Here is a 244,779-nt window from a genome sequence, read left to right as displayed (position 1 = left end):
CGTTGATCCAGGGAACTAGTCTGATTGTCGTATGGAGTCTGGAAGGAATTTTTTCCCCAATGTGGAGCTTAGTGTTTGCCACATGGTTTTTTTTTGCCTTCCTCTGGATCAACATGTTAGACTATGGGGTGAACTAGATGGATTTAGTCTTCCTTCAACCTTAAAAACTATGTTACTATTTTACTATGTTACTATTTTACTATGTTACTATGTTACTATTTTCCCTTCACGATTCTCATGTTTTCTAGCAAGATCAAAGGACTGTGCACGTTTAAATAAGTAATCCCTTTCTGACGCAATAACACGAGATGCAGAACTAAAAAAATGCTAATTTGTTTACAAAAGTTTTTATCATTTGCTATGATTTCCCATTCTCAATGACGATTCTGTACAACCGTTCAACTATGAACATGAATGTAAACGTACATTCTTTCCTACCAATCCTTAATTTTTGAAGAATATCAATGTCTGGGCAGTTATTCTTAGTTGCATACCAAATCAAATGTCTCAGTCTGTCAGTATCATTTAACCATTCATGTGACTCATTTTTACAAGACATTAACATTAGGTGTCTGGAAAAAGTCACAAGAAGCCACATTTTAAACAACTGATTCTTCCCCTCATTGGTTAAATCAAAACTTATCAGCAAAGCTCTCAAATATCTCTGAATTTCTACATACTTTGGCATGATTTTTTGCATATTTTTAATATGCAAATTGCCTCTTCAGAGAAAAGAGGACTTGTACTCTATAGCGCCACCTATTGGAAGTAGCAATCCTACAAGTCACAATCAACCCTTTAACAAGTCGCGCAATATGACTTAGGATAACAAATTCTTCCTAACTTTAATTCGAAGTTGAGATTCTGTAACTTCTAACGTTTCTTCTATTCTTAGTGGCCTTTGTACGTCAGTTCCTCCTACGTCACCTACGTCAATTCTCCCGAATTTCCTACTACGTCAATTCCTTGTATGTCAGTTCCCCTGTCAGTCCCTAGGTCATCAGACACAAGGTCACCTTCAGTAGCTGTTACAAACACGTGTCTCACATCTTGTTCAATGTCCACATCACAGTCAAAATCAGTAACATCACTAGTATCAGTTAACACTTTCTACACAGTCATGTTTGGATTTCTCTGACACAAACTTATGAAATACGTCAACCGACTGTAAAATATTTTTAAACTTCTCTTTTTTCTCTTTTAAAGGACATTTCACATTCTGCATATAAGCTGAGCCATAAAACTTTTATATTAGACTCGTCTGAAGAAGTAAATGTTAGTCTACTTTGCTTAGAAAAAGAATTAATAACATCCATTTTTCTTACCTGGAGATATCTCAGCCTGTCCTTTACACTGGGCTCTGGTCCTCAGCACGTCTTATTCTCAGCACGTCTGATACTTGTAGTACGTCTCTTACTTGTAATTCTTCTCGTACTTATCAATCCATCTGGTACCTCTTTAGTCCTCACTGTCTGTAGGCTCTGTCTGATCCTTGGAAGTAATTAAATGTAGTGGAAATTCCTGAGCCGTGGACAACTGGTGTTTCAAAGCTCTTCTCCCCCGTATGGAAAGAGAAGGAATCCATATAAAAACACAAAAATTAGGACTGACTGGCTCTCCAATGTTAAGTCTACTTATTTTGTATATTTCTTTATACAGGACTTCTTACCAGATGCGATTCTTCAAAGAACATGTCACGATAAATGTTATAAAAAATGTAGAGGTTTATTGCAACAGTCCACCAAAAAGAATACCGTATTTTTCAGACTATAAGACGCACCGGACCATAAGACGCACTTTGGTTTTAGAGGAGGAAAATATAAAAAAAATTTAAGCAAATAATGTGGTCATGATGCACTGTTATGGGGGAGCGGGTCTGCTGCTGACACTGTTATAGGGGTAATATCCCCCAATTCTGTTAATATCCCCCATCCTGGTATATATAGTCCCTCCTTCCTGTTATATGTGGCCCCAGGGCCGGCGTCAGCACCCGGCGCACCCGGGCAAGTGCCGGGGCCCTGAGCAGGCGGGGGGGTCCATTCGCCGTCGGGCACCCCACCACACTATGGGACCCGTGAGCGGAGGAGAGCGGTGCCAGCGCCCGCTCCCCCCCTCTTGCTCAGGGACCCGGTAGCCGGTGCAATACTTACCTCTCCCCGTGCCTCCGCAGCAGGTCCTGTCTCTTCCGCAGCTGCTGCACAGTGACGTCTCAGGTCAGAGGGTGCGGTGACGTCTTTCCACCGCTCTCTCTCCTGAGCAGTCACAGCACAGAGCGGGAAGACGCTGGCGCTCGTGAGGAGTCCAGAGCAGCGGCAGCAGGTGAGGAGGGAGGTGAGTATTTGATTTTTTTTTTATTGTATGGAGGCATGGGGCATTATATGGTGGGGGGTGACATCCTGCATGGGCATTATATGGGTGGGGGTGACATCCTGCATGGGGCATTATAAGCGAAGGGGTGTGTGACATCCTGCATGGGGCATTATAAAGGAGGGGGGTGTGACATCCAGCATGGGGCATTATAAAGGAGGGGGGTGACATACTGCATGGGGCATTATAAGGGAGGGGGGGTGTGACATCCTGCATGGGGCATTATATGGGGGGAGAGGTGACATCCTGCATAGGGCATTATATGGGGGGGGAGTGACATCCTGCATGGGGCATTTTAAGGGAGGAGGTGTGTGTGACATCCTGCATGGGGCATTATAAGGGGGGGTGACATCCTGCATGGGGCATTATAAGGGAGGGGGGTTTGTGACATCCTGCATGGGGCATTATAAGGGTGTGTGGGGGGGTGACATCCTGCATGGGGCATTATATGGTGGGGGGAGTGACATCCTGCATGGAGCATTATAAGGGAGGGGGGTTTGTGACATCCTGCATGGGGCATTATAAGGGTGTGGGGGGATGACATCTTGCATGGGGCATTATATGGTGTGGGGAGTGACATCCTGCATGGAGCATTATAAGGGAGGGGGGGTTTGTGACATCCTGCATGGGGCATTATAAGGGTGTGGGGGGGTGACATCCTGCATGGGGCATTATATGGGGGGGAGTGACATCCTGCATGGAGCATTATAAGGGAGGGGGGTGTGTGACATCCTGCATGGGGCATTATAAAGGTGGGGGTGTGTGACATCCTGCATGGGGCATTATAAGGGGGAGTGACATCCTACATGGGGCATTATATGGGGGGAACAGCCTGCATGGGGCATTATTTGGGGGGAACAGCCTGTGTGGGGCATTATGTGGGGGGAACAGCCTGCATGGGGAACAGCCTGCATGAGGCATTATGTGGGGGCACAGCCTGCTTGGAGCATTATATGGGGGCCAGTATTCTGTATGGAGCGTTATATGGGGGCCAGTATACTGTAGGGAGCGATTCGCCGGTTTTTGAGCTATTGTGGAATTTACAATACATATCACTCATGTAATGTAAGAAGTGAAATCTTTGCATTGTACTATATATATATATATATTTCTCTGCAGTATCTGTGCATCATGAATCATGGTATGTGTTAAAGGGGCCCACTGAGACTCTTTCACCCAGGGCACACAAAAACCTGAAGCCGGCCCTGCGTGGCCTCCATCCCCATCTTGATATTCATGGCACCCCTCATCCCCATCCTGGTATGCATGGCACCCCAATCCCCACCCTGGTATGCATGGCACCCCAATCCCCCATCTTGGTATGCATGGCCACATTATCCTGGTATGCATGGCACCCCCCATCTTGGTATGTATGTCACCACTCATCCCCATCATGGTATGCATGCCACCTCTCATCCTTGTATGCATGACACCCTTCATCCCTCAGCCTGGTATGCTTGGCACCCCTCATCTGGTATGCATGGCACCCCTTATCCTTCATCTTGGTATGCATGGCACTCCTGATCCTGGTATGCATGGCACCCCTGATCCTGGTATGCATGGCACCCCCATCCTGGAATATATGGCACCTCCATCCGGTAGTGCATGGCACCCCCATCCCCATCAAAAAATATACAATTCTACTCACCTCACCTCTGCTCCAACGCTGCGTCCTGTTCTGCTACCAGAACTGATCTCACTTTGTGAGCCGCTCATGACGTCACTGCCATGCGCCCTCACATGGTGAGATGAGCTGCCAGAATAGTCACTGCTCTCCACGCTGGGACTATTGGCGTGGGGAGTAGTATCTTTATTCTCCTTAATAGTGGGCGAACACTGTAGCCGCAGCTCCTGTCGCGGCTGGGTGATCGCTATTAAAGTGCATGAATATTCACTACTCCCCACGCCCATGGGAGTGGGAGTAGTGAATACTCATGCTCTTTAATAGCAGGCACACATGACCGCTGAGCCGCTGCAGGAGCCGCGGTTGCTGCTGACACTATGCGCCCGCTATTAAGGACAATGAATATTCAGTGATCCACATGCCCATGGGCGTGGGGAGCAGTGAATATTCATTTTCTTTAGCAGCGGGCGCAGTGTGGGCTGCAGCAGGCGGCTGCTCCCTCCTGTGCCCCGCTCCTCCGCCGCTGCCGCTCCCCCCCACAACATCCACAGCAACAGTACAGCAATAGTACATTCGGACTATAAGACGTACCCCCCACTTTCCTCCAAAATTTTGGAGTCCGAAAAATAAAGTTTGAAAAATACGGTAATTGCAGCAAAACATAAAATAGTTTAAGTAGTTACAAAGAGATTGTCCATAATCAGCTTATTAGTTGAGATTCATTCATGAGGGTCCATCTTTTCCTGGGATCCTGAATGGTAGTTTTCATCTGTCTGTGTCGAGCACGTGGGTGAGGCCTACATGTCAGATGCTCAGTGTGCAGACCCTCCATCTGATGTCAGTGGAAAGTGGAAAGACCCCCCCTGTGTCTCACGTGGGTTATATATGTCCCACATAGCACCTGTTTTTCATATATGGCACTAACCTCTACCCTGAGCTAAGTGTAAAGAAATAACCTAAATGTCATGTCAGCAAAAACCTAAGAGGCCGATACAATCTATCCGGTACAGAATTGAGAAACCATAATTAATATTACACTTCCCCTATTGGTGACTGCAGACAGGATCTTATCATGTATCTCTGTATACAGGGAGCTCCCCCTACTGGTGGCTGCAGACAGAATCTTATCATATATCTCTGTATACAGGGAGCTCCCCCTAGTGGTGACTGCAGACAGAATCTTATCATATATCTCTGTATACAGGGAGCTCCCCCTAGTGGTGACTGCAGACAGAATCTTATCATATATCTCTGTATACAGGGAGCTCCCCCTAGTGGTGACTGCAGACAGAATCTTATCATGTATCTCTGTATACAGGGAGCTCCCCCTAGTGATGGCTGCAGACAGGATCTTATCATGTATCTCTGTATACAGGGAGCTCCCCCTAGTGGTGGCTGCAGACAGGATGTTATTGTGTATTTCTGTGTACAGTGAGCTCCCCCTAGTGGTGGCTGCAGCTTGCTTTATAGATTGCTCTATCGATCCATTTTACGTGCAGTCAGGAGTGGAATTAACTCCATGTTTTGAAAATCCTTCATATTTCATATTGCTGCGAGATCTGGTCAGAGATTTACCTAGGATGAACCTTCAATCATGTATGATAATGAGAAGCTATTAGGGAAATGCTATTCAGGCGCTTTTCGTATAAATATATACCTATATTTAGAGCAGGAGAATATGTGCTCCAGCAGAGCAGCTTTACTGTAATGAAAAGTTCTGCAGTTTTCTAATAGACTTTGGTTTTCAATTCCTTCCCATTGTCAGTATTTTAATATCTCTGCTTGTTGTCAATTTAACCAGTTTCAATTCACAGCTTTGAAATCCATCCTGACAATCTTTTTTTTTTAGCCCACGGCCCCACTATCAGTATTCGGTCAGTATTCAGTCAGTATTTTTTCTCAGGAGTAGGAGCCAAAACCAGGAGTGGGTGATAAATGCAGAATTGGTGACTTGTTTCTATTAGACCTTTTCTCGGATTGGTTCATTCCTGGTTTTGGTTCCCACTCCTGAGAAAAAATACTGACCGAATACTGACCAAGTACTGATAGTGGGGCCGTGGTCTTAATCTGAGCATTTTTTATAAAGTTCAGACTATCTTGAATTAGAGATTCATTCTAGGGACATTTTATCTGCACTGATACACTGTAACAAAAACATTGAATGGGACTAATTGAAAATTATATAGTACTTCTAACATCTGAGGGTTCGTTACAATTGTATCAGACTAAATTATTCTCTGTGCCTTAAAGGGAGTCTGACACCCACAAAACTCGAGGGAGTCTGTCACCCTCAAAACTCGATTGAAGTTTCATATCCTATAAGCTTGTATCAATTGCTTCCAAAAAAATGAATGAAGATTCCATGTTTTTGCATTACCTTGTACTAGCAGCAGAGGGCAGCAGCGCTATTGCTGTGCAGAATATGCAGTGCTTTGCCAGGTCACTGTCAGTAGGGTATGTGCCCAGGAACCGTAGTAGCAGCGGTTTGGACGCAGCTCACCTGCGCTGCTTCCAAAATTCTGCGTTGTACAGTAGAAGCACAGTGGATGGTTTTGTAGAAATCCCACGCCCACAGTGATTCTATATCACGCTGCGTAAACTGTCTGGCGGCGCGGCTTCACGAGCAGCAGAATGTCAGTGTCCAGGGTGCGGTAACTCCGCATGTGTTCAATGAAAACATGCGGATTTACCTGCGGGATTGAACGTAGCGCTTTGGACGCTGTGAAAATACGCTGCGTCCAAAGCGCTGCTATAGCCTGATCGTGGGCGCATAGCCTAAGGAGAACAGTCCGGTGTCAGTAAATCCTAAGGACGATATCACAGAGATAAGAATTATGAGTTCAGAGTCACATCTGTCGTCTCTGGTTTATGGGATTTTACTGTTGTTTTTTCCTTTTGTGCCACCAATAACAGGAGAAAAACATCGGCTAATGGAACAGATGCCGCAATCGGGGCTGTGCGCCATACTTACGTGACCTCCCAACTGTCCTGGATCCAGCAGAACTGCCCCAGATTTCTGCCCTAGGAGGTAGTGATTGCTGCCCCGATTTCAATTGCATCCTCAGGGCACAGATACAGTAGAAGACAGTGGTGGAGCCGTCCGCTCCCTGCTCCACCATTCAGCCGCTGTGTCCGAGTATCCGTGCAGGAAGCACAATAATCTCATGGAGCTGAGCCTCGCTCGGCACAGACCGCCGCAGCGATCTGTAGAAACGGGATTAAGTTATTTTTTATTTTATTTATCTAGTGCACTATTCTGAGTGAGAAGGAAGGACCCTTTGCTGTAGATGAGGGGCTTTGGGGGAATCATACTTTGTGGGGGATATGGGGGATCCATCATACTGTATGTGGGAGGCTGTGGGGGCATCATACTGTGTGAGGGACTTTGGGGCCATCATACTGTGTGTGGTAGCCTTCATACTGTGTGGGGACTGTGGGTAGATCATACTATATGTGAGGGGGCTGTGGGGGCAATATACAGTGTGTGGGTGCTGTGAGAACATCATACTGTGTGTGGGGCTATATGGGGCCGGGCCATCATACTTTGTGAAGGTTATGGGGGATCCATACTGTATGTGGAAGGCTGTGGGGGCATCATACTGTATGTGGGACTGTGGGGGCCATCATACTTTGTGTGGGGGCTATGGGAGATCCATCATACTGTGTGGGGGACTGTGGGTAGATCATACTATATGTGAAGGGGCATTACTGTGTGTGGGGCTGTGGAGGCCATCATACTGTGTGGTGACATCATACTTTGGGCCATCATAATGTGAAGGGGCCATGAGTTAATCATAATGTGTGGTGGGCACTTTGGGGGAATCATTTTGTGAAGGGCACTGTGGGGGCATCATATTGTATATGGGGAGCTGTGGGGGCATCTTTTTGTGTTTTGGGGACATCAGACTGTGTGGGGGCACTGTGGAAGGTTCATAATGTGTATGGTGTTACTGTCGGGACAAATTGTGGGGGTAGCATTATATGAGGGGAACTGCACAGTGGGGGCATCATACTATGCAGGGGCCCTCATATCTGATGCGGGCATCCTACTATGCGGGTCTCTATGTGCCATGAGTGCCTGGTGGACTAGTGCCAGCCTCTGCTGGTTATGTCATTAGTGATGACACGTACAGTACAGACCAAAAGTTTGGACACACCTTCTCATTTAAAGATTTTTCTGTATTTTCATGACTATGAAAATTGTACATTCACACTGAAGGCATCAAAACTATGAATTAACACATGTGGAATTATATACTTAACAAAAAAGTGTGAAACAACTGAAAATATGTCTTATATTCTAGGTTCTTCACAGTAGCCACCTTTTGCTTTGATGATTGCTTTGCACACTCTTGGCATTCTCTTGATGAGCTTCAAGAGGTAGTCACCAGAAATGGTCTTCACTTCACAGGTGTGCTCTGTCAGGTTTAATAAGTGGGATTTCTTGCCTTATAAATGGGGTTGGGACCATCAGTTGTGTTGTGCAGAAGTCTGGTGGATACACAGCTGATAGTCCTACTGAATAGACTGTTAGAATTTGTATTATGGCAAGAAAAAAGCAGCTAAGTAAAGAAAAACGAGTGGCCATCATTACTTTAAGAAATGAAGGTCAGTCAGTCCGAAAAATTGGGAAAACTTTGAAAGTGTCCCCAAGTGCAGTTGCAAAACCCATCAAGCGCTACAAAGAAACTGGCTCACATGAGGACTGCCCCAGGAAAGGAAGACCAAGAGTCACCTCTGCTTCTGAGGAAAAGTTTATCCGAGTCACCAGCCTCAGAAATCGCAGGTTAACAGCAGCTCAGATTAGAGACCAGGTCAATGCCACACAGAGTTCTAGCAGCAGACACATCTCTACAACAACTGTTAAGAGGAGACTTTGTGCAGCAGGCCTTCATGGTAAAATAGCTGCTAGGAAACCACTGCTAAGGACAGGCAACAAGCAGAAGAGACTTGTTTGGGCTAAAGAACACAAGGAATGGACATAAGACCAGTGGAAATCTGTGCTTTGGTCTGATGAGTCCAAATTTGAGATCTTTGGTTCCAACCACCGTGTCTTTGTGCGACGCAGAAAAGATGAACGGACGGACTCTACATGCCTGGTTCCCACCGTGAAGCATGGAGGAGGAGGTGTGATGGTGTGGGGGGCTTTGCTGGTGACACTGTTGGGGATTTATTCAAAATTGAAGGCATACTGAACCAGCATGGCTACCACAGCATCTTGCAGCGGCATGCTATTCCATCCGGTTTGCGTTTAGTTGGACCATCATTTATTTTTCAACGGGACAATGACCCCAAACTCACCTCCAGGCTGTGTAAGGGCTATTTGACCAAGAAGGAGAGTGATGGGGGGCTACGCCAGATGACCTGGCCTCCACAGTCACCAGAAATGAACCCAATCGAGATGGTTTGGGGTGAGCTGGACCGCAGAGTGAAGGCAAAAGGGCCAACAAGTGCTAAGCATCTCTGGGAACTCCTTCAAGATTGTTGGAAGACCATTTCCGGTGACTACCTCTTGAAGCTCATCAAGAGAATGCCGAGAGTGTGCAAAGCAGTCATCAAAGCAAAAGGTGGCTACTTTGAAGAACCTAGAGTATAAGACATATTTTCAGTTGTTTCAGACTTTTTTGTTAAGTATATAATTCCACATGTGGTAATTGATAGTTTTGATGCCTTCAGAGTGAATGTACAATTTTCAAAGTCATGAAAATACAGAAAAATCTTTAAATGAGAAGGTGTGTCCAAACTTTTGGTCTGTACTGTACATCGGGCAGAGATCACTGCTGATGAATGATCGACATCATCTCTAGACAGATGCAGAGAAGTAAACGGTGAGAAATGTTTACCAGGATTTTAGGAAAAAACAATAGTAAAAACTTAATCCTAGAAAATCCCTTTCAGTTGTGCATCCCATTTTCTTTCTTCAGGAGCACACTGCTCCTCCGCCTCCTAGTTTCCTGCTTGCAGGGGGCGGTGTGCTCCTGATGATTGACAGTTCAGACCAGCATCATGGCTCCAGCACTTGCCACTTGTGCAGCATCGGAGGAGCGCAGATGCACTGGAGCTTCAGAGCAGCATTCACAAGCTGTATAGCTAACAGCTTGTAAGCGCTGTGCTCCTTGCCCAGGAGATTGGCTACTTCTGAAAGACTGCAGAGGTGGCCAGTACCCTTGGCAATGGGCAGAAAGTTAAGTAACTATAAAAATCCCTTTGACCTTTAGAACAGAGCTGATTTTTAATCAAAGGTGAATTGTAAAGTTGCTTGATTTATATCCTTGTCTGGTCTCCTGGATTGATGGAGATCATCCTAAATATATACTCAACCAGCAGGGGCCGCTAAGGGGAGCTTACTACATGCAGAGTTATATTCCTCCCATTGTCTCCCCCTAGTGGACGATGCTGGTAAATAGAATTGTATCATTGACCTCTATAGTGGAGCAATGGAAGGAAGGCACAGAGGGGCACCCCACAGGGAGTATTATTATATTGGGGGGGGGGGGGGGGTCTCTGCAGCCTCTGTTTATGGGGTCATGCTGATGGCTCTTTGAATATCACTTTTTTTTCCCATATCAGGAGCTTTTCATTTTTGCTCTGACGTTGCTCTATAGGGTGTTATTTTTTGCATTTTGGGGGTTTTGATCTGATTTTCCCATGATTATTCCAGGTGCAGAATGATATCATGATAACACCGGACATTCTCATCGCTCAGTCATTAATCTACGTTAGCAGATCGCGCCCTCCGAGGACGCCAGTAATCGCCGCCCGGCGCTCTGCGGAGTGTCTGCACATTATTAGCCTCCCTCCTGGCGTCGTATAATTCATTTATCTTCTGCGCTGTGGGACGCACTCAGCCCAGCGCCAGATAAGACGACACCACCCCAGACTCATTATAGGGACGTGTAGGACGCAAAGCTGGTTTATAAGATTATATTTATTCCACATATAGTTCCAGGTTTTCTTTATTTCTGACCACAATGTCACCCGTTCCATCTCTACTTCTAACCATTGTATAGAACGAAGTAAACTGCTGCTGGCAGGTCCCTTCCAGGTCCTCTTCCTCCAGACTCGTGTGTCCACCTGTAGGAGGTGGATATGCTGCCCATACCCCTTTAAAGAATCTCTGTTGATATAATGCGGTTTTGCACATTACAACTTGGCATAGTCGGTTCTATCGGGACTCGCAAAGGAAAGATCAAAAGAACGCGGGGATGACTCAAGAAACATGGAAAAAGATGACTAAAGTACGTTTCAAGATAGCGCAGAGAGTGGACTTTAAGATGGCGCAGCACAGAAAGAAGGACTCGCCCATCGTGGGTGTACAGGACACAGATTCCGCCTCAAGAAGGGAGTGTCCTGCAGAAAGTAGCAGGTCAAAAGAAGGTGAGATGAGAGAAAACGGGAAGAGACAGGTTCAGGTTGGACATCATTAAAGAAGGGGGAAATGTAAGGTGGTGGACAGGCTGACCACTCCGCTTGAACAATCTGTGTTTATATAATGCATTGCTTTGCACATTTTATGTTTTGCATTGTTATGTAATCAAGCGGTGTTCTGCCCAGCAAACGGTAGTGAGTAGGCATCGACAGAGTTAACAGTTGTGACTAGTCCATGATGGCAGAGGCTATGTCAAAAGACAGGGATAGACTTCCTGGTAAATCAGGTAGGGCCCAGCTTGCAGCTGTTGCAGACCTAAGGTCTGAAGGTTGGCAGATCCGCATGTAATGGGTGTTCGTGTGGCAAGAGGGAGACCCGAGAGACAGATAGTAAGATTCCAAGGAGAATAAAGAGACAGTGAAAGGCCGGATTACAGGCATGAGATTCGATAAGAAAGGACACGGACTGAGGCCTAGAGCAGAAAGCCCAATGGGACGGTGTGGAGTCGTAGAGATGAGAGGTAACAGGAGACTACAGTGAAGGGGAGCAAAAAGAAGGGAATTTACACAGTGTTGTAGTTACGAAGCGTCTATACCAAGTGGTTGCCATATTGGGACACACACTCCTACGGAGAAAGAGACAATGGAGTGGAGTCTATGACTCTCGTTTACTAGACTGTAGTGATGTTATTGAGACCGAAGGAAGCACCCTGAGCAGTATGCTGGGCTGTGATAAGAGAAGAAATGGTAACGGAGAAAGATGGCGTGACTCCAGAAGAGAAGGAAATGTGTGTGATGATGCTCCATGTTACTAAAGAAACGTCCATGAAGACGCATACCTACTATCTGTGTACATGGTTCCTACTAAAGTTATTCTTCAGTAAAAAGAAGTTTATTTTTGAATTGTAGTCTCCTCAATTAAGTCAGTAACATCCGGTCCTGGTCAGCCGAGTACAAGGGCACCATGCGGTCTACAGAGATAGCCAAAGTCCACACATCCAGTCAGGACCCCATATTCATGGAGCGTGCCGGGCGTGGAAGGAGAGTACCTCGCCCACGGCTACCACCCCGCACTACACACCTTCAGACCTTTCTGTCCCCTCCAGACTCCTGTGCCCTTCTCCTACATACTCCTGTGTCATCGACTCCCGTCCCCCTCCTCCAAACTACTATGTCCTCTTGCTCAAGACCCCTGTGCTAGCTTCCAGACTCCTGGCCTCCTCCTCCTCCAAACTACTGTGTCCTCTTGCTTCAGGCCCCTGTGCTAGCTTTCAGACTCCTGGGTCCCTCTCCTCCAGACTCCTGTCCTCCTCCTCCTCCAGACTATGGTGTCCTCTTCCTCAAGGCCCCTGCGTTAGCTTCCAGACCTCGGTGTCATCTTCCGCCAGACTCGTGTGTCCTCCTTCATACCAGTATACCCTTAAAGCCTCTTTTTCCCTCTCCAGACCTCGGTGTCCTTCCCTTGACACCTCTGGTCCCATCCACCTCCAGACTCCTCTATCCCTTTCCTTACTCCTGTGTCCTCCGCCTTGACACCTGTCTACCTACAAACTACTCTGCCCATCCCTCCTTCTCATCCTGCAGACATCTCCTAAAAACACCTTTTTGCTCCTTCAGCCACCTTTGTCGTTCTCCAGACTTCTCGGTCTCCTCCAGACTCATGGCACACACCCGGCTCTCCTCTGTCCCCTGTATAAACCTGTCACCTCCAGATGCCTTTGTCAGCAACCTATCACTGATTTAGGAACAAGGGATTGGGCATGTTGAAATAAAATATGCCTGATCTCTCTTCCCCCAGCACCTATTGTATGTAAAGACATATGTAAGTTTTATATGTGTCTCAAGAGAAAAGTCACCACGCTCGATCCTCCCTCACCCTCCTGTCACTCCGGTCTCCTCCTCAGCTGTATCTGGAGGCAGCGGCTCTGTGGGATTAAAGTAAATGTGTCATAATTAAGATTACTGGATTACATTTATTTTTTTCTTTAAGGTTTTAATTTTTTTTTCAGCACTATTCAATAAAACATTATCTAAATTCCTGCGATTTCTCCACTGAGCACTCGGCCTAATAGCAGACTCGTACTCCCTGCCCTTCACATGGACATTAGGGGCAAGAGACTCAGACCCTATATGTAAGGAAGTATGAACTCCGCCCTAATCAGTGGACAGGAGGTGAGCTGTGACATCACCTATTGTGAATGGTGGATCCTGTGTTATCTACTGTATATAGAGGTGCTATCAGTCATTGTACAGAAGGAGGAGGTGAGCTGTGACATCTCCTATTGTGACTGGTGGATCCTGTGTTATCTACTGTATATAGAGGTGTTATCAGTCATTGTACAGGAGGAGGAGAAGGTGAGCTGTGACATCACCTATTGTGAATGGTGGATCCTGTGTTATCTACTGTATATAGAGGTGTTATCAGTCATTGTACAGGAGGAGGAGGAGGTGAGCTGTGACATCACCTATTGTGAATGGTGGATCCTGTGTTATCTACTGTATATAGAGGTGCTATCAGTCATTGTACAGGAGGAGGAGGTGAGCTGTGACATCACCTATTGTGAATGGTGGATCCTGTGTTATCTACTGTATATAGAGGTGTTATCAGTCATTGTACAGGAGGAGGAGGAGGTGAGCTGTGACATCACCTATTGTGAATGGTGGATCCTGTGTTATCAGTCATTGTACAGGAGGAGGAGGTGAGCTGTGATATCACCTATTGTGAATGGTGGATCCTGTGTTATCTACTGTATATAGAGGTGCTATCAGTCATTGTACAGGAGGAGGAGGTGAGCTGTGACATCACCTATTGTGAATGGTGGATCCTGTGTTATCTACTGTATATAGAGGTGTTATCAGTCATTGTACAGGAGGAGGAGGAGGTGAGCTGTGACATCACCTATTGTGAATGGTGGATCCTGTGTTATCTACTGTATATAGAGGTGTTATCAGTCATTGTACAGGAGGAGGAGGTGAGCTGTGACATCACCTATTGTGAATGGTGGATCCTGTGTTATCTACTGTATATAGAGGTGTTATCAGTCATTGTACAGGAGGAGGAGGTGAGCTGTGACATCACCTATTGTGAATGGTGGATCCTGTGTTATCTACTGTATATAGAGGTGTTATCAGTCATTGTACAGGAGGAGGAGGAGGTGAGCTGTGACATCACCTATTGTGAATGGTGGATCCTGTGTTATCAGTCATTGTACAGGAGGAGGAGGTGAGCTGTGATATCACCTATTGTGAATGGTGGATCCTGTGTTATCTACTGTATATAGAGGTGCTATCAGTCATTGTACAGGAGGAGGAGGTGAGCTGTGACATCACCTATTGTGAATGGTGGATCCTGTGTTATCTACTGTATATAGAGGTGTTATCAGTCATTGTACAGGAGGAGGAGGAGGAGGAGAGCTGTGACATCACCTATTGTGAATGGTGAAATCCTGTGTTATCAGTCATTGTACAGGAGGAAGAGGAGGTGAGCTGTGACATCATCTATTGTGAATGGTGGATTCTGTATTATCTACTGTATATAGGGGTGTTATCAGTCCTTGTACAGGAGGGGGAGGAGGTGAGCTGTGACATCACCTATTGTGAACTGTGGATCATGTATGTGGAGGGGTTATAAGTCATTGTGCATGTTCCTTTAAGAGGAGCAAACATATATGTAGATTACACATCGCCATGTAATTACATTATCAGCACCAGGAAGAGATCGGAGCAGATATTCTTATACCCATGGAAAAAACTGGACTTTTATTAATACCAAGAGAAATAACATAGTAAAGTGGTGCCCACGACAGACAGAAGACATTGTACTGCGCCAATCCCGTGCCGGCCGAGTACTGCAAACCGCTGCGATAATCAAAGGGGTGTAAACTTTTCTGTAAATAAAGCTAAAATAACTATAGATAAAAAAAAACAATTTAACTCATTTTGTTCCATTGATCTGGATGCAGGCTGCAGTGTAAAGAATGGAGGATGTCACTGTGGTTGCTATGCCTGCATCCAGAAATCTCTGCAGTTTCTTTTAAGAGATCTGTACGTTCCCACCTCGTCACTTACGTAGTAGGAAGCGTTTATCCGTAACTAGAATGAAATCCTCCATGCTTTACCCTGCAGGATGTCTCTAAAAAGGAGAAGAAAATGTAAGCAGCTTTAGGTAGAGAAAGTTTAAGACCCCTGTAAAGCAGGATGGGAGAATATCAGCCCCCTCACCACCCCCCCAATGCAGCAAGAGTTTCTGCAGCTTCCCCCCTTCCATCTGGAGGGCGGTCGGACTTTCGGGGGCCGGATGCGGCAGTTCATGCGTCTCATTGTCAGGCCCGTGCTCCTCCGCCGCTCGGCGCGATCCTTAGTGATTCCGCTCGGCGACATTACAAAGTGCATTATTTATACTTTATTTTAATTAAAAAACAAAACAAAAAACAAAATAAAACAAAAGTAAATATGTTAATAAAAACAAAAACTATCGAAAAGCAGCAATTCACACCTCGGAAGCAGGGACATGCTGCGATATAAGACAACGGCGAGTATGAACACCCCTCCAAACCCCGTGCATGGTGGAAGCTGCTATTTTCTGGGACGGACCATTATTTTACGTGGGGGTGGGGGGCCGTCAATGCTATTAGTGTGTAGGTGCCTTACTGGGGTTTGCACCTCGGTGAGGTTACTGGTCAGCCCATAAAATGGAAGCCTCCGCTGCGTGCACGCGCCACATCCCACGGACGCGAGTCTTCGTGGCCACGTCCGACGCATACACCGGGGTACGACATACGTACGGGCGTCCTGTAATAGCGCCACTCACCAAGGGACCATGTGACCAAAAACAGGCAGATTGTATCCTTGATGCCATTAGTTTCATTTACATAATGAAGACACTGTATAGATTTATAGATATATATCTCATGAATGATCCTCGCGGAGCCAGAGATGGACAGGTGAGAAGGGTCAGCCTGTATTCACACTACGGTTAATGAAGAGTTAATGGGGGTGGGGTGGGAGGTGGAGCAGGAGAAGTAGTGACGGTTCTGATGATGGAGGATGAGATGGACGCGGAGGAACCGTGAGATTAACAGGAGCAGCCGCCTTCGCTGACAGGAGCTTCCTGAGGCTTATCCAGTCTGACGTCAATCACTGGGGAGGAAAGGGTTAAAGAAAACACAATGAGAGGGTAAAAATTGGACCAAAAAAAAAAAAAAAGCGCCCACCTAGATCAAGGATGATCACCGGATCAGCAAAGACAACTACACAGAGTTTTGCAACAGCACCACCTGGTGGCAAGGAAGTGCAATGTGGTATTACACTAACACCAATGCGTAAGCGGTGAGTTCTTAATGCTGCCAAGCTGTCCTGTATCAGCCCATCGTTATAGGATTTACTCCACGTCATGAGCGAGAACAAAAACAGCAAAGGGAAAACAATCCCAGACAGAACAATCAGTGAGCGCCAGACATAAAGGCTTCAAACCGCCACCCAGAGATCGCCCCAATTACTGCCACATAACGAGCTCCTCACAAGTACAAGACCTTCATCATCCGAGAGGAAACATCAACCCCACCGGAATCTGTATCTCCAACGTCACCCACAGAGACCACAAAATAATATCCTTCCCAGCCCGTATGTCTGCAACTCAACATCACATTCATGGCCACATGGGGCGGTATTATAGTAGTTATATTCTTGTACATAGGAGCAGTATTATAGTAGTTATATTCTTGTACATAGGGGCAGTATTATAGTAGTTATATTCTTGTACATAGGGGCGGTATTATAGTAGTTATATTCTTGTACATAGGGGCAGTATTATAGTAGTTATATTCTTGTACATAGGAGCAGTATTATAGTAGTTATATTCTTGTACATAGGAGCAGTATTATAGTAGTTATATTCTTGTACATAGGGAGCAGTATTATAGTAGTTATATTCTTGTACATAGGGGCAGTATTATAGTAGTTATATTCTTGTACATAGGAGCAGTATTAGAGTAGTTATATTCTTGTACATAGGAGCAGTATTATAGTAGTTATATTCTTGTACATAGGGGGCAGAATTATAGTAGTTATATTCTTGTACATAGAAGCAGTATTATAGTAGTTATATTCTTGTACATAGGAGCAGTATTATAGTAGTTATATCCTTGTACATAGGGGGCAGTATTATAGTAGTTATATTCTTGTACATAGGAGCAGTATTATAGTAGTTATATTCTTGTACATAGGAGCAGTATTATAGTAGTTATATCCTTGTACATAGGGGGCAGTATTATAGTAGTTATATTCTTGTACATAGAAGCAGTATTATAGTAGTTATATTCTTGTACATAGGGGGCAGTATTATAGTAGTTATATTCTTGTACATAAGGGCAGTATTATAGTAGTTATATTCTTGTACATAGGAGCAGTATTATAGTAGTTATATTCTTGTACATAGGAGCAGTATTATAGTAGTTATATCCTTGTACATAGGGGACAGTATTATAGTAGTTATATTCTTGTACATAGGAGCAGTATTATAGTAGTTATATTCTTGTACATAGGAGCAGTATTATAGTAGTTATATCCTTGTACATAGGGGGCAGTATTATAGTAGTTATATTCTTGTACATAGAAGCAGTATTATAGTAGTTATATTCTTGTACATAGGGGGCAGTATTATAGTAGTTATATTCTTGTACATAAGGGCAGTATTATAGTAGTTATATTCTTGTACATAGGAGCAGTATTATAGTAGTTATATCCTTGTACATAGGGGGCAGTATTATAGTAGTTATATTCTTGTACATAGGGGGCAGTATTATAGTAGTTATATTCTTGTACATAGGGGCAGTATTATAGTAGTTATATTCTTGTACATAGAAGCAGTATTATAGTAGTTATATTCTTGTACATAAGGGCAGTATTATAGTAGTTATATTCTTGTACATAGGAGGCAGTATTATAGTAGTTATATTCTTGTACATAAGGGCAGTATTATAGTAGTTATATTCTTGTATATAGGGGGCAGTATTATAGTAGTTATATTCTTGTACATAGGGGGCAGTATTATAGTAGTTATATTCTTGTACATAGGGAGCAGTATTATAGTAGTTATATTCTTGTACATAGGGGCAGTATTATAGTAGTTATATTCTTGTACATAGGAGCAGTATTATAGTAGTTATATTCTTGTACATAGGGGCAGTATTATAGTAGTTATATTCTTGTACATAGGAGCAGTATTATAGTAGTTATATCCTTGTACATAGGGGGCAGTATTATAGTAGTTATATTCTTGTACATAAGGGCAGTATTATAGTAGTTATATTCTTGTACATAGGAGCAGTATTATAGTAGTTATATCCTTGTACATAGGGGGCAGTATTATAGTAGTTATATTCTTGTACATAGGGGGCAGTATTATAGTAGTTATATTCTTGTACATAGGGGCAGTATTATAGTAGTTATATTCTTGTACATAGAAGCAGTATTATAGTAGTTATATTCTTGTACATAGGGGGCAGTATTATAGTAGTTATATTCTTGTACATAAGGGCAGTATTATAGTAGTTATATTCTTGTACATAGGAGGCAGTATTATAGTAGTTATATTCTTGTACATAAGGGCAGTATTATAGTAGTTATATTCTTGTACATAGGGGGCAGTATTATAGTAGTTATATTCTTGTACATAAGGGCAGTATTATAGTAGTTATATTCTTGTACATAGGGGGCAGTATTATAGTAGTTATATTCTTGTACATAGGGAGCAGTATTATAGTAGTTATATTCTTGTACATAGGGGGCAGTATTATAGTAGTTATATTCTTGTACATAGGGGGCAGTATTATAGTAGTTATATTCTTGTACATAGGGGCAGTATTATAGTAGTTATATTCTTGTACATAGGGGCAGTATTATAGTAGTTATATTCTTGTACATAGGGGCAGTATTATAGTAGTTATATTCTTGTACATAGGGGCAGTATTATAGTAGTTATATTCTTGTACATAGGAGCAGTATTATAGTAGTTATATTCTTGTACATAGGAGCAGTATTATAGTAGTTATATTCTTGTACATAGGGGCAGTATTATAGTAGTTATATTCTTGTACATAGGGGCGGTATTATAGTAGTTATATTCTTGTACATAGGGGCAGTATTATAGTAGTTATATTCTTGTACATAGGAGCAGTATTATAGTAGTTATATTCTTGTACATAGGAGCAGTATTATAGTAGTTATATTCTTGTACATAGGGAGCAGTATTATAGTAGTTATATTCTTGTACATAGGGGCAGTATTATAGTAGTTATATTCTTGTACATAGGAGCAGTATTAGAGTAGTTATATTCTTGTACATAGGAGCAGTATTATAGTAGTTATATTCTTGTACATAGGGGGCAGAATTATAGTAGTTATATTCTTGTACATAGAAGCAGTATTATAGTAGTTATATTCTTGTACATAGGAGCAGTATTATAGTAGTTATATCCTTGTACATAGGGGGCAGTATTATAGTAGTTATATTCTTGTACATAGGAGCAGTATTATAGTAGTTATATTCTTGTACATAGGAGCAGTATTATAGTAGTTATATCCTTGTACATAGGGGGCAGTATTATAGTAGTTATATTCTTGTACATAGAAGCAGTATTATAGTAGTTATATTCTTGTACATAGGGGGCAGTATTATAGTAGTTATATTCTTGTACATAAGGGCAGTATTATAGTAGTTATATTCTTGTACATAGGAGCAGTATTATAGTAGTTATATTCTTGTACATAGGAGCAGTATTATAGTAGTTATATCCTTGTACATAGGGGACAGTATTATAGTAGTTATATTCTTGTACATAGGAGCAGTATTATAGTAGTTATATTCTTGTACATAGGAGCAGTATTATAGTAGTTATATCCTTGTACATAGGGGGCAGTATTATAGTAGTTATATTCTTGTACATAGAAGCAGTATTATAGTAGTTATATTCTTGTACATAGGGGGCAGTATTATAGTAGTTATATTCTTGTACATAAGGGCAGTATTATAGTAGTTATATTCTTGTACATAGGAGCAGTATTATAGTAGTTATATCCTTGTACATAGGGGGCAGTATTATAGTAGTTATATTCTTGTACATAGGGGGCAGTATTATAGTAGTTATATTCTTGTACATAGGGGCAGTATTATAGTAGTTATATTCTTGTACATAGAAGCAGTATTATAGTAGTTATATTCTTGTACATAGGGGGCAGTATTATAGTAGTTATATTCTTGTACATAAGGGCAGTATTATAGTAGTTATATTCTTGTACATAGGAGGCAGTATTATAGTAGTTATATTCTTGTACATAAGGGCAGTATTATAGTAGTTATATTCTTGTATATAGGGGGCAGTATTATAGTAGTTATATTCTTGTACATAGGGGGCAGTATTATAGTAGTTATATTCTTGTACATAGGGAGCAGTATTATAGTAGTTATATTCTTGTACATAGGGGCAGTATTATAGTAGTTATATTCTTGTACATAGGAGCAGTATTATAGTAGTTATATTCTTGTACATAGGGGCAGTATTATAGTAGTTATATTCTTGTACATAGGAGCAGTATTATAGTAGTTATATCCTTGTACATAGGGGGCAGTATTATAGTAGTTATATTCTTGTACATAAGGGCAGTATTATAGTAGTTATATTCTTGTACATAGGAGCAGTATTATAGTAGTTATATCCTTGTACATAGGGGGCAGTATTATAGTAGTTATATTCTTGTACATAGGGGGCAGTATTATAGTAGTTATATTCTTGTACATAGGGGCAGTATTATAGTAGTTATATTCTTGTACATAGAAGCAGTATTATAGTAGTTATATTCTTGTACATAGGGGGCAGTATTATAGTAGTTATATTCTTGTACATAAGGGCAGTATTATAGTAGTTATATTCTTGTACATAGGAGGCAGTATTATAGTAGTTATATTCTTGTACATAAGGGCAGTATTATAGTAGTTATATTCTTGTACATAGGGGGCAGTATTATAGTAGTTATATTCTTGTACATAAGGGCAGTATTATAGTAGTTATATTCTTGTACATAGGGGGCAGTATTATAGTAGTTATATTCTTGTACATAGGGAGCAGTATTATAGTAGTTATATTCTTGTACATAGGGGGCAGTATTATAGTAGTTATATTCTTGTACATAGGGGGCAGTATTATAGTAGTTATATTCTTGTACATAGGGGGCAGTATTATAGTAGTTATATTCTTGTACATAGGGGGCAGTATTATAGTAGTTATATTCTTGTACATAGGGGCAGTATTATAGTAGTTATATTCTTGTACATAGGGGCAGTATTATAGTAGTTATATTCTTGTACATAGGGGCAGTATTATAGTAGTTATATTCTTGTACATAGGGGCAGTATTATAGTAGTTATATTCTTGTACATAGGGGCAGTATTATAGTAGTTATATTCTTGTACATAGGGGCAGTATTATAGTAGTTATATTCTTGTACATAGGAGCAGTATTATAGTAGTTATATTCTTGTACATAGGAGCAGTATTATAGTAGTTATATTCTTGTACATAGGGAGCAGTATTATAGTAGTTATATTCTTGTACATAGGGGCAGTATTATAGTAGTTATATTCTTGTACATAGGAGCAGTATTAGAGTAGTTATATTCTTGTACATAGGAGCAGTATTATAGTAGTTATATTCTTGTACATAGGGGGCAGAATTATAGTAGTTATATTCTTGTACATAGAAGCAGTATTATAGTAGTTATATTCTTGTACATAGGAGCAGTATTATAGTAGTTATATTCTTGTACATAGGAGCAGTATTATAGTAGTTATATCCTTGTACATAGGGGGCAGTATTATAGTAGTTATATTCTTGTACATAGAAGCAGTATTATAGTAGTTATATTCTTGTACATAGGGGGCAGTATTATAGTAGTTATATTCTTGTACATAAGGGCAGTATTATAGTAGTTATATTCTTGTACATAGGAGCAGTATTATAGTAGTTATATCCTTGTACATAGGGGGCAGTATTATAGTAGTTATATTCTTGTACATAGGGGGCAGTATTATAGTAGTTATATTCTTGTACATAGGGGCAGTATTATAGTAGTTATATTCTTGTACATAGAAGCAGTATTATAGTAGTTATATTCTTGTACATAGGGGGCAGTATTATAGTAGTTATATTCTTGTACATAAGGGCAGTATTATAGTAGTTATATTCTTGTACATAGGAGGCAGTATTATAGTAGTTATATTCTTGTACATAAGGGCAGTATTATAGTAGTTATATTCTTGTATATAGGGGGCAGTATTATAGTAGTTATATTCTTGTACATAGGGGGCAGTATTATAGTAGTTATATTCTTGTACATAGGGAGCAGTATTATAGTAGTTATATTCTTGTACATAGGGGCAGTATTATAGTAGTTATATTCTTGTACATAGGAGCAGTATTATAGTAGTTATATTCTTGTACATAGGGGCAGTATTATAGTAGTTATATTCTTGTACATAGGAGCAGTATTATAGTAGTTATATCCTTGTACATAGGGGGCAGTATTATAGTAGTTATATTCTTGTACATAAGGGCAGTATTATAGTAGTTATATTCTTGTACATAGGAGCAGTATTATAGTAGTTATATCCTTGTACATAGGGGGCAGTATTATAGTAGTTATATTCTTGTACATAGGGGGCAGTATTATAGTAGTTATATTCTTGTACATAGGGGCAGTATTATAGTAGTTATATTCTTGTACATAGAAGCAGTATTATAGTAGTTATATTCTTGTACATAGGGGGCAGTATTATAGTAGTTATATTCTTGTACATAAGGGCAGTATTATAGTAGTTATATTCTTGTACATAGGAGGCAGTATTGTAGTAGTTATATTCTTGTACATAAGGGCAGTATTATAGTAGTTATATTCTTGTACATAGGGGGCAGTATTATAGTAGTTATATTCTTGTACATAAGGGCAGTATTATAGTAGTTATATTCTTGTACATAGGGGGCAGTATTATAGTAGTTATATTCTTGTACATAGGGAGCAGTATTATAGTAGTTATATTCTTGTACATAGGGGGCAGTATTATAGTAGTTATATTCTTGTACATAGGGGGCAGTATTATAGTAGTTATATTCTTGTACATAGGGGGCAGTATTATAGTAGTTATATTCTTGTACATAGGGGGCAGTATTATAGTAGTTATATTCTTGTACATAGGGGGCAGTATTATAGTAGTTATATTCTTGTACATAGGGGCAGTATTATAGTAGTTATATTCTTGTACATAGGGGCAGTATTATAGTAGTTATATTCTTGTACATAGGGGCAGTATTATAGTAGTTATATTCTTGTACATAGGGGCAGTATTATAGTAGTTATATTCTTGTACATAGGGGCAGTATTATAGTAGTTATATTCTTGTACATAGGAGCAGTATTATAGTAGTTATATCCTTGTACATAGGGGGCAGTATTATAGTAGTTATATTCTTGTACATAGGGGCAGTATTATAGTAGTTATATTCTTGTACATAGGGGGCAGTATTATAGTAGTTATATTCTTGTACATAAGGGCAGTATTATAGTAGTTATATTCTTGTACATAGGGGCAGTATTATAGTAGTTATATTCTTGTACATAGGAGCAGTATTATAGTAGTTATATTCTTGTACATAGGAGCAGTATTATAGTAGTTATATTCTTGTACATAGGAGCAGTATTATAGTAGTTATATTCTTGTACATAGGGAGCAGTATTATAGTAGTTATATTCTTGTACATAGGAGCAGTATTATAGTAGTTATATTCCTGTACATAGGGGGCAGTATTATAGTAGTTATATTCTTGTACATAGGGGGCAGTATTATAGTAGTTACATCCTTATACACAGGGGGCAGCATTATAGTAGTTATATTCTTGTACATAGGGGCAGTATTATAGTAGTTATATTCTTGTACATAGGAGCAGTATTACAGTAGTTATATTCTTGTATATAGGGAGCAGTATTATAGTAGTTACATCCTTATACACAGGGGGCAGTATTATAGTACTTATATTCTTGTACATAGGGGCAGTATTATAGTAGTTATATTCTTGTACATAGGAGCAGTATTATAGTAGTTATATTCTTGTACATAGGAGCAGTATTATAGTAGTTATATTCTTGTACATAGGAGCAGTATTATAGTAGTTATATTCTTGTACATAGGGGGCAGTATTATAGTAGTTATATTCTTGTACATAGGGGCAGTATTATAGTAGTTATATTCTTGTACATAGGGGGCAGTATTATAGTAGTTATATTCTTGTACATAGGGGGCAGTATTATAGTAGTTATATTCTTGTACATAGGGGGCAGTATTATAGTAGTTATATTCTTGTACATAGGGGGCAGTATTATAGTAGTTATATTCTTGTACATAGGGGGCAGTATTATAGTAGTTATATTCTTGTACATAGGGGGCAGTATTATAGTACTTATATTCTTGTACATAGGGAGCAGTATTATAGTAGTTATATTCTTGTACATAGGAGCAGTATTATAGTAGTTATATTCTTGTACATAGGAGCAGTATTATAGTAGTTATATTCTTGTACATAGGAGCAGTATTATAGTAGTTATATTCTTGTACATAGGGGGCAGTATTATAGTAGTTACATCCTTATACACAGGGGGCAGTATTATAGTAGTTATATTCTTGTACATAGGGGCAGTATTATAGTAGTTATATTCTTGTACATAGGGGGCAGTATTATAGTAGTTATATTCTTGTACATAGGGGGGCAGCATTATAGTAGTTACATCCTTATACACAGGGGGCAGCATTATAGTAGTTATATTCTTGTACATAGGGGCAGTATTATAGTAGTTATATTCTTGTACATAGGAGCAGTATTATAGTAGTTAAATTCTTGTACATAGGAGCAGTATTATAGTAGTTATATTCTTGTACATAGGTGCAGTATTATAGTAGTTATATTCTTGTACATAGGTGCAGTATTATAGTAGTTATATTCTTGTACATAGGAGCAGTATTATAGTAGTTATATTCTTGTACATAGGTGCAGTATTATAGTAGTTATATTCTTGTACATAGGGGGCAGTATTATAGTAGTTATATTCTTGTACATAGGGGCAGTATTATAGTAGTTATATTCTTGTACATAGAAGCAGTATTATAGTAGTTATATTCTTGTACATAGGGGGCAGTATTATAGTAGTTATATTCTTGTACATAGGAGCAGTATTATAGTAGTTATATTCTTGTACATAGGTGCAGTATTATAGTAGTTATATTCTTGTACATAGGGAGCAGTATTATAGTAGTTATATTCTTGTACATAGGGGCAGTATTATAGTAGTTATATTCTTGTACATAGGAGCAGTATTATAGTAGTTATATTCTTGTACATAGGGGGCAGTAATATTGTAGTTATATTCTTGTACATAGGAGCAGTATTATAGTACTTATATCCCTGTATATAGAGGGCAGTATTATAGTAGTTATATTCTTGTACATAGGGGGCAGTATTATAGTAGTTATATTCTTGAACATATGTCCAGAATATGAGTAAAAGGATACTGTCTTCTTTACTCTTGTCCTGTGAGCTTTCCATACCAGGTAGAGCGGCTGCAACACGTCTGAAGAGCTGAAAGACACAGGAACATTTGGAGGCGAGAATTGCAAGAACAGTTTTACACAGAGAAGTAAATGAACAGGTAACATACAAGCTGCGTTTGCCAGTGGTGCATGGTTGGTGCAGCTGGTGTGAGAGGATTCAGACATTTAATACATACATATTATTATTTATATATTATATAATATATATATATATATATAAATAAATCGCAGAAATATTTCTCTAATCAAAAGTTCATCAAAACCTTTTGTGGTCTCTGCTGGGAGTGGAGCCGACAACGTTCCACCCATCCATCCTCCTGACCGCTTTGGCCATTGGATGATGGGCAGGATGTCATCATTTCGGTGGGATGGGATTACGCTAGGAGTTAGTCCCCCCTACTCTGCACATATAATCCGCCCATTATCGGCTGCCGCCCTGGGCATGGGCCGACTATCTGATGGCAGCTCCTCACCTGTTTGACATTATATCCGGCTTTTGCGCTGGTCTCGATAAACATTACATTCAGCTCCTTGGCTTTCCTCTCGCCTTCCTCGATGGACACTTGCCTGCAGAGTAAGCACCAGACAGAGGATTACCAGAGGCCGCCTGCTGCCAGATAATCCGCCAGAAGATGAATTATTATTGGCCGATGACGTCACAGAATCTCAGAGACAACATGGGAGCTACATGCCCGCTGCAATCATGGCCAGCCTTTTACCTTTTGTCAGCGAGGTCGGTTTTATTCCCCACGAGCATGATGATCACGTCACTGCCCCGCTCCGTCCTGACGTCATCGATCCATTTTGTCGTTTGTTGGAACGAGTTCACATCTGACGGGAAACAGCAGGTTACAGATTAACGTGCAAAAAAACGGGAGACGGAGGAAGATTGGATGTGCCAAGGAATCAGGAGCCCTGGGTCAGGTAGTGAAAGAGGAACCTCAGAGCTGCACTCATGATTCAGCTGCTTATTATGGAAAAGGGTCATCAGTACATCCCTAACAGCCCAGCTGCAATAATGCAGGGGCCACGGCTGTAATAGCCGGAGCATCAGACATAGCAACTGCCAGGGGCCAACAACTGCTGGGGACCATCACCGTGCAAACATCAGGTGCCGTCAGTGATGGTTATGGACGTTGTCCCTGTCCTGCGACATCACTGTGTGCAATAGAAAATGGGAAATAAGTTTTTGCTCAACTGTGTAGAAAAAAAGGTGCTCAGAAGTAAGACCCGAGTCTCAACATGGTCAAAGCTCAAAATGCAAACTGAAAAAATCATTTATACAAGGACCCATTTGCAGACAGATCATTTCAGAAAGCCAACGTTTCCGCCCTATTCGGCATTTTTCAAGGTTTATCTGTATAATCTGATGAAACACAAGATAAGTCATAAATACAGATAACAACACAGAAAATGTACAATCTGTACAATAAGGCAAAGATTGGATATACAAGCTGAAATAGCAGGAATATAATCATCGCACATAACGAATAAACGAGTCCGTAACTAATCCATGCGATTAGACTGCATTATTGCAGCTGGGCTGTTAGGGATGTACTGAGGACCCTTTCCCATAACAAGCAGCTGAATCATGAGCGCAGCTCTGAGGTTCCTCTTTCACTACCTGATCAAGGGCTCCTGATTCCTCGGCACATTCAACCTTCCCCCGCCGTGTGCGCTCCCCCCCCCCCCCCAGTCCCATGGAATCGCTGTGTGCGCTCCTCCCCCCCAGTCCCGTGACATCGCTGTGTGCGCTCCCCCCCCAGTCCCGTGACATCGCTGTGTGCACTCCCCCCCCCCCCCAGTCCCATGGAATCGCTGTGTGCGCTCCTCCCCCCCGTCCCATGGCATCGCTGTGTGCGCTCCCCCCCCCCCCAGTCCCATGACATCGCTGTGTGCACTCCACCCCCCCAGTCCCATGACATCGCTGTGTGCACTCCCCCCCCCCCCCCATGACATCGCTGTGTGCACTCCCCCCCCCCCCCCCCCAGTCCCATGGAATCGCTGTGTGCGCTCCTCCCCCCCCCCCGTCCCATGGCATCGCTGTGCGCTCCCCCCCCCCCCAGTCCCGTGACATCGCTGTGTGCGCTCCCCCCCCAGTCCCGTGACATCGCTGTGTGCACTCCCCCCCCCCCCCCCAGTCCCATGGAATCGCTGTGTGCGCTCCTCACCCCCCCCGTCCCATGGCATCGCTGTGTGCGCTCCTCCCCCCCCCCCCCGTCCCATGGCATCGCTGTGTGCGCTCCTCCCCCCCCGTCCCATGGCATCGCTGTGTGCACTTCCCCCCCCCCCCCCCCCCCAGTCCCATGGAATCGCTGTGTGCGCTCCCCCCCCCCAGTCCCATGACATCGCTGTGTGCGCTCCCCCCCCCAGTCCCATGACATCGCTGTGTGCGCTCCCCCCCCAGTCCCATGACATCGCTGTGTGCGTTCCCCCCCCCCAGTCCCATGACATCGCTGTGTGCACTCCCCCCCCCAGTCCCATGACATCGCTGTGTGCACTCCCCCCCCCAGTCCCATGACATCGCTGTGTGCACTCCCCCCCCCCCCCAGTCCCATGACATCGCTGTGTGCACTCCCCCCCCCCCCCAGTCCCATGGAATCGCTGGGTGCGCTCCCCCCCCCCCCCATGGCATCGCTGTGTGCACTCCCCCCCCCCCCCCGTCCCATCGCTGTGTGTACCCCCCCATCCCGTGACATCGCTGTGCGCTCCCCCGTCCCGTGACATCGCTGTGTGTACTTCTCCCCCCCGTCCCGTGACATCGCTGTGCGCTCCCCCCGTCCCATCGCTGTGTGCGTCCCCCCCCCGTGACATCGCTGTGTGCGCTCCCCCCCCCCCCTCGTCCCGTGACATCACTGTGTGCATTCTCCCTGTCCTGCAACATCATTAATCGCTATACATCTGTGGCACGTTCTTCCACAGAGACACGGAAACCTGTCCTCTACTGAACAGGATATTAAGTGTCCCCAGTGAGATCCTGCGCTGTAATAGCAAATTACAGGAAACACAGGACGGTACATGGACACACCGGTGATGGCACATTAAAGGGCTGCGAGCAGAACATGCACAAGAGTGAAACGTGCAAGACACAAACACAAGACACGACGCGGCACAGAAAGCAAGCACACGACATGCACGCACCGCGCGGCACCCTCTGCTTATAACGGACCATGGAGACTGGTAGAAGCCAGGCACTAGATGTGACCCGTATCACTACCACCGCCCCTTTAAGGGAACGTCTCACTAGCGAAAGTTTACTTTCTAATGGAGTATTTGTATTAGGGAATCTAGGGGGTGCTATTGTATCCAGTAAAGTGCCCAATTGGATGAAGCAGGAGATCTAAGCTCCGCCCTCCAGACTCTTTACAAAAGAAGGAAAAGGGAGGAGTCTGTGAATCTTACACATATAATGCGGCATGGTATGTCCTAATAGGGGGAAGTTACATAAAAGACCCTCCAAAAAAAAGATAACAGGGTCTTATAACCAGACCTAAGGTCCATATATTATTAAGGAGTCATTGCCCCCTCTGCTCTGTCTATATCCCGGGAGCTCTGCCGCTGTCTAAATGGACACTTCCAGAACCCCTACCATTAATAAAAGTGTTGCCAGCCTCAGCAGGACGCTTCCTTCCCCCCCAATCGGTTGACATTATTGGAAGGTACTGACTTTTATTATGGAGATTCAGGTGGTTCATGGTAGAAAATATGCAAATGAGCTTTCCACCGGACTGTCTCTCTGGTGCCACCTACAGGAGACGACCATGTAAGTCAGGTATCAGAGTAGCTACTTCTGGGGGCCTGCCGGATACAGTTGAGGGGGGGGGAATAGTCCGTTATAGACAGATCTGCACGGCGGCAGCGACGTCCACCAGACGACATTATAGGAAGGCGAAGACGTTCTCGTCCACACTCACTTGTGATATCATAAACAACAACAGCCACAGTGGAGTCTCGGATGTAGCTCGGGATCAAGCTCCTGAAGCGCTCCTGCCCTGCCGTGTCCCAGAGCTGCAGCCGGACCTAACAAGTGTGGGGGGAGGAGGGGGCGCCGGCACAGCAGAGACGGGGAGAGAAAAAACAAACACACCGTCAGAAGGCCGCCAGCCCGGATACCTACTTGTTATATCGTAAACTACTACGGCGGCTGCGGAGTCGCGGATGTAGCTGGGGATCAGGCTGCGGAATCGTTCCTGCCCCGCCGTGTCCCAGAGCTGCAATCTGATCTGCGGGAAGGAAGACAATCAGAGGAACTGACAGACCACCACAGCGACACCCGCTATACCCCAGCTCCATCGCCGAGAGCGGCTGTACCCGCAGCAGCCGCAGCGTCACACCCGCGAGTAATGCCGTAGAACGGCTCAGCTCTGACGTCTTCGCTTCCACGCCGCCACTCACCTCGGATCACCGCCATCATGTGGTGGGAAATATTCACAAGGTGAATAGATACTTACTGTTCGGTCCTCCAGGTACATGGTCTTTGATAAGAAGTCGATACCAATTGTCGCCTGTGAGAAAGGAAAACCGCAGAGGGGTTAGGACGGGGGAAGGGACAAAAAGATTATAAATGGGGAAAGGGGTAACAAGCAGAGTAGGGCTCCCCGTCTGCTGCTTATATACGGTGCGTTTTGTGTCATATAATGCTGCCATGTAGTGCCAAGATCATACTGCCATATATAGCCCACATAATGCCAGTATAAAAGATCAAGTATTCAAGTAATAGTTATCAAAAAATAATCATAATACCGCCACACAGAGCACCTCCATACAATCACACACAATACCACCACACAATCTCTCACACACACACATACCGCCAGAGCGCCCCCATACAATCACACACACAATACCACCACAGAGCACCTCCATACAATCACACACAAAACCGCCACAGAGCGCCCCATACAATCACACACACAATACCACCACAGAGCACCTCCATACAATCACACACACAATACCACCACAGAGCGCCCCATACAATCACACACAAAACCGCCACAGAGCGCCCCATACAATCACACACACAATACCACCACAGAGCACCTCCATACAATCACACACACAATACCACCACAGAGCACCTCCATACAATCACACACAATACCACCACAGAGCGCCCCATACAATCACACACACAATACCACCACAGAGCGCCCCATACAATCACACACAAAACCGCCACAGAGCGCCCCATACAATCACACACACAATACCACCACAGAGCACCTCCATACAATCACACACAATACCACGACAGAGCGCCCCATACAATCACACACACAATACCACCACAGAGCGCCCCATACAATCACACACACAATACCACCACAGAGCGCCCCATACAATCACACACAAAACCGCCACAGAGCGCCCCATACAATCACACACAAAACCGCCACAGAGCGCCCCATACAATCACACACACAATACCACCACAGAGCACCTCCATACAATCACACACAATACCACCACAGAGCGCCCCATACAATCACACACACAATACCACCACAGAGCACCTCCATACAATCACACACAATACCACCACACAATCTCTCACACACACACATACCGCCAGAGCGCCCCCATACAATCACACTCACACACACACACAAAATACCTCAATGGAACGCACACACACACACACAAACACTATTGGCACGGAGAACCCACACATACACAAAATACCGCTACAGAGACCCCACATACACAATACCGCCACGGGCAGCGCACACAAAACCGACAATTAGTACCTACTAAAGTTAGTTGATGACAGTATTGCTTAGCAGCAACACTAGTACCTCCATAGTTCCGCCATGTAACGCCCACATAAAACTGACATGCATACTCTCATACTGATATAGTACTACCCACATAACACTGCCATGCAGTATACCCTTTAATACTAACATATAGGACTCACATATTTCAATTTAGTACTCACATAATACTGCCATATAGTACCAAAATTACACCATCAGAAGCTGCTAAATAAGTAGTTCAAATTAGTTGCACCTAATTCCCTATCCACTGTGAGCCCCTATAAGACGGGAGTCCAAGACATCTGCCCAGTTTGCCACCCCGGGAATAGCGCACCCCCATACATCACATATATTGTCACATCAAAACAAAACTAGAGGGCGACATGCAGAGGCCAATCAAGGTCCAGAGGAGCGAGGACGGACCCCGCCATCATAAGTATGGACCCCGCCATCATCAGTACATCATGTGACCTTTGTTGGCGGGGAGCTATTGCTGCACACTGGCAGCAGACGTAGCCGCGAGGTCAGAGTTACTAGTCCAGCGATGAGGGGCCGGGAGTATTCTGCCATCTTACCTGGTACGTGTTGTCGAAGCTGTCATACATGAATCGTGTGATTAGGGAGGTTTTTCCAACTGAAAGAAAAATAAGAAAAAGGAGACATTATATGAAAGACTTCTATACAAACAACGACTATGGTGTATACCACCGCCATATGGTGCAAACAGAAGAGTATACAGGACTGAGGGAACCATATCATTGGGAATGGAGAGATGGTATTTACTATCAGAGAACACAGAGGAGCCGCTTCACAGTTTACGATAAATGTATTATATATATATACACAGCTCAAAAAAATAAAGGGAACGCTCAAATCCCCCATCCTAGATCTGAATGGATGAAATCTTCTCATTGAATACTTTGTTCTGTAGAAAGCTGAATGTGCTGACAACAAAATCACACAAAAATCATCAATGGAAATCACATTTATTAACCAATGGAGGCCTGGATTTGGAGTCACCCCCAAAATTAAAGTGGAAAAACCCACTACAGGCTGATCCAACTGTGATGTAATGTCCTTAAAACAAGTCACAATGAGGCTGAGTATTGTGTGTGGCCTCCACGTGCCTGTATGACCTCCCTACAACGCCCGGGCATGCTCCTGATGAGGCTCAGTATTGTGTGTGGCCTCCACGTGCCTGTATGACCTCCCTACAACGCCTGGGCATGCTCCTGATGAGGCTGAGTATTGTGTGTGGCCTCCACGTGCCTGTATGACCTCCCTACAACGCCTGGGCATGCTCCTGATGAGGCTCAGTATTGTGTGTGGCCTCCACGTGCCTGTATGACCTCCCTACAACGCCTGGGCATGCTCCTGATGAGGCTGAGTATTGTGTGTGGCCTCCACGTGCCTGTATGACCTCCCTACAACGCCTGGGCATGCTCCTGATGAGGCTGAGTATTGTGTGTGGCCTCCACGTGCCTGTATGACCTCCCTACAACGCCTGGGCATGCTCCTGATGAGGCTGAGTATTGTGTGTGGCCTCCACGTGCCTGTATGACCTCCCTACAACGCCTGGGCATGCTCCTGATGAGGCTCAGTATTGTGTGTGGCCTCCACGTGCCTGTATGACCTCCCTACAACGCCTGGGCATGCTCCTGATGAGGCTGAGTATTGTGTGTGTCCTCCACGTGCCTGTATGACCTCCCTACAACGCCTGGGCATGCTCATGATGAGGCTGAGTATTGTGTGTGGCCTCCACGTGCCTGTAAGACCTCCCTACAATGCCTGGGCATGCTCCTGATGAGGCTGAGTATTGTGTGTGGCCTCCACGTGCCTGTATGACCTCCCTACAACGCCTGGGCATGCTACTGATGAGGCTCAGTATTGTGTGTGGCCTCCACATGCCTGTATGACCTCCCTACAACGCCTGGGCATGCTCCTGATGAGGCTGAGTATTGTGTGTGGCCTCCACGTGCCTGTATGACCTCCATACAACGCCTGGGCATGCTCCTGATGAGGCTCAGTATTGTGTGTGGCCTCCACGTGCCTGTATGACCTCCCTACAACGCCTGGGCATGCTCCTGATGAGGTTGAGTATTGTGTGTGGCCTCCAAGTGCCTGTATGACCTCCCTACAACACCTGGGCATGCTCCTGATGAGGCTGAGTATTGTGTGTGGCCTCCACGTGCCTGTATGACCTCCCTACAACGCCTGGGCATGCTCCTGATGAGGCTGAGTATTGTGTGTGGCCTCCACGTGCCTGTATGACCTCCCTACAACGCCCGGGCATGCTCCTGATGAGGCTGAGTATTGTGTGTGGCCTCCACGTGCCTGTATGACCTCCCTACAACGCCCGGGCATGCTCCTGATGAGGCTGAGTATTGTGTGTGGCCTCCACGTGCCTGTATGACCTCCCTACAACGCCCGGGCATGCTCCTGATGAGGCTGAGTATTGTATGTGGCCTCCACGTGCCTGTATGACCTCCCTACAACGCCCGGGCATGCTCCTGATGAGGCTGAGTATTGTGTGTGGCCTCCACGTGCCTGTATGACCTCCCTACAACGCCCGGGCATGCTCCTGATGAGGCTCAGTATTGTGTGTGGCCTCCACGTGCCTGTATGACCTCCCTACAACGCCTGGGCATGCTCCTGATGAGGCTGAGTATTGTGTGTGGCCTCCACGTGCCTGTATGACCTCCCTACAACGCCTGGGCATGCTCCTGATGAGGCTGAGTATTGTGTGTGGCCTCCACGTGCCTGTATGACCTCCCTACAACGCCTGGGCATGCTCCTGATGAGGCTGAGTATTGTGTGTGGCCTCCACGTGCCTGTATGACCTCCCTACAACGCCTGGGCATGCTCCTGATGAGGCTCAGTATTGTGTGTGGCCTCCACGTGCCTGTATGACCTCCCTACAACGCCTGGGCATGCTCCTGATGAGGCTGAGTATTGTGTGTGTCCTCCACGTGCCTGTATGACCTCCCTACAACGCCTGGGCATGCTCATGATGAGGCTGAGTATTGTGTGTGGCCTCCACGTGCCTGTAAGACCTCCCTACAACGCCTGGGCATGCTCCTGATGAGGCTGAGTATTGTGTGTGGCCTCCACGTGCCTGTATGACCTCCCTACAACGCCTGGGCATGCTACTGATGAGGCTCAGTATTGTGTGTGGCCTCCACATGCCTGTATGACCTCCCTACAACGCCTGGGCATGCTCCTGATGAGGCTGAGTATTGTGTGTGGCCTCCACGTGCCTGTATGACCTCCATACAACGCCTGGGCATGCTCCTGATGAGGCTCAGTATTGTGTGTGGCCTCCACGTGCCTGTATGACCTCCCTACAACGCCTGGGCATGCTCCTGATGAGGTTGAGTATTGTGTGTGGCCTCCAAGTGCCTGTATGACCTCCCTACAACACCTGGGCATGCTCCTGATGAGGCTGAGTATTGTGTGTGGCCTCCACGTGCCTGTATGACCTCCCTACAACGCCTGGGCATGCTCCTGATGAGGCTGAGTATTGTGTGTGGCCTCCACGTGCCTGTATGACCTCCCTACAACGCCCGGGCATGCTCCTGATGAGGCTGAGTATTGTGTGTGGCCTCCACGTGCCTGTATGACCTCCCTACAACGCCCGGGCATGCTCCTGATGAGGCTGAGTATTGTGTGTGGCCTCCACGTGCCTGTATGACCTCCCTACAACGCCCGGGCATGCTCCTGATGAGGCTGAGTATTGTATGTGGCCTCCACGTGCCTGTATGACCTCCCTACAACGCCCGGGCATGCTCCTGATGAGGCTGAGTATTGTGTGTGGCCTCCACGTGCCTGTATGACCTCCCTACAACGCCCGGGCATGCTCCTGATGAGGCTCAGTATTGTGTGTGGCCTCCACGTGCCTGTATGACCTCCCTACAACGCCTGGGCACGCTCCTGATGAGGCTGAGTATTGTGTGTGGCCTCCACGTGCCTGTATGACCTCCCTACAACGCCTGGGCACGCTCCTGATGAGGCTGAGTATTGTGTGTGGCCTCCACGTGCCTGTATGACCTCCCTACAACGCCTGGGCACGCTCCTGATGAGGCTGAGTATTGTGTGTGGCCTCCACGTGCCTGTATGACCTCCCTACAACGCCTGGGCATGCTCCTGATGAGGCTGAGTATTGTGTGTGGCCTCCACGTGCCTGTATGACCTCCCTACAACGCCTGGGCATGCTCCTGATGAGGCTGCGGATGGTCTCCTGTGGGATCTCCTCCCAGACCTGCACTAAAGCATCCGCCAACTCCTGGACAGTCTGTGGTGCAACGTGACGTTGGTGGATGGAGCGAGACATGATGTCCCAGATGTGCTCAATCGGATTCAGGTCTGGGGAACGGGCGGCCAGTCCATAGCTTTCCAAGCCTTCATCTTGCAGGAACTGCTGACACACTCCAGCCACATGAGGTCTGGCATTGTCCTGCATTAGGAGGAACCCAGGGCCAACCGCACCAGCATATGGTCTCACAAGGGGTCTGAGGATCTCATCTCGGTACCTAATGGCAGTCAGGCTACCTCTGGCGAGCACATGGAGGGCTGTGCGGCCCTCCAAAGAAATGCCACCCCACACCATTACTGACCCACTGCCAAACCGGTCATGCTGAAGGATGTTGCAGGCAGCAGATCGCTCTCCACGGCGTCTCCCGACTCTCTCACGTCTGTCACATGTGCTCAGTGTGAACCTGCTTCATCTGTGAAGAGCACAGGGCGCCAGTGGCGACTTTGCCAATCCTGGTGTTCTGTGGCAAATGCCAAGCGTTCTTCACGGTGTTGGGCTGTGAGCACAACCCCCATCTGTGGACGTCGGGCCCTCATACCACCCTCATGGAGTCAGTTTCTATCCGTTTGTGCAGACACATGCACATTTGTGGCCTGCTGGAGGTCATTTTGCAGGGCTCTGGCAGTGCTCCTCCTGTTCCTCCTTGCACAAGGCGGAGGTAGCGGTCCTGCTGCTGGGTTGTTGCCCTCCTACGGCCCTCTCCACGTCTCCTGGTGTACTGGCCTGTCTCCTGGTAGCGCTTCCAGCCTCTGGACACTGTGCTGACAGACACAGAAAACCTTCTTGCCCCAGCTCGCATTGATGTGCCATCCTGGATGAGCTGCACTACCTGAGCAACTTCTGTGGGTTGTAGAGTCCGTCTCATGCTACCACAAGTGTGAAAGCACAACCAACATTCAAAAGTGACCAAAACATCAGCCAGAAAGCATTGGTACCGAGATGTGGTCTGTGGTCCCCACCTGCAGAATAACTCCTTTATTGAGGGTGTCTTGAGAATTGCCAATAATTTCCATCTATTGTCTATTCCATTTGCACAACAGCATGTGAAATTGATTGTCAATCAGTGTTGCGTCCTAAGTGGACAGTTTGATTTCACAGAGGTTTGATTTACTTGGAGTTATATTCTGTTGTTTAAGTGTTCCCTTTATTTTTTTGAGCAGTGTGTATATACACATAGAAGTAATAGAGATCAATGTGCAAACAGTCAGCAAGAAGGCGCCTCGCTCTCCACCAGGGCGGAGAGACCGCTGGTACTGGCAGAGAAAGCAACCACTGAAGTGACAGCCAACATTTACTCTGCCACGTGTGTAAAACAACCAAAGGCTGACAGATATAATACACAACAGCAACTGGGCACATAAAAGAAACCGCAATACTGACAACAGCAGCACAAAGTGATTCAAGGACAGCAAAAGAGGCTAAACTGTCAATGAAACGGAAAAGACGTATCTATAAAATATTTTTGAGGCAGTATTATAGTAGTTATATTCTTATACATAAGGTCAGTATTACAGTAGTTATATTCTTGTACATAGGAGCAGTATTATAGTAGTTATATTCTTGTACATAGGGGCAGTATTATAGTAGTTATATTCTTGTACATAGGGGCAGTATTATAGTAGTTATATTCTTGTACATAGGCGCAGTATTATAGTAGTAATATTCTACGGTTCTGCTAGTCGCTGGGTGTTTAGCTTTATTACTGGAACCGTACAAGACTATAACTACTACAACACTGCCCCCTATGTTCAGGAATATAACTACCATAATACTGCCCCCTATGTACAAGACTATAACACTGCCTCCTATGTTCAGGAATCTAACTACTATAATACTGCCCCCTATGTACAAGAATCTAACTACTATAATACTGCCCCCTATATACAAGAATCTAACTACTATAATACTGCCCCCTATGTACAAGAATCTAACTACTATAATACTGCCCCCTATGTACAAGAATCTAACTACTATAATACTGCCCCCTATGTACAAGAATCTAACTACTATAATACTGCCCCCTATGTACAAGAATCTAACTACTATAATACTGCCCCCTATGTACAAGAATCTAACTACTATAATACTGCCCCCTATGTACAAGAATATAACTACTATAATACTGCCCCCTATGTACAAGAATATAACTACTATAATACTGCCCCCTATGTACAAGAATATAACTACTATAATACTGCCCCCTATGTACAAGAATATAACTACTATAATACTGCCCCCTATGTACAAGAATATAACTACTATAATACTGCCCCCTATGTACAAGAATATAACTACTATAATACTGCCCCCTATGTACAAGAATATAACTACTATAATACTGCCCCTATGTACAAGAATATAACTACTATAATACTGCCCCCTATGTACAAGAATATAACTGCTATAATACTGCTCCTATGTACAAGAATATAACTACTATAATACTGTCCCTATATACAATATAACTACTATATTCTTGTACATAGAAGTATTATAACTACTATAATACTGCCCCCTATGTACAAGAATATAGCTACTATAATACTGCCCCCTATGTACAAGAATATAACTACTATAATACTGCCCCCTATGTACAAGAATATAACTACTATAATACTGCCCCTATGTACAAGCATATAACTACTATAATACTGCCCCCTATGTACAATTATATAACTACTATAATACTGCCCCTATGTACAATTATATAACTACTATAATACTGCCCCCTATGTACAAGAATATAACTACTATAATACTGCCCCTATGTACAAGAATATAACTACTATAATACTGCCCCCTATGTACAAGACTATAACACTGCCTCCTATGTTCAGGAATCTAACTACTATAATACTGCCCCCTATGTACAAGAATATAACTACTATAATACTGACCCCTATATACAAGAATCTAACTACTATAATACTGCCCCCTATGTACAAGAATCTAACTACTATAATACTGTCCCTATATACAATATAACTACTATAATACTGCCCCCTATGTACAAGAATATAACTACTATAATACTGCCCCCTATGTACAAGAATATAACTACTATAATACTGCCCCCTATGTACAAGAATATAACTACTATAATACTGCCCCCTATGTACAAGAATATAACTACTATAATACTGCCCCCTATGTACAAGAATATAACTACTATAATACTGCCCCCTATGTTCAAGAATATAACTACTATAATACTGCCCCCTATGTACAAGAATATAACTACTATAATACTGCCCCCTATGTACAAGAATATAACTACTATAATACTGCCCCCTATGTACAAGAATATAACTACTATAATACTGCCCCTATGTACAAGAATATAACTACTATAATACTGCCCCTATGTACAAGAATATAACTACTATAATACTGCCCCCTATGTACAAGAATATAACTACTATAATACTGCCCCCTATGTACAAGAATATAACTGCTATAATACTGCTCCTATGTACAAGAATATAACTACTATAATACTGTCCCTATATACAATATAACTACTATATTCTTGTACATAGAAGTATTATAACTACTATAATACTGCCCCCTATGTACAAGAATATAGCTACTATAATACTGCCCCCTATGTACAAGCATATAACTACTATAATACTGCCCCCTATGTACAATTATATAACTACTATAATACTGCCCCCTATGTACAATTATATAACTACTATAATACTGCCCCCTATGTACAAGAATATAACTAGTATAATACTGACCCCTATGTACAAGAATATAACTAGTATAATACTGCCCCCTATGTACAAGAATATAACTAGTATAATACTGCCCCCTATGTACAAGACTATAACACTGCCTCCTATGTTCAGGAATCTAACTACTATAATACTGACCCCTATGTACAAGAATATAACTACTATAATACTGACCCCTATATACAAGAATCTAACTACTATAATACTGACCCCTATATACAAGAATCTAACTACTATAATACTGCCCCCTATGTACAAGAATCTAACTACTATAATACTGCCCCCTATGTACAAGAATCTAACTACTATAATACTGCCCCCTATGTACAAGAATCTAACTACTATAATACTGCCCCCTATGTACAAGAATCTAACTACTATAATACTGCCCCCTATGTACAAGAATCTAACTACTATAATACTGCCCCCTATGTACAAGAATCTAACTACTATAATACTGCCCCCTATGTACAAGAATCTAACTACTATAATACTGCCCCCTATGTACAAGAATCTAACTACTATAATACTGCCCCCTATGTACAAGAATCTAACTACTATAATACTGCCCCCTATGTACAAGAATCTAACTACTATAATACTGTCCCCTATGTACAAGAATCTAACTACTATAATACTGTCCCTATATACAATATAACTACTATAATACTTCTATGTACAAGAATCTAACTACTATAATACTGCCCCCTATGTACAAGAATCTAACTACTATAATACTGCCCCCTATGTACAAGAATCTAACTACTATAATACTGCCCCCTATGTACAAGAATATAACTACTATAATACTGTCCCTATATACAATATAACTACTATATTCTTGTACATAGAAGTATTATAACTACTATAATACTGCCCCCTATGTACAAGAATATAACTACTATAATACTGCCCCTATGTACAACAATATAACTACTATAATACTGCCCCCTATGTACAAGAATATAACTACTATAATACTGCCCCCTATGTACAATTATATAACTACTATAATACTGCCCCCTATGTACAATTATATAACTACTATAATACTGCCCCCTATGTAAAAGAATATAGCTACTATAATACTGCCCCCTATGTACAAGAATATAGCTACTATAATACTGCCCCCTATGTACAAGAATATAGCTACTATAATACTGCCCCCTATGTACAAGCATATAACTACTATAATACTGCCCCTATGTACAAGCATATAACTACTATAATACTGCCCCCTATGTACAATTATATAACTACTATAATACTGCCCCCTATGTACAATTATATAACTACTATAATACTGCCCCCTATGTACAAGCATATAGCTACTATAATACTGCCCCCTATGTACAAGCATATAACTACTATAATACTGCCCCCTATGTACAAGCATATAACTACTATAATACTGCCCCCTATGTACAAGCATATAACTACTATAATACTGCCCCTATGTACAAGCATATAACTACTATAATACTGCCCCCTATGTACAAGCATATAACTACTATAATACTGCCCCCTATGTACAATTATATAACTACTATAATACTGCCCCCTATGTACAAGAATATAACTACTATAATACTGCCCCCTATGTACAAGAATATAGCTACTATAATACTGCCCCCTATGTACAAGCATATAACTACTATAATACTGCCCCTATGTACAAGCATATAACTACTATAATACTGCCCCCTATGTACAATTATATAACTACTATAATACTGCCCCCTATGTACAATTATATAACTACTATAATACTGCCCCCTATGTACAAGCATATAGCTACTATAATACTGCCCCCTATGTACAAGCATATAACTACTATAATACTGCCCCCTATGTACAAGCATATAACTACTATAATACTGCCCCCTATGTACAAGCATATAACTACTATAATACTGCCCCTATGTACAAGCATATAACTACTATAATACTGCCCCCTATGTACAAGCATATAACTACTATAATACTGCCCCCTATGTACAATTATATAACTACTATAATACTGCCCCCTATGTACAAGAATATAACTACTATAATACTGCCCCCTATGTACAAGAATATAACTACTATAATACTGCCCCCTATGCACAAGAATTTAACTACTATAATACTGCCCCCTATGCACAAGAATATACCTACTATAATACTGCCCCCTATGCACAATTATATAACTAGTATAATACTGCCCCCTATGCACAATTATATAACTAGTATAATACTGCCCCCTATGCACAATTATATAACTAGTATAATACTGCCCCCTATGCACAATTATATAACTAGTATAATACTGCCCCCTATGCACAATTATATAACTAGTATAATACTGCCCCCTATGCACAATTATATAACTAGTATAATACTGCCCCCTATGCACAATTATATAACTAGTATAATACTGCCCCCTATGTACAAGAATATAACTACTATAATACTGCCCCCTATGTACAAGAATATAACTACTATAATACTGCCCCTATGTACAAGAATATAACTACTATAATACTGCCCCCTATGTACAAGAATATAACTACTATAATACTGCCCCTATGTACAATTATATAACTACTATAATACTGCCCCCTATGTACAATTATATAACTACTATAATACTGCCCCCTATGTACAAGAATATAGCTACTATAATACTGCCCCCTATGTACAAGAATATAGCTACTATAATACTGCCCCCTATGTACAAGAATATAGCTACTATAATACTGCCCCCTATGTACAAGCATATAACTACTATAATACTGCCCCTATGTACAAGCATATAACTACTATAATACTGCCCCCTATGTACAATTATATAACTACTATAATACTGCCCCCTATGTACAATTATATAACTACTATAATACTGCCCCCTATGTACAAGCATATAGCTACTATAATACTGCCCCCTATGTACAAGCATATAACTACTATAATACTGCCCCCTATGTACAAGCATATAACTACTATAATACTGCCCCCTATGTACAAGCATATAACTACTATAATACTGCCCCTATGTACAAGCATATAACTACTATAATACTGCCCCCTATGTACAAGCATATAACTACTATAATACTGCCCCCTATGTACAATTATATAACTACTATAATACTGCCCCCTATGTACAAGAATATAACTACTATAATACTGCCCCCTATGTACAAGAATATAACTACTATAATACTGCCCCCTATGCACAAGAATTTAACTACTATAATACTGCCCCCTATGCACAAGAATATACCTACTATAATACTGCCCCCTATGCACAATTATATAACTAGTATAATACTGCCCCCTATGCACAAGAATATACCTACTATAATACTGCCCCCTATGCACAATTATATAACTAGTATAATACTGCCCCCTATGCACAATTATATAACTAGTATAATACTGCCCCCTATGCACAATTATATAACTAGTATAATACTGCCCCCTATGCACAAGAATATAACTAGTATAATACTGCCCCCTATGCACAAGAATATAACTACTATAATACTGCCCCCTATGTACAAGCATATAACTACTATAATACTGCCCCCTATGTACAAGCATATAACTACTATAATACTGCCCCTATGTACAAGCATATAACTACTATAATACTGCCCCCTATGTACAAGCATATAACTACTATAATACTGCCCCCTATGTACAATTATATAACTACTATAATACTGCCCCCTATGTACAAGAATATAACTACTATAATACTGCCCCCTATGTACAAGAATATAGCTACTATAATACTGCCCCCTATGTACAAGCATATAACTACTATAATACTGCCCCTATGTACAAGCATATAACTACTATAATACTGCCCCCTATGTACAATTATATAACTACTATAATACTGCCCCCTATGTACAATTATATAACTACTATAATACTGCCCCCTATGTACAAGCATATAGCTACTATAATACTGCCCCCTATGTACAAGCATATAACTACTATAATACTGCCCCCTATGTACAAGCATATAACTACTATAATACTGCCCCCTATGTACAAGCATATAACTACTATAATACTGCCCCTATGTACAAGCATATAACTACTATAATACTGCCCCCTATGTACAAGCATATAACTACTATAATACTGCCCCCTATGTACAATTATATAACTACTATAATACTGCCCCCTATGTACAAGAATATAACTACTATAATACTGCCCCCTATGTACAAGAATATAACTACTATAATACTGCCCCCTATGCACAAGAATTTAACTACTATAATACTGCCCCCTATGCACAAGAATATACCTACTATAATACTGCCCCCTATGCACAATTATATAACTAGTATAATACTGCCCCCTATGCACAATTATATAACTAGTATAATACTGCCCCCTATGCACAATTATATAACTAGTATAATACTGCCCCCTATGCACAATTATATAACTAGTATAATACTGCCCCCTATGCACAATTATATAACTAGTATAATACTGCCCCCTATGCACAATTATATAACTAGTATAATACTGCCCCCTATGCACAATTATATAACTAGTATAATACTGCCCCCTATGTACAATTATATAACTAGTATAATACTGCCCCCTATGTACAAGAATATAACTACTATAATACTGCCCCCTATGTACAAGAATATAACTACTATAATACTGCCCCTATGTACAAGAATATAACTACTATAATACTGCCCCCTATGTACAAGAATATAACTACTATAATACTGCCCCTATGTACAATTATATAACTACTATAATACTGCCCCCTATGTACAATTATATAACTACTATAATACTGCCCCCTATGTACAAGAATATAGCTACTATAATACTGCCCCCTATGTACAAGAATATAGCTACTATAATACTGCCCCCTATGTACAAGAATATAGCTACTATAATACTGCCCCCTATGTACAAGCATATAACTACTATAATACTGCCCCTATGTACAAGCATATAACTACTATAATACTGCCCCCTATGTACAATTATATAACTACTATAATACTGCCCCCTATGTACAATTATATAGCTACTATAATACTGCCCCCTATGTACAAGCATATAACTACTATAATACTGCCCCCTATGTACAAGCATATAACTACTATAATACTGCCCCCTATGTACAAGCATATAACTACTATAATACTGCCCCTATGTACAAGCATATAACTACTATAATACTGCCCCCTATGTACAAGCATATAACTACTATAATACTGCCCCCTATGTACAAGCATATAACTACTATAATACTGCCCCCTATGTACAAGAATATAACTACTATAATACTGCCCCCTATGTACAAGAATATAACTACTATAATACTGCCCCCTATGCACAAGAATTTAACTACTATAATACTGCCCCCTATGCACAAGAATATACCTACTATAATACTGCCCCCTATGCACAATTATATAACTAGTATAATACTGCCCCCTATGCACAAGAATATACCTACTATAATACTGCCCCCTATGCACAATTATATAACTAGTATAATACTGCCCCCTATGCACAATTATATAACTAGTATAATACTGCCCCCTATGCACAAGAATATAACTAGTATAATACTGCCCCCTATGCACAAGAATATAACTAGTATAATACTGCCCCCTATGCACAAGAATATAACTAGTATAATACTGCCCCCTATGCACAAGAATATAACTAGTATAATACTGCCCCCTATGCACAAGAATATAACTAGTATAATACTGCCCCCTATGCACAAGAATATAACTAGTATAATACTGCCCCCTATGCACAAGAATATAACTAGTATAATACTGCCCCCTATGCACAAGAATATAACTAGTATAATACTGCCCCCTATGCACAAGAATATAACTAGTATAATACTGCCCCCTATGCACAAGAATATAACTAGTATAATACTGCCCCCTATGCACAAGAATATAACTAGTATAATACTGCCCCCTATGCACAAGAATATAACTAGTATAATACTGCCCCCTATGCACAAGAATATAACTAGTATAATACTGCCCCCTATGCACAAGAATATAACTAGTATAATACTGCCCCCTATGCACAAGAATATAACTAGTATAATACTGCCCCCTATGTACAAGAATATAACTAGTATAATACTGCCCCCTATGTACAAGAATATAACTAGTATAATACTGCCCCCTATGTACAAGAATATAACTAGTATAATACTGCCCCCTATGTACAAGAATATAACTAGTATAATACTGCCCCCTATGTACAAGAATATAACTAGTATAATACTGCCCCCTATGTACAAGAATATAACTAGTATAATACTGCCCCCTATGTACAAGAATATAACTAGTATAATACTGCCCCCTATGTACAAGAATATAACTAGTATAATACTGCCCCCTATGTACAAGAATATAACTAGTATAATACTGCCCCCTATGTACAAGAATATAACTAGTATAATACTGCCCCCTATGTACAAGAATATAACTAGTATAATACTGCCCCCTATGTACAAGAATATAACTAGTATAATACTGCCCCCCATGTACAAGAATATAACTAGTATAATACTGCCCCCCATGTACAAGAATATAACTAGTATAATACTGCCCCCCATGTACAAGAATATAACTAGTATAATACTGCCCCCCATGTACAAGAATATAACTAGTATAATACTGCCCCCCATGTACAAGAATATAACTAGTATAATACTGCCCCCTATGTACAAGAATATAACTACTATAATACTGCCCCCTATGTACAAGAATATAACTACTATAATACTGCCCCTATGTATAAGAATATAACTACTATAATACTGCCCCTATGTACAAGAATATAACTACTATAATACTGCCCCTATGTACAAGAATATAACTACTATAATACTGCCCCTATGTACAAGAATATAACTACTATAATACTGCCCCTATGTACAAGAATATAACTACTATAATACTGCCCCTATGTACAAGAATATAACTACTATAATACTGCCTCCTATGTACAAGAATATAACTACTATAATACTGCCCCTATGTACAAGAATATAACTACTATAATACTGCCCCCTATGTACAAGAATATAACTACTATAATACTGCCCCTATGTACAATTATATAACTACTATAATACTGCCCCCTATGTACAATTATATAACTACTATAATACTGCCCCCTATGTACAAGAATATAGCTACTATAATACTGCCCCCTATGTACAAGAATATAGCTACTATAATACTGCCCCCTATGTACAAGAATATAGCTACTATAATACTGCCCCCTATGTACAAGCATATAACTACTATAATACTGCCCCTATGTACAAGCATATAACTACTATAATACTGCCCCCTATGTACAATTATATAACTACTATAATACTGCCCCCTATGTACAATTATATAGCTACTATAATACTGCCCCCTATGTACAAGCATATAACTACTATAATACTGCCCCCTATGTACAAGCATATAACTACTATAATACTGCCCCCTATGTACAAGCATATAACTACTATAATACTGCCCCTATGTACAAGCATATAACTACTATAATACTGCCCCCTATGTACAAGCATATAACTACTATAATACTGCCCCCTATGTACAAGCATATAACTACTATAATACTGCCCCCTATGTACAAGCATATAACTACTATAATACTGCCCCCTATGTACAAGAATATAACTACTATAATACTGCCCCCTATGTACAAGAATATAACTACTATAATACTGCCCCCTATGCACAAGAATTTAACTACTATAATACTGCCCCCTATGCACAATTATATAACTAGTATAATACTGCCCCCTATGTACAAGAATATAACTACTATAATACTGCCCCCTATGTACAAGAATATAACTACTATAATACTGCCCCTATGTACAAGAATATAACTACTATAATACTGCCCCCTATGTACAAGAATATAACTACTATAATACTGCCCCTATGTACAATTATATAACTACTATAATACTGCCCCCTATGTACAATTATATAACTACTATAATACTGCCCCCTATGTACAAGAATATAGCTACTATAATACTGCCCCCTATGTACAAGAATATAGCTACTATAATACTGCCCCCTATGTACAAGAATATAGCTACTATAATACTGCCCCCTATGTACAAGCATATAACTACTATAATACTGCCCCTATGTACAAGCATATAACTACTATAATACTGCCCCCTATGTACAATTATATAACTACTATAATACTGCCCCCTATGTACAATTATATAGCTACTATAATACTGCCCCCTATGTACAAGCATATAACTACTATAATACTGCCCCCTATGTACAAGCATATAACTACTATAATACTGCCCCCTATGTACAAGCATATAACTACTATAATACTGCCCCTATGTACAAGCATATAACTACTATAATACTGCCCCCTATGTACAAGCATATAACTACTATAATACTGCCCCCTATGTACAAGCATATAACTACTATAATACTGCCCCCTATGTACAAGCATATAACTACTATAATACTGCCCCCTATGTACAAGAATATAACTACTATAATACTGCCCCCTATGTACAAGAATATAACTACTATAATACTGCCCCCTATGCACAAGAATTTAACTACTATAATACTGCCCCCTATGCACAAGAATATACCTACTATAATACTGCCCCCTATGCACAATTATATAACTAGTATAATACTGCCCCCTATGTACAAGAATATAACTACTATAATACTGCCCCCTATGTACAAGAATATAACTACTATAATACTGCCCCTATGTACAAGAATATAACTACTATAATACTGCCCCCTATGTACAAGAATATAACTACTATAATACTGCCCCTATGTACAATTATATAACTACTATAATACTGCCCCCTATGTACAATTATATAACTACTATAATACTGCCCCCTATGTACAAGAATATAGCTACTATAATACTGCCCCCTATGTACAAGAATATAGCTACTATAATACTGCCCCCTATGTACAAGAATATAGCTACTATAATACTGCCCCCTATGTACAAGCATATAACTACTATAATACTGCCCCTATGTACAAGCATATAACTACTATAATACTGCCCCCTATGTACAATTATATAACTACTATAATACTGCCCCCTATGTACAATTATATAGCTACTATAATACTGCCCCCTATGTACAATTATATAGCTACTATAATACTGCCCCCTATGTACAAGCATATAACTACTATAATACTGCCCCCTATGTACAAGCATATAACTACTATAATACTGCCCCCTATGTACAAGCATATAACTACTATAATACTGCCCCTATGTACAAGCATATAACTACTATAATACTGCCCCCTATGTACAAGCATATAACTACTATAATACTGCCCCCTATGTACAAGCATATAACTACTATAATACTGCCCCCTATGTACAAGCATATAACTACTATAATACTGCCCCCTATGTACAAGAATATAACTACTATAATACTGCCCCCTATGTACAAGAATATAACTACTATAATACTGCCCCCTATGCACAAGAATTTAACTACTATAATACTGCCCCCTATGCACAAGAATATACCTACTATAATACTGCCCCCTATGCACAATTATATAACTAGTATAATACTGCCCCCTATGTACAAGAATATAACTACTATAATACTGCCCCCTATGTACAAGAATATAACTACTATAATACTGCCCCTATGTACAAGAATATAACTACTATAATACTGCCCCCTATGTACAAGAATATAACTACTATAATACTGCCCCTATGTACAATTATATAACTACTATAATACTGCCCCCTATGTACAATTATATAACTACTATAATACTGCCCCCTATGTACAAGAATATAGCTACTATAATACTGCCCCTATGTACAAGAATATAGCTACTATAATACTGCCCCCTATGTACAAGAATATAGCTACTATAATACTGCCCCCTATGTACAAGCATATAACTACTATAATACTGCCCCTATGTACAAGCATATAACTACTATAATACTGCCCCCTATGTACAATTATATAACTACTATAATACTGCCCCCTATGTACAATTATATAGCTACTATAATACTGCCCCCTATGTACAATTATATAACTACTATAATACTGCCCCCTATGTACAATTATATAGCTACTATAATACTGCCCCCTATGTACAAGCATATAACTACTATAATACTGCCCCCTATGTACAAGCATATAACTACTATAATACTGCCCCCTATGTACAAGCATATAACTACTATAATACTGCCCCTATGTACAAGCATATAACTACTATAATACTGCCCCCTATGTACAAGCATATAACTACTATAATACTGCCCCCTATGTACAAGCATATAACTACTATAATACTGCCCCCTATGTACAAGCATATAACTACTATAATACTGCCCCCTATGTACAAGAATATAACTACTATAATACTGCCCCCTATGTACAAGAATATAACTACTATAATACTGCCCCCTATGCACAAGAATTTAACTACTATAATACTGCCCCCTATGCACAAGAATATACCTACTATAATACTGCCCCCTATGCACAATTATATAACTAGTATAATACTGCCCCCTATGTACAAGAATATAACTACTATAATACTGCCCCCTATGTACAAGAATATAACTACTATAATACTGCCCCTATGTACAAGAATATAACTACTATAATACTGCCCCCTATGTACAAGAATATAACTACTATAATACTGCCCCTATGTACAATTATATAACTACTATAATACTGCCCCCTATGTACAATTATATAACTACTATAATACTGCCCCCTATGTACAAGAATATAGCTACTATAATACTGCCCCCTATGTACAAGAATATAGCTACTATAATACTGCCCCCTATGTACAAGAATATAGCTACTATAATACTGCCCCCTATGTACAAGCATATAACTACTATAATACTGCCCCTATGTACAAGCATATAACTACTATAATACTGCCCCCTATGTACAATTATATAACTACTATAATACTGCCCCCTATGTACAATTATATAGCTACTATAATACTGCCCCCTATGTACAAGCATATAACTACTATAATACTGCCCCCTATGTACAAGCATATAACTACTATAATACTGCCCCCTATGTACAAGCATATAACTACTATAATACTGCCCCTATGTACAAGCATATAACTACTATAATACTGCCCCCTATGTACAAGCATATAACTACTATAATACTGCCCCCTATGTACAAGCATATAACTACTATAATACTGCCCCCTATGTACAAGCATATAACTACTATAATACTGCCCCCTATGTACAAGAATATAACTACTATAATACTGCCCCCTATGTACAAGAATATAACTACTATAATACTGCCCCCTATGCACAAGAATTTAACTACTATAATACTGCCCCCTATGCACAAGAATATACCTACTATAATACTGCCCCCTATGCACAATTATATAACTAGTATAATACTGCCCCCTATGTACAAGAATATAACTACTATAATACTGCCCCCTATGTACAAGAATATAACTACTATAATACTGCCCCTATGTACAAGAATATAACTACTATAATACTGCCCCCTATGTACAAGAATATAACTACTATAATACTGCCCCTATGTACAATTATATAACTACTATAATACTGCCCCCTATGTACAATTATATAACTACTATAATACTGCCCCCTATGTACAAGAATATAGCTACTATAATACTGCCCCCTATGTACAAGAATATAGCTACTATAATACTGCCCCCTATGTACAAGAATATAGCTACTATAATACTGCCCCCTATGTACAAGCATATAACTACTATAATACTGCCCCTATGTACAAGCATATAACTACTATAATACTGCCCCCTATGTACAATTATATAACTACTATAATACTGCCCCCTATGTACAATTATATAGCTACTATAATACTGCCCCCTATGTACAAGCATATAACTACTATAATACTGCCCCCTATGTACAAGCATATAACTACTATAATACTGCCCCCTATGTACAAGCATATAACTACTATAATACTGCCCCTATGTACAAGCATATAACTACTATAATACTGCCCCCTATGTACAAGCATATAACTACTATAATACTGCCCCCTATGTACAAGCATATAACTACTATAATACTGCCCCCTATGTACAAGCATATAACTACTATAATACTGCCCCCTATGTACAAGAATATAACTACTATAATACTGCCCCCTATGTACAAGAATATAACTACTATAATACTGCCCCCTATGCACAAGAATTTAACTACTATAATACTGCCCCCTATGCACAAGAATATACCTACTATAATACTGCCCCCTATGCACAATTATATAACTAGTATAATACTGCCCCCTATGTACAAGAATATAACTACTATAATACTGCCCCCTATGTACAAGAATATAACTACTATAATACTGCCCCTATGTACAAGAATATAACTACTATAATACTGCCCCCTATGTACAAGAATATAACTACTATAATACTGCCCCTATGTACAATTATATAACTACTATAATACTGCCCCCTATGTACAATTATATAACTACTATAATACTGCCCCCTATGTACAAGAATATAGCTACTATAATACTGCCCCCTATGTACAAGAATATAGCTACTATAATACTGCCCCCTATGTACAAGAATATAGCTACTATAATACTGCCCCCTATGTACAAGCATATAACTACTATAATACTGCCCCTATGTACAAGCATATAACTACTATAATACTGCCCCCTATGTACAATTATATAACTACTATAATACTGCCCCCTATGTACAATTATATAGCTACTATAATACTGCCCCCTATGTACAAGCATATAACTACTATAATACTGCCCCCTATGTACAAGCATATAACTACTATAATACTGCCCCCTATGTACAAGCATATAACTACTATAATACTGCCCCTATGTACAAGCATATAACTACTATAATACTGCCCCCTATGTACAAGCATATAACTACTATAATACTGCCCCCTATGTACAAGCATATAACTACTATAATACTGCCCCCTATGTACAAGAATATAACTACTATAATACTGCCCCCTATGTACAAGAATATAACTACTATAATACTGCCCCCTATGTACAAGAATATAACTACTATAATACTGCCCCCTATGCACAAGAATTTAACTACTATAATACTGCCCCCTATGCACAAGAATATACCTACTATAATACTGCCCCCTATGCACAATTATATAACTAGTATAATACTGCCCCCTATGCACAAGAATATACCTACTATAATACTGCCCCCTATGCACAATTATATAACTAGTATAATACTGCCCCCTATGCACAATTATATAACTAGTATAATACTGCCCCCTATGCACAAGAATATAACTAGTATAATACTGCCCCCTATGCACAAGAATATAACTAGTATAATACTGCCCCCTATGCACAAGAATATAACTAGTATAATACTGCCCCCTATGCACAAGAATATAACTAGTATAATACTGCCCCCTATGCACAAGAATATAACTAGTATAATACTGCCCCCTATGCACAAGAATATAACTAGTATAATACTGCCCCCTATGCACAAGAATATAACTAGTATAATACTGCCCCCTATGCACAAGAATATAACTAGTATAATACTGCCCCCTATGCACAAGAATATAACTAGTATAATACTGCCCCCTATGCACAAGAATATAACTAGTATAATACTGCCCCCTATGCACAAGAATATAACTAGTATAATACTGCCCCCTATGCACAAGAATATAACTAGTATAATACTGCCCCCTATGCACAAGAATATAACTAGTATAATACTGCCCCCTATGCACAAGAATATAACTAGTATAATACTGCCCCCTATGCACAAGAATATAACTAGTATAATACTGCCCCCTATGCACAAGAATATAACTAGTATAATACTGCCCCCTATGCACAAGAATATAACTAGTATAATACTGCCCCCTATGCACAAGAATATAACTAGTATAATACTGCCCCCTATGCACAAGAATATAACTAGTATAATACTGCCCCCTATGCACAAGAATATAACTAGTATAATACTGCCCCCTATGCACAAGAATATAACTAGTATAATACTGCCCCCTATGCACAAGAATATAACTAGTATAATACTGCCCCCTATGCACAAGAATATAACTAGTATAATACTGCCCCCTATGCACAAGAATATAACTAGTATAATACTGCCCCCTATGCACAAGAATATAACTAGTATAATACTGCCCCCTATGCACAAGAATATAACTAGTATAATACTGCCCCCTATGCACAAGAATATAACTAGTATAATACTGCCCCCTATGCACAAGAATATAACTAGTATAATACTGCCCCCTATGCACAAGAATATAACTAGTATAATACTGCCCCCTATGTACAAGAATATAACTAGTATAATACTGCCCCCTATGTACAAGAATATAACTAGTATAATACTGCCCCCTATGTACAAGAATATAACTAGTATAATACTGCCCCCTATGTACAAGAATATAACTAGTATAATACTGCCCCCTATGTACAAGAATATAACTAGTATAATACTGCCCCCTATGTACAAGAATATAACTAGTATAATACTGCCCCCTATGTACAAGAATATAACTAGTATAATACTGCCCCCTATGTACAAGAATATAACTAGTATAATACTGCCCCCTATGTACAAGAATATAACTAGTATAATACTGCCCCCTATGTACAAGAATATAACTAGTATAATACTGCCCCCTATGTACAAGAATATAACTAGTATAATACTGCCCCCTATGTACAAGAATATAACTAGTATAATACTGCCCCCTATGTACAAGAATATAACTAGTATAATACTGCCCCCTATGTACAAGAATATAACTAGTATAATACTGCCCCCTATGTACAAGAATATAACTAGTATAATACTGCCCCCTATGTACAAGAATATAACTAGTATAATACTGCCCCCTATGTACAAGAATATAACTAGTATAATACTGCCCCCTATGTACAAGAATATAACTAGTATAATACTGCCCCCTATGTACAAGAATATAACTAGTATAATACTGCCCCCTATGTACAAGAATATAACTAGTATAATACTGCCCCCTATGTACAAGAATATAACTAGTATAATACTGCCCCCTATGTACAAGAATATAACTAGTATAATACTGCCCCCTATGTACAAGAATATAACTAGTATAATACTGCCCCCTATGTACAAGAATATAACTAGTATAATACTGCCCCCTATGTACAAGAATATAACTAGTATAATACTGCCCCCTATGTACAAGAATATAACTAGTATAATACTGCCCCCTATGTACAAGAATATAACTAGTATAATACTGCCCCCTATGTACAAGAATATAACTAGTATAATACTGCCCCCTATGTACAAGAATATAACTAGTATAATACTGCCCCCTATGTACAAGAATATAACTAGTATAATACTGCCCCCTATGTACAAGAATATAACTAGTATAATACTGCCCCCTATGTACAAGAATATAACTAGTATAATACTGCCCCCTATGTACAAGAATATAACTAGTATAATACTGCCCCCTATGTACAAGAATATAACTAGTATAATACTGCCCCCTATGTACAAGAATATAACTAGTATAATACTGCCCCCTATGTACAAGAATATAACTAGTATAATACTGCCCCCTATGTACAAGAATATAACTAGTATAATACTGCCCCCTATGTACAAGAATATAACTAGTATAATACTGCCCCCTATGTACAAGAATATAACTAGTATAATACTGCCCCCTATGTACAAGAATATAACTAGTATAATACTGCCCCCTATGTACAAGAATATAACTAGTATAATACTGCCCCCTATGTACAAGAATATAACTAGTATAATACTGCCCCCTATGTACAAGAATATAACTAGTATAATACTGCCCCCTATGTACAAGAATATAACTAGTATAATACTGCCCCCTATGTACAAGAATATAACTAGTATAATACTGCCCCCTATGTACAAGAATATAACTAGTATAATACTGCCCCCTATGTACAAGAATATAACTAGTATAATACTGCCCCCTATGTACAAGAATATAACTAGTATAATACTGCCCCCTATGTACAAGAATATAACTAGTATAATACTGCCCCCTATGTACAAGAATATAACTAGTATAATACTGCCCCCTATGTACAAGAATATAACTAGTATAATACTGCCCCCTATGTACAAGAATATAACTAGTATAATACTGCCCCCTATGTACAAGAATATAACTAGTATAATACTGCCCCCTATGTACAAGAATATAACTAGTATAATACTGCCCCCTATGTACAAGAATATAACTAGTATAATACTGCCCCCTATGTACAAGAATATAACTAGTATAATACTGCCCCCTATGTACAAGAATATAACTAGTATAATACTGCCCCCTATGTACAAGAATATAACTAGTATAATACTGCCCCCTATGTACAAGAATATAACTAGTATAATACTGCCCCCTATGTACAAGAATATAACTAGTATAATACTGCCCCCTATGTACAAGAATATAACTAGTATAATACTGCCCCCTATGTACAAGAATATAACTAGTATAATACTGCCCCCTATGTACAAGAATATAACTAGTATAATACTGCCCCCTATGTACAAGAATATAACTAGTATAATACTGCCCCCTATGTACAAGAATATAACTAGTATAATACTGCCCCCTATGTACAAGAATATAACTAGTATAATACTGCCCCCTATGTACAAGAATATAACTAGTATAATACTGCCCCCTATGTACAAGAATATAACTAGTATAATACTGCCCCCTATGTACAAGAATATAACTAGTATAATACTGCCCCCTATGTACAAGAATATAACTAGTATAATACTGCCCCCTATGTACAAGAATATAACTAGTATAATACTGCCCCCTATGTACAAGAATATAACTAGTATAATACTGCCCCCTATGTACAAGAATATAACTAGTATAATACTGCCCCCTATGTACAAGAATATAACTAGTATAATACTGCCCCCTATGTACAAGAATATAACTAGTATAATACTGCCCCCTATGTACAAGAATATAACTAGTATAATACTGCCCCCTATGTACAAGAATATAACTAGTATAATACTGCCCCCTATGTACAAGAATATAACTAGTATAATACTGCCCCCTATGTACAAGAATATAACTAGTATAATACTGCCCCCTATGTACAAGAATATAACTAGTATAATACTGCCCCCTATGTACAAGAATATAACTAGTATAATACTGCCCCCTATGTACAAGAATATAACTAGTATAATACTGCCCCCTATGTACAAGAATATAACTAGTATAATACTGCCCCCTATGTACAAGAATATAACTAGTATAATACTGCCCCCTATGTACAAGAATATAACTAGTATAATACTGCCCCCTATGTACAAGAATATAACTAGTATAATACTGCCCCCTATGTACAAGAATATAACTAGTATAATACTGCCCCCCATGTACAAGAATATAACTAGTATAATACTGCCCCCCATGTACAAGAATATAACTAGTATAATACTGCCCCCCATGTACAAGAATATAACTAGTATAATACTGCCCCCCATGTACAAGAATATAACTAGTATAATACTGCCCCCCATGTACAAGAATATAACTAGTATAATACTGCCCCCTATGTACAAGAATATAACTAGTATAATACTGCCCCCTATGTACAAGAATATAACTACTATAATACTGCCCCCTATGTACAAGAATATAACTACTATAATACTGCCCCTATGTATAAGAATATAACTACTATAATACTGCCCCTATGTACAAGAATATAACTACTATAATACTGCCCCTATGTATAAGAATATAACTACTATAATACTGCCCCTATGTACAAGAATATAACTACTATAATACTGCCCCTATGTACAAGAATATAACTACTATAATACTGCCCCTATGTACAAGAATATAACTACTATAATACTGCCTCCTATGTACAAGAATATAACTACTATAATACTGCCCATATGTACAAGAATATAACTACTATAATACTGTCCCGTATGTACAAGAATATAACTACTATAATACTGCCCCTATGTATAAGAATATAACTACTATAATACTGCCCCTATGTACAAGAATATAACTACTATAATACTGCCCCTATGTATAAGAATATAACTACTATAATACTGCCCCTATGTACAAGAATATAACTACTATAATACTGCCTCCTATGTACAAGAATATAACTACTATAATACTGCCCATATGTACAAGAATATAACTACTATAATACTGCCCCTATGTACAAGAATATATCTACTATAATACTGCCCCCTATGTACAAGAATATAACTACTATAATACTGCTCCTATGTACAAGAATATAACTACTATAATACTGCCCCTATGTACAAGAATATATCTACTATAATACTGCCCCCTATGTACAAGAATATAACTACTATAATACTGCTCCTATGTACAAGAATATAACTACTATAATACTGTCCCCTATGTACAAGAATATAACTACTATAATACTGCTCCTATGTACATGCTTTATTAGTCAGGGCAGAGAGCCACTGCATATAATAGCTTACATGATCACAACAGTATGCAAGCTATTTTCCCAGTTATCAGCCTAATAAGATTATGTCACCTCGCTGTAATCAGCCATTGTGTGTGTGGGGGGCATTAGAAAACATCAATTCAACCTAATGATAGTGGGAGAGATGACGGCACATGATATAGATAGTGAGATCAATGGCCGATAATCTCCCTGGAAGCAGGAGACATGGCTGCAGGACAGGAGGGGGAGGGGAGGACTTAGTTCATGGAAGGTCACTGTCCCTTTAATAATGTGATGGAGAGCCTGGATCTCTCATTGTGGTCTGGATCAGGCGATGGATCAGGCGTGAGTGTTGCATGCGGATTTGCAGCGGTTATCGCCCCTTTCACAGCACAGATAACTTCTGGATTTGCAGTAAACCGCGAGGCTTTTGCAGCAAAGTTCCTGGACGCGCAGCACAGATTTGCTTTGTGTTCGAGTATTCAAACGAATCCAGCAGCCGACACCTCAGAGGACACGGGTGCGCCTGCCGATAATTAGAAGGCTGCGTCTGAACTTGTTTCCAAGGATCCAACTTTTACAAGACGCTCCACCAAGTGCTCTGCCGGGCGATGGGGCGAATATTCTTGTAAGACATCGTATCTGTGTAGAACTGTCAGGATCTAAATTCACAAAACCAGACAGATCAAGGCTCATCCTAAAGCCCGTCAAGATGTCCCATAATTGGGGTCACCACCGGGGGGAAGCAAGGAGGCGAAACTGAGTATCCACAATGTAGAGGACTGTCCATAATGGGCAGTAACAAACTGCTCTAAGACAAAACTGCTTTAAGAGTACACCTGCAGTACAAGACAGGTACGATATATTACCGCCACTCACAGTCCATCCAAAGATGGCCAGTCACATGGTAGCAGACCGGATCACCGGCACGGTCCTGTTTTCATCATGCTAATAGTTCCCATAGTTTTTGATGTCACGCTGCGTTGAGCGCTCTCGTATCCTTCGTCGCTGGGGAAGGGTCTAATTCATATCGGTCACCTCCTCGTCCCCGGAGCCCCCCGAGTCTCCAGAGTTAATATAAATGATAAAATCGCAGGAGGAGCTGAATGGGACGGCCGGATGTGCCTGTCACAGGCTTGATTGAGACGGTCGTGGTCAGGAGGGGACGCACCCTGCAAATCCCTGCTGACAGATCCTGGAGGGTGGGGGAGCGAGGCCCCATAAAAAGTCTCAATCATGGCAGCTCCCATGTATAATGCAGGAGGTCCCTCCGCGGAGAGCACGGGCCGGATAATGTTGCTGTTGTTAATTATTCATCCGCCATTATCCTGTCTGCGATAAGTCTGGGGTGACGATCAATATGGCCGCCTTTATAGCTGGCCACTCAGCTTTCCCAGCCTCCTGATGAGCAAAACCGCCATATACACGGTTCTCATAGCTCCGCACATGGCAACAGCGCGGCGATTGCTGCCATATTGGTCGTATCGTAAACTTCGGAATAGTCTCTGGTCCGGCCCTTTAATAGAAAAGCCTCGTTCAGACAGAGAATGGCATCGCCTCGAGCTGCGGCATTAATTGGTCTGAAGTCTGCGGTACATTGTGCCAGAGGGCGGCTGTGCAAGTATTCTGCCAAACGCGTGCAGCCCATCCATCACTGCCACGGAAGCCAGACCCCCAGACCACGCGGGAAGCAAATAGGACAACATGAGAGTGTCCCAAGGACTGACCCCGCTGCCGCTGTGTGAATCATGGGGCCCATATATGATGCGGTCGTTGCCAAGTACAGCCCCACGATGCTGACAAAGAACCGCGTGACCTTAACAGCACGAAAGCCGTGTTCACACAATGCGTTTTGCTGCAATTTTGTGAGATTTTACTGCATCTTTTGGAAAATTGTGGCAAAGAAAGAATCAGCGGCAGCCTGTCCAACTGCTTGAATCTTGTCACAGCTGAGGGTCTGTTACAGCTGTATCCAATCCTTGTGAGACACACATCCTGGACTCCAGACTGATACATTGTAGCGAGCCTCCAGTACTCCGCTCATTCATGCTGCTGCTGTAGATACTTCCTAGACTGGATACCATTGTAACAAACTCTCAGCTACGAGGAAGCAGCGGCCGCTTGGGGACTGGTATACGGCACAGACTGTTTCAGGCTACGTAGCAGCGCAGACGTCCTCATTCCTGGCACATTCCTCCGTATCATCAGCAGATAGACACCCGGCTGCCCAGCGTGCCAAGAGCTGAAATCACCGTCTATAGGGGGGGTCCAGAGCTGGCAAAAAGTCACGGGGGTGTAAATCCTGCAGGACTGATCCTTACAAAATGATGAAATCGGATGACGCACCGGATGCAAATTAATCGTCTCAGTCTGCACGGCACCTGTCAGAGCAGCAGTTTGTGCTCCAGAGCTGCTCTTCCTCCTGGAATTCTAGCTTGCAATCATTGGCTATGTGGAGACTTTGGTGGCACGTCACAAAGATGGCAACGTGAAGCAGTGTGTAACAGTTGTCATTATGCTCACATAGTGCCGCAACTCAATGCAAGTCACAAGCGACTGTGGCGGGTTACTAAGTTGATTGCCACATGACCAAAAAAATAAATAAAATTATATATATATATATATATATATATATATATATATATATATATATATATATATATATATATATATATATATATATAAAATTTATTCTTGCACCAGAGCCACCGCAGGAGCTTGTATAAATGTCTAATGCTGTCCGCAGCGCTGGGACACTGTAACGCAGCCTCACCAGTACTGGAGCATCACATTAGGGGGTAATTTATAGAGCTGCCCGGAGAAAGGATCTAAGCACGGGACAGATCGATCGGCTCCCGAGCTCCTGCCAAGAAATTAAATTTCCTGCCCTCACCGAGAGTCTCGTCCGTCCGTGAGTCATGGAGTCAGTGTGTAATGGTTATACTGGGCCACACTGGGAGGAGGACGCCCCTTCCTCTAAAGATTCCTGGAAGTTTCGGAGGACCTCACACGTGACATCCACCATCCTGATCCCGGGGTCGTCTCCTAATCTTGAGGTGCCCACACACCCTTCATAACTGTCCGCTACCCCACCCGAGCCCCCCCGTATACATGTTCCCAGGGGCCCAGGCGAGCGAGGATAAGGAGCTGTCAAAGACCTCTGGGGGCCGCTTAGCTTCCCTGAGAACAAAAGGATCAGTAAGTCGGGAGACCCCCATACACACCAAAAACCCCACAATTACCAGGTTTAATGAAGGAGTATTAAAGGGGTAATGGCATCTTCATAAATGGAGGCATATAATATACGCCATCACTTAAAGGAGTAGTTTGGGGAGACTCCTTTCCGTATCAGGAGGTTGGAGGTATCGTGCACGTGTCCCGGCGTGACGTCATCAGAGACGCTCACCTCTTGATGTGAAAGCGAGCGGCGCCCTGCAACCCTTTATACCAGGATCTGTATACTGTGACACCCCCCCCCCCCCATCAATCCGGCTGCAGGCAGCATCGATGCAGCCCCTTCTCCAGGCACTGCGGGGCTCCTGCTGTAGAAGGCTCTTCTTCCGGCCCCCATTCACGTGGGGGGGGGGGATCCCCCAAATTCCTGCTGTCCCAAAACCAAAACTTCAAACCCCAGCAGGTGAATAAAAATCATTCTCATAGACTTTTGGAGAAATTTCTTTAGACTGGTTCCAGTTTGACTAAAACTTTTCAAAAAGTTGCTGTTCGTGGCAGGGAAAAAAAAAAAAAAGTTTTAAAACTTTTGTGCAAATGGGACTTGAGGCAAAGTTTGCCTCCTCTTTTTCCTACAATTCTAGTCCTGCCTAGACGACCCCTCCAGCGGGTTTTAAGATCTCGGCTTACTGTCAGTGAACGATGACCATTAGATTTAGAGCCTGAAAATCCATCCAAGTTTGCGAGAAACAAAACCAGCTGACTGTCCTTGCTTTTCTCCGTCCGGTCACCAGCGCTGGGAACTACGAGCGCAGCTCCTGGGGTCGCCCCATCTCCAGCTGGACCCCAAAGAAAAAAGCGCAGAACTTTGCAGAGGCACTGGAGGCGGGAGGCTGCTTTGTCTCTGGTTCCCGACCACATTTATGCAGAAGAACAGCTGAATTGACAGGGAGGAACGTTATCCGGGACTGCGAGGAATTCCAAGATCGTCTGATCCCGGGGCGGTCAACATGCAGATGGCATCGCCCCAAAATACCAGTGCCAACCTACTGACAGTATGGGAGACCTGGGCACCTATGTGATGTCGCCAAGTAAATGTAAACTAATTCATCGGTGTAAAAGTGTCTTATACTTCAGAGCAGCAATCGTAACTCTGCTGACACTTTCCTTAGCTGGGCTGTCAATCTTATAGACTATCAGTTTCCAAACTAGGGCTCTCACAAAGCTGTGATAACTACAACTCCCAGCATGCCCATGACTAGTGACTGAAACAGCAGAGGGCTGAGAGCTCAGAGCTACCTCTCACAGCAGCACAGAGTGAGTCAGGAATGAAGTCCAACCACAAAAGAGCTCAATATCAACCGTAGATCACAAGATTAATCCCCCGGGATAACAGAGACCCTCCTCCGGACTCATCCTATAAGTCTCCAGTGCCCACAGACAGCACGTGATGGGCAGCGGGCGCAGCTGGCAGTGACTGATCGCTGTGTATAAGCCGCTGATCACTGCAGTAAATTGATATTGATCAGACAAAAGTATCAGAAGGCGGAAATGATGAATGGTGGCGCGGCCGGGCTGGGACCTGTGCACACATCGCGTCTGTGACTGCAGCAGCTCGTACAGCCGACAGAACTAGGGGCAGGGGGACGCCAGACACGAGGGCAGGGAGGGGAAGCGCCACAAGTGAGCAGAGGGGGCACCACAGACGAGGGCAACGGGGGAAAAAGTGTTAGGCTGTGTGCCCACGTAGCATTTTTCAAGCGTTTTTGATGCGGAATTTCCGCAGCGGAAACGCTTGTAAAACGCTTGGTAACACGCACCCCATGGTCCCCAATGGGATTCCGCAAGTTCTATGCACATGCTGCGGATTTTTCCGCAGCGTTTATGCTGCGTTCAAAAATCCGCAGCATGTCATTTAATTTTGCGTTTCCGCAAGCAGAATTGCCTTTGTTCAATGCATAAAAAACGCAAGGCAATTCCGCATGTGGAAAACGCGTGATAAACGCGCGAAAAAAGCGCGATAAACGCGTGCGGAATTCCGCATGCGTTTTTCCGGGAGAGGACTTGCATTTATGCAGCAGAAATTTTCTGCTTCATAAATGCAACGTGGGCACATAGCCTCACAGGTGAGCAGAGGAGGTGTCACAGGTGAGGGCGACGGGCAGCAGGCAGGGGGTGTGCCAGAGGCGAGGAGGGCGCTGCTACAGACTAGGGTGACGGAGCAGAGGGGGAGGGAGCGCAATGAGGGGAATGGGCTGCAGGTGAGGCAACGTAGCTATGGACTGCAGGGGGGCTGCAGGAGACTTCGCCGGGCAGAGAGGGTGAAGCGCCACAGGCGAGAAGAGGAGGTGCCGCAGTTGAGACGCCACAGACGAGGGCAGCGGGCAGTGACAGGGAGAACATCAGAGGGTGGTGTATGGGTGACAGAAGCAAGACTTGATATTTTCAGGGTGACAGGAGGAGTATCCAGAGGGAGGAGGATTGCAGATTGATTTTGGGGTGACTGGAGAACCATGCGGTGAACAGTGGAATATCTGGAGTCACCCCTGTAGGAGGATCCAGGGGGAGAAGGGGTTACGGATTGTACTTTGGGGACACAGGAGAATTGAGGCGCATCTGAGGGGGGGGGGGTCCACGGCCGACAGGAGGAGAATCTGAGGGGGGGGGGGTCCACGGCCGACAGGAGGAGAATCTGAGGGGGGGGGTCCACGGCCGACAGGAGGAGAATCTGAGGGGGGGGGGGTCCACGGCCGACAGGAGGAGAATCTGAGGGGGGGGGTCCACGGCCGACAGGAGGAGAATCTGAGGGGGGGGGGTCCACGGCCGACAGGAGGAGAATCTGAGGGGGGGGGGTCCACGGCCGACAGGAGGAGAATCTGAGGGGGGGGGGTCCACGGCCGACAGGAGGAGAATCTGAGGGGGGGGGGGGTCCACGGCCGACAGGAGGAGAATCTGAGGGGGGGGGGTCCACGGCCGACAGGAGGAGAATCTGAGGGGGGGGGGTCCACGGCCGACAGGAGGAGAATCTGAGGGGGGGGGGTCCACGGCCGACAGGAGGAGAATCTGAGGGGGGGGGTCCACGGCCGACAGGAGGAGAATCTGAGGGGGGGGGGGTCCACGGCCGACAGGAGGAGAATCTGAGGGGGGGGGGGTCCACGGCCGACAGGAGGAGAATCTGAGGGGGGGGGGTCCACGGCCGACAGGAGGAGAATCTGAGGGGGGGGGTCCACGGCCGACAGGAGGAGAATCTGAGGGGGGGGGGGTCCACGGCCGACAGGAGGAGAATCTGAGGGGGGTCCACGGCCGACAGGAGGAGAATCTGAGGGGGGTCCACGGCCGACAGGAGGAGAATCTGAGGGGGGTCCACGGCCGACAGGAGGAGAATCTGAGGGGGGTCCACGGCCGACAGGAGGAGAATCTGAGGGGGGTCCACGGCCGACAGGAGGAGAATCTGAGGGGGGTCCACGGCCGACAGGAGGAGAATCTGAGGGGGGTCCACGGCCGACAGGAGGAGAATCTGAGGGGGGTCCACGGCCGACAGGAGGAGAATCTGAGGGGGGTCCACGGCCGACAGGAGGAGAATCTGAGGGGGGTCCACGGCCGACAGGAGGAGAATCTGAGGGGGGTCCACGGCCGACAGGAGGAGAATCTGAGGGGGGTCCACGGCCGACAGGAGGAGAATCTGAGGGGGGTCCACGGCCGACAGGAGGAGAATCTGAGGGGGGTCCACGGCCGACAGGAGGAGAATCTGAGGGGGGTCCACGGCCGACAGGAGGAGAATCTGAGGGGGGTCCACGGCCGACAGGAGGAGAATCTGAGGGGGGTCCACGGCCGACAGGAGGAGAATCTGAGGGGGGTCCACGGCCGACAGGAGGAGAATCTGAGGGGGGTCCACGGCCGACAGGAGGAGAATCTGAGGGGGGTCCACGGCCGACAGGAGGAGAATCTGAGGGGGGTCCACGGCCGACAGGAGGAGAATCTGAGGGGGGTCCACGGCCGACAGGAGGAGAATCTGAGGGGGGTCCACGGCCGACAGGAGGAGAATCTGAGGGGGGTCCACGGCCGACAGGAGGAGAATCTGAGGGGGGTCCACGGCCGACAGGAGGAGAATCTGAGGGGGGTCCACGGCCGACAGGAGGAGAATCTGAGGGGGGTCCACGGCCGACAGGAGGAGAATCTGAGGGGGGTCCACGGCCGACAGGAGGAGAATCTGAGGGGGGTCCACGGCCGACAGGAGGAGAATCTGAGGGGGGTCCACGGCCGACAGGAGGAGAATCTGAGGGGGGTCCACGGCCGACAGGAGGAGAATCTGAGGGGGGTCCACGGCCGACAGGAGGAGAATCTGAGGGGGGTCCACGGCCGACAGGAGGAGAATCTGAGGGGGGGGTCCACGGCCGACAGGAGGAGAATCTGAGGGGGGGGGATCTCCGGCCGACAGGAGGAGAATCTGAGGAGGGTCCACAGCCGACAGGAGGAGAATCTGAGGGGGGGGGGGTCCACGGCCGACAGGAGGAGAATCTGAGGGGGGGGGGGTCCACGGCCGACAGGAGGAGAATCTGAGGGGGGGGGTCCACGGCCGACAGGAGGAGAATCTGAGGGGGGGGGGGGTCCACGGCCGACAGGAGGAGAATCTGAGGGGGGGGGTCCACGGCCGACAGGAGGAGAATCTGAGGGGGGGGGTCCACGGCCGACAGGAGGAGAATCTGAGGGGGGGGGTCCACGGCCGACAGGAGGAGAATCTGAGGGGGGGGGGTCCACGGCCGACAGGAGGAGAATCTGAGGGGGGGGGGTCCACGGCCGACAGGAGGAGAATCTGAGGGGGGGTCCACGGCCGACAGGAGGAGAATCTGAGGGGGGGGGTCCACGGCCGACAGGAGGAGAATCTGAGGGGGGGGGTCCACGGCCGACAGGAGGAGAATCTGAGGGGGGGGGGTCCACGGCCGACAGGAGGAGAATCTGAAGGGGGGGGAGGATCTCCGGCAGACAGGAGGAGAATCTGAGGGGGGGGGGGGGATCTCCGACAGACAGGAGGAGAATCTGAGGGGGGGGGGGATCTCCGGCAGACAGGAGGAGAATCTGAGGGGGGGGGGGATCTCCGGCAGACAGGAGGAGAATCTGAGGGGGGGGGGGGTGGTCTCCGGTTGACAGGAGGAGAATCTGAGGGGGGATCTCCGGCCGACAGGAGGAGAATCTGAGGTGGGGGGGGGAATCTGAGGCAGATATGGGGGTCCCCGGTACCGCAGCACTCACCGCTCTGCTCTCCCAGGAAGACCAGCTTGAATTTCCTCAGCGGGTTCCCGAAGTCTCCTCCCGAGGACATGGCGGCGGAGGCCGGAGCTGGGCGAGCGCGGATCCGGGGAAGCTGCCGGGGGAGGGGGCGGCCTGGGGAGCGGGGACGTTGCTGCCGAAAGAAGAGCCGCTTCCCGTGACCTCTCACGCACACCTGATACAGAAACCCCGCCCCTATAGACAACACACAGCCCAACCCTGCAGGACTCAACTACCAGGCCCTGTTTCCATGGCAGCACACCACGGCGACCAATAGCGAAGCTTTACAGTCTGCCAATCACGTGTGAGGAGGCGGGGCTTCGTGTCCGCCGCTGGCCGCCATTGAAGGTGTGGCATGAGCCACTGTCTGGACGTAGGAGTGGACATTTCATCTGACATCAATCAAAAATGATGCAAAAAATATAAAAAACAAACAAAAAACGATATAAAGTGACACTGCGCTATGGAATAACTTTAGCAAAAATTCTTGTGCGGCTTTTTTTGCTTCTTTAACATGGTAGAAAGATGTACAATGACATACATGCTGTGACCGCTGCAGCCAATCACTCTCCTAAATGTTCACGATTGTATGTAAAAATTATTTTTGCAGCTGGTATTCATTATACTTAACTCTCTGAGTTAACTGAGAATCCATCAGTGAGCTCCTGTATCTCTTTTTATCTGTCTTTTTCTGAGCTCCTCTCAGCCGATTTATGACCACGAACCACCTCGGAGCTAAATCTGCAGCGAAACAAAGTCGGTAAAAGAAAAACTGCAAATTATTTAATAAAACCCAATTGCAAAATTGATTTTTAGCCCCAAATATATTAATTTAAGAGGGTAAAAAGAAGAGTCACCGGGGATGGAAAACCCCTTTAAATGGAATGGACCAGGTAGTGAAAGGCGCTGATGATGTCGCACACACCCAATGACTCACTTCTTTTCGTCTTGTGGTTTTCGTTGACAGTTTTTGCTGTTTTTTGGGGGGCGTAAAAATGTTCACAATTGGGAAAGAGGTTCATGAATTTTGCACAGAATAAAAAAAAAAGTTCTTGATTTTTGTCTTCCACCCGCTGTGCGAGGTTTAAATTAGCGCAAAAAAGTCACCATCTCGAATTAAAATGGGGCCAAAAAATTGCACCAAAATTTCAGTCCTTCATAAAATCGCTTCCAGGGGATGAGGGGGGTTAGGAGGGGGAGGGGAGGCCGCTGTACATTTGCAGGTTTTTCGAAAAAGACAAAAATAATGAATTGTGCGAAAGTATCTCGAAATCGAGACCCCGACGGAAATGACAAACATAAAAAAAACAAAACAGGCGAGTACACATACAGCATTCAAACTAAAAAGACACAAATTAAAGGAATGAAAGAAAAAAAAGAAGGAGCAAATGTGATAATGAATGGGGCTGCGCTCTGTGTAGTGGCTGCTGCACTCTGTGTAGTGGCTGCTACGCTCTATGTAGTGGCCGCTGCACTCTGTGTAGTGGCTGCTCCGCTCTGTGTAATGGCTGCTACGCTCTGTGTAGTGGCTGCTGCACTCTGTGTAGTGGCTGCTGTGCTCCATGTAGTGGCTGCTGCGCTCTATGTAGTGGCTGCTCCGCTCTGTGTAATGGCTGCTACGCTCTGTGTAGTGGCTGCTGCGCTCTATGTAGTGGCTGCTCCGCTCTGTGTAATGGCTGCTACGCTCTGTGTAGTGGCTGCTGCACTCTGTGTAGTGGCTGCTGCGCTCTATGTAGTGGCCGCTGCGCTCTATGTAGTGGCTGCTGCTCTCTGTGTAGTGGCTGCTGCTCTCTGTGTAGTGGCTGCTACGCTCTATGTAATGGCTGCTACGCTCTGTGTAGTGGCTGCTGCGCTCTGTGTAGTGGCTGCTACGCTCTATGTAATGGCTGCTACGCTCTGTGTAATGGCTGCTACGCTCTATGTAGTGGCTGCTGCTCTCTGTGTAGTGGCTGCTACGCTCTATGTAGTGGCTGCTGCTCTCTGTGTAGTGGCTGCTACGCTCTATGTAGCTGCTGCTCCCTTCTGTATAGTGGCTGCAGCAGAGCCGTTCCTATTTTCTTCAATCAAAATTAAAAGGAAAGGGGGATACTGGGAAACCTTCAGTGAGCGACTGGAAGGATTTCCAAAAAACTGCAGTGACCTGAAGATCAGGCTGAATTCCCAGGCTCTTCAAAAGCCTTTTCGGTATCAAAGTTTTCCGGGAGGTTTCTACTTCATGGAAACGGGGGACGGCATCTATATAAATGGGCAAAACATTTTCGGGGACATCTGAGTGCACTTATACTTCTGCTTCCTGCTGGATTGAAAACCTGCCGATGCCAAGGACCGTCTATGAATGGGGCGCGGCACTGACTCAGCACTGTAACCCCCGGGGGTCAGACCCCCACCAGTCTGAACCCCATAAATCTCAGCATTTTCTTCATTCTGTCAGTGTCTGTTGGATATTTAGAGGGGTCGTCCACTAATCGCTAATGTTTTAAAATAATAATTTAAAATAAAAATTCATTAATAATTCTCACTTAGTTGACCTTGTCCTGGCCGTTTTAACCCTTCCACTGTCATATGACTGCTGTTACCTCTCAGGACAAGGGCAGCAGGTGACTGCTGCAGCCAATCAGTGGCTGCTGATTGGCTGCAGTGGTCACGACATTCCTCGCCATTAAAGCAAGCAAGGAGACCAGCTGCGACGTAAACAGCTTTGCCGAGCGGTGCAAGGGGCATATGACTTATTTTAGGACCACCAAGGGTCCAATAATGAAAAGTAATGGACAACCCCTTTAAGGTTCCCTCTGAAACTCGCTGCGGTAAAGTGAGGAAACTGCTGTAAAACCTCACCCTACATGGAAGTGTGCACCAGCCTGATCCCTTCAACGACATTAGACTTGTGGCCACATTATTTTGGGCTAATAGCATCGGCTGACAGCCCAATTATACTTTATTGATGTTTATAGTATTTTTTCCCCATATAAAATCCCCCTGCACTGCGCATGCCCAGTCTGAAAGAAAACACGTGACCATAAATTATACTAGTGAAAAAAATCCAGGAAGGCAAAATGCCTCCACCAACATGGCGCTGCATCATGACCGGCCTTTACTTCGTGACGTCATCAGACAGAAGATGCTGATAGGAGGAGACTACAGGACAGCCGCGATTGGTCCCTCGTCGCCGTCTCCTCTTTTAGCAGGGTAGGGCGTTTGCATTGTCGGAGGGAGGAGCCTAGCAGCTAGTTCGGTTGCAGCGCGCAGAGCAGACGCCACGTTACTTGCTGTCACTTCCGGGTGATGTCATCAGAGATCTTTGCTCCTCAAAGTGCCATCATCAGCAGTGGGCGGGGCCAGAACTAGGGCGGGGCGGGTCATGTGGTATTCGCATTATGTTGGAACTATAAGTATCAGCATGGCTGCTCCATCATAATGTAATATCAGCAGACGTTATTTATCACAGATCTACTCACAGCATTCACCTGGTGTCCAGGAATATAAAAGTCTGCGGATGATGCGCTGTTATGGGGGATCTGTGGATGACGCGCTGTTATGGGGGATCTGTGGATGGCGCTCTGTTATGGGGGATCTGTGGATGACGCGCTGTTATGGGGGATCTGTGGATGACGCGCTGTTATGGGGGATCTGTGGATGACGCGCTGTTATGGGGGATCTGTGGATGACGCTCTGTTATGGGGGATCTGTGGATGACGCTCTGTTATGGGGGATCTGTGGAGGACGCTCTGTTATGGGGGATCTGTGGATGACGCGCTGTTATGGGGGGATCTGTGGATGACGCGCTGTTATGGGGGATCTGTGGATGACGCTGTTATGGGGGATCTGTGGATGACGCTGTTATGGGGGATCTGTGGATGACGTGCTGTTATGGGGGATCTGTGGATGACGTGCTGTTATGGGGGATCTGTGGATGACGCGCTGTTATGGGGGATCTGTGGATGACGCGCTGTTATGGGGGATCTGTGGATGACGCTGTTATGGGGGATCTGTGGATGACGCTGTTATGGGGGATCTGTGGATGACGCGCTGTTATGGGGGATCTGTGGATGACGCCCTGTTATGGGGGATCTGTGGATGACGCGCTGTTATGGGGGATCTGCGGATGACGCGCTGTTATGGGGATCTGCGGATGACACGCTGTTATGGGGGATCTGCGGATGACGCGCTGTTATGGGGGATCTGTGGATGACGCTCTGTTATGGGGGATCTGTGGATGACGCTCTGTTATGGGGGATCTGTGGATGGCGCGCTGTTATGGGGGAGCTGTGGATGGCGCGCTGTTATGGGGGATCTGTGGATGACGCGCTGTTATGGGGGATCTGTGGATGACGCGCTGTTATTGGGGATCTGTGGAAGACGCCCTGTTATGGGGGATCTGTGGAAGACGCCCTGTTATGGGGGATCTCTGGAGGACGCGCTGTTATGGGGGATCTCTGGATGATGCGCTGTTATGGGGGATCTGTGGATGACGCGCTGTTATGGGGGATCTGCGGATGATGCGGTTATGGGGGATCTGTGGATGACGCACTGTTATGGGGGATCTGTGGATGACGCACTGTTATGGGGATCTGTGGACGACGCACTGTTATGGGGGATCTGTGGACGACGCTCTGTTATGGGGATCTGTGGACGACGCTCTGTTATGGGGGATCTGTGGATGGCGCTCTGTTATGGGGGATCTGTGGATGGCGCTCTGTTATGGGGGATCTGTGGATGACGCTCTGTTATGGGGGATCTGTGGATGACGCTCTGTTATGGGGGATCTGTGGATGACGCTCTGTTATGGGGGATCTGTGGATGACGCTCTGTTATGGGGGATCTGTGGATGACGCGCTGTTATGGGGGATCTGTGGATGACGCTCTGTTATGGGAGATCTGTGGATGACGCTCTGTTATGGGGGCATCTGTGGATGACGTGCTGTTATGGGGGATCTGTGGATGACGCGCTGTTATGGGGGATCTGTGGATGGCGCACTGTTATGGGGGATCTGTGGATGACGCTCTGTTATGGGGGATCTGTGGATGACGCTCTGTTATGGGGGATCTGTGGATGACGCGCTGTTATGGGGGATCTGTGGATGACGCGCTGTTATGGGGGATCTGTGGATGACGCTCTGTTATGGGGGATCTGTGGATGACGCGCTGTTATGGGGGATCTGTGGATGACGCGCTGTTATGGGGGATCTGTGGATGACGCGCTGTTATGGGGGATCTGTGGATGACGCGCTGTTATGGGGGATCTGTGGATGACGCGCTGTTATGGGGGATCTGTGGATGACGCGCTGTTATGGGGGATCTGTGGATGACGCGCTGTTATGGGGGATCTGTGGATGACGTGCTGTTATGGGGGATCTGTGGATGACGCGCTGTTATGGGGGATCTGCGGATGATGCTGTTAAGAGGGAATCTGCGGATGACGCTGTTATGTGGGATCTGTGGATGACGCGCTGTTATGGGAGATCTGTGGATGACGCACTGTTATGGGGGATCAGTGGACGACTCATTGTTATGGGGGATCTGTGGATGATGCGCTGTTATGGGGGATCTGTGGATGACGCGCTGTTATGGGGGATCTGTGGATGACGCGCTGTTATGGGGGATCTGTGGATGACGCGCTGTTATGGGGGATCTGTGGATGACGCGCTGTTATGGGGGATCTGTGGATGACGCGCTGTTATGGGGGATCTGTGGATGACGCGCTGTTATGGGGGATCTGTGGATGACGCGCTGTTATGGGGGATCTGCGGATGATGCTGTTAAGAGGGAATCTGCGGATGACGCTGTTATTCGGGATCTGTGGATGACGCTCTGTTATGGGGGATCTGCGGATGACGCACTGTTATGGGGGATCAGTGGACGACTCATTGTTATGGGGGATCTGTGGATGATGCGCTGTTATGGGGGATCTGTGGATGACGCTGTTATGGGGATCTGTGGATGACACTTATGGGGATCTGTGGATGACGCGCTGTTTTGGGGGATCTGTGGATGACGCGCTGTTTTGGGGGATCTGTGGATGACGCGCTGTTATTCGGGATCTGTGGATGACGCTCTGTTATGGGGGATCAGTGGACGACTCATTGTTATGGGGGATCAGTGGACGACTCATTGTTATGGGGGATCTGTGGATGATGCGCTGTTATGGGGGATCTGTGGATGACGCTGTTATGGGGATCTGTGGATGACGCTGTTATGGGGATCTGTGGATGACGCTGTTATGGGGATCTGTGGATGACGCTGTTATGGGGATCTGTGGATGACGCGCTGTTTTGGGGGATCTGTGGATGACGCGCTGTTTTGGGGGATCAGTGGATGACTCATTGTTATGGGGGATCTGTGGATGATGCGCTGTTATGGGGGATCTGTGGATGACGCTGTTATGGGGATCTGTGGATGACGCTGTTATGGGGATCTGTGGATGACGCTGTTATGGGGATCTGTGGATGATGCGCTGTTTTGGGGGATCTGTGGATGACGCGCTGTTTTGGGGGATCTGTGGATGACGCGCTGTTATGGGGGATCTGTGGATGACGCGCTGTTATGGGGGATCTGTGGATGACGCGCTGTTATGGGGGATCTGCGGATGACGCGCTGTTATGAGGGATCTGCGGATGACGCCCTGTTATGGGGGTGATGACGCACTGTTATGGGGGATCAGTGGACAACTCATTGTCATGGGGGATCTTTGGATGACATGCTGTTATGGGGGATCTGTGGATGAGGCTCTGTTATGGGGGATCTGTGGATGACGCGCTGTTATGGGGGATCTGTGGATGACGCGCTGTTATGGGGGATCTGTGGATGACGCGCTGTTATGGGGGATCTGCGGATGACGCGCTGTTATGAGGGATCTGCGGATGACGCCCTGTTATGGGGGTGATGACGCACTGTTATGGGGGATCAGTGGACAACTCATTGTCATGGGGGATCTTTGGATGACATGCTGTTATGGGGGATCTGTGGATGAGGCTCTGTTATGGGGGATCTGTGGATGACACGCTGTTATGGGGGATCTGTGGATGACGCTCTGTTATGGGGGATCTGCGGATGACGCTCTGTTATGGGGGATCTGTGGATGACTCGCTGTTATGGGGGATCTGTGGGTGACGCGCTGTTATGGGAGATCTGTGGATGACGCTCTGTTATGGGGGATCTGTGGATGACGCACTGTTATGGGAGATCTGTGGATGACGCTCTGTTATGGGAGATCTGTGGATGACGCTCTGTTATGGGGGATCTGTGAATGACGCGCTGTTATGGGGGATCTGTGGATGACGCGCTGTTATGGGAGATCTGTGGATGACGCGCTGTTATGGGGGATCTGTGGATGACGCGCTGTTATGGGAGATCTGTGGATGACGCGCTGTTATGGAGGATCTGTGGATGACGCACTGTTATGGGGGATCTGTGGGTGTTATGGGAGATCTGTGGATGACGCGCTGTTATGGGGGATCTGTGGATGACGCGCTGTTATGGGAGATCTGTGGATGACGCGCTGTTATGGGGGATCTGTGGGTGACGCGCTGTTATGGGAGATCTGTGGGTGACGCGCTGTTATGGGAGATCTGTGGATGACGCTCTGTTATGGGGGATCTGCGGATGACGCTCTGTTATGGGGGATCTGTGGATGACTCGCTGTTATGGGGGATCTGTGGATGACGCGCTGTTATGGGGATCTGTGGATGACGCTGTTATGGGGATCTGTGGATGACGCTGTTATGGGGGATCTGTGGAAGACACGCTGTTATGGGGGATCTGTGGAAGACACGCTGTTATGGGGGATCTGTGGATGACGCGCTGTTATGGGGGATCTGTGGATGACGCGCTGTTATGGGGGATCTGCGGATGATGCACTGTTATGGGGGATCTTTGGATGACGCTCTGTTATGGGGGATCTGCGGATGACACTCTGTTATGGGGGATCTGTGGATGACTCGCTGTTATGGGGGATCTGTGGATGACGCGCTGTTATGGGGATCTGTGGATGACGTGCTGTTATGGGGATCTGTGGATGACTCTGTTATGGGGATCGCTGTTATGGGGGATCTGTGGATGACGCGCTGTTATGGGGATCTGTGGATGACGCGCTGTTATGGGGGATCAGTGGACAACTCATTGTTATGGGGGATCTGTGGTTGACGTGCTGTTATGGGGGATCTGTGGATGAGGCTCTGTTATGGGGGATCTGTGGATGAGGCTCTGTTATGGGGGATATGTGGATGAGGCGCTGTTATGGGGGATCTGTGGATGACGCGCAGTTATGGGGGATCTGTGGATGACGCTCTGTTATGGGGGATCTGCGGATGACGCTCTGTTATGGGGGATCTGCGGATGACGTCTGTTATGGGGGATCTGTGGATGACGCGCTGTTATGGGGATCTGTGGATGACACGCTGTTATGGGGGATCTGTGGATGACGCTGTTATGGGGATCTGTGGATGACGCTGTTATGGGGGATCTGTGGATGACGCGCTGTTATGGGGGATCTGTGGATGACGCGCTGTTATGGGGGATCTGTGGGTGACGCTCTGTTATGGGGGATCTGTGGATGACGCTCTGTTATGGGGGATCTGTGGATGACGCGCTGTTATGGGGGATCTGTGGATGACGCGCTGTTATGTGAAATCTGTGGATGACGCGCTGTTATGGGGGATCTGTGGATGACGCTGTTATGGGGGATCTGTGGATGACGCGCTGTTATGGGGGATCTGTGGATGACGCGCTGTTATGGGGGATCTGTGGATGACGCGCTGTTATGGGGGATCTGTGGATGACGCGCTGTTATGGGGGATCTGTGGATGACGCGCTGTTATGGGGGATCTGTGGATGACGCGCTGTTATGGGAGATCTGTGGATGACGCTCTGTTATGGGGGATCTGTGGATGACTCGCTGTTATGGGGGATCTGTGGATGACGCGCTGTTATGGGGATCTGTGGATGACGCGCTGTTATGGGGGATCTGTGGATGACGCTGTTATGGGGGATCTGTGGATGACACGCTGTTATGGGGGATCTGTGGATGACGCTGTTATGGGGGATCTGTGGATGACGCTGTTATGGGGGATCTGTGGATGACGCGCTGTTATGGGGGAATCTGTGGATGACGCACTTATGGGGGATCTGTGGATGACGCACTGTTATGGGGGATCTGTGTATGACGCGCTGTTATGGGGGATCTGTGGATGACGCGCTGTTATGGGGGATCTGTGGATGACGCGCTGTTATGGGGGATCTGTGGATGATGCAATGTTATGGGGGATCTGTGGATGACGCTGTTATGGGGGATCTGATGACGCGCTGTTATGGGGGATCTGTGGATGACGCGCTGTTATGGGAGATCTGTGGATGACGCTCTTATGGGGGATCTGTGGATGATGCACTGCTATGGGGGATCTGCGGATGACGCTCTGTTATGGGGGATCTGTGGATGACTCGCTGTTATGGGGGATCTGTGGATGACGCGCTGTTATGGGGATCTGTGGATGACGCGCTGTTATGGGGGATCTGTGGATGACGCTGTTATGGGGGATCTGTGGATGACGCTGTTATGGGGGATCTGTGGATGACGCGCTGTTATGGGGGATCTGCGGATGACGCTGTTATGGGGGGTCTGTGGATGACGCTGTTATGGGGGATCTGTGGATGACGCTGTTATGGGGGATCTGTGGAAGACACGCTGTTATGGGGGATCTGTGGATGACGCTCTGTTATGGGGGATCTGCGGATGACGCTCTGTTATGGGGGATCTGCGGATGATGCACTGTTATGGGGGATCTGCGGATGACGCTCTGTTATGGGGGATCTGCGGATGACACTCTGTTATGGGGGATCTGTGGATGACGCTCTGTTATGGGGGATCTGTGGATGACTCGCTGTTATGGGGGATCTGTGGATGACGCGCTGTTATGGGGATCTGTGGATGACGCGCTGTTATGGGGGATCTGTGGATGACTCTGTTATGGGGATCGCTGTTATAGGGGATCTGTGGATGACGCGCTGTTATGGGGGATCAGTGGACAACTCATTGTTATGGGGGATCTGTGGATGACGTGCTGTTATGGGGGATCTGTGGATGAGGCTCTGTTATGGGGGATCGGTGGATGAGGCGCTGTTATGGGGATCTGTGGATGACGCGCTGTTATGGGGGATCTGTGGATGACGCTCTGTTATGGGGGATCTGTGGATGACGCACTGTTATGGGGGTTCTGCGGATGACGCTCTGTTATGGGGGATCTGCGGATGACGCTCTGTTATGGTGGATCTGCGGATGATTCGCTGTTATGGGAGATCTGTGGATGACGCGCTGTTATGGGGGATCTGTGGATGACGCGCTGTTATAGTGGGGTTTTGTGGATGACGCGCTGTTATGGGAGATCTGTGGATGACGCGCTGTTATGGGGGATCTGTGGATGACGCGCTGTTATGGGGGATCTGTGGATGACGCGCTGTTATGGGGGATCTGTGGATGACGCGCTGTTATGGGGGATCTGTGGATGACGCGCTGTTATGGGGGATCTGTGGATGACGTGCTGTTATGGGGGATCTGTGGATGACTCGCTGTTATGGGGGATCTGTGGATGACGCGCTGTTATGGGGATCTGTGGATGACGCGCTGTTATGGGGATCTGTGGATGACGCTGTTATGGGGGATCTGTGGATGACACGCTGTTATGGGGGATCTGTGGATGACGCTGTTATGGGGATCTGTGGATGACGCTGTTATGGGGGATCTGTGGATGACACGCTGTTATGGGGGATCTGTGGATGACGCGCTGTTATGGGGGATCTGTGGATGACGCGCTGTTATGGGGGATCTGTGGATGACGCGCTGTTATGGGGGATCTGTGGATGACGCGCTGTTATGGGGGATCTGTGGATGACGCGCTGTTATGGGGGATCTGTGGATGACGCGCTGTTATGGGGATCTGTGGATGACGCGCTGTTATGGGGGATCTGTGGATGACGCTGTTATGGGGATCTGTGGATGACGCTGTTATGGGGGATCTGTGGAAGACACTCTGTTATGGGGGATCTGTGGATGACGCGCTGTTATGGGGGATCTGCGGATGACGCTCTGTTATGGGGGATCTGCGGATGATGCACTGTTATGGGGGATCTGCGGATGACGCTCTGTTATGGGGGATCTGTGGATGACTCGCTGTTATGGGGGATCTGTGGATGACTCGCTGTTATGGGGGATCTGTGGATGACGCGCTGTTATGGGGGATCTGTGGATGACTCTGTTATGGGGATCGCTGTTATGGGGGATCTGTGGATGACGCGCTGTTATGGGGATCTGTGGATGACGCGCTGTTATGGGGGATCAGTGGACAACTCATTGTTATGGGGGATCTGTGGATGACGTGCTGTTATGGGGGATCTGTGGATGAGGCTCTGTTATGGGGGATCTGTGGATGAGGCGCTGTTATGGGGGATCTGTGGATGAGGCGCTGTTATGGGGGATCTGTGGATGACGCACTGTTATGGGGGATCTGCGGATGACGCTCTGTTATGGGGGATCTGCGGATGACTCGCTGTTATGGGGGATCTGTGGATGACGCGCTGTTATGGGGATCTGTGGATGACACGCTGTTATGGGGGATCTGTGGATGACGCTGTTATGGGGGATCTGTGGATGACACGCTGTTATGGGGGATCTGTGGATGACGCGCTGTTATGGGGGATCTGTGGATGACGCTCTGTTATGGGGGATCTGTGGATGACGCGCTGTTATGGGGGATCTGTGGATGACGCGCTGTTATGGGAGATATGTGGATGACGCGCTGTTATGGGGGATCTGTGGATGACGCTGTTATGGGGGATCTGTGGATGACGCTGTTATGGGGGATCTGTGGATGACGCGCTGTTATGGGGGATCTGTGGATGACGCGCTGTTATGGGGGATCTGTGGATGATGCGCTGTTATGGGGGATCTGTGGATGACGCGCTGTTATGGGAGATCTGTGGATGACGCTCTGTTATGGGGGATCTGTGGATGACTCGCTGTTATGGGGGATCTGTGGATGACTCGCTGTTATGGGGGATCTGTGGATGACTCGCTGTTATGGGGGATCTGTGGATGACGCGCTGTTATGGGGATCTGTGGATGACGCGCTGTTATGGGAGATCTGTGGATGATGCTCTGTTATGGGGGATCTGCGGATGATGCACTGCTATGGGGGATCTGCGGATGACGCTCTGTTATGGGGGATCTGCGGATGACGCGCTGTTATGGGGGATCTGTGGATGACGCGCTGTTATGGGGGATCTGTGGATGACGCTGTTATGAGGATCTGTGGATGACGCTGTTATGGGGGATCTGTGGATGACGCTCTGTTATGGGGGATCTGTGGATGACGTTATGAGGGATCCGTGGATGACGCGCTGTTATGGGGGATCCGTGGATGACGCGCTGTTATGGGGGATCCGTGGATGACGCGCTGTTATGGGGGATCTGTGGATGATGCGCTGTTATGGGGGATCTGTGGATGACGCGCTGTTATGGGGGATCTGTGGATGACGCTGTTATGGGGGATCTGTGGATGACGCGCTGTTATGGGGGATCTGTGGATGACGCGCTGTTATGGGGGATCTGTGGATGACGCGCTGTTATGGGGGATCTGTGGATGACGCGCTGTTATGGGGAATCTGCGGATGACGCGCTGTTATGGGGGATCTGTGGATTACGCGCTGTTATGGGGATCTGTGGATGACGCGCTGTTATGAGGGATCTGTGGATGACGCTGTTATGGGGATCTGTGGATGACGCTGTTATGGGGGATCTGTGGAAGACACGCTGTTATGGGGGATCTGTGGATGACGCGCTGTTATGGGGGATCTGCGGATGACGCTCTGTTATGGGGGATCTGCGGATGATGCACTGTTATGGGGGATCTGCGGATGATGCTCTGTTATGGGGGATCTGCGGATGATGCTCTGTTATGGGGATCTGCGGATGACACTCTGTTATGGGGGATCTGTGGATGACGCTCTGTTATGGGGGATCTGTGGATGACTCGCTGTTATGGGGGATCTGTGGATGACGCGCTGTTATGGGGATCTGTGGATGACGCGCTGTTATGGGGGATCAGTGGACAACTCATTGTTATGGGGGATCTGTGGATGACGTGCTGTTTTGGGGGATCTGTGGATGAGGCTCTGTTATGGGGGAATCTGTGGATGAGGCGCTGTTATGGGGGATCTGTGGATGACGCGCTGTTATGGGGGATCTGTGGATGACGCACTGTTATGGGGGATCTGCGGATGACGCTCTGTTATGGGGGATCTGCGGATGACTCGCTGTTATGGGGGATCTGTGGATGACGCGCTGTTATGGGGATCTGTGGATGACACGCTGTTATGGGGGATCTGTGGATGACGCTGTTATGGAGGATCTGTGGATGACGCTGTTATGGGGGATCTGTGGATGACACGCTGTTATGGGGGATCTGTGGATGACGCGCTGTTATGGGGGATCTGTGGATGACGCGCTGTTATGGGGGATCTGTGGGTGACGCACTGTTATGGGAGATCTGTGGATGACGCTCTGTTATGGGGGATCTGTGGATGACGCGCTGTTATGGGAGATCTGTGGATGACGCTCTGTTATGGGGGATCTGTGGATGACGCGCTGTTATGGGGGATCTGTGGATGACGCGCTGTTATGGGGGATCTGTGGATGACGCGCTGTTATGGGGGATCTGTGGATGACGCGCTGTTATGGGGGATCTGTGGATGACGCGCTGTTATGGGGGATCTGTGGATGACGCTGTTATGGGGGATCTGTGGATGACGCGCTGTTATGGGGGATCTGTGGATGACGCGCTGTTATGGGGGATCTGTGGATGACGCGCTGTTATGGGGGATCTGTGGATGACTCGCTGTTATGGGGGATCTGTGGATGACGCGCTGTTATGGGGATCTGTGGATGACGCGCTGTTATGGGAGATCTGTGGATGATGCTCTGTTATGGGGGATCTGCGGATGATGCACTGCTATGGGGGATCTGCGGATGACGCTCTGTTATGGGGGATCTGTGGATGACGCGCTGTTATGGGGGATCTGTGGATGACACGCTGTTATGGGGGATCTGTGGATGACGCTGTTATGGGGGATCTGTGGATGACGCTGTTATGGGGGATCTGAGGATGACGCTCTGTTATGGGGGATCTGTGGATGACGTTATGAGGGATCCGTGGATGACGCGCTGTTATGGGGGATCCGTGGATGACGCGCTGTTATGGGGGATCCGTGGATGACGCGCTGTTATGGGGGATCCGTGGATGACGCGCTGTTATGGGGGATCTGTGGATGACGCGCTGTTATGGGGGATCTGTGGATGACGCGCTGTTATGGGGGATCTGTGGTTGATGCTCTGTTATGGGGGATCTGTGGATGACGCTGTTATAGGGGATCTGCGGATGACGCGCTGTTATGAGGGATCTGTGGATGACGCCCTGTTATGGGGGGATCTGTGGACGAGGCACTGTTATGGTGGATCAGTGGACGACTCATTGTTATGGGGGATCTGTGGATGATGCGCTGTTATGGGGGATCTGTGGATGACGCTGTTATGGGGATCTGTGGATGACGCGCTGTTATGGGGGATCTGTGGATGACGCTGTTATGGGGGATCTGTGGATGACGCGCTGTTATGGGGGATCTGTGGATGACGCTGTTATGGGGGATCTGTGGATGACGCGCTGTTATGGAGGACCTGTGGATGACGCGCTATTATGGGGGATCTGTGGATAACGCGCTGTTATGGGGGATCTGTGGATGACGCGCTGTTATGGGGGATCTGTGGATGACGCGCTGTTATGGGGGATCTGTGGATGATGCTGTTATGGGGGATCTGTGGATGACGCGCTGTTATGGGGGATCTGTGGATGACGCGCTGTTATGGGGGATCTGTGGATGACGCGCTGTTATGGGGGATCTGTGGATGACGCGCTGTTATGGGGGATCTGTGGATGACGCGCTGTTATGGGGGATCTGTGGATGATGCTGTTATGGGGGATCTGTGGATGACGCGCTGTTATGGGGGATCTGTGGATGACGCGCTGTTATGGGGGATCTGTGGATGACGCTGTTATGGGGGATCTGTGGATGACGCGCTGTTAAGGGGGATCTGTGGATGACGCGCTGTTATGGGGGATCTGTGGATGACGCGCTGTTATGGGGGATCTGTGGATGACGCGCTGTTATGGGGGATCTGTGGATGACGCGCTGTTATGGGGGATCTGTGGATGATGCTGTTATGGGGGAATCTGTGGATGACGCACTTATGGGGGATCTGTGAAATACGCACTGTTATGGGGGATCTGTGGATGACGCTCTGTCATGGGGGATCTGTGGATGACGCCCTGTTATGGGGGATCTGTGGATGACGCTCTGTTATGGGGGATCTGTGGATGACGCGCTGTTATGGGGGATCTGTGGATGACGCGCTGTTATGGGGGATCTGCGGATGATGCTGTTATGGGGGAATCTGTGGATGACGCTGTTATGGGGGATCTGTGGATGACGCTCTGTTATGGGTGATCTGTGGATGACGCTCTGTTTTTCGGGATCTGTGGATGACGCTCTGTTATGGGGGATCTGCGGATGACGCACTATTATGGGGGATCAGTGGACGACTCATTGTTATGGGGCATCTGTGGATGATGCGCTGTTATGGGGGATCTGTGGATGACGCGCTGTTATGGGGGATCTGTGGATGACGCTGTTATGGGGGATCTGTGGATGACGCGCTGTTATGGGGGATCTGTGGATGACGCGCTGTTATGGGGGATCTGTGGATGACGCTGTTATGGGGGATCTGCGGATGACGCGCTGTTATGGGGGATCTGTGGATGACGCTGTTATGGGGGATCTGTGGATGACGCTCTGTTATGGGGGATCTGTGGATGACGCGCTGTTATGGGGGATCTGTGGATGACGCGCTGTTATGTGAAATCTGTGGATGACGCGCTGTTATGGGGGATCTGTGGATGACGCTGTTATGGGGGATCTGTGGATGACGCGCTGTTATGGGGGATCTGTGGATGACGCGCTGTTATGGGGGATCTGTGGATGACGCTGTTATGGGGGATCTGTGGATGACGCGCTGTTATGGGGGATCTGTGGATGACGCGCTGTTATGGGGGATCTGTGGATGACGCTGTTATGGGGGATCTGCGGATGACGCGCTGTTATGGGGGATCTGTGGATGACGCTGTTATGGGGGATCTGTGGATGACGCTCTGTTATGGGGGATCTGTGGATGACGCGCTGTTATGGGGGATCTGTGGATGACGCGCTGTTATGTGAAATCTGTGGATGACGCGCTGTTATGGGGGATCTGTGGATGACGCTGTTATGGGGGATCTGTGGATGACGCGCTGTTATGGGGGATCTGTGGATGACGCGCTGTTATGGGGGATCTGTGGATGACGCTGTTATGGGGGATCTGTGGATGACGCTGTTATGGGGGATCTGTGGATGACGCTGTTATGGGGGATCTGTGGATTACGCGCTGTTATGGGGGATCTGTGGATGACGCGCTGTTATGGGAGATCTGTGGATGACGCTCTGTTATGGGGGATCTGTGGATGACTCGCTGTTATGGGGGATCTGTGGATGACGCGCTGTTATGGGGATCTGTGGATGACGCGCTGTTATGGGGATCTCTGGATGACGCTGTTATGGGGGATCTGTGGATGACACGCTGTTATGGGGGATCTGTGGATGACGCTGTTATGGGGGATCTGTGGATGACGCTGTTATGGGGGATCTGTGGATGACGCGCTGTTATGGGGGAATCTGTGGATGACGCACTTATGGGGGATCTGTGGATGACGCACTGTTATGGGGGATCTGTGTATGACGCGCTGTTATGGGGGATCTGTGGATGACGTTGTTATGGGGGATCTGTGGATGACGCGCTGTTATGGGGGATCTGTGGATGACGCGCTGTTATGGGGGATCTGTGGATGATGCAATGTTATGGGGGATCTGTGGATGACGCTGTTATGGGGGATCTGATGACGCGCTGTTATGGGGGATCTGTGGATGACGCACTGTTATGGGGGATCTGTGGGTGACGCGCTGTTATGGGAGATCTGTGGATGACGCTCTTATGGGGGATCTGTGGATGATGCACTGCTATGGGGGATCTGCGGATGACGCTCTGTTATGGGGGATCTGTGGATGACTCGCTGTTATGGGGGATCTGTGGATGACGCGCTGTTATGGGGATCTGTGGATGACGCGCTGTTATGGGGGATCTGTGGATGACGCTGTTATGGGGGATCTGTGGATGACGCTGTTATGGGGGATCTGTGGAAGACACGCTGTTATGGGGGATCTGTGGATGACGCGCTGTTATGGGGGATCTGCGGATGACGCTGTTATGGGGGGTCTGTGGATGACGCTGTTATGGGGGATCTGTGGAAGACACGCTGTTATGGGGGATCTGTGGATGACGCGCTGTTATGGGGGATCTGCGGATGACGCTCTGTTATGGGGGATCTGCGGATGATGCACTGTTATGGGGGATCTGCGGATGACGCTCTGTTATGGGGGATCTGCGGATGACACTCTGTTATGGGGGATCTGCGGATGACGCTCTGTTATGGGGGATCTGTGGATGACTCGCTGTTATGGGGGATCTGTGGATGACGCGCTGTTATGGGGATCTGTGGATGACTCTGTTATGGGGATCGCTGTTATAGGGGATCTGTGGATGACGCGCTGTTATGGGGATCTGTGGATGACTCTGTTATGGGGATCGCTGTTATGGGGTATCAGTGGACAACTCATTGTTATGGGGGATCTGTGGATGACGTGCTGTTATGGGGGATCTGTGGATGAGGCTCTGTTATGGGGGATCGGTGGATGAGGCGCTGTTATGGGGATCTGTGGATGACGCGCTGTTATGGGGGATCTGTGGATGACGCTCTGTTATGGGGGATCTGTGGATGACGCACTGTTATGGGGGTTCTGCGGATGACGCTCTGTTATGGGGGATCTGCGGATGACGCTCTGTTATGGGGGATCTGCGGATGATTCGCTGTTATGGGGGATCTGTGGATGACGCGCTGTTATGGGGATCTGTGGATGACACGCTGTTATGGGGGATCTGTGGATGACGCTGTTATGGGGATCTGTGGATGACGCTGTTATGGGGGATCTGTGGATGACACGCTGTTATGGGGGATCTGTGGATTACGCGCTGTTATGGGGGATCTGTGGATGACGCGCTGTTATGGGGGATCTGTGGGTGACGCGCTGTTATGGGAGATCTGTGGATGACGCTCTGTTATGGGGGATCTGTGGATGACGCACTGTTATGGGAGGTCTGTGGATGACGCTCTGTTATGGGTGATCTGTGGATGACGCGCTGTTATGGGGGATCTGTGGATGACGCGCTGTTATAGTGGGGTTTTGTGGATGACGCGCTGTTATGGGAGATCTGTGGATGACGCGCTGTTATGGGGGATCTGTGGATGACGCGCTGTTATGGGGGATATGTGGATGACGCGCTGTTATGGGGGATCTGTGGATGACGCGCTGTTATGGGGGATCTGTGGATGACGTGCTGTTATGGGGGATCTGTGGATGACTCGCTGTTATGGGGGATCTGTGGATGACTCGCTGTTATGGGGGATCTGTGGATGACGCGCTGTTATGGGGATCTGTGGATGACGCGCTGTTATGGGGATCTGTGGATGACGCTGTTATGGGGGATCTGTGGATGACACGCTGTTATGGGGGATCTGTGGATGACGCTGTTATGGGGATCTGTGGATGACGCTGTTATGGGGGATCTGTGGATGACACGCTGTTATGGGGGATCTGTGGATGACGCGCTGTTATGGGGGATCTGTGGATGACGCGCTGTTATGGGGGATCTGTGGATGACGCGCTGTTATGGGGGATCTGTGGATGACGCGCTGTTATGGGGATCTGTGGATGACGCGCTGTTATGGGGGATCTGTGGATGACGCTGTTATGGGGATCTGTGGATGACGCTGTTATGGGGGATCTGTGGAAGACACTCTGTTATGGGGGATCTGTGGATGACGCGCTGTTATGGGGGATCTGCGGATGACGCTCTGTTATGGGGGATCTGCGGATGATGCACTGTTATGGGGGATCTGCGGATGACGCTCTGTTATGGGGGATCTGTGGATGACTCGCTGTTATGGGGGATCTGTGGATGACGCGCTGTTATGGGGGATCTGTGGATGACTCTGTTATGGGGATCGCTGTTATGGGGGATCTGTGGATGACGCGCTGTTATGGGGATCTGTGGATGACGCGCTGTTATGGGGGATCAGTGGACAACTCATTGTTATGGGGGATCTGTGGATGACGTGCTGTTATGGGGGATCTGTGGATGAGGCTCTGTTATGGGGGATCTGTGGATGAGGCGCTGTTATGGGGGATCTGTGGATGACGCGCTGTTATGGGGGATCTGTGGATGACGCACTGTTATGGGGGATCTGCGGATGACGCTCTGTTATGGGGGATCTGCGGATAACTCGCTGTTATGGGGGATCTGTGGATGACGCGCTGTTATGGGGATCTGTGGATGACACGCTGTTATGGGGGATCTGTGGATGACGCTGTTATGGGGATCTGTGGATGACGCTGTTATGGGGGATCTGTGGATGACACGCTGTTATGGGGGATCTGTGGATGACGCGCTGTTATGGGAGATCTGTGGATGACGCTCTGTATGGGGGATCTGTGGATGACGCGCTGTTATGGGGGATCTGTGGATGACGCGCTGTTATAGGAGATATGTGGATGACGCGCTGTTATGGGGGATCTGTGGATGACGCTGTTATGGGGGATCTGTGGATGACGCTGTTATGGGGGATCTGTGGATGACGCGCTGTTATGGGGGATCTGTGGATGACGCGCTGTTATGGGGGATCTGTGGATGACGCGCTGTTATGGGGGATCTGTGGATGATGCGCTGTTATGGGGGATCTGTGGATGACGCGCTGTTATGGGAGATCTGTGGATGACGCTCTGTTATGGGGGATCTGTGGATGACTCGCTGTTATGGGGGATCTGTGGATGACGCGCTGTTATGGGGATCTGTGGATGACGCGCTGTTATGGGAGATCTGTGGATGATGCTCTGTTATGGGGGATCTGCGGATGATGCACTGCTATGGGGGATCTGCGGATGACGCTCTGTTATGGGGGATCTGCGGATGACGCGCTGTTATGGGGGATCTGTGGATGACGCGCTGTTATGGGGGATCTGTGGATGACGCTGTTATGGGGATCTGTGGATGACGCTGTTATGGGGGATCTGTGGATGACGCTCTGTTATGGGGGATCTGTGGATGACGTTATGAGGGATCCGTGGATGACGCGCTGTTATGGGGGATCCGTGGATGACGCGCTGTTATGGGGGATCCGTGGATGACGCGCTGTTATGGGGGATCTGTGGATGATGCGCTGTTATGGGGGATCTGTGGATGACGCGCTGTTATGGGGGATCTGTGGATGACGCTGTTATGGGGGATCTCTGGATGACGCGCTGTTATGGGGGATCTGTGGATGACGCGCTGTTATGGGGGATCTGTGGATGACGCTGTTATGGGGGATCTGCGGATGACGCGCTGTTATGGGGAATCTGCGGATGACGCGCTGTTATGGGGGATCTGTGGATTACGCGCTGTTATGGGGATCTGTGGATGACGCGCTGTTATGAGGGATCTGTGGATGACGCTGTTATGGGGATCTGTGGATGACGCTGTTATGGGGGATCTGTGGAAGACACGCTGTTATGGGGGATCTGTGGATGACGCGCTGTTATGGGGGATCTGCGGATGACGCTCTGTTATGGGGGATCTGCGGATGATGCACTGTTATGGGGGATCTGCGGATGATGCTCTGTTATGGGGGATCTGCGGATGACACTCTGTTATGGGGGATCTGTGGATGACGCTCTGTTATGGGGGATCTGTGGATGACTCGCTGTTATGGGGGATCTGTGGATGACGCGCTGTTATGGGGATCTGTGGATGACGCGCTGTTATGGGGGATCAGTGGACAACTCATTGTTATGGGGGATCTGTGGATGACGTGCTGTTTTGGGGGATCTGTGGATGAGGCTCTGTTATGGGGGAATCTGTGGATGAGGCGCTGTTATGGGGCATCTGTGGATGACGCGCTGTTATGGGGGATCAGTGGACAACTCATTGTCATGGGGGATTTTTGGATGACATGCTGTTATGGGGGATCTGTGGATGAGGCTCTGTTATGGGGGATCTGTGGATGACGCGCTGTTATGGGGGATCTGTGGATTACGCGCTGTTATGGGGGATCTGTGGATGACGCGCTGTTATGGGGGATCTGCGGATGACGCGCTGTTATGAGGGATCTGCGGATGACGCCCTGTTATGGGGGTGATGACGCACTGTTATGGAGGATCAGTGGACAACTCATTGTCATGGGGGATCTTTGGATGACATGCTGTTATGGGGGATCTGTGGATGAGGCTCTGTTATGGGGGATCTGTGGATGACACGCTGTTATGGGGGATCTGTGGATGACGCTCTGTTATGGGGGATCTGCGGATGACGCTCTGTTATGGGGGATCTGTGGATGACTCGCTGTTATGGGGGATCTGTGGGTGACGCGCTGTTATGGGAGATCTGTGGATGACGCTCTGTTATGGGGGATCTGTGGATGACGCACTGTTATGGGAGATCTGTGGATGACGCTCTGTTATGGGAGATCTGTGGATGACGCTCTGTTATGGGGGATCTGTGAATGACGCGCTGTTATGGGGGATCTGTGGATGACGCGCTGTTATGGGAGATCTGTGGATGACGCGCTGTTATGGGGGATCTGTGGATGACGCGCTGTTATGGGAGATCTGTGGATGACGCGCTGTTATGGAGGATCTGTGGATGACGCACTGTTATGGGGGATCTGTGGGTGTTATGGGAGATCTGTGGATGACGCGCTGTTATGGGGGATTTGTGGATGACGCGCTGTTATGGGGATCTGTGGATGACGCGCTGTTATGGGGGATCTGTGGATGACGTGCTGTTATGGGGGATCTGTGGATGACGTGCTGTTATGGGGGATCTGTGGATGACGCGCTGTTATGGGGGATCTGTGGATGACGCGCTGTTATGGGGGATCTGTGGATGACGCTGTTATGGGGGATCTGTGGATGACGCTGTTATGGGGGATCTGTGGATGACGCGCTGTTATGGGGGATCTGTGGATGACGCGCTGTTATGGGGGATCTGTGGATGACGCGCTGTTATGGGGGATCTGCGGATGACGCGCTGTTATGGGGGATCTGCGGATGACACGCTGTTATGGGGGATCTGTGGATGACGCGCTGTTATGGGGGATCTGTGGATGACGCTCTGTTATGGGGGATCTGTGGATGACGCTCTGTTATGGGGGATCTGTGGATGGCGCGCTGTTATGGGGGAGCTGTGGATGGCGCGCTGTTATGGGGGATCTGTGGATGACGCGCTGTTATGGGGGATCTGTGGATGACGCGCTGTTATTGGGGATCTGTGGAAGACGCCCTGTTATGGGGGATCTGTGGAAGACGCCCTGTTATGGGGGATCTCTGGAGGACGCGCTGTTATGGGGGATCTCTGGATGATGCGCTGTTATGGGGGATCTGTGGATGACGCGCTGTTATGGGGGATCTGCGGATGATGCTGTTATGGGGGATCTGTGGATGACGCACTGTTATGGGGGATCTGTGGATGACGCACTGTTATGGGGGATCTGTGGACGACGCACTGTTATGGGGGATCTGTGGACGACGCTCTGTTATGGGGATCTGTGGACGACGCGCTGTTATGGGGGATCTGTGGATGACGCTCTGTTATGGGGGATCTGTGGATGGCGCTCTGTTATGGGGGATCTGTGGATGGCGCTCTGTTATGGGGGATCTGTGGATGACGCTCTGTTATGGGGGATCTGTGGATGACGCTCTGTTATGAGGGATCTGTGGATGACGCTCTGTTATGGGGGATCTGTGGATGACGCGCTGTTATGGGGGATCTGTGGATGACGCTCTGTTATGGGAGATCTGTGGATGACGCTCTGTTATGGGGGCATCTGTGGATGACGTGCTGTTATGGGGGATCTGTGGATGACGCGCTGTTATGGGGGATCTGTGGATGGCGCACTGTTATGGGGGATCTGTGGATGACGCTCTGTTATGGGGGATCTGTGGATGACGCTCTGTTATGGGGGATCTGTGGATGACGCGCTGTTATGGGGGATCTGTGGATGACGCGCTGTTATGGGGGATCTGTGGATGACGCTCTGTTATGGGGGATCTGTGGATGACGCGCTGTTATGGGGGATCTGTGGATGACGCGCTGTTATGGGGGATCTGTGGATGACGCGCTGTTATGGGGGATCTGTGGATGACGCGCTGTTATGGGGGATCTGTGGATGACGCGCTGTTATGGGGGATCTGTGGATGACGCGCTGTTATGGGGGATCTGTGGATGACGCGCTGTTATGGGGGATCTGTGGATGACGCGCTGTTATGGGGGATCTGTGGATGACGTGCTGTTATGGGGGATCTGCGGATGACGCGCTGTTATGGGGGATCTGCGGATGATGCTGTTAAGAGGGAATCTGCGGATGACGCTGTTATGTGGGATCTGTGGATGACGCGCTGTTATGGGAGATCTGTGGATGACGCTCTGTTATTCGGGATCTGTGGATGACGCTCTGTTATGGGGGATCTGCGGATGACGCACTGTTATGGGGGATCAGTGGACGACTCATTGTTATGGGGGATCTGTGGATGATGCGCTGTTATGGGGGATCTGTGGATGACGCTGTTATGGGGATCTGTGGATGACACTTATGGGGATCTGTGGATGACGCGCTGTTTTGGGGGATCTGTGGATGACGCGCTGTTTTGGGGGATCTGTGGATGACGCGCTGTTATTCGGGATCTGTGGATGACGCTCTGTTATGGGGGATCAGTGGACGACTCATTGTTATGGGGGATCAGTGGACGACTCATTGTTATGGGGGATCTGTGGATGATGCGCTGTTATGGGGATCTGTGGATGACGCTGTTATGGGGATCTGTGGATGACGCTGTTATGGGGATCTGTGGATGACGCTGTTATGGGGATCTGTGGATGACGCGCTGTTTTGGGGGATCTGTGGATGACGCGCTGTTTTGGGGGATCAGTGGATGACTCATTGTTATGGGGGATCTGTGGATGATGCGCTGTTATGGGGGATCTGTGGATGACGCTGTTATGGGGATCTGTGGATGACGCTGTTATGGGGATCTGTGGATGACGCTGTTATGGGGATCTGTGGATGACGCTGTTATGGGGATCTGTGGATGACGCGCTGTTTTGGGGGATCTGTGGATGACGCGCTGTTTTGGGGGATCTGTGGATGACGCGCTGTTATGGGGGATCTGTGGATTACGCGCTGTTATGGGGGATCTGTGGATGACGCGCTGTTATGGGGGATCTGCGGATGACGCGCTGTTATGAGGGATCTGCGGATGACGCCCTGTTATGGGGGTGATGACGCACTGTTATGGGGGATCAGTGGACAACTCATTGTCATGGGGGATCTTTGGATGACATGCTGTTATGGGGGATCTGTGGATGAGGCTCTGTTATGGGGGATCTGTGGATGACGCGCTGTTATGGGGGATCTGTGGATTACGCGCTGTTATGGGGGATCTGTGGATGACGCGCTGTTATGGGGGATCTGCGGATGATGCGCTGTTATGAGGGATCTGCGGATGACGCCCTGTTATGGGGGTGATGACGCACTGTTATGGGGGATCAGTGGACAACTCATTGTCATGGGGGATCTTTGGATGACATGCTGTTATGGGGGATCTGTGGATGAGGCTCTGTTATGGGGGATCTGTGGATGACACGCTGTTATGGGGGATCTGTGGATGACGCTCTGTTATGGGGGATCTGCGGATGACGCTCTGTTATGGGGGATCTGTGGATGACTTGCTGTTATGGGGGATCTGTGGGTGACGCGCTGTTATGGGAGATCTGTGGATGACTCTCTGTTATGGGGGATCTGTGGATGACGCACTGTTATGGGAGATCTGTGGATGACGCTCTGTTATGGGAGATCTGTGGATGACGCTCTGTTATGGGGGATCTGTGAATGACGCGCTGTTATGGGGGATCTGTGGATGACGCGCTGTTATGGGAGATCTGTGGATGACGCGCTGTTATGGGGGATCTGTGGGTGACGCGCTGTTATGGGAGATCTGTGGGTGACGCGCTGTTATGGGGGATCTGCGGATGACGCTCTGTTATGGGGGATCTGTGGATGACTCGCTGTTATGGGGGATCTGTGGATGACGCGCTGTTATGGGGATCTGTGGATGACGCTGTTATGGGGATCTGTGGATGACGCTGTTATGGGGGATCTGTGGAAGACACGCTGTTATGGGGGATCTGTGGAAGACACGCTGTTATGGGGGATCTGTGGATGACGCGCTGTTATGGGGGATCTGTGGATGACGCGCTGTTATGGGGGATCTGCGGATGATGCACTGTTATGGGGGATCTTTGGATGACGCTCTGTTATGGGGGATCTGCGGATGACACTCTGTTATGGGGGATCTGTGGATGACTCGCTGTTATGGGGGATCTGTGGATGACGCGCTGTTATGGGGATCTGTGGATGACGTGCTGTTATGGGGATCTGTGGATGACTCTGTTATGGGGATCGCTGTTATGGGGGATCTGTGGATGACGCGCTGTTATGGGGATCTGTGGATGACGCGCTGTTATGGGGGATCAGTGGACAACTCATTGTTATGGGGGATCTGTGGTTGACGTGCTGTTATGGGGGATCTGTGGATGAGGCTCTGTTATGGGGGATCTGTGGATGAGGCTCTGTTATGGGGGATATGTGGATGAGGCGCTGTTATGGGGGATCTGTGGATGACGCGCAGTTATGGGGGATCTGTGGATGACGCTCTGTTATGGGGGATCTGCGGATGACGCTCTGTTATGGGGGATCTGCGGATGACGTCTCTGTTATGGGGGATCTGTGGATGACGCGCTGTTATGGGGATCTGTGGATGACACGCTGTTATGGGGGATCTGTGGATGACGCTGTTATGGGGATCTGTGGATGACGCTGTTATGGGGGATCTGTGGATGACGCGCTGTTATGGGGGATCTGTGGATGACGCGCTGTTATGGGGGATCTGTGGGTGACGCTCTGTTATGGGGGATCTGTGGATGACGCTCTGTTATGGGGGATCTGTGGATGACGCGCTGTTATGGGGGATCTGTGGATGACGCGCTGTTATGTGAAATCTGTGGATGACGCGCTGTTATGGGGGATCTGTGGATGACGCTGTTATGGGGGATCTGTGGATGACGCTGTTATGGGGGATCTGTGGATGACGCGCTGTTATGGGGGATCTGTGGATGACGCGCTGTTATGGGGGATCTGTGGATGACGCGCTGTTATGGGGGATCTGTGGATGACGCGCTGTTATGGGGGATCTGTGGATGACGCGCTGTTATGGGAGATCTGTGGATGACGCTCTGTTATGGGGGATCTGTGGATGACTCGCTGTTATGGGGGATATGTGGATGACGCGCTGTTATGGGGATCTGTGGATGACGCGCTGTTATGGGGATCTGTGGATGACGCTGTTATGGGGGATCTGTGGATGACACGCTGTTATGGGGGATCTGTGGATGACGCTGTTATGGGGGATCTGTGGATGACGCTGTTATGGGGGATCTGTGGATGACGCGCTGTTATGGGGGAATCTGTGGATGACGCACTTATGGGGGATCTGTGGATGACGCACTGTTATGGGGGATCTGTGTATGACGCGCTGTTATGGGGGATCTGTGGATGACGTTGTTATGGGGGATCTGTGGATGACGCGCTGTTATGGGGGATCTGTGGATGACGCGCTGTTATGGGGGATCTGTGGATGATGCAATGTTATGGGGGATCTGTGGATGACGCTGTTATGGGGGATCTTATGACGCGCTGTTATGGGGGATCTGTGGATGACGCACTGTTATGGGGGATCTGTGGGTGACGCGCTGTTATGGGAGATCTGTGGATGACGCTCTTATGGGGGATCTGTGGATGATGCACTGCTATGGGGGATCTGCGGATGACGCTCTGTTATGGGGGATCTGTGGATGACTCGCTGTTATGGGGGATCTGTGGATGACGCGCTGTTATGGGGATCTGTGGATGACGCGCTGTTATGGGGGATCTGTGGATGACGCTGTTATGGGGGATCTGTGGATGACGCTGTTATGGGGGATCTGTGGAAGACACGCTGTTATGGGGGATCTGTGGATGACGCGCTGTTATGGGGGATCTGCGGATGACGCTGTTATGGGGGGTCTGTGGATGACGCTGTTATGGGGGATCTGTGGAAGACACGCTGTTATGGGGGATCTGTGGATGACGCTCTGTTATGGGGGATCTGCGGATGACGCTCTGTTATGGGGGATCTGCGGATGATGCACTGTTATGGGGGATCTGCGGATGACGCTCTGTTATGGGGGATCTGCGGATGACACTCTGTTATGGGGGATCTGTGGATGACGCTCTGTTATGGGGGATCTGTGGATGACTCGCTGTTATGGGGGATCTGTGGATGACGCGCTGTTATGGGGATCTGTGGATGACGCGCTGTTATGGGGGATCTGTGGATGACTCTGTTATGGGGATCGCTGTTATAGGGGATCTGTGGATGACGCGCTGTTATGGGGATCTGTGGATGACGCGCTGTTATGGGGGATCAGTGGACAACTCATTGTTATGGGGGATCTGTGGATGACGTGCTGTTATGGGGGATCTGTGGATGAGGCTCTGTTATGGGGGATCGGTTGATGAGGCGCTGTTATGGGGATCTGTGGATGACGCGCTGTTATGGGGGATCTGTGGATGACGCTCTGTTATGGGGGATCTGTGGATGACGCACTGTTATGGGGGTTCTGCGGATGACGCTCTGTTATGGGGGTTCTGCGGATGACGCTCTGTTATGGGGGATCTGCGGATGACGCTCTGTTATGGGGGATCTGCGGATGATTCGCTGTTATGGGAGATCTGTGGATGACGCGCTGTTATGGGGGATCTGTGGATGACGCGCTGTTATAGTGGGGTTTTGTGGATGACGCGCTGTTATGGGAGATCTGTGGATGACGCGCTGTTATGGGGGATCTGTGGATGACGCGCTGTTATGGGGGATCTGTGGATGACGCGCTGTTATGGGGGATCTGTGGATGACGCGCTGTTATGGGGGATCTGTGGATGACGTGCTGTTATGGGGGATCTGTGGATGACTCGCTGTTATGGGGGATCTGTGGATGACGCGCTGTTATGGGGATCTGTGGATGACGCGCTGTTATGGGGATCTGTGGATGACGCTGTTATGGGGGATCTGTGGATGACACGCTGTTATGGGGGATCTGTGGATGACGCTGTTATGGGGATCTGTGGATGACGCTGTTATGGGGGATCTGTGGATGACACGCTGTTATGGGGGATCTGTGGATGACGCGCTGTTATGGGGGATCTGTGGATGACGCGCTGTTATGGGGGATCTGTGGATGACGCGCTGTTATGGGGGATCTGTGGATGACGCGCTGTTATGGGGGATCTGTGGATGACGCGCTGTTATGGGGGATCTGTGGATGACGCGCTGTTATGGGGATCTGTGGATGACGCGCTGTTATGGGGGATCTGTGGATGACGCTGTTATGGGGATCTGTGGATGACGCTGTTATGGGGGATCTGTGGAAGACACTCTGTTATGGGGGATCTGTGGATGACGCGCTGTTATGGGGGATCTGCGGATGACGCTCTGTTATGGGGGATCTGCGGATGATGCACTGTTATGGGGGATCTGCGGATGACGCTCTGTTATGGGGGATCTGTGGATGATGCACTGTTATGGGGGATCTGTGGATGATGCACTGTTATGGGGGATCTGCGGATGACGCTCTGTTATGGGGGATCTGCGGATGATGCACTGTTATGGGGGATCTGTGGATGACGCGCTGTTATGGGGGATCTGTGGATGACTCTGTTATGGGGATCGCTGTTATGGGGGATCTGTGGATGACGCGCTGTTATGGGGATCTGTGGATGACGCGCTGTTATGGGGGATCAGTGGACAACTCATTGTTATGGGGGATCTGTGGATGACGTGCTGTTATGGGGGATCTGTGGATGAGGCTCTGTTATGGGGGATCTGTGGATGAGGCGCTGTTATGGGGGATCTGTGGATGACGCGCTGTTATGGGGGATCTGTGGATGACGCACTGTTATGGGGGATCTGCGGATGACGCTCTGTTATGGGGGATCTGCGGATGACTCGCTGTTATGGGGGATCTGTGGATGACGCGCTGTTATGGGGATCTGTGGATGACACGCTGTTATGGGGGATCTGTGGATGACGCTGTTATGGGGGATCTGTGGATGACACGCTGTTATGGGGGATCTGTGGATGACGCGCTGTTATGGGGGATCTGTGGATGACGCTCTGTTATGGGGGATCTGTGGATGACGCGCTGTTATGGGGGATCTGTGGATGACGCGCTGTTATGGGAGATATGTGGATGACGCGCTGTTATGGGGGATCTGTGGATGACGCTGTTATGGGGGATCTGTGGATGACGCTGTTATGGGGGATCTGTGGATGACGCGCTGTTATGGGGGATCTGTGGATGACGCGCTGTTATGGGGGATCTGTGGATGACGCGCTGTTATGGGGGATCTGTGGATGATGCGCTGTTATGGGGGATCTGTGGATGACGCGCTGTTATAGGAGATCTGTGGATGACGCTCTGTTATGGGGGATCTGTGGATGACTCGCTGTTATGGGGGATCTGTGGATGACTCGCTGTTATGGGGGATCTGTGGATGACTCGCTGTTATGGGGGATCTGTGGATGACGCGCTGTTATGGGGATCTGTGGATGACGCGCTGTTATGGGAGTTCTGTGGATGATGCTCTGTTATGGGGGATCTGCGGATGATGCACTGCTATGGGGGATCTGCGGATGACGCTCTGTTATGGGGGATCTGCGGATGACGCGCTGTTATGGGGGATCTGTGGATGACGCGCTGTTATGGGGGATCTGTGGATGACGCTGTTATGGGGATCTGTGGATGACGCTGTTATGGGGGATCTGTGGATGACGCTCTGTTATGGGGGATCTGTGGATGACGTTATGAGGGATCCGTGGATGACGCGCTGTTATGGGGGATCCGTGGATGACGCGCTGTTATGGGGGATCCGTGGATGACGCGCTGTTATGGGGGATCTGTGGATGATGCGCTGTTATGGGGGATCTGTGGATGACGCGCTGTTATGGGGGATCTGTGGATGACGCTGTTATGGGGGATCTGTGGATGACGCGCTGTTATGGGGGATCTGTGGATGACGCGCTGTTATGGGGGATCTGTGGATGACGCTGTTATGGGGGATCTGTGGATGACGCGCTGTTATGGGGAATCTGCGGATGACGCGCTGTTATGGGGGATCTGTGGATTACGCGCTGTTATGAGGGATCTGTGGATGACGCTGTTATGGGGATCTGTGGATGACGCTGTTATGGGGGATCTGTGGAAGACACGCTGTTATGGGGGATCTGTGGATGACGCGCTGTTATGGGGGATCTGCGGATGACGCTCTGTTATGGGGGATCTGCGGATGATGCTCTGTTATGGGGGATCTGCGGATGATGCTCTGTTATGGGGGATCTGCGGATGATGCTCTGTTATGGGGATCTGCGGATGACACTCTGTTATGGGGGATCTGTGGATGACGCTCTGTTATGGGGGATCTGTGGATGACTCGCTGTTATGGGGGATCTGTGGATGACGCGCTGTTATGGGGATCTGTGGATGACGCGCTGTTATGGGGGATCAGTGGACAACTCATTGTTATGGGGGATCTGTGGATGACGTGCTGTTTTGGGGGATCTGTGGATGAGGCTCTGTTATGGGGGAATCTGTGGATGAGGCGCTGTTATGGGGGATCTGTGGATGACGCGCTGTTATGGGGGATCTGTGGATGACGCTCTGTTATGGGGGATCTGTGGATGACGCACTGTTATGGGGGATCTGCGGATGACGCTCTGTTATGGGGGATCTGCGGATGACTCGCTGTTATGGGGGATCTGTGGATGACGCGCTGTTATGGGGATCTGTGGATGACACGCTGTTATGGGGGATCTGTGGATGACGCTGTTATGGGGGATCTGTGGATGACGCTGTTATGGGGGATCTGTGGATGACACGCTGTTATGGGGGATCTGTGGATGACGCGCTGTTATGGGGGATCTGTGGATGACGCGCTGTTATGGGGGATCTGTGGATGACGCACTGTTATGGGAGATCTGTGGATGACGCTCTGTTATGGGGGATCTGTGGATGACGCGCTGTTATGGGGGATCTGTGGATGACGCGCTGTTATGGGGGATCTGTGGATGACGCGCTGTTATGGGCGATCTGTGGATGACGCGCTGTTATGGGGGATCTGTGGATGACGCGCTGTTATGGGGGATCTGTGGATGACGCGCTGTTATGGGGGATCTGTGGATGACGCGCTGTTATGGGGGATCTGTGGATGACTCGCTGTTATGGGGGATCTGTGGATGACGCGCTGTTATGGGGATCTGTGGATGACGCGCTGTTATGGGAGATCTGTGGATGATGCTCTGTTATGGGGGATCTGCGGATGATGCACTGCTATGGGGGATCTGCGGATGACGCTCTGTTATGGGGGATCTGTGGATGACGCGCTGTTATGGGGGATCTGTGGATGACACGCTGTTATGGGGGATCTGTGGATGACGCTGTTATGGGGGATCTGTGGATGACGCTGTTATGGGGGATCTGAGGATGACGCTCTGTTATGGGGGATCTGTGGATGACGTTATGAGGGATCCGTGGATGACGCGCTGTTATGGGGGATCCGTGGATGACGCGCTGTTATGGGGGATCCGTGGATGACGCGCTGTTATGGGGGATCCGTGGATGACGCGCTGTTATGGGGGATCTGTGGATGACGCGCTGTTATGGGGGATCTGTGGATGACGCGCTGTTATGGGGGATCTGTGGTTGATGCTCTGTTATGGGGGATCTGTGGATGACGCTGTTATAGGGGATCTGTGGATGACGCGCTGTTATGGGGGATTTACGGATGATGCTGTTATGGGGGAATCTGTGGATGACGCTGTTATGGGGGATCTGTGGATGACGCTCTGTTATGCGAGATCTGTGGATGACGCTCTGTTATTCGGGATCTGTGGATGACGCTCTGTTATGGGGGATCTGCGGATGACGCGCTGTTATGAGGGATCTGTGGATGACGCCCTGTTATGGGGGGATCTGTGGACGAGGCACTGTTATGGTGGATCAGTGGACGACTCATTGTTATGGGGGATCTGTGGATGATGCGCTGTTATGGGGGATCTGTGGATGACGCTGTTATGGGGATCTGTGGATGACGCGCTGTTATGGGGGATCTGTGGATGACGCTGTTATGGGGGATCTGTGGATGACGCGCTGTTATGGGGGATCTGTGGATGACGCTGTAATGGGGGATCTGTGGATGACGCGCTGTTATGGAGGACCTGTGGATGACGCGCTATTATGGGGGATCTGTGGATGACGCGCTGTTATGGGGGATCTGTGGATGACGCGCTGTTATGGGGGATCTGTGGATGACGCGCTGTTATGGGGGATCTGTGGATGATGCTGTTATGGGGGATCTGTGGATGACGCGCTGTTATGGGGGATCTGTGGATGACGCGCTGTTATGGGGGATCTGTGGATGACGCGCTGTTATGGGGGATCTGTGGATGACGCGCTGTTATGGGGGATCTGTGGATGATGCTGTTATGGGGGATCTGTGGATGACGCGCTGTTATGGGGGATCTGTGGATGACGCGCTGTTATGGGGGATCTGTGGATGACGCGCTGTTATGGGGGATCTGTGGATGACGCGCTGTTATGGGGGATCTGTGGATGACGCGCTGTTATGGGGGATCTGTGGATGACGCGCTGTTATGGGGGATCTGTGGATGACGCGCTGTTATGGGGGATCTGTGGATGACGCGCTGTTATGGGGGATCTGTGGATGATGCTGTTATGGGGGAATCTGTGGATGACGCACTTATGGGGGATCTGTGGATGACGCTCTGTCATGGGGGATCTGTGGATGACGCCCTGTTATGGGGGATCTGTGGATGACGCTCTGTTATGGGGGATCTGTGGATGACGCGCTGTTATGGGGGATCTGTGGATGACGCGCTGTTATGGGGGATCTGCGGATGATGCTGTTATGGGGGAATCTGTGGATGACGCTGTTATGGGGGATCTGTGGATGACGCTCTGTTATGGGTGATCTGTGGATGACGCTCTGTTTTTCGGGATCTGTGGATGACGCCCTGTTATGGGGGATCTGTGGATGACGCGCTGTTATGGGGGATCTGTGGATGACGCGCTGTTATGGGGGATCTGTGGATGACGCGCTGTTATGGGGGATCTGTGGATGATGCTGTTATGGGGGATCTGTGGATGACGCGCTGTTATGGGGGATCTGTGGATGACGCGCTGTTATGGGGGATCTGTGGATGACGCTGTTATGGGGGATCTGTGGATGACGCGCTGTTATGGGGGATCTGTGGATGACGCCCTGTTATGGGGGATCTGTGGATGACGCGCTGTTATGGGGGATCTGTGGATGACGCTGTTATGGGGGATCTGCGGATGACGCGCTGTTATGGGGGATCTGTGGATGACGCTGTTATGGGGATCTGTGGATGACGCTGTTATGGGGGATCTGTGGATGACACGCTGTTATGGGGGATCTGTGGATGACGCGCTGTTATGGGGGATCTGTGGATGACGCGCTGTTATGGGGGATCTGTGGGTGACGCGCTGTTATGGGAGATCTGTGGATGACGCTCTGTTATGGGGGATCTGTGGATGACGCGCTGTTATGGGGGACCTGTGGATGACGCGCTGTTATGTGAAATCTGTGGATGACGCGCTGTTATGGGGGATCTGTGGATGACGCTGTTATGGGGGATCTGTGGATGACGCGCTGTTATGGGGGATCTGTGGATGACGCGCTGTTATGGGGGATCTGTGGATGACGCTGTTATGGGGGATCTGTGGATGACGCTGTTATGGGGGATCTGTGGATGACGCGCTGTTATGGGGGATCTGTGGATGACGCGCTGTTATGGGAGATCTGTGGATGACGCTCTGTTATGGGGGATCTGTGGATGACGCTGTTATGGGGGATCTGTGGATGACGCTGTTATGGGGGATCTGTGGATGACGCTGTTATGGGGGATCTGTGGATGACGCGCTGTTATGGGGGATCTGTGGATGACGCGCTGTTATGGGAGATCTGTGGATGACGCTCTGTTATGGGGGATCTGTGGATGACTCGCTGTTATGGGGGATCTGTGGATGACGCGCTGTTATGGGGATCTGTGGATGACGCGCTGTTATGGGGATCTGTGGATGACGCTGTTATGGGGGATCTGTGGATGACACGCTGTTATGGGGGATCTGTGGATGACGCTGTTATGGGGGATCTGTGGATGACGCTGTTATGGGGGATCTGTGGATGACGCGCTGTTATGGGGGAATCTGTGGATGACGCACTTATGGGGGATCTGTGGATGACGCACTGTTATGGGGGATCTGTGTATGACGCGCTGTTATGGGGGATCTGTGGATGACGTTGTTATGGGGGATCTGTGGATGACGCGCTGTTATGGGGGATCTGTGGATGACGCGCTGTTATGGGGGATCTGTGGATGATGCAATGTTATGGGGAATCTGTGGATGACGCTGTTATGGGGGATCTGATGACGCGCTGTTATGGGGGATCTGTGGATGACGCACTGTTATGGGGGATCTGTGGGTGACGCGCTGTTATGGGAGATCTGTGGATGACGCTCTTATGGGGGATCTGTGGATGATGCACTGCTATGGGGGATCTGCGGATGACGCTCTGTTATGGGGGATCTGTGGATGACTCGCTGTTATGGGGGATCTGTGGATGACGCGCTGTTATGGGGATCTGTGGATGACGCGCTGTTATGGGGGATCTGTGGATGACGCTGTTATGGGGGATCTGTGGATGACGCTGTTATGGGGGATCTGTGGAAGACACGCTGTTATGGGGGATCTGTGGATGACGCTGTTATGGGGGGTCTGTGGATGACGCTGTTATGGGGGATCTGTGGATGACGCTGTTATGGGGGATCTGTGGAAGACACGCTGTTATGGGGGATCTGTGGATGACGCGCTGTTATGGGGGATCTGCGGATGACGCTCTGTTATGGGGGATCTGCGGATGATGCACTGTTATGGGGGATCTGCGGATGACGCTCTGTTATGGGGGATCTGCGGATGACACTCTGTTATGGGGGATCTGTGGATGACGCTCTGTTATGGGGGATCTGTGGATGACTCGCTGTTATGGGGGATCTGTGGATGACGCGCTGTTATGGGGATCTGTGGATGACTCTGTTATGGGGATCGCTGTTATAGGGGATCTGTGGATGACGCGCTGTTATGGGGATCTGTGGATGACTCTGTTATGGGGATCGCTGTTATAGGGGATCTGTGGATGACGCGCTGTTATAGTGGGGTTTTGTGGATGACGCGCTGTTATGGGAGATCTGTGGATGACGCGCTGTTATGGGGGATCAGTGGACAACTCATTGTTATGGGGGATCTGTGGATGACGTGCTCTTATGGGGGATCTGTGGATGAGGCTCTGTTATGGGGGATCGGTGGATGAGGCGCTGTTATGGGGATCTGTGGATGACGCGCTGTTATGGGGGATCTGTGGATGACGCTCTGTTATGGGGGATCTGTGGATGACGCACTGTTATGGGGGTTCTGCGGATGACGCTCTGTTATGGGGGATCTGCGGATGACGCTCTGTTATGGGGGATCTGCGGATGATTCGCTGTTATGGGGGATCTGTGGATGACGCGCTGTTATGGGGATCTGTGGATGACACGCTGTTATGGGGGATCTGTGGATGACGCTGTTATGGGGATCTGTGGATGACGCTGTTATGGGGGATCTGTGGATGACACGCTGTTATGGGGGATCTGTGGATTACGCGCTGTTATGGGGGATCTGTGGATGACGCACTGTTATGGGGGATCTGTGGGTGACGCGCTGTTATGGGAGATCTGTGGATGACGCTCTGTTATGTGGGATCTGTGGATGACGCACTGTTATGGGAGGTCTGTGGATGACGCTCTGTTATGGGTGATCTGTGGATGACGCGCTGTTATGGGGGATCTGTGGATGACGCGCTGTTATAGTGGGGTTTTGTGGATGACGCGCTGTTATGGGAGATCTGTGGATGACGCGCTGTTATGGGGGATCTGTGGATGACGCGCTGTTATGGGGGATCTGTGGATGACGCGCTGTTATGGGGGATCTGTGGATGACGCGCTGTTATGGGGGATCTGTGGATGACGTGCTGTTATGGGGGATCTGTGGATGACTCGCTGTTATGGGGGATCTGTGGATGACTCGCTGTTATGGGGGATCTGTGGATGACGCGCTGTTATGGGGATCTGTGGATGACGCGCTGTTATGGGGATCTGTGGATGACGCTGTTATGGGGGATCTGTGGATGACACGCTGTTATGGGGGATCTGTGGATGACGCTGTTATGGGGATCTGTGGATGACGCTGTTATGGGGGATCTGTGGATGACACGCTGTTATGGGGGATCTGTGGATGACGCGCTGTTATGGGGGATCTGTGGATGACGCGCTGTTATGGGGGATCTGTGGATGACGCGCTGTTATGGGGGATCTGTGGATGACGCGCTGTTATGGGGATCTGTGGATGACGCGCTGTTATGGGGGATCTGTGGATGACGCTGTTATGGGGATCTGTGGATGACGCTGTTATGGGGGATCTGTGGAAGACACTCTGTTATGGGGGATCTGTGGATGACGCGCTGTTATGGGGGATCTGCGGATGACGCTCTGTTATGGGGGATCTGCGGATGATGCACTGTTATGGGGGATCTGCGGATGACGCTCTGTTATGGGGGATCTGTGGATGACTCGCTGTTATGGGGGATCTGTGGATGACGCGCTGTTATGGGGGATCTGTGGATGACTCTGTTATGGGGATCGCTGTTATGGGGGATCTGTGGATGACGCGCTGTTATGGGGATCTGTGGATGACGCGCTGTTATGGGGGATCATTGGACAACTCATTGTTATGGGGGATCTGTGGATGACGTGCTGTTATGGGGGATCTGTGGATGAGGCTCTGTTATGGGGGATCTGTGGATGAGGCGCTGTTATGGGGGATCTGTGGATGACGCGCTGTTATGGGGGATCTGTGGATGACGCACTGTTATGGGGGATCTGCGGATGACGCTCTGTTATGGGGGATCTGCGGATGACTCGCTGTTATGGGGGATCTGTGGATGACGCGCTGTTATGGGGATCTGTGGATGACACGCTGTTATGGGGGATCTGTGGATGACGCTGTTATGGGGATCTGTGGATGACGCTGTTATGGGGGATCTGTGGATGACACGCTGTTATGGGGGATCTGTGGATGACGCGCTGTTATGGGGGATCTGTGGATGACGCTCTGTTATGGGGGATCTGTGGATGACGCGCTGTTATGGGGGATCTGTGGATGACGCGCTGTTATAGGAGATATGTGGATGACGCGCTGTTATGGGGGATCTGTGGATGACGCTGTTATGGGGGATCTGTGGATGACGCTGTTATGGGGGATCTGTGGATGACGCGCTGTTATGGGGGATCTGTGGATGACGCGCTGTTATGGGGGATCTGTGGATGACGCGCTGTTATGGGGGATCTGTGGATGATGCGCTGTTATGGGGGATCTGTGGATGACGCGCTGTTATGGGAGATCTGTGGATGACGCTCTGTTATGGGGGATCTGTGGATGACTCGCTGTTATGGGGGATCTGTGGATGACGCGCTGTTATGGGGATCTGTGGATGACGCGCTGTTATGGGAGATCTGTGGATGATGCTCTGTTATGGGGGATCTGCGGATGATGCACTGCTATGGGGGATCTGCGGATGACGCTCTGTTATGGGGGATCTGCGGATGACGCGCTGTTATGGGGGATCTGTGGATGACGCACTGTTATGGGGGTTCTGCGGATGACGCTCTGTTATGGGGGATCTGCGGATGACGCTCTGTTATGGGGGATCTGCGGATGATTCGCTGTTATGGGGGATCTGTGGATGACGCGCTGTTATGGGGATCTGTGGATGACACGCTGTTATGGGGGATCTGTGGATGACGCTGTTATGGGGATCTGTGGATGACGCTGTTATGGGGGATCTGTGGATGACACGCTGTTATGGGGGATCTGTGGATTACGCGCTGTTATGGGGGATCTGTGGATGACGCGCTGTTATGGGGGATCTGTGGGTGACGCGCTGTTATGGGAGATCTGTGGATGACGCTCTGTTATGTGGGATCTGTGGATGACGCACTGTTATGGGAGGTCTGTGGATGACGCTCTGTTATGGGTGATCTGTGGATGACGCGCTGTTATGGGGGATCTGTGGATGACGCGCTGTTATAGTGGGGTTTTGTGGATGACGCGCTGTTATGGGAGATCTGTGGATGACGCGCTGTTATGGGGGATCTGTGGATGACGCGCTGTTATGGGGGATCTGTGGATGACGCGCTGTTATGGGGGATCTGTGGATGACGCGCTGTTATGGGGGATCTGTGGATGACGTGCTGTTATGGGGGATCTGTGGATGACTCGCTGTTATGGGGGATCTGTGGATGACTCGCTGTTATGGGGGATCTGTGGATGACGCGCTGTTATGGGGATCTGTGGATGACGCGCTGTTATGGGGATCTGTGGATGACGCTGTTATGGGGGATCTGTGGATGACACGCTGTTATGGGGGATCTGTGGATGACGCTGTTATGGGGATCTGTGGATGACGCTGTTATGGGGGATCTGTGGATGACACGCTGTTATGGGGGATCTGTGGATGACGCGCTGTTATGGGGGATCTGTGGATGACGCGCTGTTATGGGGGATCTGTGGATGACGCGCTGTTATGGGGGATCTGTGGATGACGCGCTGTTATGGGGATCTGTGGATGACGCGCTGTTATGGGGGATCTGTGGATGACGCTGTTATGGGGATCTGTGGATGACGCTGTTATGGGGGATCTGTGGAAGACACTCTGTTATGGGGGATCTGTGGATGACGCGCTGTTATGGGGGATCTGCGGATGACGCTCTGTTATGGGGGATCTGCGGATGATGCACTGTTATGGGGGATCTGCGGATGACGCTCTGTTATGGGGGATCTGTGGATGACTCGCTGTTATGGGGGATCTGTGGATGACGCGCTGTTATGGGGGATCTGTGGATGACTCTGTTATGGGGATCGCTGTTATGGGGGATCTGTGGATGACGCGCTGTTATGGGGATCTGTGGATGACGCGCTGTTATGGGGGATCAGTGGACAACTCATTGTTATGGGGGATCTGTGGATGACGTGCTGTTATGGGGGATCTGTGGATGAGGCTCTGTTATGGGGGATCTGTGGATGAGGCGCTGTTATGGGGGATCTGTGGATGACGCGCTGTTATGGGGGATCTGTGGATGACGCACTGTTATGGGGGATCTGCGGATGACGCTCTGTTATGGGGGATCTGCGGATGACTCGCTGTTATGGGGGATCTGTGGATGACGCGCTGTTATGGGGATCTGTGGATGACACGCTGTTATGGGGGATCTGTGGATGACGCTGTTATGGGGATCTGTGGATGACGCTGTTATGGGGGATCTGTGGATGACACGCTGTTATGGGGGATCTGTGGATGACGCGCTGTTATGGGGGATCTGTGGATGACGCTCTGTTATGGGGGATCTGTGGATGACGCGCTGTTATGGGGGATCTGTGGATGACGCGCTGTTATAGGAGATATGTGGATGACGCGCTGTTATGGGGGATCTGTGGATGACGCTGTTATGGGGGATCTGTGGATGACGCTGTTATGGGGGATCTGTGGATGACGCGCTGTTATGGGGGATCTGTGGATGACGCGCTGTTATGGGGGATCTGTGGATGACGCGCTGTTATGGGGGATCTGTGGATGATGCGCTGTTATGGGGGATCTGTGGATGACGCGCTGTTATGGGAGATCTGTGGATGACGCTCTGTTATGGGGGATCTGTGGATGACTCGCTGTTATGGGGGATCTGTGGATGACGCGCTGTTATGGGGATCTGTGGATGACGCGCTGTTATGGGAGATCTGTGGATGATGCTCTGTTATGGGGGATCTGCGGATGATGCACTGCTATGGGGGATCTGCGGATGACGCTCTGTTATGGGGGATCTGCGGATGACGCGCTGTTATGGGGGATCTGTGGATGACGCGCTGTTATGGGGGATCTGTGGATGACGCTGTTATGGGGATCTGTGGATGACGCTGTTATGGGGGATCTGTGGATGACGCTCTGTTATGGGGGATCTGTGGATGACGTTATGAGGGATCCGTGGATGACGCGCTGTTATGGGGGATCCGTGGATGACGCGCTGTTATGGGGGATCCGTGGATGACGCGCTGTTATGGGGGATCTGTGGATGATGCGCTGTTATGGGGGATCTGTGGATGACGCGCTGTTATGGGGGATCTGTGGATGACGCTGTTATGGGGGATCTGTGGATGACGCGCTGTTATGGGGGATCTGTGGATGACGCGCTGTTATGGGGGATCTGTGGATGACGCTGTTATGGGGGATCTGCGGATGACGCGCTGTTATGGGGAATCTGCGGATGACGCGCTGTTATGGGGGATCTGTGGATTACGCGCTGTTATGGGGATCTGTGGATGACGCGCTGTTATGAGGGATCTGTGGATGACGATGTTATGGGGATCTGTGGATGACGCTGTTATGGGGGATCTGTGGAAGACACGCTGTTATGGGGGATCTGTGGATGACGCGCTGTTATGGGGGATCTGCGGATGACGCTCTGTTATGGGGGATCTGCGGATGATGCACTGTTATGGGGGATCTGCGGATGATGCTCTGTTATGGGGGATCTGCGGATGACACTCTGTTATGGGGGATCTGTGGATGACGCTCTGTTATGGGGGATCTGTGGATGACTCGCTGTTATGGGGGATCTGTGGATGACGCGCTGTTATGGGGATCTGTGGATGACGCGCTGTTATGGGGGATCAGTGGACAACTCATTGTTATGGGGGATCTGTGGATGACGTGCTGTTTTGGGGGATCTGTGGATGAGGCTCTGTTATGGGGGAATCTGTGGATGAGGCGCTGTTATGGGGCATCTGTGGATGACGCGCTGTTATGGGGGATCTGTGGATGACGCTCTGTTATGGGGGATCTGTGGATGATGCACTGTTATGGGGGATCTGCGGATGACGCTCTGTTATGGGGGATCTGCGGATGACTCGCTGTTATGGGGGATCTGTGGATGACGCGCTGTTATGGGGATCTGTGGATGACACGCTGTTATGGGGGATCTGTGGATGACGCTGTTATGGGGGATCTGTGGATGACGCTGTTATGGGGGATCTGTGGATGACACGCTGTTATGGGGGATCTGTGGATGACGCGCTGTTATGGGGGATCTGTGGATGACGCGCTGTTATGGGGGATCTGTGGGTGACGCGCTGTTATGGGAGATCTGTGGATGACGCTCTGTTATGGGGGATCTGTGGATGACGCACTGTTATGGGAGATCTGTGGATGACGCTCTGTTATGGGGGATCTGTGGATGACGCGCTGTTATGGGGGATCTGTGGATGACGCGCTGTTATGGGGGATCTGTGGATGACGCGCTGTTATGGGGGATCTGTGGATGACGCGCTGTTATGGGGGATCTGTGGATGACGCGCTGTTATGGGGGATCTGTGGATGACGCGCTGTTATGGGGGATCTGTGGATGACGCGCTGTTATGGGGGATCTGTGGATGACGCGCTGTTATGGGGGATCTGTGGATGACGCGCTGTTATGGGGGATCTGTGGATGACTCGCTGTTATGGGGGATCTGTGGATGACGCGCTGTTATGGGGATCTGTGGATGACGCGCTGTTATGGGAGATCTGTGGATGATGCACTGCTATGGGGGATCTGCGGATGACGCTCTGTTATGGGGGATCTGTGGATGACGCGCTGTTATGGGGGATCTGTGGATGACACGCTGTTATGGGGGATCTGTGGATGACGCTGTTATGGGGGATCTGTGGATGACGCTGTTATGGGGGATCTGAGGATGACGCTCTGTTATGGGGGATCTGTGGATGACGTTATGAGGGATCCGTGGATGACGCGCTGTTATGGGGGATCCGTGGATGACGCGCTGTTATGGGGGATCCGTGGATGACGCGCTATTATGGGGGATCCGTGGATGACGCGCTGTTATGGGGGATCTGTGGATGACGCGCTGTTATGGGGGATCTGTGGATGACGCGCTGTTATGGGGGATCTGTGGTTGATGCTCTGTTATGGGGGATCTGTGGATGACGCTGTTATAGGGGATCTGTGGATGACGCGCTGTTATGGGGGATCTGCGGATGATGCTGTTATGGGGGAATCTGTGGATGACGCACTTATGGGGGATCTGTGGATGTCGTGCTGTTATGGGGGATCTGTGGATGACGCTCTGTTATGGGGTATCTGTGGATGACGCGCTGTTATGGGGGATTTACGGATGATGCTGTTATGGGGGAATCTGTGGATGACGCTGTTATGGGGGATCTGTGGATGACGCTCTGTTATGCGAGATCTGTGGATGACGCTCTGTTATTCGGGATCTGTGGATGACGCTCTGTTATGGGGGGATCTGTGGACGAGGCACTGTTATGGTGGATCAGTGGACGACTCATTGTTATGGGGGATCTGTGGATGATGCGCTGTTATGGGGGATCTGTGGATGACGCTGTTATGGGGATCTGTGGATGACGCGCTGTTATGGGGGATCTGTGGATGACGCTGTTATGGGGGATCTGTGGATGACTCTGTTATGGGGATCGCTGTTATGGGGGATCTGTGGATGACGCGCTGTTATGGGGATCTGTGGATGACGCGCTGTTATGGGGGATCAGTGGACAACTCATTGTTATGGGGGATCTGTGGATGACGTGCTGTTATGGGGGATCTGTGGATGAGGCTCTGTTATGGGGGATCTGTGGATGAGGCGCTGTTATGGGGGATCTGTGGATGAGGCGCTGTTATGGGGGATCTGTGGATGACGCACTGTTATGGGGGATCTGCGGATGACGCTCTGTTATGGGGGATCTGCGGATGACGCTCTGTTATGGGGGATCTGCGGATGACGCGCTGTTATGGGGATCTGTGGATGACGCGCTGTTATGGGGATCTGTGGATGACACGCTGTTATGGGGGATCTGTGGATGACGCTGTTATGGGGATCTGTGGATGACGCTGTTATGGGGGATCTGTGGATGACACGCTGTTATGGGGGATCTGTGGATGACGCGCTGTTATGGGGGATCTGTGGATGACGCTCTGTTATGGGGGATCTGTGGATGACGCGCTGTTATGGGGGATCTGTGGATGACGCGCTGTTATGGGAGATATGTGGATGACGCGCTGTTATGGGGGATCTGTGGATGACGCTGTTATGGGGGATCTGTGGATGACGCTGTTATGGGGGATCTGTGGATGACGCGCTGTTATGGGGGATCTGTGGATGACGCGCTGTTATGGGGGATCTGTGGATGACGCGCTGTTATGGGGGATCTGTGGATGATGCGCTGTTATGGGGGATCTGTGGATGACTCGCTGTTATGGGGGATCTGTGGATGACGCGCTGTTATGGGGATCTGTGGATGACGTGCTGTTATGGGAGATCTGTGGATGATGCTCTGTTATGGGGGATCTGCGGATGACGCGCTGTTATGGGGGATCTGTGGATGACGCTGTTATGGGGGATCTGTGGATGACGCTGTTATGGGGGATCTGTGGATGACGCGCTGTTATGGGGGATCTGTGGATGACGCTGTTATGGGGGATCTGTGGATGACGCTGTTATGGGGGATCTGTGGATGACGCGCTGTTATGGGAGATATGTGGATGACGCGCTGTTATGGGGGATCTGTGGATGACGCTGTTATGGGGGATCTGTGGATGACGCTGTTATGGGGGATCTGTGGATGACGCGCTGTTATGGGGGATCTGTGGATGACGCGCTGTTATGGGGGATCTGTGGATGACGCGCTGTTATGGGGGATCTGTGGATGATGCGCTGTTATGGGAGATCTGTGGATGACGCGCTGTTATGGGAGATCTGTGGATGACGCGCTGTTATGGGGGATCTGTGGATGACGCTGTTATGGGGGATCTGCGGATGACGCGCTGTTATGGGGAATCTGCGGATGACGCGCTGTTATGGGGGATCTGTGGATTACGCGCTGTTATGGGGATCTGTGGATGACGCGCTGTTATGAGGGATCTGTGGATGACGATGTTATGGGGATCTGTGGATGACGCTGTTATGGGGGATCTGTGGAAGACACGCTGTTATGGGGGATCTGTGGATGACGCGCTGTTATGGGGGATCTGCGGATGACGCTCTGTTATGGGGGATCTGCGGATGATGCACTGTTATGGGGGATCTGCGGATGATGCTCTGTTATGGGGGATCTGCGGATGACACTCTGTTATGGGGGATCTGTGGATGACGCTCTGTTATGGGGGATCTGTGGATGACTCGCTGTTATGGGGGATCTGTGGATGACGCGCTGTTATGGGGATCTGTGGATGACGCGCTGTTATGGGGGATCAGTGGACAACTCATTGTTATGGGGGATCTGTGGATGACGTGCTGTTTTGGGGGATCTGTGGATGAGGCTCTGTTATGGGGGAATCTGTGGATGAGGCGCTGTTATGGGGCATCTGTGGATGACGCGCTGTTATGGGGGATCTGTGGATGACGCTCTGTTATGGGGGATCTGTGGATGATGCACTGTTATGGGGGATCTGCGAATGACGCTCTGTTATGGGGGATCTGCGGATGACTCGCTGTTATGGGGGATCTGTGGATGACGCGCTGTTATGGGGATCTGTGGATGACACGCTGTTATGGGGGATCTGTGGATGACGCTGTTATGGGGGATCTGTGGATGACGCTGTTATGGGGGATCTGTGGATGACACGCTGTTATGGGGGATCTGTGGATGACGCGCTGTTATGGGGGATCTGTGGATGACGCGCTGTTATGGGGGATCTGTGGGTGACGCGCTGTTATGGGAGATCTGTGGATGACGCTCTGTTATGGGGGATCTGTGGATGACGCACTGTTATGGGAGATCTGTGGATGACGCTCTGTTATGGGGGATCTGTGGATGACGCGCTGTTATGGGGGATCTGTGGATGACGCGCTGTTATGGGGGATCTGTGGATGACGCGCTGTTATGGGGGATCTGTGGATGACGCGCTGTTATGGGGGATCTGTGGATGACGCGCTGTTATGGGGGATCTGTGGATGACGCGCTGTTATGGGGGATCTGTGGATGACGCGCTGTTATGGGGGATCTGTGGATGACGCGCTGTTATGGGGGATCTGTGGATGACGCGCTGTTATGGGGGATCTGTGGATGACTCGCTGTTATGGGGGATCTGTGGATGACGCGCTGTTATGGGAGATCTGTGGATGATGCACTGCTATGGGGGATCTGCGGATGACGCTCTGTTATGGGGGATCTGTGGATGACGCGCTGTTATGGGGGATCTGTGGATGACACGCTGTTATGGGGGATCTGTGGATGACGCTGTTATGGGGGATCTGTGGATGACGCTGTTATGGGGGATCTGAGGATGACGCTCTGTTATGGGGGATCTGTGGATGACGTTATGAGGGATCCGTGGATGACGCGCTGTTATGGGGGATCCGTGGATGACGCGCTGTTATGGGGGATCCGTGGATGACGCGCTATTATGGGGGATCCGTGGATGACGCGCTGTTATGGGGGATCTGTGGATGACGCGCTGTTATGGGGGATCTGTGGATGACGCGCTGTTATGGGGGATCTGTGGTTGATGCTCTGTTATGGGGGATCTGTGGATGACGCTGTTATAGGGGATCTGTGGATGACGCGCTGTTATGGGGGATCTGCGGATGATGCTGTTATGGGGGAATCTGTGGATGACGCACTTATGGGGGATCTGTGGATGTCGTGCTGTTATGGGGGATCTGTGGATGACGCTCTGTTATGGGGTATCTGTGGATGACGCGCTGTTATGGGGGATTTACGGATGATGCTGTTATGGGGGAATCTGTGGATGACGCTGTTATGGGGGATCTGTGGATGACGCTCTGTTATGCGAGATCTGTGGATGACGCTCTGTTATTCGGGATCTGTGGATGACGCTCTGTTATGGGGGGATCTGTGGACGAGGCACTGTTATGGTGGATCAGTGGACGACTCATTGTTATGGGGGATCTGTGGATGATGCGCTGTTATGGGGGATCTGTGGATGACGCTGTTATGGGGATCTGTGGATGACGCGCTGTTATGGGGGATCTGTGGATGACGCTGTTATGGGGGATCTGTGGATGACTCTGTTATGGGGATCGCTGTTATGGGGGATCTGTGGATGACGCGCTGTTATGGGGATCTGTGGATGACGCGCTGTTATGGGGGATCAGTGGACAACTCATTGTTATGGGGGATCTGTGGATGACGTGCTGTTATGGGGGATCTGTGGATGAGGCTCTGTTATGGGGGATCTGTGGATGAGGCGCTGTTATGGGGGATCTGTGGATGAGGCGCTGTTATGGGGGATCTGTGGATGACGCACTGTTATGGGGGATCTGCGGATGACGCTCTGTTATGGGGGATCTGCGGATGACGCTCTGTTATGGGGGATCTGCGGATGACGCGCTGTTATGGGGATCTGTGGATGACGCGCTGTTATGGGGATCTGTGGATGACACGCTGTTATGGGGGATCTGTGGATGACGCTGTTATGGGGATCTGTGGATGACGCTGTTATGGGGGATCTGTGGATGACACGCTGTTATGGGGGATCTGTGGATGACGCGCTGTTATGGGGGATCTGTGGATGACGCTCTGTTATGGGGGATCTGTGGATGACGCGCTGTTATGGGGGATCTGTGGATGACGCGCTGTTATGGGAGATATGTGGATGACGCGCTGTTATGGGGGATCTGTGGATGACGCTGTTATGGGGGATCTGTGGATGACGCTGTTATGGGGGATCTGTGGATGACGCGCTGTTATGGGGGATCTGTGGATGACGCGCTGTTATGGGGGATCTGTGGATGACGCGCTGTTATGGGGGATCTGTGGATGATGCGCTGTTATGGGGGATCTGTGGATGACTCGCTGTTATGGGGGATCTGTGGATGACGCGCTGTTATGGGGATCTGTGGATGACGTGCTGTTATGGGAGATCTGTGGATGATGCTCTGTTATGGGGGATCTGCGGATGACGCGCTGTTATGGGGGATCTGTGGATGACGCTGTTATGGGGGATCTGTGGATGACGCTGTTATGGGGGATCTGTGGATGACGCGCTGTTATGGGGGATCTGTGGATGACGCTGTTATGGGGGATCTGTGGATGACGCTGTTATGGGGGATCTGTGGATGACGCGCTGTTATGGGAGATATGTGGATGACGCGCTGTTATGGGGGATCTGTGGATGACGCTGTTATGGGGGATCTGTGGATGACGCTGTTATGGGGGATCTGTGGATGACGCGCTGTTATGGGGGATCTGTGGATGACGCGCTGTTATGGGGGATCTGTGGATGACGCGCTGTTATGGGGGATCTGTGGATGATGCGCTGTTATGGGAGATCTGTGGATGACGCGCTGTTATGGGAGATCTGTGGATGACGCTCTGTTATGGGGGATCTGTGGATGACTCGCTGTTATGGGGGATCTGTGGATGACTCGCTGTTATGGGGGATCTGTGGATGACGCGCTGTTATGGGGATCTGTGGATGACGTGCTGTTATGGGAGATCTGTGGATGATGCTCTGTTATGGGGGATCTGTGGATGACGCGCTGTTATGGGGATCTGTGGATGACGTGCTGTTATGGGAGATCTGTGGATGATGCTCTGTTATGGGGGATCTGTGGATGACGCGCTGTTATGGGAGATCTGTGGATGATGCTCTGTTATGGGGGATCTGCGGATGATGCACTGCTATGGGGGATCTGCGGATGACGCTCTGTTATGGGGGATCTGCGGATGACGCGCTGTTATGGGGGATCTGTGGATGACGCGCTGTTATGGGGGATCTGTGGATGACGCTGTTATGGGGATCTGTGGATGACGCTGTTATGGGGGATCTGTGGATGACGCTCTGTTATGGGGGATCTGTGGATGACGTTATGAGGGATCCGTGGATGACGCGCTGTTATGGGGGATCCGTGGATGACGCGCTGTTATGGGGGATCCGTGGATGACGCGCTGTTATGGGGGATCTGTGGATGATGCGCTGTTATGGGGGATCTGTGGATGACGCGCTGTTATGGGGGATCTGTGGATGACGCTGTTATGGGGGATCTGTGGATGACGCGCTGTTATGGGGGATCTGTGGATGACGCGCTGTTATGGGGGATCTGTGGATGACGCTGTTATGGGGGATCTGCGGATGACGCGCTGTTATGGGGAATCTGCGGATGACGCGCTGTTATGGGGGATCTGTGGATTACGCGCTGTTATGGGGATCTGTGGATGACGCGCTGTTATGAGGGATCTGTGGATGACGCTGTTATGGGGATCTGTGGATGACGCTGTTATGGGGGATCTGTGGAAGACACGCTGTTATGGGGGATCTGTGGATGACGCGCTGTTATGGGGGATCTGCGGATGACGCTCTGTTATGGGGGATCTGCGGATGATGCACTGTTATGGGGGATCTGCGGATGATGCTCTGTTATGGGGGATCTGCGGATGACACTCTGTTATGGGGGATCTGTGGATGACGCTCTGTTATGGGGGATCTGTGGATGACTCGCTGTTATGGGGGATCTGTGGATGACGCGCTGTTATGGGGATCTGTGGATGACGCGCTGTTATGGGGGATCAGTGGACAACTCATTGTTATGGGGGATCTGTGGATGACGTGCTGTTTTGGGGGATCTGTGGATGAGGCTCTGTTATGGGGGAATCTGTGGATGAGGCGCTGTTATGGGGGATCTGTGGATGACGCGCTGTTATGGGGGATCTGTGGATGACGCTCTGTTATGGGGGATCTGTGGATGACGCACTGTTATGGGGGATCTGCGGATGACGCTCTGTTATGGGGGATCTGCGGATGACTCGCTGTTATGGGGGATCTGTGGATGACGCGCTGTTATGGGGATCTGTGGATGACACGCTGTTATGGGGGATCTGTGGATGACGCTGTTATGGGGGATCTGTGGATAACGCTGTTATGGGGGATCTGTGGATGACACGCTGTTATGGGGGATCTGTGGATGACGCGCTGTTATGGGGGATCTGTGGATGACGCGCTGTTATGGGGGATCTGTGGGTGACGCGCTGTTATGGGAGATCTGTGGATGACGCTCTGTTATGGGGGATCTGTGGATGACGCACTGTTATGGGGGATCTGTGGATGACGCGCTGTTATGGGGGATCTGTGGATGACGCGCTGTTATGGGGGATCTGTGGATGACGCGCTGTTATGGGGGATCTGTGGATGACGCGCTGTTATGGGGGATCTGTGGATGACGCGCTGTTATGGGGGATCTGTGGATGACGCGCTGTTATGGGGGATCTGTGGATGACGCGCTGTTATGGGGGATCTGTGGATGACTCGCTGTTATGGGGGATCTGTGGATGACGCGCTGTTATGGGGATCTGTGGATGACGCGCTGTTATGGGAGATCTGTGGATGATGCTCTGTTATGGGGGATCTGCGGATGATGCACTGCTATGGGGGATCTGCGGATGACGCTCTGTTATGGGGGATCTGTGGATGACGCGCTGTTATGGGGGATCTGTGGATGACACGCTGTTAATGGGGATCTGTGGATGACGCTGTTATGGGGGATCTGTGGATGACGCTGTTATGGGGGATCTGAGGATGACGCTCTGTTATGGGGGATCTGTGGATGACGTTATGAGGGATCCGTGGATGACGCGCTGTTATGGGGGATCCGTGGATGACGCGCTGTTATGGGGGATCCGTGGATGACGCGCTGTTATGGGGGATCCGTGGATGACGCGCTGTTATGGGGGATCTGTGGATGACGCGCTGTTATGGGGGATCTGTGGATGACGCGCTGTTATGGGGGATCTGTGGTTGATGCTCTGTTATGGGGGATCTGTGGATGACGCTGTTATAGGGGATCTGTGGATGACGCGCTGTTATGGGGGGTCTGCGGATGATGCTGTTATGGGGGAATCTGTGGATGACGCACTTATGGGGGATCTGTGGATGTCGTGCTGTTATGGGGGATCTGTGGATGACGCTCTGTTATGGGGTATCTGTGGATGACGCGCTGTTATGGGGGATTTACGGATGATGCTGTTATGGGGGAATCTGTGGATGACGCTGTTATGGGGGATCTGTGGATGACGCTCTGTTATGCGAGATCTGTGGATGACGCTCTGTTATTCGGGATCTGTGGATGACGCTCTGTTATGGGGGATCTGCGGATGACGCGCTGTTATGAGGGATCTGTGGATGACGCCTTGTTATGGGGGGATCTGTGGACGAGGCACTGTTATGGTGGATCAGTGGACGACTCATTGTTATGGGGGATCTGTGGATGATGCGCTGTTATGGGGGATCTGTGGATGACGCTGTTATGGGGATCTGTGGATGACGCGCTGTTATGGGGGATCTGTGGATGACGCTGTTATGGGGGATCTGTGGATGACGCGCTGTTATGGGGGATCTGTGGATGACGCTGTTATGGGGGATCTGTGGATGACGCGCTGTTATGGAGGACCTGTGGATGACGCGCTATTATGGGGGATCTGTGGATGACGCGCTGTTATGGGGGATCTGTGGATGACGCGCTGTTATGGGGGATCTGTGGATGACGCGCTGTTATGGGGGATCTGTGGATGATGCTGTTATGGGGGAATCTGTGGATGACGCACTTATGGGGGATCTGTGAAATACGCACTGTTATGGGGGATCTGTGGATGACGCTCTGTCATGGGGGATCTGTGGATGACGCCCTGTTATGGGGGATCTGTGGATGACGCTCTGTTATGGGGGATCTGTGGATGACGCGCTGTTATGGGGGATCTGTGGATGACGCGCTGTTATGGGGGATCTGCGGATGATGCTGTTATGGGGGAATCTGTGGATGACGCTGTTATGGGGGATCTGTGGATGACGCTCTGTTATGGGTGATCTGTGGATGACGCTCTGTTTTTCGGGATCTGTGGATGACGCTCTGTTATGGGGGATCTGCGGATGACGCACTGTTATGGGGGATCAGTGGACGACTCATTGTTATGGGGCATCTGTGGATGATGCGCTGTTATGGGGGATCTGTGGATGACGCGCTGTTATGGGGGATCTGTGGATGACGCTGTTATGGGGGATCTGTGGATGACGCGCTGTTATGGGGGATCTGTGGATGACGCTGTTATGGGGGATCTGTGGATGACGCGCTGTTATGGGGGATCTGCGGATGACGCGCTGTTATGGGGGATCTGCGGATGACGCGCTGTTATGGGGGATCTGTGGATGACGCGCTGTTATGGGGGATCTGTGGATGACGCTGTTATGGGGGATCTGTGGATGACGCGCTGTTATGGGGGATCTGTGGATGACGCTGTTATGGGGGATCTGTGGATGACGCGCTGTTATGGGGGATCTGTGGATGACGCGCTGTTATGGGGGATCTGTGGATGACGCTGTTATGGGGGATCTGCGGATGACGCGCTGTTATGGGGGATCTGCGGATGACGCGCTGTTATGGGGGATCTGTGGATGACGCGCTGTTATGGGGAACTGTGGATGACGCGCTGTTATGGGGGATCTGTGGATGACGCTGTTATGGGGATCTGTGGATGACGCTGTTATTGGGGATCTGTGGAAGACACGCTGTTATGGGGGATCTGTGGATGACGCGCTGTTATGGGGGATCTGCGGATGGCGCTCTGTTATGGGGGATCTGCGGATGATGCACTGTTATGGGGGATCTGCGGATGACGCTCTGTTATGGGGGATCTGCGGATGACACTCTGTTATGGGGGATCTGTGGATGACTCGCTGTTATGGGGGATCTGTGGATGACGCGCTGTTATGGGGATCTGTGGATGACGCGCTGTTATGGGGGATCTGTGGATGACTCTGTTATGGGGATCGCTGTTATGGGGGATCTGTGGATGACGCGCTGTTATGGGGGATCTGTGGATGACGCTCTGTTATGGGGGATCTGTGGATGACGCACTGTTATGGGGGATCTGCGGATGACTCGCTGTTATGGGGGATCTGTGGATGACGCGCTGTTATGGGGATCTGTGGATGACACGCTGTTATGGGGGATCTGTGGATGACGCTGTTATGGGGATCTGTGGATGACGCTGTTATGGGGGATCTGTGGATGACACGCTGTTATGGGGGATCTGTAGATGACGCGCTGTTATGGGGAATCTGTGGATGACGCGCTGTTATGGGGGATCTGTGGGTGACGCGCTGTTATGGGAGATCTGTGGATGACGCTCTGTTATGGGGGATCTGTGGATGACGCACTGTTATGGGAGATCTGTGGATGACGCTCTGTTATGGGGGATCTGTGGATGACGCGCTGTTATGGGGGATCTGTGGATGACGCGCTGTTATGGGAGATCTGTGGATGACGCGCTGTTATGGGGGATCTGTGGATGACGCTGTTATGGGGGATCTGTGGATGACGCGCTGTTATGGGGGATCTGTGGATGACGCGCTGTTATGGCGGATCTGTGGATGACGCGCTGTTATGGCGGATCTGTGGATGACGCGCTGTTATGGGGGATCTGTGGATGACGCGCTGTTATGGGGGATCTGTGGATGACGCTCTGTTATGGGGGATCTGTGGATGACTCGCTGTTATGGGGGATCTGTGGATGACGCGCTGTTATGGGGATCTGTGGATGACGCGCTGTTATGGGAGATCTGTGGATGATGCTCTGTTATGGGGGATCTGCGGATGATGCACTGCTATGGGGGATCTGCGGATGACGCTCTGTTATGGGGGATCTGTGGATGACGCGCTGTTATGGGGGATCTGTGGATGACGCGCTGTTATGGGGGATCTGTGGATGACGCTGTTATGGGGATCTGTGGATGACGCTGTTGTGGGGGATCTGTGGATGACGCTCTGTTATGGGGGATCTGTGGATGACGTTATGAGGGATCCGTGGATGACGCGCTGTTATGGGGGATCCGTGGATGACGCGCTATGGGGGATCCGTGGATGACGCGCTGTTATGGGGGATCCGTGGATGACGCGCTGTTATGGGGGATCTGTGAATGACACGCTGTTATGGGGGATCTGTGGATGACGCGCTGTTATGGGGGATCTGTGGATGACGCTGTTATGGGGATCTGTGGATGACGCTGTTGTGGGGGATCTGTGGATGACGCTCTGTTATGGGGGATCTGTGGATGACGTTATGAGGGATCCGTGGATGACGCGCTGTTATGGGGGATCCGTGGATGACGCGCTGTTATAGGGGATCCGTCGATGACGCGCTGTTATGGGGGATCCGTGGATGACGCGCTGTTATGGGGGATCTGTGGATGACGCGCTGTTATGGGGGACCTGTGAATGACGCGCTGTTATGGGGGATCTGTGGATGACGCGCTGTTATGGGGGATCTGTGGATGACGCGCTGTTATGGGGGATCTGCGGATGATGCTGTTATGGGGGAATCTGTGGATGACGCACTTATGGGGGATCTGTGAAATACGCACTGTTATGGGGGATCTGTGGATGACGCTCTGTCATGGGGGATCTGTGGATGACGCGCTGTCATGGGGGATCTGTGGATGACGCTCTGTTATGGGGGATCTGTGGATGACGCTGTTATGGGGGATCTGTGGATGACGCTCTGTTATGGGGGATCTGTGGATGACGCTCTGTTATGGGGGATCTGTGGATGACGTGCTGTTATGGGGGATCTGTGGATGACGCTCTGTTATGGGGGATCTGTGGATGACGCGCTGTTATGGGGGATCTGTGGATGACGCGCTGTTATGGGGGATCTGCGGATGATGCTGTTATGGGGGAATCTGTGGATGACGCTGTTATGGGGGATCTGTGGATGACGCTCTGTTATTCGGGATCTGTGGATGACGCTCTGTTATGGGGGATCTGCGGATGACGCACTGTTATGGGGGATCAGTGGACGACTCATTGTTATGGGGGATCTGTGGATGATGCGCTGTTATGGGGGATCTGTGGATGACGCGCTGTTATGGGGGATCTGTGGATGACGCTGTTATGGGGGATCTGTGGATGACGCGCTGTTATGGGGGATCTGTGGATGACGCGCTGTTATGGGGGATCTGTGGATTACGCTGTTATGGGGGATCTGCGGATGACGCGCTGTTATGGGGGATCTGCGGATGACGCGCTGTTATGGGGGATCTGCGGATGACGCGCTGTTATGGGTGATCTGTGGATGATGCTGTTATGGGGGATCTGTGGATGACGCTCTGTTATGGGGGATCTGTGGATGACGCTCTGTTATGGGGGATCTGTGGATGGCGCACTGTTATGGGGGAGCTGTGGATGGCGCGCTGTTATGGGGGATCTGTGGATGATGCGCTGTTATGGGGGATCTGTGGATGACGCGCTGTTATGGGGGATCTGTGGATGACGTGCTGTTATGGGGGATCTGTGGAGGACGCGCTGTTATGGGGGATCTGTGGAGGACGCCCTGTTATGGGGGATCTGTGGATGACGCGCTGTTATGGGGGATCTGTGGATGACGCGCTGTTATGGGGGATCTGTGGATGACGCGCTGTAATGGGGGATCTGTGGATGACGCGCTGTTATGGGGGATCTGCGGATGATGCTGTTATGGGGGAATCTGTGGATGACGCACTTATGGGGGATCTGTGGATGATGCACTTATGGGGGATCTGTGGATGACGCACTGTTATGGGGGATCTGTGGATGACGCTCTGTTATGGGGGATCTGTGGATGACGCTCTGTTATGGGGGATCTGTGGATGACGCGCTGTTATGGGAGATCTGTGGATGACGCTGTTATGGGGGATCTGTGGATGACGCTGTTATGGGGGATCTGTGGATGACGCTCTGTTATGGGGGATGTGTGGATGACGCGCTGTTATGGGGGATCTGTGGATGACGCTCTGTTATGGGGGATCTGTGGATGACGCGCTGTTATGGGGGATCTGCGGATGACGCGCTGTTATGTGGGATCTGCGGATGATGCTGTTATGGGGGAATCTGTGGATGACGCTGTTATGGGGGATCTGTGGATGACGCGCTGTTATGGGAGATCTGTGGATGACGCTCTGTTATTCGGGATCTGTGGATGACGCTCTGTTATGGGGGATCTGCGGATGACGCACTGTTATGGGGGATCAGTGGACGACTCATTGTTATGGGGGATCTGTGGATGATGCGCTGTTATGGGGGATCTGTGGATGACGCTGTTATGGGGATCTGTGGATGACGCTGTTATGGGGATCTGTGGATGACGCGCTGTTTTGGGGGATCTGTGGATGACGCGCTGTTTTGGGGGATCTGTGGATGACGCGCTGTTATGGGGGATCTGTGGATGACGCGCTATTATGGGGGATCTGTGGATGACGCGCTGTTATGGGGGATCTGCGGATGACGCGCTGTTATGGGGGATCTGCGGATGACGCCCTGTCATGGGGGTGATGACGCACTGTTATGGGGGATCAGTGGACAACTCATTGTTATGGGGGATCTTTGGATGACACGCTGTTATGGGAGCTCTGTGGATGACGTGCTGTTATGGGGGATCTGTGGATGAGGCTGTTATGGGGGATCTGTGGATGACACGCTGTTATGGGGGATCTGTGGATGACGCTCTGTTATGGGGGATCTGTGGATGATGCACTGTTATGGGGGATCTGCGGATGACGCTCTGTTATGGGGGATCTGTGGATGACTCGCTGTTATGGGGGATCTGTGGGTGACGCGCTGTTATGGGAGATCTGTAGATGACGCTCTGTTATGGGGGATCTGTGGATGACGCACTGTTATGGGAGATCTGTGGATGACGCTCTGTTATGGGAGATCTATGGATGACGCTCTGTTATGGGGGATCTGTGGATGACGCGCTGTTATGGGGGATCTGTGGATGACGCGCTGTTATGGGAGATCTGTAGATGGCGCGCTGTTATGGGGGATTTGTGGATGACGCGCTGTTATGGGGGATCTGTGGATGACGCGCTGTTATGGGAGATCTGTGGATGACGCGCTGTTATGGAGGATCTGTGGATGACGCACTGTTATGGGGGATCTGTGGATGACGCGCTGTTATGGGAGATCTGTGGATGACGCGCTGTTATGGAGGATCTGTGGATGACGCACTGTTATGGAGGATCTGTGGATGACGCGCTGTTATGGGAGATCTCTGGATGACGCGCTGTTATGGGGGATCTGTGGATGACGCGCTGTTATGGGGGATCTGTGGATGACGCGCTGTTATGGGGGATCTGTGGATGACGCTCTGTTATGGGGATCTGTGGATGATGCGCTGTTATGGGGGATCTGTGGATGACGCTGTTATGGGGATCTGTGGATGACTCTCTTATGGGGGATCTGTGGATGACACGCTGTTATGGGGGATCTGTGGATGACGCGCTGTTATGGGGGATTTGTGGATGACGCTCTGTTATGGGGGATCTGCGGATGACGCTCTGTTATGGGGGATCTGCGGATGACGCTCTGTTATGGGGGATCTGCGGATGATGCACTGTTATGGGGGATCTGTGGATGACGCTCTGTTATGGGGGATCTGCGGATGACGCTCTGTTATGGGGGATCTGTGGATGACTCTGTTATGGGGGATCTGTGGATGAGGCTCTGTTATGGGGGATCTGTGGATGACGCGCTGTTATGGGGGATCTGTGGATGAGGCTCTGTTATGGGGGATCTGCGGATGAGGCTCTGTTATGGGGGATCTGTGGATGAGGCTCTGTTATGGGGGATCTGTGGATGAGGCTCTGTTATGGGGGATCTGTGGATGACGCGCTGTTATGGGGGATCTGTGGATGACGCTCTGTTATAGGGGATCTGTGGATGATGCACTGTTATGGGGGATCTGCGGGTGACGCTCTGTTATGGGGGATCTGTGGATGACTCGCTGTTATGGGGGATCTGTGGATGACGTGCTGTTATGGGGATCTGTGGATGACACGCTGTTATGGGGGATCTGTGGATGACGCTTTTATGGGGATCTGTGGATGACGCTGTTATGGGGGATCTGTGGATGACACGCTGTTATGGGGGATCTGTGGATGACGCGCTGTTATGGGGGATCTGTGGGTGACGCGCTGTTATGGGAGATCTGTGGATGACGCTCTGTTATGGGGGATCTGTGGATGACGCACTGTTATGGGAGATCTGTGGATGACGCTCTGTTATGGGGGATCTGTGGATAACGCGCTGTTATGGGAGATCTGTGGATGACGCGCTGTTATGGGGGATCTGTGGATGACGCTCTGTTATAGGGGATCTGTGGATGATGCACTGTTATGGGGGATCTGCGGGTGACGCTCTGTTATGGGGGATCTGTGGATGACTCGCTGTTATGGGGGATCTGTGGATGACGTGCTGTTATGGGGATCTGTGGATGACACGCTGTTATGGGGGATCTGTGGATGACGCTTTTATGGGGATCTGTGGATGACGCTGTTATGGGGGATCTGTGGATGACACGCTGTTATGGGGGATCTGTGGATGACGCGCTGTTATGGGGGATCTGTGGGTGACGCGCTGTTATGGGAGATCTGTGGATGACGCTCTGTTATGGGGGATCTGTGGATGACGCACTGTTATGGGAGATCTGTGGATGACGCTCTGTTATGGGGGATCTGTGGATAACGCGCTGTTATGGGAGATCTGTGGATGACGCGCTGTTATGGGGGATCTGTGGATGACGCTGTTATGGGGGATCTGTGGATGACGCGCTGTTATGGGGGATCTGTGGATGACGCGCTGTTATGGGGGCTCTGTGGATGACGCGCTGTTATGGGGGATCTGTGCATTATGCGCTGTTATGGGGGATCTGTGGATGACGCGCTGTTATGGGGGATCTGTGGATGACGAGCTGTTATGGGAGATCTGTGGATGACGCTCTGTTATGGGGATCTGTGGATGACTCGCTGTTATGGGGGATCTGTGGATGACGCGCTGTTATGGGGATCTGTGGATGACGCTGTTATGGGGGATCTGTGGATGACGCGCTGTTATGGGGGATCTGTGGATGACGCGCTGTTATGGGGGATCTGTGGATGACGCGCTGTTATGGGGGATCTGTGGGTGACGCGCTGTTATGGGAGATCTGTGGATGACGCTCTGTTGTGGGGGATCTGTGGATGACGCACTGTTATGGGAGATCTGTGGATCACGCTCTGTTATGGGGGATCTGTGGATAACGCTCTGTTATGGGGGATCTGTGGATGACGCGCTGTTATGGGGGATCTGTGGATGACGCGCTGTTATGGGAGATCTGTGGATGACGCGCTGTTATGGGGGATCTGCGGGTGACGCTCTGTTATGGGGGATCTGTGGATGACTCGCTGTTATGGGGGATCTGTGGATGACGTGCTGTTATGGGGATCTGTGGATGACACGCTGTTATGGGGGATCTGTGGATGACGCTTTTATGGGGATCTGTGGATGACGCTGTTATGGGGGATCTGTGGATGACACGCTGTTATGGGGGATCTGTGGATGACGCGCTGTTATGGGGGATCTGTGGGTGACGCGCTGTTATGGGAGATCTGTGGATGACGCTCTGTTATGGGGGATCTGTGGATGACGCACTGTTATGGGAGATCTGTGGATGACGCTCTGTTATGGGGGATCTGTGGATAACGCGCTGTTATGGGAGATCTGTGGATGACGCGCTGTTATGGGGGATCTGTGGATGACGCTGTTATGGGGGATCTGTGGATGACGCGCTGTTATGGGGGATCTGTGGATGACGCGCTGTTATGGGGGCTCTGTGGATGACGCGCTGTTATGGGGGATCTGTGCATTATGCGCTGTTATGGGGGATCTGTGGATGACGCGCTGTTATGGGGGATCTGTGGATGACGAGCTGTTATGGGAGATCTGTGGATGACGCTCTGTTATGGGGATCTGTGGATGACTCGCTGTTATGGGGGATCTGTGGATGACGCGCTGTTATGGGGATCTGTGGATGACGCTGTTATGGGGGATCTGTGGATGACGCGCTGTTATGGGGGATCTGTGGATGACGCGCTGTTATGGGGGATCTGTGGATGACGCGCTGTTATGGGGGATCTGTGGGTGACGCGCTGTTATGGGAGATCTGTGGATGACGCTCTGTTGTGGGGGATCTGTGGATGACGCACTGTTATGGGAGATCTGTGGATCACGCTCTGTTATGGGGGATCTGTGGATAACGCTCTGTTATGGGGGATCTGTGGATGACGCGCTGTTATGGGGGATCTGTGGATGACGCGCTGTTATGGGAGATCTGTGGATGACGCGCTGTTATGGGGGATCTGTGGATGACGCGCTGTTATGGGAGATCTGTGGATGACGTGCTGTTATGGGGGATCTGTGGGTGTTATGGGAGATCTGTGGATGACGCGCTGTTATGGGGGATCTGTGGATGACGCGCTGTTATGGGAGATCTGTGGATGACGCGCTGTTATGGGAGATCTGTGGATGACGCGCTGTTATGGGGTATCTGTGGGTGACGCGCTATTATGGGAGATCTGTGTATGATGCTCTGTTATGGGGGATCTGTGGATGATGCACTGCTATGGGGGATCTGCGGATGACGCTCTGTTATGGGGGATCTGTGGATGACTCGCTGTTATGGGGGATCTGTGGATGACGCGCTGTTATGGGGATCTGTGGATGACGCGCTGTTATGGGGGATCTGTGGATGACGCTGTTATGGGGATCTGTGGATGACGCTGTTATGGGGGATCTGTGGATGACACGCTGTTATGGGGGATCTGTGGATGACGCGCTGTTATGGGGGAATCTGCGAATGACGCTGTTATGGGGGATCTGCGGATGACGCTGTTATGGGGCATCTGCGGATGACGCTGTTATGGGGGATCTGCGGATGACGCGCTGTTATGGGGGATCTGCGGATGACGCGCTGTTATGGGGGATCTGCGGATGACGCTGTTATGGGGGATCTGCGGATGACGCACTGTTGTGGTGGATCTGCGGATGACGCTCTGTTGTGGGGGATCTGCGGATGACGCTCTGTTGTGGGGGATCTGTGGATGACGCTGTTATGGGGGATCTGTGGATGACGCTGTTATGGGGGATCTGTGGATGACGCGCTGTTATGGGGGATCTGTGGATGATGCGCTGTTATGGGGATCTGTGGATGACGCGCTGTTATGGGGATCTGTGGATGACGCGCTGTTATGGGAGATCTGTGGATGACGCAGTGTTATGGGAGATCTGTGGATGACGCTCTGTTATGGGGGATCTGTGGATGACGCTCTGTTATGGGGGATCTGTGGATGACGCTCTGTTATGGGGGATCAGCGGATGACGCGCTGTTATGGGGGATCTGTGGAGGATGCGCTGTTATGGGGGATCTGTGGTTGACGCTCTGTTATGGAGGATGTGTGGTGATGCACTGTTATGGGGGATCTGCGGATGACACTGTTATGGGGGATCTGTGGATGACGCACTGTTATGGGGGATCTGTGGATGACGCGCTGTTATGGGGGATCTGTGGATGCACTGTTATGGGGGATCTGTGGACGCGCTGTTATGGGGGATCAGCGGATGACGCGCTGTTATGGGGGATCTGTGGTTGACGCTCTGTTATGGAGGATCTGTGGTGACGCGCTGTTATGGGGGATCTGTGGATGACGCGCTGTTATGGGGGATCTGTGGATGACGCTGTTATGGGGGATCTGCGGATGACGCGCTGTTATGGGGGATCTGCGGATGATGCTGTTATGGGGGATCTGCGGATGACGCTGTTATGGGGGATCTGCGGATGACGCTGTTATGGGGGATCTGTGGATGACGCACTGTTATGGGGGATCTGTGGATGACGCGCTGTTATGGGGGATCTGCGGATGATGCTGTTATGGGGGAATCTGTGGATGACGCGCTGTTATGGTGTATCTGTGGATGACGCGCTGTTATGGGGGATCTGTGGATGACGCGCTGTTATGGAGGATCTGCGGATGATGCTGTTATGGGGGAATCTGTGGATGACGCACTGTTATGGGGGATGTGTGGATGACGCACTGTTATGGAGGATCTGTGGATGACGCGCTGTTATGGGGGATCTGCGGATGATGCTGTTATGGGGGATCTGTGGATGACGCACTGTTATGGGGGATCTGTGGATGACGCTCTGTTATGGGGGCATCTGTGGATGACGCGCTGTTATGGGGGCATCTGTGGATGACGCGCTGTTATGGGGGATCTGTGGATGACGCGCTGTTATGGGGGATCTGCGGATGATGCTCTGTTATGGGGGATCTGCGGATGAGGTGCTGTTATGGGGGATCTGCGGATGACGCTCTGTTATGGGGGATCTGTGGATGACGCGCTGTTATGGGGGATCTGTGGATGACGCTGTGTTATGGGAGATCTGTGGAGGATGCTGTTATGGGGGATCTGTGGATGACGCGCTGTTATGGGGGATCTGTGGATGACGCGCTGTTATGGGGGATCTGTGGATGACGCGCTGTTATGGGAGATCTGTGGATGACGCGCTGTTATGGGGGATCTGTGGATGACGCGCTGTTATGGGGGATCTGTGGATGACGCGCTGTTATGGGGATCTGTGGATGACGCTCTGTTATGGGGGATCTGTGGATGACGCGCTGTTATGGAGGATCTGTGGATGACGCACTGTTATGGGGGATCTGTGGATGACGCTCTGTTATGGGGGATCTGTGGATGACGCTCTGTTATGGGGGATCTGTGGATGACGCTCTGTTATGGGGGATCTGTGGATGACGCGCTGTTATGGGGGATCTGTGGATGACGCTCTGTTATGGGGGATCTGTGGAAGACGCACTGTTATGGGGGATCTGTGGATGATGCTGTTATGGGGGATCTGTGGAAGATGCACTGTTATGGAGGATCTGTGGATGACGCTGTTATGGGGGATCTGTGGATGACGCTCTGTTATGGGGGATCTGTGGAAGACGCACTGTTATGGGGGATCTGCGGATGATGCTGTTATGGGGGAATCTGTGGATGACGCGCTGTTATGGGGGATCTGTGGATGAGGCTCTGTTATGGGGGATCTGTGGATGACGCTCTGTTATGGGAGATCTGTGGATGACGCTCTGTTATTCGGGATCTGTGTATGACGCTCTGTTATGGGGATCTGCGGATGACGCACTGTTATGGGGGATCAGTGGACGACTCATTGTTATGGGGGATCTGTGGATGACGCTGTTATGGGGATCTGTGGATGACGCGCTGTTTTGGGGGATCTGTGGATGACGCGCTGTTATGGGGGATCTGTGGATGACGCTGTTATGGGGGATCTGTGGATGACGCGCTGTTATGGGGGATCTGTGGATGACGCGCTGTTATGTGGGATCTGCGGATGACGCGCTGTTATGAGGGATCTGCGGATGACGCCCTGTTATGGGGGTGATGACGCACTGTTATGGGGGATCAGTGGACAACTCATTGTTATGGGGGATCTTTGGATGACGCGCTGTTATGGGAGCTCTGTGGATGACGTGCTGTTATGGGGGATCTGTGGATGAGGATCTGTTATGGGGGATCTGTGGATGACACGCTGTTATGGGGGATCTGTGGATGACGCTCTGTTATGGGGGATCTGTGGATGATGCACTGTTATGGGGGATCTGCGGATGACGCTCTGTTATGGGGGATCTGTGGATGACTCGCTGTTATGGGGGATCTGTGGATGACGCGCTGTTATGGGGATCTGTGGATGACGCTGTTATGGGGATCTGTGGTGACGCGGTTATGGGGGATCTGTGGATGACACGCTGTTATGGGGGATCTGTGGATGACGCGCTGTTATGGGGGATCTGTGGATGACGCTGTTATGGGGATCTGTGGATGACAGGCTGTTATGGGGGATCTGTGGATGACACGCTGTTATGGGGGATCTGTGGATGACACGCTGTTATGGGGGATCTGTGGATGACGCGCTGTTATGGGGGATCTGTGGATGACGCGCTGTTATGGGGGATCTGTGGATGACGCTGTTATGGGGGATCTGTGGATGACGCTGTTATGGGGGATCTGTGGATGACACGCTGTTATGGGGGATCTGTGGATGACGCGCTGTTATGGGGGATCTGTGGATGACGCGCTGTTATGGGGGATCTGTGGATGACGCTCTGTTATGGGGGATCTGTGGATGACGCTGTTATGGGGGATCTGTGGATGACGTGCTGTTATGGGGGATCTGTGGATGAGGCTCTGTTATGGGGGATCTGTGGATGAGGCTCTGTTATGGGGGATCTGTGGATGACGCTCTGTTATGGGGGATCTGTGGATGACGCTCTGTTATGGGGGATCTGCGGATGACGCTCTGTTATGGGGGATCTGTGGATGACTCGCTGTTATGGGGGATCTGTGGATGACGCGCTGTTATGGGGGATCTGTGGATGACGCTGTTATGGGGATCTGTGGATGACGCTGTTATGGGGATCTGTGGATGATGCTGTTATGGGGGATCTGTGGATGACGCGCTGTTATGGGGGATCTGTGGATGACGCGCTGTTATGGGGGATCTGTGGATGACGCGCTGTTATGGGGGATCTGTGGATGACGCTGTTATGGGGGATCTGTGGATGACGCTGTTATGGGGGATCTGCGGATGACGCGCTGTTATGGAGGATCTGCGGATGACGCGCTGTTATGGGGGATCTGCGGATGACGCGCTGTTATGGGGGATCTGCGGATGACGCTCTGTTATGGGGGATCTGTGGATGACGCGCTGTTGTGGGGGATCTGCGGATGACGCGCTGTTGTGGGGGATCTGCGGATGACGCGCTGTTGTGGGGGATCTGCGGATGACGCTCTGTTGTGGTGGATCTGCGGATGACGCTCTGTTATGGGGGATCTGTGGATGACGCTGTTATGGGGGATCTGTGGATGACGCTGTTATGGGGGATCTGTGGATGACGCTGTTATGGGGGATCTGTGGATGACGCGCTGTTATGGGGGATCTGTGGATGATGCGCTGTTATGGGGATCTGTGGATGACGCGCTGTTATGGGGATCTGTGGATGACGCACTGTTATGGGGGATCTGTGGATGACGCACTGTTATGGGAGATCTGTGGATGACGCTCTGTTATGGGGGATCTGTGGATGACGCTCTGTTATGGGGGATCTGTGGATGACGCTCTGTTATGGGGGATCTGTGGATGACGCTCTGTTATGGGGGATCTGTGGATGACGCACTGTTATGGGAGATCTGTGGATGACGCTCTGTTATGGGGGATCTGTGGATGACGCTCTCTTATGGGGGATCTGTGGATGACGCTGTTATCAGGGATCTGCGGATGACGCGCTGTTATGGGGGATCTGCGGATGACGCTCTGTTATGGGGGATCTGCGGATGACGCTCTGTTGTGGATCTGCGGATGACGCGCTGTTATGAGGGATCTGCGAATGACGCTGTTATGGGGAATCTGTGGATGACGCGCTGTTATGGGGGATCTGTGGATGATGCGCTGTTATGGGGATCTGTGGATGACGTTGTTATGGGGGATCTGTGGATGATGCGCTGTTATGGGGATCTGTGGATGATGCGCTGTTATGGGGGATCTGTGGATGACGCACTGTTATGGGAGATCTGTGGATGACGCTGTTATGGGGGATCTGTGGATGACGCTTTGTTATGGGGGATCTGTGCATGATGCTGTTATGGGGGATCTGTGGATGACGCTCTGTTATGGGGGATCTGTGGATGACGCTGTTATGGGGGATCTGTGGATGACGCTGTTATGGAGGATCTGTGGATGACGCTGTTATGGGGGATCTGTGGATGACGCTGTTATGGGGGATCTGTGGATGACGCGCTGTTATGGGGATCTGTGGATGAGGCTCTGTTATGGGGGATCTGTGGATGACGCGCTGTTATGGGGGATCTGTGGATGACGCTCTGTTATGGGGGATCTGTGGATGATGCACTGTTATGGGGGATCTGCGGGTGACGCTCTGTTATGGGGGATCTGTGGATGACGCTTTGTTATGGGGGATCTGTGGATGACGCTGTTATGGGGGATCTGTGGATGACGCTCTGTTATGGGGAATCTGTGGATGACGCTGTTATGGGGGATCTGTGGATGACGCTCTGTTATGGGGGATCTGTGGATGACGCTTTGTTATGGGGGATCTGTGGATGACGCTGTTATGGGGGATCTGTGGATGACGCTCTGTTATGGGGGATCTGTGGATGACGCTCTGTTATGGGGGATCTGTGGATGACGCGCTGTTATGGGGGATCTGTGGATGACGCTGTTGTGGGGGATCTGTGGATGACGCTCTGTTATGGGGGATCTGTGGATGACGCTCTGTTATGGGGGATCTGTGGATAACGCTCTGTTATGGGGGATCTGTGGATGGCGCACTGTTATGGGGGATCTGTGGATGACGCTTTGTTATGGGGGATCTGTGGATGACGCTGTTATGGGGGATCTGTGGATGACGCTCTGTTATGGGGGATCTGTGGATGACGCTCTGTTATGGGGGATCTGTGGATGACGCTCTGTTATGGGGGATCTGTGGATGACGCTGTTATGGAGGATCTGTGGATGACACGCTGTTATGAGGGATCTGTGGATGACGCTGTTATGGGGGATCTGTGGATGATGCTGTTATGGGGGATCTGTGGATGGCGCACTGTTATGGGGGATCTGTGGATGACGCAGTATTATCAGTGGTCTCCACTCCGTTGTTCCCCGGTCTCAGTGTCGCCTCCCCGGTATGATGCCGCTTTGTTACTCCGCTGTGATAGATCCTGATGATTTCTTAGCCAGTAAAGAGTTAACTGCTCTCCGGCGGGAGGATTTCCCGTCTCCCTGATAACACGGAACCTTCCTGTGTTATCTGCGGGGAAGTGTTTCTGTGCTGCACATCCTGTGCTTTGCCAGTACTGTCCCCCATGCGGTGAGAAGGTGACTGGGTTCTGTCCAGGGAGCATTAGGGGGTCTTGTGATATTGAGGGTCTCACCTCTGTGCTTGTCTGCCCCCTCAGATGCTGCCTGTCAGAGGGGGGGCCCTGCTGAGGTCCACAGCTGCTGTGTGCAGGTAAGAGCCTCCAGCCTGGCTCAGCTGCTGGGGGACTACAAGTCTCAGCACACGGGGAGACACAGGTTTACAGCTGAAAGACATTTTGCTTCTTTGTGAGTCACCTTTATAATAAATATCACAGCCGTCCAATGTAATCCTCCATGATGGGGGTCCGTGATCTCGGGGGGCGCCGGGTGGTACCACGGGGAAGAAGCGGGGGTGATAACACGGGGTGGGGGGGGCGCTCAGGTGCAGGAACACGGGGGAGGGGGGGCTGCTTCGGGTTGGGTTCCAGGGGGGGGGCCCCCTCGGGTGCGGTACCAGGGGGGGGGGCCCTCGGGTGCGGTACCAGGGGGGGGGCCCCTCGGGTGCGGTACCAGGGGGGGGGGGCCCTCGGGTGCGGTACCGGGGGGGGGGGCCCTCGGGTGCGGTACCAGGGGGGGGGGGGCCCTCGGGTGCGGTACCAGGGGGGGGGCCCCTCGGGTGCGGTACCAGGGGGGGGGGGCCTCGGGTGCGGTACCAGGGGGGGGGGGCCCTCGGGTGCGGTACCAGGGGGGGGGCCCCTCGGGTGCGGTACCAGGGGGGGTGCCCCTCGGGTGCGGTACCGGGGGGGGGCCCCACGGGTGCGGTACTGGGGGGGGGGGGCCCCACGGGTGCGGTACCGGGGGGGGGGCCCCACGGGTGCGGTACCGGGGGGGGGGGGGCCCACGGGTGCGGTACCGGGGGGGGGGGGGGGCCCACGGGTGCGGTACGAGGGGGGGTGTGCGGTACCACGGGGGGGGGGGAGCTCGGGTGCAGTGCCACAAGAGGGGACTCGGGTGCGGTTCCACAGGGGACGTGTCGGCATTACAGGATTATTTACTTATTATTGCTGATATCTTTTTCTTGGGCTGGTGGATTAACCCCTTCACGCCATGGCCATTTTGCTTTTTTTCCTGTCTTCTTCCCAGAGCCATAACTTTTATTTTTCCGTCCCCTTAGCCGTATGAGGGCTTGTTTTTCATGGGATGAGTTGTGCTTTTGATTGACACCATTTATTTTGCACTGGATAGTGGGGAAGTGCGTTGAAATTGCAAAAAGAGTGCAATTTTATAGTAGTATTTCTGTTTTTTTATTTACCATGTTCACTATATGGTAAAACTGACCGCCATTTTCATTCTCCACATTATTCATTACGAGTTCACAGATACCAAACTTGTATAGTTTTTTTTCTTATTAAAGTGGTGAAAAATTTTTTGGAAATTCATAAAATAAAACAAAAACCTTTTCTTGTGTCGCCGTTTTCTGAGCCCCATGACGTTTCTATTTTTCAGGATCTCGGGCTTATTTTATGGGTGCTGAGCTGACGTTTTTATTGATACCATATTGCAATAGACACGATGTTTTGATTGCTTCTTATTACATTTTATTGCATTGTTGCAGCAACCCAAAAAACCCCGTAATTCTGTCATTTTGATTTTTTTTCTCGTTATTTCGTTTACCAATCGGATTAATTTTTTTTATATTTTTATAGAGCAGACTTTTCTCAACGCAGCGATACCAAATATGTGTATTTATTATTTTTTCATTGTTTTATTTTTTTATGGGGCAAAAGGGGCGTGATACGAAGAACTTTTGTTTGTTTTTTTTTCCATATTTTTAAAAACCTTTTTTTATTTAACTTTTTGTTGTATTTAATAGTTTCCTTAGGGGATTTGAAGCTGCGATCGTCTGATCGGCCTGTATCTGTGAATAGAGAAAATCAGTATCTCCATGGCCGGCTTTCACAGGGAATCCACAATGAACAGCACGGGGGTCTTCTGCAGACCTCCAGCTATTATGCCAACCCATTTTTTGACCTTTATAGTGCTGTAATAATTCTCCAGGTCGGTGTGATTACTGCCATACCAAGCTTTATTCAGTTTAATTATTATTTTAGTGGCTTTAAAAAAAAAAAATTCTGAAAAATTAATTAATTTGCGTCGTCATCATCTGACACCTGAAACTTTTTACATTTTTTTTTCATCCATGGAGCCTTGGGAGCGCCGGGCTGTAGTTTTTATCAGTATAATTTTGTGGTACATACAAGGTTTTGTTCACTTTTTTTTTTTGCTGGAGGTTCAGTCTCCCAAAAATGACAATTCTGGTGTTTCAAATGGATCTTTCTTTGCATAATTTATTTTGAGGATTAATTTTTCATAGATAGATATTTTACAGAAAGGGCGATAGGTAATATTTTTATTTGTTTTGTTATTTTCCCTAATTTAAAAACAAACAAACATTTAATACTTTTTTTTCATTTATTTTTCTTAATTGTATGTGTTTACTGCAGTATATAGGTAAAATAATGGTCTCAGCCTGTGGACTTCATAGGAGATCACTATATACAGCGATCAGGAAGGCAGGGATGGTTATTAACCGCCTCTGCCTTCTCTCTGCAGAGTCTGGCAGAGGCGGTTTATTACTATCTCTGCCTTCCTGATCGCTGTATATAGTGACCTCCTAATTGCATAAAATTCCCAATATGTGACAGACTCATAGATGTTCTTCATTTTGGATACTGCCTGATCATAAGGGGTCCGGATCCCCCAGAATCAGCTGTAATCTATGCGGGCACCCTACAGTCAGTGTTCATTACATGGTGCAATACCAGATAATTGCTGGTGTTATATAATCTCATGTCGATGTTTTCTCTGCAGCAAAATTACAGGACACAGTTGGCTCCAGAGCTGTAATCCCGGTGAGTAGACCTGAGCGATAAGAGGAGATTCAACTTCAAATATTATTAGGCGGTGTTCAGACATAGCGGTAGTGCTACAGATTCCGAGTTTCATAGAGGAGAGACCGCTGCAGAAAACGCTTGGGAATTTTTGGCGAAATTTGTTTTGTCTCCTGAAGCCGTTTTTAAAGAGTTTTTGTAGCGTTTTGGAACAATTTTTTTTATTTATTTTTTTTGCAGCCTTTAAATTAGTCAGTACTTAGTTTGAAGCAGATCACATCAGGAGCTGCTTCCTAGAAGTCACATGCACTTTTTCTCCCATCAGGATTTTTAATTTTTTTTTTCTGAAACAGATCATAAAAGATCAGGATTTAAAAAAAAAAACAAAACAAAAAAAATAATCTAAAAAAAAAAATTGCTCAAAAGGATTGAACATATGACTGGCAAAATGGTTTTACTAGTGGAGTTTCTTCTTGAAATTGATTTTTCTCGCTGAAAATTCATTGTCAAAAAGTCGAAGCAAAAAAACACTTAATTTTTGGTGGAGGTTTTTATGTTTTTTTTATGTCAGTAGATTTTGAAGTGGATCCGATTCAAAAATCCACTTTTACAAAAAAGCTTGAATACTTTTTAGTTTTTTTTCTTTCGATTTCGTTTTGTAATCTGCAAACTTGCCCCCCCCCCAAAAAAAAACTTCTTCAAAAATGCAATCAGATCTGCAAAATCTCGTACAAAAGGAATCTACTCCTGATGTGATTTCTCTTAAAAGTCACATCAGATTATTCCACCTCAAAAAAAATTCAGTGGTCAAATCTCAAAGCTTTTTTTTTTTTTTTTTTCTAAGCAGAAATGGAAAACTGATATTTTCCATGCAGAAAAATGATCATGTAGAAAAAACTGACAGCACCGTGTGCACTAAAGATTGATATCAATAAGAAGCTTAAAATAGAGGCAGAAAGTTTGTGTTATTTCAGGAGGATGATGTTCTGTCCCGGCCTTGAGAACGTCGCTGATCCGTCTCTTCTCGCCGTACAGGTGTCCTGGTAGAAGACAGAAGATCCTACAGGTCACAACCAACTCATGGCATCGGACGCTACAGGTTCCTGTTACCCCCCGAAGTGGTGAGGACACAAAATATATTATACGGCTGATAGTGTAGTGCGGAGGCCCCTGTGCGTCTCTGTGGTCACAGCCGCTGTTTGCATGTTTTATTCTTTAGGACCAAAAGAAAAAAGGCAAATTGCTAAAAAAGGAGATTAAACAAGGAACAGAGTATGAATACGGGGTGATAAACTTCCAAGTATCCGGACACCACATGCTCTATGTGGAACATTTTGCTCAGTACATGCATAATTTCTTCAACCAGATGTCCATTAAAGTGGAGGAAAGGTGAGATCGACAGGTCGACTGTGCATATACATTATATCACTGATCCGGTATTATACTCCAGAGCTGCACTCACTATTCTGCTGGTGCAGTCACTGTGTTCATACATTACATTACTGATCCTGAGTTACATCCTGTATTATACTCCAGAGCTGCACTCACTATTCTGCTGGTGCAGTCACTGTGTACATACATTACATTACTGATCCTGAGTTACATCCTGTATTATACTCCAGAGCTGCACTCACTATTCTGCTGGTGCAGTCACTGTGTACATACATTACATTACTGATCCTGAGTTACATCTTGTATTATACTCCAGAGCTGAACTCTTTATTCTGCTGACGGTTATTAGAAGCCTGTAGACAGACCCCTTTAGCTCTTTAGCTGATCTATGTGCCGGGGCAGGGGTGCACTTTTGCCTATATTACCTGTCAGCCCTGTACAGATAATGAACTATCGGGGGTATCAGATTTCAGCTCTGAAGCCTGCAGTGCTGTGAATGCATGTATTAGTGTAGCTGAATCACTGCTGACCGCATATTTTGTACTTTGTTTCCTTACAGTTACGCTAAACCAACCAAAACCAAGGAAATGCTGCTGCTGCCGGACGTGGGGAACAAGATGTTCGTGGACTCGGTGCTGACCGTCCATGAGCGCATCGTCCAGGTCCGTGCACCTCGCCGTATCCTCATAAATCCATCAGCCTCGTCCTGCCACACTTACAATATAGCGGACGGTGACCGCTGCCACTGCTCTTCTCATGTATCACTTGCTGCTTATTCTCCAGGTCAGCGGTGTAAGCGCCACCATGGCTGCCATTATCATAGAAGTGTTCACCATGAACCAGCCTGAAGGGGTTAATTTATTGGTAAAGGAGGTAAGAAATATGATTGGGCGCTATGGGAGGTGACAGATGTGCGATTGGGCGCTATGATTTTATGTTATAAGTCTTTTTTCCTGCATATACACATTTTTTACGATTAGTTTGTAATTCTCTTCTCTGCAGCACACGGACATCGATTACCTGGAGAGATTCAAGGCTCGGCCGGATCTGGACAACCTGAGAGCTTCAATGAACTGACGGAAATCCTCCATCTGCCCAATACCGGAGCGACTGATGGAGGAGCCGTATAATCGCCTCCATGTGTCACTATGTAACAGCGAGGAAGAAAGCGGAACTAAACAAAGATTAAAAATAGCAAAAATAAAACACTTGTTCTTTAATTCTTTGGGTGATTTGGGTCCTATGCAAAATGTATTATCACCTGACAGATCCGGAGCAGTATTATAGTAGTTATATTCTTGTACATAGGAGCAGTATTCTAGTAGTTATATTCTTGTACATAGGGGGCAGTATTATAGTAGTTATATTCTTGTACATAGGAGCAGTATTATAGTAGTTATATTCTTGTACATAGAGGGCAGTATTATAGTAGTTATATTCTTGTACATAGGATCAGTATTATAGTAGTTATATTCTTGTACATAGGAGCAGTATTATAGTAGTTATATTCTCGTACATAGTAGCAATATTATAGTAGTTATATTCTTGTACATAGTAGCAATATTATAGTAGTTATATTCTTGTACATAGGGGGCAGTATTATAGTAGTTATATTCTTGTACATAGGGGGCAGTATTATAGTAGTTATATTCTTGTACATAGGAGCAGTATTATAGTAGTTATATTCTTGTACATAGGAGCAGTATTATAGTAGTTATATTCTTGTACATAGGAGCAGTATTATAGTAGTTATATTCTTGTACATAGGAGCAGTATTATAGTAGTTATATTCTTGTACATAGGAGCAGTATTATAGTAGTTATATTCTTGTACATAGGGGGCAGTATTATAGTAGTTATATTCTTGTGCATAGGGAGCAGTATTATAGTAGTTATATACTTGTACATAGGGGCAGTATTATAGTAGTTATATTCTTGTACATAGGGAGCAGTATTATAGTAGTTATATTCTTGTACATAGGGGGCAGTATTATAGTAGTTATATTCTTGTACATAGGAGCAGTATTATAGTAGTTATATTCTTGTACATAGGAGCAGTATTATAGTAGTTATATTCTTGTACATAGGAGCAGTATTATAGTAGTTATATTCTTGTACATAGGAGCAGTATTATAGTAGTTATATTCTTGTACATAGGAGCAGTATTATAGTAGTTATATTCTTGTACATAGGGAGCAGTATTATAGTAGTTATATTCTTGTACATAGAGGGCAGTATTATAGTAGTTATATTCTTGTACATAGGGGGCAGTATTATAGTAGTTATATTCTTGTACATAGGAGCAGTATTATAGTAGTTATATTCTTGTACATAGGGGGCAGTATTATAGTAGTTATAATCTTGTACATAGGGGGCAGTATTATAGTAGTTATAATCTTGTACATAGGGGGCAGTATTATAGCAGTTATATTCTTGTACATAGAGGGCAGTATTATAGTAGTTATAATCTTGTACATAGAGGGCAGTATTATAGTAGTTATATTCTTGTACATAGGGGACAGTATTATAGTAGTTATATTCTTGTACATAGGGGGCAGTATTATAGTAGTTATATTCTTGTACATAGGAGCAGTATTATAGTAGTTATATTCTTGTACATAGGAGCAGTATTATAGTAGTTATATTCTTGTACATAGGGGGCAGTATTATAGTAGTTATAATCTTGTACATAGGGGGCAGTATTATACCAGTTATATTCTTGTACATAGGGGGCAGTATTATAGTTGAAAAATAAAATGTAAGTTATCTCAACCAGAGGAAGACCCCGGCCCTGACTGATACTGTTTTGCATTGGTGCCGGCTATCAGGCAGGGCCAGGGGTGCGGTTACAGTCGCCGGTGCTGCCTCCATGACTGAAACCGGAACACTGCAGAGGGAATAAAGTTAATTTTCTCACCATAGCGTCCGGCTAAGTGTGGGCATTGCACAGGTTAATAATGTGATTAACCCCATATCTGCAGGTTAATAGCATTTTTCTGGTAGCAGGTTTCTTTAAGGTAACATGATGTAGCAGGTAATGTAGAATCGATAGCAGTGTCTTTTCTATATGGAGAAATAATAACTCCTTCAGATACAATATGTGTCCGTTTAACCCCTTTACGACCTTAGCTGTATCCATACATGTAGGTGATTATGTGCGTGCACTATCGTCGCCGGATGTCAGCTGATTCTGACACCCAGCACTTTAGCCCCCTAAGTGCAGCGATTGCAGCATTTAACAAATAGGTAGATGGACAGAAGCCCCTCGGCTCTAGGATCGGACCCCAGCAATGTCATCGCTGGGGCCCGATCATTGCCATGTTGACCCTATTTCGTCATGACAACATCTGGGTCACCTGGCACAGCTGTAAAGCATAGCAGTGATCCTGCATTGCTATACCTTATAACTGCGATCTGACTGCAGAAAGTGAAAGTCCCATAGTGGTACAAAGTAAAAAAAAAAAAAAAAAAAAGTTGTAAAAATATTTTTTTTAAAAAATCACAAAATAAATATATTGTACCCATAGATAAATATTATGGAAAAAACAATAAAATATTTGGTATCGCCACATCTGGAACAACCTGACCTTTACAACTGTCCTACTATTTAACCCCTTTAGTGAACACACCTTAACAAAAAAAAATTAAAAAATAAGGCAAAAAATGCTTTATCATCATACCGCCGAACAAAAAGTGGAATAAAATGCAATCAAAAAGACAAATATAAATAAAAATGGTACCGCTGAAAACAAGCCGCCATACAGCTCCATCAGCCGAAAAATAAAGAACGTTATAGCTCTCAGAATAAAGCGATGCAAAAAGAAATGATTTTTTCTACAAAATAGTTTTTTGTGTAAAAGCACCAAAACATAACAAAACTATATAAATGTGGTATCGCTGTAAACGTAATGAGCCGACGAATAAAGCTGCCTTATCAATTTTACCACACGCGGAACGGCAGAAAAAAAATCCAAACGAACAATTCCCGAATTGTTGGTTTTTGTTTATTCTGCCTCCCAAAAATCGGAATAGAAAGTGATCAAAAAATGTCACGTGCCTGAAAATGACACCAATAACAACGTCCACTCATCCCGCAAAAAACAAGCCATCACATGACTCTGTTTGCTGAAATATGGAAAAGAAGGCGATGCAAAAAGCTAGTTTTTGCAAAAAAAAAAGCGTCTTTTAGTGTGTGACAGCTGTCAATCATAAAAACCTGATATGATTCTGGTATCGCTGTAATTGCACCGACCCCCGGCAGAAGATTTCTTATAATGAGGCAGGTGGAGGCTCCGTGGACACCGTCTGGCATATGATCCGGCGGTGTCCGTGTTTTCATTAGGGGTGCATAAAAGTGCCGTCGGGCCACCGTTTTATGAACCTCTGAAAAAAAGGGACAACGCTGAACGGAGGCTAGAGTAACTCTGCTGCCTCATTATAGTGAATGGATCCCTCGGGGTTTTCATCTGAATTACAACACTCAGAGATTTAAATGGAAACCCCGATATCCGTGCTCAGCGTAGAGCGCAGGATAAATGGGAACATTTTACATAACATTTTGGATCACAATAAAAGCTTCGACTCAATCCACAAAAAAAGTCCCCACTCAGGTCTGTTATCTGTCAATGGAAATATAGTGGGCTTCCACTTTACTAGTAGGACAAAGGCTCTGGAAAAGCAAATCTGCCCTTGTCCCTCAAAAGAAATTCAGCATATTCTGTGCTCCCAAATCCAAATGTCCCCCTCCCTTCCGAGCCCCACAGTGTGCCTAAGCCACATTTAGCATCCACATGTTTGGCATTTCTGTAGTGATGAGAGCCCGCCTGATTTACCGATGCATGTCTCCAGAAGCATGAGCTGGGCACAATGTACTGGGCACTACAACATACTGAGAACTACAACGTCCTGGGCACTACAACGGCCATTAGCAATTTTCACTCAGCAACATCCACTGCTGCTTGTTTCTGGAAAACACCCATGAAGTTACAATCCTCACCACGCCTGTAGATAAATTCCCAAAGGGGTATAATTTCCCAAGTGGGGTCACTTTCGGGGGGGATTCTGCTATTCTAGCTCTTAGGAGCTCTCTATTTGGAGTCCGCATACTATTCTAGGAAAATCTGCGCTCCAGGAGGCACCTGAGTCTCGCCGTGTGGCTAAGCAGTACTATACAGCCACATATGGGGTATTTCTACATTCAGCAGAAATTGTGGAACACTTTGGTGCCATTTTTACCCATTTCCCAGTGTGTAAAATCTGGGGCTAAAACAAAACTTTGGTTCTAAAAATGTAATTATTCTTTCCTCATCGCCCAATGGTATAAAACTCTGTGCGGCACATGTGGTGTCAATATGCTCATTGCACCCCTAGATGAATTCATTGAGAGGTGTAGTTTGTAAAATTGATTCTCTTATGGGGAGTTCTGCTGTTCTGGCACCTCAGGGGCTCTGCCAATGTGACATGGCACCTTCAAACCAGCCCAGCAAAATATGAACTCCAATATGGCACTTCTTCCCTTCTGAACTTTCCCCTGTGCCTCAAAAAGAATATTTTTGCGGGATGGTGTCTTTTGTGGGTGGTTTCCACTGTTCAGGCACATCAGGGGCTCTCCAAATGCAACATGTCGTCTGCTAATTATTCCAGCAAATTTTGCATTGAAAAAGTCAAATGGCGCTCTTCTACCGAGCCCTGCCATGCGCCTGTCACGGGTGTGTCAGAAGTGACAGACAGTCGCCCTGCAGTTGGTTGCAGGAGATCTCTACGTTTGGCATTGCAGACGCCTTCTTAGAGGCTGTCTCTAGGACCCAGCGGCTACCTTCCCCTGGCTAATTAATACCCTGGCCTGGGTGTATGAATACCTGCTGTGTTCCAGAGGGAGGTGCTGGTGATATTCATTACTCCTTGTGAAGGCTTAGCATGAGCAGTACTTCATCCTCTCTGGAGCTTGAGGATGTGTGTGCATTTGTCTGGAGTCGTCTAAAGCTAAGCAATGTCCCCGTTTGTCTTCCCTTGTTGTCTTTAGTGTTTAGTGGAGGTCAACTAGTGCTCATCTCCTCCCTTCCCTAGCCTTAGCCATACGCTAAGGGTGATATTCTATCAGCCAGGAGGTCTCCACTCCCTCCTTTCCCTCTTCCCTCTGTGTTGCACTAAGTCCCACCCCTTGCGTGACAGCGCCCAAACAGTGGTTTCCCCCACATATGGGATATCGGCGTGCTCAGGAGGAATTGCACAAATTTTGGGGTCCACTTTTTCCTAGTACCTTTGTGAAAATAAAAAAAAATTGGCTCTAAAGTAAAATTTTTGTGAAAAAAAGTTAAACGTTCATTTTTTTTTTACATTCCAAAAATTCCTGCGAAGCACCTGCAGGGTTAATAAACTTCTTGAATGTGATTTTGAGCACCTTGAGGGGTGCAGTTTTTAGATTGAAGTCACTTTTTTGGGTATTTTCTGTCTTCTAGACCCCTCAAAGTCACTTCAAATGTGATGTGGTCCCTAAAAAAACAAAATGGTTTTGTAAATTTTGTTGGAAAAATGAGAAATCGCTGGTCAACTTTTAACCCTTATAACTTCCTAACAACAAAAATTATGCTTCAAAAAATTGTGCTGATGTAAAGAAGACGTGTGGGAAATGTTATTTATTAATTATTTTGCATGACATAACTCGGATTTAAGGGCACAGAAATGAAGTTTGGAAATTGCTAAATTTTCGCCAATATTCTGTTTTTTTTCACATTTAAACGCAAAAAGTATCAAACAAATTTTACCACCATTATGAAGTACAATATGTCACGAGAAAACATTCTCAGAATCAGGGGGGTCCGCTGAAGCGTTACAGAGTTATTACCCCATAAAGTGACAGTGGTCAGAATGGTAAAAATTGGTCCGGTCATTAAGGTGCAAACAGCCTTGGGGGACAAAGGGGTTAATATCTAAAAAAAATTGATGGGTTTTGTCTTCAATCAAGAGGTACATTTTAAGTTCATCTCATTATCATTGATGTAATTCCAACTTCTGACGCCAATTCTCTAGGTCCCTCCCATATGAGGAGCAGATCATCTATATACCGACCATACCACCTGATATGCGAGGAGAAGGGCTTGGCATCAGAAAAAATAAAAACATCCCTAACATGTATTTCTTTGCAATAGATGGAGAAAATCCCGCCCTCGTTGGTGTGCCTTGTTTCTGAAGAAAGAATTGACCATTAAAAGAAAAATAATTGTTTTAATAAAAATTCTACTGACAAATCAGGAATTCTTAAATGTATGGGCATAAAGGAGCTGTCCTACTGGTTTAACCACTTCGCGCCAGAGCCTGTTTTTGCCTTCGTGACCGGGCCAATTTTTTCAATTCTGACCACTGTCACTTTATGAGGTAATTACTCTGGAACGGATCCCCCTGATTCTGAGATTGTTTTTTCGTGACATATTGTACTTCATGATTATGGTAAAATTTCTTCGATATCACTTGCGTTTATTTGTGAAAAAATCGGAAATTTGTCGAAAATGTTGAAAATTTTGCAATTTTCAAACTTTGAAATTTTATGCCCTTAAATCAGAGAGATATGTCACACAAAATAGTTAATAAATAACATTTCCCACATGTCTACTTTACATCAGCACAATTTTGGAACCAATTTTTGTTAGGGAGCTATAAGGGTTAAAAGTTGACCAGCGATTTCTCATTTTTCCAACAAAAAAAACATTTTTTTAGGGACCACATCACATTTGAAGTCACTTTGAGAGGTCTTTATGACAGAAAATACCCAAAAGTGACACCATTCTAAAAACTGCATCCCCTCAAGGTGCTCAAAACCACATTCAAGAAGTTTATTAACCCTTCAGGTGCTTCACAGGAATTTTTGGAATGTGGAAGAAAAAAATTAACATTTAACTTTTTTCACAAAAATGTTACTTTAGACCCAGTTTTTTTTTATTTTCACAGGGGTAACAGGAAAAAATGGACCCCAAAATTTTTTGTGCAATTTCTCTTGAGCGCGCTAATACCCCATATGTGAGGGAAAACCACTGTTTGGGCGCACTGCAGGGCTCGGAAGGGAAGGAGCGCCATTAGACTTTTTGAATGTAAAATTTTTCTGAATAATTAGCAGACGCCATGTTGCGTTTGGAGAGCTCCTGATGTGCCTAAACAGTGGAAACCCACAACAAGTTACACCATTTTGGAAACTAGACCCCTTAGGGAACTTATCTAGATGTGTGGTGAGCATCTTGAACCCCAAGGTGCTTCATAGAAGTTTATAATATTGAGCTGTAAAAATAAAATTTTCACATTTTTCCCACAAAAAATGTTTTTCATTCCCTAATTTTGCATTATCATAAGGGTAATTGGATAAATTGCACCATGAAATTTGTTGTGCAATTTCTCCTGAGTACGCCGATACCCCATATGTGGGGGAAAACCACTGCTTTGGTGTACGGCAGGGTTCGGAAGAGAAAGGAGCGCTATGTTGGCTGGGATAGGCAGCAGACACCATGTCACATTTGAAGAGTCGCTGACATGCCGAAACAGCAGAAACCCCCACAAGTGACCCCATTTTGTAAACTACACCTCTCAAGGAATTCATCTAGGGAAGTAGTGAGTATTTTTTAATTTTTAAATGTATACCATTGGGCAGTGAAAAAAGCATAATTATATTTTTACCACAAAAAAATGTTTTACCCTCAGATTTTACATTTTCACACAGGGCAATGGGTAAAAATGGTGCCGAAATGTGTCACATAATTTCTTCTAAAAGTGGCAATACCCCATATGTGGCTGTATCGTACCGCTCAGCCATACGGCGAGATCTGGGGGGGACGGAGCGCTATTTGACAATTGGAGAACAAATTATTGTAGAATAGGCATTTGGATTTGGGAGCACAACATTTTCTGAATTTCTTTTGGGGGGCAAGGGCCATTTCGCTTTTCCAGAGCCTTTCTGCTACCAGTAACTTGGAAGTCCCTTATATTTTTAACAGATGATGGACCTGAGTGGGGACTAGCTTTTTTTGAGGACTGAGTTGAAGCTTTTATTGGGAACATTTTACGTAACATTTATCCGGCGCTCGAGGCTGAGCACTTACATCGGGGTTTCCATCTAAATTTCCAAGTGATGTAATTCAGATGAAACCCCTGCGGGATCCATTCACTGTAATGAGGCAGCAGAGTTACTCTGGACTCCGTCTGGCCTCTGTTTACTGGTGTCCTTTTTTTCAGAAGTGCACAAAACTGTGGCCAACCGCACTTTTATGCACGCCTAAAACAAATGACACCGTGGGATCACAGGCCAGACGGCATCCACAGTGGCCTATATCTGCCTCATTACAGGGAATCTTCCATCATGGGTTCTGGCTGAATCACGTATTTCAGAGATTTACACGGAAACTCTGGTGTAAGTGCTCAGCGCAGAGCGCAGGATAAATGTGGGCAGAGCCTTACTGCGATCTTTGGGAGACATAATAAACCAATCAGTAGCAGGTGAAGAATTGGTTTTATTTATTTTTTTACGCCGTTCCTCGTGCGGTATAAGTGATGAGATTACTTTATTCTTCGGGTCGGTGCGATTACAGAGATACCAGATTTATATCGGGTTTTTATGACTGACAGCTGTCACACTCTAAGAGACGCTTTTTTTTTGCAAAATCTAGTTTTTGCATCGGCATATTTTGAGAGCTATAATTTTTCCATATTTCGGCAAACAGAGTCATGTGACGGCTTGTTTTTTGCGGGACGAGTTGACATTTTTATTGGTACCATTTTTGGGTACGTGACATTTTTTGATCGCTCTCTATTCCGTTTTTTGGGAGGTAAAATTAACAAAAACCAACAATTCAGGAATTGTTTTTTGAGGTTTTTTTTGCGTGTGGTAAAAGTGATCAGGCAGCATTATTCTTCGGGTCAGTACGTTTACAGCGATACTACACTTACTGTATATTTTTTTTATGTTTTGGCGCTTTTACACAATAAAACAATTTTATAGAAAAAATATTTTTTTTGCATTGCTTTATTCTGAGCGCTACAACTTTATTTTTCGGCTGATGGAGCTGTATGGCGGCTTTTTTTTTTGCGGAACAAGATGACGTTTTCAGCGGTACCATTTTTATTTCCATTTTGCTTTTTGATCGCATTTTTTTCCACTTTTTGCTTGGCAATATGATGAAAAAGCATATTTTTTTGCTCCGTTTCTTATTTATTTTTATTACGGTGTGCACAGAAGGAGTTAATTAGTGTGACAGTTTTATAGATCGGGTTGTTTCGGACGCGGCGATACCAAATATGTGTACTTTTTTTAGTTTTGCATAAATATACGGATTTATTGGTTTAATATTTTATTTATTTATTTTTATTTTGTGATTTTTTTTTGAACAGTTTAAAAACATTTTTTTTTACATTTTTACTTAGTCCCTGTATGGGACATTAATTTTTATTTTTCTGATCACTGATCTCATGTAATGTAATAGACATGTATTACATTACATGAGATCTTCGCTGACTGTTTCACAGTCAGAGTCTCCTGCCAGGCTTCAGCTGCAGGCTGAGCCAGGCAGGACACCATACATGGCAGATCTGGAGGCGGTCATGTGACCTCCAGCTGCCATAGCAACGTCAGGTCCTGGAAGGTATAAGGGGGCCGTCGGAGAGGTAAGTGGACGACCCCCTCTCCTCCTGCTGTCTTCTATATGCCGCGATCACTATAGATCGCGGCATATAGAAGACAACAAAGGGTTAACATCATTGGGACCTGATCCAATCAGGTCCCGATGATGTCCCCTGTCAGAGCTAACGCTATGCACCGGAATCGCAGCGCTTGCAGGACCCTGGGGGTCCTGAGCGCTGCGAGACCACCCACTGTTTTTAAACGTCGGCGCTGCACAGAGCCCAGCAAGCGCCGACGTTTATCTACAGTGGGCGGTCGGGAACCGGTTAACAGGTACGTTCATTGTAGAAATCCACAATTTGGTTGTTCTTTAATTATCTTTAGAAGTTTGAGTGCAATAAGCTGTTTGTGCATCGGGGTGGGACTGTGGGTAGGGTCTTTGGCTTTGCTCTGGCCCCTCAGCTGTCTCTGATGTCTGTACCTTGTCATTGTTTTAAATTTTGCGTCGGTGCCTAGGGAGGCACTTGCGCACGTTTATCTCCCAGTGGGCTTCAGGAAAATGACGCCAGTTTCGGCGCATGCGCAGATTTAGATCTCGGCGTATTGACAAGCTGAGATCTCAATGTCAAACTGTAACCCCTGCCTATAGGCCACAAATAGATAATGGGCAAATCGCTGACAGCAACCATGTCATGTATGGTCTCTGGGTAAAGGTAAATTCCTGATAAAAAAAATATGGCGGCGATCTCGAACTTCTGCGATCATCCGGAAAGAAATAATTACATAAGGTGAGAATTTCATAAAATCCTGAAGGGCTGATAACAACCCACAACCCGGCCCATGTGAGGTCATCAAGGGAGATGTGTGACCTCATGCACGTCACTGACAGCGTGGGAGAATTCTCCTGCGCTCAACGCTTGAGCAGGAGAATTCTCCCACGCTGGGATGGCATTGAGATGACGGCTCCAGCTCTGCTACATTCACATGACAGGCTTGATCGCAGCCAAAAGCTGCCATCCAGCTTGCCATGCCGCAGACACTGAGATGCGCATGCTTGCGCTCTGCAGTGTCTATGAAGGATGGCATGCTGGATTTCAAGTGTGGTGAAATTGCAAAAAAAGTGCAACATAGGTTATGTATGGTTGTCCTGAGGAAGGAGTCGGTGGACCCTGAAACGCGTAGACAATAAACCTACATTTTTATCCATACTAATGGTTTGTCGTGACTCCTGAGAGCGCAGAAACAACTTCCTTTCCCAGCATCTATCTATTACGAGTTTGTAGACACCAAACATGTATAGGTTCTTTTTTATTTAAGTGGCAAAAAAAAAAAAGGGGGTAGCCATTTTCCAAGACCGGTATTGTCTCCATTTTTCGGATCTGAGGCCGGGTGAGAGCTTATTTTTTGCGCGCCCATTTTGGGGTAGATGCAGTGTTTTGATTGCCCGTTATTGCATTTTATTGCGGCGACCAAAAAAACGTAATTCTAGTGTTTTGATTTTTTTTTTTCCTCATTACGCCGTTTACCGATCGGATTAATTGTTTTTATATATTGATAGATCGGCCGATTCTGAACACAGCGATACCAAATATGTGCATTTTTTTTATTTTATATGGGACGAAAGGGGGCTGATTTAAACTTTTATTTTTTTTAATATTTCTAAAAAGTTTTCTTTTTTTTTTTTTACTTGCTTCAATAGTCTCTATGGGAGACTAGAAGCTGCGATCATCCGATCGTGTGTAGCAAAAATGCTCATCTGCAATGAACGTCGACCGCTGGGCGGCGTTCATAACAGATCGGCAATGACAGCCACAGGGGTCTCCTGCAGATCCCGAGTTGTCATGCCAAAGATTTGCTTACATTTTTCACTCGCCAATTTTTCTCTGCCATCCACAGAGATCATCTACACTGCCATGGGTTTTAAACTTCTTGATTTTGTTGCGCACCGTGGACAAAGGAACATCAAGATCTCTGGAGATGGACTTGTAACCTTGAAATTGTTGATATTGTTCAGCAATCTTAGTTCTCAAGTCCTCAGACAGTTCTCTCCTCCTCTTTCTGTTCTCCATGCTTAGTGTGGCACACACAGACACACAATGCAAAGATTGAGGCAACTTCTCCCCTTTTTATCTGGTTCCAGGTGTGATTTTCATATTGCCCACATCTGTTACTTGTCACAGGTGAGTCTGAACGAGCATCACACGCTGGAAATAAAAGTTGTTCACACACAATTTTGTCCGGCCCATTTTTGGGGTTCTGTGTCGAAATTATGTCCAATTTTCCTCTTTTTCTTTGCTTTTTTTTTTAGTGTTGTTCCAATACACACAAAGGAAATAAACGTATGTAACAAAACGTGTAATTGCAGTAATATTCTGGGAGAAATACTTCATTTTCTGGAATTGTAGTGTTTGGGTCGCAGCGATCATTAATACTGGATATAAACTCCGTTTACTGAAGCAAATTCGGAAAACAAATTTTTAATCAGTTCCAACAGATAAAGAACAGGTTTAATTAAAAAAAAAAAAAAAAAAAAAAAAAAGGCGAGAATTGTCTTATGTGTACGGTCACTGGGGTCTGGTCATGTGACTGCGGACGGCCACACAAAGTGCAGGCGTAAGACCCTAGGAAGCAGCCTCAGATGTGTGCCCCCTCTTCTTCCTCAGCTCCTCCATCCTCCTCGTCTGATACTCCTGCATACATTTCCTGAACTCCTGCACTTGGTCCTGGCAGCGCCTCCAGTCCTGATTCTCCGCCATACACTCCTGCACTGCATAGTGAAACGCCGTACATCCGGTCCGTGCGATCATTTGATCCACCGGGTCTTCCTCGTCCTGCTGCTTGCGACTGCGGTCATGAGGTTGAGACGTTGGGGCGGCCATGATTACTGCAAAACAACAGAAAAATGGCTACATTAAGGGGGGTTGTCCACTTTTTGGGAATTTTTTATGACGTAAATGCAATTTTTATGGCTTGGGGGCTAAAAATAAGTTTTGCAATTAGGTTTTATTATAAATTTTGCACCGTTTGCTTTCTATAACCTCTGCGTAGCAATGTCTATTGCTGGCTGCAGAATGAGTTAACTGAGGGTCCCTCAGTGGGCTTGGTCTGATGTTAAAGCTTGTAACTCTTATCTGATCTGTTTCTAACTACAGATCACATCGAAGTTAAATGGACAAAGAAACAAACAGCCTGTAAAAGCAAAACTGTGCAAACTTTCTAATGTAACCCAATTGTAAAAATCATTTTTAGCCCCAAATACATGCATTTAAGTAAAAAAAAAAGTCCTAAAAAGTGGACAACTCCTTTAAATATGGCTATAAAGAATTGGTGCAAGTATGTATAAACGTTGTCGTCGATAGGGAAGTGAGTGGCCACCCAGTTTTCGATTTTTTCCTTTCTTCCAAAAGCCTTCACTTAAAAAAAAAAAAAAGAAGAAACAATTCCGACATTTATTTTCACTTCTGTTTTGACGGCATTGAAAAATGACTCGGTAACAGGATTCTCCCGGTCAGTACAATTGTGGAGGTAGGAAAGTTGTAACACGTACACACATACATACTTACAGTTGTGCTCAAAAGTTTACACACCCCGGCAGAATTTTTGGCCTTGTTTCAGAGAATATGAATGATAACAAAAAAACTTTTTCTCCACTCATGGTTATTGGTTGGGTGAAGCCATTTATTGTCAAACTACTGTGTTTTCTCTTTTTAAATCTTAATGACAACCAAAAGCATCCAAATGACCCTGATCAAAAGTTCACATACCCCGGTGATTTTTGGCCTGATAACATGCACAGAATTTGACACAAATGGGTTTGAATGGCCACTAAAGGTAACATCCTCACCTGTGACCTGTCTGCTTGTAATCAGTGTGTGTGCATAAAAGCTGAGTGAGTTTCTGGGATCCAGACAGACTCTTACATCTTTCATCCAGCCACTGATGCTTCTGGATAGTGAGTCATGAGGAAAGCAAAAGAATTGTCAACGGATCTACGGGAAAAGGAAAGGGATACAAAAAAATATCCAAGGAATTGATAATGCCAGTCAGCAGCATTCAAACTGTGATTAACAAATGGAAAATCAGGGTCTCTGTAAAAACCAAACCACTGTCAGGTAGACCAGCGAAAATTTTGGCCACAACTGCCAGGAAAATTGTTCGGAATTCAAAGAAAAACCCACAAATAAGATCAGCTGAAATTCAGGACTCTCTGAAAACTAGCGGTGTGGCTGTACCAATATGCACAATAAGGAGGCATTTGAAGAAAAATGGGCTGCATGGCCGAGTCCCAGAAGAAAACCATTACTGCGCAAATGCCACAAAGTATCTCACCTACAATACACCAAACAGCACAGAGACAAGCCTCAAAACTTCTGGAACAAGGTAATTTGGAGTGATGAGACCAAAATTGAACTTTCTGGCCACAACTATAAACGTTACATTTGGAGAGAGGTAAACAAGGCCTATGATGAAAGGAACACCATTCCTACAGTAAAGCACGGAGGTGGATCGCTGATGTTTTGGGGATGTGTGAGCTACAAAGGCACAGGAAACTAGGTAAAAGTTGAAGGAAAGATGAATACTGCACGTTATCAAATACTGGAGACAAATTTGCACTCGTCAGCCCGGAAGCTGCACATGGGACGTACTTGGACCTTCCAACATGACAAAAATCCAAAACACAAGGCCAAGTCGACCTGTCATTGGCTACAGCAGAACAAGGTGAAGGTCCTGGAGTGGCCATCTCAGTCTCCTGACCTCAATATCATTGAGCCACTCTGCGGAGATCTCAAGCGCGCAGTTCATGCTAGACAGCCCAGGAATTTACAGGAACTGGAGTCTTTTTGCCAGGAAGAATGGGCAGCTTTACCATCCAAGAAAATAAAGAACCTCATCCACAACTACCACAAAAGAATTCAAGCTGTCATTGATGTTAGAGGGGGCAATACACGGTATTAAGAACTGGGGTAGTGAACTTTTGATCAGGGTCATTTGGATGTTTTTGGTTGTCATTAAGATTTAAAAGAGAAAACACCGTAGTCTGACAATAAATGGCTTCACCCAACCAATAACCATGAGTGGAGAAAAAGTTTTTTTGTTATTATTCATATTCTCTGAAACAAGGCCAAGATAGGAAAAATTCTGCCGGGGTATGTAAACTTTTGAGCACAACTAATTATATATATATATATATATATATATATATATATACAGTACAGACCAAAAGTTTGGACACACCTTCTCATTTAAAGATTTTTCTGTATTTTCATGACTATGAAAATTGTACATTCACACTGAAGGCATCAAAACTATGAACTAACACATGTGGAATTATATACTTAACAAAAAAGTGTGAAACAACTGAAAATATGTCTTATATTCTAGGTTCTTCAAAGTAGCCACCTTTTGCTTTGATGACTGCTTTGCACACTCTTGGCATTCTCTTGATGAGCTTCAAGAGGTAGTCACCGGAAATGGTCTTCCAACAATCTTGAAGGAGTTCCCAGAGATGCTTAGCACTTGTTGGCCCTTTTGCCTTCACTCTGCGGTCCAGCTCACCCCAAACCATCTCGATTGGGTTCAGGTCTGGTGACTGTGGAGGCCAGGTCATCTGGCGCAGCCCCCCATCACTCTCCTTCTTGGTCAAATAGCCCTTACACAGCCTGGAGGTGTGTTTGGGGTCATTGTCCTGTTGAAAAATAAATGATGGTCCAACTAAACGCAAACTGGATGGAATAGCATGCCGCTGCAAGATGCTGTGGTAGCCATGCTGGTTCAGTATGCCTTCAATTTTGATTAAATCCCCAACAGTGTCACCAGCAAAGCACCATCACACCTCCTCCTCCATGCTTCACGGTGGGAACCAGGCATGTAGAGTCCATCCGTTCACCTTTTCTGCGTCGCACAAAGACACGGTGGTTGGAACCAAAGATCTCAAATTTGGACTCATCAGACCAAAGCACAGATTTCCACTGGTCTAAGGTCCATTCCTTGTGTTCTTTAGCCCAAACAAGTCTCTTCTGCTTGTTGCCTGTCCTTAGCAGTGGTTTCCTAGCAGCTATTTTACCATGAAGGCCTGCTGCACAAAGTCTCCTCTTAACAGTTGTTGCAGAGATGTGTCTGCTGCTAGAAATCTGTGTGGCATTGACGTGGTCTCTAATCTGAGCTGCTGTTAACCTGCGATTTCTGAGGCTGGTGACTCGGATAAACTTATCCTCAGAAGCAGAGGTGACTCTTGGTCTTCCTTTCCTGGGGCGGTCCTCATGTGAGCCAGTTTCTTTGTAGCGCTTGATGGTTTTTGCAACTGCACTTGGGGACACTTTCAAAGTTTGCCCAATTTTTCGGACTGACTGACCTTCATTTCTTAAAGTAATGATGGCCACTCGTTTTTCTTTACTTAGCTGCTTTTTTCTTGCCATAATACAAATTCTAACAGTCTATTCAGTAGGACTATCAGCTGTGTATCCACCAGACTTCTGCACAACACAACTGATGGTCCCAACCCCATTTATAAGGCAAGAAATCCCACTTATTAAACCTGACAGGGCACACCTGTGAAGTGAAGACCATTTCTGGTGACTACCTCTTGAAGCTCATCAAGAGAATGCCAAGAGTGTGCAAAGCAGTCATCAAAGCAAAAGGTGGCTACTGTGAAGAACCTAGAATATAAGACATATTTTCAGTGGTTTCACACTTTTTTGTTAAGTATATAATTCCACATGTGGTAATTCATAGTTTTGATGCCTTCAGTGTGAATGTACAATTTTCATAGTCATGAAAACACAGAAAAATCTTTACATGAGGTGTGTCCAAACTTTTGGCCTGTACTATATATATATAATTTCTATTTTTTTTGGCCTTTTATATGGAATCTGCACTGGGGGGGGGTGAATGCATCTATGGGTTCAACCTTAGATCTGTAGGGCTTTCCATTCACTGACATCAAGGAGAAATCTAGAAAATGATAAATTAGAATATATCAAAGTTATTACAATACATAACACATATAATATCAAGCAGTCTGGGATTTGTGGTCCCTACAAACAAGAAGCCCAATAATTAAGACACAGTGAATAAAGGACACAACTACCAGGGTGCTCACCTGCACCAGTCTCGCCATGCTCGTGTGTCACTGTGTCCTCTCTTCAATCCTTTCCCACTCTTTCACTAAAAGACTCTCATTTCACTTTTTCCACAATTGTCCTTGCTTCCCCTGTATCCACCATCGGACGCCGCCATTTTTTCGTAGTCCAATTTATCATTGCCTTAAACGCAGCAGAAAACACTCTAAATGTAGACAATCATTGCGCGTCTGCGGCGGCCTCTAGTGGCAGGAGAGTGCTACTTCCGGTTGAGTAATAGCTTCTCCTTCAGGCCATGACGCCCACTTCCGGTTATGGATTTGCCTGTACCAAGATGGTTGCCAGGATTTCTGTGCAGAGTGACTGGGCTGCCTGTCTGAGGTGGGGGCTGCAGGTCAAAAATGGGGAATGAGAAACTTTTTAGTCTGAGATGTTAGTTACTATTTTATCTCAGTCTATTCTACCTATGGGCTGTTGTATAGCTATAACTCTCAGTGTGTCCTGACACCATTCAGCTCTCTGCATGCTGGGAATTGTAGTGCCATCAAATCTGGGGACCTTTAAGTTGTCTTACAGGAGCTGTCCAACCCCTTTACATTTGCATTATGGCATCACTTGCCGCCTTTCTGGCCCCCGATACCAGTTATTATATAGTGATGCTGTATCGCCAGGATTCATGCCATGAACGCCGCCATGGGCTTGTTTTTACGGCGTTCATCGTGTGGTAAAAATAAGGTCAGAGGTCAGTGCGATCACCGCGACGCTGAACTCCTATGGTTATGTCTTATTTTACTGGTTAAAAAAATTCACAACTTTATTATAAAAAAAGGTTGTTTTTTTTTGTCACCGTCCTCTGAGATCCGTTATTTTTTTCTCCTCTGGATGGCGCTGTGCGAGCTGGAGTTATCAGTGGAACAATTTTGGGGCAAATGCGACGTCTGGACGTTTTTTTTCTATTGTATTTTTTTGGGGGAAGGAGCAATGCTAAATGTTTATTTTACTTGTTTTTATATATATAATATATATTGTATATAATGTATATAACAAAAAAAAGAATGTGTGTGTGTGTGTGTGTGTGTGTGTGTGTGTGTATATATATATATATATATATATATATATATATATATATATATATATATATATATATATATATATATATATACACAGTACAGACCAAAAGTTTGGACACACCTTCTCATTTAAAGATTTTTCATGACTTTGAAAATTGTACATTCACACTGAAGGCATCAAAACTATGAATTACCACATGTGGAATTATATACTTAACAAAAAAGTGTGAAACAACTGAAAATATGTCTTATATTCTAGGTTCTTCACAGTAGCCACCTTTTGCTTTGATGACTGCTTTGCACACTCTTGGCATTCTCTTGATGAGCTTCAAGAGGTAGTCACCGGAAATGGTTTTCACTTCACAGGTGTGCCCTGTCAGGTTTAATAAGTGGGATTTCTTGTCTTATAAATGGGGTTGGGACCATCAGTTGTGCTGTGCAGAAGTCTGGTGGATACACAGCTGATAGTCCTACTGAATAGACTGTTAGAATTTGTATTATGGCAAGAAAAAAATCAACTAAGTAAAGAAAAACGAGTGGCCATCATTACTTTAAGAAATGAAGGTCAGTCAGTCTGAAAAATTGGGAAAACTTTGAAAGTACATATGCAAAAAACATCAAGGGCTACAAACAAACTGGCTCACATGAGGACTGCCCCAGGAAAGGAAGACCAAGAGTCACCTCTGCTTCTGAGGATAAGTTTATCCGAGTCACCAGCCTCAGAAATCGCAGGTTAACAGCAGCTCAGATTAGAGACCAGGTCAATGCCACACAGAGTTCTAGCAGCAGACACATCTCTACAACAACTGTTAAGAGGAGACTTTGTGCAGCAGGCCTTCATGGTAAAATAGCTGCTAGGAAACCACTGCTAAGGACAGGCAACAAGCACAAGAGACTTGTTTGGGCTAAAGAACACAAGGAATGGACATTAGACCAGTGGAAATCTGTGCTTTGGTCTGATGAGTCCAAATTTGAGATCTTTGGTTCCAACCACCGTGTCTTTGTGCGACGCAGAAAAGGTGAACGGATGGACTCTACATGCCTGGTTCCCACCGTGAAGCATGGAGGAGGAGGTGTGATGGTGTGGGGGGGCTTTGCTGGTGACACTGTTGGGGATTTATTCAAAATTGAAGGCATACTGAGCCAGCATGGCTACCACAGCATCTTGCAGCGGCATGCTATTCCATCCGGTTTGCGTTTAGTTGGACCATCATTTATTTTTCAACGGGACAATGACCCCAAACACACCTCCAGACTGTGTAAGGGCTATTTGACCAAGAGGGAGAGTGATGGGGGGCTACGCCAGATGACCTGGCCTCCACAGTCACCAGACCTGAACCCAATCGAGATGGTTTGGGGTGAGCTGGACCGCAGAGTGAAGGCAAAAGGGCCAACAAGTGCTAAGCATCTCTGGGAACTCCTTCAAGATTGCTGGAAGACCATTTCCGGTGACTACCTCTTGAAGCTCATCAAGAGAATGCCAAGAGTGTGCAAAGCAGTCATCAAAGCAAAAGGTGGCTACTGTGAAGAACCTAGAATATAAGACATATTTTCAGTTGTTTCACACTTTTTTGTTAAGTATATAATTCCACATGTGGTAATTCATAGTTTTGATGCCTTCAGTGTGAATGTACAATTTTCATAGTCATGAAAATACAGAAAAATCTTTAAATGAGAAGGTGTGTCCAAACTTTTGGTCTGTACTGTATATTGAATATAACAAAAAAAATATATATGTGTGTGTGTATATATATATATATATATATATATATGTACTTTTTTTATTTATATTTTTTAACATTAAGCACATATATATTTTTGTAAATATATTTTATATATATACTTAAACATGTATTTTAACATTAAATATATGTAGAAATATATACTATAAATAAAAAATTGTGTGTGTGTATATATGTATATGTATATATATGTGTAAAAAGAACTGACCAGCACATCCCTAATGTGAACATGTGCAAGCTGCAGAAACTGAATAAGATATATAAAAAGAAAGTGCAGCAGCACTCCATTATGGCCAAAATACATAAAGACAATAAACGTTTGATTTAAACTGTGTTATTACTCAATGAACTTTACTTACAAAAAACGGAGGTTCTTAGCGCATAAATTGGCCAGTTCATGTGTGCCCATCAACCGCTGCAAGGTGACCTCCCATCTGATGGGTACTACTCTGCCTACATGCCTCTCTTGGGCTACAAGCCTATAACTCTGGACAGAACATGTCACTTCTGGGCTAAAACACCTACAATTTAAATGGGCTGGTAGAATATACATCACCTGCTGGTTAAATGGGGGGAGTGCAAGGTCAGACAGGAGGCAGTTACCACCTCCTATAGTAATATGTCAGAAAAACTGAACAGCACATCCTAATGTGAACAGGTGGAAGCTGCAGTTCTGATGGGTACTACTCTGCCTACATGCCTCTCATGGGAGGTCACCTTGCAGCGGTTGATGGGCACACATGAATTGGCCAATTTATGCGCTAAGAACCTCCGTTTTTTGTAAGTAAAGTTCATTGAGTAATAACACAGTTTAAATCAAACGTTTTTATTGTCTTTATGTATTTTGGCCATAATGGAGTGCTGCTGCACTTTCTTTTTATATATCTTATTCAGTTTCTGCAGCTTGCACCAATCTTTAAATGAGAAGGTGTGTCCAAACTTTTGGTCTGTACTGTATATGCGATGGAGCAGGATTAGCTCTTTCCTACCGGACCCCCTAGGTGCTGCCCTTGTTCCCCGCCGGTCTGCTCTTCTGGCGAGGGGATGTCATGTGACCACTGAAGCCAATTAGCAGTTGTGATCCGTCTGACACTGGAGGAGACCTGCGGGGGACCCGGGCAGAAGAGTGAAGGAACCTCAGGGGTCCGGCAGGTGAGTACATTTTTTTATTTTTTCATTCTTGGACCACCTCTGTATCTGCCGTCCCTATGAGCCGCACGGCAGCGTATGATGGTTTTTCTCGCTCTGTCTTGCAGGAAGGTGGAAGGAGAGGCGTGGGTCTCCTGCAAGATCCCAGGTAAATGTGGCTGCGAAGGGGTCCGACATGGGCTGAGGTCTGGGCAAGTCGTCTCATCCCCACGAGCTTCGTGACTGTTCGCCAGGGGAAGTCGTTCCCTGCTGTAGGTTTACCCTGCAGCGACCCCTTCTGGAATAAATGTTGTATGACATGTCAGATAATTGATTGACACTGTAACATAGGCGACCCCTGAGGAGAGAAGTCCCCAGTTACTTGAAGACAACACAAGTCTGCTCAAGTGTGAATGATGGATCCTTAAGACGCTGTCTACTGTATACAATCCTTAATTTCTGATGAGATTATGCATAGTTGCCAATCTGAAACAAGCAAAACAGCAGTATAAAGCATGGGGGAGGGATAAGTAGCAGCCTGGTGTTAGGTTAAAATTTAGCAGCTCCAAAGGTCACAATTTTATTTACACATCAAGAAGTATTGGCAGGGTTGGGGTAAAGTCTTATCGGGGGCACAGTGGTCGTTGCGCAGGGTTTGCAGCAATGGAGATGATAAGAAACCTGGTGTTTAATTGAGGAGTCCTGTATGTTATAGGGAAGACGACAGTGTACGGGGCCCTGAAGTGTGAAGGAATGAGGCCTGATGGGACCCCCGATGTCACCTCCTCCGAGGATTTCTCTGTTCTCGAAATCACTAAGGTATCAAATATCCATAGAAAAAACTTCTGTACTGTACACCCCAATAACAAAGCTACAGTCACCCATAGACGGCAGCGTGAAGAGGTAGGAAACCTGCAGTAATCATCTCCTCTGTCCTACAGAAAAGCCTCCTCATCGCCTGCCCGGCACAGAACGTCGCCTCTAAATTCCTGGCTCCTTACACCAGCTTCCCGAGAGTACACCAGAAAAGTGTAAGATGTTCTATGTACAAGAATATAACTACTATAATACTGCCCCCTATGTACAAGAATATAACTACTATAATACTGCCCCCTATGTACAAGAATATAACTACTATAATACTGCCCCCTATGTACAACAATATAGCTACTATAATACTGCTCATATGTACAAGAATATAACTACTATAATACTGCTCCTATGTACAAGAATATAACTACTATAATACTGCCCCCTATGTACAAGAATATAACTACCATAATACTGCCCCCTATGTACAAGAATATAACTACTAGAATACTGCCCCCTATGTACAAGAATATAACTACTATAATACTGCCCCCTATGTACAAGAATATAACTACTATAATACTGCCCCCTGTGTACAACAATATAACTACTATAATACTGCCCCCTATGTACAACAATATAACTACTATAATACTGCTCCTATGTACAAGAATATAACTACTATAATACTGCCCCCTATGTACAAGAATATAACTACCATAATACTGCCCCCTATGTACAAGAATATAACTACTATAATACTGCTCCTATGTACAAGAATATAACTACTATAATACTGCCCCCTATGTACAAGAATATAACTACTATAATACTGCCCCCTATGTACAAGAATATAACTACTATAATACTGCCCCCTATGTACAAGAATATAACTATTATAATACTGCCCCCTATGTACAACAATATAACTACTATAATACTGCTCCTATGTACAAGAATATAACTACTATAATACTGCTCCTATGTACAAGAATATAACTACTATAATACTGCTCCCTATGTACAAGAATATAACTACTATAATACTGCCCCCTATGTACAAGAATATAACTACTATAATACTGCCCCCTATGTACAAGAATATAACTACCATAATACTGCCCCCTATGTACAAGAATATAACTACTATAATACTGCTCCTATGTACAAGAATATAACTACTATAATACTGCCCCCTATGTACAAGAATATAACTACCATAATACTGCCCCCTATGTACAAGAATATAACTACTATAATACTGCCCCCTATGTACAAGAATATAACTACTATAATACTGCCCCCTATGTACAACAATATAACTACTATAATACTGCCCCTATGTACAAGAATATAACTACTATAATACTGCTATGTACAAGAATATAACTACTATAATACTGCCCCCTATGTACAAGAATATACTATAATACTGCCCCTATGTGCAAGAATATAACTACTATAATACTGCCTCTATGTACAAGAATATAACTACTATAATACTGCCCCCTATGTACAAGAGTATAACTACTATAATACTGCCCCCTATGTGCATGAATATAACTATTATAATACTGCCCCTATGTACAAGACTATAACTACTATAATACTGCTCCCTATGTACAAGAATATAACTACTATAATACTGCCCCCTATGCACAAGAATATAACTACTATAATACTGCTATGTACAAGAATATAACTACTATAATACTGCCCCCTATGTACAAGAATATACTATAATACTGCCCCTATGTACAAGAATATAACTACTATAATACTGCCTCTATGTACAAGAATATAACTACTATAATACTGCCCCCTATGTACAAGAATATAACTACTATAATACTGCTCCCTTGTACAAGAATATAACTACTATAATACTGCTCCCTATGTACAAGAATATAACTACTATAATACTGCTCCTATGTATAAGAATATAACTACTATAATACTGCCCCCTATGTGCAATAATATAACTACTATAATACTGCCCCCTATGTACAAGAATATAACTACTATAATACTGCCCCTATGTACAAGAGTATAACTACTATAATACTGCCCCCTATGTACAAGAATATAACTACTATAATACTGCTCCCTTGTACAAGAATATAACTACTATAATACTGCTCCCTATGTACAAGAATATAACTACTATAATACTGCTCCTATGTATAAGAATATAACTACTATAATACTGCCCCCTATGTACAAGAATATAACTACTATAATACTGCTCCCTATGTATACGAATATAACTACTATAATACTGCTCCTATGTACAAGAATATAACTACTATAATACTGCCCCCTATGTACAAGAATATAACTACTATAATACTGCTCCTATGTACAAGAATATAACTACTATAATACTGCTCCCTATGTATAAGAATATAACTACTATAATACTGCCCCCTATGTGCAATAATATAACTACTATAATACTGCCCCCTATGTACAAGAATATAACTACTATAATACTGCCCCTATGTACAAGAATATAACTACTATAATACTGCTCCCTTGTACAAGAATATAACTACTATAATACTGCTCCCTATGTACAAGAATATAACTACTATAATACTGCTCCTATGTATAAGAATATAACTACTATAATACTGCCCCCTATGTACAAGAATATAACTACTATAATACTGCTCCCTATGTATAAGAATATAACTACTATAATACTGCTCCTATGTACAAGAATATAACTACTATAATACTGCTCCCTATGTATAAGAATATAACTACTATAATACTGCCCCCTATGTACAAGAATATAACTACTATAATACTGCCCCCTATGTACAAGAATATAACTACTATAATACTGCCCCCTATGTACAAGAATATAACTACTATAATACTGCCCCTTATGTAGAAAAATATAACAACTATAATACTGCTCCTATGTACAATAATATAACTACTATAATGCTGCTCCTATGTACAAGAATATAACTACTATAATACTGCTCCTATGTACAAGAATATAACTACTATAATACTGCCCCCTATGTACAAGAATATACTATAATACTGCCCCTATGTACAAGAATATAACTACTATAATACTGCCTCTATGTACAAGAATATAACTACTATAATACTGCCCCCTATGTACAAGAATATAACTACTATAATACTGCCCCCTATGTACAAGAATATAACTACCATAATACTGCCCCTATGTACAAGAATATAACTACTATAATACTGCCCCCTATGCACAAGAATATAACTACTATAATACTGCTATGTACAAGAATATAACTACTATAATACTGCCCCCTATGTGCAAGAATATACTATAATACTGCCCCTATGTACAAGAATATAACTACTATAATACTGCCTCTATGTACAAGAATATAACTACTATAATACTGCTCCTATGTACAAGAATATAACTACTATAATACTGCTCCTATGTACAAGAATATAACTACTATAATACTGCTCCTATGTACAAGAATATAACTACTATAATACTGCTCCTATATACAAGAATATAACTACTATAATACTGCTCCTATATACAAGAATATAACTACTATAATACTGCTCCTATGTACAAGAATATAACTACTATAATACTGCTCCTATGTACAAGAATATAACTACTATAATACTGCTCCTATGTACAAGAATATAACTACTATAATACTGCCCCTATGTACAAGAATATAACTACTATAATACTGCCCCCTATGTACAAGAATATAACTACTATAATACTGCTCCTATGTGCAAGAATATAACTACTATAATACTGTCCGTATGTACAAGAATATAACTACTATAATACTGCTCCCTATGTACAAGAATATAACTACTATAATACTGCCCCCTATGTACAAGAATATAACTACTATAATACTGCTCCTATGTACAAGAATATAACTACTATAATACTGCCCCCTATGTACAACAATATAACTACTATACTACTGCTCTTATGTACAAGAATATAACTACTATAATACTGCCCCCTATGTACAAGACTATAACTACTATAATACTGCCCCCTATGTACAAGAATATAACTACTATAATACTGCCCCTATGTACAAGACTATAACTACTATAATACTGCCCCCTATGTACAAGAACATAACTACTATAATACTGCCCCTATGTACAAGAATATAACTACTATAATACTGCCCCCTATGTACAAGAATATAACTACTATAATACTGCTCCCTATGTACAAGAATATAACTACTATAATACTGCTCCTATGTACAAGAATATAACTACTATAATACTGCTCCTATGTACAAGAATATAACTACTATAATACTGCCCCTATATACAAGAATATAACTACTATAATACTGCTCCTATGTACAAGAATATAACTACTATAATACTGCTCCCTATGTATAAGAATATAACTACTATAATACTGCCCCTATGTACAAGAATATAACTACTATAATACTGCTCCTATATACAAGAATATAACTACTATAATATTGCCCCTATGTACAAGAATATAACTACTATAATACTGCCCCTATATACAAGAATATAACTACTATAATACTGCTCCTATGTACAAGAATATAACTACTATAATACTGCTCCCTATGTATAAGAATATAACTACTATAATACTGCCCCTATGTACAAGAATATAACTACTATAATACTGCTCCTATATACAAGAATATAACTACTATAATATTGCCCCTATGTACAAGAATATAACTACTATAATACTGCCCCTATGTACAAGAATATAACTACTATAATACTGCTCCTATGTACAAGAATATAACTACTATAATACTGCTCCTATGTACAAGAATATAACTACTATAATACTGCCCCTATGTACAAGAATATAACTACTATAATACTGCTCCTTATGTAGAAGAATATAACAACTATAATACTGCTCCTATGTACAAGAATATAACTACTATAATACTGCTCCTATGTACAAGAATATAACTACTATAATACTGCCCCCTATGTACAAGAATATAACTACTATAATACTGCCCCTATGTACAAGAATATAACTACTATAATACTGCCCCCTATGTACAAGAATATAACTACTATAATACTGCCCCCTATGTACAAGAATATAACTACTATAATACTGCCCCTATGTACAAGAATATAACTACTATAATACTGCCCCTATGTACAAGAATATAACTACTATAATACTGCCCCTATGTACAAGAATATAACTACTATAATACTGCTCCTATGTACAAGAATATAGCTACTATAATACTGCCCCCTATGTACAAGAATATAACTACTATAATACTGCTCCTATGTACAAGAATATAACTACTATAATACTGCTCCTATATACAAGAATATAACTACTAAAATACTGCCCCTATGTACAAGAATATAACTACTATAATACTGCCCCTATGTACAAGAATATAACTACTATAATACTGCCCCATGTACAAGAATATAACTACTATAATACTGCCCCTATGTACAAGAATATAACTACTACTATAATACTGCCCCCTATGTACAAGAATATAACTCCTAAAATACTGCTCCTATGTATAAGAATATAACTACTATAATACTGCCCCCTATGTACAAGAATATAACTACTATAATACTGCTCCCTATGTATAAGAATATAACTACTATAATACTGCTCCTATGTACAAGAATATAACTACTATAATACTGCTCCCTATGTATAAGAATATAACTACTATAATACTGCCCCCTATGTACAAGAATATAACTACTATAATACTGCCCCCTATGTACAAGAATATAACTACTATAATACTGCCCCCTATGTACAAGAATATAACTACTATAATACTGCCCCTTATGTAGAAAAATATAACAACTATAATACTGCTCCTATGTACAATAATATAACTACTATAATACTGCTCCTATGTACAAGAATATAACTACTATAATGCTGCCCCTATGTACAAGAATATAACTACTATAATACTGCCCCTATGTACATGAATATAACTACTATAATACTGCCCCTATGTACAAGAATATAACTACTATAATACTGCTCCCTATGTATAAGAATATAACTACTATAATACTGCCCCCTATGTACAAGAATATAACTACTATAATACTGCCCCCTATGTACAAGAATATAACTACTATAATACTGCCCCCTATGTACAAGAATATAACTACTATAATACTGCCCCTTATGTAGAAAAATATAACAACTATAATACTGCTCCTATGTACAATAATATAACTACTATAATACTGCTCCTATGTACAAGAATATAACTACTATAATGCTGCCCCTATGTACAAGAATATAACTACTATAATACTGGCCCTATGTACAAGAATATAACTACTATAATACTGCCCCCTATGTACAAGAATATACTATAATACTGCCCCTATGTACAAGAATATAACTACTATAATACTGCCTCTATGTACAAGAATATAACTACTATAATACTGCTCCTATGTACAAGAATATAACTACTATAATACTGCTCCTATGTACAAGAATATAACTACTATAATACTGCCCCCTATGTACAAGAATATAACTACTATAATACTGCTCCTATGTACAAGAATATAACTACTATAATACTGCTCCTATGTACAAGAATATAACTACTATAATACTGCTCCTATATACAAGAATATAACTACTATAATACTGCTCCTATATACAAGAATATAACTACTATAATACTGCTCCTATGTACAAGAATATAACTACTATAATACTGCTCCTATGTACAAGAATATAACTACTATAATACTGCTCCTATGTACAAGAATATAACTACTATAATACTGCCCCTATGTACAAGAATATAACTACTATAATACTGCCCCCTATGTACAAGAATATAACTACTATAATACTGCTCCTATGTGCAAGAATATAACTACTATAATACTGTCCGTATGTACAAGAATATAACTACTATAATACTGATCCCTATGTACAAGAATATAACTACTATAATACTGCTCCCTATGTACAAGAATATAACTACTATAATACTGCTCCTATGTACAAGAATATAACTACTATAATACTGCCCCCTATGTACAAGAATATAACTACTATAATACTGCTCCTATGTACAAGAATATAACTACCATAATACTGCCCCCTATGTACAACAATATAACTACTATACTACTGCTCTTATGTACAAGAATATAACTACTATAATACTGCCCCCTATGTACAAGACTATAACTACTATAATACTGCCCCCTATGTACAAGAATATAACTACTATAATACTGCCCCTATGTACAAGACTATAACTACTATAATACTGCCCCCTATGTACAAGAACATAACTACTATAATACTGCCCCTATGTACAAGAATATAACTACTATAATACTGCCCCCTATGTACAAGAATATAACTACTATAATACTGCTCCCTATGTACAAGAATATAACTACTATAATACTGCTCCTATGTACAAGAATATAACTACTATAATACTGCTCCTATGTACAAGAATATAACTACTATAATACTGCCCCTATATACAAGAATATAACTACTATAATACTGCTCCTATGTACAAGAATATAACTACTATAATACTGCTCCCTATGTATAAGAATATAACTACTATAATACTGCCCCTATGTACAAGAATATAACTACTATAATACTGCTCCTATATACAAGAATATAACTACTATAATATTGCCCCTATGTACAAGAATATAACTACTATAATACTGCCCCTATATACAAGAATATAACTACTATAATACTGCTCCTATGTACAAGAATATAACTACTATAATACTGCTCCCTATGTATAAGAATATAACTACTATAATACTGCCCCTATGTACAAGAATATAACTACTATAATACTGCTCCTATATACAAGAATATAACTACTATAATATTGCCCCTATGTACAAGAATATAACTACTATAATACTGCCCCTATGTACAAGAATATAACTACTATAATACTGCTCCTATGTACAAGAATATAACTACTATAATACTGCTCCCTATGTACAAGAATATAACTACTATAATACTGCCCCCTATGTACAAGAATATAACTACTATAATACTGCCCCCTATGTACAAGAATATAACTACCATAATACTGCCCCCTATGTACAAGAATATAACTACTATAATACTGCTCCTATGTACAAGAATATAACTACTATAATACTGCCCCCTATGTACAAGAATATAACTACCATAATACTGCCCCCTATGTACAAGAATATAACTACTATAATACTGCCCCCTATGTACAAGAATATAACTACTATAATACTGCCCCCTATGTACAACAATATAACTACTATAATACTGCCCCTATGTACAAGAATATAACTACTATAATACTGCTATGTACAAGAATATAACTACTATAATACTGCCCCCTATGTACAAGAATATACTATAATACTGCCCCTATGTGCAAGAATATAACTACTATAATACTGCCTCTATGTACAAGAATATAACTACTATAATACTGCCCCCTATGTACAAGAGTATAACTACTATAATACTGCCCCCTATGTGCATGAATATAACTATTATAATACTGCCCCTATGTACAAGACTATAACTACTATAATACTGCTCCCTATGTACAAGAATATAACTACTATAATACTGCCCCCTATGCACAAGAATATAACTACTATAATACTGCTATGTACAAGAATATAACTACTATAATACTGCCCCCTATGTACAAGAATATACTATAATACTGCCCCTATGTACAAGAATATAACTACTATAATACTGCCTCTATGTACAAGAATATAACTACTATAATACTGCCCCCTATGTACAAGAATATAACTACTATAATACTGCTCCCTTGTACAAGAATATAACTACTATAATACTGCTCCCTATGTACAAGAATATAACTACTATAATACTGCTCCTATGTATAAGAATATAACTACTATAATACTGCCCCCTATGTGCAATAATATAACTACTATAATACTGCCCCCTATGTACAAGAATATAACTACTATAATACTGCCCCTATGTACAAGAGTATAACTACTATAATACTGCCCCCTATGTACAAGAATATAACTACTATAATACTGCTCCCTTGTACAAGAATATAACTACTATAATACTGCTCCCTATGTACAAGAATATAACTACTATAATACTGCTCCTATGTATAAGAATATAACTACTATAATACTGCCCCCTATGTACAAGAATATAACTACTATAATACTGCTCCCTATGTATACGAATATAACTACTATAATACTGCTCCTATGTACAAGAATATAACTACTATAATACTGCCCCCTATGTACAAGAATATAACTACTATAATACTGCTCCTATGTACAAGAATATAACTACTATAATACTGCTCCCTATGTATAAGAATATAACTACTATAATACTGCCCCCTATGTGCAATAATATAACTACTATAATACTGCCCCCTATGTACAAGAATATAACTACTATAATACTGCCCCTATGTACAAGAATATAACTACTATAATACTGCTCCCTTGTACAAGAATATAACTACTATAATACTGCTCCCTATGTACAAGAATATAACTACTATAATACTGCTCCTATGTATAAGAATATAACTACTATAATACTGCCCCCTATGTACAAGAATATAACTACTATAATACTGCTCCCTATGTATAAGAATATAACTACTATAATACTGCTCCTATGTACAAGAATATAACTACTATAATACTGCTCCCTATGTATAAGAATATAACTACTATAATACTGCCCCCTATGTACAAGAATATAACTACTATAATACTGCCCCCTATGTACAAGAATATAACTACTATAATACTGCCCCCTATGTACAAGAATATAACTACTATAATACTGCCCCTTATGTAGAAAAATATAACAACTATAATACTGCTCCTATGTACAATAATATAACTACTATAATGCTGCTCCTATGTACAAGAATATAACTACTATAATACTGCTCCTATGTACAAGAATATAACTACTATAATACTGCCCCCTATGTACAAGAATATACTATAATACTGCCCCTATGTACAAGAATATAACTACTATAATACTGCCTCTATGTACAAGAATATAACTACTATAATACTGCCCCCTATGTACAAGAATATAACTACTATAATACTGCCCCCTATGTACAAGAATATAACTACCATAATACTGCCCCTATGTACAAGAATATAACTACTATAATACTGCCCCCTATGCACAAGAATATAACTACTATAATACTGCTATGTACAAGAATATAACTACTATAATACTGCCCCCTATGTGCAAGAATATACTATAATACTGCCCCTATGTACAAGAATATAACTACTATAATACTGCCTCTATGTACAAGAATATAACTACTATAATACTGCTCCTATGTACAAGAATATAACTACTATAATACTGCTCCTATGTACAAGAATATAACTACTATAATACTGCTCCTATGTACAAGAATATAACTACTATAATACTGCTCCTATATACAAGAATATAACTACTATAATACTGCTCCTATATACAAGAATATAACTACTATAATACTGCTCCTATGTACAAGAATATAACTACTATAATACTGCTCCTATGTACAAGAATATAACTACTATAATACTGCTCCTATGTACAAGAATATAACTACTATAATACTGCCCCTATGTACAAGAATATAACTACTATAATACTGCCCCCTATGTACAAGAATATAACTACTATAATACTGCTCCTATGTGCAAGAATATAACTACTATAATACTGTCCGTATGTACAAGAATATAACTACTATAATACTGATCCCTATGTACAAGAATATAACTACTATAATACTGCTCCCTATGTACAAGAATATAACTACTATAATACTGCCCCCTATGTACAAGAATATAACTACTATAATACTGCTCCTATGTACAAGAATATAACTACTATAATACTGCCCCCTATGTACAACAATATAACTACTATACTACTGCTCTTATGTACAAGAATATAACTACTATAATACTGCCCCCTATGTACAAGACTATAACTACTATAATACTGCCCCCTATGTACAAGAATATAACTACTATAATACTGCCCCTATGTACAAGACTATAACTACTATAATACTGCCCCCTATGTACAAGAACATAACTACTATAATACTGCCCCTATGTACAAGAATATAACTACTATAATACTGCCCCCTATGTACAAGAATATAACTACTATAATACTGCTCCCTATGTACAAGAATATAACTACTATAATACTGCTCCTATGTACAAGAATATAACTACTATAATACTGCTCCTATGTACAAGAATATAACTACTATAATACTGCTCCCTATGTATAAGAATATAACTACTATAATACTGCCCCTATGTACAAGAATATAACTACTATAATACTGCTCCTATATACAAGAATATAACTACTATAATATTGCCCCTATGTACAAGAATATAACTACTATAATACTGCCCCTATATACAAGAATATAACTACTATAATACTGCTCCTATGTACAAGAATATAACTACTATAATACTGCTCCCTATGTATAAGAATATAACTACTATAATACTGCCCCTATGTACAAGAATATAACTACTATAATACTGCTCCTATATACAAGAATATAACTACTATAATATTGCCCCTATGTACAAGAATATAACTACTATAATACTGCCCCTATGTACAAGAATATAACTACTATAATACTGCTCCTATGTACAAGAATATAACTACTATAATACTGCTCCTATGTACAAGAATATAACTACTATAATACTGCCCCTATGTACAAGAATATAACTACTATAATACTGCTCCTTATGTAGAAGAATATAACAACTATAATACTGCTCCTATGTACAAGAATATAACTACTATAATACTGCTCCTATGTACAAGAATATAACTACTATAATACTGCCCCCTATGTACAAGAATATAACTACTATAATACTGCCCCTATGTACAAGAATATAACTACTATAATACTGCCCCCTATGTACAAGAATATAACTACTATAATACTGCCCCCTATGTACAAGAATATAACTACTATAATACTGCCCCTATGTACAAGAATATAACTACTATAATACTGCCCCTATGTACAAGAATATAACTACTATAATACTGCCCCTATGTACAAGAATATAACTACTATAATACTGCTCCTATGTACAAGAATATAGCTACTATAATACTGCCCCCTATGTACAAGAATATAACTACTATAATACTGCTCCTATGTACAAGAATATAACTACTATAATACTGCTCCTATATACAAGAATATAACTACTAAAATACTGCCCCTATGTACAAGAATATAACTACTATAATACTGCCCCTATGTACAAGAATATAACTACTATAATACTGCCCCATGTACAAGAATATAACTACTATAATACTGCCCCTATGTACAAGAATATAACTACTACTATAATACTGCCCCCTATGTACAAGAATATAACTCCTATAATACTGCTCCTATGTATAAGAATATAACTACTATAATACTGCCCCCTATGTACAAGAATATAACTACTATAATACTGCTCCCTATGTATAAGAATATAACTACTATAATACTGCTCCTATGTACAAGAATATAACTACTATAATACTGCTCCCTATGTATAAGAATATAACTACTATAATACTGCCCCCTATGTACAAGAATATAACTACTATAATACTGCCCCCTATGTACAAGAATATAACTACTATAATACTGCCCCCTATGTACAAGAATATAACTACTATAATACTGCCCCTTATGTAGAAAAATATAACAACTATAATACTGCTCCTATGTACAATAATATAACTACTATAATACTGCTCCTATGTACAAGAATATAACTACTATAATGCTGCCCCTATGTACAAGAATATAACTACTATAATACTGCCCCTATGTACAAGAATATAACTACTATAATACTGCCCCCTATGTACAAGAATATAACTACTATAATACTGCTCCCTATGTATAAGAATATAACTACTATAATACTGCCCCCTATGTACAAGAATATAACTACTATAATACTGCCCCCTATGTACAAGAATATAACTACTATAATACTGCCCCCTATGTACAAGAATATAACTACTATAATACTGCCCCTTATGTAGAAAAATATAACAACTATAATACTGCTCCTATGTACAATAATATAACTACTATAATACTGCTCCTATGTACAAGAATATAACTACTATAATGCTGCCCCTATGTACAAGAATATAACTACTATAATACTGCCCCTATGTACAAGAATATAACTACTATAATACTGCCCCCTATGTACAAGAATATACTATAATACTGCCCCTATGTACAAGAATATAACTACTATAATACTGCCTCTATGTACAAGAATATAACTACTATAATACTGCTCCTATGTACAAGAATATAACTACTATAATACTGCTCCTATGTACAAGAATATAACTACTATAATACTGCCCCCTATGTACAAGAATATAACTACTATAATACTGCTCCTATGTACAAGAATATAACTACTATAATACTGCTCCTATGTACAAGAATATAACTACTATAATACTGCTCCTATATACAAGAATATAACTACTATAATACTGCTCCTATATACAAGAATATAACTACTATAATACTGCTCCTATGTACAAGAATATAACTACTATAATACTGCTCCTATGTACAAGAATATAACTACTATAATACTGCTCCTATGTACAAGAATATAACTACTATAATACTGCCCCTATGTACAAGAATATAACTACTATAATACTGCCCCCTATGTACAAGAATATAACTACTATAATACTGCTCCTATGTGCAAGAATATAACTACTATAATACTGTCCGTATGTACAAGAATATAACTACTATAATACTGATCCCTATGTACAAGAATATAACTACTATAATACTGCTCCCTATGTACAAGAATATAACTACTATAATACTGCTCCTATGTACAAGAATATAACTACTATAATACTGCCCCCTATGTACAAGAATATAACTACTATAATACTGCTCCTATGTACAAGAATATAACTACTATAATACTGCCCCCTATGTACAACAATATAACTACTATACTACTGCTCTTATGTACAAGAATATAACTACTATAATACTGCCCCCTATGTACAAGACTATAACTACTATAATACTGCCCCCTATGTACAAGAATATAACTACTATAATACTGCCCCTATGTACAAGACTATAACTACTATAATACTGCCCCCTATGTACAAGAACATAACTACTATAATACTGCCCCTATGTACAAGAATATAACTACTATAATACTACCCCCTATGTACAAGAATATAACTACTATAATACTGCTCCCTATGTACAAGAATATAACTACTATAATACTGCTCCTATGTACAAGAATATAACTACTATAATACTGCTCCTATGTACAAGAATATAACTACTATAATACTGCCCCTATATACAAGAATATAACTACTATAATACTGCTCCTATGTACAAGAATATAACTACTATAATACTGCTCCCTATGTATAAGAATATAACTACTATAATACTGCCCCTATGTACAAGAATATAACTACTATAATACTGCTCCTATATACAAGAATATAACTACTATAATATTGCCCCTATGTACAAGAATATAACTACTATAATACTGCCCCTATATACAAGAATATAACTACTATAATACTGCTCCTATGTACAAGAATATAACTACTATAATACTGCTCCCTATGTATAAGAATATAACTACTATAATACTGCCCCTATGTACAAGAATATAACTACTATAATACTGCTCCTATATACAAGAATATAACTACTATAATATTGCCCCTATGTACAAGAATATAACTACTATAATACTGCCCCTATGTACAAGAATATAACTACTATAATACTGCTCCTATGTACAAGAATATAACTACTATAATACTGCTCCTATGTACAAGAATATAACTACTATAATACTGCCCCTATGTACAAGAATATAACTACTATAATACTGCTCCTTATGTAGAAGAATATAACAACTATAATACTGCTCCTATGTACAAGAATATAACTACTATAATACTGCTCCTATGTACAAGAATATAACTACTATAATACTGCCCCCTATGTACAAGAATATAACTACTATAATACTGCCCCTATGTACAAGAATATAACTACTATAATACTGCCCCCTATGTACAAGAATATAACTACTATAATACTGCCCCTATGTACAAGAATATAACTACTATAATACTGCCCCTATGTACAAGAATATAACTACTATAATACTGCCCCTATGTACAAGAATATAACTACTATAATACTGCTCCTATGTACAAGAATATAGCTACTATAATACTGCCCCCTATGTGCAAGAATATAACTACTATAATACTGCTCCTATGTACAAGAATATAACTACTATAATACTGCTCCTATATACAAGAATATAACTACTAAAATACTGCCCCTATGTACAAGAATATAACTACTATAATACTGCCCCTATGTACAAGAATATAACTACTATAATACTGCCCCATGTACAAGAATATAACTACTATAATACTGCCCCTATGTACAAGAATATAACTACTACTATAATACTGCCCCCTATGTACAAGAATATAACTCCTATAATACTGCCCCCTATGTTCAAGAATATAACTACTATAATACTGCTCCTATGTACAAGAATATAACTACTATAATACTGCCCCTATGTACAAGAATATAACTACTATAATGCTGCTCCCTATGTACAAGAATATAACTACTATAATGCTGCTCCCTATGTACAAGAATATAACTACTATAATACTGCTCCTATGTACAAGAATATAACTACTATAATACTGCCCCCTATGTACAAGAATATAACTACTATAATACTACCCCCTATGTACAAGAATATAACTACTATAATACTGCCTCCTATGTACAAGAATATAACTACTATAATACTGCCCCTTATGTAGAAGAATATAACAACTATAATACTGATCCTATGTACAAGAATATAACTACTATAATACTGCCCCTATATACAAGAATATAACTATTATAATACTGCTCCTATGTACAAGAATATAACTATTATAATACTGCTCCCTATGTACAAGAATATCACTACTATAATACTGCCCCTTATGTAGAAGAATATAACAACTATAATACTGCCCCTATGTACAAGAATATAACTACTATAATACTGCCCCTATGTACAAGAATATAACTACTATAATACTGCCCCTATGTACAAGAATATAACTACTATAATACTGCTCCTATGTACAAGAATATAGCTACTATAATACTGCTCCTATGTACAAGAATATAGCTACTATAATACTGCCCCCCTATGTACAAGAATATAACTACTATAATACTGCTCCTATGTACAAGAATATAACTACTATAATACTGCTCCTATATACAAGAATATAACTACTATAATACTGCCCCTATATACAAGAATATAACTACTATAATACTGCCCCTATGTACAAGAATATAACTACTACTATAATACTGCCCCCTATGTACAAGAATATAACTCCTATAATACTGCCCCCTATGTTCAAGAATATAACTACTATAATACTGCTCCTATGTACAAGAATATAACTACTATAATACTGCCCCTATGTACAAGAATATAACTACTATAATGCTGCTCCCTATGTACAAGAATATAACTACTATAATACTGCTCCTATGTACAAGAATATAACTACTATAATACTGTATCCTATGTACAAGAATATAACTACTATAATACTGCTCCTATGTACAAGAATATAACTACTACTATAATACTGCCCCCTATGTACAAGAATATAACTACTATAATACTGCCCCCTATGTTCAAGAATTTAACTACTATAATACTGCTCCTATGTACAAGAATATAACTACTATAATACTGCCCCCCATGTACAAGAATATGACTACTATAATACTGCCCCTATGTACAAGAATATAACTACTATAATACTGCCCCCTATGTACAAGAATATAACTGCTATAATACTGCCCCTGTGTACAAGAATATAACTACTATAATACTGCCCCCTATGTACAAGAACATAACTACTATAATGCTGCTCCCTATGTACAAGAATATAACTACTATAATACTGTATCCTATGTACAAGAATATAACTATTATAATACTGCTCCTATGTACAAGAATATAACTACTATAATACTACCCCTATATACAAGAATATAACTATTATAATACTGCTCCTATGTACAAGAATATAACTATTATAATACTGCTCCCTATGTACAAGAATATCACTACTATAATACTGCCCCTTATGTAGAAGAATATAACAACTATAATACTGCTCCTATGTACAAGAATATAACTACTATAATACTGCTCCTATGTACAAGAATATAACTACTATAATACTGCCCCTATGTACAAGAATATAACTACTATAATACTGCCCCTATGTACAAGAATATAACTACTATAATACTGCCCCTATGTACAAGAATATAACTACTATAATACTGCTCCTATGTACAAGAATATAGCTACTATAATACTGCCCCCTATGTAGAAGAATATAGCTACTATAATACTGCTCCTATGTACAAGAATATAACTACTATAATACTGCTCCTATATACAAGAATATAACTACTAAAATACTGCCCCTATGTACAAGAATATAACTACTATAATACTGCCCCTATGTACAAGAATATAACTACTATAATACTGCCCCTATGTACAAGAATATAACTACTATAATACTGCCCCTATGTACAAGAATATAACTACTACTATAATACTGCCCCCTATGTACAAGAATATAACTCCTATAATACTGCCCCCTATGTTCAAGAATATAACTACTATAATACTGCTCCTATGTACAAGAATATAACTACTATAATACTGCCCCTATGTACAAGAATATAACTACTATAATGCTGCTCCCTATGTACAAGAATATAACTACTATAATACTGCTCCTATGTACAAGAATATAACTACTATAATACTGTATCCTATGTACAAGAATATAACTACTATAATACTGCTCCTATGTACAAGAATATAACTACTACTATAATACTGCCCCCTATGTACAAGAATATAACTACTATAATACTGCCCCCTATGTTCAAGAATATAACTACTATAATACTGCTCCTATGTACAAGAATATAACTGCTATAATACTGCCCCCCATGTACAAGAATATGACTATTATAATACTGCCCCTATGTACAAGAATATGACTACTATAATACTGCCCCCTATGTACAAGAATATAACTACTATAATACTGCTCCTATGTACAAGAATATAGCTACTATAATACTGCCCCCTATGTACAAGAATATAGCTACTATAATACTGCTCCTATGTACAAGAATATAACTACTATAATACTGCTCCTATATACAAGAATATAACTACTAAAATACTGCCCCTATGTACAAGAATATAACTACTATAATACTGCCCCTATGTACAAGAATATAACTACTATAATACTGCCCCTATGTACAAGAATATAACTACTATAATACTGCCCCTATGTACAAGAATATAACTACTACTATAATACTGCCCCCTATGTACAAGAATATAACTCCTATAATACTGCCCCCTATGTTCAAGAATATAACTACTATAATACTGCTCCTATGTACAAGAATATAACTACTATAATACTGCCCCTATGTACAAGAATATAACTACTATAATGCTGCTCCCTATGTACAAGAATATAACTACTATAATACTGCTCCTATGTACAAGAATATAACTACTATAATACTGTATCCTATGTACAAGAATATAACTACTATAATACTGCTCCTATGTACAAGAATATAACTACTACTATAATACTGCCCCCTATGTACAAGAATATAACTACTATAATACTGCCCCCTATGTTCAAGAATATAACTACTATAATACTGCTCCTATGTACAAGAATATAACTGCTATAATACTGCCCCCCATGTACAAGAATATGACTATAATAATACTGCCCCTATGTACAAGAATATGACTACTATAATACTGCCCCCTATGTACAAGAATATAACTACTATAATACTGCCCCCTATGTACAAGAACATAACTACTATAATGCTGCTCCCTATGTACAAGAATATAACTACTATAATACTGTATCCTATGTACAAGAATATAACTACTATAATACTGCTCCTATGTACAAGAATATAACTACTATAATACTACCCCCTATGTACAAGAATATAACTACTATAATACTGCCCCTATGTACAAGAATATAACTACTATAATACTGCTCCTATGTACAAGAATATAACTACTATAATACTGCTCCTATGTACAAGAATATACTACTATAATACTGCCCCCTATGTACAAGAATATAACTACTATAATACTGCCCCCTATGTACAAAAATATAACTACTATAATACTGCCCCCTATGTACAAGAATATAGCTACTATAATACTGCCCCTATGTATAAGAATATAACTACTATAATACTGCTCCCTATGTATAAGAATATAACTACTATAATACTGCCCCCTATGTATAAGAATATAACTACTATAATACTGCCCCCTATGTACAAGAATATAACTACTATAATACTGCCCCTTATGTAGAAGAATATAACAACTATAATACTGCTCCTATGTACAAGAATATAACTACTATAATACTGCTCCTATGTACAAGAATATAACTACTATAATACTGCCCCCTATGTACAAGAATATAACTACTATAATACTGCCCCTATGTACAAGAATATAACTACTATAATACTGCCCCCTATGTACAAGAATATAACTACTATAATACTGCCCCTATGTACAAGAATATAACTACTATAATACTGCCCCTATGTACAAGAATATAACTACTATAATACTGCCCCTATGTACAAGAATATAACTACTATAATACTGCTCCTATGTACAAGAATATTGCTACTATAATACTGCCCCCTATGTACAAGAATATAACTACTATAATACTGTTCCTATGTACAAGAATATAACTACTATAATACTGCCCCTATGTACAAGAATATAACTACTATAATACTGCTCCTATATACAAGAATATAACTACTATAATACTGCCCCTATGTACAAGAATATAACTACTATAATACTGCCCCTATGTACAAGAATATAACTACTATAATACTGCCCCTATGTACAAGAATATAACTACTATAATACTGCCCCTATGTAAAAGAATATAACTACTACTATAATACTGCTCCCTATGTACAAGAATATAACTACTACTATAATACTGCTCCCTATGTACAAGAATATAACTACTATAATACTGCCCCCTATGTTCAAGAATATAACTACTATAATACTGCTCCTATGTACAAGAATATAACTACTATAATACTGCCCCTATGTACAAGAATATAACTACTATAATGATGCTCCCTATGTACAAGAATATAACTACTATAATACTGCTCCTATGTACAAGAATATAACTACTATAATACTGTATCCTATGTACAAGAATATAACTACTATAATACGACTCCTATGTACAAGAATATAACTACTACTATAATACTGCCCCCTATGTACAAGAATATAACTACTATAATACTGCTCCTATGTACAAGAATATAACTACTATAATACTGCTCCTATATACAAGAATATAACTACTATAATACTGCTCCTATATACAAGAATATAACTACTATAATACTGCTCCTATGTACAAGAATATAACTACTATAATACTGCTCCTATGTACAAGAATATAACTACTATAATACTGCTCCTATGTACAAGAATATAACTACTATAATACTGCCCCTATGTACAAGAATATAACTACTATAATACTGCCCCCTATGTACAAGAATATAACTACTATAATACTGCTCCTATGTGCAAGAATATAACTACTATAATACTGTCCGTATGTACAAGAATATAACTACTATAATACTGATCCCTATGTACAAGAATATAACTACTATAATACTGCTCCCTATGTACAAGAATATAACTACTATAATACTGCTCCTATGTACAAGAATATAACTACTATAATACTGCCCCCTATGTACAAGAATATAACTACTATAATACTGCTCCTATGTACAAGAATGTAACTACCATAATACTGCCCCCTATGTACAACAATATAACTACTATACTACTGCTCTTATGTACAAGAATATAACTACTATAATACTGCCCCCTATGTACAAGACTATAACTACTATAATACTGCCCCCTATGTACAAGAATATAACTACTATAATACTGCCCCTATGTACAAGACTATAACTACTATAATACTGCCCCCTATGTACAAGAACATAACTACTATAATACTGCCCCTATGTACAAGAATATAACTACTATAATACTGCCCCCTATGTACAAGAATATAACTACTATAATACTGCTCCCTATGAACAAGAATATAACTACTATAATACTGCTCCTATGTACAAGAATATAACTACTATAATACTGCTCCTATGTACAAGAATATAACTACTATAATACTGCCCCTATATACAAGAATATAACTACTATAATACTGCTCCTATGTACAAGAATATAACTACTATAATACTGCTCCCTATGTATAAGAATATAACTACTATAATACTGCCCCTATGTACAAGAATATAACTACTATAATACTGCTCCTATATACAAGAATATAACTACTATAATATTGCCCCTATGTACAAGAATATAACTACTATAATACTGCCCCTATATACAAGAATATAACTACTATAATACTGCTCCTATGTACAAGAATATAACTACTATAATACTGCTCCCTATGTATAAGAATATAACTACTATAATACTGCCCCTATGTACAAGAATATAACTACTATAATACTGCTCCTATATACAAGAATATAACTACTATAATATTGCCCCTATGTACAAGAATATAACTACTATAATACTGCCCCTATGTACAAGAATATAACTACTATAATACTGCTCCTATGTACAAGAATATAACTACTATAATACTGCTCCCTATGTACAAGAATATAACTACTATAATACTGCCCCCTATGTACAAGAATATAACTACTATAATACTGCCCCCTATGTACAAGAATATAACTACCATAATACTGCCCCCTATGTACAAGAATATAACTACTATAATACTGCTCCTATGTACAAGAATATAACTACTATAATACTGCCCCCTATGTACAAGAATATAACTACCATAATACTGCCCCCTATGTACAAGAATATAACTACTATAATACTGCCCCCTATGTACAAGAATATAACTACTATAATACTGCCCCCTATGTACAACAATATAACTACTATAATACTGCCCCTATGTACAAGAATATAACTACTATAATACTGCTATGTACAAGAATATAACTACTATAATACTGCCCCCTATGTACAAGAATATACTATAATACTGCCCCTATGTGCAAGAATATAACTACTATAATACTGCCTCTATGTACAAGAATATAACTACTATAATACTGCCCCCTATGTACAAGAGTATAACTACTATAATACTGCCCCCTATGTGCATGAATATAACTATTATAATACTGCCCCTATGTACAAGACTATAACTACTATAATACTGCTCCCTATGTACAAGAATATAACTACTATAATACTGCCCCCTATGCACAAGAATATAACTACTATAATACTGCTATGTACAAGAATATAACTACTATAATACTGCCCCCTATGTACAAGAATATACTATAATACTGCCCCTATGTACAAGAATATAACTACTATAATACTGCCTCTATGTACAAGAATATAACTACTATAATACTGCCCCCTATGTACAAGAATATAACTACTATAATACTGCTCCCTTGTACAAGAATATAACTACTATAATACTGCTCCCTATGTACAAGAATATAACTACTATAATACTGCTCCTATGTATAAGAATATAACTACTATAATACTGCCCCCTATGTACAAGAATATAACTACTATAATACTGCTCCCTATGTATACGAATATAACTACTATAATACTGCTCCTATGTACAAGAATATAACTACTATAATACTGCCCCCTATGTACAAGAATATAACTACTATAATACTGCTCCTATGTACAAGAATATAACTACTATAATACTGCTCCCTATGTATAAGAATATAACTACTATAATACTGCCCCCTATGTGCAATAATATAACTACTATAATACTGCCCCCTATGTACAAGAATATAACTACTATAATACTGCCCCTATGTACAAGAATATAACTACTATAATACTGCTCCCTTGTACAAGAATATAACTACTATAATACTGCTCCCTATGTACAAGAATATAACTACTATAATACTGCTCCTATGTATAAGAATATAACTACTATAATACTGCCCCCTATGTACAAGAATATAACTACTATAATACTGCTCCCTATGTATAAGAATATAACTACTATAATACTGCTCCTATGTACAAGAATATAACTACTATAATACTGCTCCCTATGTATAAGAATATAACTACTATAATACTGCCCCCTATGTACAAGAATATAACTGCTATAATACTGCCCCCTATGTACAAGAATATAGCTACTATAATACTGCCTCCTATGTACAAGAATATAACTACTATAATACTGCCCCCTATGTACAAGAATATAACTACTATAATACTGCCCCCTATGTACAAGAATATAACTACTATAATACTGCCCCTTATGTAGAAAAATATAACAACTATAATACTGCTCCTATGTACAATAATATAACTACTATAATGCTGCTCCTATGTACAAGAATATAACTACTATAATACTGCTCCTATGTACAAGAATATAACTACTATAATACTGCCCCCTATGTACAAGAATATACTATAATACTGCCCCTATGTACAAGAATATAACTACTATAATACTGCCTCTATGTACAAGAATATAACTACTATAATACTGCCCCCTATGTACAAGAATATAACTACTATAATACTGCCCCCTATGTACAAGAATATAACTACCATAATACTGCCCCTATGTACAAGAATATAACTACTATAATACTGCCCCCTATGCACAAGAATATAACTACTATAATACTGCTATGTACAAGAATATAACTACTATAATACTGCCCCCTATGTGCAAGAATATACTATAATACTGCCCCTATGTACAAGAATATAACTACTATAATACTGCCTCTATGTACAAGAATATAACTACTATAATACTGCTCCTATGTACAAGAATATAACTACTATAATACTGCTCCTATGTACAAGAATATAACTACTATAATACTGCTCCTATGTACAAGAATATAACTACTATAATACTGCTCCTATATACAAGAATATAACTACTATAATACTGCTCCTATATACAAGAATATAACTACTATAATACTGCTCCTATGTACAAGAATATAACTACTATAATACTGCTCCTATGTACAAGAATATAACTAATATAATACTGCTCCTATGTACAAGAATATAACTACTATAATACTGCCCCTATGTACAAGAATATAACTACTATAATACTGCCCCCTATGTACAAGAATATAACTACTATAATACTGCTCCTATGTGCAAGAATATAACTACTATAATACTGTCCGTATGTACAAGAATATAACTACTATAATACTGATCCCTATGTACAAGAATATAACTACTATAATACTGCTCCCTATGTACAAGAATATAACTACTATAATACTGCCCCCTATGTACAAGAATATAACTACTATAATACTGCTCCTATGTACAAGAATATAACTACTATAATACTGCCCCCTATGTACAACAATATAACTACTATACTACTGCTCTTATGTACAAGAATATAACTACTATAATACTGCCCCCTATGTACAAGACTATAACTACTATAATACTGCCCCCTATGTACAAGAATATAACTACTATAATACTGCCCCTATGTACAAGACTATAACTACTATAATACTGCCCCCTATGTACAAGAACATAACTACTATAATACTGCCCCTATGTACAAGAATATAACTACTATAATACTGCCCCCTATGTACAAGAATATAACTACTATAATACTGCTCCCTATGTACAAGAATATAACTACTATAATACTGCTCCTATGTACAAGAATATAACTACTATAATACTGCTCCTATGTACAAGAATATAACTACTATAATACTGCCCCTATATACAAGAATATAACTACTATAATACTGCTCCTATGTACAAGAATATAACTACTATAATACTGCTCCCTATGTATAAGAATATAACTACTATAATACTGCCCCTATGTACAAGAATATAACTACTATAATACTGCTCCTATATACAAGAATATAACTACTATAATATTGCCCCTATGTACAAGAATATAACTACTATAATACTGCCCCTATATACAAGAATATAACTACTATAATACTGCTCCTATGTACAAGAATATAACTACTATAATACTGCTCCCTATGTATAAGAATATAACTACTATAATACTGCCCCTATGTACAAGAATATAACTACTATAATACTGCTCCTATATACAAGAATATAACTACTATAATATTGCCCCTATGTACAAGAATATAACTACTATAATACTGCCCCTATGTACAAGAATATAACTACTATAATACTGCTCCTATGTACAAGAATATAACTACTATAATACTGCTCCTATGTACAAGAATATAACTACTATAATACTGCCCCTATGTACAAGAATATAACTACTATAATACTGCTCCTTATGTAGAAGAATATAACAACTATAATACTGCTCCTATGTACAAGAATATAACTACTATAATACTGCTCCTATGTACAAGAATATAACTACTATAATACTGCCCCCTATGTACAAGAATATAACTACTATAATACTGCCCCTATGTACAAGAATATAACTACTATAATACTGCCCCCTATGTACAAGAATATAACTACTATAATACTGCCCCCTATGTACAAGAATATAACTACTATAATACTGCCCCTATGTACAAGAATATAACTACTATAATACTGCCCCTATGTACAAGAATATAACTACTATAATACTGCCCCTATGTACAAGAATATAACTACTATAATACTGCTCCTATGTACAAGAATATAGCTACTATAATACTGCCCCCTATGTACAAGAATATAACTACTATAATACTGCTCCTATGTACAAGAATATAACTACTATAATACTGCTCCTATATACAAGAATATAACTACTAAAATACTGCCCCTATGTACAAGAATATAACTACTATAATACTGCCCCTATGTACAAGAATATAACTACTATAATACTGCCCCATGTACAAGAATATAACTACTATAATACTGCCCCTATGTACAAGAATATAACTACTACTATAATACTGCCCCCTATGTACAAGAATATAACTCCTATAATACTGCTCCTATGTATAAGAATATAACTACTATAATACTGCCCCCTATGTACAAGAATATAACTACTATAATACTGCTCCCTATGTATAAGAATATAACTACTATAATACTGCTCCTATGTACAAGAATATAACTACTATAATACTGCTCCCTATGTATAAGAATATAACTACTATAATACTGCCCCCTATGTACAAGAATATAACTACTATAATACTGCCCCCTATGTACAAGAATATAACTACTATAATACTGCCCCCTATGTACAAGAATATAACTACTATAATACTGCCCCTTATGTAGAAAAATATAACAACTATAATACTGCTCCTATGTACAATAATATAACTACTATAATACTGCTCCTATGTACAAGAATATAACTACTATAATGCTGCCCCTATGTACAAGAATATAACTACTATAATACTGCCCCTATGTACAAGAATATAACTACTATAATACTGCCCCCTATGTACAAGAATATAACTACTATAATACTGCTCCCTATGTATAAGAATATAACTACTATAATACTGCCCCCTATGTACAAGAATATAACTACTATAATACTGCCCCCTATGTACAAGAATATAACTACTATAATACTGCCCCCTATGTACAAGAATATAACTACTATAATACTGCCCCTTATGTAGAAAAATATAACAACTATAATACTGCTCCTATGTACAATAATATAACTACTATAATACTGCTCCTATGTACAAGAATATAACTACTATAATGCTGCCCCTATGTACAAGAATATAACTACTATAATACTGCCCCTATGTACAAGAATATAACTACTATAATACTGCCCCCTATGTACAAGAATATACTATAATACTGCCCCTATGTACAAGAATATAACTACTATAATACTGCCTCTATGTACAAGAATATAACTACTATAATACTGCTCCTATGTAGAAGAATATAACTACTATAATACTGCTCCTATGTACAAGAATATAACTACTATAATACTGCCCCCTATGTACAAGAATATAACTACTATAATACTGCTCCTATGTACAAGAATATAACTACTATAATACTGCTCCTATGTACAAGAATATAACTACTATAATACTGCTCCTATATACAAGAATATAACTACTATAATACTGCTCCTATATACAAGAATATAACTACTATAATACTGCTCCTATGTACAAGAATATAACTACTATAATACTGCTCCTATGTACAAGAATATAACTACTATAATACTGCTCCTATGTACAAGAATATAACTACTATAATACTGCCCCTATGTACAAGAATATAACTACTATAATACTGCCCCCTATGTACAAGAATATAACTACTATAATACTGCTCCTATGTGCAAGAATATAACTACTATAATACTGTCCGTATGTACAAGAATATAACTACTATAATACTGATCCCTATGTACAAGAATATAACTACTATAATACTGCTCCCTATGTACAAGAATATAACTACTATAATACTGCTCCTATGTACAAGAATATAACTACTATAATACTGCCCCCTATGTACAAGAATATAACTACTATAATACTGCTCCTATGTACAAGAATATAACTACTATAATACTGCCCCCTATGTACAACAATATAACTACTATACTACTGCTCTTATGTACAAGAATATAACTACTATAATACTGCCCCCTATGTACAAGACTATAACTACTATAATACTGCCCCCTATGTACAAGAATATAACTACTATAATACTGCCCCTATGTACAAGACTATAACTACTATAATACTGCCCCCTATGTACAAGAACATAACTACTATAATACTGCCCCTATGTACAAGAATATAACTACTATAATACTGCCCCCTATGTACAAGAATATAACTACTATAATACTGCTCCCTATGTACAAGAATATAACTACTATAATACTGCTCCTATGTACAAGAATATAACTACTATAATACTGCTCCTATGTACAAGAATATAACTACTATAATACTGCCCCTATATACAAGAATATAACTACTATAATACTGCTCCTATGTACAAGAATATAACTACTATAATACTGCTCCCTATGTATAAGAATATAACTACTATAATACTGCCCCTATGTACAAGAATATAACTACTATAATACTGCTCCTATATACAAGAATATAACTACTATAATATTGCCCCTATGTACAAGAATATAACTACTATAATACTGCCCCTATATACAAGAATATAACTACTATAATACTGCTCCTATGTACAAGAATATAACTACTATAATACTGCTCCCTATGTATAAGAATATAACTACTATAATACTGCCCCTATGTACAAGAATATAACTACTATAATACTGCTCCTATATACAAGAATATAACTACTATAATATTGCCCCTATGTACAAGAATATAACTACTATAATACTGCCCCTATGTACAAGAATATAACTACTATAATACTGCTCCTATGTACAAGAATATAACTACTATAATACTGCTCCTATGTACAAGAATATAACTACTATAATACTGCCCCTATGTACAAGAATATAACTACTATAATACTGCTCCTTATGTAGAAGAATATAACAACTATAATACTGCTCCTATGTACAAGAATATAACTACTATAATACTGCTCCTATGTACAAGAATATAACTACTATAATACTGCCCCCTATGTACAAGAATATAACTACTATAATACTGCCCCTATGTACAAGAATATAACTACTATAATACTGCCCCCTATGTACAAGAATATAACTACTATAATACTGCCCCTATGTACAAGAATATAACTACTATAATACTGCCCCTATGTACAAGAATATAACTACTATAATACTGCCCCTATGTACAAGAATATAACTACTATAATACTGCTCCTATGTACAAGAATATAGCTACTATAATACTGCCCCCTATGTACAAGAATATAACTACTATAATACTGCTCCTATGTACAAGAATATAACTACTATAATACTGCTCCTATATACAAGAATATAACTACTAAAATACTGCCCCTATGTACAAGAATATAACTACTATAATACTGCCCCTATGTACAAGAATATAACTACTATAATACTGCCCCATGTACAAGAATATAACTACTATAATACTGCCCCTATGTACAAGAATATAACTACTACTATAATACTGCCCCCTATGTACAAGAATATAACTCCTATAATACTGCCCCCTATGTTCAAGAATATAACTACTATAATACTGCTCCTATGTACAAGAATATAACTACTATAATACTGCCCCTATGTACAAGAATATAACTACTATAATGCTGCTCCCTATGTACAAGAATATAACTACTATAATGCTGCTCCCTATGTACAAGAATATAACTACTATAATACTGCTCCTATGTACAAGAATATAACTACTATAATACTGCCCCCTATGTACAAGAATATAACTACTATAATACTACCCCCTATGTACAAGAATATAACTACTATAATACTGCCTCCTATGTACAAGAATATAACTACTATAATACTGCCCCTTATGTAGAAGAATATAACAACTATAATACTGATCCTATGTACAAGAATATAACTACTATAATACTGCCCCTATATACAAGAATATAACTATTATAATACTGCTCCTATGTACAAGAATATAACTATTATAATACTGCTCCCTATGTACAAGAATATCACTACTATAATACTGCCCCTTATGTAGAAGAATATAACAACTATAATACTGCCCCTATGTACAAGAATATAACTACTATAATACTGCCCCTATGTACAAGAATATAACTACTATAATACTGCCCCTATGTACAAGAATATAACTACTATAATACTGCTCCTATGTACAAGAATATAGCTACTATAATACTGCTCCTATGTACAAGAATATAGCTACTATAATACTGCCCCCCTATGTACAAGAATATAACTACTATAATACTGCTCCTATGTACAAGAATATAACTACTATAATACTGCTCCTATATACAAGAATATAACTACTATAATACTGCCCCTATATACAAGAATATAACTACTATAATACTGCCCCTATGTACAAGAATATAACTACTACTATAATACTGCCCCCTATGTACAAGAATATAACTCCTATAATACTGCCCCCTATGTTCAAGAATATAACTACTATAATACTGCTCCTATGTACAAGAATATAACTACTATAATACTGCCCCTATGTACAAGAATATAACTACTATAATGCTGCTCCCTATGTACAAGAATATAACTACTATAATACTGCTCCTATGTACAAGAATATAACTACTATAATACTGTATCCTATGTACAAGAATATAACTACTATAATACTGCTCCTATGTACAAGAATATAACTACTACTATAATACTGCCCCCTATGTACAAGAATATAACTACTATAATACTGCCCCCTATGTTCAAGAATTTAACTACTATAATACTGCTCCTATGTACAAGAATATAACTACTATAATACTGCCCCCCATGTACAAGAATATGACTACTATAATACTGCCCCTATGTACAAGAATATAACTACTATAATACTGCCCCCTATGTACAAGAATATAACTGCTATAATACTGCCCCTGTGTACAAGAATATAACTACTATAATACTGCCCCCTATGTACAAGAACATAACTACTATAATGCTGCTCCCTATGTACAAGAATATAACTACTATAATACTGTATCCTATGTACAAGAATATAACTATTATAATACTGCTCCTATGTACAAGAATATAACTACTATAATACTACCCCTATATACAAGAATATAACTATTATAATACTGCTCCTATGTACAAGAATATAACTATTATAATACTGCTCCCTATGTACAAGAATATCACTACTATAATACTGCCCCTTATGTAGAAGAATATAACAACTATAATACTGCTCCTATGTACAAGAATATAACTACTATAATACTGCTCCTATGTACAAGAATATAACTACTATAATACTGCCCCTATGTACAAGAATATAACTACTATAATACTGCCCCTATGTACAAGAATATAACTACTATAATACTGCCCCTATGTACAAGAATATAACTACTATAATACTGCTCCTATGTACAAGAATATAGCTACTATAATACTGCCCCCTATGTACAAGAATATAGCTACTATAATACTGCTCCTATGTACAAGAATATAACTACTATAATACTGCTCCTATATACAAGAATATAACTACTAAAATACTGCCCCTATGTACAAGAATATAACTACTATAATACTGCCCCTATGTACAAGAATATAACTACTATAATACTGCCCCTATGTACAAGAATATAACTACTATAATACTGCCCCTATGTACAAGAATATAACTACTACTATAATACTGCCCCCTATGTACAAGAATATAACTCCTATAATACTGCCCCCTATGTTCAAGAATATAACTACTATAATACTGCTCCTATGTACAAGAATATAACTACTATAATACTGCCCCTATGTACAAGAATATAACTACTATAATGCTGCTCCCTATGTACAAGAATATAACTACTATAATACTGCTCCTATGTACAAGAATATAACTACTATAATACTGTATCCTATGTACAAGAATATAACTACTATAATACTGCTCCTATGTACAAGAATATAACTACTACTATAATACTGCCCCCTATGTACAAGAATATAACTACTATAATACTGCCCCCTATGTTCAAGAATATAACTACTATAATACTGCTCCTATGTACAAGAATATAACTGCTATAATACTGCCCCCCATGTACAAGAATATGACTATTATAATACTGCCCCTATGTACAAGAATATGACTACTATAATACTGCCCCCTATGTACAAGAATATAACTACTATAATACTGCTCCTATGTACAAGAATATAGCTACTATAATACTGCCCCCTATGTACAAGAATATAGCTACTATAATACTGCTCCTATGTACAAGAATATAACTACTATAATACTGCTCCTATATACAAGAATATAACTACTAAAATACTGCCCCTATGTACAAGAATATAACTACTATAATACTGCCCCTATGTACAAGAATATAACTACTATAATACTGCCCCTATGTACAAGAATATAACTACTATAATACTGCCCCTATGTACAAGAATATAACTACTACTATAATACTGCCCCCTATGTACAAGAATATAACTCCTATAATACTGCCCCCTATGTTCAAGAATATAACTACTATAATACTGCTCCTATGTACAAGAATATAACTACTATAATACTGCCCCTATGTACAAGAATATAACTACTATAATGCTGCTCCCTATGTACAAGAATATAACTACTATAATACTGCTCCTATGTACAAGAATATAACTACTATAATACTGTATCCTATGTACAAGAATATAACTACTATAATACTGCTCCTATGTACAAGAATATAACTACTACTATAATACTGCCCCCTATGTACAAGAATATAACTACTATAATACTGCCCCCTATGTTCAAGAATATAACTACTATAATACTGCTCCTATGTACAAGAATATAACTGCTATAATACTGCCCCCCATGTACAAGAATATGACTATTATAATACTGCCCCTATGTACAAGAATATGACTACTATAATACTGCCCCCTATGTACAAGAATATAACTACTATAATACTGCCCCCTATGTACAAGAACATAACTACTATAATGCTGCTCCCTATGTACAAGAATATAACTACTATAATACTGTATCCTATGTACAAGAATATAACTACTATAATACTGCTCCTATGTACAAGAATATAACTACTATAATACTACCCCCTATGTACAAGAATATAACTACTATAATACTGCCCCTATGTACAAGAATATAACTACTATAATACTGCTCCTATGTACAAGAATATAACTACTATAATACTGCTCCTATGTACAAGAATATACTACTATAATACTGCCCCCTATGTACAAGAATATAACTACTATAATACTGCCCCCTATGTACAAAAATATAACTACTATAATACTGCCCCCTATGTACAAGAATATAGCTACTATAATACTGCCCCTATGTATAAGAATATAACTACTATAATACTGCTCCCTATGTATAAGAATATAACTACTATAATACTGCCCCCTATGTATAAGAATATAACTACTATAATACTGCCCCCTATGTACAAGAATATAACTACTATAATACTGCCCCTTATGTAGAAGAATATAACAACTATAATACTGCTCCTATGTACAAGAATATAACTACTATAATACTGCTCCTATGTACAAGAATATAACTACTATAATACTGCCCCCTATGTACAAGAATATAACTACTATAATACTGCCCCTATGTACAAGAATATAACTACTATAATACTGCCCCCTATGTACAAGAATATAACTACTATAATACTGCCCCTATGTACAAGAATATAACTACTATAATACTGCCCCTATGTACAAGAATATAACTACTATAATACTGCCCCTATGTACAAGAATATAACTACTATAATACTGCTCCTATGTACAAGAATATTGCTACTATAATACTGCCCCCTATGTACAAGAATATAACTACTATAATACTGTTCCTATGTACAAGAATATAACTACTATAATACTGCCCCTATGTACAAGAATATAACTACTATAATACTGCTCCTATATACAAGAATATAACTACTATAATACTGCCCCTATGTACAAGAATATAACTACTATAATACTGCCCCTATGTACAAGAATATAACTACTATAATACTGCCCCTATGTACAAGAATATAACTACTATAATACTGCCCCTATGTAAAAGAATATAACTACTACTATAATACTGCTCCCTATGTACAAGAATATAACTACTACTATAATACTGCTCCCTATGTACAAGAATATAACTACTATAATACTGCCCCCTATGTTCAAGAATATAACTACTATAATACTGCTCCTATGTACAAGAATATAACTACTATAATACTGCCCCTATGTACAAGAATATAACTACTATAATGATGCTCCCTATGTACAAGAATATAACTACTATAATACTGCTCCTATGTACAAGAATATAACTACTATAATACTGTATCCTATGTACAAGAATATAACTACTATAATACGACTCCTATGTACAAGAATATAACTACTACTATAATACTGCCCCCTATGTACAAGAATATAACTACTATAATACTGCCCCCTATGTTCAAGAATATAACTACTATAATACTGCTCCTATGTACAAGAATATAACTACTATAATACTGCCCCCCATGTACAAGAATATGACTACTATAATACTGCCCCTATGTACAAGAATATAACTACTATAATACTGCCCCCTATGTACAAGAATATAACTGCTATAATACTGCCCCTATGTACAAGAATATAACTACTATAATACTGCCCCCTATGTACAAGAACATAACTACTATAATGCTGCTCCCTATGTACAAGAATATAACTACTATAATACTGTATCCTATGTACAAGAATATAACTACTATAATACTGCTCCTATGTACAAGAATATAACTACTATAATACTACCCCTATATACAAGAATATAACTATTATAATACTGCTCCTATGTACAAGAATATAACTATTATAATACTGCTCCCTATGTACAAGAATATCACTACTATAATACTGCCCCTTATGTAGAAGAATATAACAACTATAATACTGCTCCTATGTACAAGAATATAACTACTATAATACTGCTCCTATGTACAAGAATATAACTACTATAATACTGCCCCCTATGTACAAGAATATAACTACTATAATACTGCCCCTATGTACAAGAATATAACTACTATAATACTGCCCCTATGTACAAGAATATAACTACTATAATACTGCCCCCTATGTACAAGAATATAACTACTCTAATACTGCCCCTATGTACAAGAATATAACTACTATAATACTGCCACTATGTACAAGAATATAACTACTATAATACTGCCCCTATGTACAAGAATATAACTACTATAATACTGCTCCTATGTACAAGAATATAGCTACTATAATACTGCCCCCTATGTACAAGAATATAACTACTATAATACTGCCCCCTATGTACAAGAATATAACTACTATAATACTGCTCCTATGTACAAGAATATAACTACTATAATACTGCTCCTATATACAAGAATATAACTACTAAAATACTGCCCCTATGTACAAGAATATAACTACTATAATACTGCCCCTATGTACAAGAATATAACTACTATAATACTGCCCCTATGTACAAGAATATAACTACTACTATAATACTGCCCCCTATGTACAAGAATATAACTCCTATAATACTGCTCCTATGTACAAGAATATAACTACTATAATACTGCCCCTATGTACAAGAATATAACTACTATAATACTGCCCCCTATGTTCAAGAATATAACTACTATAATACTGCTCCTATGTACAAGAATATAACTACTATAATACTGCCCCCCATGTACAAGAATATGACTACTATAATACTGCCCCTATGTACAAGAATATAACTACTATAATACTGCCCCCTATGTACAAGAATATAACTGCTATAATACTGCCCCTATGTACAAGAATATAACTACTATAATACTGCCCGCTATGTACAAGAACATAACTACTATAATGCTGCTCCCTATGTACAAGAATATAACTACTATAATACTGCCCCCTATGTACAAGAATATAACTACTCTAATACTGCCCCTATGTACAAGAATATAACTACTATAATACTGCCCCTATGTACAAGAATATAACTACTATAATACTGCCCCTATGTACAAGAATATAACTACTATAATACTGCTCCTATGTACAAGAATATAGCTACTATAATACTGCCCGCTATGTACAAGAATATAACTACTATAATACTGCTCCTATGTACAAGAATATAACTACTATAATACTGCTCCTATATACAAGAATATAACTACTAAAATACTGCCCCTATGTACAAGAATATAACTACTATAATACTGCCCCTATGTACAAGAATATAACTACTATAATACTGCCCCTATGTACAAGAATATAACTACTACTATAATACTGCCCCCTATGTACAAGAATATAACTCCTATAATACTGCCCCCTATGTTCAAGAATATAACTACTATAATACTGCTCCTATGTACAAGAATATAACTACTATAATACTGCCCCTATGTACAAGAATATAACTACTATAATACTGCCCCCTATGTTCAAGAATATAACTACTATAATACTGCTCCTATGTACAAGAATATAACTACTATAATACTGCCCCCCATGTACAAGAATATGACTACTATAATACTGCCCCTATGTACAAGAATATAACTACTATAATACTGCCCCCTATGTACAAGAATATAACTGCTATAATACTGCCCCTATGTACAAGAATATAACTACTATAATACTGCCCCCTATGTACAAGAACATAACTACTATAATGCTGCTCCCTATGTACAAGAATATAACTACTATAATACTGCTCCTATGTACAAGAATATAACTACTATAATACTGCTCCTATATACAAGAATATAACTACTATAATACTGCCCCTATGTACAAGAATATAACTACTTTAATACTGCCCCTATGTACAAGAATATAACTACTATAATACTGCCCCTATGTACAAGAATATAACTACTATAATACTGCCCCTATGTACAAGAATATAACTACTACTATAATACTGCCCCCTATGTACAAGAATATAACTCCTATAATACTGCCCCCTATGTTCAAGAATATAACTACTATAATACTGCTCCTATGTACAAGAATATAACTACTATAATACTGCCCCTATGTACAAGAATATAACTACTATAATGCTGCTCCCTATGTACAAGAATATAACTACTATAATACTGCTCCTATGTACAAGAATATAACTACTATAATACTGTATCCTATGTACAAGAATATAACTACTATAATACTGCTCCTATGTACAAGAATATAACTACTACTATAATACTGCCCCCTATGTACAAGAATATAACTACTATAATACTGCCCCCTATGTTCAAGAATATAACTACTATAATACTGCTCCTATGTACAAGAATATAACTACTATAATACTGCCCCCCATGTACAAGAATATGACTACTATAATACTGCCCCTATGTACAAGAATATAACTACTATAATACTGCCCCCTATGTACAAGAATATAACTGCGATAATACTGCCTCTATGTACAAGAATACAACTACTATAATACTGCCCCCTATGTACAAGAACATAACTACTATAATGCTGCTCCCTATGTACAAGAATATAACTACTATAATACTGTATCCTATGTACAAGAATATAACTACTATAATACTGCTCCTATGTACAAGAATATAACTACTATAATACTACCCCTATATACAAGAATATAACTATTATAATACTGCTCCTATGTACAAGAATATAACTATTATAATACTGCTCCCTATGTACAAGAATATCACTACTATAATACTGCCCCTTATGTAGAAGAATATAACAACTATAATACTGCTCCTATGTACAAGAATATAACTACTATAATACTGCTCCTATGTACAAGAATATAACTACTATAATACTGCCCCCTATGTACAAGAATATAACTACTATAATACTGCCCCTATGTACAAGAATATAACTACTATAATACTGCCCCCTATGTACAAGAATATAACTACTCTAATACTGCCCCTATGTACAAGAATATAACTACTATAATACTGCCCCTATGTACAAGAATATAACTACTATAATACTGCCCCTATGTACAAGAATATAACTACTATAATACTGCTCCTATGTACAAGAATATAACTACTATAATACTGCCCCTATGTACAAGAATATAACTACTATAATGCTGCTCCCTATGTACAAGAATATAACTACTATAATACTGCTCCTATGTACAAGAATATAACTACTATAATACTGTATCCTATGTACAAGAATATAACTACTATAATACTGCTCCTATGTACAAGAATATAACTACTACTATAATACTGCCCCCTATGTACAAGAATATAACTACTATAATATTGCCCCCTATGTTCAAGAATATAACTACTATAATACTGCTCCTATGTACAAGAATATAACTACTATAATACTGCCCCCCATGTACAAGAATATGACTACTATAATACTGCCCCTATGTACAAGAATATGACTACTATAATACTGCCCCCTATGTACAAGAATATAACTACTATAATACTGCCCCCTATGTACAAGAACATAACTACTATAATGCTGCTCCCTATGTACAAGAATATAACTACTATAATACTGTATCCTATGTACAAGAATATAACTACTATAATACTGCTCCTATGTACAAGAATATAACTACTATAATACTACCCCCTATGTACAAGAATATAACTACTATAATACTGCCCCTATGTACAAGAATATAACTATTATAATACTGCTCCCTATGTACAAGAATATCACTACTATAATACTGCCCCTTATGTAGAAGAATATAACAACTATAATACTGCTCCTATGTACAAGAATATAACTACTATAATACTGCTCCTATGTACAAGAATATAACTACTATAATACTGCCCCCTATGTACAAGAATATAACTACTATAATACTGCCCCTATGTACAAGAATATAACTACTATAATACTCCCCCCTATGTACAAGAATATAACTACTCTAATACTGCCCCTATGTACAAGAATATAACTACTATAATACTGCCCCTATGTACAAGAATATAACTACTATAATACTGCCCCTATGTACAAGAATATAACTACTATAATACTGCTCCTATGTACAAGAATATAGCTACTATAATACTGCCCCCTATGTACAAGAATATAACTACTATAATACTGCTCCTATGTACAAGAATATAACTACTATAATACTGCTCCTATATACAAGAATATAACTACTAAAATACTGCCCCTATGTACAAGAATATAACTACTATAATACTGCTCCTATGTACAAGAATATAACTACTATAATACTGCCCCTATGTACAAGAATATAACTACTACTATAATACTGCCCCCTATGTACAAGAATATAACTCCTATAATACTGCCCCCTATGTTCAAGAATATAACTACTATAATACTGCTCCTATGTACAAGAATATAACTACTATAATACTGCCCCTATGTACAAGAATATAACTACTATAATGCTGCTCCCTATGTACAAGAATATAACTACTATAATACTGCTCCTATGTACAAGAATATAACTACTATAATACTGTATCCTATGTACAAGAATATAACTACTATAATACTGCTCCTATGTACAAGAATATAACTACTACTATAATACTGCCCCCTATGTACAAGAATATAACTACTATAATACTGCCCCCTATGTTCAAGAATATAACTACTATAATACTGCTCCTATGTACAAGAATATAACTACTATAATACTGCCCCCCATGTACAAGAATATGACTACTATAATACTGCCCCTATGTACAAGAATATGACTACTATAATACTGCCCCCTATGTACAAGAATATAACTACTATAATACTGCCCCCTATGTACAAGAACATAACTACTATAATGCTGCTCCCTATGTACAAGAATATAACTACTATAATACTGTATCCTATGTACAAGAATATAACTACTATAATACTGCTCCTATGTACAAGAATATAACTACTATAATACTACCCCCTATGTACAAGAATATAACTACTATAATACTGCCCCTATGTACAAGAATATAACTACTATAATACTGCTCCTATGTACAAGAATATAACTACTATAATACTGCTCCTATGTACAAGAATATAACTACTATAATACTGCCCCCTATGTACAAGAATATAACTACTATAATACTGCCCCCTATGTACAAAAATATAACTACTATAATACTGCCCCCTATGTACAAGAATATAGCTACTATAATACTGCCCCTATGTATAAGAATATAACTACTATAATACTGCTCCCTATGTATAAGAATATAACTACTATAATACTGCCCCCTATGTATAAGAATATAACTACTATAATACTGCCCCCTATGTACAAGAATATAACTACTATAATACTGCCCCTTATGTAGAAGAATATAACAACTATAATACTGCTCCTATGTACAAGAATATAACTACTATAATACTGCTCCTATGTACAAGAATATAACTACTATAATACTGCCCCCTATGTACAAGAATATAACTACTATAATACTGCCCCTATGTACAAGAATATAACTACTATAATACTGCCCCCTATGTACAAGAATATAACTACTATAATACTGCCCCTATGTACAAGAATATAACTACTATAATACTGCCCCTATGTACAAGAATATAACTACTATAATACTGCCCCTATGTACAAGAATATAACTACTATAATACTGCTCCTATGTACAAGAATATAGCTACTATAATACTGCCCCCTATGTACAAGAATATAACTACTATAATACTGCTCCTATGTACAAGAATATAACTACTATAATACTGCCCCTATGTACAAGAATATAACTACTATAATACTGCTCCTATATACAAGAATATAACTACTATAATACTGCCCCTATGTACAAGAATATAACTACTATAATACTGCCCCTATGTACAAGAATATAACTACTATAATACTGCCCCTATGTACAAGAATATAACTACTATAATACTGCCCCTATGTACAAGAATATAACTACTATAATACTGCCCCTATGTACAAGAATATAACTACTACTATAATACTGCCCCCTATGTACAAGAATATAACTCCTATAATACTGCCCCCTATGTTCAAGAATATAACTACTATAATACTGCTCCTATGTACAAGAATATAACTACTATAATACTGCCCCTATGTACAAGAATATAACTACTATAATGCTGCTCCCTATGTACAAGAATATAACTACTATAATACTGCTCCTATGTACAAGAATATAACTACTATAATACTGTATCCTATGTACAAGAATATAACTACTATAATACTGCTCCTATGTACAAGAATATAACTACTACTATAATACTGCCCCCTATGTACAAGAATATAACTACTATAATACTGCCCCCTATGTTCAAGAATATAACTACTATAATACTGCTCCTATGTACAAGAATATAACTACTATAATACTGCCCCCCATGTACAAGAATATGACTACTATAATACTGCCCCTATGTACAAGAATATGACTACTATAATACTGCCCCCTATGTACAAGAATATAACTACTATAATACTGCCCCCTATGTACAAGAACATAACTACTATAATGCTGCTCCCTATGTACAAGAATATAACTACTATAATACTGTATCCTATGTACAAGAATATAACTACTATAATACTGCTCCTATGTACAAGAATATAACTACTATAATACTACCCCCTATGTACAAGAATATAACTACTATAATACTGCCCCTATGTACAAGAATATAACTACTATAATACTGCTCCTATGTACAAGAATATAACTACTATAATACTGCTCCTATGTACAAGAATATAACTACTATAATACTGCCCCCTATGTACAAGAATATAACTACTATAATACTGCCCCCTATGTACAAAAATATAACTACTATAATACTGCCCCCTATGTACAAGAATATAGCTACTATAATACTGCCCCTATGTATAAGAATATAACTACTATAATACTGCTCCCTATGTATAAGAATATAACTACTATAATACTGCCCCCTATGTATAAGAATATAACTACTATAATACTGCCCCCTATGTACAAGAATATAACTACTATAATACTGCCCCTTATGTAGAAGAATATAACAACTATAATACTGCTCCTATGTACAAGAATATAACTACTATAATACTGCTCCTATGTACAAGAATATAACTACTATAATACTGCCCCCTATGTACAAGAATATAACTACTATAATATTGTATCCTATGTACAAGAATATAACTACTATAATACTGTATCCTATGTACAAGAATATAACTACTATAATATTGTATCCTATGTACAAGAATATAACTACTATAATACTGTATCCTATGTACAAGAATATAACTACTATAATACTGCTCCTATGTACAAGAATATAACTACTATAATACTGCTCCTATGTACAAGAATATAACTACTATAATACTGCCCCCTATGTACAAGAATATAACTACTATAATACTGCCCCCTATGTACAAAAATATAACTACTATAATACTGCCTCCTATGTACAAGAATATAACTACTATAATACTGCCCCCTATGTACAAGAATATAGCTACTATAATACTGCCCCCCATGTACAAGAATATGACTACTATAATACTGCCCCTATGTACAAGAATATAACTACTATAATACTGCCCCCTATGTACAAGAATATAACTGCTATAATACTGCCCCTATGTACAAGAATATAACTACTATAATACTGCCCCTATGTACAAGAATATAACTACTACTATAATACTGCTCCCTATGTACAAGAATATAACTACTACTATAATACTGCTCCCTATCTACAAGAATATAACTACTATAATACTGCCTCCTATGTTCAAGAATATAACTACTATAATACTGCTCCTATGTACAAGAATATAACTACTATAATACTGCCCCTATGTACAAGAATATAACTACTATAATGCTGCTCCCTATGTACAAGAATATAACTACTATAATACTGCTCCTATGTACAAGAATATAACTACTATAATACTGTATCCTATGTACAAGAATATAACTACTATAATACTGCTCCTATGTACAAGAATATAACTACTACTATAATACTGCCCCCTATGTACAAGAATATAACTACTATAATACTGCTCCCTATGTACAAGAGTATAACTACTATAATACTGTATCCTATGTACAAGAATATAACTACTATAATACTGTATCCTATGTACAAGAATATAACTACTATAATACTGCTCCTATGTACAAGAATATAACTACTATAATACTGCTCCTATGTACAAGAATATAACTACTATAATACTGCCCCCTATGTACAAGAATATAACTACTATAATACTGCCCCCTATGTACAAAAATATAACTACTATAATACTGCCTCCTATGTACAAGAATATAACTACTATAATACTGCCCCCTATGTACAAGAATATAACTACTATAATACTGCCCCTATGTACAAGAATATAACTACTATAATACTGCTCCTATGTACAAGAATACAACTACTATAATACTGCTCCGATGTACATGAATATAACTACTATAATACTGCCCCTATGGACAAGAATATAACTACTATAATACTGCCCCTATGGACAAGAATATAACTACTATAATACTGCTCCTATGTACAAGAATATAACTACTATAATATTGTATCCTATGTACAAGAATATAACTACTATAATACTGTATCCTATGTACAAGAATATAACTACTATAATACTGCTCCTATGTACAAGAATATAACTACTATAATACTGCTCCTATGTACAAGAATATAACTACTATAATACTGCCCCCTATGTACAAGAATATAACTACTATAATACTGCCCCCTATGTACAAAAATATAACTACTATAATACTGCCTCCTATGTACAAGAATATAACTACTATAATACTGCCCCCTATGTACAAGAATATAGCTACTATAATACTGCCCCCCATGTACAAGAATATGACTACTATAATACTGCCCCTATGTACAAGAATATAACTACTATAATACTGCCCCCTATGTACAAGAATATAACTGCTATAATACTGCCCCTATGTACAAGAATATAACTACTATAATACTGCCCCCTATGTACAAGAACATAACTACTATAATGCTGCTCCCTATGTACAAGAATATAACTACTATAATACTGTATCCTATGTACAATAATATAACTACTATAATACTGCTCCTATGTACAAGAATATAACTACTATAATACTACCCCTATATACAAGAATATAACTATTATAATACTGCTCCTATGTACAAGAATATAACTATTATAATACTGCTCCCTATGTACAAGAATATCACTACTATAATACTGCCCCTTATGTAGAAGAATATAACAACTATAATACTGCTCCTATGTACAAGAATATAACTACTATAATACTGCTCCTATGTACAAAAATATAACTACTATAATACTGCCCCCTATGTACAAGAATATAACTACTATAATACTGCCCCTATGTACAAGAATATAACTACTCTAATACTGCCCCTATGTACAAGAATATAACTACTATAATACTGCCCCTATGTACAAGAATATAACTACTATAATACTGCCCCTATGTACAAGAATATAACTACTATAATACTGCTCCTATGTACAAGAATATAGCTACTATAATACTGCCCCCTATGTACAAGAATATAACTACTATAATACTGCTCCTATGTACAAGAATATAACTACTATAATACTGCTCCTATATACAAGAATATAACTACTAAAATACTGCCCCTATGTACAAGAATATAACTACTATAATACTGCCCCTATGTACAAGAATATAACTACTATAATACTGCCCCTATGTACAAGAATATAACTACTATAATACTGCCCCTATGTACAAGAATATAACTACTACTATAATACTGCCCCCTATGTACAAGAATATAACTCCTATAATACTGCCCCCTATGTTCAAGAATATAACTACTATAATGCTGCTCCCTATGTACAAGAATATAACTACTATAATACTGCTCCTATGTACAAGAATATAACTACTATAATACTGTATCCTATGTACAAGAATATAACTACTATAATACTGTATCCTATGTACAAGAATATAACTACTATAATACTGCTCCTATGTACAAGAATATAACTACTACTATAATACTGCCCCCTATGTACAAGAATATAACTACTATAATACTGCCCCCTATGTTCAAGAATATAACTACTATAATACTGCTCCTATGTACAAGAATATAACTACTATAATACTGCCCCCCATGTACAAGAATATGACTACTATAATACTGCCCCTATGTACAAGAATATAACTACTATAATACTGCCCCCTATGTACAAGAATATAACTACTATAATACTGCCCCCTATGTACAAGAACATAACTACTATAATGCTGCTCCCTATGTACAAGAATATAACTACTATAATGCTGCCCCCTATGTACAAGAATATAACTACTATAATACTGCCCCCTATGTACAAAAATATAACTACTATAATACTGCCTCCTATGTACAAGAATATAACTACTATAATACTGCCCCCTATGTACAAGAATATAGCTACTATAATACTGCCCCCCATGTACAAGAATATGACTACTATAATACTGCCCCTATGTACAAGAATATAACTACTATAATACTGCCCCCTATGTACAAGAATATAACTGCTATAATACTGCCCCTATGTACAAGAATATAACTACTATAATACTGCCCCCTATGTACAAGAACATAACTACTATAATGCTGCTCCCTATGTACAAGAATATAACTACTATAATACTGTATCCTATGTACAATAATATAACTACTATAATACTGCTCCTATATACAAGAATATAACTACTATAATACTACCCCTATATACAAGAATATAACTATTATAATACTGCTCCTATGTACAAGAATATAACTATTATAATACTGCTCCCTATGTACAAGAATATCACTACTATAATACTGCCCCTTATGTAGAAGAATATAACAACTATAATACTGCTCCTATGTACAAGAATATAACTACTATAATACTGCTCCTATGTACAAAAATATAACTACTATAATACTGCCCCCTATGTACAAGAATATAACTACTATAATACTGCCCCTATGTACAAGAATATAACTACTATAATACTGCCCCCTATGTACAAGAATATAACTACTCTAATACTGCCCCTATGTACAAGAATATAACTACTATAATACTGCCCCTATGTACAAGAATATAACTACTATAATACTGCCCCTATGTACAAGAATATAACTACTATAATACTGCTCCTATGTACAAGAATATAGCTACTATAATACTTTCCCCTATGTACAAGAATATAACTACTATAATACTGCTCCTATATACAAGAATATAACTACTAAAATACTGCCCCTATGTACAAGAATATAACTACTATAATACTGCCCCTATGTACAAGAATATAACTACTATAATACTGCCCCTATGTACAAGAATATAACTACTATAATACTGCCCCTATGTACAAGAATATAACTACTACTATAATACTGCCCCCTATGTACAAGAATATAACTCCTATAATACTGCCCCCTATGTTCAAGAATATAACTACTATAATACTGCTACTATGTACAAGAATATAACTACTATAATACTGCCCCTATGTACAAGAATATAACTACTATAATGCTGCTCCCTATGTACAAGAATATAACTACTATAATACTGCTCCTATGTACAAGAATATAACTACTATAATACTGTATCCTATGTACAAGAATATAACTACTATAATACTGTATCCTATGTACAAGAATATAACTACTATAATACTGCTCCTATGTACAAGAATATAACTACTACTATAATACTGCCCCCTATGTACAAGAATATAACTACTATAATACTGCCCCCTATGTTCAAGAATATAACTACTATAATACTGCTCCTATGTACAAGAATATAACTACTATAATACTGCCCCCCATGTACAAGAATATGACTACTATAATACTGCCCCTATGTACAAGAATATAACTACTATAATACTGCCCCCTATGTACAAGAATATAACTACTATAATACTGCCCCCTATGTACAAGAACATAACTACTATAATGCTGCTCCCTATGTACAAGAATATAACTACTATAATACTGTATCCTATGTACAAGAATATAACTACTATAATACTGCTCCTATGTACAAGAATATAACTACTATAATACTACCCCCTATGTACAAGAATATAACTACTATAATACTGCCCCTATGTACAAGAATATAACTACTATAATACTGCTCCTATGTACAAGAATATAACTACTATAATACTGCTCCTATGTACAAGAATATAACTACTATAATACTGCCCCCTATGTACAAGAATATAACTACTATAATACTGCCCCCTATGTACAAAAATATAACTACTATAATACTGCCCCCTATGTACAAGAATATAGCTACTATAATACTGCCCCTATGTATAAGAATATAACTACTATAATACTGCTCCCTATGTATAAGAATATAACTACTATAATACTGCCCCCTATGTATAAGAATATAACTACTATAATACTGCCCCCTATGTACAAGAATATAACTACTATAATACTGCCCCTTATGTAGAAGAATATAACAACTATAATACTGCTCCTATGTACAAGAATATAACTACTATAATACTGCTCCTATGTACAAGAATATAACTACTATAATACTGCCCCCTATGTACAAGAATATAACTACTATAATACTGCCCCTATTTACAAGAATATAACTACTATAATACTGCCCCCTATGTACAAGAATATAACTACTATAATACTGCCCCTATGTACAAGAATATAACTACTATAATACTGCCCCTATGTACAAGAATATAACTACTATAATACTGCCCCTATATACAAGAATATAACTACTATAATACTGCTCCTATGTACAAGAATATAGCTACTATAATACTGCCCCCTATGTACAAGAATATAACTACTATAATACTGCTCCTATGTACAAGAATATAACTACTATAATACTGCCCCTATGTACAAGAATATAACTACTATAATACTGCTCCTATATACAAGAATATAACTCCTATAATACTGCCCCTATGTACAAGAATATAACTACTATAATACTGCCCCTATGTACAAGAACATAACTACTATAATACTGCCCCTATGTACAAGAATATAACTACTATAATACTGCCCCTATGTACAAGAATATAACTACTACTATAATACTGCTCCCTGTGTAGAAGAATATAACTACTACTATAATACTGCTCCCTATGTACAAGAATATAACTACTATAATACTGCCCCTATGTACAAGAATATAACTACTATAATACTGCCCCCTATGTACAAGAATATAACTACTATAATACTGCCCCTATGTACAAGAATATAACTACTATAATACTGCCCCCTATGTACAAGAATATAACTACTATATTGCTGCTCCCTATGTACAAGAATATAACTACTATAATACTGCCCCCTATGTACAAGAATATAACTACTATATTGCTGCTCCCTATGTACAAGAATATAACTACTATAATATTGTATCCTATGTACAAGAATATAACTACTATAATACTGCTCCTATGTACAAGAATATAACTACTATAATACTGCTCCTATGTACAAGAATATAACTACTATAATACTGCTCCTATGTACAAGAATATAACTACTATAATACTGCCCCCTATGTACAAGAATATAACTACTATAATACTGCCCCCTATGTACAAAAATATAACTACTATAATACTGCCCCCTATGTACAAGAATATAACTACTATATTACTGCCCCCTATGTACAAGAATATAACTACTATAATACTGCCCCTATGTACAAGAATATAACTACTATAACAATGCCCCTATGTACAAGAATATAACTACTATAATACTGCTCCTATGTACAAGAATATAACTACTATAATACTGCTCCTATGTACAAGAATACAACTACTATAATACTGCTCCTATGTACAAGAATATAACTACTATAATACTGCCCCTATGTATAAGAATATAACTACTATAATACTGCTCCTATGTACAAGAATATAACTACTATAATACTGCTCCTATGTACAAGAATACAACTACTATAATACTGCTCCTATGTACAAGAATATAGCTACTATAATACTTCCCCTATGTATAAGAATATAACTACTATAATACTGCTCCTATGTACAAGAATATAACTACTATAATACTGCTCCTATGTACAAGAATATAACTACTATAATACTGCCCCCTATGTACAAAAATATAACTATTATAATACTGCTCCTATGTACAAGAATATAACTACTATAATACTGCTCCCTATGTACAAGAATATAACTACTATAATACTGCCACTATGTAGAAGAATATAACTATTATAATACTGCTCCCTATGTACAAGAATATAACTACTATAATACTGCTCCTATGTCCAAGAATATAACTACTATAATACTGCTCCTATGTACAAGAGTATAACTACTATAATACTGCCACTATGTACAAGAATATAACTATTATAATACTGCTCCCTATGTACAAGAATATAACTACTATAATACTGCCCCTATGTACAAGACTATAACTACTATAATACTGCCCCCTATGTACAAGAATATAACTACTATAATACTGCCCCTATGTACAAGACTATAACTACTATAATACTGCCCCCTATATACAAGAATATAACTACTATAATACTGCCCCTATGTACAAGAATATAACTACTATAATACTGCCCCCTATGTACAAGAATATAACTACTATAATACTGCTCCTATGTACAAGAATATAACTACTATAATACTGCTCCCTATGTACAAGAATATAACTACTATAATACTGCTCCTATGTACAAGAATATAACTACTATAATACTGCCCCCTATGTACAAGAATATAACTACTATAATACTGCTCCTATGTGCAAGAATATAACTACTATAATACTGCCCGTATGTGCAAGAATATAACTACTATAATACCGCTCCCTATGTACAAGAATATAACTACTATAATACTGCTCCCTATGTACAAGAATATAACTACTATAATACTGCTCCTATGTACAAGAATATAACTACTATAATACTGCCCCCTATGTACAAGAATATAACTACTATAATACTGCCCCTATGTACAAGAATATAACTACTATAATACTGCCCCCTATGTACAAGAATATAACTACTATAATACTGCTCCTATGTACAAGAATATAGCTACTATAATACTGCCCCCTATGTACAAGAATATAACTACTATAATACTGCTCCTATGTACAAGAATATAACTACTATAATACTGCCCCTATGTACAAGAATATAACTACTATAATACTGCTCCTATATTCAAGAATATAACTACTATAATACGCTCCCTATGTACAAGAATATAACTACTATAATACTGCCCCTATGTACAAGAATATAACTACTATAATACTGCCCCTATGTGCAGGAATATAACTACTATAATACTGCCCCCTATGTACAAGAATATAACTACTATAATAGTGCCCCGTATGTACAAGAATATAACTACTATAATACTGCCCCTATGTACAAGAATATAACTACTATAATACTGCCCCTATGTACAAGAATATAACTACTATAATACTGCCCCTATGTACAAGAATATAACTACTATAATACTGCCCCTATGTACAAGAATATAACTACTATAATACTGCCCCTATGAACAAGAATATAACTACTATAATACTGCCCCTATGTACAAGAATATAACTACTACTATAATACTGCCCCCTATGTACAAGAATATAACTGCTATAATACTGCCCCCTATGTTCAAGAATATAACTACTATAATACTGCTCCTATGTACAAGAATATAACTACTATAATACTGCCCCTATGTACAAGAATATAACTACTATAATGCTGCTCCCTATGTACAAGAATATAACTACTATAATACTGCTCCTATGTACAAGAATATAACTACTATAATACTGTATCCTATGTACAAGAATATAACTACTATAATACTGCTCCTATGTACAAGAATATAACTACTACTATAATACTGCCCCCTATGTACAAGAATATAACTACTATAATACTGCCCCCTATGTTCAAGAATATAACTACTATAATACTGCTCCTATGTACAAGAATATAACTACTATAATACTGCCCCCCATGTACAAGAATATAACTACTATAATACTGCCCCTATGTACAAGAATATAATACTGCCCCCTATGTACAAGAATATAACTACTATAATACTGTTCCTATGTACAAGAATATAACTACTATAATACTGCTCCTATGTACAAGAATATAACTACTATAATACTGCTCCTATGTACAAGAATATAACTACTATAATACTGCCCCCTATGTACAAGAATATAACTACTATAATACTGCCCCCTATGTACAAAAATATAACTACTATAATACTGCCCCCTATGTACAAGAATATAGCTACTATAATACTGCCCCTATGTATAAGAATATAACTACTATAATACTGCTCCCTATGTATAAGAATATAACTACTATAATACTGCCCCCTATGTATAAGAATATAACTACTATAATACTGCCCCCTATGTACAAGAATATAACTACTATAATACTGCCCCTTATGTAGAAGAATATAACAACTATAATACTGCTCCTATGTACAAGAATATAACTACTATAATACTGCTCCTATGTACAAGAATATAACTACTATAATACTGCCCCCTATGTACAAGAATATAACTACTATAATACTGCCCCTATGTACAAGAATATAACTACTATAATACTGCCCCCTATGTACAAGAATATAACTACTATAATACTGCCCCTATGTACAAGAATATAACTATTATAATACTGCCCCTATGTACAAGAATATAACTACTATAATACTGCCCCTATGTACAAGAATATAACTACTATAATACTGCCCCTATGTACAAGAATATAGCTACTATAATACTGCCCCCTATGTACAAGAATATAACTACTATAATACTGCCCCCTATGTACAAGAATATAACTACTATAATACTGCCCCTATGTACAAGAATATAACTACTATAATACTGCTCCTATATACAAGAATATAACTACTATAATACTGCCCCTATGTACAAGAATATAACTACTATAATACTGCCCCTATGTACAAGAATATAACTACTATAATACTGCCCCTATGTACAAGAATATAACTACTATAATATTGCTCCCTATGTACAAGAATATAACTACTATAATACTGCCCCCTATGTTCAAGAATATAACTACTATAATACTGCTCCTATGTACAAGAATATAACTACTATAATACTGCCCCTATGTACAAGAATATAACTACTATAATGCTGCTCCCTATGTACAAGAATATAACTACTATAATACTGCTCCTATGTACAAGAATATAACTACTATAATACTGTATCCTATGTACAAGAATATAACTACTATAATACTGCTCCTATGTACAAGAATATAACTACTACTATAATACTGCCCCCTATGTACAAGAATATAACTACTATAATACTGCCCCCTATGTTCAAGAATATAACTACTATAATACTGCTCCTATGTACAAGAATATAACTACTATAATACTGCCCCCCATGTACAAGAATATAACTACTATAATACTGCCCCTATGTACAAGAATATAACTACTATAATACTGCCCCCTATGTACAAGAATATAGCTACTATAATACTGCCCCTATGTATAAGAATATAACTACTATAATACTGCCCCCTATGTACAAGAATATAACTACTATAATGCTGCTCCCTATGTACAAGAATATAACTACTATAATACTGTATCCTATGTACAAGAATATAACTACTATAATACTGCTCCTATGTACAAGAATATAACTACTATAATACTGCTCCTATGTACAAGAATATAACTACTATAATACTGCCCCCTATGTACAAGAATATAACTACTATAATACTGCCCCCTATGTACAAAAATATAACTATAATACTGCCCCCTATGTACAAGAATAAAACTACTATAATACTGCCCCCTATGTACAAGAATATAACTACTATAATACTGCCCCTATGTACAAGAATATAACTACTATAACACTGCCCCTATGTACAAGAATATAACTACTATAATACTGCTCCTATGTACAAGAATATAACTACTATAATACTGCTCCTATGTACAAGAATACAACTACTATAATACTGCTCCTATGTACAAGAATATAACTACTATAATACTGCCCCTATGTACAAGAATATAACTACTATAATACTGCCTCCTATGTACAAGAATATAACTACTATAATACTGCCCCTATGTACAAGAATATAACTACTATAATACTGCCCCCTATGTTCAAGAATATAACTACTATAATACTGCCCCTATGTATAAGAATATAACTACTATAATACTGCCTCCTATGTACAAGAATATAACTACTATAATACTGCCCCTATGTACAAGAATATAACTACTATAATACTGCCCCCTATGTTCAAGAATATAACTACTATAATACTGCCCCTATGTACAAGAATATAACTACTATAATACTGCCCCCTATGTTCAAGAATATAACTACTATAATACTGCTCCTATGTACAAGAATATAACTACTATAATACTGCTCCTATGTACAAGAATACAACTACTATAATACTGCTCCTATGTACAAGAATATAACTACTATAATACTGCCCCTATGTACAAGAATATAACTACTATAATACTGCCTCCTATGTACAAGAATATAACTACTATAATACTGCCCCTATGTACAAGAATATAACTACTATAATACTGCCCCCTATGTACAAGAATATAACTACTATAATACTGCCCCTATGTATAAGAATATAACTACTATAATACTGCCCCTATGTACAAGAATATAACTACTATAATACTGCTCCTATGTACAAGAATATAACTGCTATAATACTGCTCCTATGTACAAGAATATAACTACTATAATACTGCCCCCTATCTACAAGAATATAACTACTATAATACTGCCCCCTATGTACAAGAATATAACTACTATAATACTACCCTATGTACAAGAATATAACTACTATAATACTGCTCCTATGTACAAGAATATAACTACTATAATACTGCCCCCTATGTACAAGAATATAACTGCTATAATACTGCTCCTATGTACAATAATATAACTACTATAATACTGCTCCTATGTACAAGAATATAACTACTATAATACTGCTCCCTATGTAGAAGAATATAACTACTATAATACTGCCCCTATGTACAAGAATATAACTACTATAATACTGCCCCCTATGTTCAAGAATATAACTACTATAATACTGCCAACTATATACAAGAATATAACTACTATAATACTGCCCCCTATGTACAAGAATATAACTACTATAATACTGCTCCTATGTACAAGAATATAACTACTATAATACTGCCCTCTATGTACAGGAATATAACTACTATAATACTGCCCCTGTGTACAAGAATATAACTACTATAATACTGCTCCTATGTACAAGAATATAACTACTATAATACTGCTCCTATGTACAAGAATACAACTACTATAATACTGCCCCTATGTACAAGAATATAACTACTATAATACTGATCATATGTACAAGAATATAACTACTATAATACTGCCCCTATGTATAAGAATATAACTACTATAATACTGCTCATATGTACAAGAATATAACTACTATAATACTGCTCCTATGTACAAGAATATAACTGCTATAATACTGCTCCTATGTACAAGAATATAGCTACTATAATACTGCCCCTATGTATAAGAATATAACTGCTATAATACTGCCCCCTATGTACAAGAATATAACTATTATAATACTGCTCCTATGTACAAGAATATAGCTACTATAATACTGCTCCCTATGTACAAGAATATAACTACTATAATACTGCCACTATGTAGAAGAATATAACTATTATAATACTGCTCCCTATGTACAAGAATATAATTACTATAATACTGTATCCTATGTACAATAATATAACTATTATAATACTGCTCCTATGTACAAGAATATAACTACTATAATACTGCCACTATGTACAAGAATATAACTACTATAATACTGCTCCTATGTACAAGAATATAACTACTCCTTGCAGGTGACTTGTCTTGATGTTTCCAGTGGGGGAGGTCTCGGCGTCTCCACTAGCACCGATGGATCGATGAAGATCTTTCAGACCAATAATGGAGAAACGAGGGTGCGCCATTTCTGATTATTACTTGCATGTCTTGTGTAGTTTTCAACCTTTCTTTTATAGTGACAGTCCCTACCTACCTGATTTTCTGCTTTCTTGTCCTCCCGTAGAGAGTCCTGGAAGGTCACGTCTATGATGTCAATTGCTGCAGGTTCTTCCCCTCGGGGATGGTGGTCCTAAGTGGCGGCATGGATGCCCAAGTGAAGATCTGGTCTGTAGAAGACGCCAGCTGCCCGGTCACCTTTAAAGGGCATAAAGGAGGTTGGTCACTGTTTTGTGTACGCAGGCCCCTGCTTCTCTACATCCACAGTCTCCCATAGGAATGTGATGCATTCAAATCCCCCCCCCCCCCCCCCCAGGTATTCTGGATTTGGCCGTGGTGGATCGAGGGAGAAACGTTGTGTCCTGTTCTAGGGACGGTACGGCCAGACTATGGGACTGCGGGAGATCCTCGTGCCTGGCGGTGGTGGCGGACTGCGGAGCCGCCATTAATGGAATCTCCATAGGGGTCGCTGATAACGCCATTGACCTGGGAACCCCAGAAACAACCCCGAGTAAGTGCAAGGGGAAGAGGGAGAGGAGTAACACGTCTGCAGGATCCGACTGCACGGGGTTTGTTTGTAGTCTGTTACCATGGACTCACATTGGCCTGCATTGTAGCTGCGTACCCAAAACTTAAAAACTTCTAAAATAAAATTTTTTTTTTTTGGGCTGCAGGTGACCGTGAAATTGGGAGTGAAGGAAAGTTGCTGCTGCTGGCGAGAGAGGACAGGAAGCTGGAGGCCGTGAGTCTGCAGAGCCGCCAGTCTGTAAGTGACGACCCGGCGATCTGAGCCCCTCGTCTGCATATGATATAATAATTTTTATTTCTTTAGCACCAGTATATTCCGTAGCACTTTCCATTTCGATGATGCCCACGATAGGGTGTAATAGTCAGTCTCACCTGCAGTCACCACCAGAGGGAGCTCACTGCACACATTTATGCACCTTCCATTACAATGAGCTCCCTCTGGTGGTGATAAAAAGAATTGATCAGTTTGGAGGAGAATACCGCAGTCCACATTTACCATCTCGGGGTCTTTTACGTTGCAGGTCTTCACCTTTGACGGCACAGACGCCTTTAACTGTTGCACTTTCCTCTCCAGCGTGAACGTCTTAGGAGGGAGTCAAGACGGTAATATCTACCAGCTTGATATCAGAAGCACAAAGTAAGTGAACCCCCCCCCCCTCCCCAGACCTTGGGTGTGGCACCGCAGTGTGGCACGCGTGATCAGTCCTCATTTATTATATCGTCACAGAGTCCCTGTACAGACCGTGTTCAGGTCCGGAGCTCCAGTTTTATCGCTGACTCCATTTAGGGAAGGTTTCGCCGCCAGCCAAGGTACGGTGAGAACGCGGTACGGCCCGGAGCGGCGTCGGGTTTGCGCCATTTTGGAGCCGGTTTTGTATACGTTGCTACATTATGACACGGTGGAGCCACACTATGAACTCTGCGGTATTATTTTTCCAGGGGACGGGACCTGCTTCATCCTCCGGCAGGATCTGGATCACGTTCTGGAGCTCACAGATCCTGACTGTGATCCTGTGTATAAGGTAAGACCCCCCCCCATATTCTACCACGGGGCGACACGTGTGACCCCCTAAATAGTCTAACAGTTACATCCCGATAGTCCAGAGTAAGGGGATTGCTCCTTATTGTTCCAGAATGGTGTAATTTATAATTCCAATAATCCAGAAAGTCCATTAGTACAGCACCAGGTCTGCAGTACTGGATAATTGATGCCTTCTATCTGCAGCACAGAGTATTACAGGAGAGGAGTGTGCTAATGTTGTGGGAAGGTACAGAATGATAGCAGAAGACCTATTGTCTTCCAGCAGCACAGAGTATTACAGGAGAGGAGTGTGTCGATGTGGCAGATCACGATGTGATAGTTACTTTCATAGTGGAAAGCTTGGAGTCCTGCAGCAGCACAGAGCATTTAAGGAGAGGGATTAGCTGATCTTTTGAGATGTAATGATTTTAGCGTTGAAGGTTCTGGGTCCTGCAGCAGCACAGAGCATTTAAGGAGAGGAGTTAGCAAATCTTTTGAGAGGTATTGACATTAAAGTTGGAGGTTCTAGCTCCTCCAGCAGCACAGAGTATTTTAGGAATGGAGTGTGCTGATCTTGCAGGAAGGTGCAGAATGATAGCAGAATACCTAGTGTCTTCCAGCAGCACAGAGTACTTCAGGAAATGAGAGAGCTGATGTTGAGGTAGGTCGTAGAAGGCTCTGGGTCCTCGAGCAGCACAGAGTATTTTTTTTGCAGAGGATTGTACTGACCTTGTGTTAGGTCACAGATGGGGAATTACAGTAGAGAAAAGTCAGCAGCACAGAGTATTACAGGAGAGGAGTATACTGGCCTTGTGGGAAGCCACTGAATGATAGTGGAAGCCTCAGGGTCCTACAGGAGCACTGAGTATTTCAGGAGAGTGTTTGCTCCTCCTGTGGGAGGTCTTAACATTATAGCAAAAGGCTCAGGGTCCTCCAGCAGCACAGAGGATTTGAGCGATCTTCATTTCGTGAATCTAAGAACTCTGCTTAATGCGAGTAAGAAAAGGAAACAAGTGCAAGGAGCAGCACAGAGTATTTCAGTAGGGGATTGCCTATCTGGCAGGCTGGACCAGGGTCTGTATCAGTCGTGTTTGTCTCCGCAGGTCGCAGTCTTTGAGAAGTGGGCGTACACGTGCTGCCGGGACGGGATCATCCGGAAATACCAGCTGGCGGATCTGTGAGGGGCGCGGACTGGGAAGACGGACGGCGGCGGACTGGGAAGACGGACGGAGGCGCACTGCGCTATGGACGCTGCTCGCTTGCAGCTGAAGGAGGGGGTTTTGTTTTCTGCTCGTCTGCTACAAAATAATAAAATCAGAGACGTCTCACCACTGCTGCCCCCCCAACCGGTGACATCACAACTACAGCTCACGTGACCACTGCAGCCAGTCACTAAGCCGATATAAACGACATAAGACAGCTGAGCTCAGTGATTGGCTGCAGCGGTTATCTGGGATGTAGTCAAGCATTGTGTCAAGCTGTGATGAAACTACGACTCCCAGCGTGCTGCTGCTGTCAGTGCATGATTGGAGTTGTAGTTATCACGACGACTGGAGGGCCGCAAATTGGTAATTCTCCCATGAGGCAAATGCATCACATTTTTTCTGTCCTAATAGTTTGTTACAGTGTATCAGTGCAGAACAGATTGTCTTGGCTGGATACAATTGTAACAAACCCTCAGCTGTGAGGAAAAGTAATAGATCTGTACACCGTTTTAATCTCGAACACTTTACGCCAGTATAAAAGTCAGATATATTTTGCAAAAAAAAAAAAAAAAAATAGGAACTTTGTGTTTTTATCCAACTTTTCTGACAAGCGGCTGGAACTTAGTCCACATCCCAAAACAGCAGTCTTGATTAATTCCCAGGGCCAATTAGAAAGTCGGTGAATTATTATTGTTTTTTTATTATTATTAATGTTTTAAAACAAGAAGGGTTAATTGTTTCATTGCTGTCATTAAAATCTGTATTTTTCCACCGTCTTGTTACTGCATCTGATGTGGTGGAAAGAGCGTTACAGAGACTAGAGAGAGGAGATAGACGAGAGAGCATAGCCCGCGGGGAGAGCCGAGAGAGAGAGCATAGCCCGCGGGGAGAGCCGAGAGAGAGAGCATAGCCCGCGGGGAGAGCCGAGAGAGAGAGCATAGCCCGCGGGGAGAGCCGAGAGAGAGAGCATAGCCCGCGGGGAGAGCCGAGAGAGAGAGCATAGCCCGCGGGGAGAGCCGAGAGAGAGAGCATAGCCCGCGGGGAGAGCCGAGAGAGAGGACAGAGCGCGCTGGGAGAGCCGAGAGAGAGAGCATAGCCCGCGGGGAGAGCCGAGAGAGAGGACAGAGCGCGCGGGGAGAGCCGAGAGAGAGGACAGAGCGCGCTGGGAGAGCCGAGAGAGAGAGCATAGCCCGCGGGGAGAGCCGAGAGAGAGGACAGAGCGCGCGGGGAGAGCCGAGAGAGAGGACAGAGCGCGCGGGGAGAGCCGAGAGAGAGGACAGAGCGCGCGGGGAGAGCCGAGAGAGGACAGAGCGCGCGGGGAGAGCCGAGAGAGAGGACAGAGCGCGCGGGGAGAGCCGAGAGAGAGGACAGAGCGCGTGGGGAGAGCCGAGAGAGAGGACAGAGCGCGTGGGGAGAGCCGAGAGAGAGAGCATGGCCCGCGGGGAGAGCCGAGAGAGAGGACAGAGCGCGTGGGGAGAGCCGAGAGAGAGAGCATAGCCCGCGGGGAGAGCCGAGAGAGAGGACAGGGCGCGCGGGGAGAGCCGAGAGAGAGAGCATAGCCCGCGGGGAGAGCCGAGAGAGAGGACAGAGCGCGTGGGGAGAGCCGAGAGAGAGAGCATAGCCCGCGGGGCGAGCCGAGAGAGAGGACAGGGCGCGCGGGGAGAGCCGAGAGAGAGAGCATAGCCCGCGGGGAGAGCCGAGAGAGAGAGCATAGCCCGCGGGGAGAGCCGAGAGAGAGAGCATAGCCCGTGGGGAGAGCCGAGAGAGAGGACAGGGCGCGCGGGGAGAGCCGAGAGAGAGGACAGGGCGCGCGGGGAGAGCCGAGAGAGAGGACAGGGCGCGCGGGGAGAGCCGAGAGAGAGGACAGGGCGCGCGGGGAGAGCCGAGAGAGAGGACAGGGCGCGCGGGGAGAGCCGAGAGAGAGGACAGGGCGCGCGGGGAGAGCCGAGAGAGAGGACAGGGCGCGCGGGGAGAGCCGAGAGAGAGAGCATAGCCCGCGGGGAGAGCCGAGAGAGAGGACAGAGCGCGCGGGGAGAGCCGAGAGAGAGAGCATAGCCCGCGGGGAGAGCCGAGAGAGAGGACAGGGCGCGCTGGGAGAGCCGAGAGAGAGAGCATAACCCGCGGGGAGAGCCGAGAGAGAGGACAAAACGCGCTGGGAGAGCCGAGAGAGAGAGAGCATAACCCGCAGGGAGAGCCGAGAGAGAGGACAGAGCGCGCTGGGAAAGCCGAGAGAGAGGACAGAGCCCGCTGGGAGAGCCGAGAGAGAGAGCATAGCCCGCGGGGAGAGCCGAGAGAGAGGACAGAGCGCGCTGGGAAAGCAGAGAGAGAGGACAGAGCCCGCTGGGAGAGCCGAGAGAGGACAGAGCGCGCTGGGAGAGCCGAGAGAGAGAGCATAACCCGCGGGGAGAGCCGAGAGAGAGGACAGAGCGCGCTGGGAAAGCCGAGAGAGAGAGAGCATAGCCCGCGGGGAGAGCCGAGAGAGAGGACAGAGCGCGCTGGGAGAGCCGAGAGAGAGGACAGAGCGCGCTGGGAGAGCCGAGAGAGAGAGCATAGCCCGCGGGGAGAGCCGAGAGAGAGGACAGAGCGCGCGGGGAGAGCCGAGAGAGAGGACAGAGCGCGCTGGGAGAGCCGAGAGAGAGAGCATAGCCCGCGGGGATAGCCGAGAGAGAGAGCATAGCCCGCGGGGAGAGCCGAGAGAGAGGACAGAGTGCGCTGGGAAAGCCGAGAGAGGATGGATCATGTGCGGGAAGAGCCGAAAGAACGGAGTGTGCTGGGAAAGTCAAGAGAGCACTTCGCTTGTGCGGAGAGAGAGCACTTCGCGTGTGCGGAGAGAGCCGAGATAGAGGGGACAGAGCGTGTGCGGAGAGAGCCAAGAGAGGACAGAGCGTGTGCGGAGAGAGGGGACAGAGCGTGTGCGGAGAGGGGGGACAGAGCGTGGGCTGAGAGAGCCGAGAGAGAGAGGGGACAGAGCGTGTGCCGAGAGAGGGGACAACGTGTGCGGAGAGAGAGAGGGGACAGAGCATGTGCGGAGAGAGAAAGAGGACAGAGGGTGTGCGGAGAGAGAAAGAGGACAGAGCGTGTGTGGAGAGAGCCGAGAGAGAGAGGACAGAGCGTGTGCGGAGAGACCAAGAGAGAGAGAGGACAGAGCGTGTGCGGAGAGAGCCGAGAGAGAGAGGACAGAGCGTGTGCGGAGAGAACCAAGAGAGAGAGGACAGAGCGTGTGCGGAGAGACCAAGAGAGAGAGAGGACAGAGCGTGTGCGGAGAGAACCAAGAGAGAGAGGACAGAGCGTGTGCGGAGAGACCAAGAGAGAGAGAGGACAGAGCGTGTGCGGAGGGAGCCAAGAGAGAGAGGGGAAAGCCGAGAGAGAGGACAAAACGTGTGCGGACAGAGTGTGCGCGGAGAGAGAGGTGACAGAACGTGCGCGGAGAGAGCCAAGTGGAAGAGGGGACAGAGCATTCGTGGAGAGAGCCAAGAGAGAGAGGAGAGTGTGTGTGCGGAGAGAGCCGAGAGGGAGAGAGGAGACAGAGCGTGTGCGGAGAGAGCCGAGAGGGAGAGAGGAGACAGAGCGTGTGCGGAGAGAGGACAGAGCATGGGCAGAGAGAGCCGAGAGAGAGAGGGGACAGAGCGTGTGCGGAGAGAGAGAGAGGGGACAGAGCGTGTGCGGAGAGAGGGGACAGAGCGTGTGCGCGGAGAGCCAAGAGAGAGAGGACAGAGCGTGCGCGGAGAGCCAAGAGAGAGAGGACAGAGCGCACTGGGAAAGCCGAGCGAGTTGACTGAGCGCGCGGGGAGAGCCTAGAGAGGATGGATCATGTGCGGGAAGAGCTGAAAGAGAGAACGGAGTGCGCTGGGAAGGTCGAGAGAGAGGACACAGCGTGTGCGGAGAGCCAAGAGAGAGGACAGAGCGTGCTGGGAAAGCCGAGAGAGAGAAGGGAGCGCGCGAAGAGAGCCGAGATTGGTAAGAGTGCGTCTATTCCTAACTTTGTCATTTTTCCATCCATGGCGTATGAGAGCGCTTGTATTTCGTAGTTTTTCTTGGCACCATCTTGCGTACAATATTTTTCTATTCTTTTTTTTCTTGATGCATTTAGCACAGCAGTTAATCATTTTCTATCTCTGCATATTGGACGGTTATGGACGCGGCACCGGTAGGCGGCATTCCTCAAAGTTTTACATTTTTAAAAATAATTTTTTATCCCTTTTACAGGACTTGACCCTTTGACGGCCTGTACTATATTCAGCTATACAAGCACTGGGGTAATAGTGAAATTGACGATCTCCTGGGAGGAGGCTGGGTATCACAGGAGGGCCAAGATGGTGGCAACATGGGCTCTCTGGTGCCATGGCAACGTGCAATTACTGGGGCGGTGCACACCCACAGCCATTTTTAAGATCCGAGTATGGAAAATACTTTTTATTTTTTTTCTACACAATAATCTACATTACTTTACTAACAAGAGGTTAGAAATCCATTCAGATATATTTTGGTTACTTTTTTGCTGTGGCAATCAATATGGCCGCTGCGACAAACAAGATGGTGTTACCATTCATGGCCTCCAGATGGCAACATAACACACACTCTGAGGAAGATGTATAAATCTGCTGCTCCTAGCAACCAATCACAGCACAGCTGACATTTCTTACCAGGCTTTTGTAAAATATATCCTGTGCTCTGATTGGTTGCTATGGGCAGCAAAGTCTAATGTCCATAGCAACACACAATCCTTAATTCCAAGTGGGATGAAATAGTAAAAAAAATAAATTACTTGTGTTTTGCTTTTATGGTGTTCATTGTGCACCATAAAAAAATGGCCGATTGATATTTTTTTTTTTAATTTTTTATATATATTTTAACATTTTTAAAACCTTTTTTTTTTTTAACAATGTTAATTTACTTTAGTCGAGATCTGAACCCGGCAATGAGTTCTATTCTTGTCCAGCAGCGGTTTTGGCAGATGATTCGACCATGTTCTAGAAAAAAAGGGTTTGTCCAGTACATAGAATTTATTACAAAAGGCTCTGAATGGGTTAAAATTAAATAAAAAAAAATACAGATGACATCGGGAACATGTGACCGCTGCAGGCAATCACTAACCACAGCAGTAAACCGTTAAAGGATGCTCGGACCAAACCCGGAAACAGCAAATATCTGGATGTGATGGAAGTAAAATGGAGTCCGTGTACCCATGTCGTGTATATAGGCAGCTGTTGGCGTGCAGAGGGAACCCCCTGCCGCCTCGATCTTGGACAATGTGATTTTACTATATACATGTAATATAATGTCGGAATTGTTGCATTGGAACTGAATAGGTAATGAACGCAGCTCTGGATGTGACTGGAGTAAATAACATGAAGTGACGCAGGATCATCATTGTAGATTTATTTTCTGTGTATACATAAAAAACAGCAGCAGCCAGATCACCATCTTCTTCTTCAAACCATAGTCCCTTAGGTCTCTGAACTAACGAATTGTACTTGACAATAATGGAGGACGCGGTGCAGAGTGCAGGATGATTATGGCTGCAATCAATTAATAAGGTCTCCCCCCCCGTACACCCGGGAGGCCCAGCACTACGTGTTCTCCGAGGATTTTGCAGGCTCGAATCCTCCTTTCCTTTCCAGTTGTTCTTTGAATTTTAGGTAATCTCTTCTCTTATCAAAGTATTTGATCTGCAGGGAAGGAATCAGAAAATCAGTGCAATCCTCACACAACCAATCAGGTCTTGTCCTCCAGTCACATCCAAAGCTGCATCCAAAAGCAGAGATCCATTCATGCACAGCACTCTACAACTACAACCCCAAATGCCGAAAACGTTGGGACGCTGTAAAATGTAAAGAAGAGAATGATTGGAAATCTCTTATCTCCATGTTTTATTAGCAGCAGAACAAAGAACAGATCAGAAGTTGAACGTTGGACATTTTTCTATTTCATCTGAAAAAAAACGAATTTAGAAATTGATGGCAGCAACAAATCTCAGAACAGTTGTGCCTGGGCCGTGTCCCCCCCATTTGTGCCGAGGTCGTGTCACCCCATTGTGCTGCGTCCCCTCTTCTCTGTACTCCAGTCTGTAAATGTAGAGGAAGTGAGAAGACAATCACTGGAGTTTGGTGAGAGGAAGATTCTCCCGTTCTCTTCTGATGTCGGATTCTCGCTGCTCCACAATTCAGGGTCGTTGACATATTTTTCCTTTCATAATGCTCCAAATGTTTTCTGTTGGAGATATGTCCGGACTGTCCGGTCATCCCTGGACTCTTCTCCTGCAGAGCCGCGCTGTTGTGATGGAGGCAGGATGGGGTTTATCATTGTCTTGCTGAAATATACAAGGTCTTCCTTGAAATAGACGTCTGGATGGAGCAGATGTTCTATCACAAGACTCAGCATTGATGGTGCCTCTCATGTGTGCGCTGCCCTGCCATCGACACTAATGCTCCCCATACATCAGAGTTGATAACGAGCTGGGACGGTCCCTCTCCCCGATAACGAGCTGGACGGTCCCTCTCCCCGATAACGAGCTGGACGGTCCGTCACCCCGATAACGAGCTGGAAGGTCCGTCACCCCGATAACGAGCTGGACGGTCCCTCTCCCCGATAACGAGCTGGACGGTCCCTCTCCCCGATAACGAGCTGGACGGTCCCTCTCCCCGATAACGAGCTTCACGGTCCCTCTCCCCGATAATGAGCTGCACGGTCCTTCTCCTTCTGAGTCTTCATGAAATGGCATCCGGGGTCTCCATAAAGAATTCACATTTTAATTCATCTGACCACAGAACAGATTCCATTTTGCCTCCATGCATTATAAATGAGCTTTGGCCCAGAGAAGACGGCAGTGTTGCTGGATTGTGATGATTTAAGGCTTCTTCTCTGCATGATAGAACTGTAACTTGCATTTGTCAATTGTACGGAGAACTGTGATCACAGACAATGATTTCTGGATTAATCCTGAACCCCTGCAGTGATCTTATTCCTGAGCTCCCTGAATCCTGTTTATTGTTAATGCAGCCGCATTAGAGCACAGATATCACCAGCCTCCAGTCTGGACCGTCAGCCTCGTCCCTTGTGCACATGGATTTCTCCAGAATCTCTTGATGACATTATGTCCTATAGAAGGTGGAATATTCAAACTCTTTGCAATTTTACGTTGTGGAACATTTTTCTGAAATTGTTCCACAATTTTTAGGTGCAGGTCAGATTAGTGACCTCCGACCATCTTTGCTGCTGAGAGACTCTGCCTAACACATTCTTTATACAGTCATGTGACTTAGTTGATCACTGACCCTCCGGCTGTTTTTCCTAGTACCACTTACTTTTCCAGCCTTTTGTTAACCCTTTCCCAACCTTTTTGAGCTTTGTCGCTGCCATAAATGTCTAAATCTTTTCAAATGAAATGGAAAAATGGCCAATGTTCAACTTCTGACCTGTTCTACTGTGAACAAAATATGGCGATAAAGAGATTTCCAAATCATTACATTCTTGTTTTCTTTACATTTTACACAACATCACAACTTTTTGGGGAATTGGGGGTTGTACATTTAATGACGGCTTACAGTTACCATGTGTGTAACATATGACATCACATTGATCTGATGACATCACACATTTTACCATAGCTGAGAAACCCTGGCCTTAGGACCACAACTAAACAGCAAAGAGCAAGGATTTAAAAAAAAAGAAACAAGTAAACTTGTAAATGCAGATCTGGATGTGACTGGAGTTTAAAGCATAACCCCGGATAAAGATGACATAAATAGATAAGATTTACAAAATTACGGAACATTAAAAAGTTATTTGTTACAGGCCCACGGTGTGAGGCTGCACTACTGACAGGGCCACAAAGCAAAGCAGCAGGGCCCGAATACTGGGACTATAGGCGAAGAGCAACAGTGCCGGTATTACAAGGACTGTTGAGCCCCAAAAAAAAGCAAAGGGGCCACTCAGCCGGAAGCAATGCAGTAGGAAAACATATGGCCAAAGCAGCGCATTGCGCTACTGGGGCCACAGGATCCAAAGCCTGGACCGACAGTACTGGGGCTGCTGAGTCCAAAGCAGTGGGGCGGCACTACTACTAGACAACACATGTATGGATTTTAGCACCGATGTCCATAAAATCCGAGGAAACCCTGTAATAACATTACGTACCCACTGTCGGGGACAGAGGCCTTCAAAGCCTTGCCTAAATTGCTGACATTGTTCTGCATCCTCTTTATGGTCCTGCAGACACTGCCAGTACTTGTCCCTGGCATCCCAGCAGGCTTTTCTTTCCTGAGCGGAGGGCGCCGTCATCTCATCACTGCAATGGGGGGAAAAAATATGACGTCATAGGGACAAAAGTGGCGGCTTAATAAAATACTATAATAATGATCACATTCACTGACGGCAGGAGGAGATCCTGAAACTTGTAAGGAAAGAAAGTTTATTAGGAAGACGTAAACCCAAAACTGGAGGACAAGCGACAGGGTTACACTGGTGGGGGGGAATTAGGACCCCAATAAATCCCAGTACGAGGGGCCATTAATACCCAACAGCACCGGTCGGAGCGCAGCACTGCTGCTGGTGATTTAGGATGATGATATTTGGGGGTTTTCACCACCTTTATTTCATTTTCCACCACTTTTTTTTTTTGGTAGTAAGTGATAAATATATTTAATGGCTGCATGATTGCTCGGGACGAGACGGTGATATTTGGGGTGTATGCGACTTTTTTGATCATCTTTATTCCATTAAAAAAAAAGAATAAACTACAACTACCGTATGCTGCTTCAATATTGTTTTACATTATGCCATTCTCTGCGAAGATTAAATACCGCGATAATCTTACAGTTGTGACATTCCATATAGAGATATAGAGTACATGCGCACACACATTATATATATAGCATTTTATAAATGGGGAAAAAAGGTTGGTATTTTTTTTTCTAAAAAACTCCTCAATACATGAAATTATAAGTCGGACCCCTCTAGTCTCCATTCCCGGTGCACTAACAGCTCGGTGCTACATTGATCTGGTGGTGGAGCCAGCGGTGCAGCCATATCTCCAAAGTATCTGTTTCTCCACAAGACACATGTTCCTGGTGCTACTGTGAGCCACCTATGTGGTCTAATCCTGCTCCCGTGGCTGCAGAGTCTCCAGACTTGGCTCCCATCAAGCACATTGGGGACGTCATTGGTCGGTGATCACACACGAGCTTCCAGCAGCGGATCTTGATGATTTGTACATTTAGAGGCAGAACCTTCCTCAGACTACCATTAATAATCTCGGTGATGGCACCTGAGCCCGGAGGTGTCAGGATTCCATTTTCCATCGTTTGCAGATCAGTGACGTCTCCATCCTATGACTTCCATCATTCCACCATTTTTCCTTGCGTGTTGTTGTTGTTGATTGCTGCATTTTTCAAATGTTTTTCTATTACTTTTCATTTAGATTTAATTTCCGGAATTTCAAGTTTTCAGCATTCTGTAGGATAGGGAATAACTTACTTACATCTGGGGGGGGGTTCAACTGCTGGGACCCCCAGTGATCCCAAAATCAGGGGTCTGCAGGGCTCGGTCTAGAGTTGAACATGTTTGACCTCCGCTCCATTAATTATACACGGGACTGCTGGGGATAGTTGTGCTTTCTCGGGTTGTCCTGTAGACCAGTGTTACCCAACTCCAGTCCTCAGGAGCCACCAACAGGTCATGTTTTCAGGATTTTCTTTGTATTGCACAGGTGATAATTACATCATATGGAAAGGGCATAACCTTGGATTTGGGGAATAACCCTTTAATTACTTCTATAATACGCTGCGATCCTTCCATTACTCAGCCGGGCCTGATACCTGTACACATACAGGAGACCTGCCGGCCATTATCAGACCCCCCCCCCCATGCCCCTTGGATCTCTCCGATTAACCGCTTACATGCCAGGGATGCTATTGAATGCAGCAGCTAAACGGTTAAACTGTGGAGCTCAAAATAATCTCTGATCCTGTAATATACACCTGCACCTTCACAGACAGCTGTATATATGTATAATGTATATATAGCCCATGCCGCCAAGGACTTAAAGGGGTTGTCCAAAAAAAAAAAAGCTACTTTCTTTCGATCCATGGATATGTGCAGTACTGAGGCTTAGCTCAATAAACTTCAGAAAGCAGGTGTGACGCGGTTTCTGGAAGGAAGAAGCCATGTTTTCTCCAATCCCGTACAACCCCTTTAAGGGCGAGGAGACAATATAAAGTCCCAAGTGATCAGCGGTGACATTGGCTCCGTTTTCCTGCTGCTCCACCTCGCAATCTGAGCACGTGGGTGCAATATGGATATTCCCTTTAAGTGCAGGTAGAGGCTTCGTATAGCAGGCTTTAAGATTTAAAACCCAAAAAATTCAACCCCCACCAAGACTCAACAGACGTCAAAAGGCAGAAAGTCAAATACCAGCCTCCCCTCCCCCACTGAGTGTGTCCCCCCTGACCCCCAACTACGAGCAGGCGGTCCCTTACCACACACAGACACAGCTCCGCACACACAACACAGGGGCACATACAGCACTTTCACGATACACGGGCGCAGTCTGATGACGTCAGCACTCTACAGTCCCGACACTAGAGGTCAAACTCCGAAAACCCACAACCAATAGACACTCGTACGGCAGAACGCTGTGTCGCTGAGTGATGACGCGAGGGTCACATGACACAACGGCCGCTGCCGTCCTGCAGGCTCCGCCCGTGCCCTCCGTGCTGCTCTCCGGCCGCTTCCTCTGCTTCTTTTACCGCCGTCTTTATTCTCCTGTGTTTCTGGAGCTCGGCCGGTAAGTGTCGCCGCTGTGAGCGTAAGGCGGAGGCCGGACACCATCTTGTTGGTGGGTTACAGTCCTGTGTATGTGAGGTCTCACAGATCCCCATAACAGCGCGTCATCCACAGATCCCCCATAACAGCGCGTCATCCACAGATCCTCCATAACAGCGTCATCCACAGATCCCCCATAACAGCGCGTCATCCACAGATCCCCCATAACAGCGCGCCATCCACAGATCCCCCATAACAGCGCGTCATCCACAGATCTCCCATAACAGCGCGTCACCCACAGATCCCCCATAACAGCGCGTCATCCACAGATCCCCCATAACAGTGCGTCATCCACAGATCCCCATAACAGCGCGTCGTCCACAGATCCCCCATAACAGCGCGTCATCCACAGATCCCCCATAACAGTGCGTCATCCACAGATCCCCCATAACAGTGCGTCATCCACAGATCCCCCATTACAGCGCGTCATCCACAGATCCCCATAACAGTGCGTCATCCACAGATCCCCATAACAGTGCGTTATCCACAGATCCCCCATAACAGTGCGTCATCCACAGATCCCCATAACAGTGCGTCATCCACAGATCCCCCATAACAGCGCGCCATCCACAGATCCCCCATAACAGCGCGTCATCCACCGATCCCCCATAACAGCGTCATCCACTGATCCCCCATAACAGCGCGCCATCCACAGATCTCCCATAACAGCGCGCCATCCACAGATCTCCCATAACAGCGCGTCATCCACAGATCCCCATAACAGCGTCATCCACAGATCCCCCATAACAGCGTCATCCACAGATCCCCCATAGCAGCGCATCATCCACAGATCTCCCATAACAGCGTGTCATCCACAGATCCCCCATAACAGTGCATCATCCACAGATCTCCCATAACAGCGTGTCATCCACAGATCCCCCATAACAGCGCGTCATCCACAGATCTCCCATAACAGCGCGTCATCCACAGATCCCCCATAACAGAGCATCATCCACAGATCCATCATAACAGCGCGTCATCCACAGATCCCCCATAACAATGCGTCATCCACAGATCCCCCATAACAGCGCGTCATCCACAGATCCCCCATAACAGCGCGTCATCCACAGATCCCCCATAACTGCGTGTCATCCACAGATCCCCCATAACAGCGCGTCATACACAGATCCCCCATAACAGCGCGTCATCCACAGATCCCCCATAACAGCGTGTCATCCACAGATCCCCCATAACGGCGTGTCATCCACAGATCCCCCATTACAGCGTGTCATCCACAGATCCCCCATTACAGCGTGTCATCCACAGATCCCCCATTACAGCGTGTCATCCACAGATCCCCCATTACAGCGTGTCATCCACAGATCCCCCATTACAGCGTGTCATCCACAGATCTCCCATTACAGCGCGTCATCCACAGATCCCCCATAACAGCGCGTCCTCCACAGATCCCCCATAACAGAGCGTCCTCCACAGATCCCCCATAACAGAGCGTCCTCCACAGATCCCCCATTACAGCGCGTCCTCCACAGATCCCCCATAACAGAGCGTCCTCCACAGATCCCCCATAACAGCGCGTCCTCCACAGATCCCCCATAACAGAGCGTCCTCCACAGATCCCCCATAACAGCGCGTCATCCACAGATCCCCCATAACAGTGCGTCATCCACAGATCCCCCATAACAGCGCGTCATCCACAGATCCGCCCTCGTCTCGGGATCATGCACGTCTGCACGGAGCACGGACGGGTCTCGGACTTCTTGCACCATTCTCTGATGATGAGTAAGGACAAGATCGAGGTGACCGGGAAGATCCTGAACCTCACGCTGGAGATCATTTTCCTGCTGACCGGAGAGGTGAGTGGAGGTCGCGATCAGAGGCCGGACCAGTCCTGACCGTTATCACGTCATAGAGGGCGCCACTCCCCAGCACCACTGACACTTTCTCCTATAAGCTCAGCTGCCCCTGTGCGCCCTCACACTTTACCCTTAGTGATCAGGCAGAGTGCAGATGAAGTGTGATAATCCTTATGGGGATTAGTCTGAGTAAGAGAATGATGGGGTCCGTCTCTGTAGAGGGGGATATTCACAGCAGTTTTTTTGTGAAAGGTGGTATGGGGTGCAGTATGTGAGAGAATGCGGGTATACGGATCCTTCTTTGTAAGAGAGGGGGCACAGGGTCAGTTTGTGTGTGTGGGGGGAGCAGTCTGTGTGTGAGGGGGAGCAGTCTGTGTGTGAGGGGGATCAGTCTGTGTGTGAGGGGGAGCAGTCTGTGTGTGAGGGGGAGCAGTCTGTGTGTGAGGGGGAGCAGTCTGTGTGTGGGGGGGAGCAGTCTGTGTGTGGGGGGAGCAGTCTGTGTGTGTGGGGGAGCAGTCTGTGTGTGTGGGGGAGCAGTCTGTGTGTGGGGGGAGCAGTCTGTGTGTGGGGGGGAGCAGTCTGTGTGTGGGGGAAGCAGTCTGTGTGTGTGGGGGAGCAGTCTTTGTGTGTGGGGGAGCAGTCTGTGTGTGGGGGGGAGCAGTCTGTGTGTGGGGGGAGCAGTCTGTGTGTGGGGGGAGCAGTCTGTGTGTGTGGGGGAGCAGTCTGTGTGTGAGGGGGAGCAGTCTGTGTGTGTGGGGGAGCAGTCTGTGTGGGGGGGAGCAGTCTGTGTGTGGGGGGGAGCAGTCTGTGTGTGTGGGGGGAGCAGTCTGTGTGTGTGAGGGGAGCAGTCTGTGTGTGTGGGGAGAGCAGTCTGTGTGTGTGGGGGGAGCAGTCTGTGTGTGTGGGGGGAGCAGTCTGTGTGTGTGGGGGAGCAGTCTGTGTGGGGGAGCAGTCTATGTGTGAGGGGGAGCAGTCTGTGTGTGGGGGGGAGCAGTCTGTGTGTGGGGGGAGCAGTCTGTGTGTGTGGGGGAGCAGTCTGTGTGTGGGGGGGAGCAGTCTGTGTGTGGGGGGGAGCAGTCTGTGTGTGGGGGGAGCAGTCTGTGTGTGTGGGGGAGCAGTCTGTGTGTGTGGGGGAGCAGTCTGTGTGTGGGGGAGCAGTCTGTGTGTGTGGGGGAGCAGTCTGTGTGTGTGGGGGAGCAGTCTGTGTGTGTGGGGAGCAGTCTGTGTGTGTGGGGGAGCAGTCTGTGTGTGAGGGGGAGCAGTCTGTGTGTGAGGGGGAGCAGTCTGTGTGTGAGGGGGAGCAGTCTGTGTGTGAGGGGGAGCAGTCTGTGTGTGAGGGGGAGCAGTCTGTGTGTGTGGGGGAGAGCAGTCTGTGTGTGGGGAGAGCAGTCTGTGTGTGGGGAGAGCAGTCTGTGTGTGTGTGGGGGAGAGCAGTCTGTGTGTGTGGGGGAGAGCAGTCTGTGTGTGGGGAGAGCAGTCTGTGTGTGTGTGGGGGAGAGCAGTCTGTGTGTGTGGGGGAGAGCAGTCTGTGTGTGGGGAGAGCAGTCTGTGTGTGTGTGGGGGAGAGCAGTCTGTGTGTGGGGGAGAGCAGTCTGTGTGTGTGGGGGAGAGCAGTCTGTGTGTGGGGAGAGCAGTCTGTGTGTGTGGGGAGAGCAGTCTGTGTGTGTGGGGGGAGCAGTCTGTGTGTGTGTGGGGAGAGCAGTCTGTGTGTGTGTGGGGAGAGCAGTCTGTGTGTGTGGGGGAGAGTAGTCTGTGTGTGGAGGGAGCAGTCTGTGTGTGTGGGGGGAGCAGTCTGTGTGTGTGGGGGGAGCAGTCTGTGTGTGTGGGGGGAGCAGTCTGTGTGTGTGTGGGGAGAGCAGTCTGTGTGTGTGGGGGAGAGCAGTCTGTGTGTGTGGGGGAGAGTAGTCTGTGTGTGGAGGGAGCAGTCTGTGTGTGTGGGGGGAGCAGTCTGTGTGTGTGGGGGAGAGCAGTCTGTGTGTGTGGGGGAGCAGTCTGTGTGTGTGGGAGAGCAGTCTGTGTGTGTGGGGGGAGCAGTCTGTGTGTGTGGGGGGAGCAGTCTGTGTGTGTGGGGGGAGCAGTCTGTGTGTGTGGGGGGAGCAGTCTGTGTGTGTGGGGGAGAGCAGTCTGTGTGTGGGGGAGCAGTCTGTGTGTGTGGGGAGAGCAGTCTGTGTGTGGGGGAGAGCAGTCTGTGTGTGTGTGGGGGAGAGCAGTCTGTGTGTGTGTGGGGGAGCAGTCTGTGTGTGTGGGGGGGCAGTCTGTGTGTGGGGGGGCAGTCTGTGTGTGTGGGAGAGCAGTCTGTGTGTGGGGGGAGCAGTCTGTGTGTGGGGGGAGCAGTCTGTGTGTGGGAGAGCAGTCTGTGTGTGTGGGAGAGCAGTCTGTGTGTGTGGGGGAGAGCAGTCTGTGTGTGGGGGAGCAGTCTGTGTGTGTGTGGGAGAGCAGTCTGTGTGTGTGGTGGAGCAGTCTGTGTGTGTGGTGGAGCAGTCTGTGTGTGTGGGAGAGCAGTCTGTGTGTGTGGGAGAGCAGTCTGTGTGTGGGGGGAGCAGTCTGTGTGTGTGGGAGAGCAGTGTGTGTGTGGGAGAGCAGTCTGTGTGTGGGGGGAGCAGTCTGTGTGTGTGGGAGAGCAGTCTGTGTAGGGGGAGCAGTCTGTGTGGGGGGGAGCAGTCTGTGTGTGTGGGAGAGCAGTCTGTGTGTGGGGGGAGCAGTCTGTGTGTGGGGGGGAGCAGTCTGTGTGTGTGGGAGAGCAGTCTGTGTGTGTGGGAGAGCAGTCTGTGTGTGTGGGGGGCAGTCTGTGTGTGGGGGGCAGTCTGTGTGTGGGGGGAGCAGTCTGTGTGTGGGGGGAGCAGTCTGTGTGTGGGGGGAGCAGTCTGTGTGTGTGGGAGAGCAGTCTGTGTGTGTGGGAGAGCAGTCTGTGTGTGGGGGGGGCAGTCTGTGTGTGGGGGGGCAGTCTGTGTGTGGGGGGAGCAGTCTGTGTGTGTGAGGAGAGCAGTCTGTGTGTGTGTGAGGAGAGCAGTCTGTGTGTGTGTGGGAGAGCAGTCTGTGTGTGTGGGGGAGCAGTCTGTGTGTGGGGAGAGCAGTCTGTGTGTGTGGTGGAGAGCAGTCTGTGTGTGTGGGGGAGAGCAGTCTGTGTGTGTGGGAGAGCAGTCTGTGTGTGGGAGAGCAGTCTGTGTGTGGGAGAGCAGTCTGTGTGTGGGAGAGCAGTCTGTGTGTGGGGGGAGCAGTCTGTGTGTGTGGGAGAGCAGTCTGTGTGGGGGGGAGCAGTCTGTGTGTGTGGGAGAGCAGTCTGTGTGTGGGGGGAGCAGTCTGTGTGTGGGGGGAGCAGTCTGTGTGTGGGGGGGAGCAGTCTGTGTGTGTGGGAGAGCAGTCTGTGTGTGTGGGAGAGCAGTCTGTGTGTGTGGGGGAGCAGTCTGTGTGTGGGGAGAGCAGTCTGTGTGTGTGGGAGAGCAGTCTGTGTGTGGGGGGGGCAGTCTGTGTGTGGGGGGGCAGTCTGTGTGTGGGGGGAGCAGTCTGTGTGTGTGAGGAGAGCAGTCTGTGTGTGTGTGGGAGAGCAGTCTGTGTGTGTGTGGGAGAGCAGTCTGTGTGTGGGGAGAGCAGTCTGTGTGTGTGGGGAGAGCAGTCTGTGTGTGTGGGGAGAGCAGTCTGTGTGTGTGGGGGAGAGCAGTCTGTGTGTGTGGGGGAGAGCAGTCTGTGTGTGTGTGGGGGAGAGCAGTCTGTGTGTGTGTGGGGGAGAGCAGTCTGTGTGTGTGGGGGAGAGCAGTCTGTGTGTGTGGGGGAGAGCAGTCTGTGTGTGTGGGGGAGAGCAGTCTGTGTGTGTGGGGGAGAGCAGTCTGTGTGTGTGTGGGGGGGCAGTCTGTGTGTGTGGGGGGAGCAGTCTGTGTGTGTGGGGGGAGCAGTCTGTGTGTGTGGGGGGAGCAGTCTGTGTGTGTGGGGAGAGCAGTCTGTGTGTGGGGGACAGCAATCTGTGTGGGTGGGGGAGAGCAGTCTGTGTGGGTGGGGGAGAGCAGTCTGTGTGGGTGGGGGAGAGCAGTCTGTGTGTGTGGGGGAGAGCAGTCTGTGTGTGGGGGAGAGCAGTCTGTGTGTGTGGGGGAGCAGTGTGTGTGGGGGGGGAGCAGTCTGTGTGTGGGGAGAGCAGTTTGTGTGTGGGGGAGAGCAATCTGTGTGGGTGGGGGAGAGCAGTCTGTGTGGGTGGGGGAGAGCAGTCTGTGTGGGTGGGGGAGAGCAGTCTGTGTGGGTGGGGGAGAGCAGTCTGTGGGTGGGGGAGAGCAGTCTGTGGGTGGGGGAGAGCAGTCTGTGTGGGTGGGGGAGAGCAGTCTGTGTGGGTGGGGGAGAGCAGTCTGTGTGGGTGGGGGAGAGCAGTCTGTGTGGGTGGGGGAGAGCAGTCTGTGTGGGTGGGGGAGAGCAGTCTGTGAGGGGGAGCAGTCTGTGTGTGGGGGGGAGCAGTCTGTGTGTGGGGGGGAGCAGTCTGTGTGTGGGGGAGGGAGCAGTCTGTGTGTGGGGGAGAGCAGTCTGTGTGTATGGGAGAGCAGTCTGTGTGTGTGGGGGGAGCAGTCTGTGTGTGTGGGGGAGAGCAGTCTGTGTGGGGGGGGAGCAGTCTGTGTGTGTGGGGGAGAGCAGTCTGTGTGTGGGGGAGAGCAGTCTGTGTGTGGGGGAGAGCAGTCTGTGTGTGGGGGAGAGCAGTCTGTGTGTGGGGGGGCAGTCTGTGTGTGAGGGGGAGCAGTCTGTGTGTGGGGGGAGCAGTCTGTGTGAGGGTAAGCAGTCTGTGAGGGGGAGCAGTCTGTGTGTGGGGGGGGAGCAGTCTGTGTGTGGGGGGGAGCAGTCTGTGTGTGTGGGGGAGAGCAGTCTGTGTGTGTGGGGGAGAGCAGTCTGTGTGTGTGGGGGAGAGCAGTCTGTGTGTGGGAGGAGCAGTCTGTGTGTGGGGGAGAGCACTCTGTGTGTGGGGGGGCAGTCTGTGTGTGGGGGGAGCAGTCTGTGTGTGGGGGGGCAGTCTGTGTGTGTGGGGGGGCAGTCTGTGTGTGTGGGGGGGCAGTCTGTGTGTGGGGGAGAGCAGTCTGTGAGGGGGAGCAGTCTGTGTGTGTGGGGGAGAGCAGTCTGTGTGTGTGTGGGAGAGCAGTCTGTGTGTGGGGGAGCAGTCTGTGTGTGTGTGGAGGGGCAGTCTGTGTGTGGGGGGAGCAGTCTGTGTGTGTGGGGGAGAGCAGTCTGTGTGTGTGGGGAGAGCAGTCTGTGTGTGTGGGGGAGAGCAGTCTGTGTGTGTGGGGGAGAGCAGTCTGTGTGTGGGGGAGAGCAGTCTGTGTGTGTGGGGGAGCAGTCTGTGTGTGGATGGGAGCAGTCTGTGTGTGTGGGGGAGAGCAGTCTGTGTGTGTGGGGGAGAGCAGTCTGTGTGTGTGGGGGAGAGCAGTCTGTGTGTGTGGGAGCAGTCTGTGTGTGGGGGGGGGGCAGTCTGTGTGTGGGGGGAGCAGTCTGTGTGTGTGGGGGGAGCAGTCTGTGTGTGTGGGGGGAGCAGTCTGTGTGTGTGGGGGAGAGCAGTCTGTGTGTGTGGGGGGAGCAGTCTGTGTGTGTGGGGGGAGCAGTCTGTGTGTGGGGGAGAGCAGTTTGTGTGTGGGGGAGAGCAGTCTGTGTGTGTGGGGGGCAGTCTGTGTGTGGGGGGGAGCAGTCTCTGTGTGGGGGGAAGCAGTCTGTGGTGGGGGAGCAGTCTGTGGTGGGGGAGCAGTCTGTGTGTGGGGGAGAGCAGTCTGTGTGTGTGGGGGGAGCAGTCTGTGTGTGTGGGGGAGAGCAGTCTGTGTGTGTGGGGGAGAGCAGTCTGTGTGTGTGGGGGGAGCAGTCTGTGTGTGTGGGGGAGAGCAGTCTGTGTGTGTGGGGGAGAGCAGTCTGTGTGTGTGGGGGAGAGCAGTCTGTGTGTGTGGGGGGAGCAGTCTGTGTGTGTGGGGGAGAGCAGTTTGTGTGTGGGGGAGAGCAGTCTGTGTGTGTGGGGGGCAGTCTGTGTGTGGGGGGGAGCAGTCTGTGTGTGGGGGGAAGCAGTCTGTGGTGGGGGAGCAGTCTGTGGTGGGGGAGCAGTCTGTGTGTGGGGGAGAGCAGTCTGTGTGTGTGGGGGAGAGCAGTCTGTGTGTGTGGGGGGAGCAGTCTGTGTGTGTGGGGGAGAGCAGTCTGTGTGTGTGGGGGAGAGCAGTCTGTGTGTGGGGGGAGCAGTTTGTGTGTGTGGGGGGGAGCAGTCTGTGTGTGGGGGGGAGCAGTCTGTGTGTGTGGGGGGAGCAGTCTGTGTGTGGGGGGAGCAGTCTGTGTGTGTGGGGGAGAGCAGTCTGTGTGTGTGGGGGGAGCAGTCTGTGTGTGTGGGGGGGCAGTCTGTGTGTGGGGGGAGCAGTCTGTGTGTGTGGGAGAGCAGTCTGTGTGTGTGGGAGAGCAGTCTGTGTGTGGGGGAGAGCAGTCTGTGTGTGTGGGGGAGAGCAGTCTGTGTGTGTGGGGGGAGCAGTCTGTGTGTGTGGGAGAGCAGTCTGTGTGTGGGGGGGCAGTCTGTGTGTGGGGGGAGCAGTCTGTGTGTGTGGGGGAGAGCAGTCTGTGTGTGGGGGAGAGCAGTCTGTGTGTGGGGGAGCAGTCTGTGTGTGTGTGGGAGAGCAGTCTGTGTGTGGGGGGGAGCAGTCTGTGTGTGTGGGGGGAGCAGTCTGTGTGTGTGGGGGAGAGCAGTTTGTGTAGATATTGAGGATCAGTGGTGGAAGTATGTAGATATTGATGTAGATATTGAGGATCAGTGGCGGCCAGATGTAGATATTGAGGATCAGTGGCGGCCGGATGTAGATATTGAGGATCAGTGGCGGCCGGATGTAGATATTGAGGATCAGTGGCGGCCGGATGTAGATATTGAGGATCAGTGGCGGCTGGATGTAGATATTGAGGATCAGTGGCGGCAGGATGTAGATATTGAGGATCAGTGGCGGCTGGATGTAGATATTGAGGATCAGTGGTGGCTGGATGTAGATATTGAGGATCAGTGGCGGCCGGATGTAGATATTGAGGATCAGTGGCGGCAGGATGTAGACATTGAGGATCCGTGCCTGCTGGATGTAGATATTGAGGATCGGTGGCGGCCGATGTAGCTATTGAGGATCAGTGGCGGCAGGATGTAGATATTGAGGATCAGTGGCGGCCGGATGTAGATATTGATGTAGATATTGAGGATCAGTGGTGGCGGGATGTGGATATTGATGTAGATATTGAGGATCAGTGGCGGCCGGATGTAGATATTGAGGATCAGTGGCAGCAGGATGTAGATATTGAGGATCAGTGGCGGCCGGATGTAGATATTGAGGCTCAGTGGCGGCAGAATATAGATATTGAGGATCACTGGCGGCGGGATGTAGATATTGAGGATCAGTGGCGGCCGGATGTAGATATTGAGGATCAGTGGCGGCCGGATGTAGATATTGAGGATCAGTGGCGGCCGGATGTAGATATTGAGGATCAGTGGCGGCAGAATATAGATATTGAGGATCAGTGGTGGCCGGATATAGATATTGAGGATCACTGGCGGCGGGATGTAGATATTGAGGATCAGTTGCGGCAGGATGTAGATATTGAGGATCAGTGGCGGCCGGATGTAGATATTGAGGATCAGTGGTGGCAGGATGTAGATATTGAGGATCAGTGGCGGCAGGATGTAGATATTGAGGATCAGTGGCGGCAGGATGTAGATATTGAGGATGAGTGGCGGCAGGATGTAGATTTTGAGGATCAGTGGCAGCAGGATGTAGATATTGCGGATCAGTGGCGGCAGGATGTAGATATTGAGGATCAGTGGCTGCCGGATGTAGATATTGAGGATCAGTGGTGGCGGGATGTGGATATTGATGTAGATATTGAGGATCAGTGGCGGCAGGATGTAGATTTTGAGGATCAGTGGTGGCAGGATGTAGATATTGAGGATCAGTGGCGGCAGGATGTAGATATTGAGGATCAGTGGCGGCAGGATGTTGATATTGAGGATCAGTGGCGGCAGGATGTAGATATTGAGGATCAGTGGCGGCAGGATGTAGATATTGAGGATCAGTGGCTCCTGGATGTAGATATTGAGGATCAGTGGCTCCTAGATGTAGATACTGAGGATCAGTGGCTCCTGGATGTAGATATTGAAGATGAGTGGCTCCTGGATGTAGATATTGAGGATCAGTGGCGGCAGGATGTAGATATTGAGGATCAGTGGCGGCAGGATGTAGATATTGAGGATCAGTGGCGGCAGGATGTAGATATTGAGGATCAGTGGCAGCAGGATGTAGATATTAAGGATCAGTGGCGGCCGGATGTAGATATTGAGGATCAGTGGTGGCAGGATGTAGATATTGAGGATCAGTGGTGGCGGGATGTGCATATTGATGTAGATATTGAGGATCAGTGGCGGCCGGATGTAGATATTGAGGATCAGTGGCAGCAGGTTGTAGATATTTAGGATCAGTGGCGGCCGGATGTAGATATTGAGGATCAGTGGCGGCAGAATATAGATATTGAGGATCAGTGGCGGCAGGATATAGATATTGAGGATCACTGGCGGCGGGATGTAGATATTGAGGATCAGTGGCGGCCGGATGTAGATATTGAGGATCAGTGGCGGTCGGATGTAGATATTAAGGATCAGTTGCGGCAGAATATAGATATTGAGGATCAGTGGCGGCAGAATATAGATATTGAGGATCAGTGGCGGCAGGATGTAGATATTGAGGATCAGTTGCGGCGGGATGTAGATATTGAGGATCAGTTGCGGCAGGATGTAGATATTGAGGATCAGTGGCGGCCGGATGTAGATATTGAGGATCAGTGGCGGCAGAATATAGATATTGAGGATCAGTGGCGGCAGGATATAGATATTGAGGATCACTGGCGGCGGGATGTACATATTGAGGATCAGTGGCGGCCGGATGTAGATATTGAGGATCAGTGGCGGCCGGATGTAGATATTGAGGATAAGTTGCGGCAGGATGTAGATATTGAGGATCAGTTGCGGCAGGATGTAGATATTGAGGATCAGTGGCGGCCCGATGTAGATATTGAGGATCAGTGGCAGCAGGATGTAGATATTGAGGATCAGTGACGGCAGGATATAGATATTGAGGATCAGTGGCGGTAGGATGTAGATATTGAGTATCAGTGGCGGCCGGATGTAGATATTGAGGATCAGTTGCGGCCGGATGTAGATATTGAGGATCAGTGGCGGCAGGATGTAGATATTGAGGATCAGTGGCGGCAGGATGTAGATATTGAGGATCAGTGGCTGCCGGATGTAGATATTGAGGATCAGTGGCGGTAGGATGTAGATATTGAGTATCAGTGGCGGCCGGATGTAGATATTGAGGATCAGTTGCGGCCGGATGTAGGTATTAAGGATCAGTGGCGGCCGGATGTAGATATTGAGGATCAGTGGCGGCCGGATGTAGATATTGAGGATCAGTGGCGGCCGGATGTAGATATTGAGGATCAGTGGCGGCCGGATGTAGATATTGAGGATCAGTGGCGGCCGGATGTAGATATTGAGGATCAGTGGCGGCCGGATGTAGATATTGAGGATCAGTGGCGGCAGGATGTAGATATTGATCTGGATGGTGGTTTGGATCTGACGCTTCGCCAGCATCTGACACCAGTTCTTTCTCTTACAGGATTTTGTCCTGAGGAAGAGGCAGAATGACGAATCCACAGACGACTGCCAGTTATGTTTATCAGAGGGATCCCCCAAGGATCGAAGTTCAAGCGAGGAACGTCCATGTCCGTCCCCAGCACACGAGGAGTCCCCAGAACCTGGCGAGACCCCAGAACCTGGCGAGACCCCGCACAGTTCAGACGAGGAGGTGGGCACATTGTCTCTTCTGCGGCTACCGACGTGACAGGAGATGATGATTCCGGTGACTTTATCGGGTTTTTCTTCTGATTCTCAGATTCCTGTGCGGTGCGAGGACGTCGCCGTCTTCTTCTCCATGGAGGAGTGGAAATATCTGGAAGGACATAAGGAACGTTACAAAAATGTGGTGCCTGGGAATAGTCCGCCTCCGGGATCTGCTGGTATTTAATCATCAATTGCATTCCACTTTAAATACCGTGCATTCCCCTTTAAATACCGTCTTGCACACTCCTATCCTTTCCCCCAGACTGTGACGAGGTCCGTGCTGCCGAGACGGCGGCAGATGATGGCCGGGAGCTGAACACCCTCCAGCTGGATGCAGCCGCCGCCGCTGCTGACGCTGCTCTCACAGGTCAGTGACATTAACAGTTATTTTCTTTGTGTATACAGCTCCTATGCAGAGCCATGTGTCTCCATGGTTACAGACTACATATCAGTGTGGTTGGATCCTGCGTTACTCTCATCGGGTAGCAAAAAAATGGCGTAACCATGCAACCGCATGAGTCTGCATGGGATCTTCCAATAATTATTTCACACGTGTCATTGTGTCATTCAGTCTGCACAGCAGTGCTGTAAAGTGACACATACAGCACTGGGGGGCGTCACCCCTATTGTGTGCCCTCTAGTGGCCGTTATGAAAACTGCATCCCTGCACCACATAGGCTCATGTGTGTCTATTCCCCACAGGCGGACACATCCCGACAAAACCCCCCGAAAGTAGCAAGAGCCCCCTTGTTATCGAGAAAGATGTGGAGGAAGATATCAGGATGGTGACTCAGAAATATCAGGTGCAAGGAACTGTCCACCCTCTCACCATCACCCCTAGCTCTGTCCGACAAGTCTTATGGGACTGCGTTTCCCTGCCCCGTTGACTCCTTAGCAGCTCATAGAGTCCAGGAGGCGGAGCAATGCTACCATGTGACTTCTCTCAGGGTCCCTGATTGGCCATTCTCTCGTGCTGACATATTTTAAACCTGTCCCTGTTTTTTTTTTTTTTTTTGTGACAGGCTAATCCGGTAAAAGAGATCTCACCGCCCCGGTGCAAAGAGGAGGACGTCCCGGTACAGATCAGCTCAGGTGAGACGCAATCATCTGCAGATTGGTGGGGGTCCCACCCCCGAGGTCACCTCCGATCGCCAGAACGTGGGGAGTTTTGTTCGTGCTGTTGTGGGACTGATGGGGATGAGCCAAAGGCTGCGCAAGTAATCCAGAATATTCGGTGCCGGATTAAAGGAATGACCAACCAATAATCCAAGATACTTGCCAATTCAACACTCCATGGGTGATGCAATTGCTACCAACATGTGTGTCCCTTTCCCGTAGGTGACCATGGGTCGATGAGCTCCCCCGAAATAAGTGGGAGCCCTATCTCTATAGAGGATGATACCAGGATGATCCTAGAGGAATATCAGGTATTGAGGCCCTTTAACCCCTTCCTCTCTGCACATTTTGACCCCCCCGCCCCCAGGAATAAAGCATTTTTTTACTTTTAGAAGCCGCGACACTTTCACATTTCCACCTGTCATATTAAAGCATCAGATCTGTAGAGTCGATGTGGACGCATATCTGTATGACCTGTGACACATCTCGTTGTATTACAGGCTGAAGCTGGAGACATTGCACTGCCCGACTGGTGTAAGGAGGAACCAGATCCCCCCAAGATCCGCTCAGGTGAGTACGGAGACCCCTCTTTGATGGTGGTGTACTTCCAAAGTACTGATTTAGAGCACCTGACGTGCTCCTCGTGGGCGGGGCTACAGTGTGGGCGGGGCTCCACATCTTAGCTTATTCACCTTCTCCCCTATGACTGTATTACAGGTCTACCAAAAAGCTGGAAAGTGCAGCCGGAAACCCCCCACCTGTTAATTCCTATCCACCATAAAAATGGAGTTCTCCCGAATACTTCCCGTGACTGCTCCCCCAAAGTGGGAATGGTAAAACCCAACACTCCTCTGAATGAAGCTCCGCCCCTGAGGAGCAAAACAAATCTATTTCGGAAAACCCCCCACTTAGATGCCTCCTCCAGTAATCTAATGACATACAGGGGTGGGGCCATAAATATAGCTCCGGTCCTGGAGGTCCTCACGCCGCATAAATGTCCCCAGTGTGGGCGAAGCTTCCGCAGCGAGATCGACCTGATCTCTCACCAGAGGACGCACGAGAAAATGTACCACTGCGCGTTGTGTCAGCAGACCTTCATGGATAAATCTGCCCTGGTGGTCCACGAGTGGACCTTTCACATCCACGAACCCAAGGTGGGGGAACCGCAGCCCAGACAAGCCCCAAAGGAGGAAAGGCCGTTCTCCTGCGTGGAATGCGGGAAGTCGTTCATGAAGAAGTCGAGCCTGGTGAAGCATCAGAGGATCCACACCGGCGCCTTCGCCTGTCCTGACTGCGGAAAGTGTCTGTCGGACAAGACGGGTCTCATTATTCACCGGAGGACTCACACGGGAGAGAAGCCCTTTTCTTGCTCCGAGTGCGGGAGACGGTTCACCCAGATGTGCCACCTCATCACCCATCAGAGCGTCCACACGGGCAAGGGATCATTCGCTTGCTCCGATTGCGGAAAGTGTTTTTCGATCAGGTCAGTCCTGGAAGCCCATCAGGCCCTCCACAATCGGCACAGAGTGCAGAGGTTCGAGCTTTTGGCCCACCCGAAGAACTCTGACTCCCCATCCTGATGCCGGTAGGAGTTGCATCCATGGAGAGCTTATGATGCCAGATTCTGGAGGTGTCTAGAATCCAAACCCTGACTACTAACCTTGACCTGATCTCCCCCACTCTCCCCCCAGGCATTCAACCGATTTTTTGATGATCCATTGGACCATTGCATGCTCATGAATTCGTTCCCTCCACTTTTTCAAAAATGGTATAAAATTGGCAAAAATCACAACAGTTTTGCAACATTTCAGTTTTACAGAAAAATTGCCAAAAATCACAACAGTTTTGCAACACTTCAATCAGATTTACACAATGAATTCTGGCGACAAACTGATGATTCCGGCCCGGGGTGTCCTAGAAAGTTGCAGAACTTTCATCCATTCCATATTTCTGGGTTTCTCCCATGCATTTTCCTACTTATCTCGCAGGTTGAGATTTAAGGACCTGTGGCCAGGAGTGGCGCTATTTTTTGGGGGGGGGGGGTTTAGAAGAAAGCAGCCGTGTTTTTTTTTTTTTTTATTATTATTCTGGAGACCTCCTTTACTTACAAAGACTCTGACTTAAAACCTTGGCGCAGGAGTGGTACTTCTCCAGGATGGCGTCCTCGTTGGAGCGGCACGGGGCAGACACTTATATTAGTTTTTTTGGGTTAACTTGGTTTAATATTTGCATTTCCAAACTTTTCTTTCAAGGCGGTGACTTTCAGGAACAAACCAAGAGTCTGGTCCCAGTGCACGGCGTACCCCGTAGTGTGACGACAATGGAGATACGGCCATAGAGATGAAAACCGCCCGCGTCCTCTATTTCTTTCCCTTTGTACATATTATGTCGCGCACTTTGCCTTATTTATCATTAAATGTAGGATACGCAGGACGGTACGTTCTGTACTCGCTGTATCGCTGTGACATTTACTTTCCCACCCTAGTAAATGTGTGGGGTTTTTGTATGTTAAGCGCTGTCCGGTTGATCGGGGGGGGGGGGGGGTGGTCCTGCCTCTGAGACCCCGCACCGATGGGCAGAACTGGGCACCTTTGTTCCCGTTAGAATGGAGTGACAGTGCGACCTGGAGTGACAGTGCGACCTGCGCTCCTTTCATTTCCTGTGGGGCTCGGCCTTGTTCAGCAGCCCCATAGAGAAAAAACAGCCTGGCATCCAAGCCATCCAAAAGTTCCCCATTCTACTGATCCCAGCTATCAGATACCCACCGATCGCCAAGTAGTAGTCCACTACTTTTAGAAAATGACCACTGCAGACAATCAGTAGCTGCTGATCGACTGCAGTGGCCACCTGACCACTTCCGAGCCTGAAGAAGATGCCAG

The 244,779-nt window shown here is 44.3% G+C and overlaps 6 protein-coding genes across 9 annotated transcripts; 3 read left to right on the top strand and 3 right to left on the bottom strand.

The window, feature by feature from the left end:
• Positions 1–15,738: 15,738 nt before the first annotated feature.
• Positions 15,739–67,172, bottom strand: RAB6A (RAB6A, member RAS oncogene family). 2 transcript variants are annotated; one of them, XM_073661273.1, is made up of 8 exons: positions 66,933–67,172; positions 32,341–32,399; positions 30,458–30,511; positions 30,124–30,229; positions 26,726–26,837; positions 26,480–26,573; positions 25,968–26,034; positions 15,739–16,498 (listed from the first exon to the last, which is right to left on the bottom strand). In XM_073661273.1, exons 1-8 carry the CDS (start codon positions 67,000–67,002, stop codon positions 16,434–16,436), a joined length of 627 nt encoding a protein of 208 aa, XP_073517374.1. In that variant the 5' UTR covers positions 67,003–67,172; the 3' UTR covers positions 15,739–16,433. The 2 variants fall into 2 exon arrangements, with proteins under 2 accessions (XP_073517374.1, XP_073517373.1); XM_073661272.1 differs by lacking the exon at positions 30,124–30,229 and adding an exon at positions 29,921–30,026 and having other exon boundaries at positions 66,933–67,170.
• A 65,909-nt stretch (positions 67,173–133,081) lies between these two features.
• On the top strand, positions 133,082–138,776 carry MRPL48 (mitochondrial ribosomal protein L48). The gene is given in 10 exon segments (XM_073668999.1): positions 133,082–133,158; positions 133,242–133,285; positions 133,288–133,343; positions 133,432–133,484; positions 136,145–136,185; positions 137,200–137,285; positions 137,384–137,553; positions 138,116–138,218; positions 138,340–138,429; positions 138,559–138,776. Coding segments are annotated over 10 exon segments (795 nt in total). The 3' UTR covers positions 138,634–138,776.
• Positions 138,777–150,684: 11,908 nt separating this feature from the next.
• COA4 (cytochrome c oxidase assembly factor 4 homolog) lies at positions 150,685–155,411 on the bottom strand. 3 transcript variants are annotated; one of them, XM_073661270.1, is made up of 3 exons: positions 155,252–155,362; positions 155,060–155,103; positions 150,688–151,036 (listed from the first exon to the last, which is right to left on the bottom strand). In XM_073661270.1, the coding sequence occupies exon 3, from the start codon at positions 151,029–151,031 to the stop codon at positions 150,774–150,776; it is 258 nt and encodes an 85-aa protein (XP_073517371.1). In that variant the 5' UTR covers positions 151,032–151,036; positions 155,060–155,103; positions 155,252–155,362; the 3' UTR covers positions 150,688–150,773. The 3 variants fall into 3 exon arrangements, with proteins under 3 accessions (XP_073517372.1, XP_073517371.1, XP_073517370.1); XM_073661271.1 differs by lacking the exon at positions 155,060–155,103 and having other exon boundaries at positions 150,685–151,036; positions 155,337–155,403; XM_073661269.1 differs by lacking the exon at positions 155,060–155,103 and having other exon boundaries at positions 150,695–151,036; positions 155,252–155,411.
• Positions 155,412–155,492: 81 nt separating this feature from the next.
• On the top strand, positions 155,493–219,067 carry PAAF1 (proteasomal ATPase associated factor 1). The gene is made up of 12 exons (XM_073661268.1): positions 155,493–155,612; positions 159,300–159,340; positions 159,887–159,990; positions 160,113–160,202; positions 215,404–215,502; positions 215,610–215,760; positions 215,859–216,053; positions 216,217–216,308; positions 216,592–216,707; positions 216,798–216,880; positions 217,010–217,092; positions 218,195–219,067. The coding sequence occupies exons 1-12, from the start codon at positions 155,527–155,529 to the stop codon at positions 218,270–218,272; spliced, it is 1,218 nt and encodes a 405-aa protein (XP_073517369.1). The 5' UTR covers positions 155,493–155,526; the 3' UTR covers positions 218,273–219,067.
• Positions 219,068–223,655: 4,588 nt separating this feature from the next.
• On the bottom strand, positions 223,656–228,942 carry COA6 (cytochrome c oxidase assembly factor 6). The gene is made up of 3 exons (XM_073661266.1): positions 228,772–228,942; positions 226,433–226,583; positions 223,656–223,965 (listed from the first exon to the last, which is right to left on the bottom strand). The coding sequence occupies exons 2-3, from the start codon at positions 226,574–226,576 to the stop codon at positions 223,867–223,869; spliced, it is 243 nt and encodes an 80-aa protein (XP_073517367.1). The 5' UTR covers positions 226,577–226,583; positions 228,772–228,942; the 3' UTR covers positions 223,656–223,866.
• LOC141190920 (uncharacterized) lies at positions 228,919–244,353 on the top strand. The gene is made up of 10 exons (XM_073661265.1): positions 228,919–229,079; positions 230,776–230,931; positions 240,561–240,749; positions 240,837–240,960; positions 241,047–241,151; positions 241,487–241,587; positions 241,807–241,876; positions 242,123–242,211; positions 242,401–242,470; positions 242,618–244,353. Exons 2-10 carry the CDS (start codon positions 230,797–230,799, stop codon positions 243,478–243,480), a joined length of 1,746 nt encoding a protein of 581 aa, XP_073517366.1. The 5' UTR covers positions 228,919–229,079; positions 230,776–230,796; the 3' UTR covers positions 243,481–244,353.
• Positions 244,354–244,779: the final 426 nt, after the last annotated feature.

This window comes from Phyllobates terribilis, unplaced genomic scaffold, assembly GCF_046119375.1.
Source record: "Phyllobates terribilis strain yellow unplaced genomic scaffold, ASM4611937v1 Scaffold_2__4_contigs__length_985480577, whole genome shotgun sequence".
In the NCBI taxonomy this organism is placed as follows: Eukaryota; Metazoa; Chordata; class Amphibia; order Anura; family Dendrobatidae; genus Phyllobates; species Phyllobates terribilis.
Note: the sequence above shows the minus strand (reverse complement) of the source record. Positions and strands in the feature narration are given on the sequence as shown.

Coding starts and splice junctions, on each gene's coding strand:
- COA6 (XM_073661266.1), bottom strand. CDS start 226,576: ATGACGGCGCCCTCCGCTCAGGAAAGAAAAGCCTGCTGGGATGCCAGG. Junction 223,966..226,432: donor GCCTCTGTCCCCGACAGTGG/GTACGTAATGTT, acceptor CCTTCCCTGCAG/ATCAAATACTTTGATAAGAG.
- LOC141190920 (XM_073661265.1), top strand. CDS start 230,797: ATGCACGTCTGCACGGAGCACGGACGGGTCTCGGACTTCTTGCACCAT. Junction 230,932..240,560: donor TTTTCCTGCTGACCGGAGAG/GTGAGTGGAGGT, acceptor TTTCTCTTACAG/GATTTTGTCCTGAGGAAGAG. Junction 242,471..242,617: donor TCCCCCCAAGATCCGCTCAG/GTGAGTACGGAG, acceptor ACTGTATTACAG/GTCTACCAAAAAGCTGGAAA.
- RAB6A (XM_073661273.1), bottom strand. CDS start 67,002: ATGTCCTCGGGAGGAGACTTCGGGAACCCGCTGAGGAAATTCAAGCTG. Junction 30,230..30,457: donor TGTACCTGGAGGACCGAACA/GTAAGTATCTAT, acceptor TCCTTCCCGCAG/ATCAGATTGCAGCTCTGGGA. Junction 26,838..30,123: donor AGTAGTTTACGATATAACAA/GTAGGTATCCGG, acceptor GTTTCCCGTCAG/ATGTGAACTCGTTCCAACAA.
- PAAF1 (XM_073661268.1), top strand. CDS start 155,527: ATGACGCCCACTTCCGGTTATGGATTTGCCTGTACCAAGATGGTTGCC. Junction 159,991..160,112: donor CTGTTCTCGAAATCACTAAG/GTATCAAATATC, acceptor TCTGTCCTACAG/AAAAGCCTCCTCATCGCCTG. Junction 216,708..216,797: donor CTTGATATCAGAAGCACAAA/GTAAGTGAACCC, acceptor ATATCGTCACAG/AGTCCCTGTACAGACCGTGT.
- COA4 (XM_073661271.1), bottom strand. CDS start 155,388: ATGGCGGCGTCCGATGGTGGATACAGGGGAAGCAAGGACAATTGTGGA. Junction 151,037..155,336: donor CAAGGACAATTGTGGAAAAA/GTGAAATGAGAG, acceptor GTTGTTTTGCAG/TAATCATGGCCGCCCCAACG.